The sequence below is a fragment of the Nycticebus coucang genome, chromosome 10 (genome assembly GCF_027406575.1).
Source record: "Nycticebus coucang isolate mNycCou1 chromosome 10, mNycCou1.pri, whole genome shotgun sequence".
Classification (NCBI taxonomy): domain Eukaryota; kingdom Metazoa; phylum Chordata; class Mammalia; order Primates; family Lorisidae; genus Nycticebus; species Nycticebus coucang.
In genome coordinates, this window is record NC_069789.1 from 37,623,226 (window position 1) to 37,911,583 (window position 288,358).

The 288,358-nt window shown below is 37.9% G+C and overlaps 6 protein-coding genes, 1 non-coding gene and 1 pseudogene across 26 annotated transcripts in view; 3 read left to right on the plus strand and 5 right to left on the minus strand.

The window, feature by feature from the left end:
- Positions 1–325: 325 nt before the first annotated feature.
- Positions 326–21,856, minus strand: FAM177B (family with sequence similarity 177 member B). The gene is given in 6 exon segments (XM_053606043.1): positions 326–463; positions 833–930; positions 4,970–5,036; positions 5,288–5,413; positions 5,416–5,463; positions 21,824–21,856. Coding segments are annotated over 6 exon segments (510 nt in total).
- An 11-nt stretch (positions 21,857–21,867) lies between these two features.
- On the minus strand, positions 21,868–24,275 carry LOC128597637 (ADP-ribosylation factor-like protein 4A; annotated as a pseudogene).
- Positions 24,276–24,409: 134 nt separating this feature from the next.
- BROX (BRO1 domain and CAAX motif containing) lies at positions 24,410–46,783 on the minus strand. Of its 4 annotated transcripts, XM_053608150.1 has the most exons (14): positions 46,449–46,783; positions 45,998–46,138; positions 44,199–44,315; positions 40,856–40,962; positions 40,415–40,511; positions 35,666–35,761; positions 34,800–34,872; positions 33,320–33,425; positions 32,560–32,649; positions 30,214–30,299; positions 28,828–28,909; positions 27,877–28,027; positions 26,857–27,016; positions 24,410–25,731 (listed from the first exon to the last, which is right to left on the minus strand). In XM_053608150.1, exons 3-14 carry the CDS (start codon positions 44,297–44,299, stop codon positions 25,645–25,647), a joined length of 1,236 nt encoding a protein of 411 aa, XP_053464125.1. In that variant the 5' UTR covers positions 44,300–44,315; positions 45,998–46,138; positions 46,449–46,783; the 3' UTR covers positions 24,410–25,644. The 4 variants fall into 4 exon arrangements, with proteins under 4 accessions (XP_053464125.1, XP_053464126.1, XP_053464127.1 ...); XM_053608151.1 differs by lacking the exon at positions 45,998–46,138; XM_053608152.1 differs by lacking the exons at positions 45,998–46,138; positions 46,449–46,783 and adding an exon at positions 45,744–45,987.
- Positions 46,784–46,847: 64 nt separating this feature from the next.
- Positions 46,848–95,633, plus strand: AIDA (axin interactor, dorsalization associated). The gene is made up of 10 exons (XM_053608154.1): positions 46,848–47,166; positions 53,959–54,028; positions 61,316–61,369; positions 61,758–61,812; positions 69,149–69,212; positions 69,600–69,706; positions 80,041–80,163; positions 83,260–83,382; positions 93,383–93,500; positions 93,637–95,633. The coding sequence occupies exons 1-10, from the start codon at positions 47,057–47,059 to the stop codon at positions 93,731–93,733; spliced, it is 921 nt and encodes a 306-aa protein (XP_053464129.1). The 5' UTR covers positions 46,848–47,056; the 3' UTR covers positions 93,734–95,633.
- A 1,952-nt stretch (positions 95,634–97,585) lies between these two features.
- MIA3 (MIA SH3 domain ER export factor 3) lies at positions 97,586–162,873 on the minus strand. Of its 11 annotated transcripts, none has more exons than XM_053608139.1 (29): positions 162,724–162,873; positions 159,405–159,538; positions 141,329–141,415; positions 136,186–139,009; positions 134,610–134,771; positions 132,093–132,238; positions 119,613–119,744; positions 117,117–117,138; positions 116,304–116,392; positions 116,001–116,078; positions 115,801–115,911; positions 114,757–114,828; positions 114,470–114,574; positions 113,564–113,686; positions 113,346–113,457; positions 111,692–111,747; positions 111,512–111,602; positions 111,212–111,350; positions 105,836–105,937; positions 104,907–104,967; positions 104,769–104,804; positions 104,626–104,693; positions 104,397–104,497; positions 104,111–104,248; positions 102,600–102,668; positions 102,395–102,474; positions 102,164–102,241; positions 99,576–99,726; positions 97,586–98,450 (listed from the first exon to the last, which is right to left on the minus strand). In XM_053608139.1, the coding sequence occupies exons 1-29, from the start codon at positions 162,854–162,856 to the stop codon at positions 98,125–98,127; spliced, it is 5,826 nt and encodes a 1,941-aa protein (XP_053464114.1). In that variant the 5' UTR covers positions 162,857–162,873; the 3' UTR covers positions 97,586–98,124. The 11 variants fall into 11 exon arrangements, with proteins under 11 accessions (XP_053464114.1, XP_053464113.1, XP_053464119.1 ...); XM_053608138.1 differs by having other exon boundaries at positions 102,395–102,477; XM_053608144.1 differs by lacking the exon at positions 162,724–162,873 and adding an exon at positions 160,385–160,472 and having other exon boundaries at positions 102,395–102,477.
- LOC128597886 (U6 spliceosomal RNA) lies at positions 105,258–105,364 on the minus strand. Its single transcript, XR_008383440.1, has one exon. It is a non-coding gene; the product is annotated as a U6 spliceosomal RNA (small nuclear RNA).
- A 49,349-nt stretch (positions 162,874–212,222) lies between the features above and the next one.
- Positions 212,223–277,136, plus strand: TAF1A (TATA-box binding protein associated factor, RNA polymerase I subunit A). 7 transcript variants are annotated; one of them, XM_053606918.1, is made up of 11 exons: positions 212,223–212,312; positions 213,428–213,553; positions 232,260–232,429; positions 236,284–236,397; positions 239,372–239,570; positions 253,492–253,622; positions 254,438–254,596; positions 262,718–262,784; positions 263,841–263,964; positions 273,406–273,560; positions 276,683–277,136. In XM_053606918.1, the coding sequence occupies exons 2-11, from the start codon at positions 213,433–213,435 to the stop codon at positions 276,793–276,795; spliced, it is 1,353 nt and encodes a 450-aa protein (XP_053462893.1). In that variant the 5' UTR covers positions 212,223–212,312; positions 213,428–213,432; the 3' UTR covers positions 276,796–277,136. The 7 variants fall into 7 exon arrangements, with proteins under 7 accessions (XP_053462893.1, XP_053462892.1, XP_053462895.1 ...); XM_053606917.1 differs by having other exon boundaries at positions 212,232–212,312; positions 213,349–213,553; XM_053606920.1 differs by having other exon boundaries at positions 212,232–212,312; positions 213,349–213,553; positions 273,406–273,521.
- Positions 277,137–285,419: 8,283 nt separating this feature from the next.
- The window catches only part of HHIPL2 (HHIP like 2), a 20,186-nt gene continuing 17,247 nt past the window's right edge, over positions 285,420–288,358 (plus strand). Inside the window, exon 1 of the mRNA XM_053606044.1 lies at positions 285,420–285,635. Within this exon, the coding sequence (XP_053462019.1) occupies positions 285,420–285,635 (216 nt within the window). The remainder of the gene's footprint in view (positions 285,636–288,358) is intronic.

Here is a 288,358-nt window from a genome sequence, read left to right on the forward strand (position 1 = left end):
AGAGAATTTCATCCCCATATTCTTAGGCCCAAAGTTCCTTAAGGTATCTATACTACTGTCAAATGTCAATACTAACAGGCCTTGTATCACTGGAGTGGAGTCAAGGTAGGGTGGCTATAAATAAAATTTTGTGTTGAGTAAGTATCTAAAATTATTCTTACCTAGATGCTTGAGAATAAATCACAAGGAGATTAGGATCAGAGCTGGATCAGATGTGCTACCTGTAGTACTGTTTCATGATAACCAGTGGCCAAGGAACAGAGATGGGAGAACTGTAGCCTCATGGACTGGAATCTGCCAGCATGCCTTGTCTGGATGAGGTGCATCACTGAGGAATGACCTCTGCTGTGTCCTGTCCTATGGTCCCATAATCTTGGTCCCCAGCCTCCAAGTGACACTTTTAATTAGGAATCTCAGCTGCCTTGGCCTTTGATCCATTCCCTTCACTTCTCTTGTCACTTTCCTGGTATGGAGAGAAATAAGGAAATATTTAAGTGTACAACTAACTATCTGTGGACTACCACTCATAGAGACCCCATGTAAGAAGCTTCTCCTTTAAGCATTCTCAGTCTTCACACTCAATTACCTTTTTTTTATTATGCAACCCACCTTGTAGCATCCTCACTGTACAGGAGGGAGGCAAATATGAAGAGGTATCATGAGGTAAGGAACATTAGAAAAATGTTATATAAATCAGTCTGATGATGGGAGCTCAGTGAAATTGTAGTATGTGATTACTAGGTGGGAAGTACTTTTCTGTACATGCCCCAAGTTGGAGTAACCAATACTCCCATCTCAGGCCCCTTGGTGTCTCCGTCAGGGTGTCACATACCTTATTTTGTATTCTATAGTACTTGCTTAACACATACTGATGTTTGGGTTGAGGAAGACCAAAGAACTCAGCAAATCTTCCACCAAGGAATTCACATGCTAAAACAAAGAACAAGTACTTGGGTAAATTGAATTAGTTAACTAAACTTAACATCCATTGGTTGAGGTGCTGAGAGTTTAATCTTGTCTGTAAGTGATCTATTACCACACTGAACTTCAAGGCTGACAAAAGATTTCCATTACCTTTGACTCTCAAAAAATGCTAGGACTTGAAGGAAATTTGTCAGATCTTTTGTCTTTATGTGGGATTATATTTAAGGGGTCTTTTCCAGATGAATATATCAGAAGGGACTTTCAAAATACTTAATGACAAGTACACATATAGTGTGCCCAAGCCCTGCCTGCCCAGAGACCTCCGAGGCCAGCACCATGCCCCACCCTCCCAGAGACCACCAAGGCCTCGCCACGCCACACCCGCCCGGACCGCCAAGGCTGCACACCGTGCCCTGCCTGCTGGGAGTACACCGAGGTCACACGCCATGCCCCGCCCATTGGGAGACCACTGAAGCTGTGTGCTGCACCTGCCCTGCCTCCACGCCAGGGCCCCGCCCGAGCAGAATCACCAGTGGAGTAGTGTTCTTCCTGATGTCACTGGGCACTAGATACTGCCAGAATCCATGCAGTGTACCCCACCCTGCTGCCAGATCCATGTGCAGCACGCTCTTAGAGCTGCTCCTACAGCCAGAATTCTCTGGCTTTGGCAGTGGTAGTGGAACTGTGCAGGGGAATGTCCCACAAAGATCCAGCAACAATACAGTGATCACGCTGAGGTCAAATCTTGGAGAAATGCCACCCCCCTCAACTCTGTGCACTGCCAGAGGAAACTAGAAATCACTGTATAGGGATACTGGTGCTGCAGAGCAGCAGGGACAAAGGCGCAGTGGCTGAGGGAGATAAGCATTTGCAGGCCTGGTACCCCCAGGATTAGACTGAGCCCAAGTGGAACACTCACCAGTGGAAATTGAACACCTGAGGTAGACAGGCCTCAGTTCCCACAGCTGGCTGGTAGCCCAGGGCAGTGGCTAGGCCTTGGGGACATTGACCTTCCTTTGACTCTGACAGGCGCTAAGCCCTGGCACTTCGCATTATTGGAGGAAACAGGACTGAAGCCCTGCCGGGTCACCAGTGATTAGTCGTGAAAAAGGAACAAAGTGGAGAAAGAGACTCAGCCCCCTGGTCCTACTGTGCTATCGGGCGGACCTTTCTGACTCTATAGAGCCCCGGAGAGAGCTAAAACTGACCAGTCAGTAGACCTCTGCTATCTAGCTGCTGGAGACCTTTCAAACTCCCACCTGAGAATTCGTACTGACAGAGTCAATTGGTTCAGAACTCCTAACTTAAGACAATCACCCATGGACCCTCTCAGGTGATACCCTGGTTGTGTAGTAACAGGAAGGGTCAATTTTCCCATTCCGGTTGTTGTCTGGAGAGGTGGGTTTTCTTAATGGTTTATATTTCTTCACAGCTAAAACTTCACAAGCGTCACTGGTCAACCAGGATTGGACAAGAACCAGTTGAATACAAGACTAAGCCACCTACCCCCACCACACCAAGCAAGTTTCCCCAGCCTCAAACTGTAATACTGTAAAGACCCTTTGCAAAGCTAAAGGGGAAAAAGCTACAGTCATCAGTCCCAGATCCTTAACAAACAGCTGGTTAATCACAACCCCAGGAAACCCCAATCCAATCTCACCTTACCAGACCACCTAGCCAATAGTGAAAAACAATCATGAGGCGGAATCAGCAGAAAAACTCTGGCAACATGAACAATCAGAGTAGATCAACTTCCTGAAGAAACGATAAGGCAGATATAGTACAATACCCTATTCCTAAACAAATGGCTGAGATGACAGAAATTGAGTTCAGAATTTGGATAGCAAATAGGGTCAACGAAATGGAGGAAATGATGAAATTAGAATTTAAAGCAGAAATTCAAAAGATGTCTCAAGAATTTAAGGAATTTAAAGACAAAATGACCAAAGATTTTGACACATTAAAGCAAGAATTTGCAGCCCTTAAAGATAGAAAAAATACAGTAGAATCCCTCAGTAACAGAATGGAGCAGGCAGAAGGGATCTCCGATATTGAAGACAAAGCTTTTGAATGATCCCAAACACTCAAAGAGGAAAAAAAGTGGAGAACAAAAATGGATCATTCTCTCAGAGAACTCTGAGATAATTCGAAGAGGTCTAATATTTGCCTTATAGGAATACCTGAAAGTGATGAGGTTGCTGCAAAGAATACAGATACTTTGCTTCATGAAATAATTAAACAGAATTTTCCAGACATGCCCAGAGATTCTGAAATTCAGATAGCAGACAGTTTCAGAACACTGGCATGACTCAAACCGAATGAAAAAACCGAATGAAAATTCTCATAAACACATTATAATTAATTTCACTAAAGTTAATATAAAAGATAAAATTCTGAAAGCTGTAAGAAGTAAGAAAACCATTACATACATGGGGAAGAGCGTAAGAATGACTGCAGATCTCTCCACTGAAACCTTTCAAGCTAGAAAGGGTGGTCATTGACCTTTAATCTCCTTAAACAAAATAACTTTCAACTCAGGATCCTGTATCCAGCTAAACTGAGTTTCATCTATGATGGAGAAATTAAATACTTAAATGAAATTCACATGTTGAAGAAATTTTCCATAACTAAACCAGCTTTTCAGGAAATTCTCAGACCTATCCTCCATAATGAACAACACAATCCTCAACCACCAAGGTAAAATCACTCAGAATCTTTTGATGAAATTCTAACTTCCATAGTGGCAAAAGTATTAAAAATGTCCGCTGGAGACAGAGTGAGATTCTCAAAAAAAAAAAAAATTGAATTTTGCCTTCTTTTACCTGACCTAATCTCTTATTATTCCCTCCCCTCTTCAAACATGTTACTTCTTTAAACAATCTTACTTTAACTAAAGCATAGGGCTCTCTGGGAGAAAGCATTTTTTTTTTCCTGCCAATGGATTGTGGTTAGAGTACAGAATACAGTACATTTGGGTCCCCAGTAGCTTTCAAATCATGAAATGTCTATCCTTATGTGAAACTGCTTATGTTTTGGGGACCCATGCCATCTGACTAAATCCCCCCATCATTACTTTTTACTGTAATTTAAAGATTCCCTTGTCACTTTCCTGATCACCAACCTGGCCAGTCATACTTTAATGGCTCTCTTAAGATACCTCGCCGTATGTCAGTATTCCTGGACCTCCCAGGCCAAGTCCTTATGCTCTTCTTTCTCTTGACACTTGTTACAACAAACTGCAATTGCGGCTATATTTACTGGTCTATGCTATTTACTTGATCTATCTGATCTCCTTGAAAGCACAGAATGTCTTTTGTCTTTGTGCCTTGGACACAGCACAATGCTGAACATGTAGTAGGCAACCAGTAATGATTTTCTTAATGAATAAAAATGAAGATCAATATCTAAATCTACCTTTTATATTTTTTCAGATTCTTAGTTTTCCCTGCTGTCATATTCATAAGATATACAAGTTAGAAGGAAATGAATAATTAGATGTTGCCAATTGTGTTCTAAAGAAACACTGATGGAAGTTAAGCAAAATAAGATTGAGTATTTCATCTGTTGTGAATAGTTATGTAGGCCATTCATCATGCCCCAGTACACTTAGAAAGGGTCAATAAAGTTTGTGTTTATAATAGAGTAATTACAATGAGGGAACTTAGAACTTAGAAATTTTTTTTTAATTTAGAATTTGTTCAGGTAAAGAGTCATCAGAGAAGACTTGCTATTATCTTCAAATATTTGAAACCTGTCCTATGAAAGAGGGATGTCTATTTTGTATGGTTCTAAGAAAGACAACTAGGATCAAAGGGAAGAACTTTAAAAACAGACAAAACTGGGGCCAAGATAAAAAGTTTACTACAAGAATTGGTGAAAGATGGAAGGGTCTGCTTAAAGATGTGAGGCCATCTGCTTTTGGAGTCAGAGCATTGCTTTTTCAGCATGCCATGGAGAGGATTAAACAATTAAAAGTCTCATCTAACTCTAAGGATCTGTTAAGTATATAATTAATATAGAAAAAAATAACCTTAATAGTACTTACTAAAAAATGAAGCGCTTACTATTCGTCCTGCCCAAAACCGTAGTTAGGGCCCCCATGAAAGTTTAGACTGAAAAAAGAGAAATCAAGTTAGAATAACTAATAACAGCAGCAGTAATTGCTTTCTCTATTGTAGATGAGAAAACTGAGATTATTAAAATTATAAATTGCCTATATGGATCTAGAAAGCAAACAAAGAGACCAAGCCTTAGCTTAAAATTATATTTTCTACAAACTTTGGTTCAATCTGTCATTCACTCACACACACACACACACACACACCCCACTTCCCATTCAGTAACATTGACTTTCTAAGCTCACAGGGTCAAGGGTTGAATTCAGGCTTTGACCCTCTTTTTCCTCCTCCTCCTCCTCTTCTGAGCTGTATTCTGCCAAGGTGTCTCCATCAACAAAGTAGATTATCCTTTTGGCAGTAGTTTTTTTTTTTTTTTTGGTGGTTCATTTTTCTTTGGTTCTAACTGCTGGAAACTGTCTTTCTCCACAAGGAACAGAACAAATAGTACATTAAAAACAGGGCGGGAGGGGAGACAAGATGGCGGACTGAAGCCAGCTTTCAACAAAGGCTCCCGTCCAGAAGGAGAGTTAAGGGACAGGAATTTAGTAAGTATCCTGGTGGACTTGAGCCTCACCAAGAGAGAAGGCTGAAGAACGCACATCAACACCGCTGAGGCAAGTTGTGATCACAAGGACGCAAACAAAAGGTACAAAATCCACCACCAAGCGGACGGGAGTCCCCCTCCCCCATGAGACCGGCTCTGGAGCCCCACAATTGAACAAGCGGGCAGAAATTAAAACCCCTCCCACTACATTCCACGGGAGAGACCTTCTAAAAACTGGACCTACCTCCCCTACTGGGGTGCCGTGGCGTTCTCCTGCCAGACATAGGGCTGAATAAAACTTTGGGAATCCTTTGCCGGCAACCCTGAATCCCCGGCGCTCCCCTCCCGCCCACTGAGGTCTGGAGGCCTGTCCCCCAGGACTTCGGATCCTTGGGTGATTTCTCAAGGGGAGTGGACAGTCCCCGAGTTGCGACTGGTCAGCATTGACTCTGAGGCGCGCGAGTGAGGAGAGGGCACCGGGCTGAGGGGGAGTCACGCCTCGCGGCACTTCCCTGCGGTGCAGTGCACCAACCCTCCCCGGGCATAGGGGACCCAAGACTGAATCAGACTCTGGCCTCCCCGCTGAGAGCTGAGAACCCCTACTCTCACTCGGGGTCTGAGGGCCTATCCCTCCGGAGTTCGGCTCCTTGGGTGATTTCTCGAGGGGAGTGCACAGTGCCTGAGCTGCGTCAGGTCAGCGCTGACTCTGGGATACGTGAGCGAGGAGAGGGCACTCTGCTGAGGGGAAATCAAGCCTTGGCGGCACTTCCCTGCGGTGCAGTGCAGCAACCCTCCCCGGGCATACGGGGCCCAAGACTGAATCAGACTCTGGCCTCCCCGCTGAGAGCTGAGAGCCCCTACTCTCACTCGGGGTCTGAGGGCCTATCCCCCAGGAGTTCGGCTCCTTGGGTGATTTCTCGAGGGGAGTGCACAGTGCCTGAGCTGCGTCAGGTCAGCGCTGACTCTGGGACACGTGAGCGAGGAGAGGGCACTCTGCTGAGGGGAAATCAAGCCTTGGCGGCACTTCCCTGTGGTGCAGTGCAGGAGCCCTCCCCGGACCGTAGTATTGCGTGAAACTGAATGAAACTCTAGCTTCCCCCCGCCCCACTCCCAATCCGGGTCTGGGGGCCCATCCCCCAAGAGTTCTGATTCTTGGGGGATCTCTTAAGGGGTGTGGACCCAGCACAAACTGCGGCCACTCAATGCTGACTCTGGGGCGCGGGACAGAGGAGAAAAGGGTCGCCTGAGTGCCCACACCAGAGCAGCAGTTCCCTGGAGGTAGATCAACAGCTGTTTTTTCTTTAACGGCAGAACGCTCACTTCTGGATATTCTGAGGACACACCCCCTGTCTCCCTGGGCAACCAGAGGAGGCCACCGGTGACACGGCTCACAAACCCGGAAGCCTCCAGGGCGGGGCCGACCCAGAGAGGTGTTCAGACGCAATTCTCCAGCAGCAAAGACGTTTGAACTCAAAACAGCCCGTCTCCTGTAGGCGACGACAGGAACAGAGACAGAACCTCACAAAGTTGTCTGTTCTGTTCTGTTCTGTTAGCAGCATCCATCAGGGACGGGGCTAAGCCTGAGTGAACACCTCCTTCCCATCACCTGCATCAAACACTCAAAGATGTCAGGCCCCATCTCCTCCTGCTAGATAGCGGCAGTCTGCGGGGGCCTGGCAGACTTCCTCGCGATTCAGGCAGGTGCAAACCCCTGGAGTGTCTGTTCACTGCAGGCAACTGGGTTAGCCATCTGCAGAGATACCAGTGACTGGGTCCGACGGAGGGGCAAAGTGGGGAAGGAGACGTCAACCTTCCCAGACTGCTCTGTTTGCAGGGTGGCTCCTCCTGACTCCACGCTGCATTGGGGTGAGCTGTCTCAGAGGAGTCACCAGGCCCCTGTAATCCAGTTCCCAGAGACCTCTTGAAGCCTTCCACCCGAGACAAGTGCCGATTGAGACAGTTGATTCGGACCTTTTGAACTGGGCTAATAGACTGAGGACTTTTCAGGTGGTGCCCTGGGTGTGCGATTGTAGGAAGGTTTGATTCTCCTTTTCCAACTGGGGCCAGAGGTGGGCAGGCGGGGTGACTTAATTGCTGATTTTTCCACACAGCTGAGACTTCAAGCCAGAGTAGAAGTTGCAATAGGATCGAACAGAAACCAGCTGAAAACAAGACAGAACCACTTTGCTCCACCACACCAGACAGGGCCCCAGTTTCTCAGGCCACAACACTGTACGGGCCCTCGATAAAACCCCAGGGGAAAAACCAAAGGGAGTAAACCATGGGGCGGAATCAGCGGAAAAACTCTGGTAACATGAATAACCAGAATAGATCAACCCCCCCAAGAAAAGATACGGCAGATGTGATTGAAGATCCCATTCATAAACAACTGGCTGAGATGTCAGAAGTCGAATTCAGAATTTGGTTTGCAGACAAGATTAATAAAATGGAATTAGGAATTCGAGGAGAAATTCAAAAACTGTCTCAAGAATTTAACGAATTTAAAGACAAAACCACCAAAGACTTAGACACACTGAAACAAGAACTTACAGCCCTCAAAGATATGAAAAATACAGTAGAATCCCTCAGTAACAGAATGGAGCAAGCAGAAGAAAGGATTTCTGACATTGAAGATAAAGTCTTCGAACGCTCCCAATCTCTCAAAGAGGAAGAGAAATGGAGAGCAAAAACGGATCACTCACTCAGAGAGCACTCAGACAATTCGAAAAAAAATAACATAAGAGTTATAGGAATTTCGGAGACTGATGAAGTGGCAGCCAAGGGCACAGAGGCCCTTCTACATGAAATTATGAAAGAAAATTTTCCAGACATGCCTAGAGAATCTGAAATTCAGATAGCAGACAGCTTCAGAACCCCAGCACGATTCAACCCCAATAAGCCATCTCCCAGACATATCATAATTAGCTTCACTAAAGTTAACATGAAAGAGAAGATTCTCAAAGCAGCCCGGCGAAAGAAAACTATAACGTACAAAGGTAAGAATATTAGAATAACTGCAGATCTCTCTGCTGAAAATTTTCAAGCAAGAAGAGGCTGGTCATCAACTTTTAATCTCCTAAAGCAAAAAAACTTTCAACCCAGGATCTTGTATCCAGCTAAACTGAGTTTCATCTATGATGGAGAAATTAAATACTTCAATGACATTCATATGTTGAAAAAATTTGCCATAAGTAAACCAGCTCTTCAGGATGTTCTCAGACCTATCCTCCACAATGACCAACCCAATCCTATACCACAAAAGTAAACTCAATCAGAAACTTCGGATCAAACTCCAACTTCCACACTGGCGAAAGGATTAAAAATGTCCACTGGACCTTTGAAAAACTCGATACCCAAAATTCAACCAGACTTATCCTTACTCTCCATCAATGTGAATGGCTTAAACTGTCCTCTAAAGAGGCATAGGTTAGCTGACTGGATACAAAAACTTAAGCCAGATATTTGTTGCATACAAGAGTCACATCTCAACTTAAAAGACAAATACAGACTCAGGGTGAAAGGATGGTCATCCATATTTCAGGCAAATGGTAATCAGAAAAAAGCAGGTGTTGCAATTTTATTTGCAGATACAGTAGGCTTTAAACCATCAAAAGTAAGGAAGGACAAGAATGGTCACTTCATATTTGTTAAGGGTAATACTCAATATGACGAGATCTCAATTATTAATATCTATGCACCCAACCAGAATGCACCTCAATTTATAAGAGAAACTCTAACAGACATGAGTAACTTGATTTCCTCCAGCTCCATAATCGTTGGAGATTTCAACACTCCCTTGGCAGTGTTGGATCGATCCTCCAGAAAGAAGCTGAGCAAAGAAATCTTAGATTTAAACCTAACCATCCAATATTTAGATTTAGCAGACATCTACAGAACATTTCATCCCAACAAAACTGAATACACATACTTCTCATCAGCCCACGGAACTTACTCCAAAATTGATCACATTTTAGGTCACAAGTCTAACCTCAGTAAATTTAAAGGAATAGAAATTATTCCATGCATCTTCTCGGACCATCATGGAATAAAACTTGAATTGAGTAACAACAGGAATCTGCATACCCATACAAAAACATGGAAGTTAAATAACCTTATGCTGAATGATAGCTGGGTCAGAGATGAGATTAAGAAAGAAATCACCAATTTTTTGGAACAAAATGACAATGAAGACACAAGCTATCAGAACCTCTGGGACACTGCAAAGGCAGTTCTAAGAGGGAAATTTATAGCACTGCAAGCCTTCCTCAAGAGAACGGAAAGAGAGGAAGTTAACAACTTAATGGGACATCTCACGCAACTGGAAAAGGAAGAACATTCCAACCCCAAACCCAGTAGAAGAAAAGAAATAACCAAAATTAGAGCAGAATTAAATGAAATTGAAAACAAAAGAATAATACAACAGATCAATAAATCAAAAAGCTGGTTTTTTGAAAAGGTCAATAAAATAGATAAACCTCTGGCCAACCTAATCAGGAAAAAAAGAGTAAAATCTCTAATATCATCAATCAGAAACAACAAAGACGAAATAACCACAGACTCATCAGAAATCCAAAAAATCCTTAATGAATATTACAAGAAACTTTATTCTCAGAAATATGAAAATCTGAAGGAAATAGACCGATACTTGGAAGCACGCCACCTTCCAAGACTTAACCAGAATCAAGTGGAAATGTTGAACAGACCCATATCAAGTTCAGAAATAGCATCAACTATACAAAACCTCCCTAAAAAGAAAAGCCCGGGACCAGATGGTTTCACGTCAGAATTCTACCAAACCTTTAAACAGGAATTAGTACCTATATTACTCAACCTGTTCCAAAATGTAGAAAAAGAAGGAAGACTACCCAACACGTTCTATGAAGCAAATATCACCCTGATCCCCAAACCAGGAAAAGACCCAACAAGAAAAGAAAATTATAGACCAATATCACTAATGAATATAGATGCAAAAATATTCAACAAGATCCTAACAAACAGAATCCAGCAACACATCAAACAAATTATACATCATGACCAAGTTGGTTTTATCCCAGGGTCTCAAGGCTGGTTCAATATACGTAAATCTATAAATGTAATTCAGCACATAAACAAATTAAAAAACAAAGACCATATGATTCTCTCAATTGATGCAGAAAAAGCTTTTGATAATATCCAGCATCCCTTCATGATCAGAACACTCAAGAAAATTGGTCTAGAAGGGACTTTTCTTAAACTGATAGAGGCTATCTACAGCAAACCCACAGCCAATATCATACTGAATGGAGTTAAATTGGAATCATTTCCACTCAGATCAGGAACCAGACAAGGCTGCCCATTGTCTCCATTGCTTTTCAACATTGTAATGGAAGTTTTAGCCACCGCAATTAGGGAAGAAAAGGCGATCAAGGGTATCCATATAGGGTCAGAAGAGATCAAACTCTCGCTCTTCGCAGATGATATGATTGTGTATCTGGAAAACACTAGGGACTCTACTACAAAACTCCTAGAAGTGATCAAGGAATACAGCAGCGTCTCAGGTTACAAAATCAACATTCATAAATCGGTAGCCTTTATATACACCAACAACAGTCAAACTGAAAAAGCAGTTAAGGACTCTATCCCATTCACAGTAGTGCCAAAGAAGATGAAATATTTGGGAATTTACCTAACAAAAGACGTGAAAGATCTCTATAAAGAGAACTATGAAACTCTAAGAAAAGAAATAGCTGAAAATGTTAACAAATGGAAAAACATACCATGCTCATGGCTAGGAAGAATCAACATTATCAAAATGTCCATACTACCCAAAGCAATATATAATTTCAACGCACTCCCTATTAAAGCTCCACTGTCATATTTTAAAGATCTTGAAAAAACATTACTTCGTTTTATATGGAATCAGAGAAAACCTCGAATAGCCAAGACATTACTCAGAAATAAAAACAAAACAGGAGGAATCACACTACCAGACCTCAGACTTTACTACAAATCGATAGTGATCAAAACAGCATGGTATTGGCACAAAAACAGAGAAGTAGATATCTGGAATAGAATAGAGAACCAAGAGATGAATCCAGCTACTTACCGCTATTTGATTTTTGACAAGCCAATTAAAAACATTCAGTGGGGAAAAGATTCCCTATTTAACAAATGGTGCTGGGTGAACTGGCTGGCAACCTGCAGAAGACTGAAATTGGACCCACACCTTTCACCATTAACTAAGATAGACTCTCATTGGATTAAAGATTTAAACTTAAGACATGAAACTATAAAAATACTAGAGGAGAATGCAGGGAAAACCCTTGAAGAAATTGGTCTGGGTGAGTATTTCATGAGGAGAACCCCCCGGGCAATTGAAGCAGCTTCAAAAATACACTACTGGGACTTGATCAAACTAAAAAGCTTCTGCACAGCTAAGAACACAGTAAGCAGAGCAAGCAGACAGCCCTCAGAATGGGAGAAGATATTTGCAGGGTATAACTCTGACAAAGGTTTAATAACCAGAATCCACAGAGAACTCAAACGCATCAGCAAGAAAAAAACAAGGGATCCCATCGCAGGCTGGGCAAGGGATTTGAAGAGAAACTTCTCTGAAGAAGACAGGCGCACGGCCTTCAGACATATGAAAAAATGCTCATCATCTTTAATCATCAGAGAAATGCAAATCAAAACTACTTTGAGATATCATCTAACTCCAATGAGACTAGCCTATATCACAAAATCTCTAGACCAGAGATGTTGGCGTGGATGCGGAGAAAAGGGAACACTTCTGCACTGCTGGTGGGAATGCAAATTAATACATTCCTTTTGGAAAGATATATGGAGAACACTCAGAGATCTAAAAATAGATCTGCCATTCAATCCTGTAATTCCTCTGCTGGGCATATACCCAGAAGACCAAAAATCACAACATAACAAAGATATTTGTACCAGAATGTTTATTGCAGCCCAATTCATAATTGCTAAGTCATGGAAAAAGCCGAAGTGCCCATCGATCCACGAATGGATTAATAAATTGTGGTATATGTATACCATGGAGTACTATGCAGCCTTAAAGAAAGATGGAGACTTTACCTCTTTCATGTTTACATGGATGGAGCTGGAACATATTCTTCTTAGTAAAGTATCCCAAGAATGGAAGAAAAAATACCCAATGTACACAGCCCTACTATGAAACTAATTTGGGACTCTCACATGAAAGCTATAACCCAGCTACAACTTAACAACAGGGGGAAGTAGGAAAGGGGGGGGTGGGTAGAGGGAGGGGAATCGGTGGGATCACACCTGTGGTGCATATTACAGGGGTATTTGCGAAACTTGGTAAATGCAGAATATAAATGTTTTGGCACAGTAACTGAGATAACGCCGGAAAGGCTATGTTAACCACTGTGATAAAAATGTGTCAAATGGCTTATGAAGTGAGTGTATGATGCCCCATAATCATATCATTGTATACAGTTATGATTTAATAAAAAAATTAAAAAAATAAACAAAAAAAAAAAAAAACAGGGCACCTTAGGGCAAGTGGCCCAGAGCAGTGTTTATATAGCTGAGAATTGTGTAGTTATTTTCAATGGATGATAAAGAGAGTTTAGAGGTAATCACAGCTGTGATTTCATAAGTTCTTCAAATCCAGGACTGCTTAATTCTGTACCAAAATGGAAGAGATTCAATTAGTAGTGAAAAATGTAAATTTTGAATCTTCCAACAAAAATGTCAATAGGTTTTCCTTACCTTTCACTAACTTCAAAACCCATAACTGCTAGTAGGAAGGGGTCTTTGCCCTGAAGGAATTTCTCAATCATTTCAATAAATATTGAAAGGCAATCCTAGGGAGTGGTGAAGAGTACAGACTTTGCAAAGATAGGAGAAAATATTTATAAAGTATATATTTGGGAAAGGACTTATTTTCGGAATATATAAGAACTATTACAATTCAAAAGGTAGAAGTGAAGAACTCAATTAAAATATGGGCAAAAGATTTGAATAGAGATTTACAGAGGGCAAATAAACATATGAAGAGATGCTCAGTGTCATTATTCATTAATGAAATGCAAATTAAAATTGTAATGTGATATTATACCCACTAGAATGGCTAACATTGAAAAGAACAAAAAAACCACCTATTGGGAAGTAGGTGAAACAACTAGAACTTTCATACTTTACTAGTACGAATGCGAAATGTTACAGACACTTGGAGCAACAGTATGTCAATTTCTTAAAAGTTAAAGGTATAATCTTATAATTCCACACCTAGACATTTGCTGAAGAGAAATGAAAACATGTCTCCCTAAAGATTTGTATGGGAAAGTTCATAGTGTTGATGGAATTTCTTTCTGAAGTAGGTCCTTGGTCTCAGAGATTTGAAGAATGAACCCACAGACCACAGACATCAATGATAAGATAGGATTTATTAGATAGGAGGAAAGAAAGGTATCAGAGCCTCCATAGGGGGAGAGAAGACCCAAGTGAGAAATTGTCCCCCCTCTCCCCCACAGTCTTTTGTCTAGAGGCTTTATATTATTTTAGGAATTACACTTGGCTAGAACTTGACGGACTTCAATGTTGATTAGTGGATAAATGAGCATATTAACAAATAAATGCATTTCCTCCAGCTCCAGGTGAAAAAATGTGGCAAGTGGTCCACTCCAGAAGAGATCCAGCTTACATGAAATACTGGAAAAAATGCTTTTCTCCTGTCTTGCTTATATTCAGAGAGTGCACTTTGGAGAGAAAAAGTCTGTTTGCTTAGGCCTGGGAAATGGGGTCCTTGTCCAGCCCTGAGTGGAGGGAACCCTGTATTACTAGCAGCTTTATTTGTGAGCACCCCAAACTAGAAAAAATTCAAATGCCCATCAACTGATGGATAAACAAAATGTGGTATACCTAATTAATGGAATACTATGCAGCAGTTAAAATTATTGAACAACTAATATAATATTTGTAAAACTGTGAGTGACTCTCATAGGCCTTATGTTAAGCAAAAGAAGCCAGACACTGACTGCACAGTATATAATTCCATTTATGTAAAATTTTAGAAAAGGCAAAATTATAGTAGAAAACAGATCTATGTTTGCTAGAGATAAGGTGGTAGGGAGATGAGATTAACTAGAAAGAGTCAAAAGGGAACTTTTCAGGGTATTGAAAATATTCTAATATCTACAGCTGTAGTGCTTAACTCAAGTGTATACACTTGTCAAAACAAATTGAATTCTACACTTAAAATTAATTCATTTTATTGTATTTACATTATGTCTCAATAAAGCTGAAGAGCTCTGTAGCCAGACTGCCTTGATTTAAAATCGTATTATTTAATAACCACATCTTAGTTTTCTCATCTATAAAATGTTAATATAGAATGACAAAGGGCCAACCTTATAAAATTGTTATGAGGAGAAATGAGAAAAGACACAAAGGAACTAGAACAATTCTTAACAAATAGTTAAGTGTTGGCTGGGTGTGGTTACTCATGCCTGTAATCCTAGCACTTTGGAAGGCCAAGACTGGTGAACTGCTTGAGCTCATGAGTTTGAGATCAGCCTGAGCAAGAGTGAGACCCTGTCTCTACTAAAAATAGAAAAAGCTGAGATAAGAGGATTGTTTGAGCCCAAGAGTTGGAGTTTGCTGTGAGTTATGAAGATGCCATGGCACTCTACCCAGGGCAACAGCTTGAGACTCTGTCTCAAAAAAAAACAAACAAACAAATAGCAAGTGTTTACTAACAGATAGCTATTATTAATTACCTATCATTTGTTGAATAGTGGGTAGGTCAGGCACAATTCCAATATTGTAAGCACATTTATTGTCTTAATCAATAGTTAATAAATTTTAAGATTATATCAGCAAACATGACAGGCTGAGTTGATGTGGGATAATTCTCATTCCTGTTCCAAACACACAAAAATGCTGGCTAAAAATTAAACAAACAAACAAAAAAACCCATTAAATTTTAACTAAACTAAAGAAGTAAGAAAAGGAAATAAAGAGAATACAGTTAAATGCAAATACAAAAACCTTGGGGGAATAACTCTTCAAGACAGGGTGTACTGAATCTCCACTACAAACAGGTCTTGCTGAGGATGTGCTTAGCGCAGAAACTTTCAAACCACGTAATGAAGGTTCAGCACTTTGGGTGAGTCTTCACCCAATAATTAGGAATAATAGGACAATAGGCAACATCAAAATTAGTATGTTTAATATGTTCAAAAAGATAAAGGAAGCAAAATATAATATCCAAAAGGAATAGGTTGATTTGAAAAAGAACTGAGAGGCTGGGTGCCTGTAGAACAGTGGTTATGGTACCAGCCATATACACTAAGGCTGGCAGGTTTGAACCCAGCCGGGCCCGCTAAAACAACCATGATAACTGCAACCAAAAAAAAATAGCTGGGCTTTGTGGCGGGCACCATAGTCCCAGCTACTTCGGAGACTGAGGCAACAAAATCACTTAAGCCCAAGAGGTTGAGGTTGCAGTGATCTGTGACACCACAGCACTGTACTGAGGGTGATATAGAGAGACTCTGTCTCAAAAAAAAAAAAAGAAAAAAAGAACTGAGCAGAAATTCTAGGAATGAAATATATAGTCACATAGGGTAAGTTGTATATAGATTAAACATAGTGAAGAAATCTGAGGAAAGCTCTCATCTTACATAAAGCTACATATATTCAACATGAAAGAAAAGTCATGAGATATGAAAGGTACTACTACTTTCTCAGTAGCTGAGAAAGTTCAATATATGTTTAATGGGAATTATAAAAAAAGCAAATAGAAAGAGTGGGAAAAGTAATGTTTGAAGAGGTAATGGTAATACATTTTCTGTAATTGAAGAATGATAAATTATTAAATTTGAGAAATATACAGAATATTGAAAAGGATAAATAAAAATGAAATCAAACCTAAATTATGAAAATTAAAGAAAACTTTAAAGCTTACAAGAGAAAAGACAGATCACTCCCCAAAAGGCATAACAATAAGACCAATAGCCAACTTCATATCACAGCAATAGACAATGGATTATTGTAAACAAAGAATTCATTACTCAGTTAAACAATAACTGAGAGAGAGTAATGTAGTGATATTTTCAGATCTATAAAAACTGACAGTTTACCATTCCTGCCTCTTCACTGAAAGATTAATAATATATAATATTGTGTGTCAACAAGAAGAAAACTGAACCCACTGGTAAGAAAGGGTAAGATGCAAGAAAGGGAAGTAAACAGGATGTCAATCAGTAAGTAGCGACTATTAAAAACACTATTTCAGTGGGGATGATTTAAAGACAAAGCAGCATTAAGTATTAGATAATAACAAAAAATATGAGTTGACCTCTTCTAAGTATTGTTTTAGAAAAGGTGGATAGCATAGGTTAAGTATGCATGATAACAATTTAAAGGTAAACAGATCTGACAGTAGGTGAGAAAGAGGAAAGAGAGTGAAGAAAAAACATGATCAATAGAAGCACTACATAAAATATTAGCAATAATTCCAAATGAGAATTCCAAATAAATTATAACCACAATAAATGTAAATGGATTGCCAGCCATCTATTAAAACGAAGACAGAAGACTGAATTTTGAAAATATGTTATGCATAATATGAACATGATTGAATACACACATATTCATATACCATATGTATAAATGTATAAAAATAAATCATATCTTTTTGCTATAATGCTGAGATTATTATAGCAAAGGGCAGAGCTGCAAAAGCCCTGTAAAGTGTTAAATTGGTCATCCACAGAAAGATGATGTGCTATCTGCCCTGTTCAGAGACCTCTGAATGATACGTGGGTCATTATGAAAGTTTTCTGATACACAAAATCAAGAAATATAAAATCCATGTGGATGGAAACAAATAAATCTCTGCCAGCAACACCAATAAGCTGAGCAAGCTGAAACTTGTACAGGTGAATCGGATGCTGCTGTGTTTCTTAAAAGTGAGATAATGGACCATAACACAGTCTGTCTCAAAACTTTCTTAGGGACTCATGTACACATGGTTTTCTTTGACTTACTTCGTGTTGGTATATCACAGAAGAGTCCTGGTTAAAAAAAAAATAGGAAGAGGTGTTACCATTTACTTTCTGATGCAAGAGAGTAGCAAAAATATCTATTTTAATTTGGTATGTAAGACTAACAATACACTAAGAATATTACTATTATAAAAGGAATTATTATCAGTACCATAAGAAAATACATTCTACAATAACAATCAAAAGAAAATCAAAACTTGTTTCAAAAAAGTAACTCATATAATTCCTCTGTATTTTTCTTTCTTTGCTTTAATTAGTTATGTTTGATATTGAAAGCAATACAAAATTTAGTGTTAGAAGTTGTCTGGTAGATGATAAATTAAGGGTTCAGGATTCTGTAGGCTGAGGCCATACAGAGCCCATGAATATGTTGGCATGGAAGTGTTCTCTTGTTTCTGACTTACAGAGTGGAATGTGTTTGAATTGTGGGTAGGTCTGCTATATTCACACATTCAGCATTAACTAAACCCAGGGGCTTGCAAATTGATCTTTATATTAGAATCATCTGGGAGCTTTTAAAAAAATTCCAAACACAGGCCACACTCCACAGCACTTAAATCACAATCCCTGTGGGTGGGACACGGGTACAGTGCTTATTGAAACTACTCAGGTGATCCGAACATGCAGTTAAGTTTGGAGACCAGTGCCCCAAGGAAAACAAGAGAAGTAACTTCTAAACTGAAAAGAAAGAGACTTATGATTTAATGATTTGGTATATTGCAGAAAGCTCAAATATCAGGCTAGTTCTAAGAATACCTTGTCTACTTTTTTCCAAGAGGATTTCTTGTTTTCTATTTTCTGAGCCCTCTTCCACCCTGCTCCAGGCTAAAAGGCTTAAATATCAAAAGTTAAAAAAATAAGCCCGAAAAATCTCATTACAATCAATTTACTCCTCCCAAGACCATCCAAACTCCTACATTTCCAAACCAAACGAAACATATATGCACACATTCCCAACCCCCATACACTGGGCTAACCCCTATAATATATAATATAATACATAACAGACTGGTCGTATCTATCGGTTTTCTGAAGAAAATACTAGTCTCTCCATCATGATTATGGTATTATGCATTAAAAAGACAAATAAATCTTTTAGTTCAGAGGGTTCCTTGGGACGCTGGGGACGGAGAGTGGGAAGGATAGTGGAGAGGAGAGAATATGCACAAGAGCCAGCTCACAGTTGATTTACTGAATGTTTTTCTGCCACCTAATGGACACTTTAGGATATGCTATGCAAAATTCATCTTTGTAATCACAGTACCTGTCATACAGAGGGGGCTCAATAGGGAATGCTTTGAAGTCTACTTATTTTTATTTACTAAAGCTTTGGGAGGATTGCCAACTTTCACACCAAGTCCCTAGGACCAAATACTCCCTGCAATAAGCCTTTTACCTCAGTTTAGTTCTTATGAGCATCTCTACCTTTGTTTCTTTCTTTTTTTTTTTTTTTTGTAGAGACAGAGTTTCACTTTATTGCCCTCGGTAGAGTGCCGTGGCATCACACAGCTCACAGCAACCTCCAACTCCTGGGCTTAGGCGATTCTCCTGCCTCAGCCTCCGGAATAGCTGGGACTACAGGCGCCTGCCACACAACGCCCGGCTATTTTTTTGTTGCAGTTTGGCCGGGGCTGGGTTTGAACCCATCACCCTCGGTATATGGGGCCGGGGCCCTGCTCACTGAGCCACAGGCACCGCCCTACTACCTTTGTTCCTTAAAAACCCCAAATCCAGATGATCAAGGATAGTTCCTAAGCATATAATGTAATTAACAGACCATACAATCCATCTGCCTTAGTACCCCAGAGCTCAGTGATGGGACCTCTAATCTTTTTTATCTGTTTCCTCCATGATCTCTGTCGCCCCATGGCTTGAAATTCTATCTGTACACAGATGACTCCAATGTTTATATCCTCCAGGTCAGACTTTCTCCCTGAATTTCATAGGGTCAGCTGCCTTGCTGGCATCTCTTCTTAGATGTCTAATAGACAACTCAATCCTAATTTGTCTAAATCTTTGCTCTTGCTTTTGGTGCATCTCTCCCCCTGCCCCCCAGCCCCCCAACACACACTCACAAGTTCACCACTACTCCTCTGGCAGCTTCTCACCCTCATCCCAGTAAATGACAATCTGTTCTTCCAGTTGCTCAGGCCAAAGACACTGAGGTCATTCTTGATTCTTCTCCTTTAATCACACTTCACATCAAATCGATCAGGAAATAACATCTTTCAGGTATTTCCAGAATCCTAATACTTCTCATCATTCTACTGCCACCAGCATTATCCTCATCCTTGTCTAAGCCATCATCTTTTTCTTAGATTACTGCAGAGTAATTGGCCCCCACAGTCTATACCCAAAACACAGCCAGAACCGTCAAGATCACATCACTCCTTTGTAGATATTGGGCTCCCATCTCACCTGAGTGACAGCCACAGTCCTTACAATGGCTTACCAGGCTGTATATCTAACTGATCCTTGTGACTTTGCCAACCTCTTGTGCTACCCCACCTCCCAACTGACATCACTCCAGCCACGCTGGTCTTTCATTGCAGTTTCTGCACAGGCACTTTCTCCTTCAGTGGGGACTTCTGTGCTGGCTGCTCTCTCCCTTCCTTTCTTCTCTTTCTTACTTCAAGCCTTTAACTCAAACAGAGCCTACCCTGAGCTCTCATCCCTTTCAAGGCTTCTCATTCCCTTTACCACCATTCATCATCTTACCTCCACTTCCTTTTTTCCTCCTTACCACTTACCTACATCAAACATAGTCCACATTACACTTATTTTCTTTGTTTTCCTCTTCCCTCCCCTCCCTATCCTGCCCATCAGCAAAGTGGGAGGGGTTTTTGCGGTGTTATCTTCTGCCCCTACACTGCCTGACCCATAACTGGAACTCAGTATTTGGTAAGTGAATCATAATATTGACTTAATGGGCAGGGGAAGGTACTGCATAATAGATCAGAAAAGTACAGAGAGAACAGACTTGAAACTGTCTTTATTTCCTGCTTTTAAAATGACTTGCCCTTCATTTAGTATTTCTCATTGTACCTATATACTAGTTATTTTAATTAACTCCTTCACCGAAACACGGCATTGTAATTTTTAAACATTGTAAGTTTTTAAATTTTAAAAACAACACACTACATCTTGGCATTTAACTTCAAGAAGGTAAATAATACCTGAAATGTTCTAGTGTTCTTTATTTATGTAGAAAATGTTTTCAAATGGACCAGGTCAAAATGCAGCAAAGAATGGAGGTTAATGACACCAGAGCTGATCAGCACTGTTTGCCTGTCCTGCTGCTGGTCCTCCTCCCTGCTTCCTCCAAGGTGGGCTGAAGGTCAAACCCCTGGTGACAGCAGCAATAAGGCACCTGAAGCCCCACTCCTCACCTCAGATGCAGAGCTTTACAGAGCTGTACTCACTACCATTTCCCGTGTGTTGCTGGGGCAGGGTAGAGTGAGGAAAAACCTGGAATATGAATAAACAAACATGTGTATAATACAAACCAACCACTGCTGCTCCTCAGGAATTACTGACAGACCACCACCTGGCAGGATTTTTATATCTGTTTTCAATATTAAACCACGCACTTGTACCCAATTACTCACATGCCTGCCTATGCCTGTCACTTTTTTTACATCATGGCAGATAAAATTTTTTGTTTGAAATTCTGGTGACCAGCCTGGAAGCTTCAGCCACCTTAGATCCTGCCCTACAAGGCTTAGATCCTTAGCTTGAGGCAAACTACTTGAGAAGTTCTGCATTAAAGAAGCAAAATTCAAGTCTAACATTTTTCTCAGGGGAGCATTTGTGAGAGTGACTGTGTAAACTTACATCCACCTCAAGCACACACCAGGCATTAATACATTTGACTTGCGTGACAGCTCTGGCCCTTTGCATAAGCACAGAGTTTTCTGTTATACACACCCCTTCCAGATTTACTTTTTATCCCTTAAAGTTTACTAAAACATTTTTAGCTAGCCAGCTTTTGTGAACCATACTGACATTTTTAAATAAAAATTTAATTTTTAAGCAAATTACTCAAATGTCAAGTAAAAAATAATCTGGCAACCCAAAGTGACATTCCAACTTTCTTTTCAAACAGATTAACAGAGATAATTGCAATATAGAAAACTGCAAATATGAAAATATTTCTGAATATGGTTTTACTTCTGACAATCATGATAATGTCTCTAGCTTACCTTACCAAAGTAGTACACAAATACTGTAATCATATTGGATAACATCATGCCTCAGACATAAATAGGACAATTGAAATCTTTGAGATTAAGATGTGACAGGTGCTGATGAACATAAATAGAAGCCAGAGTGCTGAATATTTAATGAACTTATGCAGTATAAACTGACGCGAATGTGTATCACGTTTTTTTTTTTTTAACTCTTCAAAGTTTTATTTTACTAACTTCTGGTCAAATTTCCACAACTATGTTCTGGTCAATTTATTATCCTTGGTTGGTTGGCTTCCCGAAATGGGAGTATCAAAAGATTTGTATGTCAGGGAGAAAAGACCACTTTAAGCAGCACTGCATTTACTCATTTTCCACAAGGCAACAGAGTTCAGCATCTGATTGTTCATCAAAACTTTAATAGCATCCAGGAGCACAGACAGGTAAACCAGACTGTAGACACTCTTCCATTTGTCAAAATCAAACCAGAGAAAACCTACTCTACACAGATGTAATAGGCCAATATTCATCTTCTTTCTGTTGTCGCAACATCTTTCTTCTTTTAACTACCATATCACATAGTTTCTCAAGTCCTTCCTTTAGTCCATCTAAGATTGCACAGATAGACTGCAAATGCCAAGGAGTTGATGAACTCAGGTTACCCACTGCTAACAATTTCTCAGTTTCTGAGAGAGACAGTAAGTTTCTCAAGTCTTGTTGGCAGCTGTAAGTACAGGGACTCCCTGATTTTCTGATACTTGAGTTAAAGTTTAGTTTTGGCTGCTTCCATCCTTTCAGCAACAAACACAATGCCATCTGTGCATCTGGTATGACTTCCACAGTGGACCTATTTTCTCCTGACCACTCACATTCCAGAAGTGAAAAGTGACTATTTTAGAATGTCCTAATGTTACCTTAATTTTCTCAGTGTTAAATCCTTTGGTAGGTACAGTATTTACAAATTCGTTGAACTGCTGCCTGTATAAAACAGTTGTCTTCCCAGCACAGTCCAAACCCAGAATAACAATGTGGAAGGAATGAAATGAAGGCAGGCTGGACAGGACAGAATCTGGTCTGACAGTCCATTCCCCATTTCCAGTTCAATTAAGGTAAGTGTCCCAAATTGAAATGCTTTCTTCTTATTGCTTTATAACTTCTCTTCCTAGGTGATCAGCTATAAGACTTGTGGCAAACTGTCCTTGCCTCGTCTGAACTCAACATCTCTCAGCCACTTGAGAGCTGCACAGATACCTGTCTGTGGGCACCAGCAAGGGATACAGTTTAAAACATGTGTACAGTAGGGGTACACTTTAAAACATGACTATGAAGAATTATGATTTTTGCATTGTATTAACTGCTACTGACATAGAAAGTGTACAAATATTTAACAAAAACAAAGATAAGTCCCAAGGAAACTGTAAGCAAAATTACTTTAATTTTCATAAATAAAAAGATAATTCATTATACAAACACCACTTTTAGCAGAAAAATGTCAGCTGTGATTGCTTGGTATGAAATGCATATAATATTTAATACAAATAGTTAAATCTTTCCACAACCTTCATGCAACTTTACATTTGATAATTGCCCCAAATTTCCAACACCATTTCAAAAAATTAATCAGATAGTCACCAAGTATCAACTTTGCTGAGTCAACAGAATATTACCTGCTTACCTCAAAGATGCCTATTAATTTGAAGAAATATCAATATTTACTGCATTTTACAGAAGCATTGAGCATATTACACATTTCCGTTTGATAAATTGCAGTATAATCCCCAAGAATGTCAATGTGGAAATTTCTAAGTAGGTTAATAAGCACTAGTACCTAAGATAAACAGGTTCTATAGGCAGAGTAAAGAGCTAGTAGCAAGTACGGCTTAAAGTTTTGTCAGTATGTGGCATACAGCAGATGATTCTATATTACTAATTAAGGACACAAAACAGTGAAATTTAAATTTTTTCTATGGACAGCAAAATGAAATCATTATGCCACTTATTCTGTAAACTACAGCCTCATATTAAATATACTGTAAGCAATAAATAGTATTTGTGTATATGAAGGAAAGAAAATCCTGACTTTATGTAGCTTTTATTAAGCAGTGTAAATTATGATATATGATTTAAATAATCATTTATGTGAACCCAATACTGATTCAGATAGGCATGATCTATTCATTCTTCATAATGAAATGTTCATTTCTGTTTCAGTACTTTATCCAAATTTCATTTCTCACAAGGTTGTGATTCAATAGTTCATCTATGTAACTGCCCAGCACAATACCTAGCACATAGTTGGTCCTCAGTATAGGTCACTTACATTGTTTCTATTAAGTCAATCAATGTCATTTATAATAGGAAAATTATCTAATGCCCTAATCAAAAGATAAACCTACAAATGTGACTTTTATTAAAATATGATGCATCTACTATTTCCCAAGTTTGTATCTATACTAAATTGTTTCAAATATTACAATCTATATTTAAGGTCATACGATATCTATGTTTGTTTTCTACACTTTTGTTATGTCCTTTGGCCTAAAGTAATATGGTCCTGACAGGATAAGTTAGAAAATCATATAAAAACAATGCACACTGAGATCAGGAAACAAAGCCATTTTACTGTAACTTCTTTAACACAGAAGTAGAAAATTACCAGCGTAATTCAGGACAACCTATCTAAGTTTCAAATTTTTTCTTTACATCATGCAGTATATCACTTCTTCAAAAAACATTTCCATTCTTACTATCTCCTCCTATATAGAAACAGTAAGAACTGTTACAAAGTTCTGTCCTCTTAAGTAAAAACCCCATTAGAAAAGGTACTCGTAAAAATCATTGTAGGAGTACTAAGACCGAATGAAGCCCAGGGTCCTGGAATAGGGATACCCTTTCAAAGGTCTTAACATAGTTATACACACCGATTTTTAAATTATAGATTCTAATAAATGTAAAAGGTTTGGTATGATGGTTTTCTGATCTTTGAGGGACTATTTTTCCCCATCATGAAAGAGAAGTAACTCGGTTCTAATTAACACAAGTCAAGTCTCGGTTGCCAAGTCTCGGTTCCAATTAACACAATGGTAAGGGTAAGGATGTCTTTCTGTTAAAAAATTAACTCCTGCTGAGCATGGTGGTTTACACCTGTAATCCCAGCACTTTGCAAGGCTGAAGCAGGAGGACTGTTTGAGGTCCTCCAGGAGTTTGATACCAGCCTGAGCAATAGAGCGAGACTCCAATCTCTTCAAAAAATAAAAAAAATGTAGCCAGATGTGGTGGCACACGCCTACAGTGGCAGCTACTCAGGATGCTGAGGCAGGAGGATGAGTTGAGCCTGAAAGTTTGAGGTTATAGTAAGCTATGACCACACCATTACACTCTAGTCTGGGCAACAAAATGAGAGTATGTCAAAAAAACCAAACAAACAAAAAAAAAACTAATTTCTGGCATTCTTCTGTTATAGAATAGGAGGAACATTTTTGTTAAGATAGAAAAAGACCTGAAATGGTATGATTTGGGCTATTATATATTAGCCTGAAACTTACTACCAAGAGTTCCAAAAAAATGACCCAACTCAAGAATATACCCTTTAGAGACACAATAAAATCTTTCAAATGTTGTCCTGACTAAAAAGGAGAATCCAAAAGCAAAGCATGAAATAGCTTCACTGTATTAAAAATCAAGAACAAATAAACTGAAGGCAGATTCCCTCTGAATGTAATAATTATTCAACAGGCTTCAGAGAAATCATTTCGAGAAATATACACTAAAGTTCTGTAGTTTATCTTATTTGCTAGTAGAGAAATTCTAAGTGCATATTGCAGTTCAGGTGTATTTTAGGAGATGCTGCAGCCAGTGTCCTTTTGAGGTTTGATATCTGGCTCTTTCACAGGTTTTACTTCTTCTTCTGGTTTGGGTTTGATCTACAGAGAAAGAAAAATATAATCTAAATACAAAAACTAAGATTCCAAAAAACACTTGATCTTTTCTACTTCAGACTTTTAAAAGACACTATGTTAAATTATATAACGCTGATATTAACAGAGCTATTCCAGAAGCTACATATCAATCCATTTTAAGACATAATTAGAAAGAAACATTTCAGTAAAGGTGAAAACCTAGCCTCATAGGCAAAAACCAAGCTAATGGTACTCTCACCACACACTATTTTCAGTGATGAGTCTATGCATGTAGAACCCTAAAGTTTAGAAATCTCTAAATTTTGCTATCTCTTTTGCAGGGTGTCCAACTTTTTTTCTTTTCTGCCACAAACTGGAAGAATAAGAGTTGTTGTGGGCCATATAGTAAATACACAGACACTAATAAAAGCTGATTAGCAAAAAAAAAAAAAAAATGTCCATGCATATTTTTCATGATATCCAACACCACAAACAAGCAAAAAAAGTCCTCAAAATCTGCATGTGGCCAGTGGGCTTAGGTTGGACATAAAGATGGTTATTTTAGGGAATAATGGTTTTTAGTATGGGAAGGAAATTATATAAAAATGACCCAATTTTAAAGAAGGCATATGGCTACAAAATAATTCTATTCCTTTTGTCACAGATTCCCTAGTCTTTTGGTGGTTAGACCTCAAAATTTAGACTTAATCCAACATTTGATTTAGAACACCAAGAAGTACTTAGATGTGAATGAATAAAAGAATTTTTATTTTATCTCTGGATTCATGGAATCCTTAAATTAGGTTAAGCCTACAAATGTCTTGCAGTGAGCTAAATCTAAACAGAATATTGCTATAGCAATATAAACATGGGTAACTTTTTTTTCTTCCACACTCTTGTTAAGAGGCACTGACAAGTTATAAAAAGGTAATACAATGTGTTAAAAAGAATGCCATTCAATTATGTAGGAAATCAGAAGATACATAGGCCCAGAGGTCTCATCTCTCAGTCTTATATGACAGATCACACCAAGTACTGTAATTAGTTAATTTAACGTTTAGACAAACATATAAATACATATAAAAAGTGCTAACTCTGAATTTTCTTTTTAAACTTTTGTGAATGGAAAGAAAAAACCCAATCTCTTACACTGTCATCTTTGGGTCTCTTGGTGAGATCAAACACAGCCAATGTTTCTGGTGTCCAGTGAGCACTTGTGGGAGGAAATTCGAAAGGTACAGGCTCTACAAGACCGTAATTTGCTTTGAGTTCCAGTTGTGGGGCTTCTGTTGGAATTTTTTGAAAGTAACTGCAAATAACAATTCACATAACCATTTGTGTACTCAGTAACTATTTGAGTGCCTAATACATTCAAAGCTCTGTTCAGGAAAATAACAATTTACTGATGAATAAGAGATTTCTCTGCCTCATGTAGATAAATAATTGACAAAGTCAAGAAACCTTGTCAATTACAATGCAATGTCACTGGAGCTATCTATGATGGAGGTAGTGTGAGTTTAGAATGCAAAAGAGGGAAACCCAGGTTTGGGGATTCAGTGACTCTTTTTCTAAAATAAGTGACTAAAGCTGAACTAGGTATGTTTAAGAAGTGAAAAGCTCAGTATGACTAGATGAAGAATATAAAGGGAAGAATGTAAAAAGATAAAAACAAGGTAAGATTAATTTTACCAACCTACATAGGTGGTGATTTACAGTTTGAACAACACTGATTTAATATTGGGAAACCACTTGAAAGAAGAAGGAAAGACTGAGAGAAAATTCATCTTCCTGCTATAAAGCTAAAACCAGAGTGCGATGAATATGCAAAGGAATTGAGAAGAGATTTAAAACATACAGAGAAAAACAGCAGAGAAACAGTCAAGAGAAAATGAAGAGAGTATGTCCTATTTCCTAATGAGGAGGCTGAATGTTAACAATTCATACTTGCTTTCATATCATCATTAGAGGAGAATAAAAGGCCTCTAAATAATTGAACTTTATCACTAATTTAAAGAGAAAATTAATGCTAAACTTGATGCCATTTAACATAAATCCTTTGGGAATTGACACTATGTATAATGGAAACCATAACTAAAATACTAACATTTTAATATAATCCTGAACGAACACATTATTAGTAATACTACAAAAATATTAAGCCGTACTCACATAAACCCGTTTTCTCTTTGACATTTTTCTAGGGTATTCTTCACAAGGTTTCCAAGTTTCCTAAAGAACAAATGTCCTGAAGGTTTAACTGTTGGCCCAGGTCCTTTGGTTTCTCCATATTCTTTACATAGTGCTTCTGCTTTTGCATAAACTGCATTTGAAAAAGATAGTCTTCTGACTAAAATTAACATTGTTTATTTATACTTAAAAAGCTTTAAATCGAAGATAGTGAGACTTTTACTGCTCTTTACCTAGTATGATAGCAATATCAATAACAATACTATATATATTTTTTTAATTAAATCATAGCTGTGTACAATAATGCAATCATGAGGTACAAGGTGCTGGTTCCATATACAGTATGAAATATTTTCACCAAACTGGTTAACATAGCCTTCATGGCATTTTCTTAATTATTGTGTTCAAACTCTTATACTCTACACTTAGTATATATTAGTGGAAGGTGAGTATGCTCTACAGGTTCTAGAATTTTTTTTTTTTGTTTTGTGTGTGAGACAGGGACACACTGTCACCTAGGCTAGAATGCAGTGGCATTATCATAGCTCTCTGCAACAGCAAACTTCTGGGCTAAAGAAATTTTCCGAAGTCAGCCTTCTGAGTAGCTGGTACTATAGGCATGTATTTACTACATGTGGCTAATTTTCAATTTTTGTAGAGCCAGGGTCTGACTCTTGGCTCAGGCTGGTCTCAAAATCCTGGCCTCAAGCAATCCTCCTGCCTTGACCTCTCAAAGTACTAGGATTATAAGCACAAGCCACTGCACCTAGCCCTGGGATGTTTTTCAAACATTTTTTTCTTTTCTCCAATTACCTCATTCATTCCCATTTCCTTTCTTGAACTCACCCCAAATCTCTTTAACCACCTATACCCCTTTTATGATAAAACATTTATTTTTTAAAAGGAAGATAATATCCTGGCAGGGATACTTACATTTTTCTGCTTCTTGGAGAGACCTGATTGCTTCTCCACATTTGTCACTAGCCAATAAAGTCTGACCATGATAACAGAAAGCCTGACAAAATAAATGAATTTTTATTCATTCTCACCTCACATGATGCTTTTCACTATTATTGTTTTTTTTATTTTTTTTTATTAAATCATAACTGTATACAATGATATGATTATGGGGCATCATACACTCACTTCATAAACCATTTGACACATTTTTATCACAGTGGTTAACATAGCCTTTCCGGCGTTATCTCAGTTACTGTGCCAAAACATTTACATTCTACATTTACCAAGTTTCGCAAATACCCCTGTAATATGCACCACAGGTGTGATCCCATCGATTCCCCTCCCTCTACCCACCCCCAGCTGGAACATATTCTTCTTAGTAAAGTATCCCAAGAATGGAAGAAAAAATACCCAATGTACACAGCCCTACTATGAAACTAATTTGGGACTCTCACATGAAAGCTATAACCCAGCTACAACTATTATTGTTTTGTACATGTGCCAGATAAATCAGTATCTTTATCCATTGTTTGAGGTATCAATTCAATCTCTTATTTGAGTAAGCTTTTCCCCATCTCTGTTCATAGAAAAGATGGAATTATTTCAAGGCTTGAGCCAAAATAGCCTTCTAACCATGTCCTGAGAATTAAGGTTTTTTGCTGACATCTGTGTTTAAAATTAGGAATTAGTAGATAAAGGAGGAAATTATTGTGCTAATACAGAGGGAGTGAGGGTTTTGAAGTTAAGGACTAAGGAAGTTTTAAGATAATGTATTAGCCTGGCAGTTTATTCCTTAAATGTCCACATCTACATCAAGGATTGCACATGGTCTTGCATAGTGTACTTGAAAACAGATTACAAAGTGTAAGAAATAAAAATATCTACTTAGATCTGAAAAACGTTTTTGATGATCTCTCACATGACATCCTCATCAATAAAACAAGTTTGGTGAGGATAGCAGACTAGTAAGGAACTTCCAAAATGATGCTTATTGATGGCTCTTTACCAGCTAGGTGATTATTGTGTGGTATGTCTTATGATTAGAATTAGTAAATATCTTTCTCAATGTACAGAATGAAACAATTGAAAGAATTCTTATTAAGAATGCAGAAAGTGCCAACCTGGAAGTGGGTTTTGAATCAAACAGTGATTCCATTGCTATCAGCCAGTTCTACAATTCTATGTCATCTCTTTCTACCACTTGGTTCACAATGGCTGCACTGACTAACAGTGAGCATTACTGAAAGCTGTCTCTAATTGGTACGATGCTAATGAAGACTCTGGTGAGATGACAGGCCTAATACTCCAAAGGCTGGAAAGATAATCATTTATGTTGTTTTTACGGTTATAAATACTTACATAAGCTGTGTAGAAACACATTTTCAAGTGAAGATATTTTCTCCATTTAGCAGAATATGAAGGCTCCAAACTGGATAAAGCATGATCTAAAGTTACATTTTAAAAAGCAAAATATAATTTCACCCTGATTCACTAGAGGAGTTTTAGTTCATGTGTTCTGATGCTAAAAGCAGAACGCCATGAAAGGCTAAAACTCAAGCATTTACACATTAAAATACAAAAAACCTTTCTTTACTTAAAGTGATTTATTTTCCCATAACGATATATTAAGCTACATAAACTTGGTTAAATACTACAGTACCTCTCTGATTTGGCGCTTAATTTAAGTTAAAGCTGTTAAGAACAGACTACAACCAAGAACTTCAAAGTAAATACTGTTTATGCTATCATATTATCTACATAAACATTTATATAATATAGCAATGCAAAGAGTAGTCTAGTCATTCAAGTCAGAAACATGGAGGACACTCTCCTCATTCACCTCCTCCACCACATTCTTACATTACACAAACATTCACTCACATATACTTCTGCCAAACATTTCTCAAATCTTTCTTGCTCTCCATTTTCTACTTCACTGTCTTTGTCAAAGCTTTCATCACTTCTTCCACACTGTGTAAGATTGCTGAAATGCTAAGTCAAATCAGCCTACTACTCTTTCACATAGGAGGCTTATCTCTAATAATGCAACCATAGAGACCTTTCTTGAATTCAAATCCATTTAGTCAAACTTACTTTTTATCAGTCCCAAATGTCTGCAGAATAAAGGCCAAAGGCCTAAAAATCAATTTTTTATTACATACACAAATATATTCCCAAATTTGTCTATCACTTATCTTTTTTTTTTGAGACAAGAGTCTCACTTTGTCACCCTCAGTAGAGTGCCGTGGCATCATAGCTCACAGTAACCTCAAACTCTTGTGCTCAAGTGCTTCTCTTGCCTCAGCCTCCCAAGTAGCTGGGACTATAGGCACCCGCCACAATGCCTGGCTATTTTTAGAGATGGAGTCTCACCCTTGCTCAGGTTGGTCTTGAACCCATGAGCTCAGGCAATCCACCTGCCTCAGTCTCCCAGAGTGCTAGGATTACAGGTATGAGCCACTATACCCAGCCTTTATCACTTATTTTGTATTGTAGCTAAGAGCAACTGTTTTAAGGTTCCCAACTACATTAAATTTGTTCCTATCTCTATACTTACTATAGAATGCTCTACACTCCCATATGCTAAAGGGGGGCCCAATCTGTGCCCAGGGCTGCATGCTGATTTTGTGATGACTTTTTTTGCTTACCTGTGTTGTCGGATATCAAGTATGCACAGTCTTTTTTTGCCAATCAGCTTTGTTAGTGTTTATGTATTTATCATGTGGCCTAAGACAACGCTATTCCTTCAGTGTGTGGCAACAAAGAAAAAAAGTTGGACACCCCTCCTAAAGCTTCCTAGAAAAACTTAACACTTTTATTATATTTTTACAAGGCTAAAACATTATCGTTCTTTGTAAGTCCTTCTCTAGCATGCTCCAACTGTTTAGGCTATTTAACTGCTGTAATGTCTTACTTCATGATGTTAATAATGTGCTTATGTTTGTTCCTTCCCTAAACTGAGAACCTTGTCTATTTATCTGTCCTCAGCAACCAAAACAGTAATGATCTCAAAAATGAAAACATATGCTTGTTTCCTAAATACATGAATGAAAAGAGAAGCCAATCTGAGGTACAAGCATTTTTTTTTTTTTTTTGAGACACAGCCTCACTCTGTTGCCTTAGGCTAGAGTGTGGTGTTGCCACAGCTCTCAGGAACCTCACACTCCAGATCTCAAGTGTTCTTCTTACCTCAGCCTACTGAGTTGCTTGGACTACAGGCAGTGGCCACAATACCCAGCTAGTTTTTTCTATTTTTAGTAGACATAGGGTCTTGCTCAGGCTGGTCTCAAACTCCTTAGCTCAGGCAATCCACTTGCCTAGTTTTCCCAAAATCTTAGAATTACAGGCATGAGCCACCATGTCCGGCTAAGTCTCAAGCTATTGATTTCAGTTTCTTGTCTAAATAAGATTGTTATAAAGACCAGAAAATTAAAAACTAAAAAAAAATTTAAAAAAGCAAAAAAGTTATATAATTATTAGTTATCCCTGGTTAAAAAGAACAGCACTTCCATTTTATTGGAAGTTATGTAGCATATCAACCGTTTGTTTACTTTAAACAAGATAATTAAAATAATGAAGATATTCTAGTTTTGCGAATAAGAAAAGAATCTGAGATTCTTTTTGTTTTGTTCCCTATTAAGCCAAGAGCAAATCAATTTGAAAATCCAAAGACTAAAAATGTTAACAATAGAATTACAAGCTTACCAGCTTTTTGATAGAAATTGGCTGTTTCATATGCCAGTGCAGCAATTAGTCCAGGAGCATGTTTTAGTTCAATTGCTCGAGCAATTGTTACTGTAACCAAACACAATAAAGTGAATCTTTAATTATGCTCACTTTTATTCATCCTGATTTCAATTTTAACAGCAAAGGACAGTGACAATCATTTTGGGATTTCATGCAGTTTGTTAAAAGTTTTACCATGAAAAGTTAAAGAAAATGCAAACTCGAACAAACAGCACAACATTGAGCTTATTGGTTCTGATATTATTTCTTTAAATCAATCACCAGACCATCACTAGCTAATCACAGAGAATTACTACATAGCATAACATTAATACGACACAAATACTTTTGAGGAACACTAGAGTTTGAAATAGAGAAACAAAATCCCACAAGTTTCTTTACTGTTTAACATAAGTTCCATTGTTTCCTGCCAGTTAAAGGTGAAAACTTTAAGGTAAGCCAGATTATGAAAGAGGAAAGATGAGTTAAAAAATTAAAATAGATTTCATATCATCAGAAATGGTATGAAATCAAAATTCTCTTAAAAAGAGTCATTAAATTATAAGACCTTCTCCTGCTAAGAATTGAAGGCCAATCAATGCTAAGGGTAAACTTATTCCTCATTACTATTCTCAAAACCTGAAAATTCCAGCTAATTTTGACCATAAAAAAAGAATTAAATGCCAATACAGATTTTCTTAGAAAAACAAACAAAAAAACTTTAGAATATTTAAGATACCTTCTTGAGCTTCAGCCTGACACTGGATAATATAAGCTTCTATGAGCCGTCCCTCTAAATCCCTTCCCTTTTCTGCAGGTGTAATAAGTTTGGGGATGTGACTTTCCTAAGAAAAAAGAAAAAAAGAAACAAAGCCAAATTCTAGTTTAATCCACTTATTAGAGATAAAGAAAATAGAAGTTATGAGACATTGAATTTAAGGATTAACCAGAAATTTAGAAGACAAATACAAAATGTGAAAAAAGTGCAACTGTAAACTTAGTATAAAAGTTCCCATATGCTAAAACTCGGCTTTACAATAGTAGGAAATTCAGGAACAAAATTTGGGCCAGAATAGATTCCTCAGACATGCAAGCCATACTTTTATCTTGAAAAATGTTTAACTGAATGAAATAGTAACCGACATTCTCTTTTGCAAGATAGCCCAAATTGTTCATTTACATTAATAAAGAAAAAACACTACAATTCTATATCTAATTCAGAATCACAGCTTTTTAGTAACTGTAAAAGCATCTTATTTTATCAATCCGACACTGGCCTCCAGGAACCCTTTAGTAAACAATGGCTTAATCAGAATGAAGTGGGGGGAATTCTGTCTGGACAACATTGTTTTTCTTACAATCCCCATCACATCTCCAGGAAATTTACTATAATTAAGAGTGCAGTGACTGCCCCTGTACTGCTTTCACTGAGATCCAGAGAATGCAATCAGAAGTTAAAGTTTGTGGAAGCAGGACTGGTCCTGTCAACTGCTGCAGAGCACATTAAGAAATGGTAAAAAGCATCAATTTTTCATCTTTATTTTCTCCTATCTTTTCAGAGACAAAGAAAAAATAGCAGAGTACACAACTTCATTGTCTAGTTATAAAGGTCATGAGTGAGGCTGGCATGGTGGCTCATGCCTGTAATTCTAGCACTCTGAAAGGTCAAGGCAGGAAGATCACTTGAACTCAGGAGTTCAAGACTAGCCTGAGCAAGAGTGAGACCCCGTCTCCATTAAAAATAGAAAAATCAGCTGGGGCTTGTGGCAGGAGCCAGTAGTCCCAGCTGCTCAGGAGGTTGAAGCAGGGGACTGCTTAAACCCAGGAGTTTGTGGTTCCTGTGACCTAGACTTATGCCACGGCACTCCAGCCAAGTGCAACAGAGTGAGACTCTGTCTGGAAAAAAAAATTAAAGTCAGTAGTGATTTCAAGATAAATATGAAGATATTTAATATTTAGCATTGGCTTACTCATCAATAAAGTATTCAAGAAAAGGAAAATAGAACACTCGCTCTTTTTACATAATAAAACAATTCTTTCTCCACCCTCCCAAAAAAGAAAAAAAGTTTTTTCAAGAATTAAACCATTAAGTATACATATGAAGACTATATATATAAGAATATACATAAAAACCCAGTAAGAATATATAGTCTTCATATATATGTATGTATGTGTGTGTGTGTGTGTATATATATATATAAAATATATATATTTTTTACCTTTAGGTGTTTAAAAATCCCAGCTGCAATTTTTAGGCTTCGATGGACTTCTTTTGCTTCATCTTCTGTTATACTTAAAGATAGTGGTTACATTAATCAAAGGATGAATCTCATTTCTGTTATTAAAACAACTAATATAACTACACATCCAAAATTAGTCATTGTGTTTCTATAAAATAAGGAAAACCGCTAGTTTTTTATGGTACTTATACTCATTGTTCATTTTTATCACCAAACTTAAAGATAGTTTTACATTAGCACATACAATTTGACTTCATTTTCAAATGGTTGCATATTATACCTATGTATGGATGAATCATAACCATAATGAACCAATTTCCATTGCTACATTCCTTCTGACTATTTAAAAAGGTGTATTTCATTTCATTTTACAAAATTCTTTAATCCTTCAAAACATTTTTTCACATACTTACAAGCCCTTTGTATTTCTTTTTCTGTGAACTTCCTGTTCATGTCTCTTGCTTATTTTCAATTGACTTGATAGTCTTTGATTTGTAAGCATATACATTGTAAAAATAATTTATCACATACCTTGTTTTTGACCAATCTTGTCACTAGCTATTTAACTTTATTGATGGTATTTTTATGCAATATAATATTCAGTCTTTCACTTATGGTTTTTTGGTTTAGAGACGTTTTTAGAAAGAACTTACACATGACAAGACTATTAATTTTTTTCCCCTATTAACACTAGGAACCATAATTCTAACACTTGAAATACTAACAGTATAAGGAAATCTTTCATTTGTCCAAAGTGGTACTTTTAATTTAGTTTTTAAAAATAATGAAGCTCCATATACTTGAAAAATACTACAAATGTATGTAACCCTCCCCTTTTAACTTACTTTTCTTTTCCAGCCAGTCTTGAAGCATATTTGGTATACCATAAAGCTACATTAAATCCCATGGAAATTAATTCGAAAACAGCATCCTGTTGGGCACTGGAATTATAAATATGATCATTAAGTTCTGTCAATTAATGAAACATCACTACATGAAGCTTATTTGACATCCAATTCAAAATTACAAAACTATATGCTAACTGGTATACATGACGAAAGGTTCTTGTGTTTAATACAACTGTGGACATAACATACACACAGGAATTAACAAAAAGTAGCTAAAAGTAGTGGTCTGGCATGTGCTTCATAGTAACAAGCATGAGGATAATCATTCCCAAAGTTTACTGAATATAGAATTGCTTTAAAAATACACATTTCTGGGACTTAACCCCGGAAAGCCAGAAAGTCTGAGATAGGGCCCAGAGTCGGTTTTTAAAAGTACTCAGTTGATTCTGAAATGGGTGGCTCTTGTACATGTACATTTTACAAAAAACAGAATTCAGAGGAGAAATCATTTTATGCTAGAATGGTGAAAGAAGGCTTAATGGTAATTATAAAATCTGAACTGTGCCTTCAACGATGGCTAGGTGGGAAGCAAAAGGACATCCCTGAATGAGAAAATGATGCTACCAAAGCATAAAAAAGTGTCAGATTTTTCTGACAGAAGTGGCCCAAGGAGCCTGACTGGACAGATGAAGATGATGATGAATGCTAAGCCAATCAGAATCTATAAAAAATATCTTAAGAACAAGTATATTTTAAACCTTGTTTAGTTTCTGTCACATTCTGTTATTAAATATGACAAAAATGGCAAATGCATATAAAGCAAATAAGATATTTATATATGCACTATGTTCTTGCTAGAACCTGACATTCTTTATACGTCATCTCATTTATATCATAAAGAGGTAATATCCTCATTTTACAGTAACCCAAAAGGAGTAACAAATTAGAATTATGACTCCATTTTGTACTTTTTATTTACTTGTTGCCCCCTCTCTTTGAAGGAACAGAGACAGTAACTTTTTATAAAAACAAATTGTTATAAAATATGTAGTAATTAAAAATAATTTATAAACTGCCTTTAGTACAGATTATAATATACAAAAATGACAGTTATATAAACACTTCTTTTTTTTTTGAGACAGAATCCCATTATATAACCCTCAATAGAATGCTGTGGTGTCACAGCTCACAGCAACCTCAAACTCTAGGGCTTAAGCGATTCTCTTGCCTCAGCCTCCCACGTAGCTGGGACTGCAGGTGCCCACCACAATGCCTGGCTATTTTTTTGTTGTAGTTGTCATTGTTGTTTAGCAGGCCCAAGCCAGGTTCAAGCCCGCCAGCCCTGTTGTATGTGGCCAGTGCCCTAACCACTGAGCTATGGGCACCGAGCCATAAACATACTTCTTAAAATAGTTTTATCCTGCTCGAAAAAATTTAATAGTTTAATAGCTTATTCTTTTCAGCATTGAAAACTTTCAATTTTAGTGTATGTGCTGCTAAAGTGAGCACAGCACTGAAAACTTTCAAATGAATTCTACCTTGTGATGCAGTGGGCATATCTAATTTATAACTTACCTTTCAATAATAAGAGAGTTTTGCTAATTTATGTGAAGCCTCATGAATGGTTCTCTCCCTTTTCATTTTCATTGATTTCATTATGTTTCTAAACATTCCATTTCTATGACACCGCATCTAAGTAGTAGTCAAAGTATGCAGAATTGAAAAAACACTTTTCAGAACAGATCTACTAACAGGATAATTTCTGTTGAATAAATAGTAGTTAAGCATAAAGTAATTTAGAAGTCTCCCATGAGCTGAATATTCTTGACTACTTAAGGTCTTCATTATATAATTCTTCATTGTCTCATAAAACTCCTGAAAAAATGTTAAATAAAAATGTGGCATGGTGGAAAAACCGTCAAATTTATGTAATGCAAACCATTACAGTATCTGTCAAAGTTTTATAATGTAACAACGACAAATGTTTGATCTTAAAAAAAACATTAAATTTTAAAAATATTCCTTAATTTTGAATGAAAAACAAAGGTGTCAGGGCAGCGTCTGTGGCTCAGTGAGTAGGGTGCCGGCCCAATATACCTAGGGTAGTGGGTTCAAACCAGGCCCTGGCCAAACTGCAACAACAAAAAAATAGCCAGGCATTGTGGCGGGTGCCTGTAGTCCCAGCCACTTGGGAGGCTGAGGCAAGAGAATCACCTAAGCCCAAGAGTTGGAGGTTGCTGTGAGCTGTGTTGCCACAGCACTCTACTGAAGATAACAAAGTAAAACTGTCTCTTAAAAAAAAAAAAAAAAAGGTGTCACAGAAAAAAACAGAAAATTAAGTCTTAGAAAGCCTTACTATCCCAGAATATTAAAATCTGAAAAGGATTGACAGTCCTACTCCCCACCCAATTTATGAATTCTACATGATATTCCCAAGGAAGGAAACTAAAATTTATGAATATTTTATTACATGCCTAGCATTGTTATTTATTTAACATAGTGTTATTATTTTGTTCCTCCTTAAGTCCTATATATATAACCCCAACACATAGCTAAAGCACATGTTTACCCAGCAGAAAATCTGGGAGTCCACCTAAATAGGTATGAATTTGATGTCCACATTGTTTCCCCTGTAATGAATAGCCTGTCCTGGTTTTTCAGCAATCTCCAATTCCCTGCTTTCTGTTTTCATAGAACAGAAACAAATTGAGATAGAAATATGTGGGCACATAATACAGTGACGTTAAAAGAGTAGTTAAATAAAAAATTAGCACAATTGTGATGTTTCCTGCTAAGATGAGATCTGTTTACAAATAGTTTCAAGTGATGAGAAAATTTTAAAGCAGGGGGTGTCCAACCTTTTTCCTTTTCTGCCATAAAATGGAAGAGTAAGTTATTTTGGGCCAAAATAAATTAAAGCACAAACACTAACTAAAACTGATGAACAAAACAAAAGATTCATATATACTCTTCCTGATATCTAACACCACAGATAAACAAAAGTCTTCACATAATCTGTAAGTGGCCAGGGCCACGGGTGGTAAACCCCTGTTCTAAAGGGAAGCTTTTTAAAAGAAAAGAAATAGTCAAAAGAAAAAAGGAAGAAAACAAATACAGAAGAACTTCCATAGTTAACTGCCTCCCTATACCTACCACCTCATTAAGTTGACCTCATTTTCATAGACTGGACATGTACCACATGTGCTCAACGCAAGATTCACCTCTGTAAGTTGTATCTTGACCACTTAGACGGCAACGTACAATATTAATTTACTCTCTATAACTTGACCATTTGAGTCTACTCTATACCAATGGGTAGAAGGTGTGAACTTTCCCCTTACTTGTATTATTTTTTCTCTAGTGTAAGTTCTTTTTTCACTTATTATCATGTTTTGGATTAGGCCTAATATCCTATTGTTATCACGTGTTATGGAGGATTTTTTCAACATGAAGGACTGGTTTGAATTGTAGATACAGCCTACAAGTACTAAAATATTCTACAGTTAATTGAGACACGATAGCCCAAAGGAAAGAACTCAAAAAGCTGACAAAAAAGAAAAGGCTGATCTTGTACATTTTCTGAAAAGCTACGGCCAAAAAGAGATGGTGGAACAATTTGGCATTAGAAGACCATAATTAACAACATCCAAAAATGTAAATTTGAGTACCTGGAGAGACAGGATAAGGAAAGTGAAGACCTACAGCGAAAAAGGAAGAAAATTTTCCTTGATGAAGTTAATGAAGCTGTACTTAGTTGGCTCAAGCAAATGAGAGCAGTTAATGCACAAATCTCCGGGCCAAGGATCCAAGGAATTGCTAAAAAAATTCAGACAGGAGTTTGGGGTGGCAGATTTCCAAGCATCAAGATGTTGGGTGGAGAAATCTAAACTGTGATCTGAGATCTACCAGAACGTCTTATGTGGTGAATCCAATGAATTTCCAGTAGAAGTTGTGGAAGAGTTCATTAAAAAGTTCCTGGGCCGGAGTTGGAGGTTGCTGTGAGCTGTGTGAGGCCACAGCACTCTACCGAGGGCCATAAAGTGAGACTCTGTCTCTACAAAAAAAAAAAAAAAAAAAGTTCCTGGGCCTCATTCAAAGATGACAGGATGACATCTTTAATGCTGCCAAGCGCAGACTCTTTTTACTTTCCACAGAATGTTTCACAGTGTTCTGCTTTGCACTAACTTAACTGAAGAGAAACTACAGCCCTTGGTGATTGATAAATTGGCAAAAGCACATGCACTCAAGAACCTGAAGCCTAAAGAACACTCCATCACTTGGAGATCAAATAAATGTGCATGGATGAGTGGTGCTTTATTTGAGTAAGGGGTATCGACCAAGAAATGAAGAAGAAATGGCCTATTCTACTGACTAAAGACACCTGAATTATCCACCAGAAAAATAAAAGTAGGAAAAAAAACCCCAATTCTGCTCAGCCTAAATGTAGGCAAAGACGGAAAGCCAGATTTCGGTTCCAAATTCCCAAACTATTCACTGTATATTAGTAAAGGTCAAGTCTGTTTGATTTTAGTTAGCATTTATATTATCTCAAAAATAGATTTGGTCAAGAAAAACAAATTACATTTTTAATTAATTGTATGTATTAGGATTTAGGTCAAATGCTTTTAATTAATTTCTTAAATGAAGAAAATTATTTCAGATGTATATATTTTTTCTTCAAATACAGAGGATAAGAGTTAACCATTAAACAATTAAAAGAACTGGCTTCAATTTAGTACTGCTTACCTTGGAACCTGTCCTTGTAATGTATCAGTCCACTTGAAATTTTGAATATATCGTAATTTGCTTTCTTGAGTAGATTCATCCAATGAATTTATGAAACCTATGTCAAGATACAAGATATATTTGTTTCGGAAGGAATATTCTGGTTAGAGAAATTTTCAGATTAATTACTTTTCTAGGTGCCTGAATGAAACTTCTCACTCTTCTCTCCCTTTCTACATCTCATACTTTCTCCTGACATAACATAATATGAAATACGTAAACACTTAATTTTCAAAATGTTAGAAAGACCACAAATCACTCTAACATAGTTAATTTTCTGAAACTTAAGGATACCAAAAAATATAGTCTGGAAGATTATTCAGATTTGAAAAGTCTAAGAATTAAACATAAACTTCTGCAAAGCTTTTTAAAATAACTCAGAAGTTCATATAGATAACTAACCTTGTAAAAGCGAAAAATACGAATCTGCTGCATTCTTCATCATTTCTGGATTACAGCTCAAATCAGTAAACAGTTCAAGGAGGCGTGCCCTGGATGATCTCAAATCACTTATACAAGATACAAAGAAAGAGTAAAGGTAAGTATGTTGTATGACAATGAATCTATATATAAATGGCTTAAGGGGCAGCGCCAGTGGCTCAGTGGGTAGGGCACTGGCCCCATATACCAAGGGTGGCAGGTTTGAACCCAGCCCTGGCTAGCTAAAACAGCAATGAGAATTGCAACAAAAAATAGCTGGGCACTGTGGCAGGCGCCTATAGTCCCAGCTACTCGGGAGGCTGAGGCAAGAGAATCGCGTAAGCCCAAGAGTTGGAGGTTGCTGTGAGCTGTGATGGCACTGCACTCTACCGAGGGCGACAAAGTGAAACTGTCTCAAAAAAAAAACAAACAAACAAACAAAAAACCACAAACACACACACACACACACACACAAAAACAAAAGCCACTTGGTAAGGTATTATCAAGTATATAGGAACTAATTTAATTAAGACCAACACTACAGATAAATGAAATTTCTAAAAATATAATAAAATCCAGTCCAAATAAAAAGACAATTCATGAATATAATTATGTAATAAAAATATACAGCAAGTTTTAATTTATAACAACAAACAAATGCATGCATTTGAGGTAGGGGGATTAGAATGAGTAAATTACACTAACCAGTTCTTAGTAACTTTTTTGAAAAATGGAAATTTAACATAATTTAACACCCTTAAAGTTTCTAAATTTGACATTACACACAAAATGTCAAGATATGATTCAAGTCAAAAATTGTATTTTTCCTTTTTAAAAATTATTTATTTAAATTTCAGAATATTCCAGACACATTTTGGTTGCAGTTTGCTTTTGCACATTTTAAGTCAAAGTTGTAAGTATGCCCTTCATCCAGAACATGTGCATTATACTAGTTAGGTGTGAATTAACCCACCCCCCCCCAACTGTATTTTAAAAATGAAATTACACTCTAATTCAATATACACATCAAGAGTACACAAAAACACATGGCCATTAGTTGTTTGAAAGCTTCTGACTAGTCTATATTCTTTTTTCTCTGCAGCAATAAATATTGCAAATTCATCGTTTCCTTTTTTGAATTTTCTCCCTTGATTCCAGTAACACTAAATTTTCCAGATACTCCTCTAATCTCTTAAAAATTCCTTTTATATTTCTTCTCTATGCCCTCTTCTTATTCCTACCTCCAGAAATGTTCAGTCTTTGGCTTTCTGATTTCTCATCTTGCTCTGGCTCAGGCTGGTCTCGAACTCATGAGCTCAAGCAATCCACCTGCCTTGGCCTCCGAAGTGCTAGGATTATAAGCATGCCACCTCGCCTGGCCCTGGCTTCTCTTTTTTAAGATTCCACCTATCAGTAACAGCTTCAACTACATCCACTTGCAGATCTCCATTGTCAGCTCTAACTTGATTCCGTTCCAGTTCTACATCTAATCCAGACAGTAGTTAGGTTAGAGAGGGGTTCTGAAATCACATTATTTGGACAATGATCAAAGACCCTTAAAATGTGTATAAATGACAAAAAAAAAACAACTAAAATTTTAAGGACCAAGAGAATAGAAGCTGCGTATCAAAAATTTAGTAGGTGCCTCAAATAAGACACATATTCAAAATTATTTGAGTAAAAGAATACTAACTTTTCAAATATTTTCTTTTGAGATTTGTAAGTGTTGTCATGTGGCAGTGATGTTTAGAAGCGAGCACAGACTTAATATTAAATAATCTAGATATTGTGCTCATTCCATAGTACTAAGTCTAAGGAGGCTTATTCCAAGAAAGTATATATTTCAACAATTATATACAGCCAAAATGGGAAAGGCTACCTTATGAATCTGTCATTGTTTAAGGTATTTATCTAGAAGTAAAGATACGATTCCCTGACTAGGAATAAATGTGAACTCTTATGGCCTATTCTAGATTCAAATAGTTTCCTAGCTATTTCTATGTAGGTACCTGATGACCTATAACACAACTTGTATAAAGTTAAATTCTGAAAATTATAGTACTTGGGAAAAATGTGACTTAGAAATACCTAATTTAGGCTATGTTATAGATTACAAATTAGGTCCAAACAAGTTCAGGAACTTGCTCAAGGCCACACATAAAATAGCTAAGCTGGGGCTGGCCTCTAGGAGTCTAGATCAGGGGATGGGAAAATACAATCTATAACTCTTTTTTTGCATAATCTACAGCTTACTTTGGTTCAGCCCTCGAACTAAGGCTGATTTCCACATTTTTAAAGAATTGTAAAAATGAACAAAGAACACAAAATAGCAACTGTATATGGTCCATAAAGCTTAAAATATTAGCCCTTTACAAAAAATTTGCTAACCATTGGTCGAGATTTATAAATTAATTTTTTCACCTTTTGTTCTAATAATTTCTTCCCATAAAAGCAGCAACTCTACTGATGTTCCTTTATTGGAAGCACCAAGGTCTTACATATAGTTTCTGTATCTCACATAGACCAAATCCTTTTCAACCTCCCAGCCAAAATCAATATGGTTAGTTGACTTCTCCCTTCAACATCTCTTCTGTCTCTCTTTTTTGGTCCAGCCAAACTTCCCTACTCACCCTTAAACAAAGATTTTTGAAATGACTTTCTCCTTTCCCTCTTACTATCTAAAGCAGGAATCCCCAAATGCTTTAGGTAAAGGGCCAAATAGTAAATATTTCAGGCTTTTCTAATAAAAGGATATCCACTGGAACCATTCAACTCTGCTATTGCAGAAGAAAGTAGCTAGATGAAGCCATAGCTAACATATAAATGTGTAGCTGGCTGTGTTTCAATAAAACTTTATACAACAAGCAGCAAGCCAAATCTGCAAGATAGTTGGCCAAGTCCTGATCTAATCCCGTATCATTTACTTAAGCCCCAGCTCAAATCCTTTCTCCTATATGAATATTTTCAAGTCACAGGGATATCTACCTGCTCTAAACTTAATGAATTTACAATCTGCCAGTTAACAATGTCCACACACTACTATGTAGAATCTCTCATACTGTTGTAATACACAGCTTAACTCTTACTGTGATTTAGCCTTTTGGGGACTCATTTCTTTATCAAAAAGTAAGGACCATGGCCAGAATGAATGCCAAAGTTTAATTAATTTATAGACTTTCACATGTCACTTATAAACTTATAAGGAATTTATAATTAGGGACAACGTGTTACATGTTTCTGTGTTACCCATACAGCCTAAAAAAAATACCTTGTATCTAAGAGCTGTTCAACCACTACTTGTTGATTTAGACTGACTAAAACTTACTTGCAAATTTTTGAAGCAGGAGGGCCAGTGGCTACACCATAGTAATTAAAAGAAACAGGAGCTGTGGCTTTTAATGGGTTCCTATGAAACCAATGGGTCATTTTCTCCAGATGTTTTCTATAGACAATAAAGAAATATAATGATTACAGATAAAACAATGTAAATAGCATAAAAACTTTGATTTCGAAAATAAAAGTATGCTACAGAATATATTTTCTTTATACATAAAACATACATATACACATAAAATGCTTCCTTGCCATAAGTCAATTTTGTTTTAACTGATTGTCTATTTATAGGTCTGTATTTAGATCAGATCTATACCAAAAAAACAAAAACAAAGACACCCCCCCCCCCAACAATTTAGAAATTTGCCCACAGTAACTTCAATGATATACAGCAGTGCAGTAATATTTAAACCTTAATATGCATACCAATCACCTGGGTGCAGGTGGTCTTGTAAAATGCAGGTTCTAATTCAGCAGTCTGGGGCTTAGGACCTAAGATGCTGATGCTGGTCACCAGACTACAGATTTGAGTAGCAAAGTACTAAAAGTTTGATTGGACAGCTCCAAGTGAGAAGGGCACAGACCAGATGAATGCAACTGCCAAAACAGATTCAAATGGCAACTCTGACTTATACTGTTAAGGAAGCCCTAACAGTATACAATTAATTTTAAGTTAATTACTATATTTTCCACATATTGCTGACACCAATGGAGTGGTTATAGCATGTGTTATGTAACAAAATGTGGTTCACTAAATAGCTAATAAGAATAAATCATTTATTTGTATTAAAAAATGATGCAATACTCAACCAATAACTTCTATACTAAAAACGAAAATATATGAAAAACTAAGCAGAATGCCAAGTTAAAAAATTAAGTTCCACACCTTTTGGGTTGAAAAAAGAAAGCAACATGTCTCTTGCCTAAAAGTCCCTGGATAGGCAGTGCAGATAATACAGAAGAGCCTAGCCAAAGATATAAATATGCCAATTAGATCCCAGGAAGTAACAGAGAAGAAATTTTGATAAGGCTTACTTTATTTGAAGATACGGTATGAGCTCATTAATCAACTTTTCTCATTTAGAAAAAACATAGGCTGCATAGAGTACGAAATACCTATATTAAGAGCTTCCCTTATGATATTTATTTATTCATGAGAAAACTGGTTTTGGGGAGCTCCAGATAATTTAATGAAGAGAAAATGCACCGTGTACCCAATGAAAAACTCTACGCAGGTTCTTTTACATTATGACTCAAAACATTTAACAAGTCCTTTCAGGAGATATCCTCTAAACATCTTCCACATTAACTTTCTCGATAGCCTTACTAAACACAGCCATCTACGTGCACGTAAATCAGCCTGTATAGATAATGTCACACCCAATACTTAATTTTGTAAGGAAATTACCTACAAATACTTCTGTTAAGACTGCTCCCAACTTCGAATTTGGGAAGCAGAAATTTTGAAAGCAAATTACCTACAAATACTTCTGTTAAGACTGCTCCCAACTTCGAAAATACTTAAAGTTTGGTGTACCTTTCCTTCAGGAACGAAGAGGGTAAGTTTCTACCACCTCCTCGTTCCCCTTCCGCGACCCTGAATTCTTCAGTTCTCAGGCATTTTGTAGGGTGAGGCAGAAAAACGACACACCCACCCGCAGGTGCGAGAGTGCTTGTAGAGCTACCAGTACAGCACTCAGGTTGAGGCAGCAACCTAACACTTCCACAGGAGGACTCCGATTACAGACAAGGCCTCCCCACTTCGGAGGCCCGGGGCCGGGAGCCACCTACCAGAGCGTCGCCCAGAGCTTGGAGCGTCCACTTCCTGTTTACCACGCAGCCTCTTCCTCCGGTGCCCGGTCGAGACCGGGCGGCGGGCGCAACCGTGCGCACGCGCCGACACCAGCTTGTGCTTCTTTCCTAACAGGCATCCTGGTGGAAAGCCGATACTATCAACCCCCGGAGGCGGGCCAGCGAGGGCCGAATGAACCGTAAAAAAACTCCAATCGCCAGTGGAGACGCGGGGCAAAGGGATTCGGCGGATCTAGCTGTTGATACCACTGACATGTGGGACCAATCCAGATTTTCAATTTTTCTTTCAAGGCCTTGCGAGGCGCTTGGTCCAAGTTCAGGGGTCCATGGAGACCCGTATAAAAAGAGGATAGCCGTATGCTTGGGACTCCGAGGAAACAACGGGGACGAGGCAGGTTACAGGGAAACACTCGTTCTCTAACATACTTACCGAATTTCTGGGTCTGTACAGCAGTCCTCCTGAGGGAAGAAAGGCAGTACTGGAGTCCTTTCTCCAAGAAAAGGAGGGAGGCGGAGAATCAAGACTACTGAAATAGAGCGACGCAAAGCGGGACCGGCGTCTATCCGGAGTCACGTGGTCCGGGGACCATGACAGCTATCGCGCCGCTCAGAGGTGGAGTGGCTGCCGCGGTGTTTCAGACCCCTCAGAACACATTGTTCATCAGCCCTCTCCAACTTCCCCTTCTTGGTTTTTCCTCTTGAGCTGCGGCCTCTTCCCCAGAAATGAAAGAAGGCGTTGGCTCGGGTTCCGGTGCTGAGGGGAGCCGCCGCAATAGCGATGGCGGCCGGGGGTGGAGTGGGGCGGTCTCAACCTAACCACAGGGGCGGGTACTCGGGGGCGGGGCGGTCTCTTTAGAGCCGCAAGTTTGGCTGTGGCTGCAAATGGGCTTGGGCGGCTCCTCGGCGGGTGGCGGTGGTGGCCGCAGCGGTTCCTCCTGGCCCTGTTAATGTCGGGGCCAGGCCCGGGGAGGATGGCGCCCTAGAGCCCGGCCTTGCTGGGGAAGGGGCGGGAGGGGACGGGGGTGGTGGGAACCGGCCATGTCGGAGGTGACCCGGAGTCTGCTGCAGCGCTGGGGCGCCAGTTTTAGGAGAGGCGCCGACTTCGACTCTTGGGGCCAGCTGGTGGAGGCGATAGACGAATATCAGATGTGAGTGACTAACCGCGGGAGCGGGCCAGACCAGCTCCAGTCGTCTGCCTCCCCCTGTTTCTGTCGGTGTCTCTCATCACTGTGTCTGCAGCCAAGGCTTCTCAGGGTGGGGCTCTGCAGGCACTGGGGCTGAGATCTCACTGGCCCCGGCGAGGCTGTCTGGAGATTACAGGTCCACTCCCAGGGGTGTCTCGCCGCCCTTCCCCCTCCGCCTCCGCAGGGCCAGTTCCATTCAACAGGTAGCTCTTTGCTCGGGCGCCGGCCCTAGGCTACCTTTAGTTCCTTTCCATCGTCTTACGCCCACCCAGCCCTGCAGTCAGTTTCTTTTCTTCCTTTCCTCCGCCTTTCCCAGCTTGCCACCCCTTGATTTCTCTTTCAAAATCTCTGTGGAATACTTGTGTGTTCTCCGCCCACGTTCCAGGGACAAGTGGCCTTGCTCTGTGTGTGTGTCTGTGACTGTCTTCCTCCTTCCATGTGTAGAAGAGGAGGTAACTGATTGCTGTTGAGGGGAGCGGGTACCCTCGGAAGCCGAGAGGGCTAGGGATACCTCTCCTGCCAAAAGAAGGGTCCCTGTCGCGCTCCCCTATTCTGGTGAGCAGTGCTTTCCCAATTCCAACTCGATTTTGTTTCGGTTTCTGGGACTGTTGAGTGGTAGGCTGTGAGTCCCACCCACCCCTTCGCCTGGTTGCTTTGGGTGGAGCCCGGGCAGGATGTGAACAGAAGAGAGCAAAACGTGAATTAGTAGACCAAGCGCAGGAGCCACCACTCCCTCCTTGGGCCCCTCCTCCTTTTCCTGTGTATAATGTATAGCTGCAGGGTACACGTGAGTACCAGTTTCCTTGATCAACCTAAGTCCTGATTTCTTTCCCTTTCGCGTTTCCCCAACAAACTTCAGGGATGTTTTCAAAATTAAAAGACAAGATTTTATACACACCCACATACACACATATATATAGTCTTGCTTAGTTTCTTGTACATTTTACTAAATATAAGAACTGCCTACTGAAATGCTATTGTTTGCATACTGTCGCCATTAATTATTCTTAGTTTAAAGCAAGTTATTGTTTGAGGTTTGGGTATGAAACCACGTGTGAGGTGTAAAACCCCAGCCTCCAAACCCCACCCTCCTGCCCCCACCCTCCTATCTTCTAGAAAGAATACATGATTGCTACTTGGAAGATCTAAAACTCTTATCCTCTTCCAACAATAGTTACTCGTTTTCACCTGGCCAGTAAGATGATTTAAATGTGCAGATGTTTCTCTACCCAATCTTACTGACTTTGAATTGCCTGTAGTTTCCAAAAGACTTGCAAGCCACCATGCCTTGGGCCACTTTGCTATATGTCACAAGTACTAGCATTTGTTTTGTACTTTCACATGATTTCATTTGCTCTTGCAGCTACTCAGTGAGAATGTAATTCTCATGTACAGAATGAGGAAAATTTTGTTAAACAGATGACCCTAGGTGACAGAATGAAACCATAGGAATTTTCTTTTACTTTCAAATCTTGTCTCCTTTACTACATTGTACTTGAGATGCTTTATTTCAGATGCATCGATAGACTAATTCTGTAAGTGAATTGGACAAATTAAAAGATTTTCTTCATGATAGAAGAACACAGCCTTCCATACCGTTGCCATTAGATAGTGACTACCTATGCATACTCATTCTGTTAACTAAAATTGCAAATCTTGAAATATAAAGCCACTTCTTGCTTGAGGTATGGTGGGACCTAGCAGCTGTTGACTTTGGGGAGCAGACCTCACAATGGAAAATGAAGAATACCATGTCCAATTGAAATTACAATGGAAAATTGAATATGCAAGCTGTTTAGTTGGAATTTACAGAAACATTTGAATGAGGGTAACAGGCACATGCAAATCCATTGTTGGATTCAATGCTAACCTTTGAACTTTATGACTCAGAGTAGTGGCTGGTTATTATGAAAATTGGCAGTGTCAAATTTCAATAAGGATACGTAATATTGCCTTAAATTTTATAAACATACAGTCTATGTATAAAATGTAGAGAGCTCAAAATTAATGTATCTAGAAATAAAGGCAAATTGTCTTTTTTTATTTGAAATATCTGGGAGGGAAGAATACTAGAACTTCAACAATTTTCTCATTCAGCAATAAGGCCTGGGGATACGAAGAATTCTGCCTTCAAAGCACTGAGAGTCTAATGGAAGGTTTTAGAGTAATTAGGTGTTCCAATTACACAAGTATGAAAACAGTCAAGTGCTACAATATTCTTTGCTGTTCTCTAAAGCACACTTCTGCCCGAGGGTTTTTGTATTTTTTTCTGGACCACTCTTAAGTCTGTTTGGGTCACTTGGTCACCTCCTTCAGGTCTTTGTTCAGATACTATCTTCTTAGGAAGGCACTCTCTGCCCATCCTATATAAAATCACTAAGCCTCCTGTCTACCCCCACTCCTACCTCAGTCTCACACAAACTACCCGCTCCCATCCTGCTTTTAGGTTTTTTTATAGTACTTATCATCATCTAAGATTCTGTATCTTTGTTTTGTTTATTGTCTCTCTCACCACCCAAATACAAGCTCTCTGAGGGCAGGGTTTGGGCGTAGAGGGGTGATGGTGCCTATTTTGTTCTCTTCTGTATATAATGTCCAGAATGGTACCAGGCTAACCATACATAATTGTTTATTTAGATATTATTAAGGAGATGATGTCAAAATACTATGGGAACATTTAAACAACCCAAAAATTGTTATTCAAAATATATCAATTAAAAGTAACTCTGATTAGCAGGCTACCTCTTTCACCTACCTGGGGATACATGACCTCTAATTTATGGTAGAGTGGTACAGAAACTGTTGCTAAGAATTGCATTTCTCAGGATCAATTCCAAGGTTTTTATCTAGCACATAGATGCTCAATAAATAATCTGTTAAATGAATGGATGAGTTTAAAGTCTGGATAATGTCTGTTTTTAGCCTTCTTTAGTAGACTATATCTGTGCTACTTAAAGCGTGGTCCACAGGTTGGTCCTGGTTTGTAAACTGTTACTGGTTTGCAACAAGTTGAAGAAAGAAATTGAAACAAAGCATTTTAAAACTTTACAGCAATTTAATGTCTTCACGATATTTTTTAAACTATATTTTATAAAAGTCTTACCCTGGAACAGGTTAGGGGGAAAAGTGATCCTTAACTACAGATGGTTTGAGAATCATCAGTTACTGTGTCACAGAATGTTGTGGGGTTGCCATCAGTTACTTGTTGATATGCTTAAAGTCTAGTTAACACTGTCCTTGAGAATAGTCTTGTTGTTACTTGTAGGCATCTTCGTAAAGTGTGATGAGTTACTAGAGAATAATAATTGACAAGTTTATCTTACTTTTTACTAATAGAATGTCAGCTCTTATTTTCTCATCTAATGTCCATAGAGTGTAGATTTTCCCTCAGTGAACAAAATCAGATCTCACTTTGTGAAATGACACACTTTTTGTGGATATAGAAAATTAATTTTTTTGCCTAGGCTTAAAAAGCTTTTTTAAAAACTCATTTATTGAGATATAATCTATATACCTTGAAATTCACCCATTTTGTATGTATAATTTAATGATCTTTTAGTCAAATTTACCAAGTTACGTAACCATTACCACAGTCAACTTTTAGAACATTTCTATCACCCCAAAAAGATCTTTTGTGCCCATTTGCAGTCACTTCATATTTTCACTTTAGCCTCAGACGACCACTAATTTACATTCTATCTCTTTGGATTTGTCTTATCTGGGCATGTATGTGGTTTGAATGACACAGTATATAATCTCTTGCATCTGGCTTCTTTTAGTTAGCATGTTTTTAAGGTTCATCCACGTAACAGCATGTATCATTATTTTGTTCCCTTTTATTGGTGAATAGTATTGCATTGTATGGGTATACTACATTTTGTGTATCCATTCATTAGTTGATGGGTATTTGAATTGTTTTTTTGACTATGATCAATAATACTGCCTTGAACATTCATTCACACTGTGATGTCTTTTTATATTCTTATGTTTTCCTACGTAAGTCTTGTTTTTAAGTGTCTATTCAAATATTTTACCCATTTTTAAACTGACTTGTCTTTTATCTATTAAGTTGAAAGGATTCTTTGTATATTCTGGATATGTCTTTTGTTAGATACGTGACTTGCAAATGTTTCCTCATAGTGTGTTACCTAATTTTTAATAATAAGATTCCATTTGAATTTAGCATCCTTCCTTTCTAATGACTGTTAACATTTGAGTGGGAGTTTAGAACTGCACCTTTTCTTCTGACAACGACCCTGCTTAGGTTGACAGCCATCAGTAGCAAATTATGTATAGACTTAGTTAAATAAAGAAACTCAATTCCACACTGTAATTTCCTGAGTTCAGGGATGTGAAGTTGATATTGCTAACACTATAGACTATGGATTCTTTGTGTATTCTATGTAGGTGGTAGGCCAGCAAGACTTAGAGAAGAAGCCAGGTACAGAACAAAGACAGTAGCTATGGAAGTTTGTATTTGTAGAAAGAAATCTTTTCCTGGGTAGGAGCCACCAAAAGTGAATCTATGAATGATACTTAGGAAAAAATACTGTGAGGTTTTTAGCTTGAAGAGAAAAGTAAGGTGGGAGAGCTATTTTGTTGAATTCCTTGCTTTATGATGAGGAGGATGCAAACTTTTCCTAGATTGGATAAAGAATGACGAACTTTATGCCTGATCTTTAAACACATGATCTTAAAGAAGTCCCACCTAGTACTTCTTTGTTTTATTGCAAACATGAACTGTCTCTGCAATGGGCTTGGCAGAAGCTAGCAATTGCTACCCTTTATGTTCCTGTTGAATAGCATATAGTATGCTTGGGATTTTTGTTTTCAAATTGTTTGCTAGGTTTTTTTCCCCTGAAGATTTTTTAATTGAGATAAATATCACATAACATGATACTCACTATTTTAAAGTGTACAAGTCAGCAGTTTTTGGTATATTCACAGTGTTGTACAACCATTTCCACTTTCTGAACATCTCATTCACTCCCAAAAGAAACCCATACCTGGTATCAGTCACTTCCAGTTTCATCATGTCCTGGCACCTACTAGTCTGCTTTTTCTCTCTGCAGATTTAATAATTCTGGACATTTCATGTAAATGGAATCATATCATATGTAATCTTTTACATCTGGCTGATTTTGTTTAGTGTAATGTTCTTTAGGTTCATTTCTGTAGCATGTTATCAGTACTCCATTCTTCTTTATTACTGAATAGTATTCCACTGAATGGAAGTATTGCATTTTGTTTATCCATTGGTTCGTGGACATTTTGGTTATTTATTTTCACTTTTTGGCTGTTATGAATAATGCTGCTGTGAACATGTGTGTACAGGATTTTTAGGTATATACCTAGCATTTTGGAATTGCTGGGTGTTATGGTAACTCTTTATTCAGTTTTTTGAGGAGCTGCCAAATTGTTTTCCGCAGTGGCTGGCACCATTTTTTATTCCCACCAGCAACATTTGAAGGTTCCAATTTTTCACAACGTTGCTAACACCTATTATTGTCTTTCTCTGTTCTTTGTAAGTTATATCTGTCCTAGTGGGTGTGAAGCGTATCCTCTGGTTTTGTTTTTTGTTTGTTTGTTTGTTTTTGAGACAAAGTCTCAAGCTGTTGCCCTGGGTAGAGTGTTGTGGCGGTTCCAAACTGCTAGGTATATACCTCAAAATCTTGTACACAAATGTTCACAGAAGCATTATTCATAACAGCCAAAGAGTGAAAATAAATAACCAAAATGTCCAAGAACTGATGGTTAAACAAAATGCATAGCTGACAGCAACCTCCAACTCTTGGGCTCAAGTGATCCTCTTGCCTCAGTTTTTCTATTTTTAGTAGAGATAGGGTCTTGCTTTTTTGCTCAGGCTGGTCTCGAATTTATGAACTCAAGCTATCCACCCACCTCAGCCTCCCGAAGTGGTAGGATTACAGGTGTGAGCCACCTCACCCAGCCCCCACAGTGGTTGTGATTTGCATTTTCCTAAAGGGTAATGAGGTTGAACATTTTTTCATATGCTTATTGTACATTTTTATATCTTCTTCAGAGAAATGTCTGTTCAAATCTTTTGCTCAAAATTGGTTAATTGTTCAGTTATAAGTGTCAATCCTTTGGGTTGTGCTTTCTCAGAAATAGGTTCAGATCCTCATTGTTGAGCTTGTACTAGTAATATAGAGCCATCCTTAAAAACTTACCCAAGGTCTATCTCTTATTTTGAGCCTGATGATAATTAGACAAACATGGATTTCTATTTCTGATTGGTGGAGAATTTTATTTTCATGAAAGCAGGTTTTCAAATGTATGTTTTGATAAAGTATTACCATTGTCATTGCTTTAGTTCAAGTTTGGACTAATTTTATCAGCAAATTGATAGACTGATAAAGTATCTCTGTTTGGTCCTATCATTGGTGCTCACTGGCAATGTTTAAGCAGAATCAGTACAACTACTTACTGGCTTGTTATAGAAGAAATTCATGCATACTAAAGAAAGTTGGATTAGATGCCCTTTGAGATTCTTTCTAGCTCTAAGATTCTGGTTTTACTGCCTAGAGCTGAATTTTGTCCCAGGGAAATGTTTTAAAAAGTAATCTTACTTTCATTATCATTGTATAAAGAATTTGATTCTAAAGGTAATGTAGAGTATACTTTGAAAACAAAGTATTACTGTACTTTACTGTCTGTGAAATGATTTAAATTGTTTCACCTCTCGCATTGTTTGCTTTCCTTCAGTTCTAAAGGATATGTATTTTGTTCTTACAGATTAGCAAGACATCTACAAAAAGAGGCCCAGTCTCAACACAATAATTCTGAATTTACAGAAGAACAAAAGGTACCATAAAATAATCTCTGGATATATTGCATTCCAAATGAAAAGGATTCCATCTTTCTAGTCCATTGAGCAAAAAAAAAAAACTAAAACCAAAACTGTTATACTTAAGTATTATAAAAAGAATGTAACTGATTATGCTTTCCCTAACATGAAGTAATCATTTAGAGGGTACCTTATGACTTATCACTTAATGAATTTCTTTACTCAGCCATTTAGGCATTGTTTAACTTTAGTGGAGACCATCTGTGCTTTGGTTGAAGAGTAGGGGAACTCAGAAATAAACTTGGGAAATAGAAGGATTGTGAGTAATTGCATTCCACCTGACCACTTATTTAACTCTGAACTTTCACAGCTCCTTATCCACTGCATTTCAAAAGCAAGATGAAACCAAGAGGAAAAAAACCAAAATACCTGCTGCTGAAAAAAATTAGTTAAAGTTAAGAATTTGGTATAAAAATCTATCAGCTAAATAAATGCATGTGGTTGCAAAAATCCCAGCACCGTTTACTAACTAAAGATTCTTTTTCCCAGTGCAGGCTTTTGTTTGATTTATCAAAGGTCAGATGGCAGAATGAAGCTGATTTCATCTCTAGATTTTCTATTCTGTTCCATAGATCTGTCTCTATTTTTGTGCCAGTACCATGCTATTTTGGTCACTATTGACTTGTAGCATAACCTAAAGTCTGATAAAGTGATGCCTCCAGATTTATTTTTATTTCTTAGAATTGGGTTGGCTACTTAGGGTTCTTTCTGGTTACATATTAAATGAAGAACTATTTTTTCAAGATCTGCAAAGTATGACATTGGTGGTTTTTTGTTTTGTTTTGTTGAGACAGAGTCTCACTATGTCACCCTTGGTAGAGTGCTGTGGCATCACAGGTCACAGCAACCTCAAACTCTTGGGCTTAAGTGATTCTCTTGTCTCAGCCTCCCAAGTGTCTGGGACTATCGGTGCTTGCCACAATGTCTGGCTATTTTTTGTTGCATTTGTTTAGCTGGCCCGGGCCAGGTTTGAACCTGCCATCTTCCGTGTATGTGGCTAGTGCTGTAACCACTGTGCTACGGGCACCAAGCCATGACATTGGTGTTTTAATGGGGATTGCATTAAATCTGTATATCGCTTTGGATAGTGTGGGTATGTAAGCAATGTTAAGTCTACCAGCCATGAACATGGTATGTTCTCCCTTGTTAATGTCTTCTACAATTTCTTTTCTTAGGGTTTCATAGTACTGTCTATGAAGATCTTCCAAATCCTTTTTTAGGTATATTCTCAGGTATTGTACCAAACCTTCAAATAAGAGCACATTCCTATATTGCAGAACTTATTCCAAAACATTGAGAAGGAAGGAATCTGCCCCAGCTCCTTCTATGAAGCAAATATTACCCTGAAACCGAAACTAGGAAAGGACCCAACAATAAAAGAAAACTATAGACCAATATCATTATTGATATAAAAGTACTCAAAAAAATCCTAGCAAACAAAATACAGGCTACCTGTTCAAAAAATTATATATCATGATCAGGTGGGCTTAATCCCAGGGATGCTTCAACACATAAATAGGAGCAAGAACAAAGACCATATGATCCTCTCAGTAGATGCAGAGAAAGCATTCTACAGTACCCTTTTCTGATAAGAACACTTAAGAAAATAGTCATAGACGGTTCATTTCTTAAACTGATAGGAGCCATCTACGACAAATCCATAGCCAACATCATGCTGAATGGACTAAAACTGAAAACATTAGCACTTAGAACTGCAACCGGATAAGGATGTCCAGTCTCTGTTCAACATAGTACTGAGAGTCCTTGCCAATGCAGTCAGGCAAGAGAAGGATATCAAGGGTATCAAATGGGGAGAGAGGAGGTCAGACTTTTACTCTTTGCTGATGATATGATCTTATACTTAGAAAACCCCAGGGTCTCAACTGTAAGACTCTTGGAAGTGATCAAAAAATACAGTAATGTCTTGGAATATAAAATCAATGTCCATAAATAAGTAATCTTAATATACATCAACTGTCAAGCTGAAAATCAAATTAGAGGCATAATTCTCTTTATAGTAGTTTGAAAGAAAATGACCCCATATTTCTTAATCACCTATTTGCCTTAAGTTACTAATAAGCTTTATTTTCAACATCTTTTGTTTAGGTATAGGACTCATGGGTCACATGATCTCAAAGTGATTTGACCTTTTAAAACATCAAAATTATGAAAAAAAATACTTTCAAGAAATGAACCTTTTCATATGATAATTAGACTAATAAGTAAAAATTTAACTCTTTTATTATAATTTTCTTTAACTTTCTAAAGCTTGAAGCTATGATGCTATTTATTCTTTAATTTGTAGCAGTTCCTTAGTAGCCAAATGACTGCTATTTTTTTTTTTAGTTTATCTTTGGTTACAAAGACCCATGGATCTTTCATCCCAAAAGGACTAGGAAGCAGCATGACCTAGAGAAGACAGCAGAGATCTGAAGTCAAGAGTCTTATATTCTGGCTCTGGGCCTTAATTTTCTTACGTCTGAAATTTGGGGTGGGAGAACCTAAATGATCTTAAAAGGTATCCCTAAATCTTAAGACTTCTATATTTTGTACCTCTTCCTTTTTGGGATGCCTGGTTCCTAATGTATTTATTCTTCATAATACCTGCCTAGGAGGCATTTGTGGCTCCCAGTTGTATCTAGAGACCTTGTGCCTGCCTGCCTATTCCTTGGGCTTAGAGAAGGATCCCAAAATTATTCTGTATTATGTTATGAATATAAAGCAAGCTGTAGCATTTAAAAATTTGTCTTTAAAAAGGCAAGTGAAACATTCACAATGCGTCAAAAAACCTCATATTGACATGTAGGCCTTATTTGAATGTGACATAAGGAAAAATTTATTAGAGGCTCCAAGTTAATTAAGATTAGAAAAGAAAGCCCTTTCAGGTATGTTCTAGGGAACACTGATTCTCAGAAATTAATAGATATTATTTGAATAGAAACTTTGTGACTTCTTGGGGCCTGTAGTATGTTAATATATATGTCAAATATATCAAAGATTGTGGATTTTAAAATTTATTTGCTTTTGGAAGTCTCCCTTCTCCCTTTATAGGACATTTCATTGAGTCTAGTGTTCTGAAACATTATTAGAAATTTTGATATAAAGTTTTGGATCTATAAAACTTATTAAATGCCAAACCTGGCACATAAGCAAAAGGAAAAAAAAAAAAACTTCATTGTATTTTGGAGAATGTTTCTTACATTGGTCCAAGCAAAACTTTTTTATGTTTTCTATTTTGAATTGTATTCTTTATACTTTTACTATTTTCAGTATTTTTGTAGCAGTGGCAAATTTTGGAATCATGCCAACTATTCAATGGTTTATGAGACTTTGAGAGAAGATCTTTTTTTAAGGCAATCATATATCTAAAATATTTCCTTTATGAAGATTTTCACTGTCTACTGAACAGTGAGTTCTCAGAAATATTTGATGTATAAATGCTTTTTTTAGATCTTAAGTTACTGATATTTATTCACAATTATTATTTTAAAATCATAATTTTTTAGGTAAATCCTAATTTTTGAGGGAATAACATACACAGATTTTCACAATGTTTATTTTAAATCTAAAGAACTCTAAAGCAGAATTACTGATTTCTAATGTTAAATGAAGATAAACATTATGAAAACTGCATATATACTTTCTTAATGTTTTCAAGGATTTCTGGTATAAAATAAGAAAGTTTGTGCTTCTTATTTGATCCTCCCTCATGACTAGTTCACTTAGCTTTCATTTCAGTTCTCAATAGTTTTGTGATTGTAACAACCGGGTATAGTAGCCAACAAATAACTGCCAAGAGCTTTCATTCCGTTGAATTCCGTACTTTGGTGTAGTAAATTTTCTCATGTAAGTTTCTGGACAGAATAGAACATCCTGTCTCATGATGCTTAAGAAAGTTTTTCCCTGTTTTGAGTCAGATTTGGTGGTAATGAGATTTCCAGCACTATAAGCTTGTTTTATATTTTATAGGGTTCCCTTACTCCCCCAACTTGCCTATCTTCTCTCCACCCTGCCCAGCTAGACAGTAGATGACTGGCTGTTTAAAAAGTTAAGTCTAAGGTGGCCCCGGTGGCTCAACGAGTAGAGCACTGGCCCCATATTCTGGGGGTGGCAGGTTCAAGCCGGGCCCTGGACAAAACTGCAAAAAAAAAAAAAGTTAAGTCTAGATTGAGACTATACTACTTTATGTGTATTTTTTAAACCTATTTTCCGTACATAAATTGAATACATTTCAAAGAGCTAAAATTAATTTAGCTCTTTAATTATCCATTTTTATTTCATCTTTCCCTTTCACTGATCTTTTGAGCTATCAATTTTTCTAGCAATGACAAAATAGCCAATATTCTTCAAATGAAAGTATTTTTTATTTCTATACCATGTTAGGTATGACCAATTAATTTGAATGAAGTGCTTATAATTCAAGTGTATCTACTATTAAACTTCACTCACCTTCAATGCTTAGTGTTATTGTACACTAATAGTCAATACTGTACTCTGGAACATGTGAATTTGTGTTTCTTAACAAGTCATTTTTTGGAACCATTTATTTTTAAGAAAGGTGAAACAATTCCAGCAGCAAGAACCTGATTTTGACACTGGTAAATGCTATGTGTTTTAACAGTTAATGCTGTTAAACAGCTGAAATGATAGTGTTTCCCTCCTTTTAATACTGAGGTTGGGTGTGGTCCCTTAAAATAGTTATGAATAATGCCTATTGGTATTTTGCCATAGTTCAGTAGATTTCTGTATAAAAACCTATTGCTTCTGCTTAACTTGAAGAAATGTTTAAATTTAAAATAGTTTATTTGTGGACTCACAGTTGTTAAACTACAGCATTTTACCTTACATGTTAAAAGTATGAAATCAAATGGATTTTATGGTAAAGAAAAAAAAGACGTTAATATTGTAAAAAATTACTCATTGATACATATCAATATAGACAAAATCATTTTTAAAAGAACACAAACAGTTACAGCCAAATAATATTAATACATATAAGTGTACTGCTTTGCTAGATACTATATGGCTATATTTTAAAGAAGGCATTGATGTCTAGGGCAAATTACTTAACTTCTCTGCTTCAATTTTCCTACCTATAAAATGATAGTATCTGATGCAGGATTATCAGTGAGGAGTAAATGTTAATGTTTATAAATCACTTAGCAGAGCCTATCACTTAGTAAGTACTCAGTAGTTATCAGCTATTGCTATTACTCTTATTATTATATTTATGTTTAAAATGTGTTTACTAGTTTTGTCAGAGTTGGGTGGTATATGTAAACAAAATGATTAGGAATATTAGATTTTATATGGAAAAAACTATTGCTGGTTACAATACAGTAGTTATTGGAGAGAGTGAATAAATCTGCCACGAGTTTCTTGAATGCTTTTGCAGTTACTATGTATAAATGTTATTTTCTAACATAATCTCTAAATGTAAATTTTCAGAATAAAAATGGACATTTTCTAAATTCGTATATTGGGATTAAAAGTAATTTTTTTTTTTTTTTTTGTAGAGACAGAGTCTCACTTTATGGCCCTCGGTAGAGTGCCGTGGCTTCACACAGCTCACAGCAACCTCCAACTCCTGGGCTTAAGCGATTCTCTTGCCTCAGCCTCCCGAGTAGCTGGGACTACAGGCGCCCGCCACAACGCCCGGCTATTTTTTGGTTGCAGTTTGGCCAGGGCTGGGTTTGAACCCGTCACCCTCGGTATATGGGGCCGGCGCCTTACCGACTGAGCCACAGGCACCGCCCCGGGATTAAAAGTAATTTTTATAGATTATAGAGATAGTATTGTTACTTGTTCCTCAGCTTCGAGTCATATCTTGCTCAGTAGTGGTTTATTTTGTGAGTTGCTCTATCAGTTTCTTATTGTAGATACAATAATTGTATAGTGCCCACTAGTGTAAGATGTAGGTGCCAGGACCACACTTGTCATTGCTCTTCTTTGCTTTTCATTTGCCTTCCAGAGAACATTGACAAAAGAGAAAACCATCAAATCCAATTTACTAACTTTCGTGAATCATCAATATATTTAGAAAAATAATTTTTTTTCTAGAATATTTCATTGTGCAGGCACTGAAAATGTGCATAAATATTTCACTTTTATAATGTGGATTTATTTCTAATAAAAACTTTTTTGAAAAGACTTAACAAGTTTTAATGTGTATAATTCAGCTGCCTGCTCTACTGGTGGTTTCTTATATTTGAATCTCCTTTTCCTTTCTACTCTAGTTATTCATATTTGTGTTCTGATTACTGTTTTCTTGGATAGTTGAAATAACCTGCTTGATTTTGCTTTTAGTCTTTCTGCTTCCTTGTTTTGCTCTATGTATGATTTTGTCACAACCATCTTACAGGGTAGATCTGATAGAGATACCTATTCAGAAAACTTCTGTGTAACTGAGTACTAAAGTGCATAGATTTCTCAGCTAGTCTTGAAGGTCCATTTCACAATGACTTCCCCCTTCTCCCAGCTTTTCAAATCTATCTCCCCCTGATTTCAGTTTGGACCTTTAGACGGTAGAACCATGACGTTCCCTAGCTCTTTAACTTTGGAAATCTTCCTAGTCATTGGGGCTTGATTCCTAGTATAGATCTTGTTCTGTTTCTTCAGTACATGTAATGGCTTACTTTGCTAAAGCTTACAATAATCAAGTGTCTTTACTTTATATTTTAATGATTTTGTATGTGTTTTATTTCAGATAACAGAACACGAGTCTATTAAACCTATCCATTTTATAGCTCATTATATAAAACAGATCTGTCTGTAAAACAGATCTGACTATAAAATGTGCCATTGTTCATCACAAATATTGATTTTGCTTAGTGTTGTCTTTGTATAATTAAACAAGTTAGAGTTGGACTTAAGTCAAAAGTAAATGATACCATTATGCTAACTTTCACATATTTTTAGGTTCTTCTAGTAAACTTCAGGCATTATGGAGAAGAAAAGGGAGGGAAGATGTTAGGAAGACCTTTTCTTTGCCCTTTAAATCATATCTAAAGCTGTCACCAAATTATTTGTACATTAGGTAAGAAAAGAACATATACTCATCTTCCTTCCCTTAGCACAGCCCTTTGCCTCCTGTTTCTCGTCTCTAAAGTCTGCAAGATACTAGAAAGAAATAAAAGTTAACTTATTTAAAGGAATTATAGAGCTCATCAATAAAAAATTACCATGTTTTTGACAACTAACAGTTATAAAGAGTTTGATGTTTACAGTTTCTTTTTTTTCCTACAGAAAACCATAGGCAAAATTGCAACATGCTTGGAATTACGAAGTGCAGCTTTACAGGTAAATAGGCTTTCTTCCCCTCTTTTTAATACTAGAAAAATAAATTATTCTGAATCAGTCTGATAGAACATTAGATATTTATGCCCAAAGTAGTATTATTTCAGAAGAGTTTTATAACAATGGGAATTCATCTGTTAAACTCATACATAAAAAATTTAGCTCATGTTTTATAAACTGCAAAATAAAAGATGATTTCTTTTTTTTCTGTTACCTTTGGCCCAAATATTCCCAGAATGCAAAAATAAACAAAAACTAGTTTGGGATTTTTCATTTTCTACCTTCAAGGCAAGAAACAGATACTTGTGAATGTTGGTTCTTGCCACATAAGACTCAGTGTGCAATGAAATCTTTGTAATAAAAAGATGTAATATGTTTATTTTAAATTTAGTCTACACAGTCCCAAGAAGAATTTAAACTGGAGGACCTGAAGAAGCTAGAACCAAGTAAGTTTTCTTTTATGTTTTTTAATGATACTCCTTTAGAAAAATGTTTAATTTTCTGTAGATATTAAGATTATCAGCCGGGCGTTGTGGCAGGCGCCTGTAGTCCCAGCTACTCGGGAGGCTGAGGCAGGAGAATTGCCTAAACCCAGGAGTTGGAGGTTGCTGTGAGCCGTGTGACGCCACGGCACTCTACCGAGGGCGATAAAGTGAAACTCTGTCTCTATAAAAAAAAAAAAAATCCTTTCAAAAAGATTATCATAGATGTTAATTTGATTTATTTGTTACTATCTAGTGCTAGGTGACTTTTGATGCTTTTATAATTCCTATAATGTTTGTAGTAATTATTGTTTGTATTCTCATTATAAAATATATTAGATTATACCTTGTCTCAATAGGCGTTAGCCTTTATTTTGTCTTAATCACTTCAGTAAGACTATAATTACTTTGGTACCACTTATAGTAGTGTCTAGTAAAGAATATAAGCTGTAGTAATTGATGCTCATTTATACTACATGTCATTGAAAACTTCAGTCCACTTGTTGGAGCTGATCTACAAAATATTTCCATATTGTCTCCATTTTTCTTTCCCTTCTTTAAAATTTATTGAAGTAAACAATTCCTTCAAATGTTTTGGTAGTTAAGATTATGCCGAAGGAAGCTTTTTGCTGGTTCAAAAGCATGTTATTTTAGGAGAAATGTTTATAATATGGGCAAATGCTCAAGAGTTGAAGTAAGACTAAATGAATGCAAGTCAGTATTCTCATCTTTCATTGAAAAAAGATTGTACTAGCCGGGTGTTGTGGTGGGCGCCTGTAGTCCCAGCTACTCGGGAGGCTGAGGCAAGAGAATCGCGTAAGCCCAACAGTTAGAGGTTTCTGTGAGCCGTGTGATGCCACGGCACTCTATCCGAGGGCGGTACAGTGAGACTCTGTCTCTACAAAAAAAAAAAAGATTGTACATCTTAGCATTTTTATGCAATCAGGAATAGTAGGTTTTATTTATCCATCTAAGTCAAATTCTTAAGTTGGGAATCATAGTATTTTAAAGGAGTAAAGGAGTCCTAGAAGTCATGTGGTTGTGTTCTTTACTTGGTAGTTGAAGAAAGAGATGAAGTAAGTGATTTGTCCTGTTTCACATCAACTCTTAGTAGCTGAGCAGGGCCTAAATCTCTGGACATGTCAGACTAGTTCTATCCTCACTAGTGTAGTCCTTCTGATGTTTCCATGCCTCAGGTGAGAAAATCTGTCTCATAAGAACTGAAGAAAATATTCATATGAAGTCTACAAACTGCCAATTTCTAATTCTTTTATAGCAAGTCCAACAAAGACATGTATTATACAAGTAGTGAAATGTGATTGTAATTGCAAGTCTAGGACAAGAAAAGAGTTCTCAGAGTCTGTACCAAAAGGGATCTGGCTCGGCGTCTGTAGCTCAGCAGCTAGGGCTCTGGCCATGTATACCGAGACTGGCGGGTTCAAAGCCAGCCTGGGCCTGCCAAACAACAGTAACAACTACAACAAAAAAATAGCCAGGCATTGTGGCGTGTGCCTGTAGTCCCAGCTGCTTGGGAGGCTGAGGAAGAGAATCGCTTGAGCCCAAGAGTTTAAGGTTGCTGTGAGCTGTGATGCCATGGCACTCTACTGAGGGCGACATAGTGAGACTATGTCTCGGAAAAAAAAAGTGGGGGGGATCTTGTTTCTATTGTTTGAGTTGGTAGAGAAAAGTAACCAAGAAAATGGGAATACATCGTAGATTTGTTTGTGACTCTGGTAGCTTTTCCACAATTGTTAGGTGATCATATTTCATCTCTTAGAACACTATCCTTCTGAGAATGGCAAAAATTATGATGAACCATGTCATTTTAATAGTTTTAGTTACTTTATATAATTCATAAGCTTTTTGTTATAAGCCATAATTTTATATTCAGAATAGTTCTTATGTATACACAGTATATACAAGGATGCCAATAAAATTATGTAAAATTTCTCACAAATTTTTATTTTTAACTACTGCATTTTTATACCTAGAATTTTGTTTTGATTCTTCTTAAAGCATTAACAAATACATTTTATAAGATTACTTTTAGTAACTTTGTTAAGATATAATTCAAATACCATGCAGTTCACCTATTTGAAGTGTATAGTGGTTTTAGTATATTGACAGAGTTGTGAAACCACCACCACAGTCAATTTTTAGGACATTTTTATCACCCCTAAAAGAAACCCTGTACACATTAGCAGTCACCACTTCTCCCTATCTCAGCCCACCCCCTTCACTTCCAGCCTTAGGCAACCACTAAATTACTGTCTATAAATTTGCCTATTATGGACACTTCAGATAAATGGAATCATTTTATATGGTCTTTCATGACTAGCTATACATACGATTAATTTGAGAAAAGTACATTGATGACTTTGAATAAAAGATTACAACTACAGTTAACATGTCTCTGTTATATAATGGCTCTAAAGAAAATTATCACTCTTTAGTGTAAGACTCTTAAAGATACATAGGGTGACTTATAAAGATTGCAAACTTCATCCTCTTCCTATAAACATGCTCGATCTTCCCTCCTGCTGCCTCATAAGCTCTTTCATTGGTAATAATGGTGACCAATTTTTACACTAGCAGATGAATGCCCAACACTTGAATAAATCCTCTTAACTGCATTTTGCTAATGACAACACTGATACTTGCCCATGACTTTTCTGCTTGTAAATGCCAGGGTTCACTTAGACCAGCCTGTATTTCTTTCACTATATTGTTAATAGTTAGTAATGGTGCTTTACCACCATCAATTCTAAATGTCATAGTTCTCGAGTTCAAAAATCAGTCTAAAATCTGCATTGATCTGTTCCTTGAGGGTTTAGGGTTCGGGTTTTGTTTTTTTTTAAGATTTGGGAGGGGAATGGAAAGGAAAGGGAGTATTATTGGGATTCATATGCTTTTCATTTGTACTTCTTACTTGATACTTTTTAGTTGGTTTTAATTTGCTATGGCTTCTTAAAGAAACATAAATGTGTATACTGTATCTCAGAATAAATTCTATAACTCTGAATTTATCAGAGTTAGGCACTTGCCATGAGTTAATTTTTTATTGGAATTAAACATTTTCTACAAATTGGTATTTGATTGTTTCAGCTTAAGTGTTCTTTGTCAAGCTGGCCTAGTCAGGCTTGACCTTAAGCCTCTTCTAAGGAAAATTAATGAATGTAAGTTCAATATATTGAACTAGGCTGGTTTATTTTGTTAACTTACATGTATTCTTTCCTTCAAAGTTTTTCTAAATCTCTTAAAAATCCTATTTGAAATTCATATGAAAACTAAAACTGTGAAAGTACATTTGATTTTCTTATATTAATCCTCAATAATATACTATTTCTTTCTGATGAAACGTATCTCCCACCACCACCCTGTAAAATTTCCTGCTATTAATTCATCCCTCCAGGTCCCATGGATGTCCTGCCTTCCCCCGAAAGCTTTCTCTGTTCCCCCTAGCTATATTGAACTCTACTTCCTGTTCTTTGTAGAAATACTTTTTATATCCATTACTGGAGTCTTCCTTGTATTATTTTCACTTATGTTGGTTTCACTCCTCAAAGAAGTTATGTATAACCTTTGGATATTTTCCCCAGGGAGCCTAATTCAGTGCTTTGTATATAGTATGAACTTGGCAAATTTTTGATAAGTTGAATAGAGTTAAATGTCCTCAGGGATTCTTCTCTCATAATTTATTTATTTATTATTATATTTATTATTTTAGACAGAGTCTCACTGTGTCGCCCTTGGTAGAGTGCTGTGGTGTCACAGCTCACAGCAACCTCAAACTCTTGGGCTTAAGCAATTCTCTTGCCTCAGCCTCCCAAGTAGCTTGGGACTACAGGCACCTGCCACAATGCCAGGCTATTTTTTGGTTGTATTTGGCCTAGGCTGGATTCCAACCCATCAGCTCCAGTGTATGTGGCTGGCACCTAGCCACTGAGCTACAGGCGCTAAGCCTTCTCTCATAATTTAAAAGTAATCTTTCAGATGGGAAGCACTTGACCATTTTGTCTACCACAAAAATGAAACAAGTCAGTCACAAGGACACACTTTGATATTTGTTATATATGTCACTTGTAGGTATAAATAAACTTCAGGAGGGTGGCAGGGCCATGGTCTGTGAGACCTGGCTGGGAATGCTGAGTTTTTAATAGCTGAGCACATCACAGATGTCTGCCATTCAGTGGTCCTAAGCATCTGAGTTTACCTGAGTGAGCCAGTGGGTCCCCAGCCCATCATATACTTCATTATTTAATACCGTATGTGCAATGACAAACTCACTTCTCCTCTTCTGCAATCCTCCTGGAAGTATCATCACTAGTGTTGGAGGAAAGAAAACCCTATGTAAAGTTTAAGGTAGCACCCCATTTTAAAAGAAAATTAGATTCCCTGTATTCTACAGTTGGTAAAACCTAACCTGCAGTTCCAGAAATTGAGAGAGTATGGGCGACACCTGTGGCTAAGTCGGTAAGGTGCCGGCCCCATATACCGAGGGTGGCGGGTTCAAACCTGGCCCTGGCCAAACTGCAACAAAAAAATAGCTGGGTGTTGTGGCGGGCGCCTGTAGTCCCAGCTACTTGGGAGGCTGAGGCAAGAGAATGGCTAAGCCCAGGAGTTGGAGGTTGCTTTGAGCTGTGTGATGCCATGGCACTCTACCGAGGGCCATAAAGTGAAACTCTGTCTCTACAAAAAAAAAGAAATTGAGAGAGTATTTCTTTCTTTCCCAAATTATTCATATAAATTGAAGATCTGATATGCTCTACACTTGTGAAAATAAAGGAATGAGAGGCTATTCTGCCAAAGCAAACATTTCCTTTCAAAGCATTGATACCTAAGAAAAGAAAATGCTATTTAATTCTTTTGCACTATACATGGAAGATATTCTTAATAACTGATACAGATTTCAACTTTTTTACTGATGTTTCATACATACTAACAGTTGTTTTTTTCCCCTATTTTGTTATTAAAACATCATTTCTGTGTTTTTGTTTCTGATATAAATGATACATTGTCTTTTTTGTCACCCACTGCCCCATTCTTAGTATCTGGCACAATAATATGTATGTGATTAATTGATATTTATTGAATTGAATTAATAGTTTACTCATCAAGATCAATCATGTACCAAGTTTAGAAAAGATATTTTTATAATGTAAAAAAATAGTGCTTCTAAGTGAGATCAGAAATACTAAGATTCTAGTCAGCAACATGGGACAATGGAAAAAGCAGGTTGCCATATAATAAGGTAGGCTTACGCTTGTGTGGGACTTTACATTTCCCCATGTAATTTCATATATGTCATTTGATTTTGATTCTCTCAACAGTCTGTAAAGGAAGTGGTATTCCTATTTCAGAATTGAGAAAACTGAGATTCATAGTAGCTATGTGACTATTCAAATCATGGGCATAATTATAGAGCTAGGATTTGATTTCAAACCTTCTAACCTTATCTTTTGCCACTTCCCCTCAGCTTATCACACTGTAGCTGTACAGTCCATTCTGTTCTTTGAACACGCCTAACTAGTTCCTGCCTCGGAGCCTTTGTTTTGCTCTAGCTTGTTCTCTAATCATACTTGGAAAGAAGCCCTTCTGCTTGGCCACTTGGTTCCTCTCATTTTAAGTCATGGCTCAGATGTCTTCTCATAATTTGGTTTTGAAAGGCGTACCCTGTCCACCTTAGCTAAAATTCTCTCTCTACTCCATTACACAATTGTCCAGACTGTGCCCTTCATAACACTACATACAATTGTGTTATTTGCTTATTTATTGTCTGCTTTTCTTGACTAGGATCTAAGATCCATCTATGTGGGCTGGGACCCTCTGCCTTGATCACTGTTATCTTCAGCATCTAAACCAGTGATTGGAACATTATGGATACTCAATACTTATTTTTTGAGAAGAAGAAAGAGAATGAATGAGAATCTAGACACAGTCTCAGACTTCTTCATCACTGAAGGATATAGTACAGAGTACATCCATAAGAAGTCCCTATTGGAGTAGTCCTGTAATTGCAACCTGTGCTATTTGGTTTTCCTCTTTTGGGATGCCAATGTGCCACACTTATTTTAGCTCTAAACTGTAGGACTCCAAAACTAAAGGCTGAATAATCTGAGTACAAAAGCGTGGGAGCTGTTTGGGTTGCACAGTTAATGCTATGAATTTACCTTGATGTATTTGCAGGTAGTTCCTGGGAACTTGAAAGGCTAGAAATGAAACACTAAGTTAAATACTACCTCTCTAGATAATAGCTAGAATTTGGAACATCTGTCTTTAAGTTTATATGCCAGAATAAAATCACTGAAGTATAGATTGACCAAAATCAGAACACGGGAGTGGCACCATGTCTTTTGAAGACTTGTCTTGAGGATACATTCCTCTTTGTGTAATGTATGTATATGTACAATTATGGGTTACTTAATGTTGAAATGGAGGCACATAGGCAATTTCTTTTGTGTGCAGACATCACAGAGTGTACTTACGCAAACCTTGATAGTATAGCCAACTACACACCTAGGTAGAGTGTGTTACTGTACCAAATGCTGTAGGCAGTTGTAACCCTATGGTAAGTTTATGTGTTTCTAAACATATGTAAACAGAAAGGGTACAGTGAAAATATGATAAAATTAAGTAGAAGGAGCACACTCTAATATAACAATAAAAAGTATAATATAGCAAGTGCAGTACTACATAAACTACATACTATAGAAAGTATAGTACAGTTCTAAACTAGGTAATAGGAATTTTTCAGCTCCATTATAATTTTATGGGACCACCATCATATATGTAGTTCATTGTGGACTGAAATGGTTATTTGGTGCATGACTGCATATAAAATAAATTTTACCATAAAATAAATAATTATGTTACCTTACTACTACCAACGATGGCATTGAGGGGAAATCTACTCAGAACAGAGAATAAAATGTGCTCATATGCCTCTAACAGGTCATCTTTGATACCCTTCAACAAAAGTACTGCAGGGGGGAAGTGTTTTCTTCTCTGGTGTCCCATGTCTCATCTAGGACCTTGTACACAGGAAAACTAGGTGGGGGTTCATTTTCTATGAGGATTCTGAGGCTCTCTAACTTATTCTCCTTGGGTATCTGACAGTACTCTGAAAATACTGGTACCTGAAGTATACGATTCAAATGCACTGTGGCTCTTGAATGGTAGTAAGGCTGGGAATTGAAAATATATATATTAATATGAATAGTAAAAATGATTTAAAATTTAACATATAATTTGTGATTTTGATTTATGGGAGTATTCATGTTTCTTTATCTTTTTATTCTAGTCCTAAAGAATATTCTTACATATAATAAAGAATTCCCATTTGATGTTCAGCCTGTCCCATTAAGGTAAAATAAACATTTATATAAAAAAATAAATAAACATTTATATATGTCTTTTAATTTCATTATCAGTTTTATACCTGTATTTTAGATATTTCTGTTTTTTTTTTTTGAATATCAACTTTGGTTTTGGGTTTTGTGAGATGGGGTCTTGCTGTGTTGCCCAGGCTGGTCATGAACTCCTGGGCTCAAGTGATCCCCCATGTATCTGGGATTACAGGCATGTGCCACCACTCTCTACAGTTTTGGTATTATTAATATCATTGGCATAAACATTGTTTTCAGTACGTCAACATTTTTTGTATCAGCACCTTAGCTATGAAATGAGTTGTTGTGAGATTTCACTAATACATTTAGTTTCATAGCTCGTTTTTTCTGCCCCTTTTCGTGTAGAAGAATTTTAGCACCTGGTGAAGAAGAGAATTTGGAATTTGAAGAAGATGAAGAAGAGAGTGGTGCTGGAGCAGGGTCTCTTGATTCTTTTCCTGCTAGAGTTCCTGGTGGGTATCACTTATTAAAAAATATTATTTAACTTAATCTAAGGTTGGGGTGTTTGAAACTTATTTTGATATTTGGGGAGTAAGTAAAACCTCTACAAAGCCCAAGCCAATCTTGGGCAAGTTTTTATAGCCATGTTATTGGCAGTAGCTGTTTTATTAGTGTCAAAGTATCTTTAATTATCCGTGTCAGGAGTCTGAAACACCACTCCCATGTTCAGTGATTCACTAGGAGGACTCAGGGCTGAACACATAGTTATAATCAGCTAGGATTTGGAACAATGAGAACACAAGAACAGAATCAACAAAGGGAAAGAGCACATTAGCAAAGTCTGGAGGAAGCCAGGTGAAATCATCCAAGGATCTGTTCCAGTGGAGTCACTTACGATTTGCTTAATCCCAGAAACAAGTTGTGTCAATGTGTGAAACGCAATGTTATCTACTAGGGAAACTCATTAGAGAGTCAGTGCTCAAGACTTTTACTGGGGACTGACTACTGTATTTTGCCATGTATAATGCAATCCATATTCCTTGCCCAAACTTTCAGAAAAAAAACTTTTGTTTTAATTTTTTAATTCAAATTTTTATTTGTTTATATTTAGATACTTTTTTTTGTATTGTAAAGGAATTTTAGCATTTTTAAAAACATATTATGGTACAAGAGTACACTTTTAATGCATAAGCATAAATAAAAGAATTAAAAATATTTATATAGATAAGAAATTAGTACTACCCATGTATAGAGCACAACCTTATTTTTCCCTCAGAAATTTGGGCAAAAAGTGCACATTATACATGGCAATGGTATGTATATATCTTCTGTCAAGCGCAGACCAAAATTCCAGGCTACAGAAGGAAAGCAGGTATTCAATGCAAACCATGTTGTCTGCACAGTTTAGGCACAGTGACCATTTTTTTTTTTTTTTTTTTAGACAGAGTGTAATTTTGTCACCCTCAGTAGAGTGCTGTGGCATCATAGCTCACAGCAACCTCAAACTTCTTGGGCTCAAGCAATTCTCTTGCCTCAGCCTCCTGTGTATCTGGGACTACAAGTGTCCGCCACAACACCGAGCTATTTTTTAGAGACAAGGTCTCACTCTGGCTCACGTTGGTCTCAAACTCATGAGCTCAGGCAATTCACCTGCCTCAGCCTTCCAGAGTGCTAGGACTACAGGTGTTGAGCCATTGTGTCTGGCCCTTCTTTTTTCTTTTTTTGAGACAGTCTCACTCTGTTTGTTCCAGACTATAGTGCTATGGTTATTAGCCTATTTCACAGCAACCTAAAATTCCTAGATGCAAGCAATCTTCCTGCCTCAGCCTTCCGAACAACTGGTACTATAAGCACCCACCACAATTCCCAGCTAGTTTTTCTATTTTGAGTACAGATGGGGTTTTACTCTTGCTTAGGCTGGTCTTGAACTCATGAGCTCAAGAGATCCTCCTGCCTCAGCTTCCCAGAATGCTAGGATTATTACTGCACCTGGCCTCATAGGGACTGTTTTTACCAGAGGATAGTGGGAACCCTCCTAAATTCAAGTTCCCAGATGCTAGCCATGGGCTGACCTTACACGCTGGCCTTTCTAACAATAACAGTCTTAGGCCTGCTGTGTTAACTCTTCTCCACATCCTGTTGTAAGTACTTCTTCAATTAATCAACTTGTGATGGTTAAAACTGGATCCTAGGGGAAAGCAATTGCCCTTTCCCCTCCTATCTTGTTTTAGGGAACCAAAGACTGTATATAGCAAGCCATTTTTTATTTATGGAAGATCCTTTTCTCCCTGTAAATAACCTAGGCAAGTACACTGGATAAATTCCATGCCTCTCCCAGTTACTGCTTTACTCTGTCTTGTTCTTACACAGTGCACAGTTTTTATTTCTATTAAATTAGTTCACTTTAGGAAGCATAGCAATATGCTGCAATCCTATGATGCTTTCTTCTATTCTTCTATTTCTTTATAATAATAAAGATAATTTTTTATAATAATAATGCCTAACTGATAAGGTTATTGTGAAGGTTAAAATAAGGTACTATTTGTAAAGTATTTAGCATGGTACCTTTCATATGCCAACTATTAGTGATGGCTGTTATTCTCATGGTCACACCTCTAAATGAGGATAACAACACCTACACCACAGTATTATTGGAAAAATCACAGGCACCATAGATGGTAGCTATTACTGTTAATAATGTTTCTTTGGTATAGGGCATTATTTCCAGTCTGCTTTATGAAGAGAGAGCTGTATTTTTTTTTGCTTTTGTCATATTTATAGGAAATTTTGAGATTGCTGTGATGGTGAAGTAAATTATTTTGCTATTTTACTGTATCAGTGATTTTTATATTTTGCTATTTTACTGTATCAGTGATTTTTATTCCATTTAAAACCATGTACTGTAGCTACCAGTTTTGTAAATTTCTGTCTGATTGATTAGTTTGTTTACGTGCTGTACTTCTATAGCTAAGAAGCAGCATGTGATATAAATCATGCAGCGGACAGATTAAGGTCTTTATGAGGTTCCGGTTGCTGAGTTGAAAAGAAATTTCTACCACAGGTTAAGTTCATTTGCTATGTAAGGTGAAACCTATTATAATATTTCATTTCAGAGATACAGATAGTTTCCTAAACCCTTCTAGTCCCTGAAGTTTTTCACTAAGAATAAGAAAGAATCCTTATAGTTTAGCATTTATTTGGTTTGGGATCATATTACCTGGGGCCTGTACCGTTGAAAAATAACTTATAAAATTATATTGATTGAAAATGTAATTAAAATAGAAAAGTGCTATTTAACTTTTTTTTTTTTTTTTTTTTTTAGTGCTATTTAACTTAATTATACATCAGGAAGAAGTTGTTACCCCCAGGGAACCCAAGATTTTAGTAATAACTAGGCTGTCTCTATGTTATTGAGACAAGGTGGTTCTAGGGATTGTTGTGACTTTTTTAAAAGTTAGGTATTATATATGTAGAGAGAGAGAGAGATAATTCATTCTTTTCAGTGTGCAGCTTTATGAGTTTTGACGAAAACATGTACTAACCACTGTCATCATTAAGCTAATGAGGTATGGTATGTAGCTATGGTATGACCAAGAGTAGATTTTTCCCATTGAAAATTAAAAATAAGTTTTTAGTCAACCTTTCTTGAAAAGAAAAAAATAAGACTTAAATTTATCTTTGATCTGAATCTCTTTCCTTTTGAAAAATTTAAAATCTCTAAGGCAACTTATCCAAAATGAGAGTTAACTTTTCTAAAGGTAATCTTTGTAGATTTTATTTAATTAGAGGGTTTAAATTTACAATCTATTACTTGTAACCTGAAAATTAAAACAAAGCCAAGTCAGGATTTTATACAAGACTTTTAAAAACACGTTCTTACTAAGTAACATGATCAAGCTCAAATATAGACTTAGCAGTTTCCAAATTATTATATATATGTGTTGCCTCTTCATCTCTTAGTAGGCTTATATATGTGTAAAACTAAATTATTTTTGAAACTCCAAGTAATAAAATTTACTTCTTTAATATCAAACCTTGTTTCTTGCTATATAAATACTCAATTCTGAGTTGAACTTCAGAGATAAGAAAATATGGATTTTACTTTTAAGTTGAAAGGAAGCAATTTCTTTGCTTGCTCACAAATGTAAGAACTTGATAACTATGGCAATGTGTTTATTGCTTTTCTGTGTGTATCAGGGCAGTCTTCTTTCAGAGAAATCCAGAACATGACATCAACTGCATGATGTCCAAGCAGTGGACATCATCTAAGTGTGTACTAAGACCACAGCACACAGAGTTCTCTCTCTTCTCTCAATCTCAGGTTTTCAGGCTGAGCAGAGGAATCAGAGAGTCTCCCACACAGGCATATATTTGTGCTGAAAGGGAAGGAGACTATGGTTTGATTCTGTTCTGTAGTTTCCCAGCTGCTTTTCAGTGGATTAGAGACTTGTTAGTACTCTCTCTTGCTCTCAAGCCTAAGTAGTTTTGGAAACATTTCAAGATATCCTTTTACAGTTTGTTTTCTTTTAAATCTGTGAATTCTGTCATTTGAAGTCAAAGGATTTTCTCCAAAGGTTTGTGGAGTTCTGAGTTCTTATGAAATGGGTATTGAGTAGGCTACATTCTGTAGCTCTCCTTATTCAAAGCACTCAGCCACATCTGGTCTAGTCTTTCTTGAAAGTACTCCAGCACTTTGCCTTTCATCCTGAACACCTGCTGGTAATTCTTCCTTGCTTGCTATAGGAAATGATGGATTACTGATTTTTAACTAACAACGCCACATGGAGTATGTGCCCCTGACTCATGCCAGGCTTTGTGAGTTCATTAAGTTATTTTTTTCCCAGATGTAATACAGTGATACTTGTCAGCCAACTATGATCCAAATCACACATATCTGATAAGAGAAAGATAGACTCAAATGAAATTTAGTAAATTTCTGGCAGCTGTCAATAAAGAAAATAAAACAAAAATAAAATGTCAGTGTAAATTAAATTATATATTTCAATGATAATTTAAATTTGACATACATACATACAATACTATTTAGATAATAATGGCCCCTAAGATTTTTTTCAAATTTAACAAAATAATTTTTTAAATTAACAAACTGCTTATAATTTCAAACTTTTTCTCTTGAAAGCTTGGAGGAACCCAGGCTTCTCAACTGCTGATCAACAATAGCCAGTTTGAGCAATATCATTAATGTTAAAATATAAAGCATTATCATATATATCTTTTTTAAATACATTTGGCAGTACAAAGAAATATGCACTTAAAAAAATTTGGATATCAGGCGGCGCCTGTGGCTCAGTGAGTAGGGCGCCGGCCCCATATGCCGAGGGTGGAGGGTTCAAACCCAGCCCCGGCCAAACTGCGACAGCAACAACAAGAAAAAATAGCCGGGCGTTGTGGCGGGCGCCTGTAGTCCCAGCTGCTCGGGAGGCTGAGGCAAGAGAATCGCGTAAGCCCAAGAGTTAGAGGTTGCTGTGAGCTGTGTGACACCACGGCACTCTACCCGAGGGTGGTACAGTGAGACTCTGTCTCTACAAAAAAAAAAAAAAAAAAAATTTGGATATCAGAGAATCTCAATCGATAGTAGCAGATTCTTATATTTAATTAGAAGTAAGATAAATCTAAATAAGTGAAACTGACAAAAACATGTATGTTATCACATATATATGATAGTTTTTAGTTTCCATTTTGGACACTTGATTGAACTCTGTCCTAAACATGTGGATAAAAAGTTATATAATTCTTGTTCACAACTTAAAAGCACCATGGCAAAATAATGACTAACTCACCTCTCATTGAAGTACCAACACCTGTGACAAATATCTTATATAAAGTCAAACAAATAAAATTACTTTAAAAACAAACTCACATCACAGTCTTTTCAAATGATACATTCCATAGTAATTTTCCTAGAAGTCATCGCTGCTTTAACATTCTAATCTATGTAATGCTGTACTAATATTTTTTTTTTTTTTTGAGACAGAGTCTCACTATGTCACCCTTAATAAAGTGCTATGGCATCACAGCTCACAGCAACCTGACATTCTTGGGCATAAGCAATTCTCTTACCTCAGCCTCCCAAGTATCTGGGACTACAGGTGCCTGCCACACACCTGGCTATTTTTTTGTTGTTGCAGTTTGGCTGGGGCTGGGTTTGAACCTGCCACCTTCAGTATATGAGGTAGGCGCCCTACTCACTGAGCCGCAGGCACCACCCCTATACTAATATTTTGGAACAAAGGTTATCATAACAATTCCTGTTTTATAATAGAAGGAAAAAAATCTTCCTTTTGTTGTGATGTGTGATGCAAACAACAGCAACAGTTTTTAAAGCAAAAATAATGAGTAAAGAAATGACAGTCTTTCTCTTCTCTGTGTGAGGACGGGGTCTTAAAGGATTTCTCTGACTTCATTTTCCTTCCTTTTAACCCTGGACTGACATCTCTAGGCTGGTGGCCTATTCATAGTCCAGTTCCCATAGTCCTTATTGTCCTGAGCATCTTTGGACGCACACAGAGAAAAAGTGAATGTAAGAAGATCCTACTCTATGTGAAGATCTTCATTTGTGCCAGCTACCTTTTGGAATGGAAAAGTCCAGCTAATGGTTGAGGGGTTAGAGATGCTCCTCCGCTTTCCTCTGGACTAGTGCTGGTCCCTGGAAACCATGACAGTCACCTAGGGACTCAGAAGCATGATTACCTCCCCCTCCCCATGGTGACAGTGGCTATAACATGTTTGGCTGCAATGCACTGTTGCTAGGTCAAGACACTTTTACATAGTTTTCAAAACATTCATTAGTTGCTAGTGTTTGTTTAACAAACTTAGCCAATTTTGTGATATCACTTTTTTATCTACAAGAGTTTTTACACTGGCACCTTAGTGAAGAAAGCCACGAGTTGTGATAGTGTCAGGGTTTTCTGTGTTTACAAGAGAGAAGCCTCTCAGGGAGCCAGCTGTGAAGGGGCAGCACAGTGCATGCGGCAGTGCAACCCCTCAGAGACATGTAGGAAGGTGGCTGGTAAATCCAGCTGGGGCTTCACTTGTTTGGGGCCTTTACAATGGACAGGTTTTCTTGATTTCACCATTCTTTAGAGAATATGTTTTATAAATGCTACTGGCATGACATTTATTGGAGAAATCTAAAGACTCATTGCAGAAGCTATTTTTATAGTTTATCATAAAACCTCTTCAGCATCATATGCGATGTCGTTCAAATGTCAACTTTTTGTACTGTTTGAGAGGGGAATCTTTTAAATTTCTTGTACTTACTATAATTTCACATACCAGCATCCAGCACCATTATATTCTCGCTCACTGTGATTTTTCTTTCTCTGGGTGTTAAATTCTGCTACTAAGTAATTTGCTTTCTGAGACTTTTTTTTTTTTTGCAGTTTTTAGCCATGTCTGGGTTTGAACCCACCACCTCCGGCATATGGAGCTGTGCCCTACTCCTTTGAGCCACAGCTGCTGCCCTGCTTTCTGAGACTTTTTAACTGAATACGACTTTTTTTAAAAAAACCTTTCCTGTTTATATACTATCAGAATCTTAAAATAATTAGCACCCTTATTTGTCAATGGCTATGATTTGTAGTTAAATGATTTTTCAGTTTTTTAATCAATTGTTTAGCATTTTTAAGTTATTTTCTGCAGATGATGCAACTTGGAAATTGTCAGCCCAGAGATAATCTATTAGTAAATAGTTTTCATCATCAAATGGACTTTTTTTTAATCTTCTGATGTACCATTGTGCAGTGAAATGACTCAGAAGCTTGACATTTATTGTTACTACCTATGTAAGTTGTCTTTATGCTTAGGATTAGAACCTTTCTCTCCTAACTTACATCTTTTCTTTAGAAATCACACTGAATTGAAAAATTCCCTTCATTGATACCAGTGGATCCTGTGTGCTCTAGTGGTGCTGCGTAAGGGGAGGTTGGGCAGTAAATCAGAAGGAGCAGCTGACATCAAAAGAGACCCAATCAAGTAAATATAATCTTACTGCTCATGGCATTTGAGAGTCAGAGACCTGTAGTAAAATTGCTATAGGGGCTGCCCAGTCTCTGTCCATCACTGTGAACATACATTCCTCAGTGCACAAAATCTAATGCAGGAGCTACAGATGGTGTAGTATTATCCACGTACTTTATCTTCCTTCATGCATATTACAAAGCATTGATATGTATCTTCAAGTCATGTGTTTACTAGAGCATAATAACTTCAAGAGCTGTGAAATTAATTTATTCATTCAACAAAATATTTCTCCAGGGTGGCGCCTGTGGCTCAGTGAGTAGGGCGCCAGCCCCATATACTGAGGGTGGCGGGTTCAAACCCAGCCCCAGCCAAACCGCAATGAAAAATAGCTGGGCGTTGTGGCAGGCGCCTGTAGTCCCAGCTACTCTGGAGGCTGAGGCAAGAGAATCGCCTAAGCCCAAAGAGCTGGAGGTCTGCTGTGAGCTGTGAGGCCAGGACTCTCCACCGAGGGGCGACAAAGTGAGACTCACTCTAAAAAAAAAAAAAAAATTCTCCAACAAAGATGTTTATTACCAGTGAAAACAATACAAAAATGAACAGTTATTCAGACTCATCTTTTAGAATGCTTACCATGTAGTCACCAAGACAGAGCTAAAACAATATCGTTATGGTTAGAGATGAGCACAGTGTATTATGAATGAGCAATAGAGAAAAAACTGAAGGAGTTTAGCATGCTATAGCCTTAGGCAAGAAAGCTTTTTGGTAAAAAGGAAAAAAAACATTAGCCCTATATTTCAACTAAAAGATTCACCTAAAGGTAGAAACAATTTTACTTCGGGAGAAAATAGTCTATCATAAAAAGAAACTGTTATTGACTTTGAAAGTTAGATAAGCAGTCACCTTTTGTCTGTCAAAATAAGCCATGATCATAGTAATGCCAAAACAAGATAAAGTCAAAAAGACAAATAAAGGACTAACATCCTTATTAAATGAAGAAAATTTTAAGTTGTGACAATACAGACCACAAGTATATTAGAAAATTGGAAAAAAAATAGAAAATTGGGCAAAAGACATGAACCAATTGTATACCCACCCAAAGATATACAAATAACTCTTTAAATATACAAGAAACTGAGCTTCACTTATAATAAAAGACGTGCAAATCAGAACTACTATTGCTGAGGCTGTCGGGAAACAGGTGCTCATTCAGCACTAAAATGTGATTCCCTTTGGAGGGGAATTCAGCAATAGTAACAATATGTTTTCCCTTAGCCTAATAATCCCACTTCTAGGAATTCATTCTGAATGTTCCCCTCCCCACCCCCAGTAACGTGGGAAAAAACACTTGTATATGCACCAGGTTCTCTCTGGAGGTATTTTTAGTAATAGTAAACTTTTAGAAACAACCTAGTTGCCATATGAAGATTGGCTGAATAAACTATGATAGGTAAAAATCCTAAAGAAAATAATTAGGAAAATCTCCATGAACTGTTGAGTGATTTTCAAAATATGTGTTAAATTAGCAAAATAAATCAAAGTAATTTACATTAGCAAATTGAGGAGAAATATTTCTCCTCCTCTCAATCAATGGCAGAAAAAGTTTTCAGTTAAATTCCAAAACCATTCATGATTTTAAACAATACTTAACAGACCAAGAACAGAGAATATCTTTAATCACATAAAAGGTAACTATGTGATACTTACAGCCCCAAATCATACTTAACAGTAAAATTAAAAGCCTTTCTTTTCAGATCAGGATCAAAACAAGGATGCCTATCATCTCTTTTCGTTGTTTTAAAAGACTTACTTGGTGTACAATGACAAGTAAAAGAATTTAAAAATTAGGGGACAAAATCCTCTCTTTGCAGACACTGTGAATATGTATATGGAGCACGCACAAGAACCTGTACATAAGTCATTAGTTTTAATAAGAATGTGGTTCCTGGCTGTGAAATGTTTACATAAGAATTGATTCTATCTCTATAAATATGCAACAATTTCTAAGAAAATGAAATATAATATTTGTAGTAGTGTCAGAAAATATCAAGTACCTTACAATAAAATTCAGCGAAAGACGTGTAGAACTTTTGTGAAGAAAATAACAAAACTTTATTGAGAGAAATCAAGAAGTCTAAAAAATCCAGTTCATGGGTTGGAAGAAGCAATTTATTAAGTAAGCTGTGACTCTTTCTAACATTGATCTGAATTTCATTGCAACTCCAGTAGGTTTGGGGGTTGCTTTTTTCTTTGATGTTGATGAGGAAAGGAGGATGTGGCTCAGAGAAGTAGGGCACTGGCCTACATCTAACACTAAGATTATTCAATTAATTATTCAATGAAATGTTAAATTGTAAATTATATCTTCTGTCAATAGTAACTAAAGGATTGGTTGATTAATTCTAGTATATTTCTCAAGCTGTAGTATAATATAACAAATGGCTAACAAGTTTTTCCTATCTTTGTTCTGCTACTCTGTATTGAGATATAAAGTGTGTATTTGAGTATATATGAAGTATGTGTGTGTATATATAATATGACTATATTATATTATTAATTATGTAGTAATTTATAATTAAGCTTCCTTGAACGATCTGAATTTTTAACAAGCTTGAATTAACATTTTCTACTGAATTTGTTCTGCTGAATTTGTTCTGGTGAATGTGAGATGTAGAAGTGTAAATTTATCTTCTATAGAATTAAATATTTGGAAAGAATAATGTCAAGCTTTGGAGAGTTTTAGAAACCAAAAAGAAAAAATGCCTAATTACTAAGCCAGTTAAGTCCAAGGCTATATTTTCTCTGTGTTTATGTGCTCTGAGGTTACTGGTAGAGCTTGCTTGTATTGCTTTTTCTCTATTACCAGGTACTTTATTACCGAGGTTGCCATCAGAACCAGGAATGACATTACTCACTATCAAAATTGAGAAAATTGGTTTGAAAGATGCTGGGCAGTGTATCGATCCCTATATTACAGTTAGTGTAAAAGGTAAATAACTCTGTCTATATTTTTTTCCTCTGGAAAATTTTATAATGTTCTCATTTGGGACAATTTTTTTTTTTTTTTGGAGGGGGGGAATCTTATATCTGTGACAATATTTTTACACTGAGGCAAAATCCCTAGAAGAAATTATCACTCTTCAAATATTTCTGAGAAATTTACTACAAGTATTTTCCTGTTACAACTTACACTCACTTTTGGTTTTTCTTTGTCTTTTCATTCTTAAAATTCTATCTAGGATGCTGGCTAGACATATACAGTCTTTATTTTTATTTATTTTTTGAGACAGAGTCTCACTATGTCGCCCTCGGTAGGGTGCTGTGGCGTCACAGTTCACAGCAACCTCAAACTCTTGGGCTTAAGCCATTCTCTTAAGCCTCAGCCTCCTAAGTAGCTGGGACTACAGGCACCCGCCACAATGCCTGGCTATTTTTTTGTTGCAATTGTTTAGCTGGCCTGGGCCAGGTTCGAACCGGCCACCCTCGGTGTAGTGGCTGGCACCATAACCACTGTGCTACGGGCGCCGCCTACACACTGTCTTTAACAGCAAATACACCCTTCAGGATATAGGTTAGCAAAACGTCCTAAGTATTCCAAGGGTATGTAGTTTTCTTTTCAAAGCCCAGTGTTCTGCTTTCCTTTCCCTTCTCCTTCCTGTCCAAGAGAACTTTCTACATAGGAGAGTCCTGCAGAGGTGAAAGAGATTCAGGCCTACAGTGAGTCATCAGTGAAGACAGGGAAATAAAACAAATCCATCCCATTCGTGCCATGAATATAATCCTGTGGGGCATTAAAAAAGTGATGTATTTCTCATCCTTCACTGTGATATCATGGTTATGAAACATGATTTTCCTTAGGATTTGTTTTGCTTTTTTCTCCTATGTAATGTGATAGTCCATTTATTCCTTAAAAATTACTTTTTCAGTCTTTTTTTTTTTTTATTGTTGGGAATTCATTGAGGGTACACAAAACCAACTTTCAGTCTTTAAGAGGCAAACTGTAGTAGCTGAATTCTAGTTGTCAAGCATTTTATATAGTACACTTCATTTGTAAAGCACTTAACAGTCTTTTAAAAATAATTATTGGGTGGTTGAGAATGAAGTTGCTAAGCTCCTATCCAGAAATAACTGGACAGTTAATCTAAGTGGTTTACTTTCATCTGTAGTTTGAGGCAAATCAAATAAACAGATATGGGCTGAAATTAAATGGAGGGGAACTTTCATTAATCATACAAGTAAATTTAGACTCAAGGGTTCATTAGTACAAATTAAAAGAAAAATAAATTTGGCCACAGAGAAGAATTTTTTTTTTTTAATGTAGAGACTATTATCTATAGCACTAATGCTGTGGTATTTTAATTTTCTTTTAAGAAACTAATTCCACAACAGATTATATATAGTATGACACTTTTAACTTATAATGTTATTGATTATGAAATACATGGTCTACTGGAAAGTATATTCTGCCTTGTAGTTTGATAGGCTGTTTGCAAAACTGCATAACTCATCCAGGAATATACATTGTAATACAAAAATATTTAAAGATAAGTAGTAAATAGTAAGTTACCTTTGCATACATGTTGAACTAAAACATATCTTTTTTTTTTTTTTTTTTGAGACAAAGTCTCACTTTGGTAGAGTACCGTGGTGTCATCATAGATCACAGCAACCTCAAACTGTTGGGCTCAAATGATCCTCTGCCTCAGCCTCTGGACTACAGGTGCCAGCATCAACACCTGGCTATTTTTAGAGATAGTGTCTCACTCTTGCTAAGGCGGTCTTGAACTCCTGAGCTCAAGTGATCTACCTGCCTCAGCCTCCCAGAGTGCAGGATTACAGGCATGAGCCACCTTGCCTGGCCTAAAACATATTCTTATAAATATCTTTAAGGACTAAAATAATCAAATGTACTAAATTGTTTTAAATTCCCTAAGACAGGTCTATTGAATAATACATATACACACTGAATAGTCATTAAATGAATCCATGTCAAATTTGATTAAACTGGGAGATTCTTGTATCCAGGAAACTAAAACCATACATAATAACTTAGTATACCATCTGGTTAGTATAGATCAGGTTATAGCAAATATATGAGAATTTAGATAATACATATAAAAAAATCTGTCTTTGATGTAAGGGTTTCGTTGGAGCTCTCATTGTCCATTTTTGGTCCTCTAACAGGACAACAGGGGGATTCTGGTAGTTGAAAAGCCTTCCCAAGCCATACACTTGATCTAAGTTGGAAATTAGGGGCAGGGGTCCCATTGTGGTGTATCATTTACATTTTAAATGTGTCATGCACACAAAAATGTAGTGGCCTCTTCCCTACGGAAAACAAAAAGTAATTTTTACCTCTTAACTATAAAGATCAAATTTCTTTTGCTTGTTTGGAGACAGCCTTGCTCTCTTGCATAGGCTGGAGTGCAGTGGCATCAGCACAGCTCACTGTAACATCAAACTCCTGTGCTAAGTGTTCCTCCTTTCTCAGCCTCCTGAGAAACCAGGATTATAGATGGTATCACCACACCTAGCTAATATTTTTGGGTTTTTGGTAGAGATGGAGTCCCACTATTGCCCAGTCTGGTCTCGAAATTCTGACCTCAACTGATCCTCCTAGTTCAGCCTCCTAAGGAGGGGAGCCTACTGGTGTGTGCCACCATGCCTGGGTAATTAAAAGAATTATTTTGGTAGAGAAAAAGGATAAAGTGTAGAGAGGTCTCACTCTTCCTCAGGCTGGTCTCAAACTCGTGGCCTCCAGCCATCCTCCCACCTCGGTCTCCCAGAGTGTCCGATAACAGGCAGGAGCCACTGCACCTGGCCACAAGCTTTCTTTGGTGCCTGGTAATGGCAGGGCTTCGTCCTCTCCTCCATGTCTCCCACGCCGTCTCTACTCAGCTGTGTCCACATCCCTCTGTGGACACCACTCTCAGGTGCCCCTTACACTAAACATAATTTCTGTTAGCCTGAGAATCTCCTCTCTGCTTTCTCCAAGACTGTTTAGGAAGTGTAAAGCTTTGTAGTTTGCAGTTTTTGAGTCTGTATTTGAATGCTCCTAAAAAGAAACTTATTTTTTTCTCTCTAGATCTGAATGGCATAGATCTAACTCCGGTGCAAGATACTCCTGTGGCTTCTAGAAAAGAAGATACATATGTTCATTTTAATGTGGACATTGAGCTCCAGAAGCATGTGGAAAAATTAACGAAAGGTTTGTAATCACAAATAATTTGCTTCTCATGGACAGATCTTGTTCGTGTCTATGTGCATAGCAGACCTAGCATGGTTAGCATCTGGCGAAGCAAACGTCACATAGTGTTTATTTGAAAGAAATGTACATTTGTCTTAAATGTGGAAATTAGGATTGTATTATCTAGTTTTACTCATACTAAAATGTTGGGGAAGGAGGAACTCCCTAAGGATCCCCAATGATTCCTAATTATTAAGGCTGTAATAGGAAAAGGACAAGTTTTTTCTTCTAGTTGAATGTATTGGGTAGAAAGATAACATAACTTGCGCAAAAACAGGGAAATCAAAAGCAAATTTGTAAAACAGTGAGGTTACATTTCCAAGGTAAACAGTTTTTAGGATTAAATGCTTCCCTGTAGTTTGTGCCCATGTTCTCCAAAAAGAAGACTTCAAAATCTTTTTATCATCTGAGGTTCACTTGCAGTTTCTGAAATTTTCAAGCTCTGCAGGAAGCCTGTATAAGATGTGCAAATACCTTTTTTTTTTTATTGTTGGGGATTCATTGAGGGTACAATAAGCCAGGTTACACTGATTGCAATTGTTAGGTAAAGTCCCTCTTGTAATCATGTCTTGCCCCAATAAAGTGTGACACACACCAAGGCCCCACCCCCCTCCCTCCTTCCCTCTTTCTGTTCCCCCCCCATAACATAATTGTCATTAATTGTCCTCATATCAAAATTGAGTACATAGGATTCATGATTCTCCATTCTTGTGATGCTTTACTAAGAATAATGTCTTCCACGTCCATCCAGGTTAATACAAAGGATGTAAAGTCTCCATTTTTTTTAATGGCTGAATAGTATTCCATGGTATACATATACCACTGCTTGTTAATCCATTCCTGGGTTGGTGGGCATTTAGGCTGTTTCCACATTTTGGCGATTGTAAATTGAGCTGCAATAAACAGTCTAGTACAAGTGTCCTTATGATAAAAGGATTTCTTTCCTTCTGGGTAGATGCCCAGTAATGGGATTGCAGGATCAAATGGGAGGTCCAGCTTGAGTGCTTTGAGGTTTCTCCATACTTCCTTCCAGAAAGGTTGTACTAGTTTGCAGTCCCACCAGCAGTGTAAAAGTGTTCCTTCTCTCCACATCCACACCAGCATCTGCAGTTTTGAGATTTTGTGATGTGGGCCATTCTCACTGGGGTTAGATGATATCTCAGGGTTGTTTTGATTTGCATTTCTCTAATATATAGAGATAATGAACATTTTTTCATGTGTTTGTTAGCCATTCGTCTGTCGTCTTTAGAGAAAGTTCTAGTCATGTCTCTTGCCCATTGATATATGGGATTGTTGCCTTTTTTCATGTGGATTAATTTGAGTTCTCTATAGATCCTAGTTATCAAGCTTTTGTCTGATTGAAAATATGCAAACATCCTTTCCCATTGTGTAGGTTGTCTCTTTGCTTTGGTTATTGTCTCTTTAGCTATACAGAAGCTTTTCAGTTTAATGAAGTCCCATTTGTTTATTTTTGTTGTTGTTGCAATTGCCATGGCAGTCTTCTTCATGAAGTCTTTCCCCAGGCCAATATCTTCCAGTGTTTTTCCCATACTTTCTTGGAGGATTTTTATTGTTTCATGCCTTAAGTTTAAGTCCTTTATCCATCTTGAATCAATTTTTGTGAGTGGGGAAAGGTGTGGGTCCAGTTTCAGTCTTTTACATGTAGACATCCAATTCTCCCAACACCATTTATTGAATAGGGAGTCTTTCCCCCAAGGTATGTTCTTGTTGGGTTTATCAAAGATTAGGTGGTTGTAAAATGTTAGTTTCATTTCTTGGTTTTCAATTCGATTCCAAGTGTCTATGTCTCTGTTTTTGTGCCAGTACCATGCTGTCTTGAGCACTACGGCTTTGTAGTACAGATTAAAATCTGGTATGCTGATGTCCCCAGCTTAATTTTTGTTACAGAGAACTACCTTAGCTATACGGGTTTTTTTCTGGTTCCATACAAAACGCAGAATCATTTTTTCCAAATCTTGAAAGTACAATGTTGGTATTTTGATAGGAATGGCATTGAATAGGTAGATTGCTTTGGGAAGTATAGACATTTTAACAATGTTGATTCTTCCATCCATAAGCATGGTATGTTCTTCCATTTGTTAATATCCTCTGCTATTGCCTTTCTGAGGATTTCATAGTTTTCTTTATACAGGTCCTTCACCTCTTTCGTTAGGTATATTCCTAGGTATTTCATTTTCTTTGAAACTATGGTGAAGGGAGTTGTGTCCTTAATTAGCTTCTCATCTTGACTGTTATTGGTGTACACGAAGGCTACTGACTTGTGGACATTGATTTTATATCCTGAAACATTACTGTATTTTTTGATGACTTCTAGGAGTCTTGTGGTTGAGTCTTTGGGGTTCTCTAAGTATAATATCATGTCGTCAGCAAAGAGGGAGAGTTTGACCTCCTCTGCTCCCATTTGGATTCCCTTTATCTCCTTGTCTTGCCTAATTCTATTGGCTAGAACTTCCAGCACTACGTTGAATAGTAAAGGTGACAGAGGACAACCTTGTCTGGTTCCAGTTCTAAGAGGAAAAGCTTTGAGTTTTACTCCATTCAGTAAAATATTGGCTGTGGGTTTGTCATAGATAGCTTCAATCAGTTTTAGAAATGTGCCACCTATGCCTATACTCTTCAGTGTTCTAATTAGAAAAGGATGCTGGATTTTATCAAATGCTTTTTCTGCATCTATTGAGAGGATCATGTGATCTTTATTTTTGCCTCTGTTAATATGGTGGATAACATTTATGGACTTGCGTATGTTAAACCAGCCTTGCATCCCTGGGATGAAGCCTACTTGATCATGATGAATGACTTTTTTGATGATAAACTGTAATCTATTGGCTATGATTTTGTTGAGAATTTTTGCATCTATATTCATTAGTGACATTGGTCTGAAATCCTCCTTTTTAGTTGGGTCTTTTCTGGTTTTGGTATCAGGGTGATGTTTGCTTCATAGAACGTGTTGGGGAAGATTCCTTCTTCCTCAATTTTTTGGAATAATTTCTGCAGTACAGGAATAAGCTCTTCTTTGAAGGTTTGATAGAATTCTGGAGTAAAGCCATCTGGACCATTTTGGGGGGCATTAGGGCATTTTTTGGTTGGAAGATTTTTTATTGTTTCTTTGATCTCAGTGCTTGAAATTGGTCTGTTCAGGAGCTCTATTTCTTCCTGGCTGAGTCTAGGGAGTGGGTGTGATTCCAAATATTGATCCATTTCTTTCACATTGTTAAATTTCTGGGCATAGAGTTTCTGGTAGTATTCAGAGATGATCTCTTGTATCTCTGTGGGATCAGTTGTTATTTCCCCTTTATCATTTCTGATTGAGGTTACTAGAGATTTTACTTTTCTATTCCTCGTTAGTCTGGCCAATGGTTTATCTATTTTATGTATTTTATCAAAAAACCAACTCCTTGTTTCATTAATTTTCTGAATGATTCTTTTGTTTTCAATTTCATTGATCTCTGATTTGATTTGGGATATTTCTTTTCTTCTACTGAGTTTAGGCTTAGATTGTTCTTCTTTTTCCAATTCCATAAGATCTCTTGTGAGATTGTTGATGTGCTCTCTTTCTGTTTTTCGAATGTAGGCATCTAAAGCGATGAATTTTCCTCTCAAAACTGCTTTTGCAGTATTCCACAGGTTTTGGTAGCTTGTGTCTTCATTGTTGTTATGGTCAAGGAAGTTAATGATTTCCTGTTTTATTTCTTCCTGCACCCATCTGTTATTCAACAGCAGATTGTTTAATTTCCATGCCTTTGGGTGGGGTCAAGCATTTTTGTTAGAGTTGAGTTCCACCTTTAGTGCCTTATGGTCTGAGAAGATACAAGGTAAAATTTCAATTCTTTTGATTCTTTTTGATATTTGTTTTGTGTCCCAGGATATGATCAATTTTGGAGAATGTTCCATGGGGTGATAAGAAGAATGTACATTCTTTATCTTTGGGATGGAGTGTTCTATATGCGTCTATCAAGCACAGTTGTTCTAGGGTCTCATTTAAATCTCTTATATCTTTGTTTAATTTCTGTTTAGAGGATCTGTCCAGCTCTGTAAGAGGAGTGTTAAGGTCCCCTGTTATTATGGTATTATCAGTTATCGTATTGCTCAGACTGAGTAACGTCTGTTTCAAGAATCTGGGAGCATTTAAATTGGGTGCATACATATTTAGAATTGAAGTGTCTTCTTGTTGTATTTTTCCCTTGACCAATATAAAGTGACCATCTTTGTCTTTTTTGACTTTAGTGGATTTAAATCCACATGTATCTGAAAATAAGATTGCAACTCCTCTTTTCTTCTGAATTCCATTTGCCTGAAAAATTGTCTTCCAACCCTTGACTTGGAGCTTTAATTTGTCTTTTGAAGCCAGGTGTGTTTCTTGCAGACAGCAAATGGATGGCTTGTGTTTTTTAATCCAGTCAACCAATCTATGTCTCTTCAGTGGGGAGTTCAAGCCATTAACATTTATTGAGATAATTGATAAGTGTGGTAGTATTCTATTCGTCTTATTTGGTGAGAGTCCATTGCTTAGTTTTATCTTTTGCATCAGTGTGGAGGTTAGGTTCTGTCCTTTAATTTCTGAGTTCTTACTTTGCTGCTGATCCATTGTGGTGGTCAGTGTGCAGAACAGGTTGAAGTATTTCCTGTAGAGCTGGTCTTGTTGTGGCAAATTTCCTCAATGTTTGTATATCCGTAAATGATTTGATTTCTCCGTCAATTTTGAAGCTTAGCTTAGCAGGGTACAGAATTCTGGGCTGGAAATTGTTCTGTTTAAGTAGATTAAAGGTAGATGACCATTGTCTTCTTGCTTGGAAAGTTTCATTAGAGAAGTCTGCGGTCAATCTGATGGATTTGCCCCTGTAGGTCAACTGGCGCTTACTCCTGGCAGCTTGCAGAATCTTTTCTTTTGTCTTGACTTTGGACAGGTTCATCACAATATGTCTTGGTGAAGCTCGGTTAGAGTTGAGGCGACCTGGGGTCCGATAGCCCTCTGAAAGCAGTGTGTCAGAATCTTTGGTGATATTTGGGAAATTTTCTTTTATAATATTCTCTAGTATGGCTTCCATTCCTCTGGGGCATTCTTCTTCCCCTTCTGGAATTCCTATAACTCTTATGTTGGAACGCTTCATAAAGTCCCATAATTCTGACAGTGAACGTTCTGCTTTCTCTCTCTTCTTTTCTGCCTCTTTGACTATCTGAGTTATCTCAAAAACTTTGTCTTCTACCTCTGAAATGCTTTCTTCTGCATGGTCTAACCCGTTGCTGATACTTTCCATTGCATCTTTAAGTTCCCTGATTGACTGTTTCAGTTCCTTCAGCTCTGCTATATCCTTTTTATATTCTTCATATCGTTCATCTCTTATTTGATTCTGTTTTTGAATTTCCTTTTGGTTATTTTCCACTTTATTAGCAGTTTCCTTCATTGTTTCCATCATTTCTTTCATTGTTTTCAACATGTGTATTCTAAATTCCCTTTCTGTCATTCCTAACATTTCTTTATAGGTGGAATCCTCTGCAGTAGCTCCCTCATGGTCCCTTGGCGGGGTTGTTCTGGACTGGTTCTTCATGTTGCCTGGAGTTTTCTGCTGATTCTTCCTCATGGGTGATTTCTTTTATCTGTTTCCTTGCCCTAATTTTCCTTTCACTTCCTCTTGCTCTTTAAGTTTTCATGCCTGTGGACTAAGGGTTACAGGACCAGAAGGGTGAGAAGGTTGAAGAGCAAAAAAGGGATGAGAGAAAGGAGGACTGAGTGATAAGGAAAAAAAAGGAAAATAGAGAAAGGAGAGGGGGTTGGTAAAAGGAATATTGACAAAAAGAAGAGAGGCACAGAAAGAGCGAGACAGGGCAATATAGGTGTACAGTAGGGTACTTTGATACAACCTTTCAAAAACAACCACCTTCTGGGGGTGCCCTGTTGGGTGGTTCCCTTGAGGTCAGCAGCTCTTTGCTAACCTGATCAGACACAGTACCCCACCTCCACCAAGTAGAGAGGAAAGACAAAAATGGTAGAAATCAAACCAAAACAAGCAAACAGAAAACTTTATGGGATAAAATTGAGTGGAAAACCAAATAATAGCGGTAGAAACACTAACAAAAATGAAGTTCTAATTATTGAAATAGGCAGCAATGGGAAATTATAATTAAACTAGAAAAATTGAGAAAGAAAAAGGATCTGTATCGAAAAGGTTGGACTTAAAAAATAAAACAACAATCAACAACATCAAAATAAACAAACAAAAAACCAAACCAAAGAAAAAAAAACACAACCAAAAACAAAGCAGTATGTATATTATATTGAATATTGTCTGGGCAACACGTGGTCTTCTGGGGTATGAAATGTTAATTACAGTTCTGATACGACTGGAGGCTGCTAGTTTCTCAAACCCCAGCAGGTAGACACCCTAAATCTCTCTTCAGCCCACTTAAAAGGCACTTTGAACTTGTTGACTTGCTGAGCAGAAGCTTTCCCAGGGAAGTGCTGTTGCTGCAATCACTGCTGAAGTGGCTAGCCACTTACCCTGTGTGCCAAAACTGGTCTCCCTCTGCCCCCGAGGGTTAGGGCTGCAAGGCGGCTCAGACCCCGCCCTTAGGCTACTTGGTCGCTGGGTTACCAGTTCCCACCCAATTCTAGCTCTGCGACCGTGAGGGCGGTGCTTGCCGGGGCAGATCGCTCACAATGGCTGCCTGTGACCCAGAGCCAAACACTCTTAGCTCCGTCTGGCTCAGCGGCTCAGACTGGGGCCCTAGACAAAGGCCAAAGTTCTCCGCACTCTGGCTCAGGCTCTCCCCAAGGCAGTTCAGCTGAGTGCCAAGTCCAAAGACAGCAAACAGTTCACAGGTAAGGCCTTTCTGGTTTGCAGTCTCGCTGCTACTGAACTTAACAGTTGCAGGTGGGTTTAGACAGATTGAACACACGCGACCACTTGCCGGTTTTGCACTGTTTTAGTCCTCCTCTTGGGGTCCAGAAGTCTCTCGCTGACTCCCTGTGTCCTCTCAGGAGTGATGATAGGCCAATCCCACCAGCCAGAGATGCCTGGAGTCCTATCTCCCCAGACTCACAGTGCCCAGATGCAAGGAAGCTGTTACTCGGCTGCCATCTTGCTCTGCCTTCGCAAATACCTTTTAAACACCTGCCTGAGCCTCTAGAATATGTGGTATTTGACCTCTCAAACCTGATGCTGCTGCCTCCTCTCTGCTACGTCTAAACAACTTATCTTTGCATGGTTTTGTTGGAAGAGTGGTACTCAAAAGTGTGGTCCCCATAGCAGTAACATCACCTGGAACCTTGTTAGGTGCAAATGCTCAGGCATCACCCCACACCTGAATCAGAAACTGAAAAATGGACCTCTGCAGTTTGTGTTTCCAGAAGCCATTTAGGTGATTCTTTGTTTTTTTTTTTTTTTTTTTTTTTTTTTTTGGAGAGAAGAGTCTCACTCTGTCACTATCGATAGAGTACCATGGCATCATAGTTCACAACAACCTCAAATTCTTGGGCTCAAGCGATCCTCTTGCCTGAGCCCCCAAGTAGCTGGGATTACAGGTGCCGCCACAATGTCCAGCTAGTTTTTGTGTTTTTTTTTTTCCTAATTTTAGTAGAGACCAGGTCTCATTTTTGCTCAGGCTGGTCTCAAACTCAGGCGACTGACCTGCCTTGGCCTCCCGGAGTGCTAGGATTGCAGGCATGATCCTCTGTGCCCAAAGATCTAGGTGATTCTTGATATGCACTGGAGCTTGAGTGTCATTGTATTACCAAGAGTACATTGTTAGGAGGGGCTTAATAAATAATGTTAAAGAACTTTAAGTGTGTCTTCTGAAAAAAAATTTTAATTTTTTTCATTTTTTAAACTGTATTGCTCTGAAAAACTTTTCTGATGTGGGGTGAAGAAGGTGGAATGTTTCATAAGCTAGCCTTTCTGTTTTATTACACTGCATTCTTTGTTAACGACATGACTCAGAAGATGCTAAAAGTATAACTGTTTTCAGAATTTGACTCTACTATTTTCTCCAGCTTTGAACTTACTATTTACAGTTACTGTAGTTTTAGCTGATATTATAGCTTATGAGCATACTGTCATGTGTACATGTATTTTAAATTAATCTTCTTAGGGGGCGGCACCTGTGGCTCAGTGGAGTAAGGCGCCAGCCCCACATGCTGGAGGTGGTGGGTTCAAACCCAGCCCCGGCTAAAAAAAAAAAATTAATCTTCTTAGGATATTCTCATTTCACATTTTGTTCTTTTTTACAAATAGCATGAGGGATACAGTAAGTATGTTATTTACTGATGATGCAGACGTATAATTTTCTTTTACTTTGCTCAAAATTATGGTAATGTATTTGAACTTTAGCATTGTTTTCAAGTGTGACTTTATGTTCCCATTTATTCAGATCTCAGATGCAATCATGAGATGGGTCCATTAGCCAAATAGACTGAGAAATATGATCTGCTATCTTAAACATCTTTGAAGTTTTTTTAATAATAAAATACCTCTAATGTTACTGTGGGAAGAAGAGAAGCCACCCTTTGTGGATATGGCAAAGTCACTCACCTAGGGAAGAGAGGTCACTGGTAACGTATTGTACTCGTTTTGTGTCTTCGGGGTGGATGGCTAAAGGTGCCCATCGCTCCCTCATCCACATCCCATTGCCAGCTGAGCAGTTAGTGTTGCTTTCCTCCCTTGCTGTAGTGAGACACTCCATTTGGAGCTGGGCAGTACACACATTTTTGAACGTAGTCAAACTTCTAGCTTTGTGAGTTTTATCTGTGAAAGTATTAGATGTTGATTGTCTTTAAAAGCCAAGATCTGGCACTGCTCCAGTTAAGACAGTATTAAGAAGTAGCCTGAGAGTTGACTTCCTTCCATCGGTTTCTATGCCTTCTTTTAGTTCCTGGCCACGTTGATGAGGCAATTTATTTCTCTATCTTTACCTTTTATTCCGCAGGGTTGGAGGAGGGTTATCTGTTGCACTTTGAGGACCCAGGACTGTCAAAATGTAATATTATCACTTGGTTGTTGGAAGAGAGGGGTAGAATAAATAGGCCTTTGGACCTTTGTGTTCCATAGCATTGTCTTGGTACAGGCATACGCTATTCTAGGAAAAAACAATCCCAAAATTGCTTTGAACACTGAAAAAGGTCTTGGGAAATAGATTACATTTTATAACTGAATTACCATGTGATTCATGCTGTTTCAATTCCAAGACATCCCAAAAATTGCACTTGTTTTGGGGAGAAGAGAGATGATTCAAGCTTTAATTCTTTTTCTTTAGGACCTCCTTAAAATGTCTTTTGTAACCTATTAGGTTTCTATAGGTATTGTTAGTGTCTTCTGTGTTCTTTTTATGTTTTTTAGTGGTTTACGATTCTACTTGTGTACATAACCTAAAAACACGTATGTACATAAAAGTAAAAAATTAAAATTGATAGTATTACTCTAAAAAAATTATATACTTTTTTTCCTCTTTTTGAGACAGTCTCACTCTGTTGCTTCTTCATAGGTCACTGCAACCTCTAACTCCAGTCCTGCTGGCTCAGCTTCCCAGGTAGCTGGGACTACAATAGGTGCACACCCCTGTGCCTAGCTAATTTTTTCTGTTTTTTAGTAGAGATGGGTTCTCCCTCTCAGGCTGGTCTCAAACTCTTCCCACCTCAGCCTCCCAAAGTGCTAGGATTATAGGCATGAGTCATAGCACACCCAGCCTTATATACATTCTTAAATCAGTCTAGCTCAAGAAGTTTTGCTCTACTTTGTAGAATTGGGTGATATAGAGAAATGTCACTAAGATACACAGAAGTTTTGGGTGACCACCACAGTAGGTGATAGTCATATCATCAGAGATAGTTTGACACAGGTTCCTTTGTAAAATTATGCCAATTATTGCTCTTCCTATGCTTTTGGTGGTTAAACAAAATTAACTGACACACAAGAAATGTGCTGTGATTCATGTGGTTTTAATTCTTTAGGTGCAGCTATCTTCTTTGAATTCAAACACTACAAGCCTAAAAAAAGGTTTACCAGCACCAAGTGTTTTGCTTTCATGGAGATGGATGAAATTAGACCTGGGCCAATTGTAATCGAACTGTAAGTGATGTTCATATAGAACTAGTTCTCATTTAATGGTGCCTAATATATCTTTCTTCTTAGTCCCCCTTATCAGTATGTAACTTTGGAATACATTATCAAAGTATGTTAAACAATGGTCTTTCTATTGTTATAGATACAAGAAACCTACTGACTTTAAAAGAAAGAAATTGCAATTATTGACCAAGAAACCACTTTACCTTCATCTACATCAAACTTTGCACAAGGAATGATCCAACATGATTAACCTGGAACTTCTGTGAATTTTACCACTCAGTAGAAACCATCATAACTGTGTAGCATATCCGCCCTTCAACAGGCAGAAAGTGAGCCGTACCCATGCCCATAGGCCAGAGTTGAGTCCATTGCAAAGATGTCCAATGGGATTCAAAGTCGAACACATCCGTGAAGTGTAAGACTTCTTTGGATACAGGCTTACTGCAGACTTTGAAACATGTTTTTACTTTTTATTAATTGTGCAATTAATAGCTTATTTTCTAATTTACCACTACTTCTACCTTGCTTCCTGGAACAATACTGTTGTGGGTAGGATGTGCTCATCTTCAAACTTAATACATACAGCAATAAGAATGTGCTAGAGTTTACACATCTGTTCACTTTTGCTCCAATATGCTCTTTTGGTTTGAGTTAACGTCAAACTTTGGATTGATGTGGGTAGAATAGTATCAAACTTCTTTGAGAGGAATTGAACCAATTACATTGCCTAAGAAGGTCTGTCTGGAAATGTGTAGACTGCTTCTCCAAAGTGGCCTAAATTCATCCTGATCTGCTAGTTTTCCTGCTTAGAAATAGTGTGCCTTGGCCAGATCAGTATCCCATATGGGAGTGTTCCCCAGGTTATAGCTGTGATTTTTTCCAGATGGCCAGATTGTTTTTCTTAAAGTAAGCATATTTTTAGTCATGTTGATTAGCTGTACTTCTACGTCACATTGTTATTCTTTCTAATACCGATGCCAGGGTTAAAGTTGGAACCATCTCAAGATAATTACAAAATTTTAGATGGATTTATAATGTCTTCAAAATCATGTAATCCAGAAATAATTGAGTCAGATGCTAACAAGATACTGTAGGCATTAACAGCTGTTTTTCTGACAATTGATTGTGAAACCTTAAAACCTGCATACCTCTTCTTACAGTGATGAGTATGCAAAATCTGGAAAGATATTCTATTTTTTTTAATATAGGTAGATAGGATTGCCATTTATTTCCTGTTTAGATATATTGACTTTCATCCATATGAAAATATGCAGGTCATTCACTTATTGTAATTTGACTATTTACTTTTGACTTAATGGGGGCATAAATAAAACTTTCATAGTACACATGAAGTGGGTATTTGATACACAGAACATTAAAGCTTGTGGTGGGCTTTCTGTGGGTTACACATAGAACTCACATGTTTTATCACTGTTTTAAATGAGCAATGCATGAGGAGAATGCTGTGTCAGTATCTGGGCTATTTTTAAACTAGTATAATAATCCTCCTACCACTCAATGTTTGTTTTTTAAAATAAGTAACCATAATTAAGCTGTTCTAGCCCTTGCATTTCAGGAAATCTAGTCTTTACTTTTAGTTGTTTATTAGGTCAGTTCTGTATCCTAGATGGATGTTAAATAATACTTGAGTCTGAAAGAATTCTCAGCCAAATTTAGTCATGTCTTTCATCTTGATTAGATTAATTCCAAATTCTAAAATGATTCGGTCACAGATAGCTCTAGGGGATGAAGAATTTGCCTTAATGTATTACTTTTTCACCCAACTCTTAAGACTATAGGTCATCAAATCCCCAGACTGTAAGCTCCTCAAGGGGTAGCTCCACATTTTCTACGTGTCATGTCCATTTTCTAAGGTGCCTGGCAGCCCTTTGTACCCTGTGGAGTACTCAGTACCTTTTGTTTGATGTTGCTGATGAGTCCTAAAAAATAATCCCTTAAGAAAACCTATTAAAATATAGCAAAACTGATATATTGTTCTTTTTCTTTCCTCATAGACCATAAAACATGTATGTTAAAGTGATAATTTACAAGAAGAAGCATCTGCTATCCTTCACTTAAGTATGGTTATATGAACTACAAATGCCTTTCATCAGTCTTAAAGAAGCTTAAATTGAACACCATGTATTAGTTTAGCTTTAATTCTGACCTGAATGAAATGAAAAAATTATTGTCTTGAAGCAGCTGACACAGAATATTTCAATCCCATAAATTATTTACATTTACTTTGTAATGAAAAAAAATCAGCCAATGACACTAAATACAAGCTATAGTAAAAAAGTGCTTTCAGGCTGAAATACTACTGCCTTCTAAATGAGACAATTTTAGTAACTAAACCCAGAAACACATTTAGCTGAAGATGACTTCTGAAATAAATGTAACTTTTGAGATGGAAAAGTCTGTTTTAATGGAGAGATGATGCTGCCTACACCATCTATATATTGGCAGCTTGCCTTAGGCTTTGTTGCAGAAGTGGTGCAATCAGATGAATGTGAGAAGAGGCAATTCTGGACTGGTTCAGAACTGCTCAGATAAGCTACACTGGAATCTCTACATCTTAATGATTTCTCAGTGATATGTGATACAGAGTAAAAACAAACAAACAAAAAAAGCCTTAGAGAAAAAAAATATAGTCTAATTCCAAATTTAAAAAATATATTATTAATTTACTTACTGCCTAGCTGGCATAATTTGCATTTTTTCTTTTTTTGGTAGAGAGAAGGTCTTGCTATCTTGCCCAGGCTGGTCTCAAACTCCTGGCCTCAAGTGATCCTCCCACCTTCGCTTCCCAAAGTGCTGGGATTATAGGCATGAGCCACCACATATGGACAAAAAATCTATATGTAAAAGTTATTTAAAATTAGAAATATTAACTTCACCATGGTTTTGTATCCAGAGGAGACTAAAAAATTATTCAAAAATTGTATTTGTGACTTAATCTCATTTTGCACTGTTAAAATGGCCTGTGCTATTCTATGGAATTTTCCTCTTAATTTCTTCTGTTCTTGATATTAAATGGGAGAACTTGCAGACTGAATTCTCTCTTTTCAAAGTTATATATTCCTTATGAATTTTGAAAAAGTTGCCTTTTTTCAAAGGTCTTTATCTTTTTAAACTATAATCTTCAGTATAAAGAGACAAAAGAGGAAACTGTTTCATATTGAAGCTTTTGCTCTTTTCTACAGTGTATTCTTAATTCATTATCACAACAGTGACAAGTCATGCTCTGTGTCTCTACTGCATCATAGAAATTCAGAGAATGGGAGAATATAGACTAGCAGTAAATCCAGGTGTGAGCCTCTTATGATTCTGACTTAACTCTAAGTCTTGAACTCCTTAAAATGTGCTATTGAAATTACTATAATTAAAATGTCTCAAGCATTCTTAGAAACATTAAAGACAGTATAAAAAAATACAGTGTAGTAGTAATGGGTATAAGACTTTAAATATGGTGCAATTCCAGATTGTAGATTTACTGATTCTTAAATAAAGCACCAATGTTCAAATATTGATTTCAAAATCAGTATCCATCAAATTAGTATCTATCAGAAAAAGAACTGAGTTCAGCACATAATTGCTGACCGAGGGCTAGGACGTTTCACAGTCCTAAATCGTTCTTTCTCCTGGGATTATACTCTTCTAATTTTTATGTCATATTCCTTGAAAGTCGGTGGCAAGATATGAGAAAAATAAAAGACTGTACTTTTTTTTAAAAGAAATTTCCTTTTATGGAAGGAATAATCTTACGACATTTTCATTTTGTACCAGAAGAATGGTAAAAGCAATAGAGCATATGGTCAAACAATTGCTAATCTTATAAATTCACACTCAGAAAACCATTCTCAAAAAGACAATGAAGGTCATAAGAACACACAAATGCTATACAGGTGGGACCACTGACCTCTCTGAAATCACTTGTTGAGTTCAAAGGGGACAGAGACTGACGCCTGTAGCAGCGATCAACAGGAAGTGTGCTGCCAAGCCGCCGTCTTCAGTTCTGGGAGCTGCATGTGTGTTTCCTAAAGGACACAAGTCTCAACAATCCAATGAATCAACGGACACTTGGAAAATATTAATAAACACATTTTTATGAACTATTACTACAAAGAACATCAAGAGGGAAGATAAAATTTAGTGATCTTTTAGTAAACATGTTGAGCGTAACAGTCTCATCGACCAGATAAGTTTATTTAAAAAAAAAAAATCAAGCTTATACACAGCATTGCTCTGTATTCAACTGGTGTACACTAAAAATAGGATAATGGAAATACATGTTCTTAAAGCATTTCCACAGGAAATGTTTGTATTTTCATGACATTTTAAATTACTTAGCAATTACATATGCTACATTAGCTAAAACACAGGTATTCTTTATTGCACATTTCAAAGTTATAAAGACACACTAGCTTAAGAGGTGATTTTTATTTAAGGGGAAAATGATATTTTTTAATTGTTTGGCTCAAAAATGCACACTGCCAAGGCAGCTTAGTCCCAACAAACAAAACTTTTAAAATAAACTTCTGGATTTTGAAGCCAATGAAATCCTTTACTATAATGAGTAGTGAGTACACAGTCCACTTTCTCTCCAACTAAATATCAGAGGTCATAGTTACGGGCTCTGTTTTAAAGCCTGTGAACAGTCCTTGTTACTGCTCTGAGAGGCAGGTGGTGGCTCACTAGAGCCTGAAGGTGGTAAGTCTCTTGCAGCAGGTGATGGTGGGTAGTCCTGGGGCCCATGGGCTGGGGATGGTAATAAAGTACTGGGAATGGGCTGGGTACTGGGAATAAAGTACTCCCTTGGGCCAAGAGAACCTAAAGGTCTAAATGGTGTGTGTCCTGGTAAAAATTCCCGAGGATCAAGAGGCAGGTCCCGTTTTCCGGGTGGAATGCCTGGTGCATATTCTCTTAAGCCTAGTGGTAGACGCATTCCAGGACCTGGAAAACAAAAATTCAGTCATATAAATATACCTAGGAACACACCTAAATTAAGACAATTTGAAATACGTTAGTTAATATATATACTTAAAAAATTTTCAGGTTAATAAAAGGGTACAAATGATTAGGTTACAATGTTTGCCTTTGAGGGTAAAGACCCTGTTACAGCTGTGTCCCACACCCAGGAGGTGCCATGCACCCTTACATTGTGCCCATTAGATGGGAGTACACCAGTAATATATTCTTTCATTTCTCATAACCCTGGAAATTAAAGGAGAGCCCAACTTTACAGTGAGGCAAACTGAGGTTCAGTAAGTTTAATTCACATGCCTATGGCCAGCCTTCCAAGAAGCAACACAGGCTCTTCCTATTTCCAGACTTGTGTTTTTTCTGCTACATAATTTTGTCATCTTTATCTCAAGAACTTGGTTTGGAGGTGAAATACTATATGCCATATTAGGAAGAAAGACTATGAAATTTTTACATTGCAACAAAGAAATTTTGATGAAGTTCTATTATTTGTTACTGTATCACTTAAAACTTCAGGCAGTAGTTCAGCATGGACCTACCACATGCCATCAAAGTGCTTGCTCTGCTGGATAGGGACTTCCAGTTCCATCTAGTTAAAGTCAGTAACATTCATTAGATAGCTATTAAATTCTACATTCTCTTTAATAACTCCCATCTATTACCAAGGTGAGGTGTGAGGATATAATCCTTCCTTTTATAGTCTGTGATCCACTGCTTAGGCTTCCCTTATGATTCGAAGTTTTATGCTGAAGAATGTAGGTATCTGTAACCTACAGGATGTCTTAAGTTAGGGAATTTCTCCTTTGACTTTCTATCTATTGCAGAGCCTGGGACATAGCCAAAGATGTTCAATAAACATCTATACGGGTAGTATTTTGGGGTTCTTAGAAAGGGCCCCTTTTCTTGTAAGAGACAGCTATTGCTCATTTCATTATAGGGAGATTATGCAGCACCTGTGTGTCCTAAGAAACTTGGGGACAAGTTCTCAGTCCACTTTCCCCCAGCTTTGTAAAGCCCTGTAATTACAACTTTTAGCAAGAACAGAAAAGATGAATATGCTTTACAAGCCAATTACAACATTTGAGATCATCATACCAAATGGTGGAGGAAGTGGCCGAGGCCCAAAAGGCCCACAGAGCTGAGGAGGTGGTCCATATCGAATGGGTGGTGGTAGAGGGCCTCCTACAGGGGGGCTCATGAAAGGCACCCCTGGGAAAGGAGGGGGCCCTTTTGTAGTCATATTAACCTGCAGAACAGAAGCAATTAAAGTTTTGAAATATTTTGGTAAGAAAAAAGCACCAACACCAGTAAAAGCTAAAACCCGATAAAGGAGATGCCGGGCACCTGCCCAACCAGCAGAATCAGATCAAGTTCCCACTGACAGCTCACAGAGGTTAGATGTATGCCGCAGGAATGAACAGTTTTCACTGAATCATATTATTGCATATAAATGGAGAAAGCCAAGTACGGACTGTCAGAGGTTATTAACAGAGATCATTCCAGACTAACATAAAAGTTATACCATACAAGCCATCATCTATTTTTTGTTTTTTGAGACAGAGTTTTACTATGTCACCCTCAGCAGTGTCACAGCTCACAGCTACGTCAAACTCTTGGGCTTAAGCAATTCTCTTGCCTCAGCCTCCCAAATAGCTGGGACTACAGATAACTGCCACAACACCCAGCTATTTTTTTGTTATAGCTGTCACTGTTGTTTAGCAGGTGTGGGCTGAGTTCGAACCCGCCAGCCTCAGTGTATGTGGCCGGCACCTCAGCCGCTGAGTTATAGACGGCAAACCACCATCATCTATTTTTCTTTGTGTGTGTGTGTGTGGTTTTTGGCCGGGGCTGGGTTTGAACCTGCCACCTCTGGCATATGGAACCGGCGCCCTACCCCTTTGAGCCACCATCATCTATTTTTAAGGCAGTCCCTCCCTCTGCACACCACTCCCAACACAACAGATCATTAATTCCATAGTAAGAATGCAGAGAATGAAAGGTATGAAAAATCCGTTCTCTGCACATGTAATAATTTACATTCAGGGTACCTTTAATAAGTCTTTCATATATAAGGGTGAACGTAAAGTTCATGTGCAATTTAAAATAATTTAAAATAGTAAATCTCACATGAACTTTATGGACACACTGTTTTGTGTATATACATATATACACAAATATATGCTGTATGTATATATGTATCTGTATATATATATACACACAGCATGTTTTTGTATAATATATACACATGTTTATATATAAATACATATGAGTATTATTTATATATTTATTTTTTGCATCACAGCTCTCAGCAACCTTATAGTCTTGGGCTCAAGCAATCCTCTTGCCTCACCCTCCCGAGTAGATGAGACTACAGGCACTTGCCACGATGTTGCCTAGTTTTTCCATGATGACTGGCTAGTTTTTCTATTTTCAGTAGGGATGGTGTCTTGCTCTCGCTCAGGCTGATGCTAGAACTCCTGGGCTCAAGCAATACACCCATCTTGGCCTCCCAGAGTGCTAGGATTACAGACATGAGCCACTGTGCCTGGCCAGGCCTTTCATATACAGGGTGGACATTACATTCGTGGGGAATTTAAAATAGTTTAACATAGTAAATTACACATAGTAAATTTATGTCCAGCCTGTATTATCTCAAATTCTCAGATCTCTAAATTTCTGACAGGATCATCTTACTCTAAATATGAAGAAACAGAGGCACAGGAGCATTAGTTAATTTGGTGAAGGTCACACAGCATATGAAAGGCTGAGTTGGGATTCAATACCAAGTTTGACTCCAACCCTATATTCTTTCCATCTCTGCTTCTCTAACAAAGGGGTCTCTACTCTCTTTGAAGTCTTTTACTTCAAAGAGTTCTTAGGTCTTATCCAAGCTGTCCTTGGATAAAAAAATCTCTCAACAGCTATGTATTCCTGGAGTCCTATGCTGAAACTTAGAAGTATTTTCCAACAGAGACAATGTTATGTACACAAATTAGACACAGTTCTAATATTTACCTTCTGTAACACTGTCTGAGATACTAATAATTTCCTACAAGAAACTGGGTTACAAATTCTAAATAATAAAACTTATCTTGATTTCAACACAGAGAAGCACCATGAGGTATGATCAGAGGACGTAACCATTAGTAATAACTACATAAGTTGCCAGAAAATAAACTTATACTGTAAACATAGTTTAAGGACATTATAGATTGTCACTGTTTTCACTATCTGGTATTTCACTTCTAACAAATATTCTTCTGTTATTAATCTGTAATTTCAGATCATTCAAAGTAAGGTTTGCCTAGTACACAAGTGGTAGTATTCTTAAATAGCATACTTCCAAATGAAGATATAAGAATGAATTGTATAATTTATAATGAATTTATATGCCTAAGAGCTTCAAACGCTAAAGCATGTAAGGATGACTTTTCACATTTTTTAGTTAACTATAATTATAGCAGATGCTCTAAATAAGTTAATTATCTTACCAAAAGAAGAAAGAGGAAGAAAAAGCCAAAAAACCAACCAGTTAGATTCAAGCAAAGTTCCCAAGGACAAAAGTAAGATCAATCTCACCATGCAGTTTACAGCAAAGAATTATTAGTGTCACACTCCCCATATCTTTGCCAGAAATAAACCAAATAAAAGCCCTGTTCAGTCCTCAACTTCCAAGTACTTACTGCTACTGCTACCGAATGCTCAGCCAAAGATGTGTTGCTGGGAACTGAAGGGCCTTCAGGCTCTTGGAGAACAGTTTGCTTTTTAAAAAAATAAACGAGACAGTATAGATATCATGGGACACACAAACAAGAGATGAGGCAAAGAGAGAGTGTAAAAAAAGAAAAAAAGTGTGTAGGAAAAGCTAAGCGTCCCTGCAACACTTGACTGTTACTCAAATGACTGGATTTTACCTTGCCCTCATCCATCACCTTAGTAGGGGAAGAGTTTCTTGAGCTGCTGTTCATCATGGCAGCTGTACCAGATCCTGGATCTGCTGAAGACCAGAGAACTGATTTAGACTTATTCTGATTTGTATACACTGTGAGCAAGATAAAAAAAAATCCTGTACCCACTTCCGCCCTGCTTTTAGACTCTGAACACGCTTTGGTCCCTTACCAGAGGCAGAAGGTTTCCCCGATGCCTCAGATGACCATCGAGGACGAGGCAGAAGCCCTTCCACTGACCCTAGAGAAACAAGTAACAGAGCCTTGAATGTATTTTTCAGAAGAAATTAACCAATTGTGGACAGCTCAGAGTTCAATTCTACCTTGAAGGTAGCACTAAAAATGGGGCTTCCAACACTTAAGAGGGGAAATCACTTATAATTTATGCACTGACTTAAAGTAAGAACTGTCTTGGAGTAAGAACTGTCCAAGTAAGAACTGTCTTGGAAGAAAAGAACCACAATAAACACACTAATAGCACTGGTTCTCTACTTCCAGCTACAGATTTAATGTCATTCTATAAGCTGATTCTTTTCAGTCTATATGTAATCTGACTTCCATATCTTAAATTATTATTGACATATTTAAGATCTGAACAGACTTACAGCATTTCATATTATGTAATGAGAAATGGAAGTATGTATGCTCCATTAACTGTAAAGTTCTAAGGCTACTTTTTATAATACACCTGACCCTTGAACAACATGGGTATGCTGACCACATTCCCAATCCCTACACAGGTGAAAACTCACATGTAACTTTTGACTCCCCCAAAACTTTACTAACAGCCTACTGCTGACGAGAAGGCTTACTGATAACACAAATAGTCAATTAATACATACTTTGTATGTTATACATATTTTATACTGTATTCTTACAATAAAGCTAAAGAAATGAAAATGTTACCAGAACTGTAAGGAAGAAAAAACATATTTACAGTACTGAACTGTACATATATTCTAAGTTTACACGTTTATAAGATGACGTGTCTAAAATGGTGGGCATCCACAACTACAGACTTCAATCTACACACAGTGTGTCTTAAGCAAGTCAACACTTTCTTGTATTCTTGTAATACCACAACTTTTCTCTGCTTCTTGGTACCATGTATGGTCTCTGTATGCATGAGTTTTAATAAATTTTAACTTTTTATAATAAATGCATACATTTTATTGATAGTAAATGATAAACTAGACCCCTATATATATATAGTTTATGCATTCACGATATACCTTTTTCTTCATTTTTTTGATATTTCTAGGCTTATATGGTTTGTCCATTTTTTCAAATTCTCACAAATCTCCAAAAAATTTTATAATATATTTATTGAAAAAAATCCACATATACATGGACCTGCACAGCTCAAATCTCTTATTGTTTAAAGGTCAATTGTATTTTGGAGAGGAATCCCAAAGAAATTTAATTTAAGGATAAAGGTTTATACTTCACAGTAAAAAACAAAAAAGAAACAAAAAACAGGAAAGGAACTCCCCTTCCGCCCCTCACGGCAAAATCCTTTCTGTTCTAAAGCAGATCTTGCAGTAGACTATTAACAAGATAAATTAAGAAATCTTTTCTATACTGGACAGACTCCAAAACCAAAGTGTTGCTTGCATGAGAATTCTCAAACAGAAAACCCCCATTTGAAACAGTGTACTGCAAGGTAACACTGCAATTGCTCACCAAATTCACTTCTAGGTATATCTCTTCGATTGAGAGTAGCAGAGAGTGGTCGCACAGGTGGCTCTATTGTCAGTGGAGGGGAGCATTCTCCACCACTTACAGGGGATGGGCCAAAAGAGCCATTCTGGCTCAGAGCACCTGAAGATGACAGTATTGTTACCATTTTATGACAACCGGTTTTGTCTTTAGTAAGTTCTTAGCATTATTTCTAGGACTTAAATCACACAGAGAAACAAAAAGTAATTTACATACATTTTGCACCCCCAAAATAGACTGTACCCCTTACCTCTCCGTGGAGGGTTCTGTGTATTGGGCCTTCCTGGCATTGGTTTTACAATCACAGGTTCTTCTTGCAGCATTGCTATTTTCTGCGTTAATTCTAGTATTCTTAAATGTAGAGAAAGAATGACTTAAATATGAAATAGAAATCAATCCCTTACTAAATAACACATAGCACAGCCTTTTACAAAACCTCTAATACACACACTGAGAAGGTGCATATCAAATCCACATACTTGTGTCTCAAGTTGGCGGCTTCCCTTTTCTCTTCAGCTATAGCTCTTTCTGCAGCACGAGCTTTGAGCTATTGGAGAAGAAGAATCCAAATTCAGTTGTAGTAGACTATGCATAAAATAAAGGAAAGAAAAAGAAATCTTACCCAGTTATCATGAGCTTTCTTCTCATGAGTAGCAATCTGGAGAAAACAATATAGTAAAAAATATATTTAGGAATTCATTATAACAATCTGCATTAGTTCTCAAAGAATTCTTTAACTGTGGGGCACTATAATTATTACCTGGTTTTTAAATGAGCGCTCTGTTTTCTGTAATTCATCCTCCATTTCTTCAATTCTCCGCCTAAGAATTATACTTGGTTGTATCACTTAAAGCACCATTGAATAAAATTTCAATCCGATGATGTTACCTTTAACAACTGTACTCTAACAGACTTCACCCATACACATGAAAACATTTTTTACATGGCTATCATTTGGAGAACAATATGATGCAAACTAAGACCATGTGATTTCTTTTTTGTATGTCAACAATATCTTTAATATAACTTTCTTGTGTGCATAGAAACCATGTAAATAAAAAAACATGAGATTACATAGGTGATTGTAATACAAAAAAGACAAAACAACTAGAAAAATATGAACTACTTCATGAATTTTTGTGCTACCCTTGCACAGGGGCCATGCTAATGTTCTCTATATTGTTTCAATTTTATTGTATGTGCTGCCAAAGTGAGCAGTACATGATTTTTCTAGATATTCTGAGTTGATAAGTTAAAATTTCCTTAACTGTTCTTTAGTATGTTCTCAAATAATCCTGCTATGAATACCTTCCTCTATAAAGTTTTTTTCTTCCTTTAATTCTATTGTAGAAAACTTCTCACAGTTAGAATGACTGAGTCTATCACACAGCACAATCACTTTAACGGTTTTTGATACATCATGCAACAAATGCTTTCCTAAAGAAGTACCTCAATATATAACCACCTGCATGCCAGCAGCATTGGATATAAGTTTTTGTTACCGTTTTCTCATTTCTTAACTCAAAATTTAGTTTTTCTCTTGTGTGGACTGAATGTATTCATGTCCTCAAACCATTTATTTATGGATTTGTGCTCTTTTCTTTTACATAATGTAAGAAGTTTTAAAAAAAAGAATGTCAACATTAGTTTTCATTAGCCACTAATAACCTCTTTAGAAGCTGAACTCACTTATAAGTTTTTACTTCTTCTGCAGCCAACACCGCCTTTTCATCTGCAGCTGACAGCTTCTGCTCTCTTTCTTGCCGCTCATATTCTTCTTGACTCAATCTCCTAAGATAAAACCAGTCATCAGCGAAACTGATTCTTTTTCTTCACTCCCTTTATTCAAATGTCATTTCCCATGCTACCCTCAAAAACGCATAGACAAGGAAGGAATTCAAACTACTGTTTAGAAATAAAAATTAAATTCTGGCTTATTGGCAAATCATTGGGTTTTTTAACTTCTCATAATTCTCTACTCACTAGTAAATTTTAAAAAGGTAAAAGAAATCCCCCCCCATTAAAAAACCAACCAAACAAACAAAAACAAAACAAACAAACAAAAAAAACAAAACCTGTGTTCCCCATGGCAAATCTCTTAAGGATAGTTCACTTTACTTTAAGGTGCAAAGCCAGGACCTATCAATCTAACACAATTAAGCTTATTAAGATAAAGCAGGGGATAACTGCTTATTTCTAACCATGGAAAGACCAATAATTTATTTTTGTCATTGACAAACAGGTTCTTAATGTAAGATGGTACTATGATAAAGATAGCCAAAAAGGGCCTTTTAGAGCATGTCTTCTAAGTGTGCAATTAACTACAGGACATTTTCACCCTTCAGACATGAAGCTCCTACTACCTATTTCAAGAGAAAAATGATTAAGAGGCAAATCTGAATATTGGTAGTGTCTATTGAACAAGACAAACTGTTCAATCATGATTAGACTATTACGTACTGGCTCAAAATGTCTATTTCCTATAACACAGATTGGAAAGGCAGCAACTTTAATGATTTAAAAATACTAGTTACCCTTGTACTTTTTAACTCATAGTTAACTCTAACTCAAAAGATACTTAATTTGAAACTTTATTTTATATGAATCAGAAACAAAATTACAAGAGCTACAGTATAAAGGATTACTAATACCCAAGTGAAAAAGGTTTATGTATTCTTTTATGACTGCTCATTCAGTACTTCAGCAAATATTTTATAAGTGGCTATAATATACTAATTATTTTTTAAAAGGGTAAGACAAAAGTATGGGTAAAATGCCATCCCTGTACTAAAGGAGTTCACTGTAAAATGGACTACAGATGTATATTACAACAAAACAATCCTTAACTCCAGTTTAGAAAGGAATGTGAAAAAACTCAGTCTTGAAGAAAGATTAAAGAGAATTTTGCTTCCAATGATGGATAAGTTAGTTTGAGAATACTGAGAACAATAAGAATACGTGGACTAGAAATATAAAGAATGTGCTTGAAGGCATCAGAGACTAAGAAAGCAATAAAAATATACATCTGTGGCCAAAATCCAGTAGGAAAAGGAATCACAGAATTATAAGCAAGCATGGCATTGTAGACAATGCAGATGTAAGAATGCTGAACCGAGCTTTCAACAGATCTCCTGGTTCACAGTAACAAGAAGTAGAGCTCAGGGCTGCCAATGAGGAAAAGAAAAGCCCTAGGCTGAAGGTTTAAAGTAGGAAGAACTGTAAACTTCAAGTACTGAACAGGCAATGTCCTTTGCAAGGACTAAGTTGTTTTTGTATTACCTTAATTGCTGACTGGATAAGTGAATTACAGTGATGACCACCTGCTAGTAGTAACCTCAAATCTTTTCTGTAGAAAGATAACACCACCTAGGCCTAATATTCCCTCTACAATTATCATATACAACGTCCAATGCTACTTGAAAGACATCCTTTAGTGACAGATTTGGTGAGTTTATTTTTTATGAAATGTCTTTATTTTGACTCCATTTTTAAAGGCTCAATCAAAAAACTGACAGGGCACTCAATAAGAGAAAACGATGTGATCAAAATCTAAAAGGATAAGAAAAAAAGACCTATAAGGTATCCACATAATAGGTTTATGAGAGAGATTTTAAATAATTGTGCCTGATCCCAGTGACTTAAGAGATTGAGGCAGAAGGTTCACCTGAGGCCAGCAGTTTGAGACCAGCCTGAGACCCCAATCTCTACTAAAAAGTAGAAAATACTAGCCCGGCATTGTGGTGGGCACCAGTAGTCCCAGCTACATGGGAGGCTGAAGCAAGAGGATCGCTGGAGCCTAAGAGTTTGAGGTTGCTATAAGGTATAATACTATAGCATTCTACCCAGCGCAAAAGAGTGAGGCTACTGGGGAGGCTGAGCCAAGAGAATCTCTTAAGCCAAGAGTTTGAGGTTGCTGTGAGCTGTGAAGCCCTAGCATTCTACTGAGGGTGACATAGTGAGACTGTCTTAAAAATAATAATTCTGCCTTATATATTCAAGTAAAAGTCAAGGTTATGAACTTCAGCAGAAAAGTAGAAAACTCTCTACATACAATAACTAAGAAAATGCCACGAAGGCTACGTTGAACAGTTTGATGAGAATATTTCAGATTGTATATGAAACCAGCACATTGTACCCCTTGATTGCACTAATGTACACAGCTATGACTTAACAATAAAAAAAAACTGTAAAACTGAAAAATAGTAACTGAAACAAAAACTCAAAAAAAAAATGACTACCTGCAGATTTAACAACTTAAGTGAGATTTTAGCACACTCAACACAGGCCAGAAGATAACATCCAGAATGAAGCAAATTCACAAGGAACATAGGAGACACAGGGGTTGGGGGTGGGGCCATGTAGAGTCTAACATGTTTAATTGGAATCTCAAAAAAAAGAATGAGGTAGAATTAATATGAAAAAAGGACCCCCAAATTCAAGAGATGTTTATGACTCTGAAGAGCACATAAATAGAGAGACAGAGACACAGACAGAGGGAGAAAAAAGCAGAAACCCTACGCTTAGGCACCTCCCAATAAAACTGCTGAAAAAACAAAACAAAAAATGACTAAAGGCAGCTAGCGCAGCAGTGACATTTCAAAAAGAAAAAAAGGAATGATAATGGAGTCTTCAAAGAAACTTTAAAACCAGAGATAATTAAGTGGTTACCTTTAAAGTGCCAAAATTTAATTACTGCCAAAATTCTACAGCCCACAGAAAGATCCTTTAACAATCGAATCAAAATAAAAAGACATTTTAATACAAAAATAAAGTCCAAATTTGTCCCTAAGGAATGTCCTTCAGCTAGCATGAAAATGATCCCAAATTGAAGACAAAAATGTGGGAAAATGGAGAACTACAGGAACTACATATGTGTGTAAATGGATGAATATCAGCAGGATAGCACTGTAAAAGACAATAAAAACGCCATGTGGAGTCTGAGCTATACAGAGCATTAAAATACATTACTATAATACCATCTATGTCAGGAAGGAAATAAAGCCCAGAAAAAGGTAAATCTATTAATTTATATCATCCTTTTTAGTAAGTCCAAGATACATGCTGTGGTCTTAAGGTAATTATAAAAAGGTGAATAAAACAACCTATAGCCACCAAGTGGAGAAATAGCAGAGAAAAGAATTTAAACTATTGAAACAATTCAAAAGACAGAAAAAAGGAAGAAAAGCAGGAACAAGAAGAACAGGCCATCAAACAGAGAGCAGATACCAAGAAGTAGATGTTAGCTTAAATATATATTTAGGAGTTACATTATAAGAAAAACAAAAAATGAGTACTCAGTCTCTTTGGCTATCTACTGATTTATGCTCACTCCAGAAAGAAATTTAAGAAGCATAAATATTTGAGTGTGCAGGAGATTGCTAGGTGGAAACAACGTAAAAGGACATTTTTACTGCAGAGAAAACAGCATGATACATAAACACAAAGGGGCATAGAGTGGCAGGAAGGAACTGCAGGTGTGGCTGTAGTATAGGAAGCATCAGAAGAAGCCACAGGATATGGACCTGGAGAGACAATGCAGGACCAGTGAGGAGAAACAGCCTCTGCACCTGTTTAGGAGTCTGGAATGGATTTTGAAGGGAATGGAGCATCTCTGATAGATTTTAAGAATAAAATGCCATGGACAGACTTGTATTTTAAAAAGTTCACTCTAGGGCGGCGCCTGTGGCTCAATGAGTGCGGCGCCAGCCCCATATGCTGAGGGTGGTGGGTTCAAACCCAGACCTGGCCAAACTGCAACAACAACAACAAAATAGCCAGGTGTTATGGCAGGAGCCCATAGTCCCAGCTACTCGGGAGGCTGAGGCAAGAGAATTTCGCCTACGCCCAAGAGCTGGAAGTTGCTGTGAGCTGTGATGCCACAGCACTCTACTGAGGGCGAAAAAGTGAGACTATCTCGAAAATAAAAAAATAAAAGTTCATTCTACACCAGCGGTTCTCAACCTGTGGGTTGTGACCAATGAAAATACATCCTGCATATCAGATATTTACATTATTATTCATAACAGTAGCAAAATTACAGTTATGAAGTTGCAACAAAAAATAATTTTATGGTTGGGGGTCACCACAAATGAGGAACTTATTAAAGGGCAGTGGGTGGCACTAGAAAGGCTGAGAACCACTGCAGTCTACACGGTGCCTCATGCCTGTAATCCTAGCATTCTGGGAGACTGAGGCAGGTGGACTGCCTGAGCTTAGGAGTTTGAGATCAGCCTGAGCTAGAGCCCGACCCCATCTCTAACAATAGCTGGGTGCCTATGGTCCCAGCTACTTGGGAGGCTGAGGCAAGAGAATCGCTTGAGCCCAGGAGTTTGAGGTTGGTGTGAGGTGAGCTGTGATGCCACAGCGCTCTACTGAGAGTGACAAAGTGAGACTTAGAGTTTGAAAGAAGTTCTAGATGCCTATAAGAAAGGGAAACTGATTAGCTGGAGGCTGGCAGCAAAGATGACATCAGACTGAACAGAGTGGCTTTGGAGATGGACAAGAAATTACAAGCCATGGTGAGTAAATGGATGCTGGGAGAGTTGAAAACAGTGCCATAGTGTATCATGAAGAGAAACAGCTGCTATGTTCTTGCCAGAACATCTCAATATTTGACTATATTAGAGTCCAAAACTTATGACATTTTCAAAAACTAAATACACATTTTGAAATGTTTATTCTCTAAAAACCACATCATATAAATTCACTTATAATTTTTAAAGACTATTCTAAGAGCCAGTGGAACAAATGTAAGACAAATCAGATTACATAAACTACCACAAAGAAAGGTAAGGGAGCCACAGAAAGGGTACAGATCTTAAAAAAGAAGCACTTTTGCAGCAGTAACAGCACAAGTAAATCACTCACTCTCAAATATAGACAACAATTTTTGACAACTGGTTTGAGTACAAAAATATAAATTATGAAAAATGAGGGAGAAAAGAAGAAATACAAATCTATACAAATTATAGATGAAAAATCTTATAAACAACCTAAAAAAGGACAAAGTATCCTTGTTAGTACATACATTTATTCATACGTTAGCAATGAACAACGAAACCATACTTTTGCAGAGCCATCTCCTTCTGCTGATAGAGTTCATTCAGAATCTCCACTTTCTGCCGTAAGGTTTTGCATTCGTCCTCCAGTGTAGCTTTAGCAGACTGCAGTGAACTGTGGTCATCTTTTAAGTTTTTTATTTGGTCTGTAAAGGATAGAACATTTGTGTTCTATGTGTGTGCACAGGACCTGAGAACTTAGTTGGGAGGTAGTGCTGAGAGGAGTGAAAAGTTAGAAAGAAAGCCATTCTTTTATCTTTCCAATCCAAGTTTATACGTTGCAATTTCGTCTGAAGAAATAACCTACCTTCCAGGTTACATTTAGTGGACATCGACACTCTTAGCTTGAACTGTAAAAGTTTTAGATCCTCTTCAACCACTGATATTGCGGTTTGTGTCTAAAAATTGGAGAAGAAAGACATATTCTCAAAAGTGAGGCACAGTAAGAATTCACAGGCACTTACAGGACTCTAAGAAGGGACTATACCCGAGAGACGTCCATCATCTGCTTAATTTGATTTTTCATCTTCTCATTCCGGTTACCTACAAAATAAAAGGCTTTAATTGCTTTTTTTCCCCCCACTTTTTAACTCTGTATTTTCTTGATTTCCCCCAAAGTAAGCAATTATCATTTTCAAATACTGAAGAAAAAAACCAACAGAACTGATTAATTGACTTTTAAGAGAATTGCTTCTTTTGGGATCTTTATTTTTTTAAGGAAAAAAAGAAGAATTACAAACTTAATTTCAAAAAGTAATCTCCCATTTGTACAATAAAAATGTTATCTATGCCATTCTGAGCAAGAAAAAATGTGAGATAAAACTCATTCTTCTCTCTCGGACCTCATTTTTATCTGGGATATATGTCTTATTTAGAAAGATTCACTCTTGTTCTCTTCCAAGTGTGATTTAAAATACCTACATGCAAGCAATATCCAACTTGACAGACCGTGTTTAGAAACATTTTCCCATCTGTAAACACTGCTACCCTCTAGTTCCCACCCTCATGGCCTTAGTTTATGGCTTTTGCCACCTATTATTTTTTTTACCCTGGGTAGAGTACCATACCATCATAGTTCACAGCAACCTTAAACTCCTGAGCTCAAGTGATCCATTTGCCAGCGGTTCTCAACCTGTGGGTCGTGACCCCTTTGTAACAATGAAAATACATCGCGGCGTTAGGAAGGTTGAGAACCACTGGGAGTCTTGCTTCATCCTCCCACGTAGCTGGGACTATGCCCGCCATACCACATGGCTAGTTTTCCTGGGTTTGTTTGTTTGTTTGTTTGTTTAGTAGAGACAAGGTCATGCTCTTGTCTCGAATTTTTTTTTTTTTGAGACAGAACCTCAAGCTGTCACCCTGGGTAGAGTAACGTAGCATCACAGCTCACAGCAACCTCCAACTCCTGGGTTCAAGCGATTCTCCTGCCTCCGCCTCCCAAGTAGCTGGGACTACAGGTGCCTGCCACAACACCCAGCTATTTTTTGGTTGCAGCCATCATTGTTGTTTGACGGCTGGATTTGAACCCGCCAGCTCAGGTGTATGTGGCTGGCGCCTTAGCCACTTGAGCCGCAGGCTCTGAGCCTTGTCTCAAACTCTTGAACTCAAGGGATCCACCTGCCTCAGCCTCCCAAAGTGCTAGGATTACAGGCGTGAGCCACTATATCTGGCTGTCAATATTCTTTGAACTGAATATGGGTCTTTAAACTACCGAGCTAAAGAGATGATGAGTCTTAACATTACATCTTCATGAAGTTGAGAAGAGTTTCTCGTACTGTATGTATAGACTAAACCAGTGCATTCAAGTTCTCAATGGGATGGGAAAACAAAAAGTTCTTTGCATGCCTACAGCTACACCCCAACCAGCAACCCACTTTTGCCCAGTGCAAACAGAAAACAAATCCAGTGATACATGCCTTTAACTCTAAAACTTAGGAGGAAATCCAAACAGCTAAAAAGTAACATCATTGTACTTAATTAAAAACAAGAAGTCAGGGCGGCGCCTGTGGCTCAGCGGGTAGGGCGCCGGTCCCACATGCCGGAGGTGGCGGGTTCAAACCCAGCCCTGGCCAAATTAAAAAAAAAAAAAAAAAAAACAAGAAGTCAAAATGGAAGTCCATCTTCCTTGAGATTCATCTTACCTCCTACTTCTCCATTTGCTAATTCATCTGACTCATTTTCTCCTTTATTTTGGCCCTCAGATTCAGATCCACATTCTAAGCAATTCAACTGTGTAATACAATTAGTCAAAGCCTAGAAAAGAAGAAAAGGGTATTGGTAAAAGCCTCTCAATTTTAATTCAACAGATTCCATGAAGAATTCATAAGAATTAAGCATGTATTCATGAGAATGAACTTACATCAATATTATCATTTTTGTAAGTAAGAGCTACTTGCAAATCTTTCTGAGACTTCTCAAATGATTTGATTTGCTCACTGAGCTCAGCATGTGACTTACTCCAATCTTCAATTTCTTGCTGCAACTGAGAAATGAAAACGTGATTCCCACAGTTAGGGCTTCTGCACTGCAGACATTAGAATCATGGCCTATCACTATGGGTTAAGACCTCAATTAAGAGTGGCCCCAGCCCACAGAAGTACAGTGAGAATATCACAGCTATCAAGGAAGCTGGTCCATGGTATTACATCCTTCAGAAAATTGTAGCCAATTCAAATAATTCAATAATTTCAGTCGGAACAGAACACATCCTACTGTCTCTCAAGTGAGAATCATGATCAGGTAACCCTTCCTTGGTTAGTGAAGCAGTAACTGCTCCAAGGAGGATTATAAAATATCTAATTCTTAGGTCTAAAAAGCTAATCCAAGGCCAGGCATGGTGGCTCACACCTGTAATCCTAGCACTCTGGGAGGCTGAGGTAGTGGATTGCTTGATCTCAGGAGTTTGAGACCAGCCTGAGCAAGAGTGAGGCTGTCTTTTAAAAAACAAAAACCAAAAAAAACCCAAAAAGCTAATCCATTACCCACTTGAGGATACTCAAGTTATTAGTAACCAGCTGGTGTTTGACAAAACAAAGACAGTATTTGATAGCTACAATAAATTGTACAGAAAACAAAATATCAAGAATAGATAGAGATCATATATATACACTCAATTTGGTGAGCACAATTTAAACTTTGTGTATCTAAGAACAAAATCGTCCATGGATATTTTGTTTCTTTAAAAGTAGATCTGAGAATAGTGTTAACAAGGTAGTAACATTAGGTTCTCTATTTTATATGACCTAGAACATAAACTTTTCTTTACCTGCTCTTTCTTCTTCTTAAGCCTAGCATTTTCTTCTTGGACCCGATGATATTCAGACTTCACTTTCTCTTCACTAAGCTTAGCTTCATGAAGTGCAATTTGAACCTGATGCAAAACACTCCTATTAATGAATTAATTCCAAAATAAATCTCAAAAAGTATTACATTTTCCCAACCAGATATCATGTAGTTTTCATTTTTTACATGTTTTTAGTAGATGAAATTTTTGTCCCTTGATGATACTAAGACATAGTATTAATATCTTGCAGGAATTGTAAGCAGCTTTACCTCTGAGAATTCTGAGGCATTCATTGAAATAACATCCTTTAACTTCTCTATAGATTTCTTATTTTCCGATATCTGCCATGTGAAAATAGAACATAAAATATGTATTAGGATTTCAGTAGAAACACTGGGATATATGCTAAAAACAAGAAATATTAATAAAACATATTCCAGAGCCATACTTTTCAGGTAGAAGGAGATGATCAGGTTTTGGCCTAAGGGAAAAATCAAGAACTTTAAAAGGGAAAATATAATTGGAGGCATAAATATTTCACAGTATCTACAACTTTCCTAGTTCAGAAATAATGTGTAAATGACCAGACCAAAAGATGAAAGCAAAGAGAATGAAAAAACTATCATGTGAACCAGTTCATACCAAGGTTTTTCTCCTAGAGGTAGAGAAAAAAAATGCCCAACATCACTTTAAAAACTGTCTTGCCTGAATTACAAATGGTAGCATTGGAGGGAGAATAAAGACAAATCTCACATAGACAAATTCCAAAAAATTTATGAAGATTCTGGCTCCTCAAGGAGGTGGAGCATAACTCAACTTTTTAACTGTGGTTTGTGCATGGTAATTTCCTTCCAAAGAGTACAATGCGCAAAAGGTTTAAAAAAAGAAAGAATAATTTTGCAGTGCAAAAACCTGGCAAATACATATTGGGCTTATGGGAACCTTTCACCTATCTTTGCAACTTTCACATAATTTCCAAAACTATTTTATAGTTAAAAGTTGACTGAAAAAAGAACTTTGCAAAGCAAAACAAAATACAAGGGCTGTTCAAACTGGGTGACAGTTTGTTAGTTGTTCTGTATGTTGTGGAGGGCAGAGACAAGCAATATACAAATTGCCAAGAGTTGAGGAAGAAAACAGTTCCTAGACCCATAACTTTTGCTAGTACTTAAAATTCCGTAAAAATGGACAGAAACAGGTTCAACTTCCCTGCCTCCCACTCTTCAGTTAACAGAATGAAAACAGAGTTCAAGGCAATCTACAAAATTGTTTGAAAGTCAAACTGCAGTAATACTTAGCAGCAAAACTCTTACCAAGTCCTGATTCCTGACATTCTGTTCTCTCTCAGATTCTAACATAATATGGAGACTTTTAGCTGTGTCATCCAGAGATTCATTCATTTCTTCAAGTTTCTTGATTTTATCCTATTAAAAATAAATAAATATTAAGATTAGAGGAATACTCAATACTTTTACTATTATTTGTAAAATGTAATCTCCCAAAGGAATTTTACCTTAAATTTAACTGCTTCATCAGAGAGAATCATATTTTGTTTCTTGGTTTCCTGAACATGTTTCTTTGATTCCTTGATCTATATAAAATAAAGAACTCAGAATTCAGATTATAAATTACATTGCTACCAAAATTTAATTTTAAGTGGGTAACCCCTTATGTGATACTTTACACATACAATGATTATTTAACATTTGGATGATTTTTAGAAAATAATGGTATAAGAAAATCTGATTTTAAAATACCATAATAACTAAAATAAAAGGTGAAACTATGGGGAAAAAAATTGAAAGAATAATTATACCTTCTGTTCATAGTTTGACAATTTTTGAACAAGTTCTGCATTTTCTTTCATGATGACCTTTAACTTCTCAGAAATTTGCTGTTCAGTGACTAAGAAAAGAAAAAAGAAACACATAAGATTATTATGATCACTAAATAAAACTCAATTACCCCATGTATTAGCAGCAAAGACATGTTATCTGGCACAAGAAAGGAAAAGAACTTCATAGAGTAACCATTATGGCTTTAAAAAGCAATCTACAGTTAATAGTAATAAGGATGTAAAAATATTATTAAAATGTAAGAAAAATATAATAAGAACTCTTATTTCAAAATGAGAATCCAATTTAAATTTGTTTCAAAGATGGGAAATACAGTATGTTATAGCTTGATACTCTTCCCTGCATGAAGCCCCTTTCTTCTCAGAAAATGGAATCACTTCAAATATGTATATGTCATTTGCAAAGAGAAACAGAAAATATACACATACTGATTTACAGTTCTTTTTCTCAAAATATCTACTTAAATATTTAAGGTATTGATTAAATCATTAGCATAGGAACACTCTTCACAAGTACTAAATCTGCATTATACACGATTGAAAGCCACTCAGTCCCATATTAAACTAAACTTCTCCCTACTCCCACAATTTGTTCCTTCTCATCTACCTCAACTGGTAGCATCACTATCGACTCTATCATCCAAGCTAGCAACCTAGAATAGTAAAACTGTCAGAAGTTGTAAGTCAACAAGACATGAGAAGTCATGTTATCTACTTCTAACTTACACATGGAACAGCAATACAAAAGGAACAGTACAAGTAACAAAAATTTACCTTGATATACTCTATTCTTTACCTAGAAGAGAGAAATAAAATAAAATTTCATGTCAAACATTTTGTTAATAGAAGCATATAGTTCTTAATACAATAGTCAAAATCATAACCAAATTAGAATGTTTTAACTCTTTGGTTCAGGAAAATGAATCCACAGGATTAAAAAAAAAAAAAAAAGGTTAAAAAGCATTTCAAATTTAATTGGTAGAGATGTTTCATAGCATTTAAGGTAAATATCTTATTTGTGCAGTTAAAGATATATCTAAATATTTATTAAATGTGTAATTAAATTTAATAATAAAAATAGCTAATATCTTCATGCTTTATTTACTCAAAGTCATTTATTTTGACCTAAGTAGTCAGAATGAAGTCTAGAAATAATGATTATTCAAAAAGTAAAGGTGTAAACTTTATACTATTAGATGCCTATTTCATTCACCAGAAAAAAAACTTACAAATTGTATTTAAGGTTTAATATTTCTAAATTTAGAAATAATTATAATAATCTGTATCATTTGATTTTCCTAGACAACAAAAAATGGTGGTCATAAATCTGAAAGGACAGGGAAGACTGCTAGAGGAAAGTGTACAAGCCAAGAAGAAAAATGACAGCTAAATCATCGCAAAAGGGCAAAATCCAAATCATACCCCAAAGATAGCATTAAATTGTGGGATAAAATCTAAGCAGTAATTTAAAACTAGAAGAGTATTACTAAATTTCTTTGTAGCCCAGAACATATCCCCCTTTCAAATGTTATAAACGGTGATGAGATACTCAGACCAGTATACAACTCATCCATGGTATCTCAATATTATTACAGTATCTAAATATCACTTAGATCAGTGTTATAAGAAAATGTATTCGTGGAAAGAAATAACTATTTCTCTAATGTCATACCCTTGCTACTGAGAGAGTAAGCCTCCTTTGTCTGCTTAAACTCATAGTAACAAGCACGTAGAGACCAAGTTTCCAAAAGTCAAATGTTGAGGCTGAGGAGCACCAGTTACATACAGAGCCTAACATAACCTTGTGAACATTGTAAGAGGTGTCAGAATTTTTTAAATGGGAGAAACAAGAGTGAGATACATAAAATGCTTCCACCTTTTCCCTTTTGTTCACCTTTCTAGTCTCCCTTTGTCCTTTTATCTGAAGAAAGGCCCCCCTAAGGTTAGAGAAGTCCTCATAAGAATCCAAGAAAAAAAAAAACACTTTTTTAAGTGATTTTACAAATCAATTGTGCAAAGAGAGAAAACTTATTAACAGTATGTCTGATATAATTAAGAAATCAGAAAAAGAATATTCAATTTTAGAAAGATCTATCATCATGCTTTTGGCCACTTAAGTTTCAACTGAAACCTTTTCAACTGCAAAGCTTATGTACACATTATATTAAATAACTATGAAGCAGAATGATAAACAGTATAATCATAAGTATACACACACATATATATGTCTGAAAGAAATTCTGCACAGAAAAATAAGACTCTAAGGAATAAAAAATTTAATAATATGTCTTTGGACATTACTAATGTATGTCCAAATAAAAAGATATTTTCTGAGTATAACAGCACATGAACAAATCAGAAAATCTGGGAAACATATTAAATTACCTCATCTCCCAGACACAAGATTTTTTTGCAACATTTGTGTGTGGGGGTGTTCATATGCACATGGCTTATCTACACATTAAAGTCTTTGTTTATTTTTTCCACTTAACATTAAATTGTGACCATTTGCGGTGCCACAATGTCTGTGATATACATAAAGCCACCCAATACCCCATTACATTAATTTATGATAATTTAACAATTCTCGTACTATAGTGTATAGTAGGTTGTGCCAAGTTTTCACTTTCATAAATACTGTTCTAGTTAATGCTGTAGTACAAGATCTTTAATGTATGATTGGCTATTTCTTTAGGACAGATTACTAAACATGACATTAATACTTTACAAAAGTTTATGACCACTTTTAAGGCTTCTAACACATGTTACTAAGCTATTTTTCAGAATGGTTATAAAAATTCCCAATTCTATTGACAATTGTGCGTACAATGTGCCCACTTAATTCTCAATCTTTTGATTTTGATATAAGGGATTTATATATGAAAGATTTCCCATTGAGATCATACACATTATCTTGCTCACTTAAGTTATTATCACCACAAAAATAATACTAAATTATTATTATTTTTAGAGACAGAGCCTCACTTTGTCGCCCTAAGTAGAGTGCCATGATGTCACAGCTCACAGCAACCTCCAGCTCTTGGGCTTAGGCGAGTCTCTTGCCTCAGCCTCCTGAGTAGCTGGGACTACAGGCACCGCCACAACGCCCAGCTATTTTTTTGTTGAAGTTTGGCCTGGGCCTGGTATTTTAAAGTTAATTTAAATCATAAGCATTAATTTGTGTTCATGTTTGCAACTATAAAAGAAAAATAAAAGGGCCAGCGATTATACAACAAATCTTGTATTTATAAATTAACTTAATTTACTCACAACAAGGACAGTTCTACAGAAGAAAATGGCAAATGAAGCAATTCCCAAGAAGGCAGTGATAAGTACAGGTTTCCATGGTAGTCCATAAAAATCAGGCCCAGGCTGAACATCATCAGTCAATGTAGCAACTAACTGAAATGGACATATTAGAAATAATGAGAAACCTGAAAGGAATTTAACAATAAATCAGTCACAAATAATTATCCATACAAATTCTAAACCAACTTCTATCAAATAATTACTCCCTCAAAAATCTTCCAATATCTCCCACTGCTTCAAGAAAGACATTGGGAATCTCCTATTTCTTGTTTGGCTTGTAATGTTTTTAAGTCTTATGATTCTAAATGTCTCTAAGTTGAGGATATAATTCGAGTCTGCAACATGCCCTGCCACATCACACTGTCTAAACCATGGCTAGAATCACTCTGAATTATACTTTTCTCTTGGATAACTTGGTTATAATTTTTAAAAACCATCTAAGACAAAAATGTAAATATACACATAAAAAATTATGTGTATATTTACATTTATATATGTGTATATATACATTTTTTACATTATGGCTGCAAATAAAATCAATAATGATAAAAATAAATAACACACATTTATTCCTCTAAGTTCTAAATCCTAAATCTATTCTACTTTTACATAAAGAACAAATGCTGAGTTCAGGAAGTAACTGGTAACTGGTCTAGATTAACTACTCCGAATTTAACTATCTTCTATAAAACTCAATGCCTTAATTCTAACTGTTTCCTCGAAGACTGCAATAACCGCCAGTTCTACTTGCCCAGCGCAAGTACACCATTACAGGGGCCCCATCCCACAAGAGAGCGTATGGGGGTGGGGGTGGAGAGGGTTAGGGGAAAAGACCCGCAGGCCTGCTTCCATCATGACTACAAACCAAAATACTACAAAGTGCCTGTCACTATGTAAGTGCTCACCAATAAAATGAACAAGTGATGAAACCTTCTCAAACACACTCTTCATTCCCTGTGCTAAACAGCACAGAAACGTCCTGCCTGCCTCGGGCCTCACACATTCCATTTCCATTTGTACCATCAGCGAACCCACTCTGCTCAGAACTCATCGACCCTCCTGCTACAGCTGGGTTCCCTCCCTGGAAATCGGGGCCGTCACCTCCAGCAGCTTGGCTATGAAAGCTGCATAGACAACGGAAAGGGGTCCGAGAAGCTCCGGGTCTCCCGGGGCAGCGGTGATAGAAGGCACTGTGGCAGGTACTGAGTCCATTGTGTAAGGACAGCTGATTGGGGAGGCGACGCTTCCCGGAATGGCACTGGATACCGCTGTCTGTCGCGTTTCCTCTTCGGGAAAGAACCCGGTTGAAGAGACGGATTGCGGTAGTGAACTTCGCCTTCCCCGGCTACTCTTTCCGCCCTACGCCGCGTATAAAACACGTCATCAGATAACGTCCCGGGGCGGACGTCAACGTGCCATCGCAGGCCGAGCCCGTGAGGGCGGGGCCAGAACGGAAAGAACCAACCAAGAAGCGGAGCGGGGGAGAACTGTGAATAGAGCCTAGCAGAAGAATCAAAGTAAAGGGAGGCGGAATGCCTCCGGGGAAGAACTGCCAATTTAAAGGAGGACCACAGTGACCAGACGAGGGAGCTACCTGCGGGAGGATGGCGAGAAGAAAGGCTGACCTTGCATACTGCCCACAGCTGGACCCTCGCGTCACGGCGTGCTGAGACACCAGGCACCTGCCCTACAAGTCCAGGCAGGAAAGGAGGACACCTCTCCCACCCACCTCTGAAGGACCGGGGCGCAGACTGGGCTGCCGCCTCCTGGGCGAACCCTTCTAACCTGTCCACTTCAGTTCACTGCTTACTTTTCCGCTTTCTGAACTCCAGTTACTCAAGTTGTCTCCCATTCTTCCTGACACTGTATTTAAAGGCCTAAGGCCTTTAAACGGAACCCCTATGCCAAGGGGCTTCTGTGCTGTTCATTGTTCACAAGGTTAAATTCCCAGTGTATTAGAGTAAATTTTTCCATGTATTATGTGTGGGCAAGACCTTGCAAATTATGTAGTATGTAATTTATGTATTATACATTTTGGGGGCACCTGCCCACAAAAATTGCAAAGTTAAGAAATAACAATCTAAGAAAAAATATTTGTAACATATTACAAAGGAATAATATTCCTAAAATATAAAGAGCTTTACAAATAAGATAAAATGGTAAGCAAACGGGTTGAAGAAATGAACAGATCTCAGGAAAAGAAGTGCAAGTAGCTTAACCTCACTTACAATGAAAGAACTACAAATTAAGCCTACATGGAGATACAATTTTTCACTTATTTTGGCAAGATGCAAACATTTAACAACATACTCTTGCTGAGAGAATGTTGGGAAAGAAGCACTCTCATACATTCCTGATTATTATACAAAAGGATACAATCCCTATGAATGAGAACTTGGCAAGGTCTCCCAAAATAATTTGTATGCCTACTGACTCAACAATCCCATTTTGAAAGATCTATCTCAAAGATACTAGGGATACAATAACAAATCCTGAAAAGATACATGCACAAACCTATATTATTCCTTTGTTATACATAACAAAGGACTGAAAACAAAATGTCCATCAATAAAAGAGATGTTGAATAAACCAAAGTATACTATAAAGCTATAAAAAAAGAATAATTTTCTATACTGCCAGGGGATAGTTTCTGAACACTTTTTTTTTTTTGCAGTTTTTGGCTGGGGCTGAGTTTGAACCTGCCACCTCCGGCATATGGGGCTGGCGCCCTACTCCTTTCAGCCACAGGCTCTGCCCCTGAACACACTTTTTAAAAATAAGATGTAAAGTATTTATAGAGCACTACTTTTATCAGTCAGGAGAGATAATTTTTTTATAGCTTTGAGATAAAATTGACATTGAGTAAATGACATGAATTTAAATTGTACCATTTGGTAAATTTTGCTATATGAAATACACCTGTGAAACCATCACCACATAGTGAACATATCCTTCACCTCCAAAAGGCTCCTCTCATCCTCTTGGCAATCCCATCTCTTATACTTCTTCACCCCTTCCAGATTAATCCTTTTTTATATATTTGATACTCTTGTACATAGAATTTTTAAAATTTCAATTTCCAACTGTTCATTGCTAGTATTATTATACAGAAATACAATTGCTTTTAGATGTAAATCTTTATCTAGCAACTTTCCTGAATATACTAGTTCTAGTAGCTTTTTTGTAGATCTCACCAGATTTTATGTATAGACATTCACATTATCTGCAAGTAAAGACAATTTTCCTTCTTCTTTCTGGATGCATTTTATCTTTTTTTTCTTGCCTTAGTAGATTGGCGACTGCCTTACTGTCAAAGTAGACCACATCTTTCCTTCTTTTGCTTCAGATCTTGGGGAAACACATTCAGTCATTCACCATGAAGCATGAGGTTAGTTCTAAGTTTTTCATAGAGGCTATTTCCACGAAATAAGTTACTTTTATTCCTAGTTTGTGTAATGGTTGGTTTTTTTTTTTTTACATCACTAATGTTGAATTTCTTTCAAGTGTTTTTTTCTGTTTCTATTGAACTGAACATTTCAGTTCTTTTTTACATTTGTCAATATGGTGAATTACATTAGTTGATTTTCAAATGTTAAATAAATCTTGCATCGTTAGGATAAAAGCTATTTAGTCATGTTATATTTTCCTTTTTATACATGGTTGGATTTGATTTGCTAAAATTTTATTTAGAATTTTTGTTCATGAGAGATAGTGATTTGTGGTTTTCTTCTTTTTGTCTTATTTTGGTGATGTGTTAACAATGGCTTCAGATGAGCTGGGAAGTATTTTCTGCTGTTCAATGTTCTAGAAGAGTTTGTGTAGAATTCTTCCTTATAGATTTAATAGAAGTTACCTTTGAAGCCATCTTGGCCTGGGATTTTGTGCAAAGGTTTTTAACTATAAATCTAATTTCTTTAATAGCCTTAAGGTTATTGAGGTTATCTGTTTCTTCTTGAGTGAGCTGTTGCAGTTTGGGCCTTAGCTAGGAATTCTTCGTTTCACCTCAATTGTCAAATCAATTGACATAAGTTGCTCATAACAGTCCCTTTTTATCATTCTCACATCTGAAGAATCTGTAGTGATGTCCCGCTCTGACTGCTGATATTGGTTGTCTGTACCTCCTCTCTTTTTCCCCTGATCAGTCTGGCTATAGGTTAATCAATTTTATTAATCTCTAAGAACCAGCTTTTGGTTCACTGATGTTCTCTATTTTCCTTTTGTTTTCTATTTCATTTATTTATGCTCTCAACTTTTTCTTTTCTTCAGACTACTTTGGGGTTAATTTGCTCTTCTTTTTCTAAGTCTCCTATGGCAGAACAAAAGTCACTGATTTGAGACCTTTCCTTTTTTCTAATATAGACAGTGCTATAAATTTCCCAGTAGTGCTTTAGTGAAATACAAATTTGATATGCTGTATTTCCATCCAGCTCAAATACTAACTTTCTCTTTGATTTCTTAACTCATATGTTATTTAAGGAGTGTGTCATCTAGTTTCTGAATATTGAGGGATTTTTCAGATCTTTCCATTATATGATTCTCTGGTCATATACTGTGATCAGATAATATACTTTGTATGATTTGAATCCTTTTATATTTATTAAGACTTTTTTTTTTGAGACGAGAGTCTCACTATGTTGCCCTCGAAGTTCACAGCAACCTCAAATTCCTGGGCTTAAGTGATTTTCTTGCCTCGGCCTCCCAAGTATCTGGTACTACAGGCACCCACTACAATGCCCAGCTATTTTTTGTTGCAGCTGTCATTGTTGTTTAGCTGGCCCAGGGCATATTTGAACCCGCCAGTCTCATTGTATGTGGCTGGTGCAGTAATAACTGTGCTATAAGGGCCGAGCCTATTAAGACTTGTTTAATGGCCTACAACATTGTTTATCTTGGTAAATGTTTCATATGCACTAAAAAGAGTATGAGTTTTGCTTTTCTTGGATGGAATGTTCTATTAACATGAATAAAGTCAAGTTGGTTGATGATGATTTTCATACTTTCTAGATCTTTACTAATTTTTTATTTGTTCTGTTATTGAGAGAAGGTATTGAAATCTCCAATTATAAATGTAAATTTATCTATTTTTCCATATAGTTCTATGACTTTTCTTTCCTTCTTTCTTTCTTTTTTTTTTTTTTTTTAGACAAGGTCTTTCTCTCTTGCCTGGGTTAGATAGAGTACAGTGGAATTACAGCTCACTGCAACCTCAAACTCCTGGCCTTCTCAAGTCTCTTGAATAGCTGGGGACTACATATGCATACCACAATGCCCAGCTGATTTTTTTTTTTTTTTTTTTTTTGAGACAAAGTCTCGCTTTGTCACCCAGACTAGAGTACCATGGTCTCAGCCTAGCTCACAGCAATCTCAAAGTCCTGGGCTCAACCAATCCTCCTGCTTCAGACTCCCAAGTAGCTCGGACTACAGGCACATCCACCCCACCCAGCTAATTTTTCTATTTTTAGTAGAGATGGTCTCTTTTTGCTCAGGCTGGTCTCAAACTCCTGAGCTCAAGTGATCTTCCTTCCCTGGCCTCCTAGAGTGCTAAGATAACATGTGTAAGCTACTGCGCCTGGCCTTTCTATCACTTTTTGCTTTTTGAGGTCTATTATGAGAGGCAAAAATCATTAGGATTTTTATAGTCTCGGCTATCTGGCCCCTTTATCATTAGCAAATAACTTCCTTTATCCCTGGTAATATACTTTGCTCTGGAATCTTCTTTGTCTGGTTTAATATTGTCATTGTGGCTTTCACTTGACCAGTATTAACACAGATACCTTTTTCAATGTTTTTAGTTTTAACGTTTTTTGTGCCTTTTTATTTGAAGATATCTAGTTGGGTTTGCTTCTTTCTTCTTCTTTTAATTGGGTTATTTCCAGTTACTGTGGTTATTGATATGGTTAAGTTGAAGCTTAGCATCATCATCTTTTTTACAATTTGTTCTTTTTTCTCTTGTCCCTCTTATTCTGCCTTCTTTTGGATCAACGAATTTTTTTAATGACTCTAATGTATCTCCTTTGATGGCTTATCAAATGTAGTTTTCATCTCTAGAAGTTTGATTTGGGTTTTTTTTTAAAATACCTTTTATGTATCTACTATTTGTTATTCTAGTGATCCTCCAGGGCTTATAGAATGTCTTTAACTTATCAGTCTACCTTCAAATGACAGTATACTATTTCATGTATATAACAAGAACTTTACAATAATTACTACCATCTCTCCTTCCTCTCACCTTTACACTATTGTCATATATTTTACTTTTACCTAAATTCTAAGCCCCATACTACATTGATATTTGTCTTTAAACAATTAACTTTTAGGGATATTTAAGTAATAAAAAGTATATATATATTTACCCACATGATCATAATCTGACATTTTTCATTTGCATGGCTCCACTATTTCCATTTATTGTCATTTTCTTTATGCCTAAAGGACTTCTTTTAACATTTCTTATGGTGCAAGTATACTGGTAAATTCTTTCAGCTTGTATATGCTGGAAAAATCTTCACTGCATCTTCTGTTCTGAAATGTATTTTGCAGGTCAATAAGGTACTACTCCACTGCATTCTACTCCACTACATTCTCTCATACAAGAAATGTGATTTCACCCTTACTTCAGTTCCTCTCTACATAAAGATACTTTCTTCTGTGGTTGCTTTTAAGAGTGTTCTTTATCACTTGTTTTGAGCAATTTGATTCTTATATATCTTGGTGTCATTTTATTCATGGTTCTTGTGCTTGATCTTTACTGAGCTTCTGGGATTGACAGGTTAATGGCTTTCATAGATTTTGGAAAATTTTCAACCACTATTTCCTCAAGTATTTTTCTGAATTCCCTTTCTCCAATGATTCCAATTGCACATATATTAGGTTGCTTCAAAGTGTCCCACAACTCACTGTGTTCATTTTTCTTGAAGTCTTTTCCCCTTCTGTGTTTCACTGTGCATAGCTTCTATTGCTGCATCTTCCAGTTTCCTAATCTTTTCATCTACAGTGTCTAATCTGGCATCAGTCTCATTCATCCAGTACATTTATCATTTCGGGAACTGTGTTGTTTTCATCTTTAGAAGTTTGATTTGGGTCTTTTAAAAAATACCTTTCATGTCTCTACTTAACTTCTGTAGCATCTGAAATATAATAATAATAACTGTTTTAATGTCCCCACTTAATTCTGACATCTCTGGCAATTCATGTTTGGCTTTGGTTAATTTTTCTTCTCATTTAGGTTGTATTTTCTTGCCTCTTTGAATGTCCAATAATCTTTGATTGGATATCATACATTAAGAACAAATATTCTTAAGCTTTGTTTTGGGATTCCAGCTAAGTAACTTGAAAACAGTCGATTCTTTTGAGTCTTAAGATTTGTTAGGCAAGAGATTAGCAGCATTTAGCCTGAGACAAGACCCCTCTAAGTACTCTAGCTAATCTGCCTATGATCATGAGGTTTTCTCGGCACTATTCCAGGCCCTGTGCCAGGAACCATTCCCTCTAATCACTTAAATGTTTTTTCTGAATTTCAGTTGTGGTGTCACACTCACATGCTGATCAGTATTCTGTCTCTCCCGGTAGCTGTCTCCTCTTGCTATTCCCCTGTGAACTCTCCCCAGCTTGGTCTCCCTGACCTATCTCCTCAACTCACTGGACTCCACTCAGGCTTCCCCTTTCTGTGTCATGACCTGGGTACTCCTAATGCAGTAGGCTGGCACAAGTGTAGAGCTCATGGCAATTGTTCCTCATCTTTTAGGAATTAATGTCCTTTGTTGCCTGATGTCCAATGTCTTGATTTGTTGTTTCATTTATTTTGTCTGGTTTTTTCTTTTTATTTGTTTCAGTTTGAAGGGTTAAGCTGATACCTATAAAGCTATCATGGCTGGAGGTGAAAATTGTTTTTTTTTAATGGTAAAATAGATAATGAAATAAATTTTTAAAATTACCTATGGAGAAAGGTAATAACAGCATGGATGAAACTGAGACAAAAGCTATAGTTCTCCAAATAGACCCTGTTTTATGAATTGACTTTGGTTTTTATAAATAACAAAAGAAAATAAAACAAAAATTTTCAAAAGCAATCCCTAAAAACTGAAAGCAAAAATGAAATAATTAAACTAACTGTATGTCAAACTGTTGGCAGGACCACAGAAAGGAAATACTTCAAACCCATGCTAGTGGCATACAGCTTAAAGACAAAAGAACTATAAAATGTTCTTTAAATATTTCAATAACATACTGTTGGTGATAGTGTTGAATTTGTATTTTAATAGTTATATGAATATTGTAAAATAGGGTAAATGATTATGTTGCTATCACTGAAAACTGGGTTTTCTAGCATTGAAGACAGAAGATACAAATGTAAGACAGAGAAGTGAAGTAAAAATCTCTCTGGCTTCCTAAATTTTGATTGGAAGTATCCATATGACATTATGATGAATATCTGCATTTAAAAAAACCCCACATATTTCCTAACTTCGTCCTCTGAAAAGTCCTAGAAATGATGGCCAAGCCAAAAGCAATAAGCAATCACAGCACCTAGAATGTAATTTTTAAATACCATTTCCCGTTAAAAGGAATGAGAGTTCTTTAGAGAAACAGTTTCTTCCAGATCTGGACAGAAAACATACAAGATTAATTTGGAACATTCTGTCATACTAGAGAGCAATGAAGGTGGCAATGACCATGAGCTAGTGTCAGAAGGGCCCAGAAGACAAGCTGAATGAGCCCAAAATGGGAGAAACTGATCATCAATAAGAATGCTTACTATTCTCCACTGGACTGAAATACTGTATACCAACTGTTTTTAAAATCATAATGTTTCTTAGAAAAGAGACAAAAAAACCTTTAAACATTATTGGATGATACTTGTCAAACTCATTATTTTGTAAACTATTTAAATGAAGATAAAGAGTTAAATATTTACCCTGCCCTAGCTATACAAACCAAGTTTCAGTGTAAAGAAGAGTTGATCATGAGTTTCTCTTTGCAGAAGTAACCCACCCTTTAATTGAAGAAGGAACACCATAATCAGAGTATCATTGTTTTGTAACCTAGAATACATTAACAGATCTAGTCAATAGTACTAATAACCAGTAATATTAAAAAAGGGAACACTGAGATTTTAAATGCTTCCTAAAGGAAGTACACAACATCTCCTATTAAGTATTCTTGTCGAATAAAATTGAATTTGAATTTTGACTAAGGATACAACTACCAATTCCCAGGAAATATGAAGAACCAAAGAAAATATGCATTACTGGGGATATGTAGTTAGTAAAATCTAGGCCATGATATGCCCCAGAAGCCAAACAGAACTGTTTCTTCAATGAATACATTGCAACAACAACAAAATATATGGTAACTAGTATGAGACTTGCCCTCCCATTACTAGAAAACTAGACAAAATATAGTTGTCTAGTGACACATGGAAAACAAGGAAGGGAGCCCCACAACCACCCACCTTTCTACCTGGAGGTACTTTCTTGACCTCAGTGCAAGGAAGGGGAACACAGGCAGAGTACACCACTCTTGCTGAGAAAGCAGAGATCAGAGTTTGGGGAGACTGAGGTACCTGAAATAAGATGGAGGCTATAAATGAAAAGAGTTATAAATGAAATCTGCAAGATGGACTCCTTAAGCCTTGGCAGAATTCTAAACCACAAGTGTAGGGTAAGATTCTGTGAGGATGAGCAAAGAACAACTAAAGGAAAAAAGAACTGAAGCGAAACAATTCCCAGAGTTTTCACAGGGCTAGGAAACATCTGTATTCCAGCTAGTCAAAGTAAAAAGACACACCAAAAAAGTACGGGCAATGAGCACGTAGAAAAGTGCTCTGTATCATTAATCATCACAAGATACAATTAAAACCATAAAACATACCCACCGGAATGGCTAAAACTTAAGACTGATAATACCAATATGTTACAACATTTGAACTTCAACAAGATCCTGAATGAACAAGAACAATTTTTCAAAAGAAGTTGGTTGTACAACATTATGAATATATTTAGTGCCACTTAACTATATACTTAAAAATGGTTAAGATGTTAAATTTTATGTTATGTGCATTTTACCACCATAACAACAATTGAAGAGAAACAGGAAGAGAGGGGATTTTGGTTGTGCCAAATAGTGAGTGATAGTAGCAATTATTAAATTGGGTGAGGGGGGCCACAGGTTCTTTGCTTTGGTATATGAGAAATTTTCCATGGTAAAAAATTAATACATTACTTCAAATATTTAAAGTATTACTACATAAAAGGGAAATTAGACTCTATAGAAGAAATAATGTGGGGGAAAATTTGGAGTTAATATGAGAATGAACTAGCCAAGGGAAGAAGGGGTACCCTTGTAATGTAGGTAGTTTACACTAGGAATTGTTGATACAAAGGCCGCAGGTATCAGAGCTGCAGTGGAGAAAATTAGTGCCATTAGTGATAAGTTGGACTAGGAGGCTTCTACAGTCTCTTTCAACCCTGAGGATTCTACTGACTATCCACCAACCATTAATTTATGAATCTCACCTCTGGTGCAGTTTTCCCATTAAAATTAGCACTTCATTACTCCTGAGCTGTATCAGATAATTATCTATACAACTTATCTGACACTTTACATAAACTATTTCATATAGTCTCCATTTTCTTGCAACCTTCAATATATTTGATAAGCCCTTTTCTTAAAGCCCTTTAAAAAATCAGAATTGTGCTTTATGCCTCTTGGAGTCTTTTATTCCTATCACAATGTCCCATACATACTTGGGCATCAGAATGCTTTTCTGAAAATCCCTTTGAAGTCTGTAATACTGCACCCTTCTATCTTGCCATTCATGTCCGTTTCTTCCCCCATTACACCCCAATCACAGAGTATATCCTATACCACACCCTGTGCCCTTACCCAGGCGTAGAAATGGGGTAGCTGAGTATCTAGAAATACGGTGAATAAAGAATTTCTTCCACATCTGGGGCTGTTAAATTTTTCAGTGATGATTCATTCTGATAATCAAATTCCGAATTCTCAGAATGCTGTAATTATGGAAAATTTCACATATCTTCACCCATGTGGCTGTCACCTCCACAACCATGGGGAAAACTGAAAAATGGTTTGGCTTTCCTACATATTTCCTATCCTGGTGGCCCTTGTCCTGAATCCTCCAGATATTCAATGTCTTTACATGCCCTCTGACCACCCAAATGAGAACCAGGCAGAGGACGAGACACTATAAAATGCCAGCTGCTACATCAGACTTCACATCATCAGGTCATTTAATTCTGACAACGGAGTAGATACTGTCTACATTTTTCAGATGATAAAACTGAGGTTTAGTTTAGTAACATGCTAGACTTCTACATGAGAGCTTTGGGATTTAAAACCAGATCATCCTGGCCCAAAACCCATGCATTTTACAGAACAACGACAAAAACAATAAACTCTCTTTTCTCCACAAGTCCTGAAACAAACAGAACCTAGGAAAAAAACTACTTTTGTTGAGGAGGACACTTTCTCCATAGCTCTAAAGGGCAATTTGGGCTCCAACTTCTGAAAGCTTACTTTACTTACTCATTCCTATAATGTACCCTCCCCCCACCAAAAAAAAAAATCCAATTTCAAAAAGTACCACAAGGGGGAGCTAAGTCCTAAAAAAACTTAAGCTTCCAGGTGAACCAAGTATCTCATTTGGATCATGACTGTTCAGAAAGATCTGAATAAATATCATGTCATAAGAGACTCTTTCCAAGAAACAGATCTGACCACTCTCTTTCCCGCATAAAACCTTCCAGGGATCCCCACTGTTAACAATCTGACAACGTTTATTATGTACAATTTCCCTTCTGACTTGCCCCGGCCGCCCTCCAACAGATGGGCCCATCTGACCCCACACTGTGACCACAGCAAAGACTCCGCTTCCCCAAGTTCCCTTCCTGCACACCTCTGTTTCTCTGAACATGTTATTGCTTCTGTCTGCATGCTGCTCCTTATGCCCATCCCCACTGCCCCCTCCCCTGCCCTTCTATTCAATAACAAACTATACTGTAAGCTCCCACTGGTCCTCCAACTCAGTTAGACCACGTCTCATCTGACTTCGGGCCTTTCCTGTCATCCTCCCACCATGACGAACCACCATACGCCACATACTGTTCTACTATGGGGTGAATCATATTGTATCAAGTGAATAATTTTATCTCACAGCTAAACCGAAAGGTCCCTGAGAGAAAGAACCATGCTTTCCAGGTCTACACATGTCCAGGCCTGGCTGCAGCAAATCCTCCTCATGTGCTGAGCTGAGAACCCACTTCACAGTTGGACATCCCTGTGGCTCCTGTCAAGGGCTACCTTCAAAAGATAAGGAGCCAGTTCCACAAAAACATTTCAAGTTCTTCACTCATGTTCAAAATCAACTTAAAAACTACAATAATCAACCTGCTAGCTGAAGAAACCACTTGTCAAACTTACCGACTTAGTTAAATAAAACAGGAATGAATATATTAAAAAGACTGCATTTTCCAGCGGTGTAACATTTGCTGCCTCTTCAGCATCTATCTCTAGTTGCTTTTTTGCATCAACAGCATTGGCAGGAGTGCCTTCTGTCGTAATCAGCCCTAAAATTGATTACATGAGGAGGAAAATAAATATTTTATGCTTTAGAATAAGAATTCATTTTAAATATTTATTAAATATCCACTTGCCGCTGTGCCTGGAATATGTGGCTATAAAACAACTGTACAGAGAAAAAAATCCAGGATACCAATTAGAGCCAACATACCCTTCAATTATAAAATGGACCCATCTCCAACCCACTCTACCCCCACCCATCTCCTCCAGCACCTCCTTAGTGATGTAACCACTGTCACAACCTCACAACCACATTTGCTCATGGGAATTGAGAAAAACAGAATTTTATGCCTTCTCCACATAGACGGTCACATCCAACAAACACATAGCTAGTGCTGGTGAAGCAGTACTGTGTCAGAGACTTCAGAAAAACAGCAAGGGAAAAAGAGTGAGCATCAGTCTATAGACCTGCAGGTGGAATGCACCAAGGTTTCACTCACACAACATCCGGCAAACAGCAGGTGCACAATAATTGTTTACTGATTGGATGAGTCACAGCAGCATAAAAGAGAATGTGGTAAATGCCAAGAGTGACTAAAAGGAATTGCTCATGGGGTAGGCAAATGGTTTGGTCAGAGGCCAGTTTCCAGTTATACCTAAAAGGATTTCCACATGCCAGGGTGGTCAGGATTTCCATGTGAGTTGTAGGAGTCTGAGGCATGTTTTGCAAACAGCCAGGAGTCTAAACTAACATGCAATTATAAAGGAGGTGAACTAGTTGCCTCTAAGTCTATCCTAAGATTCCCTAATCTAACCCTAAGATTCCATTCACTATGTGAATTCAACTTCTGATAAAGTTTCCCCATTTATGTCAGCATCTCAGTCACTGAGATGCAGTACGGGACAATTAGGAAGATTTGACTATAGAAGTCATAAAGGCCATTTTGTAGTGTAACTTAAAAGAGAGGACAAAAGAATGTCTGTTAATTCTGTACGCAGAATTTTCCCTAACTTTGAAAATTACTGAGCAATAGAGTAACAAGTGTATATGATGCATGACTCATATTCAACAAGAAGAATCTTTTTGAGTGAAGGAGTTTAGAAGTATATATATTCATTATACATGAATGCAATGTCCTCTGGAACATGGGAGACCTCTGAAATGTCTCAAAAATTGGTAGAATGCTCCTCCGTACTGTGACTTCTCCTATACTCTGTGCATTTGTCTTGGGGGGAACGTGTCAGTGCAGTGGTGCCAAGCCCTGCAGCGTCACACAGTAATGCTCTAACTTCCAGACTAGAGTCCTAAAATCACAAAACAGTAATGGCATCCTATGTCACCATCACCATTTCAAACTGACAAAATAACACAATTAGCTGTTCTGATCTACTTGTAAAATCTACTACAAAAATTAGAAAGCTGCTGATACAGGAGGGTTTGGTTTTTTCAACTATTTTTGAAAACATTTTCTCATCTCCCACTAGATACTTACTGTGTGCCATGTGTGGTAAAGTACTCCTCACAAATGTTGGTCTACACTGGGTTATTACACACTGCAAAGTCCCTACTGGCTCCTATAAGCTAAACACACCTGAACCCCTTCACTGGGTTTTACAAAGTTTTATTTACCATGTCCAAATAGCAAATGAAAATAAGAACTGCATTATTCTGTCTTCTATTAGAGAAAAGGAGGGAAAGTGAGGAAAACACAGCATCTGTGAGTTTAGAGCAGGGTTTCTCCAACTCTAACATGCATCCACTCCGTCTTCCTTGGAGGGCTCGTTGAAACAGATTTCTGGACCCACCCCCAGAGTTCCTGATGCTATTGATCTGGTTGAAAACTACTATGTTAGAGTGTAAGGTCTTTTAATTACATTTTAGATTAAAATAATGCATAAAAGATAGTGACAGCCAAGCACTGGTTTGTAGATTAGTTATAGTCTCTGGCCTCTTTTCAATATATATCTTTTTCTTTTTAGAGACAAGGTCTCGCTCTGTTACCCAGGCTGGAATGCAGTGTAAGGAGCATAGCTCGCCATAGCCTCAAGCTGCTGGGCTCAAGTGATCCTTCTACCTCAGCCTCCCAAGTAGCTGGGACTACAGAGGTGCACCACCGCTCCCAGCTAATTTGTCTATTTTTTGTACAGATGGGGTCTTGCTATGCCACTCAAGCTGGTCTAGAAATCTTAGCCTCCAATGATCCTCCCACGTCAGCCTCCCAAAGCACAGGGATTATAGCCTTTCCATCTGTCTTAATTCCTACTTTTCTCTCAATTCATTCTGGCTTCTTTTTTTCCTTCAATTTGTACATATCGTATTATTCTCCCCTCTCTTTCCTACCTTTGGCAACAAATCTCCTAGAAGGTCTTCCATGTGATTATGTCTCCACTCTGTAGAAAAAAATTGGCAAAGTTTACCTGGGTCCAAGTCTTTCTCAGTATTCAACTTCTGCGACACTTCTGCGGCACCCATGTCCCCCGTCACAAGCTGGTCCAAGGAGGTGTACTCTTCAGGAACCTGCATATTAAGTTCTTCCACATTTTCTTGAAAGAAATTATCTTCATGGGGTGGCTTCATCTCTGCAAGTGACAGGAAAGCACAGGCTGGCACAGCTTGCTGACACTGCTGATCAGCTAACTCCTCATATAGGGCCAGGGCACCCCAGTGTTGCGCCCCTGCATGGACAACTCATGGGGTGCAACCGGGCAGAGAAATAAAAGTTTCAGTTTCTTTCATCCCACTTGAAGAATGACTAATCTACATAATAAAATTTATTTAAAAGTATTTCATAAGTCAGTATGTCTATGGTAGGGACTTTGATAGCTCCCCTTGGAAAACTGACATATATGTGCGAATAAATGTGCAAGAGTCAAGAGAAGAAATGTGAAAACACCTGTTCAACACAGAAAAAACATGAATTCCTTCAGACATGCTCTTCTCAGAGTTAGTACAGGAAAGGGCATTCCATGCCAAGGCAACTTGCCAAAGCACCTTTCAAATACTTTCACAGTACCTCTAAGAGTTAAAGAGAGCAAACCTGTCTCCTTTCCCCAGAGGTTTAGGGCATAGTCCAAAGTGACCCATATCAAAGATGAGTTTCTTTGCAGCCTCATATTTCACCCTGAAAATTCATTTGAATTTTGTATTCTTATCCAAAATATATCTGCTTTGGTTAAATGCAAAAACACTTCCCTGCACTAACTTCTCAGGAAAAATTAGCACTCTGGGGAGATGGATTTTCCTGTGGCTTTATGTTCCCTTGGTACTCTACCACACACCCTCAGTTCAAACACCTCTGTTTAAAAAGCCTGGGTACAGAGAATAGAACATGGAACTAGGAATTGGAAAGTTTATGTCAGGATGTTTGCTTGGGGCCAATTCAGCAAATATTTACAGAATGGCTTCTATGCTGTGTTAGAAGGCTCCTCTTCCTGATTCCCTGCTTGACTAATCTGAATGCAAGAACCTTAGCTTGCAGGAGAGTTTAACTGGAGTGTGTGACTGCTCCCAAGAGGTGGGGAAAGAACACATCATCCCCAAAAGATGATGTTGGAGGGAATGAAGGAACTCAACAAGGCAGCTTTGAAAGTTATGCTAGCCAATCCTTAGGTATAGAGCAGTTACCTTATGATTTAAAAACTGCATTCAACACAGTCCTTCCATAATCTTACACAAAATCTGTGCTTTGTTAGGGGTCTACAATGTGTATCATTTCTTTATTCACAGTTTTCTCTTTAGCTTTTTATAAAGTTTCCCTTTGAAAATCCTAACAGTCTCAATTGTCCTAAGCGAAAAGTAAGGAATCCTCCCCCAAGCTCCAGCCTAAAAGTAGGCAGGAAGGGACAAGTGTGGGCCTCCTGTTGTCCCTCTCTTTTAGACACACTGGAAACTGAACAGACCTTTACAAATAAGACATGAAGCACTTCAGCAAATTCCAACCCTCACCCCCTGCTTCTCCAGCCAGCTCTATAAGGCCACACACAGGTACCTTACCTTCCCCAAGTTTACCCCAGCCTTCCTGGAGAGGTGGTGCCACCACCAGTGGGGCTGTCTCCTCTTCTGTGGAGTGCCTGTACCTAACAAAATAGATCAGGTCTTGAACATCATCTAGCACTGCAGCCTCTTCAAACACGTTACTTTCCTTCATCCCCTGCTCTCTATTTTTGGTCACACAAGCATCGAGCATTTGCTCTGCTATGCTCAAAATCTGTGACTCAGAAGCACGGAAGACCTTATCTAGGACTTTTTCCACATTGTAGGGCAGGCTCTCCCGCTGTGCTGACTTCAGCTTTAACGACATTTCTTGTAGCATGGCTTCCAGCTCGTGGACATCAAAGTACCTCTGGAACCTCTGCAGAGACTGCTGCTCTTTAAAGAAGGTGCTTATTATGGGCAAGTTCTCCCTCTTGTCTCTGTGCTTGGGCTCTACAGCTGCATGTGGAGCCCAGTGGAATGGGTCATCATCAAGTTCTTCAGAAGCAGATCCTTGGCCTTCAGTGTCCATGAATTCTTCTGTGTCCTCATGGTCCTCTTTGGAGAGTTCTTCCCCCTCAGGCTTCTCTGCAAGCCCTGGGGTCTTCAGATGTTCCTCAGGGTTCTCTCGTTTCAGATAATCAGGATCATTCTGAAACACTTCAACTAACTCTGGAGTCCAAGTTTTTGCCTGGTCGGGAAAGTCGGTCGTGTCAGACAGTATCTGTGCTTTCTCATCTACCGGGGGGTGATCGCCCTTTTCTAGTGCCGTCCCAGCTGGTTCCCTGCCTACTGTGTCGATGCCATTGCCTGCAGTTTCATTTTTGTTCTCTCTACCCAACATACTAGCTTCTTGCTTGTTTTCTTCGATTTCTGGATCAGTATCAGTGGTCCCTAAAACTACTGTTTCAGGGATTTGCAGATTAATGTCTGCCTGCCTGTCCTGAACCCCAGGGTTTCTGTCTTTAGCCTGTTTTGCACTTTCAGCATTTTCATCCTCCAGCAGTTCTTCAGGGATATAATCCTCCTCCTCTGCTTCTGGCTTTTCAGCGTAGAAGCCTGGTCCTCCCACACCAGCAGGTTGGCCTGCTTCTCCCAGTTCCTGTGTGCCCTGCACTGCCTTGTGATGAATAGACTCTTCCGCAGAGGAGTCTTCTCCCACCTCTTCCTCTGGGAGCCTCTTCATCTCATTCAAGGGCTTAGGGACTGCCACAGCCATGTCTCTTTCTGGTGGCCATGATAGATTTCTTCCCGGAATGGGAACCTCTTCTTCTAGTTCTCTTGGCAAACCAGTTTCACCTGGGGAAGAGAATCTTGGTTGATTTTGAGTTTTAAGAATTAGATCCCCTTTAAATTCCTCATGTTGATGGTCCACTGAAAGTGTGTGTGGTTTTGGTCCATTTAACACAACATTTGCTTCCTCCACACTGTTTCCGGACACATTATGCTGATCATCTCCTACAAGTGGTACGAGATCCAAGGACTCCTGTTCAATCTTCTTTGCATTCACATGATTCCCTACAGCTTTACGCATAGAGTCACTCCCTGAGTCACCTTCCAAAATCTCTCCAGGCTTTTTTTCGGGGAGCATTCCCTTGGAGATATGAATAGCTGCGCCTTCTAGGTCACTGTCTTTGTCATCAGAGGCTGACTGTAATATGTCTTTACCCTTTTCAGCAGCTGGCAAAGAGTTGAGATTATTACTTTGCATAGAACTGTGCACAGTCACTCCTTCTTGCTTCTCATCCTCTAACTTGGTCTCATCTTGTACCAGGTCCCCCTCGGATTCCTGAACTTTCCTCCCTTTTCCTTTAATGTCAAGTTCAGTGTCCACTTCTGAGCCTTTGTCATTATTTGTTTTAGGGACTTCTACAATCAGAAGACTGTCTTTCACATGTTCAGGGTCAGTGTATTCTGTTGTTGATTGTGGTTTCCCCTGTTTGCTACCTGGAACTAAGGAAACATCTTCTTTTTCTTCCTCTGAATCAGAACTCTCTAAATCCATCACACCTGTTTTTTCTTCACCTCCAGTGACAATAGAAAAGATAGTATCCCCCCAGCTTGTTAGAGTATCTGCCTCATCATTTTTGATGCCAAAGGGCACAGTTCCTTCAACTTTATCCTCTTTATTTGTATTCTGTTCTTTGTCTATAGAATATTTCTCAACTCCAGATCTCACTGGGGTTTCTGTATTTTCTCCACTCTCAAAGGTTAGTAATGGCAGCTCATTAAAGTCTTCTAGATTCTCCTTTTCCTCCTTCTTGACTTCATAATACTCAGCTTCTAATTCCTCATCAAAATCATCCTCTAATGAGGTAACAAGCCTGGTTGTCTCATCATCAGATACAAGTGCATCAGCAGTTGAGCCAAATTTGGTTTTCAAGTCCAGGGTCATTTCTTTTTGCAAAAGTTTACAAGCACCCATCTTTTCCTGCTCCTTTGAGACCTGAGAACTATTGTTAGTTTTGTTGTTTTCATTTTCTGGCACTTTTAATTTCTCTTGCAGCATTTCTTTAAAAGGTTCAAATGAAGAATGCTCTCCCTGAGCGTCATCTGCTTGGCTGTTTGTATAGGGGTGGTTCTTCTGAGTCATAAATTGTTCCTTGAGATCTTTAGTGTTTTCTGAGAACACACTTTCACTTTCCTCTGAGCTGACTTCTACTGGTTCAGGCTCACTTTCCTTAGATACTTCAGGATGTTTACCCACATGCTGAGAAGTTTTTTCTACAGCTTTCTCAGAGTTTCCATTTGCAGAATCATACAATTCCAAAAACCCTAAAAGTTCTTCTACATTATAATTATCAAAATCATCTCTTCCTCCATCAAAACAGACAAAATCCGTTTCCTGTAAGGGAAAGAAAAACATTCGTATGTCACTAACCAAGTGTCAGAAGAGCAAATTCTTACCCATGCTAATGATAGAGATAATCTCAAATTCATGTTTGGCTCCAGAGGGGCATTTGTGTCAACCTTGGGCAACGATTGTTCTTGGGCAGTGTGGGGACAGAAGGCAGGAATGCACCTTCCCACCCAAGTGCTACCACTGGCTTCCCTTCACTTTTTTTCCCCAGGGAAGGAATGATTCTTGTGATTGGCGAGTTTGCTCAGCTCCACCCCATTTTCTGTTTGGTACCAGCCAAAAGGAAAATACATATTCTATCCCTTAACACTGTCAGTTTTAGAGGACAGTCGTACTTGGGGTGGCCCCCAGTTGGCTCGCTCAATCTGTGGCTGGGTAAGTCCGTTTATTGTATACTACACAACGTTAGAAAGCCTGTTCTCTCTGCACACTTGAATTATACTCCCTAAACAGCTTTATCAGTAAATATGGTGACATTTTTATCTCTACCTGCCCAACTCCTGGATTCCTATATTTGTTTTGAGCTCAGCTGGGGAAAAATGGGTTATCATTTATTGGGTTCCCAAACCCTCAATACTTATGCCTGATGTTCTGGGCACTCACCTCTTAACAACCCTTCCAGAAGAAGCTGAGAGACAATCCAGGTCCTCTACCCCTGTGTCCTCTATGCTATATTTCCCTGCTCTCTCACCTAGAAATAGGCAGACTCGCCTGGCTGTCAGGTTCTAAGTGTATATGGATTTTTGGCTCATAATGTCCTTGGATTTGGGTATAGGCACCAGAAAAGTAAATATGTAAAGGTACAGAGAATGATATCAAGAGGGCTCCCCGCTTTGTTAGTACCACAGGAACAACTTGAAAACAAGATTCAGAAGGTATATATCTTACTTTAAATCAGGTTCTAGGTAGTCACTAAGATCTGCTTTCAAGACTATCTCTCGGGCGGTGCCTGTGGCTCAGTGAGTAGGGCGCCAGCCCCATATACCGAGGGTGGCGGGTTCGGACCCAGCCCTGGCCAAACTGCAACAAAGAAATAGCCAGGCATTGTAGCAGGCGCCTGTAGTCCCAGCTGCTCGGGAGGCTGAAGCAGGAGAATCGCCTAGGCCCAGGAGTTAGAGGTTGCTGTGAGCTGTGTGACGCCACGGCACTCTACCGAGGGCAATAAAGTGAAACTCTGTCTCTACAAAAAAAAAAAAAAAAAGACTATCTCTCAACCTAAATTCTTTCTTTTCTCCATTGGTAAGCAAACTGGTATACCAAGAGTCATAAACTGAAGGAAAAGTTAAAAATCAACAAAGATAATTTTCATCTCATAACTAAACTCTGTGAAGACCTATCCAGCATGGCAAGGGATAAATGATCTCCCCTCTCTGTCACATGCAGCCTGAGCCAATCTCTCAGTGTCAGGTGCCACGAGAAAACAGCATCCAACACAGGTCTCTGTGACCAGTGGACCTGTGTGTCACTCTGTCTCACACTTACATCTCAGGCAGCACCTTCATCAGGAGTGAGGCCAAACAGGTAATAGGACTGACTTCATGGCCCCTAATATTATCAAGAAATTTTAAAAATAACAAGAGCTCTGAGACTTCTCCATTCTGCCAATCACATCTAAGAACTGCCTGAGCCTAGCAGCTTGCATGCTCTGCAGTAACTCTAAAAATTTCTGAAAGAAGGTAGGCATCAATTACTATAAATTTTAAAATTCCAGAAAATTATAATTTATAAAATTATAAAACAAAGAGTCCAGAACACAAAATCCTTTTATTCACAAACTTTTTAAAGTCAGTGCAATATAGATAAATGCTTTATCGAATCTGTAGTCAGTACCTTACAGATGTGAGACGGGACCTCACCTGAAACTCTCAGGTTCCCTTTCCCAAATCTATGACATTAACTATAATCCCTTAAGTAACTAAGGAGTCAATAGGAAGAAAAGCTTTCTAAGTCTGCATTTCTGGCCCAGTGCAAAATGAGTTCAATTAATTGAACCTAATTTCTATATTCTTAAAATGTCTAATAGCTATTTGATAAACAGTTTTCAAACCAACACTTTTTCCTTTTTCTTGTAAAATGATTTACCACTTAAATTTAATAACTACATACAAGGATAATGAATTCTTAATTTTTCAGAGCAAAGAAATGTCCTGTATAGGAATATACAGTAATAACACCTGCTTGAATATATTAGATAGCCATCAGATTATGATACGGTCTCTTTTAAATTCTTTCTTCCTTTTTTTAAGAGGTAATCATTTATAAGCCAATTTGTAACCAAGAACAAAAAAAAAATCCACAACTTACATCTGATGGAACTTGTAGCTCTTCTTTGGTATACTCATGGACTACCTGGATTAAATCCTTTGGAAAATATCCAAAAATACGCCCAACCTACATGAAGGAATGGCCAAAAGGGGCAAATATTAATCGAATTCTGTATCAGGAACTATAAATAAAAGATTTCTTAGTAGTGACAGGAAATATACAAATATATAGGTAGGTAGATAGAATAAAGAGAGACAGTTGCTATTATAATTACACTAAGATTATTATTCCAATAAAAATTAAATACAGATTGGAGAAATCAGCAGAGGCCTCCAGTCGTATCAGCATTGTAATTCACATCTCATACCCGAGAACCTCGCCTGTTGCCCAGACAATATTCAACAAGATATATATGCTGCTTTTCTTTTGGGTTTTTTTTCTTGGGGGGAGAGAGGGTTGTTGTTTTGTTTTTTTTAATTTCAACGTTTTCCCTATAGATTTTTCTTTTCTTTCTCTATTTTTTCTAGTTTAAATACAGTTTCTCATTGTTGCCTTTTTCAATAATTAGAACTTCATTTTTGCTACTGTTTCTACCTCTATCATTTGGTTTTTCCCCCAATTTTATCCCGTAAAGTTTTCTGTTTGTTTGTTTTAGTTTGATTTATAGCATTTTTTTCTTTCCTCTCTATTTGCTGGAGGTTGGGGTACTGTGTCTGATCAGGCTAGCAAAGAGCTGCTGACCTCAAGGGAACCACCCAAACTGGCACCCCCAGAGGTTGGGTTTTTTTTTAAGGTTGTGTCAAAGTACCCTACTGTACACTTATATTGCTCTGTCTCCCTCTTTCTGTGCCACTTTTCTCATTGTCAGTATTCCGTTTTACCCACCCCCTTTCCTTTCTCTTTTTTCTTATCTTTCTTTCTTTCTTTTTTTTTTCTTTCTTTTATCCCTTCTTGCTCTTCAATCTTCTCATCCATCTGATCCTGTACCAAAAGGACTCATCGAAACCCTAGTCCACAGGCATGGCAACTTAAAGAAAAAGAGGAAGTGAAAGGAAAATTAGGGCAAGGAAACAGATAAAAGAAATCACTCATGAGGAAGAATCAGCAGAAAACTCCAGGCAACATGAAGAACCAGTCCAGAGCAACGCCTCCAAGGAACCATGAGGTAGCTACTGCAGAGGATTCCACCTACAAAGAAATGTTAGAAATGACAGAAAGGGAAATCAGAATACACATGATGAAAACAATGAAGGAAATGATGGAAACAATGGAGAAAACTGCTGATAAAGTGGAAAATAACCAAAAGGATATCCAAAAACAGAATCAAATAAGAGATGAAAGATATGAAGAATATAGAAAGGATATAGCAGAGCTGAAGGAACTGAAGCAGTCAATTGGGGAACTTAAAGATGCAATGGAAAGTATCAGCAACAGGTTAGACCATGCAGAAGAAAGAATTTCAGAGGTAGAAGACAAAGTTCTTGAGATAACTCAGATAGTAAAAGAGGCAGAAAAGAAGCCAGAGAAAGCAGAATGTTCACTGTCATTATTATGGGACTTTATGAAGTATTCCAACATACAAATTACAGGAATCCCAGAAGGGGAAGAAGAATGCCCGAGGGGAATGGAAGCCATACTAGAGAATATTATAAAAGAAAATTTCCTAAATATCACCATAGATTCTGACACATGCCTTTCAGAGGTATATCGGTCCCCAGGTCACCTCAACTCCTCAACTCTAAACAAGCTTCTCCAAGACACATTGTGATAAACCTGTCCAAAGTCAACACAAAAGAAAAGATTCTTCAAGCTGCCAGGAGTAAGTGCCAGTTGACCTACAGGGGCAAATCCATCAGGGTGACCAGACTTCTCTAATGAAACCTTCCAAGCAAGAAGACAATGGTCATCTACCTTTATTCTACTTAAACAGAACAATTTCCAGCCCAGAATTCTATATCCTGCTAAGCTAAGCTTTAAAATTGATGGAGAAATCAAATCATTTACGGAAATACAAACGTTGCAGAAATTCGCCAACAAGACCAGCTCTACAGGAAATACTTCAACCTGTTCTACACACTGACCACCACAATGGATCAGCAGCAAAGTAAGAACTCAGAAATTAAAGGACAGAACCTAACTTCCACACTGATGCAAAAGATAAAACTAAGCAATGGACTCTCACAAAATAAGACGAATAGAATACTACCACACTTATCAATTATCTCAATGAATGTTAATGGCTTGAATTCCCCACTGAAGAGACACAGATTGGCTGAGTGTATTAAAAAAACACCAGCCATCCATTTGCTGTCTGCAAGAAACACACCTGGCTTCAAAAGACAAATTAAAGCTCCGAGTCAAGGGTTAGAAGACAATTTTTCAGGCAAATGGAATTCAGAAGAAAAGAGGAGTTGCAATCTTATTTTCAAATACATGTGGATTTAAAGCAACTAAGGTCAAAAAAGACAAGGATGGTCACTTTATATTGGTCAAGGGAAAAATACAACAAGAAGACATTTCAATTCTAAATATTTATGCACCCAATTTAAAATCTCCCAGATTCTTGAAACAGACCTTACTCAGTCTGAGCAATATGATATCCGATAATACCATAACAACAGGGGACTTTAACACCCCTCTTACAGAGCTAGACAGACCCTCTAAACAGAAATTAAACAAAGATGTAAGAGATTTAAATGAGACCCTAGAACAACTGTGCTTGATAGACGTATATAGAAAACTCCATCCCAAAGATAAAGAATATACATTCTTCTCATCACCCCATGGAACATTCTCCAAAATTGATCATATCCTGGGACACAAAACAAACCTCAACAGAATAAAAAGAATTGAAATTTTACCTTGTATCTTCTCAGACCATAAGGCACTAAAGGTGGAACTCAACTCTAACAAAAATGTTCAACCCGACACAAAGACATGGAAATTAAACAACCTTCTGTTGAATGACAGATGGGTGCAGGAAGAAATTAAAACAGGAAATCATTAACTTCCTTGAGCATAACAACAATGAAGACACAAGCTACCAAAACCTGTGGGATACTGCAAAAGCAGTTTTGAGAGGAAAATTTATCGCTTTAGATGCTACATTCAAAAAACAGAAAGACAGCATATGAATAAACTCAGAAGCCATCTCATGGAATTGAAAAAAGAAGAACAATCTAAGCCAGTAGAAGAAAAGAGATCTCCAAAATCAAATCAGAGATCAATGAAGTGGAAAACAAAAGAATCATTCAGAAAATTAATGAAACAAGGAGTTGATTTTTTGAAAAAAATAAATAAAATAGATAAACCATTGGCCAGAATAACTAGAAATAGAAAAGTAAAATCTCTAGGAACCTCAATCAGAAATGATAAAGGGGAAATAACAACTGATCCCACAGAGATACAAGAGATCATCTCTGAATACTACCAGAAACTCTATGCCCAGAAATTTGACAATGTGAAGGAAATGGATCAATCAATATTTGGAATCACACCCTCTCCCTTGACTTAGCCAGGAAGAAATAGAGCTTCTGAACAGACCAATTTCAAGCACTGAGATTAAAGAAACAATAAAAAAGCTTCTAACAAAAAATGCCCTGGTCCAGATAGCTTCAAAAAAAAGAAAAAAATTAAATACAGATTATTAAGCTGATGTTTCTAAAACCATTGATTTTTCTTTTTATATTGATCCTGATTCCAAATACAAGCCACATAAAGTTAGAGCTTAAAAATAAATTGAAATATGTATAAAAGATTATTATACATTGTCTGATTAAACTGTGCAAATCAAAGTTGGTTAGAAATGCAATTCCAAATAACTTCTAGAACAAATCTGCTTGCATATTTTTTAGCATTGCTCATAAACCAGAACTTAAAAGTCTTTCTTAAACATAAATTACAGCCCTGTAGTAAGTAAAAAGAATACAAAATCTCTGAACTACATGAACATAAAAACAAAAGGCAAATATAGTTGACCCTTGAACAACACAGAGGTTGGGGTACAGTTAAAAATCCACATATAACTTTTGACTCCCCACAAACGTAACTAGTAATAGCCTGTTCACTGGAACCAGCGAGGGGTGAGGACCCTATAGCCTCAAGGCCACATGTGCCTTGCCAGATCCCCAAGTGCATTCCCCCTGACCGAATGCAAACTTCACATAATAAATCACTTTATTAAAAGGATTTATTCTTCAAAATTTGTATTCCATCATAAGTCTTCACTTAAGAATAGAGAAAGCCGGCAGAGGCGGAGCAAGATGGCAGCCGAGTAACAGCTTCCTTGTATCTGGGCACCGTGAGTCTGGGGAGATAGGACTCCAGGCATCTCTGGCTGCTGGGATCTGCCTATCATCACCCCTGAGAGGATACAGGGAGTCAGCGAGAGACTTCTGGACCCCAAGAGGAGGACTAAAACAGTGGAAAACCGGCAAGTGGTCGTGTGTGTTCAATCCGTCTAACCCTGCCTGTAACTGTAAGTTCAGTAGCAGCGAGACTGCAAACCAGAAAGGCCTTACCTGTGAACTATTTTGGTGTCTTTGGACTTGGCACTCAGCTGAACTGCCTTGGGGAGAGCCTGAGCGGGAGTGCGGAGAACTTTGGCCTTTGTCTAGGGCCCCAGTCTGATCCGCTGAGCGGCTGAGCCAGACGGAGCTAACAGTGTTCGGCTCTGGGTCACAGGCAGACATTGTGAGCAATCTGCCCCGGCAAGCTCCGCCCTCAGGGTCGGCAAGCTCCGCCCTCAGGGTCGCAGAGCTGGAATTGGGAGGGAGCTGGTAACCCAGTGACCAAGTAGCCTAAGGGCAGGGTCTGAGCTGCCTTGCAGCCCTAACCCTCGGGGGCAGAGGGAGATCAGTTTTGGCACACAGGGTAAGTGGATAGCCACTTCAGCAGTGATTCCAGCAACAAGCACTTCCCTGAGAAAGCTTCTGCTCAGTAAGTGAACAAGTTCAAAGTGCCTTTTAAGTGGGCTGAAGAGAGATTTAGGGTGTCTACCTGCTGGGGTTTGAGAAACTAGCAGCCTCCAGTCGTATCAGAACTCTCATTAACATCTCATACCCCAGAAGACCACGTGTTGCCCAGACAATATTCAGTAACATATACATACTGCTTTGTTTTTGGTTGTGTTTTTTTTTTGTTTTTTTTTTTTTTTTGGTTTGGTTGTTTTTTTTTTGTTTACTTTGATGTTGTTGATTGTTGTTTTGTTTTTTACGTTCAACATTTTCCATACAGATCCTTTTTCTTTCTCAATTTTTCTAGTTTAATTATAATTTTCCATTGCTGCCTATTTCAATAATTAGAACTTCATTTTTGTTAGTGTTTCTACCACTATTATTTGGTTTTTCCAGCCAATTTTATCCTGTAAAGTTTTCTGTTTGCTTGTTTTGGTTTGATTTCTAGCATTTTTGTCTTTCCTCTCTACTTGGTGGAGGTGGGGTACTGTGCTGATCAGGTTAGCAAAGAGCTGCTGACCTCAAGGGAACCACCCAACTGGGCACCCCCACAAGGTGGTTTTTTTTCTTTAAGGTTGTATCAAAGTACCCTACTATACACCTATATTGCTCTGTCAACCTCTTTCTGTGCCTCTCTTCTTTTTGTCAATATTCCTTTTACCCACCCCCTCTCCTTTCTCTATTTTTCTTTTTTTTTCTTATCACTCGGTCCTCCTTTCTTTCATCCCTTTTTTGCTCTTAAACCTTCTCACCCTTCTGGTCCGGTAACCCTTAGTCCACAGGCATGAGAACTTAAAGAGCAAGAGGAAGTGAAAGGAAAATTAGGGCAAGGAAACAGATAAAAGAAATCACCCATGAGGAAGAATCAGCAGAAAACTCCAGGCAACATGAAGAACCAGTCCAGAACAACCCCGCCAAGGGACCATGAGGTAGCTACTGCACAGGATTCCACATATACAGAAATGTTAGGAATGACAGAAAGGGAATTTAGAATACACATGTTGAAAACAATGAAAGAAATGATGGAAACAATGAAGGAAACTGCTAATAAAGTGGAAAATAAACAAAAGGAAATCCAAAAACAGAATCAAATAAGAGATGAACGATATGAAGAATATAAAAAGGATATAGCAGAGCTGAAGGAAATGAAACAGTCAATCAGGGAACTTAAAGATGCAATGGAAAGTATCAGCAACAGGTTAGACCATGCAGAAGAAAGAATTTCAGAGGTAGAAGACAAAGTTCTTGAGATAACTCAGATAGTCAAAGAGGCAGAAAAGAAGAGAGAGAAAGCAGAACGTTCACTGTCACAATTATGGGACTTTATGAAGCGTTCCAACATACGAGTTATAGGAATTCCAGAAGGGGAAGAAGAATGCCCCAGAGGAATGGAAGCCATACTAGAGAATATTATAAAAGAAAATTTCTCAAATATCACCAAAGATTCTGACACACTGCTTTCAGAGGGCTATCGGACCCCAGGTCGCCTCAACTCTAACCGAGCTTCTCCAAGACACATTGTGATGAACCTGTCCAAAGTCAAGACAAAAGAAAAGATTCTGCAAGCTGCCAGGAGTAAGCGCCAGTTGACATACAGGGGCAAATCCATCAGCTTGACCGCAGACTTCTCTAATGAAACTTTCCAAGCAAGAAGACAATGGTCATCTACCTTTAATCTACTTAAACAGAACAATTTCCAGCCCAGAATTCTGTACCCTGCTAAGCTAAGTTTCAAAATTGACGGAGAAATCAAATCATTTACGGATATACAAACATTGAGGAAATTTGCCACAACAAGACCAGCTCTACAGGAAATACTTCAACCTGTTCTGCACACTGACCACCACAATGGATCAGCAGCAAAGTAAGAACTCAGAAATTAAAGGACAGAACCTAACCTCCACACTGATGCAAAAGATAAAACTAAGCAATGGACTCTCACCAAATAAGACGAATAGAATACTACCACACTTATCAATTATCTCAATAAATGTTAATGGCTTGAATTCCCCACTGAAGAGACATAGATTGGTTGACTGGATTAAAAAACACAAGCCATCCATTTGCTGTCTGCAAGAAACACACCTGGCTTCAAAAGACAAATTAAAGCTCCAAGTCAAGGGTTGGAAGACACTTTTTCAGGCAAATGGAATTCAGAAGAAAAGAGGAGTTGCAATCTTATTTTCAGATACATGTGGATTTAAAGCAACTAAAGTCAAAAAAGACAAAGATGGTCACTTTATATTGGTCAAGGGAAAAATATAACAAGAAGACATTTCAATTCTAAATATCTATGCACCCAATTTAAATGCTCCCAGATTCTTGAAACAGACCTTACTCAGTCTGAGCAATATGATATCTGCTAATACCATAATAACAGGGGACCTTAACACTCCTCTTACAGAGCTGGACAGATCCTCTAAACAGAAATTCAACAAGGATATAAGAGACTTAAATGAGACCCTAGAATAACTGTGCTTGATAGATGCATATAGAACAGTCCATCCCAAAGATAAAGAATATACATTCTTCTCATGACCCCATGGAACATTCTCCAAAATTGATCATATCCTGGGACACAAAACAAACCTCAACAGAATAAAAAGAATTGAAATTTTACCTTGTATCTTCTCAGACCATAAGGCACTAAAGGTGGAACTCAACTCTAACAAAAATGCTCGACCCCACCCAAAGGCGTGGAAACTAAACAACCTTCTGTTGAATGACAGATGGGTGAAGGAAGAAATAAAACAGGAAATCATTAACTTCCTTGAGCATAACAACGAGGACACAAGCTACCAAAACCTGTGGGATACTGCAAAAGCAGTTTTGAGAGGAAAATTCATCGCTTTAGATGCCTACATTTGAAAAACAGCAAGAGAGCACATCAACAATCTCACAAGAGATCTTATGGAATTGGAAAAAGAAGAACAATCTAAGCCTAAACTCAGTAGAAGAAAAGTAATATCCAAAATCAAATCAGAGATCAATGAAATTGAAAACAAAAGAATCATTCAGAAAATTAATGAAACAAGGAGTTGGTTTTTTAAAAAAATACATAAAATAGATAAACCATTGGCCAGACTAACGAGAAATAGAAAAGTAAAATCTCTAGTAACCTCAATCAGAAATGATAAAGGGGAAATAACAACTGATCCCACAGAGATACAAGAGATCATCTCTGAATACTACCAGAAACTCTATGCCCAGAAATTTGACAATGTGAAAGAAATGGATCAATATTTGGAATCACACCCTCTCCCTAGACTCAGCCAGGAAGAAATAGAGCTCCTGAACAGACCAATTTCAAGCACTGAGATCAAAGAAACAATAAAAAAGCTTCCAACCAAAAAATGCCCTGGTCCAGATGGCTTCACTTCAGAATTCTATCAAACCTTCAAGGAAGAGCTTATTCCTGTACTGCAGAAATTATTCCAAAAAATGAGGAAGAAGGAATCTTCCCCAAAACATTCTATGAAGCAAACATCACCCTGATACCAAAACCAGGAAAAGACACAAACAAAAAGGAGAATTTCAGACCAATCTCACTCATGAATATAGACGCAAAAATTCTCAACAAAATCCTAGCCAATAGATTACAGCTTATCATCAAAAAAGTCATTCATCATGATCAAGTACGCTTCATCCCAGGGATGCAAGGCTGGTTTAACATACGCAAGTCTATAAACATTATCCACCATATTAACAGAGGCAAAAATAAAGATCACATGATCCTCTCAATAGATGCAGAAAAAGCATTTGATAAAATCCAGCATCCTTTTCTAATTAGAACACTGAAGAGTACAGGTATAGCTGGCACATTTCTAAAACTGATTGAAGCTATCTATGACAAACCCACAGCCAATATTTTACTGAATGGAGTAAAACTGAAAGCTTTTCCTCTTAGAACAGGAACCAGACAAGGTTGTCCTCTGTCACCTTCACTATTCAACATAGTGCTGGAAGTTCTAGCCAATACAATTAGACAAGACAAGGAAATAAAGGGAATGCAAATGGGAGCAGAGGAGGTCAAACTCTCCCTCTTTGCTGACGACATGATCTTATACTTAGAGAACCCCAAAGACTCAACCACAAGACTCCTAGAAGTCATCAAAAAATACAGTAATGTTTCAGGATATAAAATCAATGTCCACAAGTCAGTAGCCTTTGTGTACACCAATAACAGTCAAGATGAGAAGCTAATTAAGGACACAACTCCCTTCACCATAGTCTCAAAGAAAATGAAATACCTAGGAATATACCTAACGAAGGAGGTGAAGGACCTCTATAAAGAAAACTATGAAATACTCAGAAAGGAAATAGCAGAGGATATTAACAAATGGAAGAACATACCATGCTCATGGATGGGAAGAATCAACATTGTTAAAATGTCTCTACTTCCCAAAGTAATCTACCTATTCAATGCCATTCCTATCAAAATACCAACATCGTACTTTCAAGATTTGGAAAAAATGATTCTGCGTTTTGTATGGAACCGGAAAAAAACCCGTATAGCTAAGGCAGTTCTCTGTAACAAAAATAAAGCTGGGGGCATCAGCATACCAGATTTTAGTCTGTACTACAAAGCCATAGTGCTCAAGACAGCATGGTACTGGCACAAAAACAGAGACATAGACACTTGGAATCGAATTGAAAACCAAGAAATGAAACTAACATCTTACAACCACCTAATCTTTGATAAACCAAACAAGAACATACCTTGCAGGAAAGACTCCCTATTCAATAAATGGTGTTGGGAGAACTGGATGTCTACATGTAAAAGACTGAAAGTGGACTCACACCTTTCCCCACTCACAAAAATTGATTCAAGATGGATAAAGGACTTAAACTTAAGGCATGAAACAATAAAAATCCTCCAAGAAAGCATAGGAAAAACACTGGAAGATATTGGCCTGGGGAGAGATTTCATGAAGAAGACTGCCATGGCAATTGCAACAACAACAAAAATAAACAAATGGGACTTCATTAAACTGAAAAGCTTCCGTACAGCTAAGGAGACAATAACCAAAGCAAAGAGACAACCTACACAATGGGAAAGGATATTTGCATATTTTCAATCAGAGAAAAGCTTGATAACTAGGATCTATAGAGAACTCAAATTAATCCACATGAAAAAAGCCAACAATCCCATATATCAATGGGCAAGAGACATGAATAGAACTTTCTCTAAAGACAACAGACGAATGGCTGATAAACACATGAAAAAATGTTCATCATCTCTATAATATAATTAGAGAAATGCAAATCAAAACCACTCTGAGAGATCATCTAACCCCAGTGAGAATGGCCCACATCACAAAATCTCAAAACTGCAGATGCTGGCGTGGATGTGGAGAGAAGGGAACACTTTTACACTGCTGGTGGGACTGCAAACTAGTACAACCTTTCTTTAAGGAAGTATGGAGAAACCTCATAGCACTCACGTAGACCTCCCATTTGTTCCTGCAATCCCATTACTGGGCATCTACCGAGAAGGAAATAAATCCTTTTATCATAAGGACACTTGTACTAGACTGTTTATTGCAGCTCAATTTACAATCGCCAAAATGTGGAAACAGCCTAAATGCCCACCAACCCAGGAATGGATTAACAAGCTGTGGTATATGTATACCATGGAATACTATTCAGCTATTAAAAAAAATGGAGACTTTACATCCTTCGTATTAACCTGGATGGACGTGGAAGACATTATTCTTAGTAAAGCATTACAAGAATGGAGAAGCATGAATCCTATGTACTCAATTTTGATATGAGGACAATTAATGACAATTATGGTTATGGGGGGGGGAACTGAAGGAGGGAAGGAGGGAGGTGGGTGGGGCCTTGGTGTGTGTCACACTTTATGGGGGCAAGACATGATTGCAAGAGGGACTTTACCTAATAATTGCAATCAGTGTAACCTGGCTTATTGTACCCTCAATGAATCCCCAACAATAAAAAAAAAAAAGAAGACAGATGCACAATTTACAGACACATGAAAAAAAGCTCATCATCATTAATCATCAGAGAAATGAAAATCAAAACTACTTTGAGATATCACCTAACTCTACATAACAAAATCCCAAAACCAGAGATGTTGGCTTGGATTTGGAGAAAAGGGTACACTTCTACACTGCTGGTGGGAATGCACACTAATACATTTCTTTCCGAAGGATGTTTGGAGAATACTTAGAAACCTAAAAATAGACCTGCCATTTGATCCTATAATTCCTTTACTAGGTATATACCCAGAAGACCAAAAATCACAATATAACAAAGACATCTGTACCAGAATGTTTATTGCAGCCCAATTCATAATTGCTAAGTCATGGAAGAAGCCCAAGTGCCCATCGACCCATGAATGGACTAGCAAATTGTGGTGCATGTATACCATGGAATATTATGCAGCCTTAAAGAAAGATGGAGACTTTACCTCTTTCATGTTTACATGGATGGAGCTGGAACATATTCTTAGCAAAGTATCTCAGGAATGGAAGAAAAAGTATCCAATGTACTCAGCCCTACTATGAAGCTAATTTATAGCTTTCACATGAAGTCTATAACCGAACTATAGCACAAGAATATGGGGAAAGGGCCAAGGGAGTGGAAGGGGGGGGGGAGGTTAGGGTGGAGGGAGTGTAATAGGTGGGGTCACACCTACGGTGCATCTTAGAATGGGTATAGGCAAAACCTACTAAATGCAGAATACAAATGTCTACATACAATAATTAAGAAAATGCCATGAAGGCTACGTTGAACAGTTTGATGAGAATATTTCACATTGTATATGAAACCAGCACCTTGTACCCCTTGATTGCACAAATGTACACAGCTATGATTTAACAATAAAAAAATGAAGAAAAAAAAAAGAATAGAGAAAGCCACTGTGGCCCCAAGGCCATAGGTTCCCCACCTGCCAGGGACAGTCAATTAACACATATTTTGCACATTATATATATTATATACTGTGTTCTTGCAACAAAGTAAACTAGAGAAAAGAAATGTCATTAAGAAAATCCTAAGGAAGAGAAAACATATTTACTATTTATTAAGTAGAAATAGATCAACATAAAGGTTTTCATGTCTGTCATCATCACACTGAGTAGGCTGAGGAGAAGGAAGAAGAGGTGGGTCTTGCTATCTTAAGGTGGCAGAGGCAGAAGAGGTCTAGGAGGTGAAGGGGAGAAAGGAGAGGCAGGTACACGCTAGATAAGTTTACAAAAACACAATGGAATTTGTCTGATTTTTTAAATTTTCATTTCTCTAAAAATGTTTCTGTATATATGCCTTAGCACCCCGTAGCTCAATGGGTAGGGCACTGGCCACATACATTGGGGCTAGTGGGTTTACAACCAGCCTGGGCCTACTAAAGACAACAATGACAACTACAACAAAAAAATGGCAGGGCATTGTGGCAGACACCTGTAGTCCCAGCTGCTTGGGAGGCTGAGGCAAGAGAATTGCTTAAGCCCAGAGTTTGAAGTTGCTGTGAGCTGTGACACCACAGCACTCTACCAAGGCTGACATAGTGAGACTGTCTCTTAAAGAAAAAAGAAAAATGTTTCTGTATGGTTTCAATCTCTCTTCCACCATTTGCTTTATATTCATTGCTCGTATCATATAAGGGTCTATGCCATAAAAGAAGTCAAAAGGAGACCTGAACAAAAGAAACCCTTCTGCCAGTTTGTCTAATGTCAATTTGTTTTCTGACACTGTTTCTCCTATGACTTCTTCCTCATCGTCTGGCATTGGCATTTGGTTCTCCATCAAATTGTGTCCTGGTGTTTATTAGCTCTTAAAGTTTTCCAAGATCCGTATCTTGAAAGCCTTCCCTCCCATCCTTTTTTTTTTTATTTTTTTATTTTTTTGCAGTTTTTTGGCAGGGGCTGGGTTTGAACCTGCCACCTTGGGTATATGGGGCCAGTGCCCTATGCCTTTGAGTCACAGGCGCCACCCTGCTCCCATCTTTTTTTTTCCACATCCACAATCACATGTACAGTTTTCTCGATTGGTTCTGTCATAAATCCTGTGAAGCCACGCAGTGACTTCTACTCACAATTTTCTACACCAGGAATTTATTATTTTGGGCTTGATGGCTTTTACAGCTTTTTTGATAACAATGATGGTCTCTTGAATGCTGTGATCTCTCCAGATTTTCATGATGTACTCTCTACCTGAGTGTTCTTCCACAGAATTGACAATCCTTTCCACAGAGTACCATGGGTACTTAAAGGGCTTATGACAACCTGATACAGAGGCTGAATTAAAGACACTGTGTTTTAGAACAAGTAGACCACTTTGATACCTTTGGTGCTGAACTCATGGGGTTCTCGGTGGCTAAGGTCACTGCTCAATATCACAACTTTAAAAGGCAGTCCTTTACTGGCAAAGTACTTCCTGGCTTTAGGAACAAAGCACTGATGGAGAATGAATACAGAAAAAGAGTTCTCACTGGCCAGGCCTTCTTGTACAACCAAAAGACTAGCAGCTAATGTCTATCTTTTACCTTCAAGGCTCAGGGGTGGACAGCTTTATAGGTAAGGGCAGTCTTGATTACAAATCCAACTGCACTTGCACAAAACAGAGTTTTGCTATCCCTTCCTGCCTTAAAGCCCTCTCTTCCTTACTAATAAATGTCCTTTGTGGCTTCTCAACCCCACCCCACCCCAGAATAAGCACTATCATCTGCATTAAAAACCTCTTTAGGCACATATCCCTTCTCTTCAATGATTCTCTTAATGCTGGAACTTAATGCTTAATGTGGGAACTTGGCCACTGCCTGTTGGTGGGAAGAAGCTGCTTCTCCTCTTGTCTTGACATTTTTAAAACCAGATCTTTCTCTAAAACTATCAAACCATCCTTTGCTGGTATGAAATTCTCCAACTTTAGATCCTTCATCTTTGCTTACTTTAGGTTGCCATATAATAACTTTGTTTTTTCTCGTATCATATGAGAGTCCTTTCCTATAGCAAGGTTGCAACCATATAACCTTACATATAAACCTGCATTTTTTAATAAGAGATAAATTTTGAAAAAAGTGCAAGGGTTTATGTCTGCTGCTGCAACTGCAGCAACAATTTCATAAATTTCCTTTTCATTAATCTTGAAATGGTAGGCAACTACAACTAAAGGTCTCAATGTACAGTACATATCAGGCATCACCTTTTCCTTGTACTGTTATGACTTCTCTGCTTCTTAGGAGAACTTCCAGTATCAAGAGTAGGTCTTTGTATGGGTCCCAAGGTGCCATTCAAGGTTTATTTTATTGCACTAAATATAAAAAATACACAAGAAATGCAAGAGATCATCTTTTGTTGCATTACACAGTTTATTAGAGGTGAATTGCTCACTTGGAAGATGACTGGCGTCAGTTTTAAGCAGATACCAGTAACTGTTAAGCTCACTGCAATAGCAACAGGAGATGGCTATGAAATGATTACAGTAGTACAGTATGTACTACAGTGAATTTTATGCAGTTATGATTTAATACAGCATCTTTTGAGTTTGTTCACATTTCTCTCAACTGCAAATGGCACCAGATATGGTCTGCAAATGTAATGTGTGTAAGTTTTAATAAATTTTAGCTCTTTACAATAGACTTGTGTGTGTTTTATAGTGGTAAATGATAAAAATAGACTAGTATCTATCTACATAGATTTTATGTGTTCATGCCATAACTTTTTCTTAACTTTTTCCATATTTCTAGGCTTCCTAGCTTGTGAGTTTTTCCAAATGGTGCTAGATCTCAAAAAACTTTTTCCATATGTTTATCAGGAAAATTCCACATATATGTGGACCCATGTTGTTCAAACCGGTGTTGTTCAAGTGACAACTGTATTTATTGATATTATGCACTATACTGGCTTATTCAAAAACTACCTTTACATGGGCAGCGCCTGTGGCTCAGTCGGTAAGGTGCTGGCCCCATATACCGAGGGTGGCGGGTTCAAGCCTGGCCCCGGCCAAACTGCAACCAAAAAATAGCCGGGCATTGTGGCAGGCGCCTGTAGTCCCAGCTACTCGGGAGGCTGAGGCAAGAGAATCGCTTAAGCCCAGGAGTTGGAGGTTGCTGTGAGCTGTGTGAGGCCACGGCACTCTACCGAGGGCCATAACGTGAGACTCTGTCTCTACAAAAAAAAAAAAAACTACCTTTACATGTATTTGGGGACAAAATAAAATTATAATGTAATACATACATACCAAAGTTCATGTAAAGTGAAGGCTCTACGGAAAATAATCTCATTTGTTTTCAGCACTAACAGTAGTCACTGCCCCAAAGGGAGCAGTAGATCTCTTCCCAATCATTAAAGGAGACTAACATATAAATAAAATGCACAAGAAGAACAAAAGGCCATCTTATCACTAATTTGTAAAATATCCCCGTTCATTAGTGCTCTTGTTACACCTGGGAAACTATCTGAAAGCCAGGATTAGAAGCAGGATACTGCCATGAAGGTTAGATAAGACAGGGCAACTAAAAGCTGTGATATTGGCAGATAAAGTCTGAAACTCTAAGAAATCAAAAGAAGATTGCAGAATGAAAACTAAGAAACAAAACCGAGAATCATTTTGAAAGCTAAGGTGAACATGTTTTTAATATTCTCAGTATAAGGTTTATGAAAAGTGAAGGAAGACTGAAGGAAAATATATTTATTCCTTCTAAAGAAAATGTTATTAAAAGACAAACTGGAATAGGGAAAGAAATCAGAGATATACAGTAAAAGGAAATATTATAAATTTATCTTTGCTTAATCTTTGTCAATTGGGACCATAGGTCCTTTGAAATTCCTTATTTATGAAATGATAAATATTGGTGATATCTCATTTCTTACAATCTGACAAAAAGAAGTTGAGGAAGCATGGGCCCACATGACTGAAGTACTCTTTTATGTAGTTTTGCTACCACGTATCATTCTCTATAAGGTATTCTCGATTTGATTTGGGGGCAGGGGAAGTGCCTCAAGAGAACAAATTCTTCATCAGGATACATATAAATAAGTGGCACTGCACTGCAAGGACATACTCAGAAGGAAAAGAAGTAAGACATGGGCCCTTCCACTAAGGAGTTTTCTACTTTATATGAGCCAAGACAGCACACAAACCAACTGCAATGCCGAACAGTAAAATGAATGCCACACGAGCAGTGTGAACAAAGTGCCACCTAAAAAAATATTATCAGACAACAAAGATCCCTTCTGGCTGGGTGCTGAAGCCAGTATTCCCTGAGAAGGCAGAATGAGAGCTGTGACCCAGAAAGACGCGTAAGATATCTAGAAGTAAAATATGGTCATGAGCAAAAATGTGGCAGGTATAGGGGAGGAAATCATTAAGTCAAGTTCATTAATCCAAATGCTCAAAGATGAGCAGGTGGAAAAAGAACTACTCTATAGGCTGGGCGCAGTGGCTCACACTTGTAATCCTAGCATCTGGGATGCCGAGGCCAGTGGATTGCTTGAGCTCAGGAGTTTGAGACCAGTCTGAGCAACAGTTAGACCCCATCTCTACTAAAAATAGAAAAACTAGCCAGGCATCACAGCAGGCGCCTGTAGTCACAGCAACTTGGGAGGCTGAGGCAAGAGTGATTGCTTGAGTCCCCAACAGACTAAGGTTGCTGTGAGCTATGATAACACCAGGGCACTCTACCCAGGGTGGCAGAGCAAGACTCTGTCTTTTAAAAAAGAAAAAAAAAGAACTTCTCTATGAAAATGCAGCCTAGGTGCATGGAAAAATATTTCCAAGAGTAAAGATTATCAAGAGATCTCATTTGGTAGACTTGAAAAAAAAGCAAATAAATTCTTCTTCGTGGAGAGTAAGTCAGTTGGGATTCTGTCTAAACGTTTGTTAAGGGTTGCACTTGACCAGCTGCTGTTTCTCAAAATTACTCCCTAGGAATCTAGAATACCAACAAAATGAAATCTATTTTCATTGAAAGGGATTTCTTCAGCTTCATTTTCTTTTGTTTATTTGCTTGATGTTTTACTGAGAATGAAAATTTTTATAGTTGGGACTGCGTATTTCCCTAAGTTGGGACTGTCCTAAAGACATCAAAGACCCTTATTTACTTTAAGTAAATGAACAGTCCACATATCACACTTTCTTTTTGTTTTTGTTTTTTTGTTGTTGTTGTTTTTTTTTTGAGACAGAGTCTCACTGTGTGGCCCTTGGTATAGTACCGTGGCATCACCGCTCACAGCAACCTCAAACTCTTGGGCTTAAGTGATTCTCTTGCCTCAGCTCCCAAGTAGTTGGGACTACAGGCGCCTGCCACAATGCCCAGTATTTTTCTGTTGCAGTTGTCATTGTTGCTTAGCTGGCCCAGGCTGGGTTCAAACCTGCCAGCCTTGGTGTATGTGGCTGGTGCTGTAACCACTGTGCTACAGGAGCCGAGCCACACACATCACACTTTCTAATAAGGAAAGGACAGTAACTCATAAGGTAAGCCTCTTAATTAGGTCATTCCAAATGAACCTCCTAATTAAAAACATTAAAGTACCATGCAGTCACTGATGCCACATCTGGTATCAGAATACCCATAAAACTGGCTAGAAATAGAGCCCCTGTGGGAACCTCCAGACACAAGTGTCCGAAAATCAGAAAAAGGATGACCCAAAAGAGGCAATAAAACAACAACAACAAAAAAGAAAGCACACCATAAATACATTTTGTTTTTTAACAGACTAATACAGCACAAATTAGTAAGTTAACTGTTCCCATGACTGCTACTTTTTCCATAAAGAATAATACAAAGAAAGGAAATACACAAAAATCAACTTTAAACTTACATGCTTGAAACACTATCGCATGCATAGTTTACAGGATCAAGTCTAATTCCCATGAATTCATCCATTTTAAAGCAATGAGGTCAAGAATATTCAGGTTCTCACCATTTCAACCTTTTATATGCATGGAGCATTTTAGAAGCTGATGCTCAGGGGCTATAGCCTGAATCAGTACAGTTCTGTTTCAGACACTTCTGCTAAGCCCATGCTCTGTGCAGGCCCAAGGCCTCCTAAGGACACAGGGTCATCTTCTTTTTTCACAGTCTAGCAAAGAGGACATGTTAACCCCATCAAAGACCTGAAGAAAACACATGCATGTCTCTAGGTGCTAAACAAACTAACAAAAAGTAAGCAAATAAAGTATGTCAAAATTATACTTACACTTCCAGCCCAAACTTCCGGCCATCTCCCTGCCAGTTTATAGTAGACATACACAGAGTCACCTTTTTTAAAATTCACAAAACGACAATCCGGACCTGTGAAATCTTCTAGAGCCTCACCCCGGTACATTAACACTGAATATAAAGAGAAAGAAAAAAAAAAAACCAAAAAACCCAGATGTCAGGATTTAGCTTTCACAGGATATTCATTTCATCCATATTCATTTATCAGGAAGTATTAAGAATCCCACCATAAACAACAATCAAATTTTCTAGTATTTTCTAGAATCACTTTTAATTCATATGCTCAAAGTACCTAAAATCCTTTACTGGTATAAATCACAACACCCTCTGTAAATCAAGAGAAGAAAGAGAAACCTTCCCTATTTTTTTGTGGCTAATACTGAGAAACAAAAAACAAATCTGTCTATCATCACACACGGCTGTTCTCAAGCAAATCTCTTGAAACTCATGGTTCTCTGTTTAACCTACTAGTCTTCCATCTTTTCTGTTTCACAATCATAAAAAGCTTCATTTTGCAATGGGTTAATTTAAACACAGGTGCTGACTAGCTTAAGTATGGCTACATGTAGAGGTAGTAGAGAACTGGGGAAAGCACTCAGGAACCCCTAAGGAGTCAATTAACCTGAACTAGTGACTAAAAGGCACTACCTTTAAGTGACTGGACTTCTACTGTACAGCAGAAAACACTGTCAATTTCATTTGCAACCAAGTTGTTCTCTCTGCACAGTATCTGGGTAAATTAAAGGGAAAGGATATCTATTGCACTCTATTATTGATCCAACCACATCGCAAGGCAATATTTTCTCAAAGTAAATAATGTTGCCTGAATTCAACATTAGCAAGGTTGCAAAACAAAGGAAAAATACCCATATTTATATTTTTCTATAAACAAAATCAAAAGTGGACATCTCATGTAGCAGGAACCACGCAAAGTGATGAAACTAGGTCAGTAGTTACCTTTATGCTTTTAAAGTGCAGGACTTAATTCACACTAGATCTAGAACTGGTAGAAGCAGTATTTTTCTTTTCATGGACCAAATACACAGTTTCTGATGTAAGATGAAATGTACAATAAGTGCATTTAAATAGCAGAAACAAAGAAGAATGAAATGGAAATAACACGTTTTCTAAAAACCAGTTAGCAATAAAAGATTACATTAAAGACACATCTTTAAAAACATCTGTGAGGGAAAAAAAAAACAACACAGATTTGGAGGGTATTTGTTTTCCAAAGCTAAAATCTGATTATTTTCAAACATGTTAGCTTCTTCGTTTAGATACAATTGGGTGAGAAGAAGGTTGCAGGTGATAGGCAATTTAAGGTTGACGATTCTATCAGAATTGGAAATGGCAATGTTTCTCTTGCTCCCCCTTGAGAAGAGACCTTTGAGGATTTACAATAATACATCATATGACAACACAACGCACACTGAGGACCAAAGCACCTTACACACACACCTTAATAAACACAAGAGACCCAAATCTTATTGCTGCTGTTGCCTGTTGGGTTTGGTTACATCTGTTGGGGCACATACCCTTTCTCCAGTTATGTTACAACGCTGAGCTCTTCTAACACCATGTCTCAGTACTAGGAAAGCATCAGCTATGATTCTCCAGGTAACTTGTTTTGAGGAATCCAGGTAGGACAGTGCTCGAAAGCAAAGAATAAAGACTAGAAAATATTTTGCCATATCCAATGGCAAATGGATAAATACCTGGTTTTGCTCCAAAAAACTGAAGGGAATAATCATGGCAGTTGCTCCGCTTTTGCAGTGTTTATTTACATCACCCATTGGGTTGGTTACCTCCAGGAATAGCTTAACAGAAATTGGAGATTACCTTTCTTCTCTTTAATGGTGTTGTATTGATACAAACGCTTCAAATTATGAAATTTGTTTTTGATAACACCAATTTGGACATAAGTAGCTGAACTGTAGGTTTCTAAGCCCTTTAAAATGTTTTTCTGGCGGCGCCTGTGGCTCAGTAGGTAGGGCGCCCGCCCGAGGGTGGCGGGTTCAAGCCCGGCCCCGGCCAAAATGCAACAACAACAACAAAAAAAATAGCCGGGCGTTGTGGCGGGCGCCTGTAGTCCCAGCTACTCGGGAGGGTGAAGCAAGAGAATCGCTTAAGCCCAGGAGTTGGAGGTTGCTGTGAGCTGTGTGAGGCCACGGCACTCTACCGAGGGCCATAAAATGAGACTCTGTCTCTACAAAAAAAAAGTTTTTCTACATGTTATTGTCTATAATTTATGAACAACCGTTTCTGTAGCGGCTCTAAGTTACAAGAGGCAGGCAGGAGACCGTAAGAACAACTCTGGTCAGACAGACACATCGGAAGATGTTCCAATAACACAAAAAGCTACCGCTAAGGCTAGTTAAGGCTTATGATACCCTTGGAGTATTTATTATTTTTACTGAAATAACCCTCTTCATCTGAGTTTGAAGATCTGTGCCTCCCCATCGTCCACTTCCAATCCCAAACTTGGGAAAAATTCCGCTTCCTGCGCACAAAAGAGGCTGCCGATCCCAGGTGGCCAGTGCAGATCCTTGGTCACTTCCGAGAGTATAAGATCTTGGCCTTCTTGCTGTCCTGCCTGGCGGTTTGCAAGGAGGCTTCTATGTACAAAAATGACAGGACTGAGGCAGAGTCCGAGCAGAGACCTCGGAACACGCTGCGTGCTTGGACTCAGGGCTCGTCCCAAACCTAAACTCCAGCCCCGGTTCAAAAGGGAGAATGAAGCCAAATCCCAGTGAAGCAGAAGGGCAAAGGGGCAGCGCAATGAGCTTTCTGGAGGAGCCCCACCGCCGAGCTGCCACGGGAAGACGCCCACCCAGTCCTTAGCGCATTTGCCTGGGTACTGCACCCATGGATGTCCCCGTGGCGGGGGCAGGAAAGAGCTCGGCTGCAGCGTGGGGAGCCTACAGCGCGTGGCGCGCAACCACATTTACCCAGGGAGCCTGAGCCGGTCAAGTGAGGGGGGACGCTGTGTGTTGCCCGTGGGGAAAACTGGCGCCACCCCAACCAAGCCCCCCGCCTCAGCACTGGAAAAATAAAACGCTGGCAACAAGTGGGAGAGGTGCTGCCCTCCCATGATCTGGGCGGCTGGCCCGAGCGCCGGCACCGCCGCAGGGGACAGACGCAGGGACCCGGGGCTAGCCCAGCCCCGTGTTCGCCCGCCCGGCTGCGACCTCCACAAGGCCAGCCCGCGGGGCTGCCGAGCTCCTGCTCCCCGCAAGCCCGGGCGGCGCCGCGGCGGAGCCCCCGAGGCTGGCCGCTCGCCCCGCTGGCGCACTCACTGCTGCATTCGTCGTCCGCGCAGAGTTTGTGCTCCGAGAAGCGCCGGCTGGTGCCTGGGTGCTGTTGGCCCGGCACCCGCCAGGGCGCCCCGACCACGAGCAGCCAGAAGAGCAGCCCCGGCGCCGCAGCCATGTTGTGGTCAAGTTGGGAGCCGGTGACGCGGAGAAGGAGGCGGGGGGGCGGGCGCCGCCGGGCGGTGACGTGGGCGGAGCGCAGGGCGCGGGCGGGAGGCGAGGCGCCGAGGGGCGGCGCCCCGCCAAGCTTTGAGCGGTTCCCGGCTGACACGTCAGCAGTGCCTCTGGCTGGGACGCAAGGGGGACCTCGAGAAAGAGGAGAGCCAAAGCTCCTCCTTCCTCCCGAGGCCTTAGCCTCCGGTCGCTGCCTTGGCAACCGGGACTCTATATCTTCTCCCTCATCCAATCGCCTCCCTTTGCAGTCGAACCTCCGCGTGATTCCATTTGTTCATTCCTCTCTTGTGTACTGGGTCCCTAACCCTGCGCCATCCCAACAAGTCCCTTCTGGCGCCTTCTCGCAGCTTCTGATTTCTGATCCATCCTGAACCATCCCACCCACGTCACTCCCCATTACGGTTCTTAGTACCTCGTTTTACCTAAATCTCACCCACAATTTGCCATTGTTAGTCTCTGATTCCAGATTTCCAGCCCTTCATACCCCCAGGGGTTCCACGATCCCATTAGATTAGGAAGAGGGGAGAAGAGCAGAATAGTGGGTTGAGGATGTAGACGAGAGCCAGTGGGCTGCTTGGTTTTTAAGAGAGAATGAGAGGAAATAGAGGTAGATTGTGATCCTTGGACTGATATCTTGAGATTCCTAAATTTATATCCATAGGGAAGAAGTAATTTAATTCAACACAAATGTGATGAGCTTCCATTTTATGCTACCATGTCATGCCAGACACTGGATAAAGCACTAATGTGGTGTGGGAGAGGATGGGAGTCAAAAGACAGATGACCCTTACGTAAAGAAGTCTACAACTTAGCGGAAAAGGACATAAAAATGACTAAAGAATGAATGTAAGAGTATGGAAAGCCAATAATAGCAGCTAATGTTTACTGAGTGCTTTCCTTATGCCTAGTCTTATTCATATCAATTCATTTTAATCTTCACTACAGTAGCACCTCCGAGTACTATTGTAGTGAAGACCACTATTATGATCCCCATTTAAGGAATAAATTAAGGCATTCACATACCTCATAAGTGATGGAGCTGAGATTCAAACACGGGAGGAACCGTCGCTTTTAATCACAGTTTCCATCAAGCACCAAATAATTTTTGTACTTTCTTTCTGACTGGGGGGGCAAAATCCCATTGAAATCATAATAATATTGAATTATCTTTATGTGCAATTTTTTTTCAAAAAGGGCACAATCAGGTCAGCCCAGGGAAGAGTGGCTGCAATGCTCTGGTCCTAGTTGGAGCACTTTGCATTTGTCCAGAGGTTTCTCAGTGCAGTCTCTGCTAATGTTATTTATCAAAACCTGGAACAATGAACTCATTAGTTTGTTTCCCAAATCAATTATTTAAAAGCAAGAGGAAAGAATGTGGCCATCTATGCAATCCATGATTTTGAATAAAAAGGTGGTAAACAGATGCTCACAAATTTTTGCCTGCAGGGCCACGAGAGGTCCCATTGGTCCAGTGTTGCTCCAATGCTATCTGGAGAGAATCTACTATGGGTAAAGTCATGAACAGGCACTCTCCATCCAAGTCCTGATGCCATTTATTCATTTCTTTCTTTTTTTATTTTTTAATTTTATTGTTGGGGATTCATTGAGGGTACAATAAGCCAGGTTACACTGATCGCATTTGTTAGGTAAAGTCCCTCTTGCAATGATGTCTTGCCCCCAGAAGGCGTGGCCCACACTGAGGCCCCACCCCTCTCCTTCCTTCCCTCTCTCTGCTTTTCCTTCCCCTCCATGACCTTAATTGTCATTAATTGTCCTCATATCAAAATTGAGTACATAGGATTCATGCTTCTCCATTCTTGTGATGCTTTACTAAGAATAATGTCTTCCACTTCCATTCAGGTTAATACGAAGGATGTAAAGTCTCCATTTTTTTTAATAGCTGAATAGTATCCCATGGTATACATATACCACAGCTTGTTGATCCATTCCTGGGTCGGTGGGCATTTAGGCTGTTTCCACATTTTGGCGATTGTAAATTGAGCTGCAATAAACAGTCTAGTACAAGTGTCCTTATGATAAAAAGGTTTTTTTCCTTCTAGGTAGATGCCCAGTAATGGGATTGCAGGATCAAATGGGAGGTCTAGCTTGAGTGCTTTGAGGTTTCTCCATACTTCCTTCCAGAAAGGTTGTACTAGTTTGCAGTCCCACCAGCAGTGTAAAAGTGTTCCCTTCTCTCCACATCCACGCCAGCATCTGCAGTTTTGGGATTTTGTGATGTGGGCCATTCTCACTGGGGTTAGATGGTATCTCAGGGTGGTTTTGATTTGCAGTTTTCTAATATATAGGGATGATGAACATTTTTTCATGTGTTTGTTAGCCATTCATCTGTCTTCTTTAGAGAAGGTTCTATTCATGTCTCTTGCCCATTGATATATGGGATTGTTGGCTTTTTTCATGTGGATTAATTTGAGTTCTTTATAGATCCTAGTTATGAAGCTTTTGTCTGATTCAAAATATGCAAATATCCTTTCCCATTGTGTAGGTTGTCTCTTTGCTTTGGTTATTGTCTCCTTGACTGTACAGAAGCTTTTCAGTTTAATGAAGTCCCATTTGTTTATTTTTGTTGTTGTTGCAATTGCCATGGCAGTCTTCTTCATGAAGTCTTTCCCCAGGCAAATATTTTCCAGTGTTTTTCCTATGCTTTCTTTGAGGATTTTTATTGTTTCACGCCTTAAATTTAAGTCCTTTATCCATCTTGAATCAATTTTTATGAGTGGGGAAAGGTGTGGGTTCAGTTTCAGTCTTCTACATGTGGATATCCAGTTCTCCCAACACCATTTATTGAATAGGGAGTCTTTCCCCCAAGGTATGTTCTTGTTTGGTTTATCGAAGATTAGGTAGTTGTAAGATGTTAGTTTCATTTTTTGGTTTTCTATTAGATTTCAAGTGTCTATCTCTCTATTTTTGTGCTAGTACCATGCTGTCTTGACCACTATGGCTTTGTACTACAGACTAAAATCTGGTATGCTGATGCCCCCAGCTTTATTTTTATTACTAAGAACTGCCTTAGTTATACAGGGTATTTTCTGGTTCCATACAAAATGCAGAATCATTTTCTCCAAATCTTAAAAGTACAATGTTCGTATTTTGATAGGAATGGCATTGAATAGGTAGATTACTTTGGGAAGTAGAGACATTTTAACAATGTTGATTCTGCCCATCCATGAACATGCTGTGTTCTTCCATTTGTTAAAATCCTCTGCTATTTCCTTTCTGAGGATTTTGTAATTTTCTTTAAGGAGGTCCTTCACCTCCTTTGTTAGGTATATTCCTAGGTATTTCATTTTCTTTGAAACTATGGTGAAGGGAGTTGTGTCCTTAATTAGCTTCTCATCTTGACTGTTATTGGTGTACACAAAGGCTACTGACTTGTGGACATTGATTTTATATCCTGAAACATTACTATATTTTTTCTCTTTTTTTTTATTAAATCATAACTGTATACATTGATATGATCATGGGGCATCATACACTCGCTTCATAGACCATTTGACACATTTTTATCACAGTGGTTAACATAGCCTTTCCGGCGTTATCTCAGTTACTGTGCCAAAACCTTTACATTCTACATCTACCAAGTTTCGCAAATACCCCTGTAAGATGCACCACAGGTGTGATCCCACCAATCAGCCTCCCTCTACCCACCCCCCCTTTCCCACTTCCCCCTATTGTTAAGTTGTAACTGGGTTATAGCTTTCATGTGAGAGCCCCAAATTAGTTTCATAGTAGGGCTGAGTACATTGGGTACTTTTTCTTCCATTCTTGAGATACTTTACTAAGAAGAATATGTTCCAGCTCCATCCATGTAAACATGAAAGAGGTAAAGTCTCCATCTTTCTTTAAGGCTGCATAGTATTCCATGGTATACATATACCACAATTTATTAATCCATTCGTGGATCGATGGGCACTTGGGCGTTTTCCATGACTTAGCTATTATGAATTGGGCTGCAATAAACATTCTGGTACAAATATCTTTGTTGTGTTGTGATTTTTGGTCTTCTGGGTATATGCCCAGCAGAGGAATTACAGGATTGAATGGCAGATCTATTTTTAGATCTCTGAGTGTTCTCCATATATCTTTCCAAAAGGAATGTATTAATTTGCATTCCCACCAGCAGTGCAGAAGTGTTCCCTTTTCTCCGCATCCACACCAACATCTCTGGTCTTGAGATTTTGTGATATAGGCTAGTCTCGTTAGAGTTAGATGATATCTCAAAGTAGTTTTGATTTGCATTTCTCTGATGATTAAAGATGATGAGCATTTTTTCATATGTCTGAAGGCCTTGCGCCTGTCTTCTTCAGAGAAGTTTCTCTTCAAATCCCTTGCCCAGCCTGCAATGGGATCCCTTGTTTTTTTCTTGCTGATGCGTTTGAGTTCTCTGTGGATTCTGGTTATTAAACCTTTGTCAGAGATATACCCTGCAAATATCTTCTCCCATTCTGAGGGCTGTCTGCTTGCTTTGCTTACTGTGTTCTTAGCTGTGCAGAAGCTTGTTAGTTTGATCAAGTCCCAGTAGTGTATTTTTGAAGCTGCTTCAATTGCCCGGGGGGTTCTCCGCATGAAATACTCACCCAGACCAATTTCTTCAAGGGTTTTCCCTGCATTCTCCTCTAGTATTTTTATAGTTTCATGTTTTAAGTTTGAATCTTTAATCCAATGAGAGTCTATCTTAGTTAATGGTGAAAGGTGTGGGTCCAATTTCAGTCTTCTGCAGGTTGCCAGCCAGTTCACCCAGCACCATTTGTTAAATAGGGAATCTTTTCCCCACTGAATGTTTTTAATTGGCTTGTCAAAAATCAAATAGCGGTAAGTAGCTGGATTCATCTCTTGGTTCTCTATTCTGTTCCAGATATCTACTTCTCTGTTTTTGTGCCAATACCATGCTGTTTTGATCACTATCGATTTGTAGTAAAGTCTGAGGTCTGGTACCATGATTCCTCCTGCTTTGATTTTATTTCTGATTAATGTCTTGGCTATTCAAGGTTTTTTCTCATTCCATATAAAACGAAGTATTGTTTTTTCAAGATCTTTAAAATATGACAGTGGAGTTTTAATAGGGAGTGCGTTGAAATTATATATTGCTTTGGGTAGTATGGACATTTTGATAATGTTGATTCTTCCTAGCCATGAGCATGGTATGTTTTTCCATTTGTTAACATTTTCAGCTATTTCTTTTTTTTTTTTTTTTTTTTATTCTTGGGGATTAATTGAGGGTACAATAAGCCAGTTACACTGATTGCAATTGTTAGGTAAAGTCCCTTTTGCAATCATGTCTTGCCCCCATAAAGTGTGACACACACTAAGGCCCCACCCTCCTCCCTCCATCCCTCTTTCTGCTTCCCCCCCCATAAACTTAATTGTCATTAATTGTCCTCATATCAAGATTGAGTACATAGGATTCATGCTTCTCCATTTTTGTGATGCTTTACTAAGAATAATGTCTTCCACTTCCATCCAGGTTAATACGAAGGATGTAAAGTCTCCATTTTTTTTAATAGCTGAATAGTATTCCATGGTATACATATACCACAGCTTGTTAATCCATTCCTGGGTCGGTGGGCATTTAGGCTGTTTCCACATTTTGGCAATGGTAAATTGAGCTGCAATAAACAGTCTAGTACAAGTGTCCTTATGATAAAAGGATTTTTTTCCTTCTGGGTAGATGCCCAGTAATGGGATTGCAGGATCGAATGGGAGGTCTAGCTTGAGTGCTTTGAGGTTTCTCCATACTTCCTTCCAGAAAGGTTGTACTAGTTTGCAGTCCCACCAGCAGTGTAAAAGTGTTCCCTTCTCTCCACATCCACGCCAGCATCTGCAGTTTTGGGATTTTGTGATGTGGGCCATTCTCACTGGGGTTAGATGGTATCTCAGGGTTGTTTTGATTTGCATTTCTCTAATATATAGAGATGATGAACATTTTTTCATGTGTTTGTTAGCCATTCGTCTGTCATCTTTAGAGAAAGTTCTATTCATGTCTCTTGCCCATTGATATAAGGGATTGTTGGCTTTTTTCATGTGGATTAATTTGAGTTCTCTATAGATCCTGGTTATCAAGCTTTTGTCTGATTGAAAATATGCAAATATCCTTTCCCATTGTGTAGGTTGTCTCTTTGCTTTGGTTATTGTGTCCTTAGCTGTACAGAAGCTTTTCAGTTTAATGAAGTCCCATTTGTTTATTTTTGTTGTTGTTGCAATTGCCATGGCAGTCTTCTTCATGAAGTCTTCCCCCAGGCCAATATCCTCCAGTGTTTTTCCTATGCTTTCTTTGAGGATTTTTATTGTTTCATGCCTTAAATTTAAGTCCTTTATCCATCTTGAATCAATTTTTGTGAGTGGGGAAAGGTGTGGGTCCAGTTTCAGTCTTTTACATGTAGACATCCAGTTCTCCCAACACCATTTATTGAATAGGGAGTCTTTCCCCCAAGGTAAGTTCTTGTTTGGTTTATCAAAGATTAGGTGGTTGTAAGATGTTAGTTTCATTTCTTGGTGTTCAATTCGATTCCAAGTGTCTATGTCTCTGTTTTTGTGCCAGTACAGTGCTGTCTTGAGCACTATGGCTTTGTAGTACAGACTAAAATCTGGTATGCTGATGCCCCCAGCTTTATTTTTGTTACTAAGAACTGCCTTAGCTATACGGGGTTTTTTCCGGTTCCATACAAAACGCAGAATCATGTTTTCCAAATCTTGAAAGTACGATGTAGGTACTTTGATAGGAATGGCATTGAATAGGTAGATTGCTTTGGGAAGTATAGACATTTTAACAATGTTGATTCTTCCCATCCATGAGCATGGTATGTTCTTCCATTTGTTAATATCCTCTGCTATTTCCTTTCTGAGGATTTCATAGTTTTCTTTATAGAGGTCCTTCACCTCCTTCGTTAGGTATATTCCTAGGTATTTCATTTTCTTTGAAACTATGGTGAAGGGAGTTGTGTCCTTAATTAGCTTCTCATCTTGACTGTTATTGGTGTACACAAAGGCTACTGACTTGTGGACATTGATTTTATATCCTGAAACATTACTGTATTTTTTGATGACGTCTAGGAGTCTTGTGGTTGAGTCTTTGGGGTTCTCTAAGTATAAGATCATGTCGTCAGCAAAGAGGGAGAGTTTGACCTCCTCTGCTCCCATTTGGATTCCCTTTATTTCCTTGTCTTGCCTAATTGTATTGGCTAGAACTTCCAGCACTATGTTGAATAGTAAAGGTGACAGAGGACAACCTTGTCTGGTTCCAGTTCTAAGAGGAAAAGCTTTCAGTTTTACTCTATTCAGTAAAATATTGGCTGTGGGTTTGTCATAGATAGCTTCAATCAGTTTTAGAAATGTGCCACCTATGCCTATACTCTTCAGTGTTCTAATTAGAAAAGGATGCTGGATTTTATCAAATGCTTTTTCTGCATCTATTGAGAGGATCATATGATCTTTATTTTTGCCTCTGTTAATATGGTGGATAACGTTTATGGACTTGCGTATCTTAAACCAGCCTTGCATCCCTGGGATGAAACCTACTTGATCATGATGTATGACTTTTTTATGATAAGCTGTAATCTATTGGCTAGGATTTTGTTGAGAATTTTTGCATCTATATTCATGAGTGAGATTGGTCTGAAATTCTCCTTTTTGTTTGTGTCTTTTCCTGGTTTTGGTATCAGGGTGATGTTTGCTTCATAGAATGTGTTGGGGAAGATTCCTTCTTCCTCGAGTTTTTGGAATAATTTCTGCAGTACAGGAATAAGCTCTTCCTTGAAGATTTGATACAATTCTACTGTGAAACCATCTGGACCAGGGCATTTTGTGGTTGGAAGATTTTTTATTGTTTCTTTGATCTCAGTGCTTGAAATTGGTCCGTTCAGGAGCTCTATTTCTTCCTGGCTAAGTCTAGGGAGAGAGTGTGATTCTAAATATTGATCCATTTCCTTCACATTGTCAAATTACTGGGCATAGAATTTCTGGTAGTATTCAGAGATGATCTCTTGTATCTCAGTGGGATCAGTTGTTATTTCCCCTTTATCATTTCTGATTGAGGTTCCTAGAGATTTTACTTTTCTATTTCTCATTAGTCTGGCCAATGGTTTATCTATTTTTATTAATTTTTTCAAAAAAACCAACTCCTTGTTTCATTAATTTTCTGAATTATTCATTTGTTTTCAATTTCATTTACCTCTGATTTGATTTTGGAGATTTCTTTTCTTCTACTGACATTAGGCTTAGATTGTTCTTATTTTTCCAACTCCATAAGATGGCTTGTGAGTTTGTTGATGCGCTCTTTTTCTGTTTTTCGAATGTAGGCATCTAAAGCAATAAATTTTCCTCTCAAAACTGCTTTTGCAGTATCCCACAGGTTTTGGTAGCTTGTGTCTTCATTGTTGTTATGCTCAAGGAAGTTAATGATTTCCTGTTTTATTTCTTCCTGCACCCATCTTTCATTCAACAGAAGATTGTTTAATTTCCATGTCTTTGTGTGGGGTCAAACATTTTGTTATAGTTGAGTTCCACCCTTACTGCCTTATGCTCTGAGAAGATACAAGTTAAAATTTCAATTATTTTGATTCTGTTGTTATTAGTTTTGTGTCCCAGGATATGATCAATTTTGGAGAATGTTCCATGGGGTGATGAGAAGAATTTGTATTCTTTATCTTTGGGATGGAGTGTTCTATATACGTCTATCAAGCACAGTTATTTTAGGGTCTCATTTTAATCTCTTGTATCTTTCTTTAATTTCTGTTTAGAGGATCTGTCCCACTCTGTTAGAGGAGTGTGAAAGTCCCCTCTTATTGTGGTATTATCAGATATCATATTGCTCAGACTGAGTAAGGTCTGTTTCAAGAATCTGGGAGCATTTAAATTGGGTGCATAAATATTTAGAATCGAAACATCTTCTTGTATTTTTCCCTTGACCAATATAAAGTGACCATCTTTGTCTTTTTTGACTTTTGATGCTTTAAATCTACATGTATCTGGAAATAAGATTGCAACACCTCTTTTCTTCTGAATTCCATTTGCCTGAAAAATTGTCTTCCAACCCTTGACTCGGAGCTTTACTTTGTCTTTTGAAGCCAGGTGTGTTTCTTGCAGACAGCAAATGGATGGCTTGTGTTTTTTAATCCACTCAGCCAATTTATGTCTCTTCAGTGTGGAATTCAAGCCATTAACATTTATTGAGATAATTGATAAGTGTGGTAGTATTCTATTCATCTTATTTTGTGAGAGTCCATTGCTTAGTTTTATCTTTTGCATCACTGTGGAGGTTAGGTTCTGTCCTTTAATTTCTGAGTTTTTACTTTGCTGCTGATCCATCGTGATGGTCAGTGTGTAGAACAGGTTGAAGTATTTCCTGTAGAGCTGGTCTTGTTTTGGCGAATTTCCTCAATGTTTGTATATCCGTAAATGATTTGATTTCTCCATCAATTTTAAAGCTTAGCTTAGCAGGGTACAAAATTCTGGGCTGGAAATTGTTCTGTTTAAGTAGATTAAAGGTAGATGACCATTGTCTTCTTGCTTGGAAAATTTTATTACAGAAGTCTGCAGTGACTCTGATGGATTTGCCCCTGTAGGTCAACTGGCGCTTACTCCTGGCAGCTTGCAGAATCTTTTCTTTTGTCTTGACTTTGGACAGGTTCATCACAATGTGTGTTGGAGAAGCTTGGTTAGAGTTGAGGTGACCTGGAGTCCAATATCCCTCTGAAAGCCGTGTATCAGAATCTTTGGTAATATTTGGGAAATTTTCTTTCATAATATTCTGTAGTATGGCTTCCTTTCCTCTGGGGCATTCTTCTTCCCCTTCTGGGATTTCTATAACTTGTATGTTGGACCGCTTCATAAGGTCCCATAATTCAGCCAGTGAACATTGTGCTTTCTCTGTCTTCTTTTCTGCCTCTTTTACTAACTGAGTTATCTCAAGAACTTTGTCTTTTACCTCTGAAATTCTTTCTTCTGCGTGGTCTAACCTGTTGCTGATACTTTCCATTGCATCTTTAAGTTCCCTAATTGACTGCTTCAGTTCCTTCAGTTCTGCTATATCCATTCTATATTCTTCATATCGTTCATCTCTTATTTGATTCTGTTTTTGGATTTCCTTTTGGTTATTTTCCACTTTATTAGCAGTTTCCTTTATTGTTTCCATCATTTCTTTCATTATTTTCATCACATGTTTTCTAAATTCCCTTTCTGTCATTCCTAACATTTCTTTATAGGTGGAATCCTCTGCAGTAGCTACCTCATGGTCCCTTGGAGGGGTTGTTCTGGACTGGTTCTTAATGTTGCCTGAAGTTTTCTGCTGATTCTTCCTCATGAATAATTTCTTTTATCAGTTTCAATGCCCTAATTTTCCTTTCACTTCCTCTTTTTCTTTAAGTTCCTGTGCCTGTGGACTAAGGTTTCGATGAGTCCTTTTGGTATAGGACCAGAAGGGTGAGAACGTTGAAAAGCAAGAAGGGATGAAAGAAAGAAGGAAAGAACGAAAAGAAAATAGAGAAAGGAGAGGGGGGTGGGTAAAAGTTATATTGACAAAAAGAAGAGAGGCACAGAAAGAGGGAGACAGAGCAATATAGGTGTACAGTTGGGTACTTTGACACAACCTTAAAAAACCCCAACTTCTGGGGGTGCCCGGTTGGGTGGTTCCCTTGAAATCAGCAACTCTTTGCTAACCTGATCAGACACAGTACCCCACCTCCACCAAGTAGAGACGATAGACAAAAATGCTATAAATCAAACCAAAACAAGCAAACAAAACTTTACAGGATAAAATTGGGTGAAAAACCAAATAATAGGGGTGGAAACATTAGCAAAAATGAAGTTCTAGTTATTGAAAAAGGGAGCAGTGGGAAATTGTCTTTATACTACAAAACTGGAGAAAGAAAAGAAAAAATCTGTATGGAAAAGGTTGAAATTAAAACCAAAACAACAATATCAAAATAAAAAACAAACAAACAAAACAAACAAACAAAACAACCCCAAAAAACAAAACAGTATATATATCTTATTGAATATTGTCTGGACAACAGCTGGTCTTCTTGGGTATGAAATGTTAATTACAATGCTGATACAACTAAGGCCTCAGCTGATTTCTCAAACCCCATAGGTAGACACCCTAAGTCTTTCTTCAGCCCTCTTAAAAGGCACTTTAAGCTTCTAAACTTGCTAAGCAGAAGCTTTCCCAGGAAAGTGCTTGTCACTGGAATCACTGGTGAAGTGGTTATCCACTTACCCAGTGCGCCAAAACCGGTCTCACTCTGCCCCTGAGGGTTAGGGCTGTAAGGCAGCTCAGACCCCGTCTTTAGGGTGCTCAGTCACTAGGTAACTAGGTCCCGCCCGATCCTTGCTCTGTAACCCTAGGGCAGACCCTGTTGGGGCAGTTCTCTCACAATGGCTCCCTGTGGCCCTCAGCCAAACACTATTAGCTCTGTCTGTCTGGCTCAGTGGCTCAGTCTGGGGCCCCAGACAATGCCTAAAGTTGTCCACTCTCCCGCTCAAACTCTCCCCAAGGTAGTTCAACTGAGTACCAAGTCCAAAAACACCAAAACAGTTCACGGGTAAGGCCTTTCTGGTTTGCAGTCTTGCTGCTACTGCACTTACAGCTGTCAGCGGGATTGGATCGATCGAACACATGCAATTACTTGCCAGTTTTCCACTGTTTTTGTCCTACTCTTGGGGTCCAGAAGTGTCTCGCTGACTCCCTGTACCCTAAAAGGGATGATTATAGGCAAATCTCACCAGCCAGAGATGCCTGGAGTCTTATCTCCCCAGACTCACAGTGCCCAGATGCAAGGAAGCTGTTACTCGGCCGCCATCTTGCTCTCCACCCCCACCATTCATTCATTTCTTTTCTGTGTATTAATTTGTTTTAAAATCTTAGGAGGTGTGTCTAATAGGCATCTCTAACTTAATATGTGAAAACCAAACTCTTTATTTTTTTCCTCTCAAATTCTGCTCCTTTCAGTCTTCCCCATCTTAATTAGGAATAAGAATGACAATTTGATTCCTGTCTTCTGAATGCTGAAGCCAAAAGCTCATCCCCCAATCCACCCTTCACCTCTTTTCTCTCACACCCCAAATCTGATCCACCAATCTCATGTCTTTAACAGCTTTATTGAAGTATTATTGACCTACAATAAAGTGCAGATTTAACGTGTACAATTTGATGTTTTGACACATGTATGCACCCATGCGACTATCACGATGATCAAGATAATTAACACATCCTATATGTCCACCAGAAACAAAATCTGGAATATACAGAGGGTGCCCAAAAAAGTATATATATTTTAAGAAAGGAACAAAACAAAAACTGTGTTAAAATTGTAATACTCAAGTCATATTTGACTTCTGCACTTACAAGAGGTGCTCAAACATGATTTGTATTCATCTTTTGTTATTGAATATTTGTAATATTGGATGTTACAGTACAGTTTTCCGTTCTTAAAATGCGTACACATTTTTTTTTTGGCACACTCTGTATTTATTGTTGAATGAAGGCATGTTTGTTGTGGAGGGAGTGAATGAAGTAGCAATGTACTTTTTTACTATATGCCACCAGATCTTAAAGCATATAATAAAAAGTGATTTTAATTTTTCTTGTTTCTATTTAGACTAGAATCAATAATAATATATAGGTGGAAAAAGCAAAATTTCAAAATGTTATAATTGAATATTACTTTCCTTATATTTACCTTGAATAGTATTTGGATATATATATGTATATAATATATACATATATATATGTGTATATATATGTATATATATATATTTTTTAGAGACAGAGTCTCACTTTATCACCCTTGGTAGAGTGCCGTGGCATCACAGCTCATAACAACCTCCAACTCCTCAGCTTCGGCTATTCTCTTGCCTCAGCCTCCTGAGTAGCTGGGACTACAGGTACCTGCCACAATGCCCAGCAGTTGCAGCAAGTTGCAGTTTGGCTGGGGCCGAGTTCAAACCGGCCACCCTTGGTATACGGGGCTGGCACCCTATTCACTGAGCCACAGGCACCACCCTAGATATACTTTTATAGGAAAGTCCAGAGATCTTAATTACTGGCTACCTAGTTTTGTAGATTTTCTGGGATTTTGATTTATCTTAATTATTATTTTTTTAATTTTCAGATTAATATGAGGGTACAAATGACTGTTTTACATTGTTTGTGTTTGTTAGGTAAAGTCCAAGCAGTAGTTGAGCCCTTCACTGAAGAGAAGTGTCATGTACCCTTTCATTGTGCCCATTAGGTGTGAGCACACCAAGCACTCTCCCTTCTTCCTCTTTCCCTACCTTTCTCCCCCACACACACACACACTTGAATTTAATTGTGTTTTTTCTCATGTGTGAGTGTGTAGTCATTCATCTCCAGGCTTCAATTAGTATTGAGTACATTGGATACCTGTTTTTCTAGTCTTGTGACACTTTACTAAGGAGAATGTTCTTCAATCCCATTCAGATTATTACGAAAGATGTAAAGTCTCCATCTTTTTTATGGCTGCATAGTATTCCATAGTACACATACACCACAGCTTATTAAACCATTCATGGGTTGATTAAACCATTCTTGGGTTGGTTCCAAATCCTGGCAATTGTAAATCGAGCTATTTATCTGTATTCTTTTAAACAATTATTTTCCTAACAATGAATGTGGTGGTGGTAGCTCTTCCTATCTGCATATAAGTAATTAGTGAATGAATTGGCTTTCTTTTTAACTCGTAGCATTTGAATATGTGGTACTGATGCTTTACATAAACTCTAACCCCATGTGTATTGTTTGCTAACACTTCATATGGAATTTTCGCCAGGTAAAGTTTGAATAAAAGTTAAAAATAAAGTAGTTTGGGGTGGAAAGAGACATAGAAATCTAAGTCATAGAAGATTTCTGTTCAGGAAATTTGTAGCCAGGAGTAACAGGGACAATATTTATCCTTTCCCATTAAACATCTGAAAAACTGGACAAAATACATGAAACAACAGTTTTCAGACATCAGACAAGAAGCAATATGGAACAGTGATTCCTAAGTAAAGTTGAGCACATGAGATGAATGTTGTAGTTGCTGCAGTTTATTTCCTGGAGAGTTTCAAGGCCATAGCCAGGGAAGGGAGATTCAAATAGGAAATCTTTAGTTAAAGAAACATATTTGAAAGTTTGGAGAAGCCCATGCAGCTAGAATTTGCAGGGCAGAATACAAGAGAGAAGCAAGTTATATGGAGAAGTAAAAACTGTATAGAAAGCAAGACCCAGAGATCTACAGAGGACTTCCTGAGAACCTTCAGCTAGTAACAATAAGCATAGTTGACTGAACTACCTGAGCTCAGGGAAAGAACAGCAAAGAGGAATGTGAGGACAATTGTTGGCATAGATAACAATTTGTATTGGCACTAACCAGAATGGAAAAGTTTGTAGAGTATTTACAATTTATAAATGGGTAGAGTATTTACTAAAGGGGACAAATTAACCCAAGATTAAATGCTACTCTGATCCTGCCTAACAAAGCTTAAAAGTAAACTTTTAAAAACTCAAAATATTTCCAAGTAAATTAACTGTATTTTACAAACAAAGCTCAAGAACATTTAAAAGAATACAAAAATGTCCAGCACTCAAGAAAATAATAATGTCTGAAATCCAGTAAAAAATCATACTGCATGCAAAGAAGCAGGAAAATGCAAGTCATAATGAAAAGAAAAATCAATAAACAAAAACTAATAGAAATGACCCTAATGATGGAATTACAAGTGAACATCAACACAGTTATATACCATATATTCAAGATGCTGTAGGAAAGCATGTAAAGGAGAAACAAGAAGGATGTAAAAACAATTTGACTCAACTTAGGTAAAAAAAAAAAAACCCAGTGGCTGAGATGCAAAATACACTGGATAGGATTAACAGAAGATTGGACACTGCAGAAGGAAATACTACTGAGCTTGAAGATGTAGTGATATACACTCTCAAAAATCAAACACATAGAGAAAAGATACTGAAGGACACAAACAGGGCATCAGTATGCACAACTTCAACAACCCAATACACATGTGATTTGAGTCCCTGAAAGAGAGAAAGACAACATGTTTGAATAAATAATGAATAAAAGTGTTCCAAGTTTGATGAAAATTCAGATTCAATAAGCTCAACAAACCCTAAACATAAGAAAGCTGAAGACAATGACACCAATGCACATCACATTTTTTAAAACCAGTGGTAAGGAAAAAAACTTGAAAAGCATCAAGACTCTACATAAGTGATTTTCAACTAGTGTTCCATGGCATACTGATGTGCTCTGAAAAGTTTTAAAGATTATTAATTAAATTAATTTTGAAATAAGTTCAAAGCATATTCTTCGTTTACTCATTTTTTTTTGATCAACGTAATTTAAGTGTGCTGCAGAAGTTTAACTATAGGTTCAAGTATTCTGGGAGATAAAAAACGTTTGAAAAACACTGGTCTAGATTCTAGAGAAAAAATACACAATATGCACAGAAGAACAAAGATAACATGACAGGAGACTTCTTTCCAGAAACACACAAGTGAGAAGACAATAGGTCAATATTTTTAAAGTTCAGAAAGAAAATTTTTGAAAATGGACACCTTAGATTTGTACCCTAAGTGAAAATATTTTTTAAAGATGAGTAAAGGCTTTTTAATAAATGGAGCTAGGTCATCTGGATATCCACATGCAAAATAATTAAATTGAATCCTTCCTTATGCTTTATTAAAAAAATTATCTCAGACAGCCCTCAGAATGGGAGAAGATATTTGCAGGTTATGTCTCCAACAAAGGTTTAATAACCAGAATCCACAGAGAACTCAAACCTATTAGCAAGAAAAAAACAAATGATCCCATCTCAGAGTGGGCAAGGGACTTGAAGAGAAACTTCTCTGAAGAAGAAAGGCACACAGCCTACAGACACATGAAAAAAAAAATTCTCATCATCCTTAGTCATCAGAGAAATGCAAATCAAAACTATTTTGAGGTATCATCTAACTCCAGTAAGATTAGCCCACATCACAAAATCCCCAAACCAGAGATGTTGGAATGGATGTGGAGAAAAGGGAACACTTCTACATTGTTGGTGGGAATGCAAACTAATATCTTCCTTTTGGAGGAAGTGTTTGGAGAACACTTAGGGATCTAAAAATAGACCTGCCATTCACTCCTACAATTACTGTACTAGATGTATATCCAGAAGACCAAAAAATCACATTATAACAAAGATATTTGTATTATATTGTTTATTGCAGCCCAATTCATAATTGATAAGTCATGGAAGAAGCCCAAGTGCCCATCGAGCCACGAATGGATTAATAAATTGTGGTATATGTACACCATGGAATATTATGCAGCCTTAAAGAAAGATGAAGACTTTACCTCTTTCATGTTTACATGGATGGAGCTGGAACATATTCTTCTTAGCAAAACATCTCAAGAATGGAAGAAAAAGTATCCAATGTACTCAGCCCTACTATGAAACCAATTTATAGATTTCATATGAAAGCTATAACCCAATTATAGCCCAAGAATATGGGGAAAGGGGAGAGGGAGGGGAGAGGAGGAGAAAGGATGGGAGGAGGGAGGGTAATCTGTGGGACCCCACCTACAGTGCATCTTACAGGGGTACATGCGAAATTTACTAAATGTGGAATATGAATGTCTTAACACAGTAACTAAGAAAATGCTGTGAAAGCTATGTTAACCAGTTTGATGAAAATATTTCAAATTGAATATAAAACCAGCACTTTGTACCCCATGATTGCATTGATGTACACAGCTATGATTTAATAAAAAAAATTACTCAAAATAGATTACAAACCTAAATGAAAGAGCTAAAACCATAAAACTCTTAGAAGATAAGAGAGGGGTCAGTCTGGAAGCAGGCAATGATGTCCTAAATGTGACACAAAAGTTATAAAAAATGACACCAAGAAAAGTAAAAAATTATAAACCAATTTCATCAATTAAAAACTTCTGTTTTCAAAGGGCACCATTAAGAAAATAAAGAGAAGAGGGTGGCACCTGTGGCTCAAAGGAGTAGGGCACCGGCCCCATATGCCTGAGGTGGCGAGTTCAAACCCAGCCCTGTCCATAAACTGCAAAAAGGAAAAAAAAAAAAGAAAAGAAAAGAAAGAAAGAAAACGAAGAGAAGAAAATATTTGAACACAACAGAAGAAAATATTTGCAATTCATATATTTGATAGGAACTTGTATCCAGAATATATAAGGATTCTTATAACTCATTAATAAAAAAGATGAATAACTCAACTATAACATAGACAAAGGATTTTAATAGAAATCCCTCTAAAGAAAATATCCAGTAGTAAAGCATATACTCAGCATCATTAGCTAGCAGAAAAGTGTAATTTGGAATCACAAATGAGGTTCTTCTTCATATTAGGATAACTATAATTAAAAAGATAATAACAAGTGCTGGCAAGTATGTGGAGAAATGGGAACTGCTATAAACTAATAGTAGGAGTAGCAAATGGGACAGCCTCTTTGGAAAATGGTCCGGAAGTTCCTCAAGAGTTTAAACATAGAGTTACCATATTATGCAATAATTCCACTCCTAGGTAGATAACCAAGAGCAATGAAAACATACCTATACACAAAATTTGGTCCACAAATGCTTGTTACAGTATTATGCAAAATAGAAAAAAATGGAAATAATGCAAGTGTCCATCCAACTGAAGAATCAATAGATAAATTGTGGTCTATCAATACAATGACAACACAAAAGAAATGAAATAATGATACATACTACAATATGCATGTCCCATGAAAAAATTATGGTAAATGGAAGTACTTAGCCAGAAAATACCACATACTGTATGGTTCCATTTAGATAAAAATTCCAGAATAGACAAATCTATAGTCACAGAAAGTAGTATCCTAGTGAAGATGGGGAAACTGGATAGTGACAGATAAAGCATACAGGGTTTCTCTCTTTGGGGTGACTGTGGTGATGATTGCACAACTCTATGACCATATTGCACCACCATAAAACTAAATACTTCAAATGTGTGAATTATATGGTATATGATTTATATGTTAATAAAATCATACACCTGCATCCCCCAAAAGAGAAGATTCCCAAGTCAAAAAGTATGTTTCTAAATATGCAAAACAAGAAAAAACATAATAAATATATTTTCACAAAAGCTAAAAGAATTCAGTATTATCAGATCTATAGCTACAAGAAATGTTGAAGTCCTTTAGGCAGAAAGAAAACACCAGATGGAAATCTGGATCTACATAGAAAAATTAAAACTTCCAGAGATATCTACCTACAAGGAAAGAAAGCATTTTACTGCAAAGACATTTGCACTAGAATGTTTATTGCACCTCAATTTATAATTGCCACAATGTGAAATCAACCCAAGTGCCCATCAACTCATGAATAGATTAACAAACCATGGTATATGTATACCATGGAGTACTATTCATCCATATGAAAAGATGGAAAGTTTGCATCTTTTGTGTTTATCTGGACGGAGTTGAAACACATTCCTCTTAGTAAAGTATGACAAGAATAGAAAAACAAGTACCCAATGTACTCAATACTAATATGAAGGTCTCTCCTTTTCTCCTCCCTGAGAGAGACACACTTCTAACTCTCAATACTAATATGAAACCAAAATATAGCCAATACATTCCCACACAAAAGGAAAACACAGTATATTCTAGTGAGGGGAAGGAGAGAGGACAGAAAGGGGAAAGAGAAGTAGGGAAGGTGATTAGCGGGTTCTCACCTGATGTGGGCAATGTGAAAGTGCTCAGCACATCCCCTAGGTGAAGGGCTCTGCTACAACTTTACCTTCGAAATAAAAACAATGTAACCTAAACATTTGTACTCTTAAATTAATCTGAAATAAATATATATATAGACCAAATAAATACAGTAATCAAATGTGATTACTAATCAAATCAGTAATTGCATTAAATGTAAACAATCAAAAACACCCTATCAAAGACAGAATTGTTGGATTTATTAAAAATGCAAGACTCAACCAAGTAATTTCAAGCTGTCTGTAAGAAAACACACTTTAAACATAAAGACAAAAGTAAGTCAAATTTTAAAAAGGATATATCAAGCTAACAGTAGTCAAAAAGAAGGGGAAGTAGCCATAGTATTATAATATCACACAAAGTAGATTTCAGTGCAGGAATATTACTAGGATAAGTCATTTTATAATATTTAAGAAGCCAACTCATTAAGACAACATGACAATTATAAATGTCTATGTACCTGATAATAGAGCTTCAAAATACTATGAAGCAAAAATTAATAAAACCTGATGGGAGGACTGTACACATTTATAATTATGATTGGAGATTAGAGTGCTGAAGTCTATCTCATTGATAGAACAAGTGCACAGAAAATCAATAAGGATATAGAAGACTTAACACTATCACTTAACTTGAATTAAGTGTATTTATAGAACACTCTACCCAACAGCAGAAAAATACACATTCTTTTTTTTTTTAATTTTGAGACAGAGTCTCACTGTTGCCCTGGGTAGAGTACTGTGACATCATTATAAATCAGTAGCTAAAAACATTTGGAAGATCTCCAAGTTTTAGAAATTAATAATAAACTTTTAAATAACCCGAGTCAAAGAAGAAATTAAATGTGCATTTATAAAATATTCCACTGTGATTGAAAATGAAAATAAAATATGCACAAATTTGTGAGATGCCAACATAATACTGCTTAAAACAAAACTTGTAGCCCACAATAAAAAATCAAAAAAGTCTCAGATTAATAACCTCATCTTAAAAAAACTAGAAAAAGAAGAGCAAATTAAAACACAGGATATCAGGAGAATAGAAATAAGAATAATAAGTCTAAAAAAAAAATAGGGGCCTCCTCCATGTGGGCCAGATCCTCTGTTGGCACATTTTCTTTCTTTTTTTTTTGGCCGGGGCTAGGTTTGAACCCACCACCTCTGGCATATGGGACCGGCGCCCTACTCCTTGAGCCACAGGCGCCGCCCTGTTGGCACATTTTCAAACCTCTCACCTCCAGAGCTGGTGGCCAGTGGAAAGAACAAGTGAGGAAGGCTCGTCCCACAGGCCATGGGGCTACAGAAGGATGGAGCTGTGACTGGAGCTGTCAGCACTGCATCCCAGAATAATGGAGGTTTCCCAGTTTGGAGATCCTCAGAGATGCATCAACTTTCTTAAAAACCAAGGAGGCAACATAATGTGGTCTTCAAATCAGGACTTTAATTTTTAGAAGGGAATAAAACTGATTTTGGAAGATAGGATGACTAGAGCTGCAGAAAGAAAGTATTCTGAGGGGCGGAGACAAGACGGCTGTCTGAAGCCAGCTTTCCACAGAGGCTCTCATCCAGAAGGAGAGTTAAAGGACAGAAATTTAGCAAGTAAACTGGTGGATTACAGCTGCGCCAGGAGAGAAGATTGAAGAATGCTGATCAATCCTGCTGAGGTAAGCTGCGACCCCAAGGATACAAACAAAAGGTACAAAATTCATCACCAAGCAGAAGGGAGTCCCTTCCCCCATGAGAACAGCTCAGAGTACCCCATAAACAAATGAGCAGAGTTCAAAAGTCCTCCCATCGTACTCTACGGAAGAGACCCTCTAAAAACTGCACCTACTTCCCTTACTAAGGTGCCATAGCGCTCTGCTGCAAGGCATAAAACTGTGTAAAACTGTATATATTCTCTATCTGCAATTCTGAGCTCTCAGCACTCCCCTTCACTCTCACTCTGAGGTCTGGAGGCCTGTCCCCCAGGAGTCCACATTCTTGGGTGATTTCTTGAGGGCTGTGGACAGGGCCTGGACTGTAGCTGGTCAGTGCTGATTCTGTGGCACAGGAGTGAGGAGAGGTCGGCTGAGAGGGAACCAAACCAGAGCAGTGGTGCCCTGACGTGTAGAGCAGCAGCAATTTTTGGCAACAATAGGGCTCACCCCCGAATATTCTGGAGTCACACCCCCTGTCTCTCTGGGCAACCAGAGGAAGCCAGGCATCTTCTCAGTTGGCAACCACCACGGAACAGATCTGGGAAGGAAACGCAGGCCCCAAGAGTAAAGGATTTGCCTGAGGCAGTACTGGCCTGGATGGAGCATGGGGACTAGAAAACGCACGCACAGAGCCAGGAGATTCCCAGGGCGGGGCTGACACAGAGGACCGCTTTACTGAGCCTAATACATACCCAGCTTCCAGAGGATTGTCAGCCTAAACAAAGGAGTGTAGGCAGAGGCTGGAACTGACAGGTAACCGTGCTATGAATACAAACTACAGCAGAAACAATACAGCAGCACAGACAGGGCCTGAAGCACAGGTTCTGGGAACTGAAACAGCTTCTCTTCTGCAGGGGAATTTAGCAGGGACAGAAACAAATTCCCGCAAAGTTGTTCTGTTCTATCAGTAACATCAATCAGGGCCAGGGCTGGAACTGAGTGAACAGCCCCAGCCTCCGGTGTTTGTCAGGCCTCACCTCCCTCTGCTGGATAGAGGCAGAGAGCAGTGGCCTGGCTGAGCAGACATAAATTTCCTTGTGATTCAGAGAGGTGCAAACCCCTGGAGTATCCGCTCATTGGAGGCAACAGGATCAGAGCCCTGTGGGGTTATCAGTGATTGGGTGTGACAGAGGTGCACCAACCTTTTCAGACTAATCTATTTGCTGAGTGGATCCTCCTGACCCCACGGAGCAACAAAGCAAGTCATATTTGAGTTGTCAGCAGACCCCTACAATCTAGTTGCCAGAGACCATTTAAACTCTTCTATCTGACAGGTGCAGACTGAGGCAATTGATTTCGACCTTTTGAACTAGGCCAATCACCTGAGGACTATCCAAGTGGTGCCCTGGGTGTGGTTGTAGAAAGGTTTGATTTTCCTTTTCCAATTGTTGCCTGTGTGGGGCAGGGTGACTTAAATGCTGGTATTTCTCCATAGCTGAGAATTCAACCAAGACTAACTGTTTCACTAGGGTCAGACAGAGACCAGCTGAAAACAAGACAGAGCCACATACCCCCACTATACCAAACAGGTCCCCAGTTTCTCAGCCTGTAGCACTGTACGGGTCCTCGGCAAAGCTCCAGGGGAAAAATCAAACAGTATAAAATAATCATGGGGTAGAATCAGCAGAAAAACTCTAGTAACATGAATAACCAGAATAGATCAGCCCCTCCCACCCCCCAGGAAAGATATGGCAGATGTAACTGAGATCCCATTCATAAACAGCTGGCTGACATGTCAGATATTGAATTCAAAATTTCAATTGCAAACAAGATTAATTGAATGGAGGAAAATTTGGAAATAGAAATTTGAGGAACAATTCAAAAGTTGGGATTAGAAATTCAAGGAGAAATTCAAAAGTTGTCTCAAGAATTCAACGACTTTAAAGACAAAACTACCAAAGATTTTGACACACTGAAGCAAAAATTTGCAGTCCTCTGAAAACTACAGTAGAATCCCTCAGTAACAGAGTGGAGCAAGCAGAAGAAAGGATTTATGACATTGAAGAGAGTTTGAGCTCCCAAACTCTCAAAGAGGGAGAGAAATGGAGAACAAAAACGGATCATTCTCTCAGAGAGTTCTGAGATAATTTGAAGAAGGCTAATATCCGCCTCATAGGGATCCCTGAAAGTGATGAAGTGGCTTTGCAAGGAACAGAGGCCCTTCTCCATGAAATTATGAAGGAGAATTTTCCAGACATGCCAAGAGATACTAAAAATCAGATAGCAGACAGTTTCAGAACCCCAGCACCACTCAACCGGAATAAGACACCCCGCAGGCACATCATAATTAACTTCACTTAAGTTAATATGAAGGAGAAAATTCTGAAAGCAGCCAGACATAAGGAAACCATTACCTACAAAGGGAAGAATATTAGAATGACTGCAGATATCTCTGCTGAAACTTTTCAAGCCAGAAGAGGGTGGTCATTGACTTTTAATCTCCTAAAACAAAATAACTTTCAACCCCGGATACTGTATCCAGCTAAACTGACTTTCATTTATGATGGAGAAATGAAATACTTTAATGACATTCAATGGTTGAAGAAATTTGCCATAACCAAACCAGCCCTTCAGCATATTCTCAGACCTATCCACATAAAAACCAGCCCAACCCTCTACCACAAAAGTAAACTCACTCAGAAACTTTTGATCAAAGTCCAACTTACACAGTGGCAAAGGGATTAAAAATATCCACTGGACTTTCAAAAAACTCAATACCCAAAATTTTACCAGACTTATCATATTTTCCATTAATGTGAATGGCTTAAACTGTCCTCTAAAGAGGCACAGGTTGGATGACTGGATACAAAAACTCAGGCCAGATATTTGCTGCACACAAGAATCACATCTTACCTTAAAAGATAAACATAGACTCAGGGTGAAAGGATGGTTATCCATATTTTAGGCAAATGGTAATCAGAAAAAAGCAGGTATTGCAATTCTATTTGCAGATACAATAGGCTTTAAACCAACAAAAGTAAGGAAGGATAAGAAAGGTCACTTCATATTTGTTAAGGGTAATACTCGATATGATGAGATTTCAATTATGAATATTTATGCACCCAACCAGAATGCACCACAATTTACAAGACAAACTCTAACAGACATGAGCAACTTGATTTCCCCTAGGTCCATAATAGTCGGAGATTTCAACACTCCTTTGGCAGTGTTGGATTGATCCTCTAAGAAGAAGCTAAGCAAAGAAATATTAGATTCAAACCTAACCATCCAACATTTGGATTTAGCAGACATGTACAGAACATTTCATCCCAAGAAAACTGAATACACATACTTCTCATCAGCCCAGAGAATGTACTACAAAATTGATCACAACTTAGGTCACAAGTCTAACCTCAGTAAATTTAAAGGAATAGAAATTATTCTTTGCATCTTCTCAGACCACCATGGAATAAAAGTTGAAGTCAGTAAAAACAGGAATCTGCATACTCATACAAAAACATGGAAGTTAAATAACCTTATGCTGAATGATAGCTGGGTCATACATGAGATTAAGAAGGAAATTGCCAAATTTTTGGAACAAAACGACAATGAAGACATGAATTATCAGAACCTCTGGGATACCACAAAGGCAATCCTAAGAGAGAAATTTATGGTAATGCAAGCCTTCCTAAGAGAACGGAAAGAGAGGAAGTTAACAACTTAATGGGACATCTCAAGCAACTGGAAAAGGAAGAACATTCCAACCCCAAACCCAGTAGAAGAAAAGAAATACAAAAAATTAGAGCAGAATTAAATGAAATTGAAAACAAAAGAATTACACAACAGATCAATATCAACAAGTTGGTTTTTGAAAATGTCAATTAAATAGATAAACCTTTGGCTAACTTTACCAGGAAAAAAAGAGTAAAATCTCTCATTTCATCAATAAGAAATGACAAAGATGAAATAACAACAGACTCCTCAGAAATTCAAAAAATCCTTAATGACTATTAAAAGAAACTTTATTGTCAGAAATATGAAAATCTGAAGGAAAATGACCAATACTTGGAAGCACGTCTCCTTCCAAGACTTAGCCAGAATCAAGTGGAAATTTTGAACAGGCCAATATCAAGTTCTGAAATAAAATCAACCATACAAAATCTCCCTAAAAAGAAAAGTCTGGGACAAGATGGCTTCACGTCAGAATTCTACCAAACCTTTAAAGAGGAACAAGTACCTATATTACTTAACCTGTCCTAAAATATAGAAAAAGAAGGAAGACTACCCAACACGTTCTATGAAGCAAACATCACCCTGATCCCCAAACCAGGAAAAGACCCAACAAGATAAAAAAATTATAAAACAATATCACTAATGAATATTGATGCAAAAATATTCAACAAGATCCTAACAAACAGAATCCAGCAACACATCAAACAAATTATACATCATGACCAAGTCGGTTTTATCCCAGGATCTCAAGGCTGGTTCAATATATGTAAATCTCTAAATATAATGTAGTACATAAAAAAATTAAAAAACAAAGACCATATGATTCTCTCAATTGATGCAGAAAAATCTTTTGATAATATCCAGCATCCGTTCATGATCAGAATGCTTAAGAAAATGGGTATAGAAGGAACATTGCTTAAACTGATAGAGGCCATCTATAGCAAACCCACAATCAATATTGTATTGAAAGGAGTTAAATTGAAATCATTTCCACTCAGATCAGGAACCAGAAAAGTCTGCCCATTGTCTCCACTGCTCTTTAACATTGTAATGGACGTTTTAGCCATCGCAATTAGGGAAGAAAAGGCGATCAAGGTTATCCATATAAGGTCAGAAGAGATCAAACTTTCACTCTTCGCAGATGATGTGATCGTGTATTTGAAAAACACCAGGGATTCTACTACAAAACTCTTAAAAGTGATCAAGGAATACAGCAGCGTCTCAGGTTACAAAATCAACATTCATAAATCGGTAGCATTTATATATACCAACAATAGTCAAGCTGAGAAAACAGTTAAGGACTCTATTCCATTTACAGTAGTGCCAAAGAAGATGAAATATTTGGCAGTATACCTAACAAAGGATGTAAAAGATCTCTATAAAGAGAACTATTAAACTCTAAGAAAAGAAATAGCTGAAAAAGTTAACAAATGGAAAAACATACCATGCTCATGACTGGGAAGAATCAACATTGTTAAAATTTCCATACCACCCAAAGCAATATACAATTTTAATGCAATCCCTATTAAACCTCCACTGTCATACTTTAAAGATATTGAAAAAACAGTGCTTTGTTTTATATGGAATCGAAAATACCTCGAGTAGCCAAGACATTACTCAGAAATAAAAACAAAGCAGGAAGTATCATGTTACCAGACCTCAGACTATATTATAAATCAATAGTGATCAAAACAGCATGCTACTGGCACAAAAAGAGAGAGGTAGATGTATGGAACATAATAGAGAACCAAGAGATTAACCCAGCTTCTTACTGTTATTTGATCTTTGACAACGCAATTAAAAATATTCAGTGGGGAAAAGATTTCCTACTTAACAAATGGTGCTGGGTGAACTGGCTGGCAACCTGCAGAAGACTGAAATTGGACCCACACCTTTCACCATTAACAAGATAGACACTCACTGGATTAAAGATTTAAACTTAAGACATGAAACTATAAAAATACTAGAAGAGAATGCAGGGAAAACCCTTGAAGAAATCGGCCTGGGCGAGTATTTTATGAGGAGGACCCCCCAGGCAATTGAAGCAGCTTCAAAAATACACTATTTGAACCTGATCAAACGAAAAATCTTCTGCACAGCCAAGAACACAGTAAGTAAAGCAAGCAGACAGCCCTCAGAATGGGAGAAGATTTTTGCAGGTGATGTCTCCGACAAAGGTTTAATAACCAGAATCCACAGAGACCTCAAACGTATAAGCAAGACAAGAACAAGTGATCCCATCGCAGGCTGATCAAGGAACTTGAAGAGAAACTTCTCTGAAGAAGACAGGAACACGGCCTATAGACATATGAAAAAATGCTCATCATCTTTTATCATCAGAGAAATGCAAATCAAAACTACTTTGAGATATCATCTAACTCCAGTAAGATTAGCCCATATCACAAAATCCCAAGACCAGAGATGTTGCCGTGGATGTGAAGAAAAGGGAACACTTCTACACTGCTGGTGGGAATGCAAATTAATGCATTCCTTTTGGAAGGATGTTTGGAGAACAGTTAGAGATCTAAAAACGACCCGCCATTCAATCCTATAATTCCTCTCTAGGTATATACCCGGAAGACCAAAAATCACATTATAACAAAGATATTTGTACCAGAATGTTAATATCAGCCCAAATTGCTAAGTCATGGAAAAAGCCCAAGTGCCCATCAATCCATGAATGGATTAATAATTTGTGGTATATGTACACCATGGAATAATATGCAGCCTTAAATAAAGATGGAGACTTCACCTCTTTCATGTTTACATGGATGGAGCTGGAACATATTCTTCTTAGTAAAGTATCTCAAGAATGGGGGATTGGATTAAAGATGGCAGCCGAGTAACAGCTTCCTTGCAACTGGGCACTGTGAGTCTGGGGAGATAAGACTCCAGACATCTCTGACTGGTGGGATCTGCCTATAATCATCCCTTTGAGGATACAGAGAGTCAGCAAGGGACTTCTGGACCCCAAGAGGAGGACAAAAACTGTGGGAAACTGGCAAGTGGTTGTGTGTGTTGGATCGACCTAATCATGCCAGCAACCGTAAGTACAAGCAGCAGTGAGACTGCAAACCAGAAAGGCCTTACCTGTGAACTGTTTCAGTGTTTTTGGACTTGGCACTCAGTTGAACTGCCTTGGGGAGAGCTTGAGCAGGAGTGCGGAGAACTTTGAGCATTGTCTGGGGTCCCAGACAGAGCCACTGAGCTGGGCTGCAGGGAGCCATTGTGTGAGAGAACTGCCCCGGAAAGATCCACCCTCAGGATCCCAGAGCAAGGATCTGGCGGGACCTAGTAATGTAGGGACTGAGCAGCCTAAAGGCGGGGACTGAGCTGCCTTATAGCCTTAACACTTAGGAACAGAGTAAGATGGTTTTGGCACACTGGATTCTTGGGCTGTTGCCCTGGGTAGAGTGCTGTGGTGTCACAGCTTATAGCAACCTCAAATTCCTGGGCTTGGCGCTGCCCGGACCTCAATAAGATCTGTGCCATGACCCCGCACTAACCGGGCCTCCACATGCCCTGACAGGAGCTGTGCAACCCTGCATCCTCCCTCCTGTGTCCTCCCAACCTCCACACTGGCCTGCTCATCTGGCCAGGGATACTGGTAGCTGTGGGCCCTCTGGAGCCCTCCCTGCCTCTACGCAGAGCCCTTCTCCTGGCCAGACTGCTGGAGCATTGGGCTCTCTGTGCCAAAGTCACTTGGTGCAAGGCACTCCCAGAACCGTGCGCACCACCTCCCACCCTGTTTCTGGATCCGGGTGTGTCACATGCCGGAGCTGCTTCCAGAACTAGAAATCCTTAGCTGGAGCAGCCCCAGAGGAACTACACAGGGTCACTCCTACAAAGATTAAGCAACAATAGAGTGATCCCGCTGGGATCTAATCTTGGAGAGACACTTCCCCAACTCTGAAGATGGCCAGAGGCAATGGTGAAAAACAATCATGAGGTGAAATCAACAGAAAAACTCTGGCAATATGAATAATCAGAGTACATCAACTTTCTAAGGATCAATGGGTCAGACACAGCACAATATCCCATGCACAAACAAATAGCTGAGATGTCAGAAATCGAATTCAGAATCTGGATAGCAAATAAGATTGAATTAGAACTCCAAGCAGTAACCCAAAAGATATCTCAAGAATTCAACAAATTCAAAGACCAAATGACCAAAGATTTTGACACATTGAGACAAGAAGTTGCAGCCCTCAATGATCTGAGAAACACAGTAGAATCCCTCAGTAACAGAATGGAGCAAGCATAAGAAAGGATTTCTGACATTGAAGACAAAGTTTTCGAATGCTCCCAAACTCTCAAAGAGCATGAGAAATGGAGGGCAAAAACAGATCACTCTCTCAGAGAGCTCTGGGATAATTCAAAGAAAAGGAATATTCATCTTATAGGGATCCCCGAAAGCGACAAAGTGGCTTCACAAGTCACAGAGTCTCTTCTCCATGAGATTTTGAAGGAGAATTTTCCAGAATCCCAAGAGATTTCAAAATTCAGATAACAGACAGTTTCAGAACTCCAGCACGACTCAATCCAAATAAGACATCCCCAGACATCATAATCAATTTCACTAAAGTTAATATTAAGGAGAAATTTCTGAAAGCTGCCAGACGAAAGAAAACCATTACCTACAAGGGGAAGAATATTAGAATAACTGCAGATCTCTCTGCTGAAACTTTTCAAGCCAGAAGAGGATGGTCATCAACTTTTAATCTCCTAAAACAAAATAACTTTCAATCCAGGATCCTGTACCCAGCTAAACTGAGTTTCATCTATGATGGAGAAATCAAATACTTCAATGACATTCACATGTTGAAGAAATTTTCCATAACTAAACCAGCTCTCCAGGATATTCTCAGACCTACCTCCATAAAGACCAGCGTAATCCTCCACCACAAAAATAAACTCACAAGGAAAATCTTGATCAAATTCCAACTTCCACCTTTACAAAAGCATTAAAAATGTCCACTGGACTCTCAAAAGGCTTATCATATTCTCAATTAATGTGAATGGTTTAAAACATCCTCTAAAGAGGCACAGGTTGGCTGACTGGATACAAAAACTGAAGCCAGATATATGCTGCATAGAAGAATTGCATCTTACATTAAGAGACAAATATAGACTCAAGGTGAAGGGATGGTCATCTATATTCCAGGCAAATGGAAAGCAGAAAAAAGCAGGTGTTGCAATCCTGTTCGCAGACGCAATAGGCTTTAAACCAACCAAAATAATTAAGGATAAGGATGGACACTTCATATTTGTTAAAGGTAATACTCAATATGATGAGATCTCTATTATTAATATTTATGCACCCAACCACAACGCACCTCAATTTATAAGAGAAACTCTAACAGACATGAGCAACTCGATTTCCTTCACTTCCATAGTAGTTGGAGATTTTAACGCCCCTTTAGCAGTGCTGGATAGATCCTCCGAAAAGAAGCTAAGCACAGAAATTTTAGATTTAAACTCAACCATTCAACATCTGGACTTAACAGACATCTACAGAACATTTCATCCCAACAAAACTGAATACACATTCTTGTCATCAGCCCACAGAACATACTCCAAAATCGACCACATCCTAGGCCACAAATCTAACCTCAGCAAATTTAAAAAAATAGAAATTATTCCTTGCATCTTCTCAGACCATCATGGAATAAAAGTTGAACTCAATAACAACAGGAATCTGCATACCCATACAAAAACATGGAAGCTAAACAACCTTATGCTGAAGGATAGATGGGTTATAGACGAAATTAAGAAGGAAATCACCAAATTTTTGGAACAAAACAACAATCAAGACACGAATTACCAGATCCTCTGGGATAGTGTAAAGGCAGACCTAAGAGGGAAATTTATAGCACTGCAAGCCTTCCTCAGGAAAATGGAAAGAGAGGAAGTTAATAACTTAATAGGACATCTCAAGCCACAGGAGAAGGAAGAACACTCCAACCCCAAACCCAGCAGAAGAAAAGAAATAACCAAAATAGGAGCATAATTAAATGAAATTGAAAACAAAAGAATTATACAACAGATCAATAAATCCAAAATTTGATTTGTTGAAAAGATCAATAAAATAGATAAACCTTTGGCCAACCTAACCAGGAAAAAAAGAGTAAAATCTCTAATTACATCAATCAGAAATGGTAAAGATGAAATAACAACAGACCCCTCAGAAATTCAAAAAATCCTTAAGGAATACTACAAGAAACTCTACTCTCAGAAATATGAAAATCTGAAAGAAATCAACCAATACCTGGAAGTATGCCACCTACCAAGACTTAGCCAGAATGAAGTGAAAATGTTGAACAGGCCTATATCAAGTTCTGAAATAGCATCAACTATACAAAATCTCCCTAAAAAGAAAAGCCCAGGACCAGATGGCTTTATGTCAGAATTCTACCAAACCTTTAAAGAAGAACTAGTACCTATACTACTAAACCTGTTCCAAAATATAGAAAAAGAAGGAAAATTACCCAACATATTCTACAAAGCAAACATCACCTTGATCCCCAAACCAGGGAAAGACCCAACAAGAAAAAAAATTATAGACCAATATCATTAATGGATATTGATGCTAAAATACTCAATAAGATCCTAACAAACAAAATCCAACAACACATCCAAAAAATTATACACCATGACCAAGTGGGATTTATCCCAGGTCTTAAGGCTGGTTCAATATATGTAAATCTATAAATGTAATTCAGCACATAAGCAAACTGAAAAATAAGGACCATATGATTCTTTCAATTGATGCAGAAAAAGCTTTTGATAATATCTAGCATCCCTTCATGATCAGAACACTTAAAAAAATTGATATAGAAGGGACATTTCTTAAACTAATAGAGGCCATCTACACCAAACCCACAGCCAATATCATATTGAATAAAATTAAATTGAAATCATTTCCATTTAGATCAGGAACCAGCCAAGGTTGCCCATTGTTTCCATTTCTTTAACATTGTAATGGAAGTTTTAGCCATTGCAATTAGGGAAGAAAAGGCAATCAAGGGTATCCACATAGGGTCAGAAGAGATCAAACTTTGACTCTTCGCAGAAGATATGATCATATATCTGGAAAACACTAGGGATTCTACTACAAAACTTTTAGAAGTGATCAAGGAATACAGCAATGTCTCAGGGTACCAAATCAACACCCATAAATCTGTAGCCATTATATATACCAACAATAACCAAGCTGAAAAAACAGTCAAGGACTCTATTCCTTTCACAGTAGTGTCAAAGAAGATGAAATATTTGGGAGCATACCTAACCAAGGATGTGAAAGATCTATACAAAGAGAACTATGAAACCTTAAGAAAGGAAATAGCTGAAGATGCTAACAAATGGAAAAACATACCATGCTCATGGCTGGGAAGAATCAACATTGTTAAAATGTCCATACTACCCAAAGCAATATATAATTTTAACACAATTCCTATTAAAGCTCCATTGTCATATTTTAAAGATCTTGAAAAAATAATACTTCGTTGTATATGGAATCAGAAAAAACCTCGAATAGCCAAAACATTACTCAGCAATAAAAACAAAGTAGGAGGAATCATGCTACCAGACCTGAGACTGTAGTATAAATCGATAGTGATCAAAACAGCATGGTACTGGCACAAAAGCAGAGAAGTAGATGTCTGGAACAGAATAGAGAATCAAGAGATGAATCCAGCTACTTACCGTTATTTGATCTTTGACAAGCCAATTAAAAACATTCAGTGGGGAAAAGATTCCCTATTTAACAAATGGTGCTGTGTAAACTGGCTGGCAACCTGTAGAAGATTGAAACTGGACCCACACCTTTCGCCATTAACTGAGATAGACTCTCACTGGATAAAAGATCTAAACTTAAGACATGAAACTATAAAAATACTTGAAGAAAGTGCAGGGAAAACTCTTGAAGGAATCGGCCTGGGTGAATATTTTATGAGGAGGACTCCCCAGGCAATTGAAGCAGTGTCAAAAATACACTACTGGGACCTGATCAAACTAAAAAGCTTCTGCACAGCCAAGAACATAGTAAGTAAAGCAAGCAGACAGCCCTCAGAATGGGAGAAAATATTTGCAGGTTATACCTCCAATAAAGGTCTAATAACCAGAATCCACAGAGAACTCAAATGTATTAGCAAGAAAAGAACACATGATCCCATCTCGGGGTGGGAAAGGGACTTGAAGAGAAACTTCTCTAAAGAAGACAGACGCACAATCTACAAACACATGAAAAAAAGATCATCATCCTTAATCATCAGAGAAATGCAAATCAAAACTACTTTGAGATACCACCTAACCCCAGTAAGAGTAGCCCACATAACCAAATCCCCAAACCAGAGATGTTGGCGTGTATGTGGAGAAAAGGGCACACTTCTACACTGCTGGTGGGAATGCACACTAATACGTTCCTTCTGGAAGGATGTTTGAAGAATACTTAGAGACCTAAAAATAGACCTGCCATTCGATCATATAATTCCTTTACTAGGTTTATACCCAGAAGACCAAAATCACAATATAACAAAGACATCTGTCCCAGAATGTTTATTGCAGCCCAATTCATAATCGCTTAGTCATGGAAGAAGCCCAAGTGCCCATCCACCCACGAATGGACTAGCAAATTGTGGTATATGTATACCATGGAATATTATGCAGCCTTTAAGAAAGATGGACACTTTACCTCTTTTATGTTTATATGGATGGAGCTGGAACATATTCTTCTTAGCAAAGTATCTCAGGAGTGGAAGAAAAATTATCCAGCGTACTCAGCTCTACTATGAAGCTGAATTATAGCTTTCACATGAAGGCTATAACCCAACTATAGCACAAGACTATGGGGAAAGGGCCAAGGAAGGGGAAGGGAGGGGGGATGTTTTGGTGGAGGGAGGGTAATGGGTGGGGCCACATCTATGGTGCATCTTAGAATGGGTACAGGCGAAACTTACTAAATGCAGAATACAAATGCCTACATACAGTAACTAAGAAAATGCCATGAAGGCTACGTTGAGCAGTTTGATGCGAATATTTCAGATTGTATATGAAACCCGCACATTGTACCCCTTGATTGCACTAATTTACACAACTATGTTTTAACAATAAAAAAAAGTATCTCTAGAATGGATACTCAGTATCCATTGTACTCAGTATCCAATGGATGAGATGATCCAAATGAGATGCAAAGTATCTCAAGAATGGATATTCAGTATCCAATGTACTCAGCCCTACTGAAAAGAATTTATGGCTTTCATATGAAAGCTATAATCCAGTTGTAATCGAAGAATATGGGGAATGGGGAAAGGGAGTGGAGGGACGGGGGAGGATGGATGGAGGGAGGGTGATTGGTAGGATTACACTTTTGGTGCATCTTACAAGGGTACATGTGAAACTTAGTAAATGTAGAATAGAATTGTCTTACCACAATAACTAAGAAAATGCCAGGAATGCTATGTTAACCAGTATGATGAAAATATGTCAAATGGTCTATAAAACCAGTGTATGGTGCCCCATGATTGCATTAATGTACACAGCTCAGCTATGATTTAATAACAAAAAATAAGAAAATAGGGAAAACCAATGAAACAAAAAATAGATTCTTTAAGAATATCAATAAAATTCATAAACCTCTAATCAAACTGATAAGGGAAGAAAAAGAGAGAAAACACTAATTAGCAATATCAGGTAAGAGAGAGAGGACATCATTACAAATCCTATAGACATTGTAAGATCAATGGAGTATTATAAACCACTTTATGCCAAAAAATTAGGCAACTTAGATGAAATGGACAAAATATCTGAAAGACATAGCCTACCAAAAGCTCACTCAATTAAAAATAAGATGACCTGTATAGTTTTGTATTTATTATAGAAATTAACAACCAAATAACTTTCCAACAAAGAGAACTCAGGCCAAGATTGCTTTAGTGGTGATTTCTACTGCACATTTAAGGCAGAAATAATACCAGTTATACGTAACCTCTTCCTCTTTCAGAGAATGAAATAGATCCAGACTCATTCTTTAAGGCCAGCGTCATTCTTATATCCAAATCAGAAAACAGCCTTGTAATAATAACATTATAACAGCCTTCATTAATGCAGATGCAATAATATTAACAAAATTTTAGCAAGTTGAATCTATCAATATATAAAGATAGTAATGTATTACCACCAAGTAGGTTTCATCACAGAAATACATTGTTTTTTTAACATTCAAAAGCCAATCGATCTAATTTAACATGTTACCAGTTAAACAATAAAATCCATATGATCCTCTCAATAGATGCCACAAAATGTTTGAAAAGAAAATCCCATGTTTATCCTTGATAAAAACTACCAGCACGCTGGGAATAGGTGGAAACATTCTTAAATTGATAGAGGGCTTTTACATAGAATGTAAAGCTAGTGTTGGTCATATTGTTTAAAGACAGAAATATCAGGAAAAAGTCAAGGAGGTCTGCACTTACCACTTCTATTGAACAATGTACTAAAGTTTCTAGCCAGTGAAATAAGCAAAGAAAAATGAAACACCTACAAATGGAAAAGGAAGAAGCAAAATTTATAGAAGACGTGATTGACAATGTAGAATATACTGAGGAATCTAAAATAAAGGCACTGGAATTAATAGGTGAGTTTAGCAAGTTTGCAGGATATAAGATCCATATGAAAAAGAAGGTTGTGTGGTTATATATTAACAATGAACAATTCCTTGAAATTGAAAGAGAAATACCATTTGTAATAACATCAAAAAAATACATTGGGATAAATCTGACAAAAGATGTCAGAAAGAACTAAGCACCAAAAGTACACATTATTGTTGGTAAAAATTAGAAAGGAATTAAACAAATGGAGAGATATACAATCTTCAGAAATTGAATTAAATGTGTGAGGATGTCTACTTTTCTCAAACTGATCAATGTATTTAATCAGTCTCCATCAAAATCCCAACAAGCTTCTTTATGGAAATTGACAAGCTAATTTTAAGATCTATATGGAAATTTTATTAAGAAAGAAAAGAATAGCCTAAACATTTTTGAAAAAATACAACAATGTTGGAGTATTCATGTTACCTTTTTCAAGACTTATAAATTTATATTGATTACAACAATGTGATGTTTGTGTAAACGCAGACATGTAGGTCAATGGAACAGAATAGAGTCCAGAAATAAACCCACACACACATAGACAATTTTCAACAAACATGCCAAAAGAATCAGAAATAATTGCATAGCCATAGGTAAAAAAATTAACTTCAGTCTTTGCCACACACCATATAAAAAGTTAACTCAAAATAGGTCATAGACTTAAATGTTAGAACTAAAGCTGTAAAACTTCTAGAAGAAAACACAGGAGAAAAATGTTTGGGTTAGGGTCAGAATTAGCACAAACTCTAAAAGAAGTCAGTCAATCAATTGGACTTAAAATAAAAACTTTTACTTTCACTTCTATATCCATTGTTATGAAAATGGAAGCGTAAGCCACAGAGTAGAAGAAAGTATTTGCAAAGCATATTCAACAAAGGAATTTTTCTTTTCTAAATTGCATCTAGAATATATAAGTAATTTCTTTTTTATTTCTGAGACAGAGTCTCATTTTTGTTACCCTCAGTAGAGTACTGTGGAGTCATAGCTCACAGAAACCTCTAACTCTTGGGCTCAAGTGATGCTCTTGCCTCAGCCTCCTGAGTAGCTGGGACTATAGGTGCCTGCCACAATACCTGGCTGTTTTTATAGGCAGGGTCTTGCTCTGGCTCAGGCTGGTCTTGAACCTGTGAGCTCAGGCAATCTACCTACCTCGGCCTCCCAGAGTGCTGGGATTACAGGCTTGAGCCACCTCACCCAGCCTACATAAATAATTTTTATAACTTGGTAATAAGAACACTAATTTGAAAAAATGGGCAAAAGAGTTAGACAGTTCACCAAAGTAGATATACATATGGCGAATAAGTACACGAAAAGATACTCAATGTCATTAACCATTAATGAAATGCAAGTCAAAACTATGATATTATTACACTTTTGTCAGAATAGCTGAAGTTAAAAAGACTGATCATAACAAGTATTGGGAAGGATGAAGACAACTGATCAATCATTATGCTACTATAATTTACATTCACATTGGAAAACAGGTTAGGAGTTTCTTTAAAAATTGAGACTAATAAAACTATCACATTAACTTAGTCTTTCCACTCCTGGGTATTGACCTCTGAGAAATAAAGGCGTATGTCCACTCTAAGTCTTTATATAAATGTTCATAGTGGCTTCATTTGTAATAGTCAAAAATCCACAAGTCCACAGGTAGACAGATAAATTTAAGAAAACTACTCAGCAATAAGAATGATTTATTTATTCATGCAACAATAGCGGAATTCTCAGCGAAATAAACCCTAAAAAACAGTACATACCATATAATTCCAGTTATGTAAAATACCAACTAGGATTCAAACTAGAATGACAGTGGTGGCTCATACCTATAATCCCAGCACTCTGGGAGGTTGAGGTGGGTGGATCACCTGAGCTCAGGAGTATGAGACCTACCTGAGTAAGAGTGAGACCCAGTCTCTACTAAAAATAGAAAAATTAGCCTGGCGTTGTGGTGGGGTGCCTGTAGTCCCATCTACTCAAGAGGCTGAAGCAAGAATATTGCTTGAGCCCAAGAGTTTCAGGTTGCTGTGAGCTATGATGCCATAGCACTCTATCCAGGACAACAGAGTGAGACTGTCAGAAAAGAAAAGAACAAAAAGAAAAGAAAAGAAAAGAAAGGAAAGGAAAGGAAAGGAAAGGAAAGGAAAGGAAAGGAAAGGAAAGGAAAGGAAAGGAAAGGAAAGGAAAGGAAAGGAAAGGAAAGGGAAAAAAAGAAAAAAGAAAAAAGAAAATTCAAACTAATTTATGACAGAACATGGATCAGTTGTTGCTCGGTGAAGGGGCAAGAAGGCATGATATTTGGGAGACTTTGTAATGTGGGCTAATCTTACTGGAGTTAGGTGACATCTAAAAGTGCTTTTGATTTGAATTCACTATAGATGATGATGTGGATTTGGCGAGAAATTTTCCACATTGCTGGTGGGATTGCAAGCTTTATGGAAAGAAGTATGGAGAATTCTCTCTCTCTTTTTAAATTAAATCATAGCTGTGTACATTAATGCAATCATGGGGTACAATGTGCTGGTTTTATATACAGTTGAAATGTTTTCATCAAACTGGTTAACATAGCCTTCATGGCATTTTATTAGTTATTGTGTTCAGACATTTATATTCTGCATTTAGTAAGTTTCACCTGTACCCTTCTAAGATGCACCATAGGAGTGGTCCCACCAATTATCCTTCCTCCACCCATTCTCCCCCTCCCCTCTTCTCTTTTGCTCCTTTCCCCATATTCTTGTACTGTAATAGGATTATAGCTTTCATATGAAAGCTATAAATTAGTTTCATAGTAGGGCTGAGTACATTGGATACTTTTTCTTCCATTCTTGAGATACTTTGGAGTTGGAACACATTCTTCCCAGTAAAGTATCTCAAGAATGGAAAAGAAAGTATCCAATATACTCAATACTACTATGAATCCAATATACAAACACATACACAGTCATGAGAATATAAAACACAAATATAGTCTAGCAAGGGAGAGGGGTGAAGAGGTAGAGGGGAGAGGACAGGTAGGGTGATCGGTGGGAGGAGGGAGGGCATTTGGTGGTATCTCACCTACGATGCACAATGCAAGGGTATATTTCAAAATAAGAGTAAATTTTAAATGTCTTACCACAAAAAATAAGTAAGTGAGGTGATGGCTATAATAATCACTTTGATGTAAGCATTCCAAATTGTATATCAAATTATCACATTATACTCCATAAATGCATAGTTATGATTTTTAATGAAAAATAAATTTAAAAATAAATAAACAAAAAGAAGGCATGGTGAGGAAGGGATTGGCACAAGAAACATGGGAGTGATGGATATGCTTTTTTTCTTGATTGTGGTGATAGTTTCAGGTATAAATGCATATGTCGCAATTCATAAAACTGTACAATTTAAATCCTTAAATATCATTTGTACCAAAATAGAGTTGTCAAGTAACTGATATGGGAAAAATGTATAATATTAGGCAGAAAGAGATTCAATTTGGCTATCTTTATAAGTAACTGAAGAGTTATAAACCAGGTAAATCCTGGTAAAGGTCTTATAAAGATAGAAGCACTATGATTGGTCACATTGTAGTGAGTCAGAAAAATAACAAACATACATGTCTTTGTTCTTTCAGGTCATCCTGCACACTATATTTTCCTGATGGGCATACTGGGGTCTTTTTTCCTTTCTTCTCCCTTCCTCGAGGGTTTTTTTGTGTGTGTCCAGGGTCTACGAGGAGGTGGGTCTACCTTTACCCAAAGAAGCCCAAGGAGAACCAGTTTTGGCTCCACTCAACAGGAGCAGAAGATGACTCTGGATCCTTATTATATTTGTCAGAGTGGGAACTCCTAAAAGGTAAACAAACCTCTCTTGCTAGCTTCAGTTACCTCTCTCAGTAAGAATAAGGGTCAGGAGTTGTACAATGAATCCTGTCCAGCCATATAAAAGTGCTAAAATATGTTTTGGTACAAATTCTGAGCAGTAAAGAGCTAAAAGGAGGAGAACACTAAGTGATGGTGGTGGGATTTGAGCTGGGCCTTGGTGAAAATATAGGATTTAAGTTCCAAAAAGAGAAGAAAGTGAAAATGAAGAAAATGATGAAAGAAAAGACACAGAAGAAAGAAATATGTCTAATAGTACAGTAAGGAAATCGAAAAGATTCTTTTAGAGCGGTGGGAGAAAATTTGGGTAGCTAGTATGGGTGAGATTATGAAAACCCTTAAAATGTAAGTGTAAGGATTTAGATTTAATAGAATAAAACATAGAAACCTATCAGACTTTAAGTAAAAGGATCATGTAACCAAAGGGAAATTTAAGCAAGTGTCCTGTTCTGAAAACCAGGGAGCATAGAAGGTTATTTTGGGCATGGTTAATAGGGTTAAATGTCTTCTCACAATAAAAAATCATATCAAAGAGAATATTCTAGTTAAGAGTGAGTAATAAACAAGGGAAAGTCTTCTATCAGCATGTACTATTTGTCTAGGCCTCACAAATATTTTTCCAATTTCTATTGTACGAAGAAAGGAACGCAAACATCTGAAATTGCCACTAATACATAGGTGTGTATGTAAGTTCCTGTTTCCGGTTCTGCCTAATTTACCTTGGCACTGTTTTCAGAGAAGTCAAATATTTGGTGCTTTGAAATAAATACAGAATAGATTCCAGGGTGTGGCCTTTATAACTCAATTTCCACAGTTTGCTTGTCCACTGAGTTTTCAGATACGAATTACTACCTACCAGGACACAGTACAGACAAGAAACAGACTCAAAATCACAGAACTAGGAATCAGAAGCCTAATTGTGTGACCATAGGCAAGCCATGAGCTTTTCTGAGTCTTAGATTCCGCCTTATATAAACTTGGGGCTAAGGTCAAAACTTTATAATGTTTTTTTAAGAAGCAAATCAGATTATTTATAAAAAGGTTGTCTATTTTTGCTGCGTAAAAAATTAAATAGCAAAATCCCAGGACATATAACCAACATAGATACTTGATGGTGCAACAAGAGCCAATCAATGACTTCATCACAAAGGAGATGCTTTTTAGGTAATGTCCACCCTAAAAAAATGTTTTCTTTTCAATAAAAGTCTGCAAAGCCAATAACATCCTCCCAGCCTGTGCTTGGAAGATCAAAAGCGCCTCCTGGAGGACACATTAAGAGCTGAGAAGTTAAAAATAGGTTTCTGAGGCTATCACACAATCACAGCCCACCTGTCACAGATCATACACTGAGGGAAATCAAACCTCCTGAGTCTTTAGCATTTTATTTAATACATGCAGTATAAAATCAAAAACATAAAAATAAATACCATTAAGAAGACTAGACTCAAGTGGGTATACTGAGTAGGAAAAAATAAGTTCTCTGTATTGAGTCAGAACGCTCCTACCTATGTAAGTCCATTTGGGATGTGAAATGGTATGGAATACATAACAGGATCAATAAGTGACATCAAACCAGAATAAAAAAACAGAGAATTTAAATATGACCTGATATTTTCCTTATTGCTCACTAATTCCCTAGAAAAAAATGCTGTTCAATAGAAATTCAATGACAGCTACATAGAAATCTAAATTTTCTAGAAGTCACATTTAAAAAAGCAAAACAAGTGTTTTTTTTTTTTTTTTTGGAGTTTCTGGCTGGGGGTGGGTTTGAACCCACCACCTCTGGCATATGGGGCCAGCGCCCTTCTTTGAGCCACAGGCACCGCCCCAAAACAAGTGATTTTCATGTTAATATGTTTTATTTAATGAAAACCAGCTGAAATATTATCATTTCAACTTTCAATCAGTATAAAAATTAATGAGATACTTTATGTTCTTTATTTTATATGAAGTCTTTGAAATTTGATGTATATTTTATACAGCAGTGCTTTTCAACCTTTTTTATCTCACGGCACACTGAACCTATAGTTTCACTTCATGGCACACTTAAATTATGTTGATCTAAAAGCAGAGTAAAAAGAAGAACATACTTAATGTGCTTTAAACTTCTTTTGAAAATAATTTAATTAATGATCTTTAGGAATTTTCGTGTGCCATGCATTGGTTGAAAATCACTGTTATACATCATATCTTAGAAAGCCACAGCTCTAGCAATAAGAGATTGGAAATTAACACCAGATTCATAAGATGTATTTGTACATTATTTTATACACATGTATTTGAAAGAAAAATGAAGCTTAAAATTGTGTTTGGTATTTAAAATAGTTTTGGCCAAGTTCTCACAGAACCTCTAGAAAAGAGAGAAAGAATGTTAGTGGCCATGTCAAAAGCCCTGGGGTTTCCTTTTCTTTTCTTTTATGTTCCTTTTTGCTTTCCTTTCCTTTCCTTTTCTTTCTTCTCTTTACTTTTGACAGAGTCTTACTTTGTTGCCTTCAGTAGAATGCCATGATGACATAGCTCACAGCAACCTCATAATCTTGGGCTCAAGTACCTCAGTCTCCTGAGTAGCTGGGACTACAGGTGCCTGCCACAATGCCCAGCTAGCTTTTTAGAGACAGGGATCTCACTCCTGCCCAGGCTGTTCTTGAACTCCTGAACTCAAGCAATTCATCTGCTTTGGCCTTCTAGTGTGTTAGGATTACAGGTGTGAGCCACCACTCCCCACCAGCTCTAAGGTTTTGTTTGCTTCCAATCAGAGGTTGAGATATCTGTTGGGGCACCAGAGATTTTCATTGCCATTTTATATGAATCTGAAGTCTTTAATTAAAAAATTTTCTTAAGGCATTATATCTACAGGGAAAAAAAGTAATAGCTATAAAACATCATTAAGCTCTTATTTTAGTCAACCTTTTATTATTTCTCATAATTATGTTAAACACATTTACTATTCTTGACAAATACAAAGAACTGAAAAATAAGCCAAGTGCAGTGGCTTGTGCCTATAACCCTAGCACTCCGGGAGGCTGAGACAGGAGAATCACTTGAGCTCAGGAGTTTGAGACCACCCTGAGTTAGAGTGAGATTCTGTCTCTACTAAAAATAAAGAAATCAAAGTAGTAGGGAAGGAAGATGGCCAACTAGAGGCAACTTTTTCCAGAGGCTCCTGACCAGAAGCAGAGGTTCTGGACAGATTTGGTCTCTGAAACTGAAGGAGAGAGCTGAGATAGGAAGGAAGATAGACAAGTACACATCATCTCGGCTATGACAACCTGTGACTCCAAGAAAGAGGATCCTTGTGAACAAATTCCAGGTACAAAGCCCATAGCCACAAGGAGAGGAGATCCCTTTTATATATACACCAACAATAGTCAAGCTGAAAATATAGTTAAAAAGTCTATTCCTTTTACAGTAGTGCCAAAGAAGATGAAATACCTGGGAATTTGCCTAATAAAGGATGTGAAAGATCTTTATAAAGAGAACTATGAAACTCTGAGAAAAGAAATAGCTGAAGATGTTAACAAATGGAAAAACATACCATGCTCATGGCTGGTATGTTGACTCAAGACTCAACATTCTTAAAATGCCCAACTACCCAAAGTAATCCATACGTTTAATGCAATCCCTATTAAAGCACCATTGTCATATTTTAAAGATCCTGAAAAAATAGTGCTTCATTTTATATGGAATCAGAAAAAAATCTCAAATAGCCAATATTTTATTCAGAAATAAAAACAAATCAGAAGGTATTACATTACCAGACTTCAGGCTGTATTATAAATCTGTAGTGATCAAAACAGGATGGTACTGGCACAAAAATAGGGAGGTAGATCTATGGAACAGAATAGAGAACCAGGAGATGAACCCAGACACTTCTTGTCATTTGATTTTTGATAAACCTATCAAAAGCATTCACTGGGGGAAAGATTCCCTATTTAACAAATGGTGCTGGGGAACTGGCTGGCGATCTGTAGATGACTGAAACTGGACCCTCACCTTTCACCATTAATAAAAATTGATTCTCACTGGATAAAAGATTTAAATTTAAGACATGAAACTATAAAGATACTAGAAGAGAGTGCAGGGAAAACACTTGAAGAAATTGACCTGCTTTATAATACTTTATAAGGAGGACCCCTCCCCATGGCAATTGAAGCAACATCAAATGTATATTACTGGGGTCTGATCAAACTAAAATGCTTTTGCACAGCCAAGAGCACAGTAAGTAAAGCAAGCAGACAGCTTTCAGTACGGGAGAAGATATTTTCAGGTTATTTTTCTGACAAAGGTCTGATAAGTAGAATCCACAGAGAACTCAAACTAATCCATAAGAAAAGGACAAATAACCCATTTCTTTGTGGGTGAGAGACTCTGAAGAAGATAAGCTACAAACACATGAAAAAATTTCCATCATCTTTAATCATCAGAGAAATGCAAATCAAAGCTATTTTGAGACATCATCTAACTCCAGTAGGATTAGCCCACATCACAAAATTCCAAAACTTCAGATGCTGGTGTGGACATGGAGAGAAGGGAACACTTCTATACTACTGGTGGGATTGCAAACTAATACCGTCTTTTTGGAAAGAAGTTTGGAGAATACTCAAGGAACTAAAAGTAGACCTGCCATTTGATCCTCTACTAGGTATATACCCAGATGATCAAAAATCATTTTACAACAAAGACATTTGTGTTTGCACCAGCATGTTTATTGCAGCCCAATTTATAATTGCCAAGTCATGGAAGTAGCCCAAGTGCACACTGACCATAAATGGATTAACAAATTGTAGTATATGTACACCATGGAATACTATTTAGCCATAAAAAGATGTAGAATTACATCTTTTATGTTTACCTGGATGGAGCTGGAACATGTTCTTCTTAGTAAGTATCTCAAGAATGGAAGAAAAAATATCCAATGTACTCAATACTATTATAAAACCTGTATATAATTACCTACACATTCATATGAATGATAAAACAAAACTACCGTCCAGAAAGAAGAAGGGAAGAAGAGGGAGAGGCGAAGGGAGGGAGGGTATTTGGTGGGACCTCACCTAATGTGCATAATGCAATGGTACATTTAAAACTATTAAAAGTAGAGTATAAATATCTTATCACAACAAATAAGTCAGTGAAGTGATGGTTATGTTAACAAGTTTGATGTAAGTTTTCCACATTGTATATCAAATCAACACATTGTACTCCATAAATGCATTAATGTATGCAGTAATAATTTAATAAAAAGATTAAAAAATTTTAAAAAAGAAATATTTCAAATAAAAAATATAAAAATGGAGAAATTAACCAGGTGTTGTGGTGGGTGCCTGTAGTCCCAGCTACTTGAGAGGCCGAGGCAGGAGGATCACTTGAAGCCAGGAGCCTGAGATTGCTATGAGCTATGATGATGCCATGGCATTCTAGCCTGGAGCAATAGAGTGAGCTCTGTCTCAAAAAAAAAAAAAAAAAAAAATTCTAAATAAAAAAAATAAATGAAAAATCACATTTAAGTTGATAGTATAACAGAACAATCTGACTAGAGAAAAACTCTATCATTTTGACAGAATTATAGGAAAATACAGTTGTAGTTAAATTAGAGCATGTACTTGTTTGTACAAATTTGGTCATGAAATTTTGGTAGCATCTTTAGTTATTGTAGGAAAATAAAAATTCCTCCCATGCATTTACAAACTCACCTTGATTACAGTTTGGTCATGAAATTTTAGTAGCATCTTTAGTTATTGTAGGAAAATAAAAATTCCTCCCATGCATTTCCAAACTCCCCTTGATTACAGTTTGAGATGTAGTGCTTGAGACATGTCTTAAAATCTGACCAGGTTAACAAAGCACCCGTGGTCATAAATATTCTACATTCTTTACAGATAAAAATTACAGTATCAACATAAAATCTAAGATGAAAGAAACGCCAAAGCTCTTGTAGATCCAAGTAAGTTTGCTTTATAGTTTTTTTTTCATTTGGCATGCAAAGTCTAAAATATTTACTGTCATTTTACAGAAAAAGTTTTCCAATCTTTGACGTAGACTGTAAATTAAAGGTCAGCAGCATACACTAACATTTTTTTCTCTTAGTGAATTTTGAGGTGGATCTAATGTTTGGACTGAGGATAATAACACAATTTTCCAAAATAGTGGGAAAGAACATGTTAATGTTTGGAATATGTTCATTAATATGTTGCAATACTTTCAGAACTATCATTTTTAAGGTATCACAAGAGGCTTTGGTTTGTCGTGGAAAGTTTTGAGTCCATCCGTTAACTTTTATTTTTCTAGCTATTGTAGATTTCATGCTCACAAAGCTATTGGTAAAATATGTGATCATTTAAGTCTGATCATTTACAAATTTGGGCCAGTTTATTTTTCAGATACCCATTTTGGTGTTTACTTCTTTAGTATGTTTTGGGTTTTATGTACCATGAAATTGTTGTTGAATCTGTGACACTTTTCAGAGTTTCCACAAAATTTGGCCTGTTCAGTGTCTCCATCACTATTGATGGACAAAGACATAAGGAATTGAGCACTTCTATAATACTTTGAGCCATGATAAAGTTAACTGGTACTGGACTTGCTTTCCTACCACAAAAGAGTTTAAAACCAGAAAAGTTACTTAAAGTAATTGTTTTCAGGCATTCATGAACAGGCCATCACTGTGATCCATGAGAGCAAAGCACACAGGTGAACTTCATAATCAGGAAGGCGGATTTCAAGTAAAGTAGGGGTTCTTGCTGAGTTGAGGAGGAAATGATTAGAGTTCAAGGTTGATGAATTGGCTGGAATTTTGTGGGCTAGAATATCTTAGCTATTACATCTCTCTCTGTGTGTGTAGGATAATTCTAAAAGCTTGTAAGGAAATTCACTGGGGATACAAATATGCCAGATGAGACCCTACAGGCTTAAGAGAGCAAGGCTTGCTTGCTGTAGAAAGATGGCTGAAAGGTTATACTAAAAAGTCATGACATCATTTTTACTGTACTTTGTTTATCAAAGGAAGTTAAAAGACCAGCCCAGATCCAACGGGTAGAGGCATAGGCTTGTCTTCTTAACATGTATGTGCACGTATAAGAATGTAAAAAATTTTGGCAGCTATTTTTGAAGATAATCTACCAGAAACAGGAAGAAATGAAAAGCAGTGGAAATAATAAAAAGTAGGCAAATCAATAAAAGGCAATATATATTTTTCTTCTCTTAATTTTTGAATACATATGACTAATGCAAAAATAGTACTATACATAGATGTACTATATACAACAACAAAAGACTTGGGGAGGTGGTTAAGTAGAAGCCTATTGCAAGGCTCTTTTATGTGAAGTATCACAATTTTAAATCTAAGTAGACAGTGATAAATTAAAACCGTATAACATAATTTTCAGAAATACTGCTAAACAATGCAAAGAGATACAGCTGAAGCCAACAGAGGAATGAAAATGGAATACAAAAACATTAACTTAAAGGAAGGCAGGAAGTGAACATAGGAGCACAAAGATAATGAGACAATGAGAACAGGTAGCAAAATGATAGACCTAAATTCAACAACATCAACTATTACAAGCAATATAAATGAATTAAACACAAACATTAAATGAATTGGATTAAAAATAACAAACATTAATTATCTGTTGTTTACAAGGGAAGCACATTAAATAAAAGATATAGATAGGTTGCAAGTCGAAAGATAAAGATTTATCATGCGAATAGTGAGTTAAGAAGGCTGTAATGGATATATTAATTTCAGATGAAGTTTACTTCAAGATAAGGATTACTGTTAGAGATAAAGAAAGATTTTCATTATGAAAAAATGGCCAATTCAAAAGGAAGATATAAGAACCATAAACATCTTTTTTTTTTTTTTTTTTTTTTGCAGTTTCTGGCCAGGGCTGGGTTTGAACCCGCCACCTCTAGCATATGGGGCTGGTGACCCATTCCTTTGAGCTACAGGTGCCACCCACCATACATGTTTTTATGCTCAATACCAGAACTTCAAATATGTTAATGAAAAGCTGGCAAAAATAAAGAAGCAAATCCACAATCATAGTTTGAGTTTTCAACAACTCTATCTCAATAACTAATGGTAACACCACACAAAAAATGAGTAACAAAATAGGAAATCTGAACAAAATTGTCAACACCTTAACTGAACTGGCATTGATAGTCACAATCCTCAACAACTGCAGAACATAATCTTTTGTAGTGCTCATGAAACATTTGCCAAGATAAACTATATTCTGGGCAATATAATAAACCTCAAAAAAATTACAACACTGAAAATTTGCAGAGTTTGTTTTCTGACAACAGTAAAATAAACTGGCAATCTCTAACAAGCCTGGTCATGAAAAAAGATTAAAGATGCAAAATTATCAATATCATTATTTCAGTTATCTATTGCTGTGTAAGAAACCACATCCAAAGTTTAGTGGATCAAATCACAACCATTTTATTGCTCATAATTTTGTGACTCAGGGGTTTGTACAGGATTCATTGAGAACAGCTCACTTTTGCTCAATGTGTTGTCAGCTGGACTCACTTATGTAGTTACATTAAGCTAGTGTCTGATTTAGGTTTACATAGCTTGAGATGAAAACAAAATGCTGACTGTTGGTTCCATGTGGCCTCGTTTTATGTTTTCTTTTATACTCTAGGAGTGCTTTCTTCATGTGGCTTCTTTAGCAGGGTATCCTCTCTACTTCCTGCATTCTTTACATAGTGGCTCAGGGTACTAAGCAGGTGAAAGAAAAAAATAGAGAAAAGAAAAAGCTGGGCCTTTGAGGATATAGTGTTGCTTCAAAGACTAGAATCCCACCAGTCTATTTAGTTTTCAGCACATGATTATGTGAAATGTTTTTGTTCTCATGTTTTTATTTTTGCCATATTCCTTTCATTATTCTATGCTATAGTGTAGTTTATGAGGATATCACTTTAATTTTTGGCTGTGTGAAGTCTGTTTTGTAACAGATTGTTTAGAAAGGGTTCATGGGAATAAGATTCTCTAAATGACAGTTTGTAGAGTTTTCTTTAAAATGTAATTATTCACCATATTAAGTTTCTCTTTAGTTCAGAGTGATTGTGAGAACATCTTTCGCTTCCTTATAATATATATGCTTCTTGGCCAGCATCTAGAAAACCTTCTGCATGTTTTATGTTTTAATTTTTGTCATGCCATTTTTTTATATTATTCATGCTGTTGGATGTGATATGGTATTGTCATTTTTTTTTTTTTTTACTCTCCTCTCCCCAATACATTTTCTACCAGAATTATACCATGGGAAAGGGGAGTGGTAGGTAGGACATATAAAAATATTAACAACTCTCTTAAGTTTCGCACTTTTATCTGTTGCAGCCTCGAGGTATTTAAAGACTTACAGAGAATGAAAATACTCTTTCTTACTTTGGGGAGACCATGAACTTTTAGCCAAATCAATTCTGGATTGGTTTTGGTGAATTTCTACCTCATGCCAAGGGAAGAAAGGTAGCCAGGCCAAGCCATTAGACTAGAAGAAGCTAATGATTATGATATATCATGTGTATCCTCATGGACCATATCATTATTTAGGTTAGGCTTGTCTGTAGAGTTAGTGTACAGGCTTGAGTGAGGTCAAGAGCTAATGGCAGATGGAACTTTTTCTTGCAAGCCCATAACTACTACATATTGTTTAGGAAGACACCATAGAATCAAATAAGTGGAGCATTTTAAGGAACCCATGCCCGAACAGTTACTAGACTCTTTTAAGTTCCCCTCTGTCACTACTCACATGGTTCACTCTCAGAAAGGAAGCTCAGAGATTCTTGGGGCAGCATATGTTATTTATGCAGCCTTATTTGTGAACAAAATTCTTTCTTGCAATGACTTTAAAGCAGCCTCCCTTTAGCTTTCACTCATTAGTTCTATTTTGTTCACCGATATTGTGAAAAAGTAGTCTGACTTGTTTTTCACAGATGAGCTCTCCAAGTACTGGAGAAGCACATTGTGTTCCCCCGGGTCTTTGACCGTTTTCCAGAGCCATAGTCCCTAGAACTCCTTAACGGTCACTCGTGTCACATGATTTTAACCATTTTACTTTAGACACCTTTTTCATACACTTTGTGAATGTTTCTCATGAAAGTTGACCCCAGACAGGTCCACAGGATAACCTTTGCTAAGAAGGATAGATTCTTACCCCATGGAGAAGGCAGTTGGGTCAATTAAAGCTAAAATTGAAATAACAGAGAAATTGAAACTGTTTTCCAGGAAGCAATTAAAATATTATGTATGTACGAATATATCTTGTTAGGAACCACCAGCCTCGTCTCCACTCGCGCAGTTCTGCGAGGCGCGCAGAAACCGAGCGCGCATCGCACGGTTACTTTCTCGGGTAAGGGGCATGTACTTTTGACCGCTCCCTTGGTCTAAACTCCACACCTTCGCCCCGATTTCCATTTACAATGAAGTCTCCTGCTATCTAAGATAGACAAAACCGTAACACTCGGGCCAAACCAATGGGAGAGAGGCAGTCTACCCACACTTCAGGGGTCACTTTCAGGGCAGGGGTGGGACTAACGTCATTCCCCTTCGCCGAAGGAGGAGTTAGGGGTGGGGCTACGTCTGCGCACCAGAACGCTCAAGGCAGGTTTTGCGCATGCACACACGAAGCGCTCTCTAACTCCGCTTCCGGTGGGTGTTCGGTCGCGTGTTCCCGAGTCTGGAGAGTTGAGTTTAGCTTTAGTGAGGAAATCTGGCTTCAAGCAGGTAAGTGCCGTGGTGGTAATCTTCTGTGGTTTAATGGAACGCGAAAATGTGAACGATTCCTCAGTGTTCTTCTGATGTTTTCTAATGTCCGGAAACCTTGTTGAGTTCTGAGAACCAGGGAGACGGTTTGGAGAAGCTTAGGTTACCATGGCAACTGCCTGACACCATTTTGGGTCTTTGAGGATTTGGGGAGGTAGGACTTGAGTAACTACTACTCAGAATACAGAGTGGGTCGGATTCAGATTCAAGTGTGAGTTAAAGTTCGTGCTTCTAACCAAAGAATTGAATTTTAAAAGGCGTACCCTGACTTTAATATGAAGAAACAGGCTAATTGTTTAGAGAGCTAATGCAGTAAGCTGGCCTGAGTTTGCAGGTGTCATGAACTCGGATGGTGCTGTGGGAAATCAGAGAAGAGGGAAACTTGGAGAAATTCTGGGAGATGGTATGAAGGGCACGAATACTCGATTTTATACGGGAAATGAGGGAGAGGGACCCTAAGTATCTTGAGGTTTAAGTGCAAACTCACCTTGGCATGTCTCTACACACCGGATTCCAGTCATGCCGAGTAGTTTGGTGGTCTGTTTCCTAGAATATTGCTCTCACCTTTTTTTGTGACAGTAAGCAGATTACATAATTTCACTAAGCCTCCCGGTTTTTCAGCGTTAACGTGGAAGAAAATAATAGTACCTAGCTCAGGATTTGCTGTGGGGATTCGATTACATCATGTCTATGCCTGGTATATAGTAAGGGCCCAATAAATATTAGCTGTAACTCCTGTTCTTATTGTACTTGTCATATTATTTTGTTATTGTACATTATGCTGTTTCTTCCTCTAAACTCGAGGTTTTCTTTTTTTGAGGGCAATGTCCAATTTATCTTTGTATGTGTTTGAAATAGTAATGGTTCAGTCTTTTTGTTTTTGAATGGATTATTCATTTTGGCTGTTGCTGATACAATTAAAACCATTTTTCTTTACCTTGAAAGAGCCACCAGGTATGAAGAATTTTTCTGATCAAATGTTTTTTTTTTTTACCAGATAAAAAGATGGCTATTTTCTTTGCAACTCAAAAGCCTGTGGGTTAAGATATACAGAAAGTAACTGATATTCTCTGTAGTAGGTATGAGTAATTTCAGTGAAGAATTGGCAAGGCCTGTGACAAAGGATGGCCAGGTGAAAACGTCTGTGCTGTCTGGTACAGGAATGCATTTTCCCTGGCTTCAAAGTTATGTAGAAACTGTAGGTAAGTAAAATAATATAAAACCATTTTAACTTTAATGAGAGCAGGCGGTAAGATTCAATATTGTTAGAAAGTGAACAGCCACACTGGTTTAATTTTCACAATAAAAGTATGTGAGTTTTTTAAGGCTATAAACAAATGTAATCATAAGAAATAGATTCTCTTTTTTTAAAGAATCATTTGCCTTTGAAGTAATAGTAGATAGTCTGTGTTCCAGTAGATACACTTTTTCTCCCCCCAGCAATATTTACTGGGTTCTTTTTATCTTTGGCATTAGCTAAATATTAAAGATTCGTAGATGAAGAAGATATGACTTTTACCATTGAGAAGCATGTAACTAGGAAGTTTTCAAGAAGTTTTTGTTGAATTGCATTGAAAGTATTCCTAATAGAATTGATGTGTAATAGGTTTATTAGAAAAGAATATTACCCCTCTTTTTTTTTTGAGACAGAGTCTCACTATGTCACTTGGTAGAGTGCTATGGTGTCACAGCTCACAGCAACCTCAAACTCTTGGGCTTAAGTGATTCTCTTGCCTCACCGTCTCAAGTAGCTGGGACTACAGGCTTGCAGTTGTCATTTTTGTTTAGCAGGCATGGGCTAGGTTTGAACCTGCCAGCCTCAGTATATGTGGCTGGCACCCTAATCACTGAGCAACCGGCGCCGAGCCTCCCCTTCTTCTTCTTTTTTTTTTCTTTGCAGTTTTGGCCAGGGCTGGGCTTGAACCCACCGCCCCTGGTATATAGGGCTGGCGCCGTACTCCTTGAACCACAGGCACCGCCCAGCCCCTTCATTTTTTATAAATACAAGCAAATTTTTCTATGGGATAAATACCATATAAGAAATATAAAAGAAGCAGTTATCTGTATGATGGAGGGTTGGGTAGTATAGACCTGGCAGTACATTTGGACCAGCACTTTCCTTTTTTATTTATTTATTTTAATAGATTTAGGCGTTCAAGTGATTTTACTTGGATGGATCATACAGTGATGAAGTCAGAGTTTTTAAGTGTACCCCTGACATGAGTGGTGTACATTATATCTGATGGGTAATTGCTTATCCCTCCTGCTGCTTAGTTTTCAATGTCTATGATACCACTTTGTATGACCATATAGCCATCTTTTAGTTCCCACTTATAAGTAAAAAAATGTGGTATTTGTTTTTCCATTCCTGAGATAATTCTCTTAGGATAATGGTCTCCATTTCTAACCATGTTGCTGCAAAAGACATTATTTCATAAATAGCACTTTTATTGTCCTCAAATATGCCTTTCTTAGCCCAGCCATCTCTCCCCTTGTTTTGGCATTTTTAAATGAATTTAACTTGTGGTTTTTCTTTAATTCTAAATATAATATCTTATTTAATGATCTAAGTAAATTAATCTTAAGTAAATCTGTGTGTTAGCATTTTTAGATATGAAGAAACTGAATCTGAAAACTGGTGGTATCAGGAGACAAATATGGGTCTATCTGATCTTAAAACTTATAACCACTGAGGTGTATTTTAATAATGTGAATATATGTAAAGTGCCTAGCATAGAGCCTCATGCATAGTGGTATTGAAAAATAATAGTTCCTTTCCTCTTTTCATTGTATTTTTAGTAGACAAATGCACATGACTTAAGGCAGGTTTAAATTCATGATACTTCAGAGACAGTGCTACTTCACCTTACTAATAATCTAAATTTCCTGCCAGTTAAGGTATACCTGGGAGTGTTTCTGTCATAAGTATTCTATGGAGAGCTTGAGTCTGTAAGCAGTTAGGTTTAAAACCAGAATTTACATGCTTAGAAATGTTCCATATATTATAGATAGCCTTTTAAACTTATACTTTCTATCAGTAATGAGAAAATGCTTGCAAGTAATATTGACATTGTATTGGCAGTTAACCATAACAAGAAAACAAAATAGTCTAACAATTACTGTATTGATTTTTTTAAACTAAATTTTTATTAAATCATAACTGTATGCGTTTATGGGGTATAATGTGATGATTTGATATACAATGTACAATGCTTAAAATAACATAACCATCACCTCATTTACTTATTTTGGTGGTACGATATTTATAATGTACTCTTAGTTGTTTTGAAATGTACCCTTGCATTGTGCACATGAGGTGAGATCCCATCAAGTACCTTCCCTCCACTTGCCCCCCTCCTTTCTCCTTTTTCTTTGGATTATCTTTGTATTTTATCATTCATATGAATGTGTAAATGTTTATATATTCGTTTCATAGTAGTATTGAGTACATTGGATACTTTTTTTCCATTCTTGCGATATTTTACTGAGAAGAGTATGTTCCAGCTCCATCCAGGTAAACATAAAAGACGTAAAGTCTCTCACTTTCTTATGACTGCATAGTATTCCATGGTATACATATACCACAATTTGTTTATCTGTTCATGGGTTGATGGGCATTTAGGCTGCTTCCATGACTTGGCTATTGTGAATTGGGCTGCAGGAAACATTCTGGTGGAAATGTCTTTGTGGTAAAATCGTTTTTGTTCATCGGGGTAGATACCTAGTAATGGTATTGCAGGATCAAAAGGTAGATCAACTCTTACTTCCTTGAGAATTTTCCATACTTCTTTCCCAAAAGGCTGTATTAGTTTGCAGTCCCCCCAGATGTTTAGACCTGTTCCTTTCTCTCCACATCACCAACATCTGAAGTTTTGGGATTTTATGACGTGGGCTAATCTTACTGGAGTTAGATGATCTCTCAAAGTGGTTTTGATTTGCATTTCTCTGATAATTAAAGATGATGAGCATTTTTCATGTGTTTGTAAGCCATGTGCCTATTTTCTTGAGAAAAGTTTCTGTACAAGTCTCTTGCCCACAAGGAAAAGGGGTTGTTTGTTCTTTTCTTACTGATTAGTTTGAATTCTCTGTGTATTCTAGTTATCAGATCTTTGTCAGAAACTCTTCTCCCATTCTGAAGGCTGTCTGTTTGCTTTACTTACAGTGTCCTTAGCTGTGCAGAAGCTTTTTATCTTTATCAGATTCCAGTGATATATTTTTGGTCTTGCTTCAATTTCCAGGGACATCCTCCTCATAAAATATTTTCCCAGGCCAGTATCTTCAAGCATTTTCTCTGCACTCTCTTCTAGTATTTTTATAGTAAGTTTATATTTAAACTTAAGACATTTTCATGTCTTAAGTTTAAATCTTTTATCCAGTGAGAATCAATTTTTGTTAGTGGTGAAAGGTGAGGATCCAGTGTCAGTCATCTATAGGTCACTAGCCAGTTCTCCTAGCACCATTTGTTAAATAGGGTATCTTTCCCCCAATGTATGTTTTTGTAAGGCTTATAGAAGATCAAATGACGGTATGTACTTGGGTTCATCTCTTGGTTCTATTCTGTTCCATGTATCTACATCTCTATTTTTGTGTCAGTACTATGCTGTTTTGATCACTATAGATTTATAGTGTAATCTGAAGTCTGGTAACCTGATGCCTCCTGATTAGTTTTTATTTCTAAGTAATGCTTATTTGAGTTTTTTTCTGATTCCATATAAAACAAAGTACTGTTTCTTCAAGCTCTTTAAAGTATGACATTGGTGCTTTGATAGGGATTACATTAAATCTATAGATTGCTTTGGGTAGTATGGACATTTCAACAATGTTGATTCTTCCTAGCCACGAGTATGGTATGTTTTTCCATTAACATTTTCAGCTATTTCTTTTCTCAGGGTTTCATAGTTTTCATTATAGAGATCTTTCACATCCTTTGTTAGGCAAATTCCCAACTATTTCATCTTCTTTGGCACTACTGTAAAAGGTATAGAGTCCTTGACTATGTTTTCACTTTGACTATTGTTGGCATATATAAAAGCTACTCATTTGTAAGTATTGATTTTGTATCTTGAGACATTGCTGTATTCCTTGATCACTTCTAAGAGCTTTATATTTGAGTTCCTGGGGTTTTCCAGGTATAAAATCATGTCATCTGTGAAGAGTGAGAATTTGACCTTCTCTGACCCCATTTGAATACCTTTGATCTCATTCTCTTGCCTTATTGCATTGGCTAGGACTTCCATTACTATGTTGAATAGCAGTGGAGACAAAGGGCATCCTTGTCTAGTTCCAGATCTGAGTAGAAACGTTTTCAATTTTATTCCGTTCAATATGATAATTGGCTGTGGGTTTGTTGTAGATGGCTTCTATCAGTTTAAGAAATGACACTTCTTAGGCTATTTTGTTAAGTGTTCTAATTATGAAATGATGTTAGATATTATCAAAAGCTTTTTCTGCATTAATTGATAGAATCACATGGTCATTGCTTTTCATTTTATTTATGTGTTTTATTGTATTTATAGATTTAGGTATGTTGAACCAACCTTGTAACCCTGGTAAAAACTGACTCGATCCTGGTATATAATTTTTTTGATGTATCATTGAATTCTGTTTGGTAGGATCATATGGAGTATTTTTGCATCGATATTCATTAATGAATTGGTCTATAGTTTGCTTTCTTTGCTGGGTCCTTTCCTGGTTTGGCATTAAGGTGATATTTGCTTCATAGAATGTGATGGGGGGAGTCCTTCTTCTATGATTTGAAAAAGGTTATATAATATAGGTACTAGTTCTTCTTTGAAGGTTTAGTAGAATTCTGATGTGAAGCCATCTGTTCCTGGACTTTTCTTTTTTGGGAGATTTTGTATAGTCGATGCTATTTCAGTGCTTCAAACAGGTCTATTCAAAATTTCCAAATCTTTCTGGTTGAGTCTAGGGAAGATGGTATGCTTTCAGGTATTGGTTCATTTCCTCCAGATTATCATATTTCTGAGAATAGAATTTTTTATAATAATTATTGAGGATTTTTTGAATTTCTGTGGTATCTGCTGTTATTTCTCCTTTATCATTTCTGATTGACTTTATTAAAGATGTTACTTTTCTGTTTCTGATTAGGCTAGCCAAAGGTTTGTCAATTTTGTTAATCTTTTCAAGGAATCAACTTATTTTTGTTCATCTTCTGAATGATTCTTTTGTTTTCAATTTCATTTAGTTCTCCAAGTTTGGGTATTTCTTTTCTTCTCCTGGTTTGGGGTTGGATTGTTCTTCCTTTTCCAGTTGCTTGAGATGTCCCATTAGGTTGTTGACTTCCTCTCTTTTCTTGTTGAAGGCTTCTAATGCTGTAAATTTCCTTCTTAGGACTGCCTTTGCAGTATCCCACAGGTTTTGATTATTTGTGTCTTCATTCATTTTGTTCCAAAAATTTGATGATTTCCTTCTTAATCTTGTCTTTGATCCAATTGTTATTCAGCCTAAGATTATTTAATTTCCTTGACTTTGTTTGAGTAGGAAGATTTCTGTTGCTGTTGAGTTCAACTTTTATTCCATGATGGTCCAAGACAACACAAGGAATACTTTCTATTCTTTTAAATTTGTTGAGATTAGATTTGTGTCCTAAGATATGATCCATTTTGGCAGGTGATCTGTGGGCTGATGAGAAGAATGTGTATTCAGTTTTATTAGGATGAAATGTTCTATAAATGTCTGTTAAAAGTCCATTTGTTCTAGGGTCACATTTAAGTCTATTATTTCTTTGTTTAGTTACTTCTTGGAGGATCTATCCAGAACTGACAAAGGGGTGTTAAAATCACCAACTGTGATTGGAAGATAGTGCTGGAAGATATCCAATTGTTCCTATCTGTTAGGGTTTGCTTTATAAATTGAGGAGCATTTAGGTAGGGTGTAGAAATATTAAATATCAAAATCTCTTCATGTTGAGTGTTTCCTTTGACAAATATGTAGTGTCCATCCTTATCCATCCTAATCTTTATTGGTTTAAATCCTGTTGTATCTGCAAATAGTATTGCAACCACTACTTTTTTCTGATTTCCATTTGCCTGTATTAGATATCCATCCCTTCCCCTGAGTCTTTTTTTATCTTTTGAGGTAAGATAAGTCTCTTGTAGGGAACAGATACCTGGCCTGAGTTTTTGTATCCAGTCAGCCAACCTGTGCCTCCTCAGAGGATAATTCAAGCCATTCACATTAACTGAGAGAATTGATAGGTACAGTAGTGTCTTGATCATCATGTTTTTCAAAGGTCCAGTGTTTTTTTTTTTTTTTTTTTTATTGTTGGGGATTCATTGAGGGTACAATAAGCCAGGTTACACTGATTGCAATTGTTAGGTAAAGTCCCTCTTGCAATCATGTCTTGCCCCCATAAAGTGTGACACACACCGAGGCCCCACCCACCTCCCTCCTTCCCTCTTTCTGTTTCCTCCCCATAACCATAATTGTCATTAATTGTCCTCATATCAAAATTGAGTACATAGGATTCATGCTTCTCCATTCTTGTGATGCTTTACTAAGAATAATGTCTTCCACGTCCATCCAGGTTAATACGAAGGATGTAAAGTCTCCATTTTTTTAATGGCTGAATAGTATTCCATGGTATACATATACTACAGCTTGTTAATCCATTCCTGGGTTGGTGGGCATTTAGGCTGTTTCCACATTTTGGCGATTGTGGAATTGAGCTGCAATAAACAGTCTAGTACAAGTGTCCTTATGATAAAAGGATTTCTTTCCTTCTGGGTACATGCCCAGTAATGGGATTGCAGGATCAAATGGGAGGTCTAGGTTGAGTGCTTTGAGGTTTCTCCATACTTCCTTCCAGAAAGGTTGTACTAGTTTGCAGTCCCACCACCAGTGTAAAAGTGTTCTCTTCTCTCCACATCCACGCCAGCATCTGCAGTTTTGAAATTTTGTGATGTGGGCCATTCTCACTGGGGTTAGATGATATCTCAGGGTTGTTTTGATTTGCATTTCTCTGATATATAGAGATGATGAACATTTTTTCATGTGTTTGTTAGCCATTCGTCTGTCGTCTTAGAGAAAGTTCTATTCATGTCTCTTGCCCATTGATATAAGGGATTGTTGGCTTTTTTCATGTGGATTAATTTGAGTTCTCTATAGATCCTAGTTATCAAGCTTTTGTCTGATTGAAAATATGCAAATATCCTTTCCCATTGTGTAGGTTGTCTCTTTGCTTTGGTTATTGTGTCCTTAGCTGTACAGAAGCTTTTCAGTTTAATGAAGTCCCATTTGTTTATTTTTGTTGTTGTTGCAATTGCCATGGCAGTCTTCTTCATGAAGTCTTTCCCTAGGCCAATATCTTCCAGTGTTTTTCCTATGCTTTCTTGGAGGATTTTTATTGTTTCATGCCTTAAGTTTAAATCCTTTATCCATCTTGAATCAATTTTTGTGAGTGGGGAAAGGTGTGGGTCCACTTTCAGTCTTTTACATGTAGACATCCAGTTCTCCCAACACCATTTATTGAATAGGGAGTCTTCCCCCCAAGGTATGTTCTTGTTTGGTTTATCAAAGATTAGGTGGTTGTAAGATGTTAGTTTCATTTCTTGGTATTCAGTTCGATTCCAAGTGTCTATGTCTGTGTTTTTGTGCCAGTATCATGCGGTCTTGAGCACTATGGCTTTGTAGTACAGACTAAAATCTGGTATGCTGATGCCCCCAGCTTTATTTTTGTTACAGAGAACTGCCTTAGCTATACGGGGTTTTTTCCGGTTCCATACAAAACGCAGAATCATTTTTTCCAAATCTTGAAAGTACGATGTTGGTATTTTGATAGGAATGGCATTGAATAGGTAGATAGCTTTGGGAAGTAGAGACATTTTAACAATGTTGATTCTTCCCATCCATGAGCATGGTATGTTCTTCCATTTGTTAATATCCTCTGCTATTTCCTTTCTGAGGATTTCATAGTTTTCTTTATAGAGGTCCTTCACCTCCTTGTTAGGTATATTCCTAGGTATTTCATTTTCTTTGAGACTATGGTGAAGGGAGTTGTGTCCTTAATTAGCTTCTCATCTTGACTGTTATTGGTGTACACAAAGGCTACTGACTTGTGGGCATTGATTTTATATCCTGAAACATTACTGTATTTTTTGATGACTTCTAGGAGTCTTGTGGTTGAGTCTTTGGGGTTCTCTAAGTATAAGATCATGTCGTCAGCAAAGAGGGAGAGTTTGACCTCCTCTGCTCCCATTTGGATTCCCTTTATCTCCTTGTCTTGCCTAATTGTATTGGCTAGAACTTCCAGCACTACGTTGAACAGTAAAGGTGACAGAGGACAACCTTGTCTGGTTCCAGTTCTAAGAGGAAAAGCTTTGAGTTTTACTCCATTCAGTAAAATATTGGCTGTGGGTTTGTCATAGATAGCTTCAATCAGTTTTAGAAATGTGCCAGCTATACCTATACTCTTCAGTGTTCTAATTAGAAAAGGATGCTGGATTTTATCAAATGCTTTTTCTGCATCTTTTGAGAGGATCATGTGATCTTTATTTTTGCCTCTGTTAATATGGTGGATAACGTTTATAGACTTGCGTATGTTAAACCAGCCTTGCATCCCCGGGATGAAGCCTACTTGTTCATGATGAATGACTTTTGATGATAAGCTGTAATCTATTGGCTAGGATTTTGTTGAGAATTTTTGCATCTATATTCATGAGTGAGATTGGTCTGAAATTCTCCTTTTCGTTTGTGTCTTTTCCTGGTTTTGGTATCAGGATGATGTTTGCTTCATAGAACATGTTGGGGAAGATTCCTTCTTCCTCAATTTTTTGGAATAATTTCTGCAGTACAGGAATAAGCTCTTCCTTGAAGGTTTGATAGAATTCTGGAGTGAAGCCATCTGGAGCAGGGCATTTTTTGGTTGGAAGATTTTTTATTGTTTTTTTGATCTCAGTGCTTGAAATTGGTCTGTTCAGGAGCTCTATTTCTTCCTGGCTGAGTCTAGGGAGAGGGTGTGATTCCAAATATTGATCCATTTCTTTCACATTGTCAAATTTCTGGGCATAGAGTTTCTGGTAGTATTCAGAGATGATCTCTTGTATCTCTGTGGGATCAGTTGTTATTTCCCCTTTATCATTTCTGATTGAGGTTACTAGAGATTTTACTTTTCTATTCCTCGTTAGTCTGGCCAGTAGTTTATCTGTTTTACGTATTTTTTCAAAAAACCAACTCCTTGTTTCATTAATTTTCTGAATGATTCTTTTGTTTTCAATTTCATTGATCTCTGATTTAATTTTGGATATTTCTTTTCTTCTATTGAGTTTAGGCTTAGATTGTTCTTCTTTTTCCAATTCCATAGGATCTCTTGTGAGATTGTTGATGTGCTCTCTTTCTGTTTTTCAAATGTAGGCATCTAAAGCAATGAATTTTCCTCTCAAAACTGCTTTTGCAGTATCCCACAGGTTTTGGTAGCTTGTGTCTTCATTGTTGTTATGCTCAAGGAAGTTAATGATTTCCTGTTTTATTTCTTCCTTCACCCATCTGTTATTCAATAGAAGATTGTTTAGTTTCCACGCCTTTGGGTGGGGTCGAGCATTTTTGTTAGAGTTGAGTTCCACCTTTAGTGCCTTATGGTCTGAGAAGATACAAGGTAAAATTTCAATTCTTTTGATTCTGTTGATATTTGTTTTGTGTCCCAGGATATGATCGATTTTGGAGAATGTTCCATGGGGTGATGAGAAGAATGTATATTCTTTATCTTTGGGATGGAGTATTCTATATGCGTCTATGAAGCACAGTTGTTCTAGGGTCTCATTTAAGTCTCTTATATCCTTGTTTAATTTCTGTTTAGAGGATCTGTCCAGCTCTGTAAGAGGATTGTTAAGGTCCCCTGTTATTATGGTATTATCAGATATCATATTGCTCAGACTGAGTAAGGTCTGTTTCAAGAATCTGGGAGCATTTAAATTGGTTGCATAGATATTTAGAATTGAAATGTCTTCTTGTTGTAGTTTTCCCTTGACCAATATAAAGTGACCATCTTTGTCTTTTTTGACTTTAGTTGCTTTAAATCCACATGTATCTGAAAATAAGATTGCAACTCCTCTTTTCTTCTGAATTCCATTTGCCTGAAATAGTGTCTTCCAACCCTTGACTTGGAGCTTTAATTTGTCTTTTGAAGCCAGGTGTGTTTCTTGCAGACAGCAAATGGATGGCTTGTGTTTTTTAATCCAGTCAACCAATCTGTGTCCCTTCAGTGGGGAATTCAAGCCATTAACATTTATTGAGATAATTGATAAGTGTGGTAGTATTCTATTCCTCTTATTTTGTGAGAGTCCATTGCTTAGTTTTATCTTTTGCATCAGTGTGGAGGTTTGGTTCTGTCCTTTAATTTCTGAGTTCTTACTTTGCTGCTGATCCATTGTGGTGGTCAGTGTGCAGAACAGGTTGAAGTATTTCCTGTAGAGCTGGTCTTGTTGTGGCGAATTTCCTCAATGTTTGTATATCCGTAAATGATTTGATTTCTCCGTCAATTTTGAAGCTTAGCTTAGCAGGGTACAGAATTCTGGGCTGGAAATTGTTCTGTTTAAGTAGATTAAAGGTAGATGACCATTGTCTTCTTGCTTGGAAAGTTTCATTAGAGAAGTCTGCAGTCAATCTGATGGATTTGCCCCTGTAGGTCAACTGGCGCTTACTCCTGGCAGCTTGCAGAATCTTTTCTTTTGTCTTGACTTTGGACAGGTTCATCACAATGTGTCTTGGAGAAGCTGGGTTAGAGTTGAGGCGACCTGGGGTCCGATATCCCTCTGAAAGCAGTGTGTCAGAATCTTTGGTGATATTTGAGAAATTTTCTTTTATAATATTCTCTAGTATGGCTTCCATTCCTCTGGGGCATTCTTTTTCCCCTTCTGGAATTCCTATAACTCGTATGTTGGAACGCTTCTTAAAGTCCCATAATTCTGACAGTGAACGTTCTGCTCTCTCTCTTCTTTTCTGCCTCTTTGACTATCTGAGTTATCTCAAGAACTTTGTCTTCTACCTCTGAAATTCTTTCTTCTGCATGGTCTAACCTGTTGCTGATACTTTCCATTGCATCTTTAAGTTCCCTAATTGACTGTTTATTTCCTTCAGCTCTGCTATATCCTTTTTATATTCTTCATATCGTTCATCTCTTATTTGATTCTGTTTTTGGATTTCCTTTTGGTTATTTTCCACTTTATTAGCAGTTTCCTTCATTGTTTCCATCATTTCTTTCATTGTTTTCAACATGTGTATTCTAAATTCCCTTTCTGTCATTCCTAACATTTCTGTATAGGTGGAATCCTCTGCAGTAGCTACCTCATGGTCCCTTGGCGGTGTTGTTCTGGACTGGTTCTTTATGTTGCCTGGAGTTTTCTGCTGATTCTTCCTCATGGGTGATTTCTTTTATCTGTTTCCTTGCCCTAATCTTCCTTTCACTTCCTCTTGCTCTTTAAGTTCTCGTGCCTGTGGACTAAGGGTTACAGGACCAGAAGGGTGAGAAGGTTTAAGAGCAAAAAAGGGATGAAAGAAAGGAGGACCGAGTGATAAGAAAAAAAAAGAAAAATAGAGAAAGGAGAGGGGGTGGGTAAAAGGAATATTGACAAAAAGAAGAGAGGCACAGAAAGAGGTTGACAGAGCAATATAGGTGTACAGTAGGGTACTTTGATACAACCTTAAAAAAAAAACCACCTTGTGGGGGTGCCCAGTTGGGTGGTTCCCTTGAGGTCAGCAGCTCTTTGCTAACCTGATCAGACACAGTACCCCACCTCCACCAAGTAGAGAGGAAAGACAAAAATGCTTGTCTGGCAAAACCAAATAATAGCGGTAGAAACACCAACAAAAATGAAGTTCTAATTATTGAAATAGGCAGCAATGGGAAATTATAATTAAACTAGAAAAATTAAGAAAGAAATGGAATCTATATGGAAAATGTTGAACGTAAAAAACAAAACAACAATCAACAACATCAAAATAAACAAAAAAAACAACCAAACCAAAAAAAAAAAAAAAAACCACAACTAGAAACAAAGCAGTATGTATATGTTACTGAATATTTTCTTGGCAACACGTGGTCTTCTGGGGTATGAGATGTTAATGACAGTTCTGATACGACTGGAGGCTGCCAGTTTCTCAAACCCCAGCAGGTAGACACCCTAAATCTGTCTTCAGCCCACTTAAAAGTCACTTTGAACTTGTTCATTTACTGAGCAGAAGCTTTCTCAGGGAAGTGCTTGTCGCTGGAATCACTGCTGAAGTGGCTATCCACTTACCCTGTGTGTCAAAACTGGTCTCCCTTTGCCCCCGATGGTTAGGGCTGCAAGGCGGCTCAGACCCCGCCCTTAGTCTACTTTGTTGCTGGGTTACCAGCTCCCACCCAATTCCACCTCTGCAACCCTGAGGGCGGAGCTTGCCGGGGCAGATCGCTCACAATGGCTGCCTCTGACCCAGAGCCAAACACTATTAGCTCCGTCTGGCTCAGCGGCTCAGACTGGGGCCCTAGACAAAGGCCAAAGTTCTCCGCACTCCCGCTCAGGCCCTCCCCAAGGCAATTCAGCTGAGTGCCAAGTCCAAAGACACCAAAACAGTTCACAGGTAAGGCCTTTCTGTTTGCAGTCTCGCTGCTACTGAACTTACAGTTGCGGGCCTGTTTAGATGGATTGAACACACGCGACCACTTGCCGGTTTTCCACTGTTTTAGTCCTCCTCTTGGGGTCCAGAAGTCTCTTGCTGACTCCCTGTATCCTCTCAGGGGTGATGATAGGCAGATCCCACCAGCCAGAGGTGCCTGGAGTCCTATATCCGCAGACTGACGGTGCCCAGATGCAAGGATGCTGTTACTCGGCTGCCATCTTGCTCCGCTTCCCCCCAGTGTTTTTTTTAATTTTTTCACCATTGTGGAGTCCAGGTGTGGTTTGATAAATTCTGGTAGACCATTGTGCTGGTCATTATGGAAAATGGTTTTGAGTATTTCCTGGAGAGCTGGTTTAGTTATTGCAAATTTCCTCAACATGTATATGTCAGTAAAGTATTTGATTTCTCCATAACAAATGAAACTCAGTTTAGCTGGATCCTGGGCTGATAGTTGTTTTGTTTTAGGAGATTGAAGGTTGAAGACTATCCTCTTCTGGCTTGAAAAGTTTCTAATGTTTCTCCCTTTGTAGGTAATGCTTTTCTTATGGATGGCTGCTTTCAGAATTTTCCCCTTCATGGTAACTTTGGCAAAGTTCATTACAATATGTCTAGAAGATGTTTTATTTGGATTGAGTTGTGCTGGAGTTCTGAAACTGTCTACTATCTGAAATTCTGTATCTCTTGCAATGCGTGGGAAATTCTCCTCCATAATCTCTTGGAGTAGTGCATCCGTACCTTTAGGAACATCCTCTTCTCCTTCAGGAATTCCTAATAAATCATATGTTTGATCTTTTGGAATGGTCCCACAGCTCTCTCAGGGAAGGATCAGTCTTTGCTTTCCATTTCTCTGCCTCTTTGATTGAGATTGTTCAAAAGCTTTGTCTTCAATTTCAGAGATCCTTTCTTTTGCCTGCTGAACTCTGTTACTGGATTCTACTGTATCTGCTATCTCTTTTCTCATAATGTTCATGTCCTTCGTGATTTTATCTTTTTATTTATTAATTTCTTGAAACAATTTTTGAACTACTGTTTGGATTTCTATTTGCATCTTTTCCTCCATTCTATTCATTTTATTTGCCATTCATATTCTGAATTCTATTTCTGACAGTTGATCCATTTGTCTATTAGTGGCATCTTCTGATGTATCTCCTTTGTCATTCCTTGGGGAAGTTGACCTACTTTTATTCATGTTGGCAGAGTTCTTCTTTTGGTTCTGCTGGTTCTGTCCCATGATTATTTTCACAGTTTGGCTAGTAAAACTGGTAGGGTGAGATTAGATTGAGGGCCTCTGGAAGTGGAGTTAACCCCATTTATCAATGAGCTGGCACTGGTGATTGTGGCTTTCCCCCTACAGCTTTAGAAAGGTCCCTTTCAGAGCTGCCGCCAGAGACTTGAGGACCTGCTTGGTGTGATAGTGCTAGCAGGCTGTGTCTTGTAGTCAGCCAGCCTCTATCCTATCCTAATGAGTTGTGGTATCAGGCTGAAATCTCAGCTGGGGAGAGATACAAGCAATTGTGGCTCCCTTCTCCCCACTAGCAACAGTTGGAGGAGGTGAATCAGCCCCTCCTGCTACAAAACAAGCACTGTCAACCTTGGAGTGTCCCTGAGTGGACAGCCCAGGTCAAGAGTTCTCGTCTGGTTGTCCTGGACAGTACATTCACTGCTCAATAGGATAGTGTCTTCAGTGGCCTGATATTAGGGATCCACAGGCAGTTCCCTCCTGAAAACCCGAGGAGTAGGAGTCTGGTTCCCTTCAGTCAGCAATAGTGTTGTTAGGGTGCACCCTGCCAAAGAGTATGTCTGGAGGTGTCAGCACTTCTACCCCCTGCCGAAAGTGCTGCCAGCAACTACATGCTTTTTTCCCATGGGGCAGAGGGGAGCCAGCATCTCCTCCCTCGCCACTTACCTCCCTGGCAACCCTGAGGTGCTGAAGCCCAGTTCCCTCCAATGGCAAACAGGATCAGGAGAGTGCACCTCCAGATTCAGACCAGAGCCATCAGGCCTCCTCCTGCTACTGTGCACCTGCGCGTTTCTCTCTGCTTCACAGTCAGTGCCCCTGCACACTGCCGCAGGCAACTCGGGCTTCAGCCCAGTTCCCTCCTGTGAGTAATGGGCTCAGTAGAGTGTACTTCCAAAGTCTGACCCAGGGCATAAGCAACTCCACCATTGGGCATATCTCTCTCTCTCCTGCATGTCCCTCTCCCCGTGCCTCCCAACTTCCACTCAAGTCACTGTTTCCACGCCTCTCATGGAATTGCCACTCTGGGCTCTGCAGGGGTCAGGCCTACAGTCCACCAAGTGAGGTGGGTAGGGTGGACTGGGAGTTCAGAATTTCAGGGAAAATACTTGTTCAATTTTATGTCTGGTAGGATGATTCCTAGACTCACAAGTGGGACCTCCCTGGAGAAGGAGGCCTGGTGTCAGTGGCTCTTTCCCGTGGGATAAAATAAGAGGTCATTGGCTCCCTGCTCTCTTGCAGAGAGCACGCAGTGATCCTCTCTCTTGGGGGAGGGGTCTCTGATACTCTTGGAGATGAGCTTTGTACCTGGAATTTGTTTTCTTGGTCTTGCAGCTTGCCTCTGCAGATATGATGTGCACTTATCTGTCTTTCTTAGCTTAGCTCCTCACCTTCAGTTTCATTGAGTCTGTTCTGTCTGTTATCACTCTTTCGGGACAGGAGCCTCTGTCATCAGCCATCTTACTTTCTTCCCTTACTGTATTTATTACATTTTATTTTAATTTAATTTTACTTTATTTTATTTTTTTGCTGGTAGATATCTTTGGCATTTTGAAGGGCATACCTGGTATGTCTCTTAGAATAAGCAATCAGGGCAGTCTGAATTAAAGGTGTCTGCTGAGCATATAGAACAGTGGTTGGCACACAGTAGTGCTCAAAAAATATTTGTTGACCAATTGACATGTTTCCAGATTCAAGCAGTTGCATTAGAAATTACGTTGAATCTGGTTCTTTATTATACCTTTCATTCCATGTAAAAGTTTATTTTCCTTCAAAATTTTTATTCTTAAAGTTATTGGCATCAGGTAAGATTATCTTTTGTTTACTAGAGAATGAAATGAGAGATTTTCCTGAGGTAACTAGGCTTAATTGGAAAACAGGTGGGATATTTTCTAAGGATTTAGGTGTAGTTGTCTAAAGTCAATTTATAGTTTGAGCTTTGAAGGCTTGAGAATAGAAGGGAGCTTAGTCTGAAAACAAACCTCCTTTTGGTAAATAAATGTTTTAAGGACAAAGCATTTTTTTAGTTTTCTAGGCTTGCTGCCCAATGCTGCTACTGATCCTGAGCAACTTGTATGTAGATCTTGTAAAATGTGGATTCTGACTTAGAGAGCTGGGTAAGGCTTAGTATTCTGCATTTCTAATGCGCTTGCAGGCCAGGTGGTACACACGCTTCTAGTTCCAGGACTGAGAACCAAGGTCTCCAGGTGATTTGTATGTACTTTTTAAAAAGTCTGACATTATGAGTCTTTAACCTTTTTCACTTGCTTATATCCTACATTTTTTAGAAATTGTGTGCTGCCTTACACAGTTTTAAGGTATCACCTAAAATATTAAGTTTAAAGTTGCAAGAGAGATAATTTCCAGCACATGTTGGAATTTTTTAATGAAATTATTGTATTACTTTAAAAGATATATCTGATGGAATCTAAATAGCACGAGTATAGCATAGGGGTACAATTCTTTCTATTACTCATTTAAAAAATTTATGAAAAAGCTTTTCTTTTTTTTTCTTTTTTGTGGTTTTTGGCCGGGGCTGGGTTTGAACCCGCCACTTCCGGCATATGGGACCAGTGCCCTACTCCTCGAGCCACAGGCGCTGCCCTATGAAAAAGCTTTTAATAGATGGAAATTTTATATTGTTCCTTTTTCTGTTGTACTTCTTGCATTAAAAATATGTACATACATTTGCAGTTAATTTTTGTTAATATCCTGTAAGTTTTTTTTTTAAATTATAATGGTGTCTCAACCCAGAAGAAATTATAATTCTTTTTTTTTTTTTTTTGAGACAGAGTCTCACTATGTCACCCTTAGTAGGTGCCTTGGCATCACAGCTCACAGTAACCTCTAACTCCTGCACTTAAGCAATTCTCTTGCCTCAGCCTCCCAAGTAGCTTGGACTATAGGCGCCCACCACAACACCCAGCTATTTTTTTTTTTTGTTTGTAGTTGTCATTGTTCTTTGGTAGGCCCAGGCTGAGGTTCGAACCCGCCAGCTCCAGGGTATATGACTGGAGCCCTAGCTGCTGAGCTACAGGTGCTGAGCCTATCCTATAAGTTTTTAAGAATTAAAATTTCTGGCTTGGTGCCATAGCACAGTGGTTACGGTGCCAGCCACATACACTGAGGTTGGCGGGTTTGAACCCGGCCAGGGCCAGCTGAACAACAATGACAACTGCAACAAAAAAATAGCTTGGTGTCGTGACAGGCACCCGTAGTCCCAGCTACTTAGGAGGCTAAGGCAAGAGAATCACTTAAACCCAAGAGTTAGAGGTTGCTATGAGCTGTGATGCCACGGCACTCTACTGAGGGTGACATAGTGAGACTGTCTCAAACACAAAAAAGAATTAAAATTTCTTCTGGGTTGAGACACCGTTATAATTAATAGTTGCACTCAGCTGATCAAAATAGCATGGTCTGAGAGTGGTGGCTCATGACTATAATGGCACTTTGGGAAGTCAAGGCAGGATGATTGCTTGAGGCCAGGAGTTCGAGACCAGCCTGGGCAATATATGGAAACACCCATCTCTACAAAAAGTAAAAAAAATTAGGCGGGCATAATGGAGTGCACTGTTAGTCCTAGCTACTCACTTGAGCCCAGGAGTTCAAGGTTGTAATGAACTATGATCACACCACTGCACTTAAGCCTAGGTGACAGACTAACACCCTGTCACTCTAGTCAGTGAATTTTAAAAGTATTACTACATTTGAAGTATTAAAAATAAATTTTTATTTTTCTATCTCAGTAAAATATAAATGGTTCTCTTATCAATTTTTCCCAGTCACTTTGTATATTTATGGGTGTGTATTTTGTATTTCTAGAACAAGAAAAGATTTAGCAGCAGTTCTATTATATTTTGTTTTAACTGATAGAAAATTCTGAAACCTCTGTCACATAAGTAAGTAGAAGGCAGTAAATGGAATTTAATTATAGCCGTGTATCAGGTCCTTGAAATTTTTCTAAATTATTCATGAAAATTACATAGTGATCTATTATAAAAAATTATTATAATTGCAATTATTATAGTAGGAAAGAATATATAAGGATGTCAAAGATCTTCAAGTTTGTTGTTTTAAAAGTATCTTTGTATAGTACTGATTGGTCTTTGCATACTTGAAGGGGTAGGGTGCCCAGTTGGCCCAGTTGGTGGTTTGTGGGGGAGACAAAAGGGTAGTACAACCCGTCACTCAGGTAGTGGTGCTGTCACAAAGCCCAAATACTCTCTTTCTTTTTTTTTTTTTTTTGAGACAGAGTCTCACTTTGTCACCCTTAGGTAGAGGGCCGTGGCGTCAAAGCTCACAGCAACCTAAAACTCTAGGGCTCAAGTGATTCTCTTGCCTCAACCTCCAAAGTAGCTGGGACTATAGGAGCCTGCCACCAACACCTGGTTAACTTTTAGAGACTGGGTCTTGCTCTTCTTGCTCAGGCTGGTCTTGAACTCGTGAGCTCAGGCAATCCACCGTCTCAGCCTTCCAGTGTGCTAGAATTACAGGTGTGAGCCACCACACCCTGCCTAAGTGCAAATATTCTTAATACTTTAGAGACATAGATGCTAATGTCTATAACTATTTTAATCTCATTTGTATTTAATATCATTGAGTTGTTAGGAACTTAGTCTTTAAAAAATAAAAGCCCATCTGAGATTTTCAGAATATTGGTAGGTAATAAAGACCATGCTTGCCTAGAAGGACCCTTGTGATTTTCATACATTCTAAAATACCTGGCACTGTGCTTTGGGGGCTTTTTTGAGAGATTCTTGCCAAGTTTGTTTAGCATAAGGATGAAAGGATAATTGAATCAGATTGGAAGAGTCTCGTGACTTTAGAAGCCCAAGAATATCAAATTAGATATATTTCCTTTTATTTGCCAAAAATAGTTAATATAATGTGGAATGGTTCATTTCAGTTGAAGCTGGTTTCAACATTGGGGGTTGGCTGGGTCAAGTAATACCTACTGTTTACTTGTTAAAACTTCTGTTTATCAGAAGGTAAAGTTTTTGAATAGTTGAATTGGAATCACTATGGATAAAAAGACTCTACGCTTTTCATTTTTATAGTGATTGGAGGAAAAAAAAAGAAGGATTTTTCCCAGACAACAAGTTCTTGTTTAAGTTTTATCCAAGAAGCTCTGTTGAAGCACCAGTGGCAGCGGGCTGCGGAGTACATGTACAGTTATTTCCAGACCTTGGAGACTACAGATGGCCACAACAGACAGACTATACCTGAGGTAAACAGTGTGATTTGCTGGAAGAAATGATAGTGTCCCAGGAGTTGCTGCCTCTAGTTGCACCCAAAATGGCTTTTGCAGGATCTCAAATTAATTTTGGTAAAAGCTACTAAAAGTAATTGTGGGGGAAGAGTTTGCATTGGGGCATTTTTTGCCCTTCTTTTTACCTGTTATTTTACAGGAGACAAAGTGTTTGAACTCTGAACTCTCAGATTTTCTAATGTTTATTCATTCATGCCAATAATTCTTCCTTTTTTCTCCTGTGTCATTATTTTTCCTTCTTAATGAGATGTTTCTCAATGCATTATCACATGAAGATTATGTTATTTCTTCTGTCTTAAAATTATCTCTTGCTCCATAGGTAGGGCCCCATTTTTTCACTCTCCCTTTTACCACAACTTCTTGAAGAGAGAAGTTCCAACCCGAATCATTCCAACCCGAATGATTTTTTGTTTGTTTGTTTTATTGAGACATAACTAACACATCATATAATTCATCTAAATCATAGGTTTCAATTCTTTTTAATATATTCACAGAGTTGTGCAACTTTTACCACATTCTAAATGCAGAACATTTTTGTATCCCACAAAATAGAAACCCTGCATCCACTTGCATTCTTTCCCGATTCTTCTCCCCAAATGCCAGATGCTAGCAGCTGCAAATCTATTACTTTTTATTCTGAACATTTCATATAAGTGGAATCATCCAATAGGTGCCTTTTGTGAATGGCTTCCTTCACTTAGCATATTGCTTTGAGGTTTATCTATGTTCCAGTGTATGTAGTATTTCATTCCTTTGTACTGCCAAGTAATATCCCATTATATGGGTGTACCACATTTTATGTATTCATCCATCAGTTGTTAGATGTTTAGCTTGTTGCTACTTTTTGGTTATTATGAATAATATAGATGTTTATTTTAATTTCTTTTTGGGCCTATAACTAGGAGTGGACTTGCTGGGTCATATGGTAACTATGTTTAACCTTTTGAGAAACTACCAAATGATTTCCTAAGTGGCCACACCATTTATATTGCTACCAGCAATATTTTAGGGTCCCAGATTTTCCATATCCTTGCCAACATTTGTTACTGTCAATCTCTTTGATTATAGCCGTTCTTGTGGTTGTGAAGTGGGAGTGGGATCTTATCTTGGTTATGATTTGTATTTCCATGAGGACTTATGATGCTGAGTGAGCCCTTTTTTTTTTTTTGTAGAGACAGAGTCTCACTTTACCACCTTTGGTAGAGTGCCATGATGTCACAGGACTCACAGCAACCTCTAGCTCTTGGGCTTCCGCGATTCTCCTGCCTCAGCCTCCTGAGCAGCTGGGACTACAGGCGCCTGCCACAACGCCTGGCTATTTTTTGGTTGCAGTTCAGCCAGGGCTGGGTTTGAACCTGCCACCCTTGGTATATGGGGCCGGCGCCCTACTTACTGAGCCACAGGTGCCACCCGGCTGAGTGAGCCTTTTAAAAAATAAGTTAGATCATGTCACTCCTCTGCTGAAAGCATTGTAGTAGATTCCTGTTTCACTCAGAGCATAGGCTGAAGTTCGCATAATTGCCTGTGTAATAAGTTCTTTTTTTTTTTTTTGTAATAAGTTCTTATATGATGTGTTCACTTTCTATCCTCATTTGCCCTCTCTGACCTCATCTCTTATTATAGGTTAGTCCAAAAATCTGAAATACAGATGCTGCAAAATCTGTTTGAGTGCTAACATGAGATAGTGACACCTTTACTTTCTAATGGTTCGATGTACACAAATTTTGTTTCATGTACAAAATTATTCAAAATATTACCTGAAGGTAATTTTATACAAGGTGTATATGAAACAGATTAATTTCATTTTAGACTTGGGGCCCATCCCTAATCTTATTATGTATATGCAAATATTTTTAAAAATCCTAAATAATCTGAAAACTGAAACACTTCTGACCCCAAGCATTTTGGATAAGAGATACTCCACCTGCACTCTTGCACTTGTTCTCTCTTCTCCATCCTCACTGGTCTCTTTGTTCTTACTTGAATAGGTCAGGTGTATTCCTGCCTAAGTCTCTTTGCTGTGTTTCCTTTACTTGGAAAGCTATTTCTTTAGCTACCACTATGGCTGCCCTCCTTCAAGGCCCCCTGACTATTTAAAGTTGCAACTGCATTACTGCCCCTCCCACACACTTTCTGACTGGTAGTCCTGACCTTTTTATCCTGCTCTATTATTATGTTTCTTGGTTATTCTCTGTCTCTCCACATAGAACATAAATTTCATAGAGCAGGGATGAAACAGTACCTAGCATATACTATTACACTTATTTCGTAAAAGACAATTTAGCATGTAAATATCTCAGATAGCTTTTACTAATACAGTAACCATTGCATCAATTAGTTCTCTAATAAAACTAACAAAAAAATTTGTTTAACCATTGATTGAAAATTTGGTTTATGGGCTCAAGTTACAGACAATTGTAAAACATTGAATCAGGTATAGACACTTTTTGTCCAGATTTTGTTTTGAAAATAATAGAATTGGATCAGTGGTTTTCAGGCACTTGTGTGGCTCTTTTTGAATCGTAGGGCTTTTGAGGAAAATACAGATTTCTGTACTCCATCCCAGTCCTGCTGGATCTGAATACTTAGATTCTATTTGTTTTTAACAGGTATCCCTTGTAATTCTTATTTACAACTGGGTTTAAGAAGAACTATAACTATAAACTAATAACTATAAACTCTCCAGGTTTTCTTTAAGCTCCCAAATACTGTAGTTTGTTCTTCAGCAAGTGAAATCCTGATCTCTCTGGGTTGGGAAGAAGAGTATTATCATGATAACAAATGATAATATGTATATAATACGTCATTATACCACTGACAGTGTTTTGTATGTGTATATGCCCAGAACCAATATGTCTGGTCACAGAAAGAATTGACTTAAACTTCACTTTAGTTTACTTTCAAATTGAAACTACTGAAGTACTTTAAATTGAGATGAAGGAAATAGGGATTTGCTCCTGTGAAAAAAGGGGAGTTATAAGGTCGTCACCAAAGTTTTGCTGATCTGAGGAGAACTTTTTTTTATTAAAATTTTTTCGTAGCTGATGAAAATTCTTAAATTGATATTCTAGATGTAGAATAAATATAGCTAATAGTTCTAGAGTTTGATGAGATTTTAGGAAGCATCTAGTTTGTTGATCTTATTTTGCAAATGATAAAGATGAGCCTGAGATCAGAGAAGAAGCCAATGTTACTAAAACCCAAATTTTCTGACTTTAATATTCTCCTTCCTATACTAATTAAAAAAACTTGTATTCAGGCCATGCACGGTGACTCACGCCTGTTATCCCAGCACTTGGGAGGCAGAGGCAGGTGGATTGCTTAAGCTCAAGAGTTCAAGACCCGCCTGAACAAGAGCCAGACCTTGTCTAAAAAAATAGCCAGGCATTGTGGCAGGCACCTGCTACTTGGGAGGCAGAGGCAAGAGAATCACTTAAGCCCAAGAGTTTGAGGTTGCTGTGAGCTATGACACACATTACGGCACTCTACGCAGTGTGACAAAGTGAGACTCTGTTTCAAAAACAAACAAAAAAAAAAACTTGTTTTCAGTATGTATTTTAAATGGTTCTTTCTTTACTAAATAATTACACTGTTACACTTATGTGGCATTTTACTATTAATTTAAATGACTGAAAAGATTTTATTGCAGAGGATATAATGATTTTATTTGGTAAAATACAGTAAGATGTTGACAGTATTGGTCTCTAGGAAAATGAAGTATAGGTTGTTTTTTAAAGTTGTAATCTGAAAAATACAACTTTCTTAGGCAAAAAATTATGGTAATCTTATGGTAATAATTTCTGCTTTGACAGATTATTTGGAAACTTGGAAGTGAAATTTTATTTTATCATCCTAAAAGCAATGTGGAGACTTTCACTACTTTTGCTGACCGGATGAAAAATATTGGTGTCATGAATTATTTAAAGGTAAGAATGTAGGCATTGTAAATTTACATTTGCAGTGTTCATTTTTTTTTAATTGTGTGTGTCAGTGATAAGGTAGATAATAATGTAAAAAGTATGGGAAATAAGGCAAGACATCTAGATAAATAAGAGAAACTTGTTGTGAGAACTGTGTATTTTATTTCTTGGTTTCTAGTCATCTGCCAGCTTCTCTGACTGAAAATACCATCTTTTTGAATATCTCTCACTGCCAAAACCAGTCACTGATTGCAGTTGTACTTCATAAGATGGACTGACCAAATTCTAATATGTTTACTTAAGCCATTTGCACTTAGAGTTTGTGTTTTTGGAAAAAGGAAAGGGCTACCCAAATTGGGAATTTAAACACATGAACTTGTTTTAATGTTCTTAATGTTTGGGTTGGGACCTTCTCTCCAAATTCATATATTCTTTAATATAAGTCTTTTTCCAAAGGAAAGGATTGAGACATTTCCAAAATACTATTTCTCTTTTTATGGTATATTTTTGACTCAAAGAATGCTTTATCAATGCCGTTTTATGAATGCTTTGTTTTCAGTGACCATAAAGTATTATTGGAACATAGCCACACCTGTTTATTTCTATATTGTCAGTAGCTGCTTTTGCATGACAGTGACCGAGTCCAGTAATTGTGACAGGAATCAGATGCCCCACAAAGCCTAAAATATTTACTCTTTGGCTCTTCTTACATTTTGTTTTGTTTTTATTTTTTCTGTTTTCCATTATTTTATTGTGATTTTATATATAATATATATAGCATAAAATATGCTATTTTTAACCTTTTGAAGTATATACTTCAGTTGTATTAATTATATTCACCATATTGTTGCACCATCACCACTATTTCCAGAACTCTTCCATCACCTGAAACAGAAACATTAAATAATAACTCCTTATTCCTTCCTCTCCCCAGCCCATGGTAACTGCTACTCTATTTCCTATGTCCATGAATTTACCTTTTCTCTGTATTTCATGTAAGTTAAATCATACAATATTTATCCATTTGTATCTGGCTTATTTCACTTAGCATAATGTTTTTAAGATTTACCCATGTTGTAGCATGTATCAGAATGTCATTCCTCTTTATGGCTGCAGAGTATTCTGTTATATATTACATTTTGCTTATCCATTTATCTGTTGTTGGCCATTGTGAATTATGCTTCAGTGAGTGTTGGCATGCAAGTATGTATTTCAGTTCTTGTTTTCAACTCCTTTGGGTATATATCTGGAAGTGGAATTGTGGAATCATCACACACACACACAATTCTGTGTTTAACATTTTTAGGAATTACTAAATTGTTTTCTACAGTGGCTACACCATTTTACATTTCTACTGCTTCCTAATTTTAAAAACAGATTTCCCTACTTTAAGATTCTTTTTATGTCATATTGAATAATTTAGGAGAAATTTTCCGAATGTCTGTTTATGTACCAGATATACTCTTATGATCTTGTTCACTGATAGACCAGGCATACTGTGAGTGGAAATTAAATGGAGGTAGCTATGGTTCCACTTAAGGAAGAGCTTTCTAACTGACCAGTTGGGAAAAGGAAGGTCCGAAGATGATAATTAGGGTAGGCAATAAAACATTTTTTTGTTGTTGTTAATAATTTTAAAAACACCCATTAATATCTTTCAGGCAATGTACTGGGTGTGGTTCTTTCAGAGGGAGACAAGCATGTAAATGGAATGAAGTATTATGGGTAGATAGATATACAGTGAGGAGATAAAGGAGAAAATGAACTTTCTGGAAGCTGGGATTGAGCGGATAGGGGACAAAGGAAAGGAAGTGATGGCTGAGATGAGTTTGAAAAAGCAAGTGGGTGTTCACGAGGTAGGCTGGAGAAAGGGCAGCCTGGCATGGGAGGGGATAATAAAGACTTCACTAGCTCTGTATCTGATGATTTAGATATTCTAAAAAATTACTTGCTTAGGAGAAGTAGACTGGGGCCCTGTGTGCCATACCTAAGAGCTTGGATTTTATTCTGTAGGCAGTGAGAGCCATTGAAGGATTTTGTACAAATGATTAACAAGATAGTTTCTTTGGTAGCCATTTGGAAGATGGATTGTAGGAATGGGGAGACTAGTTGGGAAATGACTGCAGTAATTTGAGACGAGAACCTTGAGCTCTATGATCTGTATGATTAATTGTACTTCCCATTATTCTCTTTATATCATCCCTTCTTGCAATGCTGTTCTTTGTGTAATTATTCTCTCTTGTATTAGGCATGTACTTTCTTTTCCATGTGAACTGAAGCTTTTCTTTAATACCCCTTATGAAGATGTTTTTTTCTAAGCTTGTGCTTTGTGTAACGTATATAAAATAGTTATATGAGTAAGTATTGATTGTCTGCTATGAGCCAAACTAGGCATTAGGTAATATATGAATACAAATACTATCTCAAAACACCCTTCTGAAGGTTTAATAGTAATGATAATTGTTCTGCATAACAGGTGAGATTCATAAAGGGTGAATAATTTACCCAGGTTTATTTAGTTTTTATGATAGGTGGCATGTGAACCAAGATACTCAACATCCCTATTTTTCCCCACTGTATCACACTATCTTTATCTACTCATTGAATAATTCAGCTCTTATTTACATAGTGTCAATTGCTTCCTGTGTCTTTCTTTTTTGCTAGATTGAAAGTTTGGGGTATTTATTTATTTATTGAGACAGGCTCTCTCTTTGTTGCCCAGTCTGTGGTGTGGTGTTGCAGTCATAGCTCTCTGCAACCTCAAAGTCCTGAGCTCAAGCAGACCTCCTCCCTCAGCCTCCTGAGTAGCAGGGACTACAGACATGTGCCATTGTGCCCAGCTGGTTGAAAATTTTGATGGCAGGGACAGTGTCATGTCAGTCTTATTCTTCCAGGTCATATAGTGTATTTACTGAACTTTTACACTAATGGTTATCTAAGGACTTATATGTTAGTGGGATTTTTCTCTTTATTTTTGCAGATTTCCTTACAACATGCATTATACCTTCTGCATCATGGAATGCTTGAGGATGCTGACAAAAATCTTAGTGAAGCAGAAACATGGAGATACGGTGAAAAGTCATCTTCCCAGGAGATATTAATAAACCTTGTTCAGGCTTATAAAGGACTTTTGCAGTATTATACTTGGTCTAGAAAGAAAAAGGAATTGTCAAAGCTTGGTGAGTAAATCCATGTGGCTAAGGCTGAAGGGCAGAGGGATTTTTTTTTTTTAAAGAGACGGATCTCACTGTGTTGCCAAGGCTGGACTCAGAATTGCTGGGTTGAAGTAATCCACTCCACTTCACTCTCCTGAGTAGTCAGTACCACAGGCCACTGGTTCCTGGCATGGGCAGAGGGATCCTAAGGAGCAACCTAGTAATTTCCCTATTGCATCCAGATATTACATCTGACTTCATCCAGATATTATAGAGAACAGGCATTTTGTTGTTTTGAAATTCTTGATCATCCTTTATAATATTTTCTAATACATCAAAAAACTTTTTGGTCCTAAATTAGAGTCATTGGTTTTTTTAGATGTGATTTTTGTCAAGAATAAACACAACTGGACGTAAGTCAGAGCAGTGAAAACAAATTTTATCTATTAACTTCTGATGGGAAAGAGCTAAGGTCCATTCTTGTTTGTACAGAGGTAACTTGGTTTTTAAAAAGACATTTGAGGGTGATAGCAAGGCAGTGTCAGGGAAGTGAATGTTCAAAAGCAGAAGGGAGTGTTGGCTCATGTGAAACCCATCTTTGATTACTAACTGTTGCTTTTGGAAGTTAAGCAGCTACTGTTGCACGGAGATTGGGAGACAGGGGTCCTATCTTCAGGTGTTGGTTGGCACCAACAGTAAATTCTTTGGACAGTCTTAATTTTTCTCAGGCAGGCATTTTAAGGGTGGGGGGGCGGTGTTAGGGCCATTCTGGAGATGTGGCCTTGAGCTGCTAGAAACTGTTTAGTGTTTGTTCAGGCCTTCATAGGCCAAGGTGAATGCCTAGTCTAGAAGAGGGCTCAGAGGAGCCTGCCCGGGGTTAGGTCAAGGAGAAGAAAACCAAGAAAGACTGAAGAGTTTCTTCAGCAGTCATTATTGCCTAAGTGGCAGTACCCAACCTTTTTGGCACCAGAGACCGCTTTCATGGAAGACAATTTTTCCACAGACTAGGGTAGGGGGAGCATTAGATTCTCATAAGGAGCAATAGATCAAACCTCGCATGTGCAGTTTACAGTTGGGTTTGCGCTCCTATGAGAATCTAATACTGTTCCTGATCTGACAAGAGGCAGAGCTCAGGTGGATGGCACAAGTGACAGCTGTAAATATGAATGAAGCTTTGCTTGCTCACTGGCCATCTCTGCTGTGTGGCGCAGTATGTGTCCACTGACTGGGGCTTGGAGATCACAGGCAAATAGTAAACATTTCTTCCTGTGTGTTTAGAATGGAGTTTAATTCATTTTATAATGTTGTTTCTTAGAATAATATGTTTAAAGAACAGAGCAAGATAAAATCATTTCTTTTTTTAATGGATAATTTTCTTGATTTGCTGACTATACCAAAAATTGACCTTTCACTTTTCAAACTGAATTCCCCTTCTCTATTCTTTCAAGACAACTTCTGTAGTGCTATTTTCATTGTGACGATCTTGTGAGATCTTTGTGCAGTCTCATCTAGAATGCCCTCTGTGGTTCCAGACTCGTTAGACCCTGTCTCAACCCCTTGTTCTTATACCCTCAACCTACTGTAGCAGCTGTGTATGTTCAGCCTATATCAGATGGTTCTTCATCTCTTGCTTTTTAATAGTTCTAAGTCTTTTCATGTGTGTGTGTATATATAGATAGATACACACATATATATATTTTTTCTTTTTTGAGGGCCTTGCATATTTTATTCATCATTGGTTTTAAAATACATAACATATTGTTGAATATAGGTCTGGTTTATTCATTTTTACTATTATAAAACATTTCCTTTTATAATATTCATGCTATTCCTTCTATTATTGGTGGCCATTTAAGTTATTATAGTTTTGAACTGTGATAAATAATGCTGCTTTGAAATTAACTCCTAGAAATTTCTGTATTCTGGTGCACGTGAATTTCTAGGAGTAGAATTGTCACAGAATATGTGCATTTTCAACTTTAGCATATATATGCTGAACTCTTCCCAAAGAGGTTACCAATTTATACTCCACTAACAATTTGATTTTAGTTTTCTTTTTCCTATATTGTCCTCAACATTTATGGTCAAAGTTTTCACGTCAGCCAATTTGTTGAGTGTGGCGTTCTCTCATGTTATTTTTTTTTAAATAGCTTTATTAAGAATTGAGATATAATTCACATGCCGTACAAATTCACTCAACTTAAAATGTCCAGTTCAGTGGTTTTTAGTATGGTTTTCAGACGGATGCACAGAGTTGTGCATCCACAGCCATAAGCAGTTTTAGAACACTTTCATCACCCCACAAAGAAACTCTGTACTTTCCATTTCTCTGCAATACCTCCAGTCCTAGGCAATCACTGATTTACTTTCTGTCTGTGGATGTTCGCCTATTCTGGACATTTCCTATGAATGAAATCATACAATATGTGATCTTTTATGAATGGCTTTCATTTGACATAAAGTTTTTAATGTTGTAGGTTGTAACAGAACTTCATTCCTGTCTATTATTGAATAATAGTCCATTGTATAGATTTACTGCATTTTATTTATGCATTCATCACTGATGGACAGTTGGGTTGTTTCTACTTTTTTCTTTAAAGATCTATATCATTTATTCAAAAGTTTACAAGAGGTTGTAAACACATGATGGCAACAATTAGTGCTAATATTCTTAATACCTTTATATTTAGAAAGCATTTTTACAGAAAACAAAGGTGATTTTTTTTATTAGAAAACAAAGGTCATATTTTAATACAACACCCGATATGAGAATGCACACCAAAGAATTGTAAGAAATTAGTCTTAAGCAAAAATCACAAGGGCAGAAAACAAGGTATACTGCCCCCCTAAGAACCTGTCATTAGACTGATTGGAGTTAAACATATAACCTCCCCACTACTCCCACACACATACAGGTACAGGTTATAGAAGCAAAGATTTGTAAGATACACTAGAAGACAAAAATAAACACACCTACCTACTGTACATGTGTGCATGTTTTCCTTAACAGGTAACAGGGTTTTCCTTCATTTTACTCACTGCAAAGAAATTCCTGATCTAAATCTATTTCATGCCTAGCACTATAGATAGGAAATATCATAAAGCAAAAGTTTCCATTTTCCTGGGAGCAGTTCATTGGTAGTATAAAATGTGTTGTTTACTTTCTTAGTATAAAATCCACATACAGAAGTTGCTAGTGCTTGCCATTTAATTATAACTTATTAACAAAAAGCTTTATACAGTATTATTTACATTATATGAGATGGATACCAGTGCTTGAATAAATGATCTCTGCTTCCAAACATTTTCAACGCTTACGCATAGAAGATAGAGCACAATATATTTATTAAGGGAACTGTTTTCTCCTCACTGACAAAATGCTCCCTTTTTGAGTATTTTGAATAACATTGCTATGAACATTCGCAGATTTTTGCATGGACATGTGTTTTTATTTCTCTTGGAATAAGGAGTGTAATTGCTGGATCATGCAACTCTGTGCTTATCCTTTTGAAGAAACATTGAACTGTTTTCCAAACCACCTGCACTATTTTGTGTTACTACTAGGAGTTTATGAGGGTGCTAATTTCTCCATATCCTCACCAATACTTGTCGTCTTTTTCTTTACAACCATCCTAGTGGATGAGAAATGTTATCATGGTCTTTTTTATTTATTTATTTATTTATGTTTATTGTTAAATCACAGCCGTGTGCATTAGTTCAATCAAGGGGTACAATGTGCTGGTTTCATATACAATCTGAAATAGTCTCATCAAACTGTTCAATGTAGCCTTCATGGCATTTTCTTAGTTATTATATGTAGACATTTGTATTCTGCATTAGTAAGTTTCGCCTGTACCCATTCTAAGATGCACCGTAGGTGCGGCCCCACCCACTATCCTCCCTCCACCCTAACCTCCCCACCTCCTTTCCCCTCCCTTGGCCCTTTCCCCATATTCTTGTGCTATAGTTGGGTTATAGCCTTCATGTGAAAGCTATAAATTAGCTTCATAGTAGGGCTGAGTACATTGGATACTTTTTCTTCCATTCTTGAGACACTTTACTAAGAAGAATATGTTCCAGCTCCATCCATGTAAACATGAAAGAGGTAAAGTCTACATCTTTCTTTAAGGCTGCATAATATTCCATGGTGTACATGTACCACTATTTGCTAGTCCATTCGTGGGTTGATTGGCACTTGGGCTTCTTCCATGACTTATCAATTATGAATTGGGCTGCAATAAACATTCTGGTACAGATGCCTTTGTTATATTGTGATTTTTGGTCTTCTGGGTATAAACCTAGTAAAGGAATTATAGAATCGAATGGCAGATCTATTTTTAGGTCTGTAGGTATTCTCCAAACATCCTTCCAGAGTGAACATATTAGTGTGTGTTCCCACCAGCAGTGTAGAAGTGTGCCCTTTTCTTCACATCTATGCCAACATTTCTGGTTTTGGGATTTTGTTATGTGGGCTACTTTTACTGGGGTTAGGTGATATCTCAAAGTAGTTTTGATTTGCATTTCTCTGATGATTAAGGATGATGAGCTTTTTTCATGTGTGTGTGTAGATCATGTGTCTGTCTTCTTTAGAGAAGTTTCTCTTCAAGTCCCTTGCCCACCCTGAGATGGGATCACTTGTTCTTTTCTTGCTAATACGTTTGAGTTCTCTGTGGATTCTGGTTATTAAAACTTTATCGGAGGTGTAACCTGCAAATGTTTTCTCCCATTCTGAGGGCTGTCTGCTTGCTTTACTTAAGTATGTTCTTGGCTGTGCAGAAACTTTTTAGTTTGATCAGGTCCCAGTAATGTATTTTCTTTTTATATTTATTTATTTTTATTAAACCATAGCTGTGTACATTAGTATAATCTGGGGCACCATAGATCATAGATCGTTTGACACATTTTCATCACATTAGTTAACATAGCTTTTGTAGCATTTTCTTAGTTATTTTGCTAAGACCTTTACATTCCACATTTACTAGGATTCACATATACCCTTGTAAGATGCACTGCAGGTGTAATCCCATTAATCCTCCTCCTTCCTCCTCCTTCCCCCCTCCCTCCCCTCCCTTTCCCCTTTCTCCCTATTCTTAGGTTGTAACTGGGTTATAGCTTTCATGTGAAGGAAAGGTTTAATAACCAGAATCCACAGAGAACTCAAACACATTAGCAAGAAAAGAACAAGGGATCCCATTGCAGGCTGGGCAAGGGACTTGAAGAGAAACTTCTCTGAAGAAGACAGGCACACGGCCTTCAGACATATGAAAAAATGCTCATCATCTTTAATCATCAGAGAAATGCAAATCAAAACTACTTTGAGATATCATCTAACTCCAGTGAGACTAGCCTATATCACAAAATCCCAAGACCAGAGATGTTGGCGTGGATGTGGAGAAAAGGGAACACTTTTGCACTGCTGGTGGGAATGCAAATTAATACATTCCTTTTGGAAAGAGATATGGAGAACACTTAGAGATCTAAAAATAGATCTGCCATTCAATCCTGTAATCCCCCTACTGGGCATATACCCAGAAGACCAAAAATCACACCATAACAAAGATATTTGTATTAGAATATTTATTGCAGCCCTATTCATAATTGCTAAGTCATGGAAAAAGCCCAAGTGCCCATCGATCCACGAATGGATTAATAAATTGTGGTATATGTATACCATGGAATATTATGCAGCCTTAAAGAAAGATGTAGACTTTACCTCTTTCATGTTTACATGGATGGAGCTGGAACATATTCTTCTTAGTAAAGTGTCTCAAGAATGGAAGAAAAAGTACCCAATGTACTCACCCTTATTATGAAACTAATGTAGGACCTTCACGGTAATGTATTTTTGATATTGCTTCAATTGCCTGGGGAGTCCTCCTCATAAAATATGGACCCAGGCCGATTCCTTCAAGAGTTTTCCCTGCACTTGATCTTCAAGTATTTTTATAGTTTCATGTCTTAAGTTTAAATCTTTTATCCAGTGAGAGTCTATCTTAGTTAATGGTAAAAGGTGTGGGTCCAGTTTCTGTCTTTTACAGATCACCAGCCAGTTCACTCAGCACCATTTGTTAAATAGGGAATCTTTACTCCACTGAATGTTTTTAATTAGCTTATCAAAGATCAAATAACGGTAAGTAGCGGGATTCATCTCTTGGTTCTCTATTCTGTTCCAGACATCTACTTCTCTGTTTTTGTGCCATTACCATGCTGTTTTGATCACTATCAAAGGATAACCTTTGTTTTTATTGCTGAGTAATGTTTTGGCTATTTGAGTTTTTTTCTGATTCCATGTAAAAGTATTATTTGTTTAAGGTCTTTAAAATATGACAATGGAGTTTTAATAGGAATTGCATTAAAATTATATATTGCTTTGGGTAGTATAGACATTTTAACAATGTTGATTCTTCCCAGCCATGAGCATGGTACGTTTTCCCTTTTGCTAACATCTTCAGCTATTTCTTTTCTTAAAGTTTCATAGTTCTCTTTGTAGAGATCTTTCATGTCCTTTCTTAGGTATACTCCCAAATATTTCATCTTCTTTGGCACTACTGTGAAAGGAATATAGTCCTTGACTGTTTTTTCGGCTTGGTTATTGTTGGTATATATAAAGGCCACAGATTTATGGGTGTTGATTTTGTAGCCTGAGACGTTGCTGTATTCCTTGATCACTTCTAAAAGTTTTGTAGTAGAATCTCTAGTGTTTTCCAGATATACGATCATATCATCTGCGAAGAGTGAAAGTTTGATCTCTTCTGACCCTATGTGGATAACCTTGATCGCCTTTACTTCCTTAATTGCAGTGGCTAAAACTTCCATTACAATGTTAAAGAGCAATGGAGAAAATGGGCAACCTTGCCTGGTTCTTAATCTAAATGGAAATGATTTCAATTTAATTCCATTCAATACGATATTGGCTGTGGGTTTGCTGTAGATGGCCTCTATTAGTTTAAGAAATGTCCCTTCCATACCAATTTTCTTAAGTGTTCTGATCATGAAGGGATGCTGGATATTATCAAAAGCTTTTTCTGTGTCTGTTGAGAGAATCATATGGTCTTTATTTTTTAGTTTGTTTATGTGCTGAATTACATTTATAGATTTACGTATATTCAACCAGCCTTGAGACCCTGGGATAAATCTCACTTGGTCATGGTGCATAATTTTTTTGATGTGTTTTTGGATTCTGTTTGTTAGGATCTTATTGAGTATTTTTGCATCAATATTCATTAGTGATATTGGTGTATAATTTTCTTTTGTTGGGTCTTTCCTTGGTTTGGGGATCAAAGTGATGTTTGCTTCGAAGAATGTGTTGGGTAATATTCCTTCTTTTTCCATATTTTGGAAGAAGTTTAGTAATATAGGTACTAGTTCTTCTTTAAAGGTTTCGTAGAATTCTGACAGAAAGCCATCTGGTCCCGGGCTTTTCTTTTTAGGGAGATTTTATATAGTTGATGTTATTTCAGAACTTGATATGGGCCTGTTCAACATTTCCACTTCGTTCTGGCTAAGTCTTGGTAGGTGGCATGCTTCCAGGTATTGGTCAATTTCTTTCAGATTTTCATATTTCTGAGAGTAGAGTATCTTGTAGTATTCGTTAAGGATTTTTAGAGTTTCTGAGGGGTCTGTTGTTATTTCATCGTTACCATTTCTGATTGATGAAATTAGAGATTTTACTCTTTTTTTCCTGGTTAGGTTGGCCAAAGGTTTACCTATTTTATTTATCTTTTTATTGATCTTTTCAAAAAAGCAACTTTTGGATTTATTGATCTGTTGTATATATCTTTTGTTTTCAATTTCATTTAATTCTACTTTGATTTTAGTTATTTCTTTTCTTCTGCTGGGTTTGGGTTGGAGTGTTCTTCCTTCTCCAGTTCCTTGAGATGTCCTATTAAGTTACTAACTTCTTCCCTTTCTGTTTTCTTGAAGAAGGCTTGCAGTGCTGTAAATTTCCCTCTTAGGACTGCTTTTGCAGTATCTCAAAGGTTCTGATAATCCGTGTCTTCATTGTTGTTTTGCTCCAAAAATTTGGTGATTTTCTTCTTAATCTTGTCTGTGACCTATGTACTATTCAGCATAAGGTTGTTTAGCTTCCGTGTTCACTTCCAGGCTTATCTCCGACTCCTGAGTGCTGCCCATCTCAGCTTCCCTAACAAAGTGGAACTGAAGGTCAAGAATTCAATTGCCTGGGGACACACACGGACAAGTCCAGGGCCTGCTGCTGCCACTGCCACCAGGTCCATGGAAAAATTGTAGCCCAGGGAACTGGTCCCTTGTGCTGAAAAAGGTTGGGAACTACTGGCCATGGGAGTGCTACCAATGTATACAAAGTAATAAAAGAAAATATATTGATCGGCATCCGCCTGGACCTTAGTAAGAACTGCGCCATCCGGGCCTCCATGAGAACTGCACCATGACCACGATCGGCACCCGCCTGGACCTCGGTAAGAGCTGTGCCACCCGGAACTCCGTAATGCTGTGCTGCGACAGTGATCGGCGCCTGCCCAGACCTCGTTAAGAGCTGCGCCGTGATCCCTGACCCGCCACCTGCGCCTGCTGGGCTTCCGCACACCCTGATCAGGAACTGCGGGAGCCGGGTAACCTCGCGTCCACCCTCTTGTACCCTTCCTGTCTTCACACCGGCCCCTCATCTGGCCAGGGACTCTGGTAGCTGTGTGCCCTCCGGAGCCCTCCCTGCCTCTGCGTGGAGTCCTTCTCCTGGCCAGAGACTGCTGCAGCCTTAGGCTCTCTGTGCCAAAGTCACTAGGCCCCAGGCACTCCGAGAACCACGTGTACCACCACCTGCCCTGTTGCTGGATCCGGATGTGTCTTACTCTGGAGCTGCTTCCACAACAAGGACTCCCTGGGTGGGGTAGCCCCAGAGGAGCTACACAGGGTCACTCCCTATAAATATCCAGCAACAATAGAGTTTTTCCGCTGGGGTTTAATCTTGGAGTGACACCTCCCCAAGTCTGAGGATGGCCAGAGGCAACAGTGAAAAATAATCACGAGGCGAAATCAACAGAAAAACTCTGGCAGTATGAATAAACAGAGTAGATCAACTCCCCCAAGGATCAATGGGGCAGACACAGCACAAGATCCCATGCACAAACAAATAGCTGAGATGTCAGAAATCGAATTCAGAATCTGGATAGCAAATAAGATCGAATAGAATTCCAAGCAGTAACCCAAAAGATATCCCAAGAATTCAATGAATTCAAAGGCGAACTGACCAAAGATTTTGACACATTGAGACAAGAAGTTGCAGCCCTCAAAGATCTGAGAAACACAGTAGAATCCCTCAGTAACAGAATGGAGCAAGCAGAAGAAAGGATTTCTGACATTGAAGACAAAGCTTTTGAACGCTCCCTAACTCTCAAAGAGGAAGAGAAATGGAGGGTAAAAACAGATCACTCTCTCAGAGAGCTCTGGGATAATTCAAAGAAAACCAATATTCATCTTATAGGGATCCCAGAAAGCGAAGAAGTAGCTTCACAAGGCAAAGAGTCTCTTCTCCATGAGATTATGAAGGAGAACTTTCCAGACATGCCAAGAGATTCTGAAATTCACATAGCAGACAGTTTCAGAACTCCATCACAACTGAACCCAAATAAGACATCCCCCAGACACATCATAATCAATTTCACTAAAGTTACTATGAAGGAGAAAATTCTGAAAGCAGTCAGACGAAAGAAAACCATCACCTACAAGGGCAAGAATATTAGAATAACTGCAGATCTCTCTGCTGAAACCTTGCAAGCTAGAAGAGGATGGTCATTGCCTTTTAATCTCCTAAAACAAAATAACTTTCAACCCAGGATCCTGTACCCAGCTAAACTGAGTTTCATTTATGATGGAGAAATTAAATACTTTAATCACATTCACATGTTGAAGAAATTTGGCATAACTAAACCAGGTCTCCAGGATATTCTCAGACCTATCTTCCATAAAGACCAGCATAATCCTCCACCACAAAGTAAACCCACCCAGAAAATTTTGATCACATTCCAACTTCCACAGTCGCAAAAGGATTAAAAATGTCCACCGGACTATCAAAAGGCTTATCAATATTCTCAATTAATGTGAATGGTTTAAATTTTCCTCCAAAGAGGCACAAGTTGGCTGACTAGATACAAAAACTCAAGCCCGATATCTGCTGCACACAAGAATCTCATCTTACATTAAAAGACAAATATAGACTCAAGGTGAAGGGATGGTCATCTATATACTCCAGGCAAATGGAAAGCAGAAAAAAGCAGGCGTTGCAATACAATTTGCAGACGCAATAGACTTTAAACCAACCAAAATAAGGAAGGATAAGGATGGACACTTCATATTTGTTAAAGGTAATACTCAATATGATGAGATTTCAATTATTAGTATTTATGCACCCAAACAGAACGCACGTCAATTTGTAAGAGAAACTCTAACAGACATGAGCAACTTGATTTCCTCCAGTTCCATAGTAGTTGGAGATTTTAACACCCCTTTAGCAGTGCTAGATAAATCCTCCAAAAAGCAGCTAAGCAAAGAAATTTTAGACTTAACCATTCAACATCCGGACTTAACAGACATCTACAAAACATTTCATCCCAACAAAACTGAATACACATTTTGCTCACCATCCCACGGAACATACTCCAAAATCAACCACATCCTAGGCCACAAATCTAACCTCAGCAAATTTAAAAAAATAGAAATTATTCCTTGCATCTTCTCAGACCATCGCTGAATAAACGAACTCATTAACAACAGGAATCTGCATACCCATACAAGAACATGGAAGTTATCATTCTCTTGATTTGCATTTCCCTATAAGCCAATGACACTGTGCATCTTTTCATGGGCTTATTGTCCATTTGTATATCATTTTTTGGGAAATATGTATTTTGATGTTTTTCTCATATTTTAATTAAATTAATTGTCTTTTAGTTATTGAGTTGTGAGAGTCCTTTTGTACTATTTTAGACAGTAGTCTCATCAGATATACATATGATTTGGAAATATTCCACTACTTCTATGGGTTGTCTTTTCATTTCTTGATGATGTCCTTTGAAACATAGAATTTTTTAATTTTGATGAAGTCCAATATATATTTTTTCTTGCTTGTGTTTTTGTTGTTATATCTAAGAAACTATTCTGTATTCCAATGTCACAATGATTTTCACTTCTGAGAGTGTTATAGTTTTAGCACTTGTATTTTGGTGTTTGATTTAATTTTGAGTTAATTTTTGTATATGGTATGAGGTGGTTAAGCACTCAACTTCATTATTTTGCATGTGGATATCTGGTATCCCATCACATTTATTGAAAAATCAATTATTTTCTCACCAAATTGTCTTGGCATCCTGACTGAAAATAAGTTACCTTAAACGTGAAGGTTTGTATCTGGATTCTAAATTCTCTTCCATTGATCAATATACACATCTATCCTTGTGTGTGTATCATAGAATATTACTATAGCTTTGTAGTAACTTTGGAAGTTATAGTGTATATCCCCAATTTTGTTCTTCTTTTTAAAGGTTCTTTATTCTTCCTTGGTCCTTTAAATCTTCATACAAATTATAGAATCAGCTTGTCAGTTTATGTAAAAAAGGTCAACTGAGGTTTGGATGGGACTTACAAGTATCTGTAGATCATTTTAATAATAGTAAGTCTTCCAATCTATGAACATGGAACATCTTTCAGTTTATGGTTTTTTTTTAAGTTTTATTTAACAGTATAGCTTTTATATGTAAGTATTGTATGTTATTTTATTTATTTATTTATTTTGAGACAGAGTTTCACTTTGTTGCCCTCGGTAGAGTGCTGTGGCATCATAGCTCACAGCAACATCCAACTCTTGGCCTTAAGGTGTTCTCTTGCCTCAGCCTTCTGAGTGGCTGAGACTACAGGTGCCCACCACTACGCTGGGCAATTTTTTTTTTTTGCAGTTCTCATTGCTGTTTTAGCTGGCCGGGCCGGGTTTGAACCTGCTACTCTTGGTATATGTGGCCAGCGCCCTACCCATTGAGTTACAGGCGCTGCCCATTTTATTGATTTTGATGGTTTTGCAAGTGGGATTGTTTTCCTAATTTTCTTTTTTTTCTTTTCTTTTCCCTATTTTTTTTTTTTTTTTTTTGAGACAGAGTCATACTTCGTCGCCCTCTGTAAGATACTTTAGTGTCATAGCTCACAGCAACCTCAAACTCTTGGGTTCAAACGATTCTCTTTCCTCAGCCTTCTAAGTAGACGGAACTACAGGTGCCTGCCACAACACCCAGTTATTTTTATTTTTTGGTTGTAGTCGTCATTGTCGTTTGGCAGGCCCAGACTGGATTAGAACCTGCCAGCTCTGGTGTTTGTGGCTGGCGCCATGCCACTGAGCTACAGGCACCAAGCCCCTAATTTTATTTTCTGATTGTTCATTGCATATTTATAGACATAAAATTGATTATTGTGTATTGTCTTGTACTCTGTAACCTTGATAAACTTACTTATTAGTTCTAATAATAAGGTTTTAGTGGATTCTTAGAATTTTCTAGTTAAGTTTTCAGTGGATTCTTAGGATTTTCTGTGTACAAGATCATGTCATCTGCAAATAGAAATAGTTTTTCTTCTTCTTTTCCAATCTGATGTCTTCGTATGTTATGTTCTTGCTTAATTGTCCAGGTTAGAACCTCTGGTATAATTTTAAAAAGTAGTGAGGACATCTTTGTCTTGTTCCTTATTTTAAGGGGAAACCATGCAGTGTTTTATCATTAAGTTTGATGTTAGCCATGAGTTTTTCGTAGGTATCCTGTAAAGGTTAAGGAAGTTCCTTTTGTTTCTAGATTGTCAAGTGTTTTGACCATAGTGAGTTACTCAATTTTTTCAAAATCCTGTCAGTTCCACTGGGGTTTTGAATTTTTAAAAATGTTTTTTTCTGTATCTGTTGTGATGATCATGTGTGATTTTTATCATTTATTCTGTTGATTTGGTTTAGAACTTTAGGTCAGTAGATCTTTATTCTGGGCTGGGCATGGTAGTTCACGCTTATAATCCTAACATTCTGGGAGCCAAGGTAGGTGGATTGCTCTGAGCTCACAAGTTTGAGACCAGCCTGAGCAAGAGTGAGACCCCATCTCTAAAAATAGCTGGGTGTTGTGGCTGGTGCCTGTAGTCCCAGCTACTTGGGAGGCTGAGGCAAGAGAAGCACTTGAGCCCAAGAATTGGAGGGTGCTGTGAGCTGTGATGCTACAGCACTCTACTGACAGTGACAAAGTGAGACGATGTCTCAAAAAAAAAAAAAAAAACTGTTATAATTGATTTGCAGATGTTAACCCAACATTGCATTCCTGGAATAGATCTTATTTGGGCATTCTGTATAATCCTTTCTATATGTCGCTGGACTTAGTTTGCTAGTATATTTTTGAAGATTTTTGCATTTATAGTCATAAGAGAGGCTTGTGTTTTTCTTGTGTTTTTTTTTTTTTTTTTGTAGAGACAGAGTCTCGCTTTATGGCCCTCAGTAGAGTGCTGTGGCCTCACATAGCTCACAGCAACCTCCAACTCCTGGGCTTAAGCGATTCTCTTGCCTCACCCTCCTAAGTAGCTGGGACTACAGGCGCCCGCCACAACGCCCGGCTATTTTTTGGTTGCAGGTAGGCCAGGGCCGGGCCTGAACCCACCACCCTCGGTATATGGGGCCGGCGCCTTACCAACTGAGCCACAGGCGCCGCCCGTTTTCTTGTGTTTTATTTGGCTTTGGTATCAGGGTAATAATGGGCCTCATGGAGTAAGTTGAGAAATGTTTGCTTCTATTCTTTTTTGGGGGGTAGAATTTGTGAAGAATTAGTATTTTTCTTTAAATGTTTGTTAGAATTCACCCGTGTAGCTATCAGAATCTGGACTGTGGGTAGTTTTTTGATTACTAATTTAACAGAAGTCCTCATTACTGAATTGCTTTTAAAAATCTTTTATCTTGGGGCAGATAAGGATGATTATGTGTATGGCACTACAACCCGGAGTATGATCAGCCGCAGCTGGAAGACATCTATAAATCTTAGTGCACTGATTAAAATTCCTGGAGTTTGGGACCCTTTCGTGAGGAGTTATGTAGAGGTAAGTAGAATTTTTCTGAAATTTATTAGTGGAGTATCTTTTTCTGTTCTGAGTGATTTTTGTTTCTTTTACTAGTATAGTTGTAAATGTTTGGTTCTTGATGAGCTAAAAAGAAAAACACAAACATCTTTTATGATTTTGTGGGATATAAAAGGAAAGAGGACAAAAATATCAAAGCAGGTTACAATATGCAGGATGAAGAATAATGGCTTTTAGGAAGTTTATAAGAATGTGCTGTCATCCCAGAGTCATTGTGAAAGGACTGAGTGCCTTGGCACTGGGCACTAGGAATAAATCTTTAAAATAATCTGCTTTTTTGAAAGATAACAAGTGGTAAAGTGATAATTGTGTTGTCAGAAGATAATCTCCAAAAGCAAATCTCAGCAAATACAGGAATTACTATGTAAGGGCGAGACTGGAATGAAAGGAACTATAATTCTCCTAGACTCCTTTTGTGGCTGAAAGTGTATAGGATACTGAGGTTATTTTCATCACATTTGTAGTCATTAGTGTGTCCTGCTTTGAAGACTCTTATTTCTTATGGGAACAGTTCCTATGTTAAAGTTGCTGCATTTTTCAGCATTATAAGGAAAAAATGGAAACCTGTGTAGGCCTTTTTGGAAGTGATTATCTGTGTTTCATAGATGTTGTAACATTATCCTGGTGAAAGCAAAAACTAGCATTTATTGTTCCCTATATAGCATTGTTTTTCAGTTTTGTGATTTTTTTTTTATACCCATCATTAAAGTTAAGCTGATCTTCTGCAGAGCTATTTTTCAGAATTTACCTAACATACTATGACTTATTTTATATAGATGCTGGAATTCTATGGGGATCAAGATGCAGCTCAAGAGGTACTCACCAATTACGCATATGATGAAAAGTTCCCATCAAATCCAAATGCTCATATCTACTTATACAACTTTCTAAAGCGAAAAAAGGCACCAAGAGCAAAACTGCTAAGTGTGCTTAAGGTATCAAGTTTTCATTTCATGTTTGAGCAGGGGTAGGGATCTACATTAAAACACCATTGCATTCCAATTTTCATGTTACAGCACCTGTAGAAAATTACAGTATATGTGCCATTGCAGGCAGAATGGGGACCAAAGAGCCCATTCTTGGCAAGGGAAAACACCCCCAGAAAAAGGGGAAAATAAAAAAGTAAGCTAAGCAAGGCGGAACAAAGGAAAGTCAGCTAGTTTATGTTTAAACCAGCTGCTGCTAAGTTTCTTATCTGAGCAAGTGTCCTGCCTTTCCTAGAAGCCTGGCCTATCAGGGATACAGCTTACTAACACCCCTGCTGGGTCTGTAAGCACTCTGAAGGAATAAAGGCCACAGAGGAATCTGTGTGCAAGGCCTAGGACGAAACATTAACTGGGTTGGTTCCTGCCTAGTTAACAGTCAAAGCAAATACCCATTGTGAAGATTTGTAGGGGGCTGGGGCAGAGATCATAGGAACAGCTCAAGCCCTGAAATATTAGCAGGAGGGCTTATATCCCTTATCACAGAGAAAGACCCTCTGTGGTGGTTATGAGAAGAAAATTCTGAGTCTTCAGAGGAGATTGATGACAGTGGCATTTTACTCTGCAGTGAACTAGTGGAGATTAACACCTCCCTAGGAATCTGTGTGTGTGAGCTTAGACAGGAGGCTGACACATGGCTCAGGTTCCAGATTTCTCAGGACTGCTCAGACCCTTAAGGTTAATGATTATGGAAACAATAGGTGCTAATAGGCTCACTCAGAAAAACTGTTAGTGTCTTTGTTCCCTTCCAAACTTAATCTCTGGGCTAATGAGCAAATAGCCTTCAATGGAAGCTGAGTGGAACTGACACTCAGGGCCAACGTCAGAACCCCTCAAAACCCCACAAACGGGCAGTGGTCCCCTCAGCTCCCACCTTTGAAAATTCTGTTCTGTATGTCTTGTCTCCTTCTTTCTCATTGTTTCTAATTTTAAACTTCCTCAGTTGATTGCTGCGAGATCCACAGGTCTCAACAGACCCTGCCCCAGGAGCAGGACCCCAGCATTTGGCATCCAGTGTGTTCCTGTGGATTCTCAACTGGCCCAGTTGATGTTTCTTCCTAGGCCTTGCACACAGCTTCCCCGGTGGTCTTTATTCCTTCAGAGTGCTTACAGATCCCAGCAGGGGTGTTAGTAAGCTGTATCCCTGATAGGCAAGCCTTCTAGGAAAAGCAGGAAACTTGCTCAGATAAGAAATTTAGCAACGGCTGGTTCATAGGTAAACTAGCTGACTTTCCTTTGTTCTGCATCACTTAGCTTACTTTTTTATTTTCCCCTTTTTCTGGGGGTGTTTTCTCTTTGATCCGCATTCTACCTGCATACCATAAACTGAGGTAAACAGAGAAAGTTGGCAACAGCTTCCGATGACAGGCAGGTACTGCTATACCAGCCCCTCTGCCCAAGTGAGACTGAGAAGAGGGTCAGCATTTCAGAAACTCTGCCACAGTAGTTGGAAAACTTTGCATTGATATTTTTTGGAAAATAAATTTTATTGGAATTTAATTTTCAGACAGTAAGACTTATTTTAGATGTATACTTGTATGCATTTTAACAGATATATGCACCCATGAACCACCATGACAGTCAAGATATAGAGCATTCCTATTACCTCCATCTCCCCCTAGTATCTCTCATTTCTCTGTGCAGCTAATCTACCCATGTATCCCTGAACCCAGGCAATCACTGATCTGCTTTTTGTTACTATAGATTAATTTACTTCTAGAATTTCCATATATTCATATAAATGGAATCTTCCAGTATGTAAGATGTATGATTTTTTTTTTTTTTTTTTGAGATGAGAGTCTCACTTTATCCCTCTGGTTAGAGTGCATTGTTGTCATAACTCACAGTTACCTCAAACTTCTGGGTTCAGGTGACCCTCTTGCCTCAGCTTCTGTAGTAGTCAGGACTAAAGGTGCTTGTCACAACTCCTGGCTAGTTTTTCTATTTTTAATAGAAGTGGAGTGTTGCTCTTGCTCAGGCTGGTCTTGAACTCCTGAGCTCCAGGGATCCTCCTGCCTCAGTGCAGGGATCATAGGCATGAGCCACCATGCCTGGCCTACACATTATATTTTCATTTGGGGTAGTTCCCTAAGAATAGAATTGCTACTTAAGAGTAATAAGGAAAGGATATGTTTGATTCTTATTTCCTTTCTTTTCTTTTTCTTTTTTTTTTGAGATAGAGTCTCACTTTGTCACTCTTGGGGGAGTGCCACTGTGGCGTTATAGCTCACAGCAACCTCAAACTCTTGGGCTCAAGTGTCTTTCAAATATTTTGTGTATTTAAGGGAGAGAGGTTATTTGTCTTACTGATGTGGAAGTTTTCACATAATCTGAATACACGTCCTTTGTTAGGGATATGGAGTGTGAATGTTTTCTCTCAGTCTGTGGCTTGCCTTTTGTTTAATAATGTATCTTTCAAAAAAAAATAAAAAAAAAATAATGTGTCTTTCAAGTACTTATAATTTTAATGAAGTTCAATTTATGTGTTTCTTTTTTCTTTTATGGTTAGTGCTTTTTGTGTAAGAAATCTTTGAGTATTCCAAGATAATGAAGATTCTCTTCTGTGGTTTTTGTTTGTTGTTTTTATTTGTTTTTGAGACAGGATCTCTCTCTGTCACCCAGCCTGGAGTACAGTGTTGTGATCATAGCTCACTGCAGCCTTGAATGCCTAGGTTCAAGCAATCCTCCTGCCTTAGACTCCTGAGTAGCTGGGACTACAGAAATGCATCACCATTCTTGACTAATTTTTCTTATTTTTGTAGTTGATAAGGTTGTTGTCCAGGCTAGTCTGAACAACTCCTGATCTCAAGCATTCCTTCTGCCTCAACTTTCTAAAGTCTAGGATTACAGATGAGATCTACCATACCTAGCCTTCTTATTTATTTATTTATTTTTTATTATATGTGCTGCATAGTTTTATGTTTAGATGTATGCTGGATTTTTAGCTAATATTTTGTGTAGTGTGAGGTAAGGTTAAGGTTTATTTTTTTCCGTATGATTGTTATAGCACTGTTTATTGAAAAGACTATCCTTTCTCCATTGAATTACATTAGTTACTTTGTTGAAAATCATTGGGCTATATATGAAGTCTATTGTGTTCTAATGATATTTATTTCCATCTTTATACCGATGACATTAGTATAGTTTTTTTTTATTTTTTATTAAATCATAACTGTATACATTTATGCAGTACAATGTGATGATTTGATCTACAATCTGGAATGCTTAAACTAATTAACATAACCATCACCTCACTTATTTTTGTGGTATCACGTTTATAATATACTTTTAGTTGTTTTGAAATGTACCCTTGCATTTTGTACCAACACTTGCTACCAACCCCCTTCCACACTGTCCTCCTTTTTTGCTTTTTTTGGTTTTATTATTATTTGGGATTCATTGAGGACACAAAGAATTAGGTTACACGGATTGCATTTGTTAGGTAAAGTTCCTCTTACAATTATATACTTCCCCCAAGAGGTGTGCCATACACCATGACCCCCTACCCCTGCATTCTTCTCTCCTCCCCTCTCCCCACTCCCTTATTCCCCTCCCCCTTGCCTTGTATCAAATCATGTACTGCCTTCATATTAGAATTGAGTTCCTTGGATTCTTCATTCTTGTGATGCTTTACTAAGAAGAATGTGTTCCAGCTCTATCCAAATTAATACAAAAGATGTGAAGTCTCCATCTTTTTAATGACTCAGTAGTATTCCATGGTGTACATATACCACAGCTTGTTAATCCATTCCTGGGTTGGGGAGCATTTAGGTTGTTTCCACATTTTGGCAATTGTAAATTGAGCTGTGATTGACTATTACTCTTGCACTCTAGTAGTGCAGATGTCCTTATGATAAAAGGATTTTTTTTCTTCTGGGTAGATGCCCAGTAATGGGATTGCAGATCTCAAATGGGAGATCTTAATTTGAGTTCCTTGAGGTTTCTCCATACTTCCTTTCAAAGAGGCTGTTCTAGTTTTCAGTCCCACCAGCACTGTAAAAGTGTTCCCTTCTCTCCATTTCCACGCCAGCACCTGTAGCATTTAGACTTTGTGATGTGAACCATTCTCACTGGGGTTAGGTGATATCTCAGGGTAGTTTTGATTTGTGTTTCTCTGATGATTAGGGATGATGAACATTTTTTAACATGTTTGTTAGCCATTCATCTGTTTTCCTTACAGAAGGTTCTATTCTTGCCCAGTGATATATGGGATTGTTGGTTCTATTTTTGTTGTTTAATTTGAGTTTTCTGTAGATCCTAGTTATCAAGCTTTTGTCCAATTCATAGTATGCAAATATCTTTTCCCATTTTGAAGGTTGTCTGTTTGCGTTGGTTGTTGTCTCCTTAGCTGTACAGAAGCTTTTTATTTTAATTATGTCCCATTTATTTATTTTTGTTGTTACAATTGCCGTGGAAGTCTTCTTCATAAAATCTTTCCCCAGGCTGATATCTTAAAGTGTGTTTCCCACACTTTGCTCAAGGATTTTTATTGTTTCATGCCTTAGATTTAAATCTTCTATCCCTCTTGAATTAATTTTTGTAAGTGGAGAAAGGTGTGGGTCCAGTTTCATTCTTTTACCATGTGGTTATCCAGTTCTTCCAGGACCATTTATTGAATAGGGATTCTTTTCCTCAGTGTATGTTCTTGTTTGGTTTATCAAAGATTAGGTGGCTGAAGAATATTAGTTTCATCTCATGGTTTTCTATTCAGTTCCAAATGGCAATGTCTTTATTTTTGTGCCAATACCATGCTGTTTTGATCACTATGGCCTTGTAGTATAGCCTAAAGTCTGGTAGGGAGATATCTTTGGCATTGTTTCTGTTACTCCTTTTGCTTTTGGGAGAATAGCTATTCCAATGGGTGTGAAGCGATGTCACTATCTCATTGTGGTTTGATTTGCATTTCCCTCATGGCTAATGATGCTGTGCATCTTTTCATGGGCTTATTGGCCATTTGCTTATGTTCTTTAAAGAAAGTCTATTTAAGTTCTTTGCTCTTATTTGTTCTTTTTCTTGTTTGAATTGGATTGTTTGATATTTGTTGTTAAATTGTAGGAGTTCTTATTTTGTGGTCAGTTTTCAATTATTATATTTTAGAAGTCAAATAAAAGGAAAGGTCCTAAAGAAATGACTATTACTCTTAAAGGGCCAATTCTCTTTAATTTTTTCTTTCATGTTCATCAAAATTGACATTATCAAATCTTCATGTGTGCAAACCACATTTTATAAATTTTTCAACAGGCTTTAACTTACTAAACATAATGCTGTATACTTAAAGTTTCTATTTTTATTTTACTCTTCAGGATTTCCTTCTACTCATTTGTACAATAAAATGCTAAGTATAGTTACAAGACTGTGCCTTCATTCAGGTTGCTAATTACTAATAGGTTTTTAAAAGTTTTTTATTTTCATTTTTATTTTTATATTTAAAAAGCTTTTTAAAAATGTTACAAAAAAGTCCACATTGAACATGTAATTTCTTGTTTATATTCAAGACTAGATGGATTTGTTTTTCTTTTTGACAAATGTGGTATTTGGAATTAAGAACTTGATAGATGGTTTTAATGGCAGATTGGACACAGAAGAGAGAATTAATGAACTCCATAGGAAATAACAGGTTAAAGCACAGAGAGCCAAAGGCTGAAAGGTGCAGAAAACAGTATACAAAGAACTTGTGAAAGGATCTAACATACTTGTAATTAGAGTCCTGGGGAGAGGACAGAGAGAATAGGGCAAAAGTGAACAAATTTTTAAAAAACTCTAGTAGCTTAAGAGCTTAATGGTTTAAGAACTTAATGGTGGAGTACTGGTAATTTGGTCTGGTTGCTGGTTACCTGAGTATTTTCAACTTTGTGAAAATTGGTTGAATGTCATACTCGTGATTTATATACATTGAATACATATGTTAGATTTCAATACAAAGTTTTTTAAAGATCTGAGTGAATTGAGCCATATACAGGATTCTATAAATCATGAGACAAATGCAACTTTCACAGGAACCCAGCTGTAGTAATATTCTCTGATACTGGTCATCATTGATTGATCTTTTCAAAAACTATAAAGAGAAATTAAAAAAATTTAATTTTGTTGGAAATTATTTCAGTATAAAGTAAGAGTACCTCAGGAAGTCTGCACTAGGAATTCATTTCTAATATCAAATGTGTTAAAATGAAAAATATTTAAAATTTGCAGGGTATATCTCTGACAAAGGTTTAATAACCAGAATCCACAGAGAACTCAAACGCATCAGCAAGAAAAAAACAAGGGATCCCATCGCAGGCTGGGCAAGGGATTTGAAGAGAAACTTCTCTGAAGAAGACAGGCGCACGGCCTTCAGACATATGAAAAAATGCTCATCATCTTTAATCATCAGAAATGCAAATCAAAACTACTTTGAGATATCATCTAACTCCAATGAGACTAGCCTATATCACAAAATCTCAAGACCAGAGATGTTGGCATGGATGCGGAGAAAAGGGAACACTTCTGCACTGCTGGTGGGAATGCAAATTAATACATTCCTTTTGGAAAGATATATGGAGAACACTCAGAGATCTAAAAATAGATCTGCCATTCAATCCTGTAATTCCTCTGCTGGGCATATACCCAGAAGACCAAAAATCACAACACAACAAAGATATTTGTACCAGAATGTTTATTGCAGCCCAATTCATAATAGCTAAGTCATGGAAAACGCCCAAGTGCCCATCAATCCACGAATGGATTAATAAATTGTGGTATATGTATACCATGGAATACTATGCAGCCTTAAAGAAAGATGGAGACTTTACCTCTTTCATGTTTACATGGATGGAGCTGGAACATACTCTTCTTAGTAAAGTATCCCAAGAATGGAAGAAAAAATACCCAATGTACTCAGCCCTACTATGAAACTAATTTGGGACTCTCACATGAAAGCTATAACCCAGCTACAACTTAACAATAGGGGGAAGTGGGAAAGGGGGGGGTAGGTAGAGGGAGGGGAATCGGTGGGATCACACCTGTGGTGCATATTACAGGGGTATTTGCGAAGCTTGGTAAATGTAGAATGTAAATGTTTTGGCACAGTAACTGAGATAACGCCGGAAAGGCTATGTTAACCACTGTGATAAAAATGTGTCAAATAGTTTATGAAGTGAGTGTATGATGCCCCATAATCATATCATTGTATACAGTTATGATTTAATAAAAAAAAAAAGAAAAATATTTAAAAAATTTAAATCCTATTTCTTGAATGTTCTTAAAAATAGAAATAGTCCTTCTTCTGTAAAAGAAAAATCTCTAAGTATTTTATTTCATAAAAACGTTGTTAAGGGCCGGTGTGGTGGCTCGTGCCTGTAATCCTAGCATTCTGGCATTGCTTAGACTCAGGAGTTAGAGAGCAGCCTGAGCAAGAGTAAGACCCCCCTCTCTAAAAATAGCCAGGCATTGCGGTGGGTTCCTGTAGTCCCAGCTACTCAGGAGGCTGAGGCAAGAGGATCATTTCAGTCCAAGAGTTTGAGGTTGCTGTGAGCTGTGATGCTACGGCACTCAACCCCAGGGTGACTGAGACTCTCAAAAAAAAAAAAAAAGGTTGTTAAATTATTTATTTCAGTACTCTTAGTATACTATGTTCCTGAGCATGGTCTATGAAATTGCCTCCCCTTTTTAGGTTTTTGTTTTATATAAATATTCTGTGATCTTTTCTGATCACTGAATAATCAGTATATTTTATGTGCTATTTATTTTTCTCTTTATCTTTTTCTCTGTCTTGGCTTCTGAAAAGATATTAAGTTTTTAAACATGGTAAGCAGCATAGATGTATATATCAAGCAAGTAAATCTATTTTCCATGTATTTCCTCAGTTATCCTGACTGTCTTGTTATTAGAATTAAAAAACAAAGAAAAAAGCTTTACAGAGAAAGCTTTTCTATACCTAGAATGAAACTGCATAAAAAGCAAAGTATTTTTAACATACTTCATTCCGTTCCTGACAGCATATTAGACAATAAGAACTTCATTTGAAAGTAAGCTGAAATTTGAGAAATACTTTTTACAAATGTGTAAAAATAACAAGACTATTTGTTCTTCCAGATTTTGTATCAGATTGTACCATCCCATAAATTGATGTTGGAATTTCATACATTACTTAGAAAATCAGGTAAATAATTTTTTTCATATCTCTTTGTGTAAAGAATCTATAGACTAGTAATTAATAAGTTGTGGCCCAGGGACCAAATCCACTCTTTACCTGTTTTTATAAAACCAAATTCTATTGGAGCCCATTTATTTCTGGATTATCTGTGTTTACTTTTGTATTATAATGACACTGTGTGTTTAGTTGTGACAGATTATATAACTTGCAAAGTTTTAAAATAATTACTATCTGGCTGGGCGAAATATCTCATGCTATAATCCTGGCACTCTGGAGGCAAAGGTTGGAGGATTGCTTGAGTTTGGGCTTTCAAGACCAGTGTGAGCAAGAGTAAGACCCCATCTCTAAAAATAGAAAAATTAGCTGGATGCTGTGGTGGGCACCTGTAGTCCCAGCTGCTTGGGTGTCTCAGGCAGGAGGACCACTTGGTCCCAGGAATTTGAGATTGCTGTGAACTCAGCTGACACCATTGGCACTTTAGCCTGGGCAACAGAGTGAGACTCTGTCTCAAAAAGAATAAAAAAATTACTATATGCCCTTATATAGAAAAAGTTTGCAGACTTATATTACAGAACAGCAAGCAATAGTTAGTAAAAGTAAAAATGTCTTTGATTTATATAATTCACCTGATTTTAATCCCTTTTAGAGTTCAGCTCTGTGTAGAAAAGAACATATTTCTTTGTTGAAGGTCTGGCTAAGCCCAGTTTGTCCTAAGACTGTATAGGTTTATCTCCTAATAGAAAGAACACAAATAAAATGCCCAAATGGGGACAAGTACTCTAAATGATGTTCTCAGTAGTATATAAGTCTAGGAATATAACCCATGTAGGGATGAGGCTCACCACTGTTACCTCATTAGCATGGACTGTTGATTTTTTTCATATTCATCGCGGGAGTGTGAACATAGTACGTTTTTTTAACTGTTACCCGAACCAGAATGTTTATGCTTCAGTAATATTTTATGAACTCTATGAATGTGTGTATGTATGTATGCATATATATATGTATAGCTTTGTATACTTTAACACCTTATGTAAACTTAAACTTTTATGATCTTTGCAGAAAAAGAAGAACACCATAAACTGGGATTGGAAGTGTTATTTGGAGTTTTAGATTATGCTGGATGCACTAAGAAAATAACTGCTTGGAAATATTTGGCAAAATACCTGAAACAGACCTTAATGGGGTAAGAAACAAAGTTTTGGTTGCTGGATTACCATAAATGATATTTCCCAATATTTTAGCTTAGATCTGTCAATTTTCAAATAAAGTTCTTTGCTTATGTGTTTGGAGTTCTTGAACTGTATCTTCAGTGGTTTCCTTGTGAGTACATTTTCTTCTGAACCAAGGAAATAGAGAATTATGAGGATAACATGCAAGAATTCTATCAAGAGTTATTCTGGGGCGGAGGCAAGATGGCCAACTGAAGCCAGCTATCCACAGAGGCTCCCATCTAGAAGAAGAGTTAGAGGACCAAAATTTAGCAAGTAACCTGGTGGATTAGAGCTGTGCCAAAAGAGAAAGTTGAAGAATGCACATCAGCCCTGCTGAGGCAAGCTGCAACCCCAAGGATACAAACAAAAGGTACAAAATTTCATCACCAAGTGGACAGGAGTCCCCTCCCCCATGAGAACGGCTTGGAGTACTCCATACAAGCAAGCAAGCAGAGTTCAAAAGTTCTCCCATAATATCTCATGGGAGAGACCCTCTAAAATCTGGATGTACTTCCTCTATTAGGGAGCCATGGCGCTCTCCTGCCAGGCATAAAACTGTATATATTCTCCACCTGCAATTCTGAACTCCCAGCACTCCCCTTCACTCTCACTCTGAGGTCTAGAAGCCTGTCCCCCTGGAGTCCAGATTCTTGGATAACTTCTCGAGAGGTGTGGACAGGGCATGGACTGCTGCTGGTCAGTGCTGATTCTGTAGCACAGGAGTGAGGAGAGGATAGTTGGCTGAGAGGGAACCATATAGAAGTGGTGGTGCCCCAAGGCACAGAGCAGAAGCCACAGCGGTAGCAATAGGGCTCACCCCTGGATATTCTGGAGTCACAACCCCTGTCTCTGGGGAACTAGAGGAGGCTAGGCATCTTCACTGGTGGCAGCCACTGGCAGAACAGATCTGGGATGGAAATGCAGGCCCCATGAGTATAGGGTTTGCCTGAGGTGGTACCGGACTGGGCGGAGTGCAGGGACTAGAATACACATGCACAGAGCTGGCAGATTCCCAGGGCGAGGCTGACCCTGAGGACTGCTTTACTGAGCCTGGGACACACCCGGCCCTCAGGGGATCATTAGCTGAGACAAAGGAGGTCAAGCAGAGGCTGGAACTGACAGCTAACCGTGCAGTGACTACAAACTGCAGCTGAGAGTGGGCAGCGGCACAGATAGGGTCTGAGGTGCAGGTTCTGTGAACTCAAAACAGCTTTTCTTCTGCAGGGGAATATAGCTGGGACAGAAACAAATTCTGCAAAGTTGTTCTGTCAGTAACATTAATCAGAGGCGGGGCTGGAACTGAGTGAACAGCCCCAATCTCCATTAAGCACCCAAGGTTGTTAGGCCTCACCTCGCCCAGCTGGATAGTGGCAGAGAGCAGTGGCCTGGCTGAGCAGACAGAGATCTCCCTGCGATTCAGGCAGGTGCAAACTCCTGTAGTATCTGCTCATTGGAAGCAACTGAGTCACAGCTCTTCGGGATTATGAGTGACTGAGTGTGACAGAGGTGCAAGGTGAGGAAGGCGGCATCAACCTTCCCAGACTAATCTATTTGCTGGGTGGGTCCTGCTGACCTCACTGAGCACCAGAGCGAGTCGTATTTGAGTTGTTAGCAGACCCCTGTGACTAGTTGCCAGAGACCTTTTAAACTCTCTCACCTAAGATAGGTGCTGACTGAGACAGTTGATTTGGACCTCTTGAACTGGGTCAATCACCTGAGGACTATTCAAGTGGTACCCTGGGTGTGTAGTTGTGGGAAGGTTTGATCTTCCTTTTCCCGTTGATGCCTGTGGGGGGTGGGGTGACTTAATTGCTGGTATTTCTCCACAGCTGAGATTTCAACCCAGAGTAACTGATTCACTAGAGTAGGACAGAGACCAGGTGAAAACAAGCAGAGCCTAGCCCCACCACACCAAGCAGGTCCCCGGTTTCTCAGGTTGTAGCACTGTACGGGTCCTTGGCAAAGCTCGAGGGGAAAAGGTACAGACACCAGTCCCAGCTTTAGGGCAAAGGGCTTGTTAATCACTACTCCTGAAGTCCCCAACCCAATTTCTCTTTATCTGCTCATCTAGTCAAATAGTGTAAAATAATCATGGGGCAGAATCAGCAGAAAAACTCCAGTAATATGAATAATCAGAGTAGATCAATCCTCCCAAAGAAAGATATGGCAGGCGCAACTGAAGATCTCATTCATAAACAGATGGCCGAGATGTCAGAAATTGAGTTCAGAATTTGGATTGCAAACAAGATTAATAGAATGGAGGAAAAGTTGGAATTAGAAATTTGAGGAGCAATTCAAAAGTTGTCTAAAGAATCCAATGAATTTTAAGACAAAATCATCAAAGATTTTGACACCTTGAGGCAAGAATTTGCAGCCCTCAACAATCTGAAAAATACAGTAGAATCCCTCAGTAACAGAGTGAAGCAAGCAGAAGAAAGGATTTCTGACATTGAAGACAAAGCTTTTGAATGCTCCCAAACTCTCAAAGAGGAAGAGAAATGGAGATCAAAAACGGATCATTCTCTCAGAGAGCTCTGGGATAATTCGAAGAAAGCTAATATTCGCCTCATAGGAATCCCTGAAAGCGATGAAGTAGCTTTGCAAAGCAGAGAGGCTCTTCTCCATGAAATTATGAAAGAATTTTCCAAACATGCCAAGAGATTCTGAATTCAGATAGCAGACAGTTTCAGAACCCCAGCATGACTCAACCGGAATAAGACATCCCCCAGGCACATCATAATTAACTTCACTAAAGTTAATATTAAGGAGAAAATTCTGAAAGCAGCCACACGTGAGAAAACCATAACCTACAAAGGGAAGAATATTAGAATGACTGCAGAGCTCTCTGCTGAAACCTTTCAAGCCAGAAGAGGGTGTTCTTCGACTTTTAATCTCCTAAAACAAAATAACTTTCAACCCTGGATCTTGTATCCAGCTAAACTGACTTTCATTTATGATGGAGAAATTAAATACTTTAATGACATTCACATGTTGAAGAAATTTGCCATAACTAAACCAGTTCTTCAGTATATTCTTAGACCTATCTTCCATAATGACCAGCGCAATTCTCCACCAAAAAAGTAAACTCACTCAGAAACTTTTGATCAAATTCCAACTTCCACAGTGGTGAAAGGATTAAAAATGTCCACTGAGGGCGGCGCCTGTGGCTCAGTGAGTAGGGCGCCGGTCCCATATGCTGAGGGTGGCGGGTTCAAACCCAGCCCCGGCCAAACTGCAACAAAAAAATAGCCGGGTGTTGTGGTGGGCGCCTGTAGTCCCAGCTACTCGAGAGGCTGAGGCATGAGAATCGCCTAAGCCCGGGAGTTGGAGGTTGCTGTGAGCCGTGTGACGCCACGGCACTCTACCGAGAGTGATAAAGTGAAACTCTGTCTCTACAAAAAAAAAAAAAGAAAAAAAAATGTCCACCGAACCTTTAAGAAACTCAATACCGAAAATTCTACCAGGATTATCAATATTTACAATTAATGTGAATGGCTTAAATTGCCCTCTAAAGAGGCACAGGTTGGCTGACTGCATACAAAAACTCAGGCTAGATATCTGCTGCGTAGAAGAATCTCATCTTACCTTAAAGATAAATATAGTCTCTGGGTAAAGGGATGGTCATCTATATTTCAGGCAAATGGAAGTCAGAAAAAAGCAGGTATTCCTATTTAATTTGTAGATACAATAGGCTTTAAACCAACAAAAGTAAGGAAGGATAAGAATGGTCACTTCATATTTGTTAAGGGTAATAGTCAATATGATCAGATTTCTTTCTTTTTTTTTTTTTTTTTTTTTTGTGGTTTTTGGCCGGCGCTGGGTTTGAACCCACCACCTCCGCCATATGGGACTGGTGCCCTACTCCTTGAGCCACAGGTGCCGCCCCAATATGATCAGATTTCAATTATTAATATTTATGCACCCAACCAAAATGTTCCTCAATTTATAAGAGAAACTCTAACAGGCACGAGCAACTTGATTTCCTCCAGCTCCATAATTGGAGAATTTAACACTCCTTTGGCAGTGTTGGATAGATCCTCCGATAAGAAGCTGAGCAAAGTAATTTTAGACTTAAACGTAACCAACAGTTGGATTTAACAGACATCCACAGAAAAATTTCATCCCAACAAAACTGAATACACATTCTTCTCATTAACCCATGGAACATACTCCAAAATCGCTCACATCTTCGGTCACAAGTCTAACCTCAGTAAATTTAAAGGAATAGAAATTATTCCTTGCATCTTCTCAGACCACCATCGAATAAAAGTTGAACTCAGTAATAGCAGGAATCTGCATACTTGTACAAAAACATGGAAATTAAATAACCTAATGCTTAATGATAGCTTGGTCATAGACGAGATTAAGAAGGAAATTACCAAATTTTGGGGACAAAACGATAATGAAGACATGAATTATCAGAACCTCTGGGATACCACAAAGGCAATCCTAAGAGGGAAATTTATAGCACTGCAAGCCATCCTCAAGAGAAGGGAAAGAGAGGAAATTAACAACTTAATGGCGCATCTCAAGCTACTGGAAAAGGAAGAACATTCCAACCCCAAACCCAGTAGAAGAAAAGAACCAAAATTAGAGCAGAATTAAATGAAATTGAAAACGAACCGATTATACAACAGATCAATAAATCAAAAAGTTGGTTTTTTGAAAACATCAATAAAATAGATAAACCTTTGGCTAAGGTCACCAAGAAAAAAAGAGTAAAATCTCTAATTTCATCAATCAGAAATGACAAAGAGGAAATAACATCAGACTTCTCAGAAATTCAAAAAATCCTTAATGAATATTACAAGAAACTTTATTCTCAGAAATATGAAAATCTAAAGGAAATTAACCAATACTTGGAAGCATGTCACCTTCCAAGACTTAGCCAGAATCAAGTGGAAATACTGACCAGGCCTATATCAAGTTTCGAAATAGCATCAACCATACAAAATCTCCCTAAAAAGAAAAGCTCAGGACCAGATGGTTTCACGTCAGAATTCTACCAAATCTTTAAAGGGGAACTAGTACCTATATTACTCAACCTGCTCCAAAATGTCGAAAAAGAAGGGGGACTACCCAACATGTTCTATGAAGCAAACATCACCCTGATCCCTCAACCAGGAAAGGACCCAAAAAGAAAAGAAAATTATAGACCAATATCACTAATGAATATAGATGGAAAAATATTTAACAAGGTCCTAACAAAGAGAATCCAGCAACACATCAAACAAATTATACATCATGACCAAGTTTGTTTTTTCCCAGGGTCTCAAGGCTGCTTCAATATACGTTAAGTCTATAAATATAATTCAGTACATAAACAAATTAAAAAACAAAGACCATATGATTCTCTCAATTAATGCAGAAAAAGCTTTTGATAATATCCAGCATTGCTTCATGATCAGAACACTTAAGAAAATTGGTATAGAAGGGACATTTCTTAAACTAATAGAGGCTATCTACAGCAAACCCGCAGCCAGTATCGTATTGAATGGAGATAAATTGAAATCATTTCCATTCATCAGGAACCAGACAAGGCTGCCCATTTTCTTCACTGTTGTTTAACATTGTAATGGAAGTTTTAGCCATCATAATTAGAGAAGAAAGGGCGATCAAGGGTATCCATATAGGGTCAGAAGAGATCAAACTTTCACTCTTTGTAGATGATATGATTGTATATCTGGAAAACACCAGGGATCCTACAACAAAAGCCTTAGAAGTGATCAAGAAATACAGCAGCGTCTCCAGTTACAAAATCAACATTCATAAATCAGTAGCCTTTATATATACCAACAATGATCAAGCTGAAAAAAAAACTGTCAAGGACTGTTTATTCTGTTCATAGTAGTGCCAAAGAAGATGAAATATTTGGGAGTTCATCTAACAAAGGACATGAAAGATCTCTATAAAGAGAACTGTGAAACTCTTAAGAAAAGAAATAGCTGAAAATGTTAACAAATGGAAAAACATACCATGCTTATGGATGGGAAGAATCAACATTGTTAAATTGTCCATACTACCCAAAGCAATATACAATTTTAATGCAATCCCTATTAAAGCTACACTGTCATACTTTAAAGATCTTGAAAAAATAATACTTCATTTTATATGGAATCAGAGAAAACCTCTAGTAGCCACGATATTACTCAGAAATAAAAAAAAGCAGGAGGAATCACGCTACCAGACCCCAGCTATACTATACTATAGTATACTATAAATCAATAGTGATCAAAACAGCTTGGTACTGGCACAAAAACAGAGAGGTAGATGTATGGAACAGAATAGAGAACTACTTACCATTATTTGATCTTTGACAAGCTAATTAAAAACATTCAGTGGGGAAAAGATTCCATATTTAACAAATAAAAGTGCTGGGTGAACTGGCTGGTGACCTGTAAAAGACTGAAACTGAACCCATAGCTTTCACCATTAACTAAGATAGACTTTCACTGGATTAAAGATTTAAAGGTAAGGCATGAAACTATAAAAATACTAGAAGAAAGTGCAGAGAAAACTCTTTTTTTTTTTGTAGAGACAGAGTCTCACTTTATGGCCCTCCGTAGAGTGCCGTGGCCTCACACAGCTCACAGCAACCTCCAACTCCTGGGCTCAAGTGATTCTCTTGCCTCAGCCTCCCGAGTAGCTGGGACTACAGGTGCCCGCCACAATGCCCGGCTATTTTTTGGTTGCAGTTTGGCCGGGGCCGGGTTTGAACCCGCCACCCTCGGTATATGGGGCCGGCGCCCTACCGACTGAGCCATAGGCGCCACCTCAGAGAAAACTCTTGAAGAAATTGGCCTGGGCTAATATTTTATGAGGAGGACCCCCTGGCAATTGAAGCAGCATCAAAAATACACTCTTGGGACCTGATCAAAGTAAAGAGGTTCTGCACAGCCATGAACATAGTTAAGCCAGCAGACAGCCCTCAGAATGGGAGAAGATATTTGCAGATTATGTCCCTGACAAATGTTTAATAACCAGAATCCACAGAGAACTCAAATGTATAACAAGAAAAGAATAAGTGATTCCATCGCAGGCTGTTCTAGGGACTTGAAGAGAAACTTCTCTGAAGAAGACAGGTGCACGGCCTACAGACACATGAAAAATGTTCATCATCCTTAATCATCAGAGAAATGCAAATCAGAACTACTTTGAGATATCATCTAACTCCAGTAAGATTAGCCCATATCACAAAATCCCAAGACCAGAGATGTTGGCGTGGATATGGAGAAAAGGGAACACTTCTACACTGCTGGTGGGAATGCAGCCTAATACAGTCCTTTTGTAAAGATGGTTGGAGAACACTTAGAGATCTAAAAATAGACTTGCCATTCAATCCTATAATTCCTCTACTAGGTATATACCCAGAAGACCAAAAATCACATTATAACAAAGATATTTATACCAGAATGTTTATTGCAGCCCAATTCATAATTGCTAAGTCATCGAAAAGCTCATCGATCCACGAATGGATTAATGAATTGTGGTATATGTACACCATGGAATATTATGCAGCCTTAAAGAAAGATGGAGACTTTATCTCTTTCATGTTTACATGGATGGAGCTGGAACATATTCTTAGTGAAGTATCTCTAGAATGGAAGAAAAAGTATCCAATGTACTCAGCCCTAGTATGACACTAATTTATAGCTTTCATATGAAAGCTGTAACTGAATTATAACGTAAGAATATGGGGAAGGGGAAGAGAGAGGGGAGGGGAGAGGATGGGTGGTGGGAGGTTGATTGGTGGGACCACACCTACGGTGCATCTTACAAGGGTATATGTGAAAGTTACTAAATGTAGAATGTAATTGTGTCAACAGAATAACTAAAAAATCACATGAAGGCTATGTTAACCATTGTGATGAAAATATGTCAAATGGTATATAAAACCAGTATACAGTGCCCCATGATTGCAATAATGTACACAGCTATGATTTAATAATAATAATAATAATAAAAGAATTCTATCAAGAATTTTTTGCTGTCAAAATAAGTACCATACATTAGCACTACATTGGTTGGGAATAAATGTGTGTTTTCAAATAGGAAATATAGACTACAAGGGATCACCCCCACTCTTTGCTAAATACTCTTTGTAAGGCTCTTTGTAATTTGTGTATTATTAATGTCTCAGATTACATGGGATGCAGCTTTTCTTCCAGTGGTTTTTTTGTTTGTTTGTTTAGTTTTTGGCTGGGGCTGGGTTTGAACCCGCCACCTCCAGCATATGGGACCCGCGCCCTACTCCTTTGAGCCACAGGCACCACCCACTTCCAGCTGTTTTCAATTATTTTCAGTGTGTGTTTTTAGGACTTCCTAAGCTCATCATAAATTATTTATTCTACAAATTTTTTTTTTTTTTTTTATTGTTGAGGATTCATTGAGGGTACAATAAGCTAGGTTACACTGATTGCAATTGTTAGGCAAAGTCCCTCTTGCAATCATGTCTTGCCCCCATAAAGTGTGACACACACCAAGGTATTCTACAAATTTTTATGAAGTTTGTTGTGTCCTGGGTATCTAAAACTATGCCTCTGATTATAATATTTATGTCACATTTTGGATAAAAGAAAAGGAGTTGCTTTGTTTGTTTTTACTTATGTGTAAGAAGAAAGCATATCACAAAATTAAATTTCATTTATGTATTATTTTAGTGGATAGGAAGTTCAGTATTAGTTGGAACTTGTTTCAGACTTCAGAGCTTTATACGAGCCCTGCTGTACATTCTACTGGACTGGTTTAATTCTAATAACAGTGCTATAAGATAGATAATTACCTCAAGGAAACTGAAGCTCTGAGAGTTACACGGCTTGCCCAGGATTACATTAAGAGTACGTGGAAGATTGGGAATTTGAATCCAGTATCTGACTTCAGACTGTGTCCTCTTAACCACTGAGCTACCCTGAATTTGCTGTTTAGTTAAATGGAAAATGGGAGATGGAGATATGAAACCAGCACATTGTACCCCTTGACTGCACTAATGTACACAGCTATGATTTAATAATAATAATCAAAAAAAGAGAACTAAAACGGATTTGTTTTCATGCTATTGACAATCATGTATTATGCCTTGGCTTGGAATTTAGTTTGGAAACATCTTCCTTTTCATCTTTCCATAGACTCTACATAAGTTCAAATCCTGACAGTATTCAAGGGTCCTCAGACTTTTTAAACAGGGGGCCAGTTCACTGTCCCTCAGACCATTGGAGGGCCAGACTATAGTTAAAAAACAAAAAAAAAACTATGAACAAATTCCTATGCGCACTGCACATATCTTATTATGAAGTTAAAAAACAAAACGGGAACAAATACAATCACACCACCTCATGTGGCCCGCAGGCTGCAGTTTGAGGACCCCTGGATCTATTCCCCTCAGTGACCTTCTCTTTGACATTTTTCTTTTCCAGAAATCACCTTGTGTGGGTTCAAGAACAGTGGAACTCCAGGAAAAACTGGTGGCCAAGCTTTCACTTCAGCTACTTTTGGGCAAAAAGTGATTGGAAGGAAGATACAGCTTTGGCATGTGAGAAAGCTTTTGTAGCTGGAATACTGTTGGGAAAAGGTACATGTTTTTATTTTAATCTAGACATAGCTTTTGGCTGATTTTTAAATTACAAAGCATGACCATTTATCTTAGAGGTTACCTGGCATGGTGCCTAGGGCTACTAGATACTTGAGAAATAACAACCGAATGAAGACTGAATCCTGAGTGCAGAGCAGGTGATGTGCTTTTAAGAAATTGCCGCCATTGAGGGCGGTGCCTGTGGCTCAGTGAGTGGGGTGCTGTCCCCCCCATATACCAAGGGTGGCAGGTTTGAACCTAGCCCCGTTCAAACTGCAATAAAAGAATAGCTGGGCGTTGTGGTGGGTGCCCATAGTCCCAGGTACTTGGGAGACTGAGGCAAGAGAATCACCTAAGCCCAAGAGCTGAAAGTTGCTGTGAGCTGTGACGGAACGGCACTCTACTGAGGGTGACAAAGTGAGACACTAAGAAAAAAAAAAAGAAATCCCCATTGATTAGAAATAGTGATTTCATATTACTGATTGTGATTTGTTTTCATGTTTGACTTGAGTGTGGTTAGGGGGAATTACGATACGCAGTGCAGACTGTTCTCACAGTAAATGACTATTTGGCCTTGCTGTATAGAAAGTTTACTGAGGTTTTCTACTTTATTAAAAGCACAAAAATATTCTTATTGACTTCACAGTATATTATATTTACTTACCTGTGCCTATAAGGATAAAACTTTTTCTCCCCTTAAGAGAAAGAACACCTCCTATTAGTATATGAAAAAAGATCCTCTTAAGAGGAAAGGGACATTGATCTTTATGAAATATTTTGGGTGATAAAACTCTTACCTGCTTTGTACTTACTAAGCAGATGGCTAGTACTAAAATGAAACTGCCACAAAATATGTCCCAAAATGAAGAATGTAAACTTAACAGTGACCACTAGTAAGCAATCCGTTGCCATGGCGTTTAAAGTGTCCAAAAGAGATTCTTAAGTTCACTTTTGGATTTGGTTTGTATTATGTTGGAATTAGTACTCTCAGGGAATTAATCTTAGTAAATACGAGTACCAACTAAATGTTGGTTTTGTGGAAGGGCAGGGATCAATAAACAAATTAAAAATTATTCTCTAATATACTGATGACAAGAAACAGTAATGTGATTTGGATTGTCATCTTCTACTGCTTTATGAGTAGAGAGGTATCTAGTACAGATATCTAGAGGTATCTTTGAGTAGAGTCCAAAGACCTGGGTTAATTTTAAGAAACAGTAATGTGATTTGGATTGTCATCTTCTACTGCTTTATGAGTAGAGAGGTGTCTAGTATAGATATCTAGAGGTATCTTTGAGTAGAGTCCAAAGACCTGGGTTAATTTTCTAATTCTCATTCACTTGCCGTGTAACTTAGGTCAACCAGTTAACCTTTGGAAGCCCTCCTTGTGAAATGGGCATTATTTGGTTACAGGATTGTCATAAACATAAGAACATTCCATCAGAATGATTTATAAGTTCTAAAGTACCCTATAGGTAATGAAGTATCAGTTATGCTTGAAATGGCCACATTTCTTCTGTCAGGCTGGGAGGGTAGAATTGAGTCAGTCTATTCAGGAGTCAAGCTGGATTTTCTTCTTGTTCTGGTTATCATCATTACATTGAAGGATTCAAATTCTACTTATAGTCTGCCTGTGCCTTGTGCTTAGAGTGGGGTATGGTGGCTGCCTTTCTTCCCATGCTCTGCTAAAAGCAAGCCAGGCCCATTTCTCCTTGCAATTCAGGCTACTTGGTTGTCCTGTGACGTCAGTTCTCTGGTAGAAGAGAAAAGGTAATATTTGTAGTTTAATCAACGTTTTCTGTATGTTACGGTAGTAGCAAAGTTCTTTCCAACTTTCTGTATATGTAGAGGGAATAATCTGTGTACAAAGTATTTTGTTCTTACTAATATGGCATGATATATTTAGAAATTCAAATTATTTTAGCAACACCACAGATACCACTGCTTTCAAACTAATAAAATAATAGCAAGTGAGCTGGGCATGGTGGTACATGCCTGTAGTCTCAGGTCCTCATAGGCTGAGGCAGGTGGATCCGTGAGTCCAGGAGTTTAAGGCCAGCCTGGGAAACTAGTGAGACCCTGCCTCAAAAAAAAAAAAAAATGCTCCCAAACAAAAGTATTAGTAATTGTGACATATTACAATAGAACCTCTGTAAGTTGACCATGCAAAGGACAATAACACACTGGTCAGCATACGGAGGTGGTCAACTAAGGAACTTCACTGAGTACATGTGGTGAATGTCCAGTCTATGAAAATAAGACTAACTTAAGGAGGTGGTCAGTGTAGGGAGGTGGTCAACTGTGGAGGTTCTACTGTATTTTCAGGGGCGATACAATTTTATTATAAGCATAGTGTATATCCCAGCAATTTCCCAGAGAAGATTGATATATAAGCTGAGACTAGATTAAATTAATTTTCCACGTGATTTATGGTTTTGTTCATTTAACAAACATAAGAAAAACTCTTACAATATCCAGTTTACGTTTTTCTTACAGAAATTTGATTCATTTCTTTGAAATATTTGATAAATTTTTTTTGTGTGTTGTGATACTAGGAGGAGCAGGTAGAACTTCTCGTGAGCGTAAGGCACTTTGTTAGAGCTGTGCGGTCTCCATCCACTGCTTGCTAGGTGGCTAGAATGAGTAGATGATGTTTGATCTCTTCTATGATTTGTTTATTCTAATTCTCATTCTACAGAGAACTTTCTCATTTTATAAATGTAACTTTGGCTAATTTATAAGCTAACACTGACAGGGAAACTATAATAATCTACTTTTGGAGAAGGCTCATTTAATACATAAGTATGCATGATATATAATATGTTACCATGAATAGGATTTGGGTGGGAGGGTAGAAAACCAGCTAAAGTCTATATGCCTTAATTATGATGCATAATTTTATATATGATGCATATATAAAATCTTTATATATAGGAAGTAATACATTTCATTGGTGACAGCTCTTAGAATATAGTTGGGACATGTTGTTGTAGATAATGCAAATGGGTCTATTTTTGTAATCATTAGTATGCGAAAGTTGAAGCAGAATTTTTAAAATGTAGAAATATTCTTTAAAAATTTGATAAGTATTAAAGCTTTTTATTTTTTTTTTTATTTTTTAGGTTGTAGATATTTTCGGTATATTTCAAAACAAGATCATCAAGTCTTAAGGAAGAAAATTAAGCAGATGAAGAAATCAGTAAAAAAATACAGTATCGTAAATCCAAGACTGTGATAAGAATTTTAGTTATTTCATAGTAGCTGCAGAGTAGTAGCTTGATAGGTAGTTACTGAATGTATTTATGTAGCATTTTGAGAAGGTAGTTTTTATGACTACTAAATGTTATTTTCAATATATTTTTGTACTTTTTTAATCAGTTATAGATAGGGAAACAGTCTTACTGCCATTGTTCTTTATAAATATGTATGTTTTCATTTTTATAATGTTAACTGTAGTATTTATTAAGGAATAATTCCTCAAATGAAAAAATGTTTGTTTAATTAGGGAGTACAGCCCTATAGCAGTTATTTGCAGATAATTTGCCTCTGATTATTATGTAATAAAATATAACTTGTGGTTCTGCAAAATGAATTTATGTTCTTTTAGATTAATTGATCCATGTTGGGTACACCACTATGAAGAAAATATATCGGTGATGAGTTCTGTTGAGGAATTTTGAAAAGAAGGAAGGATTTAGAAAAGACTCTTCTTTTAGTATAAAAACATGGCAATTTTGGGCTAAGTGACTTTCTGCTAGAAAGAGACCTTGGGCTGTAGAGGACTAATTGGGTCAGAGAGGTAGAGAGGGCTGGCTGCTTTCAGCTGGCAATAGCATAATTTTAAAGGGCTCGAGGCTTTTTGTTGCCTGACACAGCAATCTAAGACATACTTTAGAGCTTCTGTGTCCCCTCTTCTTTTTTCTTGGAAACTAGGATTAGCAGTAGGCAGCTAGAGAGTGGAGGAAAGTCTGTGCCAGTGAAATAGTGCCCCTGAGACACATAGCCCAATGGGAAGGGTTAGCCAAAAGCCAACAACTCTCATAAAGTGACATGTTGTGATAACTGCTAAGTGCTGCTTCAAAAATATCTTGGCTCTTACATGTTTATTGTTCAAATATCTAGCAATTGAGTTTCATGGAGGCTTACCAACTTCAGAACACGTTTAATATTTAGATGGCAAACTATGTTATTTTCCCCCCTGGCTTATATTCCTACTAATTTTAAACCATGTACAAGAAAATTAGGGGACACATTTTCTCTGGGACACCTAAAACTTTTTTTAGGTCCACTGAAGTTAAAGGCAGTTCCATGAATGATAGCAGCTAAAATTTATCAAGCAGTTGGGGCTTTAAATTTTATCATATCATCACCACCATCCTATGAGCTATCCGCTTCTTATCAAGAAAGTAACTTGCCAAGGTCACAGATAGTAGGTGTTGGCACCAGGACCCTAACCCAATCAGTGTGGTTCCAAAATGTACTACTGCCTTCCTGCTTAGTTAGTGATTTCTTAAGAGATATCAAAAAAGCTTCTGCACAGCTAAGGACACAACAGTCAAAGCAAACAGACAACCTTCAAAATGGGAAGGGGTATTTGCATATTATCAATCTGACAAAGGCTTGATCAGTAGGATCTATAGAGAACTCAAATTAACAAAAAAGGGCAAACAATCCCATCTATCACTGGGCAAGAGACATGAACAGAAACTTCTCTGAGGAAGACAGATGAATGGCTAACAAACATATGAGAAAATGCTTATCCCTAATCATCACAGAAATGCAAATCAAAACCACCCTGAGACACCACTAAATCCAGTAAGATTAGCTCACATCACAAAGTCCCAAAGCTACAGATGCTGGCATGGATGTGGAAAGAAGGGAACACTTTTACAGTGCTGGTAGGATTGCAAACTAACTGGTACAGACTCTTTGGAAGGAAGTATGGAGAATCCTCAAAGAACTCAAATTAAGATCTCCTATTTGACCCTCCACTACTAGGGATCTACCTAGAAGAAAAAAGAAATCCTTTATGGGACATTTGCACTAGGCTGTTTATCACAGCTCAACTTACACTAGCCAAAATGTGGAAACAACCTAAATGCCCATCAACTCAGGAATAGATTAACAAGCTGTGGTATATGTATACTGTGGAATACTAGTTAGCCATAAAAAGATGGTAACTTCACATCTTTTGTATTAACCTGGATTGAGTTGAAACACCTTCTTAGTACAGTATCACAAGAGTGGACAACAATTATCCAATGTACTCAGTTCTGATATGAAGTCAGTAGATGATCTGATGTATACCCACAAAGGAGAAAAACTCATTTCAATTCAAGTTCAGGGGAGGGAGGGTTTGGGGTGCTCCCACTAAATGAGCATGGCGTGAGGGTGTATGGCACACCTTTTGGGTGTAGGACATAACTACAAGAGGGACTCTACCTAACAAATTCAAATGTTGTGACCTGGTTGGTTGTACCCTCATATTAACCTGAAGTAAAATATTTTTAAAAAAGATATCTACACATAAGATGATGTCTGACATCTGACAGAGTTAGTAATTATGTTTCTTTGATTTATAACCAGAGGTACTGAAACATCCAAATCTTAATGTGGTTCTGTTTTAACTTCTCAGCAAGTTTGATGTAATTTTCCATGTACTGAACCCCCATTACCTGTGTATGAGCAGTGAGCTGACACTGTGCTGAAGCAGTCTGGCAGAACCTCTGGAGGACTGTTCTGGGCTATCTAGGTCTTGGTCTACAGTTCTCAGGCTTGGTAGGCTCACCACACCGTGTCCTCACTGGTCCCTCCGCAGACTCATCAAGTCACCAAGTCACATTGTTTAATCTTTGTGATTCTGTCTTTCTCACCAGTATGTTATCTAGGCTCATCATCTTCACATCACCAATACTTAGAATTTGTAGTTTATTAAATCATCATTGAGTTGAATTGAAAGAGAATTTATAAAAGTTATTGACCAAGTATGCCTATCCCGTAGGAAGTAACATCCTGGCATGTTTATACCAAGAGTAGGGCGTCAGGAGAACACGAGGGGTGGGTCCATCTTTCAGTACTTCTTTGGCTGCCTGAGCAAGTTAATCTCTCTTAGTTTCTTCATTTATGGAGTGGACATAATAGGATTTATCTCAGTAGAGTGTTATGAAGGATAACAGCAAAATAATTAATGCCTAGGATAATAATGCCTTAATAAATTCTAACTATAGGTTGAGTATCCCTATTCTAAAAATCCGAGATCCAGAATGCTCTGAAGTCCAAAATTTTTTGACCACTAAATATCATGCTCCGAGGAAATGCTAGTTGGAGCAGTTAAGACTCTTTTGTGTTAGGGATGTTCAACTGGTTCAGTGTTTTCCAAAATCTGGAAAAAACCCACGTCCAGAACACTTCTGGTCCTGAGCATTTTAGATAAGGGATGCTCAACTTGTACTAAGTAACCATCCATCATGACTACTTTGAAGACACTTTAAATAACAGAAACTAAGTAAAGAGAATTTATAGTCTCTTTTCTTCTGGCAGCCTCTGAATGTATGTATTTAAGATGTATAATTTGATGTTTTGATATACATTGTGAAATACCAAAACAAAACTAAATATATTTATTACCTCTATATAATCACCATTGTGTGTGGGGGTGTGGTGTGAGAAGATTGATCTTCTTAACAAATTACAGTATGCAATCAGTACTGAACTATCATCAGCATTTGACCAACATCCCTCCATTTCCCTCTTCCTCCAGCCCCTGGCAACCACCATTTCACTCTCTGCTCCTGTGAATGTGACTGTTTTCGATGTCTCATACTAGTGAGATCATGCAGCATTTCTTTCTGTGTCTTGTTTATTTCGCTCCGCATAACGTCCTCCACTTTCATCCATGTTGTCGCAAATGGCAAACTTTCCTCTCTTTTTAAGACTGAATGATATTCCATAGTATTTTTATGCACCACATTTTCTTTATCCATTCATCTGTCAAAGGACATTTAGGTTGTTTTCACATTTTGGCTGTTATTAGTAATACTGCAGTGAGCATAGGTGTGCAGGTATCTCTTTGCAATCCTGATGTCAGTTCCTTTGGATTATACCTAAATATTTCTATTTTAAATTATTTTGGGGGAACAGCTACACTGTTTTCTATAATTTACATTCCTACTAGCAGTGTACAAGGGCTCCCTTTTCTCCACATCCTCACCAACACTTCCCTTTTGTCTTTGATGTTAGCTACCCTAACAGGTACCAAGTGATAACCTCACTGTGGTTTTGATTAGCATTTTTCTTATGCCTAGAGATGCTGAGTACCCTTTCATGTGCCTGTTAGCCATTCAAATTTTTTTGAGGAGTTGACTGGTTAGGTTCTTTGCCCATTTAAAAATTGGGTTACTAATATTTTGGTGTTGAGTTGTATGATTTCCTTATGTATTTTGATATTAACCCCGTATTGGGTTAATTTAGTATGTGAATTACATCTCTATAAAGCAGTTATACTCTGCTTTTAGATTAATTGATCCATGTTGGGTACACCACTATGAAGAAAATATATTGGTGATGAGTTCTGTTGAGGAATTTTGAAAAGAAGGAAGGATTTAGAAAAGACTCTTCTTTTAGTATAAAAACATGGCAATTTTGGGCTAAGTGACTTTCTGCTAGAAAGAGACCTTGGGCTGTAGAGGAGTAATTGGGTCAGAGAGGTAAAAAAAGACAAGCAAGTTCAATGAAATCAGAAAGGTCTGGGTTCAAATTTCAGCATGGCTGAAGTATCCCACCTAGCTAAGCCTCACCTTAATTCTTTTAAATGGAGTGGTCTGAGAAAGATAGATATGAAGTGCTTTAGTATCGGTTCTGGTAGATGTTTTATCGCAATAAATGGTAATGTTATTATAACATTTAAAGAAAAAATAAAAATAAATATTCAGATAGATGTACCCTTTTGGACCCAGTTATTTACCCATATTTACAACACAAAGACTATTTCTGCTGAACTGAATTAGAATATTCATATTTTAAATATTCTGGTTGGGTGCAATGGCTCATGCCTGTAATCTCAGCACTTTGGGAGGCCAAGGCAGTAGGATCACTTGAGGCCAGGAATTTGAGACCAGCGTGGGCCATATAGAAAGACCTTCCCTCTGCAAAAATTAAAAAATTATCTGGGTATGGTGGTGCATGCCTGTAGTCCTACTCAGTCCAGGAGGCTGAGGCAGGATTGCTTGAGACCAGGAATTTGAAGTTGTGTGAACTATGATTGTGCCACTGCACTCCAGCTGGGCAGCAGAGCAAAACCCTGTCCTATAAAAGTAAGTAGACATTCCAAAAGGAAACAAGCAAGACCTTTGATGAATGTAGATTATATATTATATGGTTGACAGCTTCTGAATAAGTTAATAAAATATAGAAGAAATGCTTCTAAAACAATTAGCCATCAAATAAGAGCCTTCTCTTACTCAGTCCTACAAAAAATATGGAGTAAAGACCTCTATTCTGTCTTCATAGTCACTCACTTTAACTCAGTGAGTATCAGTGAATACAACCTCAAACTCTTGGGCTTAAGCGATTCTCTTGCCTCAGCCTCCCAAGTAGCTGGGACTACAGGTGCCCGCCACAATGCCTGGTATTTTTCTATTGCAGTTGTCATTGTTGCTTAGCTGTCCCGGGCTGGGTTCGAACCTGCCAGCTTTGGTGCATGTGGCTGGAGGCGTAACCACTGTGCTACGGGTACTGAGCCTGCCAATTGTTTATTTACAGCTCCCATCATGCCCATACCAAGCATTCCCAGATAATCTTATCAATATGACTGAATCTTCACTCTTCAGCCTACTTTCTCCCAGTAGGCTTCACCTTACTCAGGGAACCGACTCTGCTCACACCTCAATCTCAGACTTCTGGGCTCCAGAACTGTGAGGCAATAAATTTCTGTTGTTTAAGCGACCCAGCTTGTAGTACTTTGTTACAGCAGCCCTCACAAACTAAATAATTTTTTGAAGTACTATGTTTGCTTCAAAAGTGGGCACCAATGTGATTTCAGAGACTCAATCTGGTCTTAGCCTATAGTTGCAGGCTATATCAATACAAATTTACCTAATACTCAGCCAGAACTTCTTTCCTGTTTTTGTTTTTGTCCCCACCCATACCTTACCTGAAAGTCCTCTCTAACCTTCATCAAGATTGTCTTAATCCTCTCTCCAGCTTGATGTCATCTTGCTGTCCTCAGAATCCCTAATGACAGTTTGTTCCTCCCTTATCATTATCTTAATATAATCTGCCTGGCATTACTCGGATACTTTTTTATCCTTTTTTTCTCAGAGCATAAGCTTCTTGAAAAAGTTTATTTGTATGTTAGTTTTCTTGCAACATTCCTCTTCCAGCATAAAACTTTGCAGATGATAATATGTATTGACACTTAGACATCTGTTGTGAAATTGTTGCATTATTATATTTTATCTGAAATGTTATGTAATATGATCTAAAATGTTACATATTTTTATAATCAGAAATTCAGTTGTCACTATGTCTGATGAGAGCCTGCAAGCTGATCTTTCCCTGCTAATCTTACAATGACTCTGCTCAAAACAATAAGATCTCCCAAATTTTTATGACAAAAGGAAACTGAGACATAAATGTCAGTAGAAGACCCAAAAATACTCTCAGGTTCTACATGGAATGAGAGAATGCATGTATTTTTACATATCCTGGGTCAGATGGTTACCTCTCATTGCTGAGAATTCACTGGCTGAAGTTAGTCCAAGTTACTCCTCCTTCCCAAGGCTTCCAGAGCAAGGACATTATCTGACCTTTGAGCAAACAACCCAAGGGAAACTGCACAGTCACCAATGAATCATGGATGATGTTTTAAAAAGCCCCAACCAACAGCTACAAGAGGGACCTTACCTAATAAATGCAAACATTGTAACCTAGTTGTTTGTACTCTCACATTAATTTGAAATAAAAATATAAAAAGCCCCAACCAACTAGGTATGATATTAAACAGTACAAGTAGAAAAGCAGGGGTGGGGTTGAAAACTCCCTCTCCTACAAGACTTCTCTTGTAGTTACAAAGATCTTGTTTGTGTTCTAAATGCTATTTGGGGCTTTAATAATCCAGAACTATGTGAGTACAGACTTGGCTAGATTAAGGCCCATTGTTTTCTCCTGGCAATTGCTGTTTCTGGTGATGAGTGGGGGAGCCAGGTAGGATGCCTGCCACAGAAGCACATCTGGAATGAGAAGAAACCTGCATTTTACTTGCATCTCAAAGGCAAGCTTTTGCCAGTAAAGTAATTTCAGGATCAGGCAGAACCATGGAACACTAAAAGGAGAGTGAGCTCAAGGACCAAATGTCCCTGTGGGTCTATGCACCTGGTCACGCCTCTGGGTTTGGAGCTGAGTTTGAGACTCCATGTTCTTCACCCACTCGTTCAAGAAATCTTTATTAGCTGGGCATGGTGGGTGGGCCTGTAATCCCAGCTACTTGAGAGGCTGAGGTGAGTGGATTACTTGAGACCAGGAGTTCAGGACTAGCCTGGGCAACTTAGTGAAATAAAGAAATAATTATTGAAATATTGAAATAGTTATTGCAACAGATGTGTATAAGGTAAAACACACTTTAAATACTAATGTTGGAAGATACACTAAATGAGGAGGAATGCCCCTAAAGCAGATATAGATTTGGCAAAAATAAAAAACCCAGGCATCCTGTGCTTCCTGGTGAAATTGTCCCAAATATCCCTTGCTGACTTCTTGTTTTTATTGGGCCACACTCCATCTGCTCTGGTCTGAATGTGTCTCCCCAAATTCCTATGGTGAAACGTAATCATCGATGTGATAGGAAGTGGGGCTTTTAGGGGGTGATTATGTCATGAGACTGGGGCCCTCATGGGTGGGATTAGAAGCCCTCAAAAAAGGGCTTGAGAGATAGTGGGTTTGCTCCCTTGTCGCTCCTCTGGGTGAGAATGCAACAACAAGGTGCCATCAGTGAGGAACAGGGCCCTCACCACATCCTGAACCTGCTGGTGCTTGGACTTCCCAGCCTATCAGCCAGAAATTCCTATTATTTATGAAGGACTCAGATGCCCTCCTTTCCCCTTACTGTCTCTCCTTTCTTCACCTTGCTTCTTTCTGTAGATTCTTGAAATGTCCTCTCTTCTTACCTCCCCAGTACTCACCTTTCTAGATCACGCCTGCCTCCTGCCATGCCCCCTCCATTCTCTCCCTCCCACTGCCTCCTTCAGCGCTGCAGGAAGGCTTGAAACTTGACTTCTACAGGGCCTGATGTCTGGGACTACGTAATAGCTGGTGTTCTCATGGTGACTCAGGGCCACTCGGCTGTGAAGAAGCTGTAAACAAGTGTGGCTTTTCTGGCGCCCCCTTATACTGCAGGCATTCTTTGCAGTTTTAAGGAGCCATGGCCCCTTTGCCATTGACAGCATTGCACTATTTGGCTAAACCACAATGTGCCCCCATAACTCAACACTGAGGTTGAGACTTGTGCTAACTTCATGTTTAGAAGGGATTAGAGGGGTAGGGAATACCTCCTACTGCTTTCAAAGGAACACTTAGGTATCCAGGCCACAGAAGGGACCCTGCTCAGAAACCGTCTCAGTGAACTTGGTGGGGGGAGGAGGGGAAGAGAAGGAAGAGAAAACAGGGTGGAGTGTGGGGAGGAAGAGAGGGAGGGAATTGGGCAGAGCAGGGAAGTCAACCTGAGCAAACATAGCAGCCTGAGTGTGCCCAGGGCCAAAATGCTGAGCAAGTTCATTCCTAGTCAGTGTGGTGGTCTGGCTTGCCCGCCCCCCCCGGTTTTTTCCTGGCATTTTCTGCCTCTCCCTCACATTCTTGTTTGGAAATATGGGCCTGCTGCATGGACACCCTCAATGTCTGGATTATGGGCCCCCCTTCCAGCCCCGCCTGCACCTCAAGTTTTGCTCTGACTACGAGTCCTTCGGCTGCTGTGACCAGCACAAGGACAGCCGCATTGCTGCTCAGTACCAGGACATCATGGAGTACTTTGATCTGAAGAGCCATGAATTGTGTGGAGGTTACATTAAAGATATCCTTTGTCAGGTAGGTCTGAGCCTAACCCTGAGGGAAAGTGAAAAGTGCTTTCTAGCCCCAGAAGTTTGGGGTGCTGGGCTGCATGGTATGGATTCTAAGGGGAGGGTATTTTTAGCACCCAACCCTTTCTTTTTTATTTTTTGTAGACACAGGCTGTTATGTTGCCCAGGCTGGTTTCAAACTGATGGCCTCAAGCAACCCTCCTTCCTTTGCCTCCCAAAGTGCTGGGATTATTGGCGTAGCCACTGCACCCAGCTCACCCTGTCCCTTAAAACCTCACCTGCCAGGTGCCTCCCCGTGGAGCTGTGGGTTCTGGACAACTGAGGTTTCCACATGTTCCCCAAACTCTCCCTGTGGGGTCCTGCTGAGAAGAATGGGAGGGATGTTTCCATGGAGCTCTCAGAGCGGCCATTGTTTATATTCCCTGGGCAGTGCTCGGAGAGTTGGGCACTCATACCTGTGGCATTTACCAGATGTATAAGGGAGGGAGAGGTGGCATCTGCTGGGGTCCAGTCCTTGCTTGTCTGAGTGATTTGTCACTGAGATGGTAGCAGCAGGGGCTAGAGGGGATCTTCTCAGAGTGTCTGCCAAGCATTTCAGAACTGTATGAGAGAGCCTCAAGCTGCTGAGTACAAGGACTCACAGAGCTCCTGCTTCTCCTGGCTCTCCAGCTGCCAAAATCCACATCCCTAGGAGGCATTGCCTTAGTTGAGCTCAGCCTGCAAACATGATGGGTGTGAGAGGTCTGCACTGGAGAGCTGCTGAGAGAGGCTACAGGGGGAGATGCACCCTAATTATGTGCTGGGGGTGAGAGACAGGAAGTACAGGCAGATTTTGACCTGAGACCCTCCTGGGGGCTCAGTGCAGTTACTTGGTTATGTGCCCATCTCCTTACGACTCCCGTTGCCCCTGTTCCAGAATGCACTGGCTGCCCCAACTCCCCGTGCAGGCTAGGGAGAGGTTAACTGAGCTTCCCAAGAACTATAGCTGACCCTGGCACAGAAGCCAGCCACCTGGGAGGCACTGCCGCAGGCTGTACGCTCTCATCTCAGGCACCAGCTCTTGGCTGTTTGCTGGAGACTTCACCATTTTAGCAGAAGTTGAGCTTTTATGAGTAGCACTGACACTGAGATCTTCCCTGGTAAAATGTCTCTCCCTCCGTCTCCCCTTTGGTGTGAGACTTCAGAAAGCCAAAGTCAGCAGTTTTCTTGTTTTAGGAATTTGAGGAATAAGAATAATTTCAGCCAAACAACCTCACAGACATCTATTTGATAAAATTTACAAGGCCCACTTTCTTCCCCTCTCTGTGTGACATGTACCCAGCAGCGATTCTGCAGGCAGTTATGTGTATTATGACCCCCCCACTTTACTGATGTGGAGTCTGGAGTTTTAAATGGCTCACCCAAGGTCTAGTCCTGGGGCACTAGATGCTCACACTCCACATCTTGTGCCCTTTTGCTCACATTGTGCTGAAACATGGTAGCAGCAGTTCTGGCTTGTGTGATGGTTTTCTGAGCTCCTTCGGCACCCTTAGAAACTTGGTGCATTTTTCTCACTGCTGCACCCCCACTGCAGAGAATAGTTCCTGGCACAGAAAAGTCTCAATACTAAAGCTGCATAGCAGAGACTCTTCTTGGACCCTGATTTTTTCATCCTTATAGAAATATTGGCTTAGTAACTGAGCTAATTGGGTAGAAGCAATTCTGCAAACTCTAAACAGCTGCATAAGAATGTGCTCTGGTGGTGATGAGTTTTCGTAGACCCCTTGCTTATCTCCCCTGGTATTTCATCCTTATTTCAGGACACTTGAAAAATGTCCCCTTAATACAGGTTTCTCCCATTCAGGGCTGAGCAAGGACCCCCTCCCAACCCCCCCCCATTTCCCAGGCCGGGGCAATTTTGTGAAGGGAATGCCCTGATATTTTGCCCCACGTGGAAGGGACTATATCCATTCATTTGTTAAACTGTGTATACCCCTAGACAAAGGACCCATGTGGAGACTCTGACTTGGGTCTTTCCCTTTGCCAGAAGCCCTGGTGCTTTTTACTGCTTTCTGGCTAATATATCCTGTCTTACCACTGATTTGTGGTCCGTGGGTTCATTCTTTGAATCCCAGAGACCAAGGACCAACTGAAGAAAGAAATTCCAGTAACACCCTCACAATCCTCTTTGTTAGCAGCTCTGAAAAGTATCTAAACAGAAACAGCCTAAGGAGAGCTGGGCTCCTGAAAATGAAGAGCTTGCTCTGCAGTCTACATTTGGGGGAAATAAGAGTGAACAGAGAACTCACATATACATGAAGAATACTGCTGGTCCTTCAGTGGGAGCGGGAGGTGAAGGGGAGGGCTCTGCACAGGCCAGCTGGCTGTGGGGGAGCCCTCAGTGATCAGAAGGAGGCAACTGGGCCCATGGACTCCACTCTGCTCCACGGCCCCAAACTGTATCTTTTAAACTAGTGATTTTCAAATAGTGTGCTGTGAAAAATTTAAAGATCATTAATTAAATTATTTTTAAAAGAAGTTCAAAGAACTGTAAGTATATCCTTATTTTTACTTTTTTTTTTTTTTGGTTAACATAATTTAAGTGAGCTGAAGAAGTTTAGCTATAGGTTCAAGTGTGCCATGAGATAAAAAAAAAAAGCTAGAAAAACACTGCTTTAAACCCTTCTTACTTGTCTACTCTGTCTTTTATCACTTGGGAATTGCTTGTCTGTCCCTAATATTCTATTTTCC

Excerpts from the sequence above, each read along its gene's own strand:
- BROX (XM_053608151.1), bottom strand. The coding sequence starts at position 44,299 with ATGACCCATTGGTTTCATAGGAACCCATTAAAAGCCACAGCTCCTGTT. Across the intron at positions 40,512-40,855 it reads GTATTTTTCGCTTTTACAAG|GTTTCATAAATTCATTGGAT; the intron begins GTTAGTTATCTA and ends ATCTTGACATAG. Across the intron at positions 25,732-26,856 it reads AGAGACCCAAAGATGACAGT|ATCAAACCCAAACCAGAAGA; the intron begins GTAAGAGATTGG and ends CTTTCTCTGTAG.
- AIDA (XM_053608154.1), top strand. The coding sequence starts at position 47,057 with ATGTCGGAGGTGACCCGGAGTCTGCTGCAGCGCTGGGGCGCCAGTTTT. Across the intron at positions 69,707-80,040 it reads TTTTCCTGCTAGAGTTCCTG|GTACTTTATTACCGAGGTTG; the intron begins GTGGGTATCACT and ends CTCTATTACCAG. Across the intron at positions 93,501-93,636 it reads GGGCCAATTGTAATCGAACT|ATACAAGAAACCTACTGACT; the intron begins GTAAGTGATGTT and ends CTATTGTTATAG.
- MIA3 (XM_053608138.1), bottom strand. The coding sequence starts at position 162,856 with ATGGCTGCGGCGCCGGGGCTGCTCTTCTGGCTGCTCGTGGTCGGGGCG. Across the intron at positions 114,575-114,756 it reads ATGCCTCAGAATTCTCAGAG|GTTCAAATTGCACTTCATGA; the intron begins GTAAAGCTGCTT and ends GTTTTGCATCAG. Across the intron at positions 99,727-102,163 it reads AGCATTCGGTAGCAGTAGCA|GTTAATATGACTACAAAAGG; the intron begins GTAAGTACTTGG and ends TCTGTTCTGCAG.
- TAF1A (XM_053606918.1), top strand. The coding sequence starts at position 213,433 with ATGAGTAATTTCAGTGAAGAATTGGCAAGGCCTGTGACAAAGGATGGC. Across the intron at positions 253,623-254,437 it reads TCGTGAGGAGTTATGTAGAG|ATGCTGGAATTCTATGGGGA; the intron begins GTAAGTAGAATT and ends TATTTTATATAG. Across the intron at positions 262,785-263,840 it reads TACATTACTTAGAAAATCAG|AAAAAGAAGAACACCATAAA; the intron begins GTAAATAATTTT and ends TGATCTTTGCAG.